The sequence below is a fragment of the Aquarana catesbeiana genome, linkage group LG05 (genome assembly GCF_042186555.1).
Source record: "Aquarana catesbeiana isolate 2022-GZ linkage group LG05, ASM4218655v1, whole genome shotgun sequence".
In the NCBI taxonomy this organism is placed as follows: Eukaryota; Metazoa; Chordata; class Amphibia; order Anura; family Ranidae; genus Aquarana; species Aquarana catesbeiana.
The window spans coordinates 218,222,638-218,510,995 of NC_133328.1; the positions used below are offsets into that span (position 1 = coordinate 218,222,638).

General features: G+C 44.6%; 2 protein-coding genes and 1 long non-coding RNA gene across 5 annotated transcripts in view; 2 read left to right on the forward strand and 1 right to left on the reverse strand.

The window, feature by feature from the left end:
* Window positions 1–39,587: 39,587 nt before the first annotated feature.
* On the reverse strand, window positions 39,588–181,213 carry AVL9 (AVL9 cell migration associated). The gene is made up of 18 exons (XM_073630560.1): window positions 181,065–181,213; window positions 174,578–174,680; window positions 173,978–174,174; window positions 128,708–128,828; window positions 120,614–120,699; window positions 119,722–119,793; window positions 110,973–111,062; window positions 109,032–109,098; window positions 93,464–93,504; window positions 87,479–87,517; window positions 83,858–83,927; window positions 74,937–75,451; window positions 71,596–71,730; window positions 57,614–57,833; window positions 54,916–55,033; window positions 53,464–53,517; window positions 53,168–53,256; window positions 39,588–41,434 (listed from the first exon to the last, which is right to left on the reverse strand). The coding sequence occupies exons 2-18, from the start codon at window positions 174,606–174,608 to the stop codon at window positions 41,328–41,330; spliced, it is 2,052 nt and encodes a 683-aa protein (XP_073486661.1). The 5' UTR covers window positions 174,609–174,680; window positions 181,065–181,213; the 3' UTR covers window positions 39,588–41,327.
* Window positions 180,776–208,385, forward strand: LOC141144658 (uncharacterized). 3 transcript variants are annotated; one of them, XR_012244433.1, is made up of 4 exons: window positions 180,776–181,270; window positions 192,376–192,508; window positions 199,881–200,131; window positions 206,136–208,385. It is a non-coding gene; the product is annotated as an uncharacterized lncRNA (long non-coding RNA). The 3 variants fall into 3 exon arrangements; XR_012244435.1 differs by having other exon boundaries at window positions 206,164–208,385; XR_012244434.1 differs by having other exon boundaries at window positions 181,218–181,310.
* Window positions 208,386–276,489: 68,104 nt separating this feature from the next.
* LSM5 (LSM5 homolog, U6 small nuclear RNA and mRNA degradation associated) overlaps window positions 276,490–288,358 on the forward strand; it is a 20,279-nt gene continuing 8,410 nt past the window's right edge. Inside the window, exons 1-2 of the mRNA XM_073630561.1 lie at window positions 276,490–276,727; window positions 276,838–276,933. Coding sequence (XP_073486662.1) covers window positions 276,682–276,727; window positions 276,838–276,933 — 142 coding nt within the window. The 5' untranslated portion in view covers window positions 276,490–276,681. The remainder of the gene's footprint in view (window positions 276,728–276,837; window positions 276,934–288,358) is intronic.

The following is a 288,358-nucleotide window of genomic DNA, read 5'->3' on the forward strand; positions in this document are numbered from 1 at the left end:
CCCGAACGGGTCAACTCGAGGATGTTGGAAAAGTAGTCTTATGCAGCGTACATTCGAGCGGACTTTTCGACCGGACTGGTCCAAAGGACCGAGTCCGGCGGACAATCCGATCGTGTGTGGGCTTCATCGGACCTTTAGTGGACTTTTCCAGTCGAAAATCTGATGGACTTTAGATTTGACACATGCTTCAAATCTTTCCGACAGACTTGAGTCCGGTCGAAAAATCCGCTTGTCTGTATGCTAGTCCGATGGACGAAAACCCATGCTAGGGCAGCTATTGGCTACTGGCTATCAACTTTTCTTATTTTAGTCCGGTCATACGTCATCACGTACAAATCCGTCGGACTTTGTTGTGATCGCGTGAAGGCAAGTCCGTTCGTTCAAAAGTCCGTCGGAAGTCCGTCAAAAGTCCCTCGGAAAGTTGGACCAGTCCAGTCGAAAAGTCCGCCCGTGTGTACGCGGCCATAAGGTTCCAGGTCCATCTCTTGGGATAACCTATCCGCATTCCTGTTTTGAGGCCCTGGCCGATATTGTATGGTGAAATTGTACAGTTGCAAAGCCAGAGTCCACCTTAGTAATTGGCCGTTCTCTCCCGCCACCCGGTTAAGCCATAGCAAGGGATTGTGGTCCATCATGACAGTAAAAGAGCGTCCATACACGTAGGGCTGCAATTTCTTTAAAGCCCAGACTAAGGCCAAACACTCTTTTTCCACTACAGCATATCCAGCTTCACGGGGTAACAACTTGCGGCTGAGATAAGCCACCGGGTGCTCTTTCCCGTCATCACCAATGACTTAGTACGGCTCCCAGTCTGAACATGGAGGCATCTGTATGAACGATAAAGCGTTTGTTAGGATCGGGTGCCACCAGTATGGGAGCTTGCGTTAGGGCGTTTTTTTAACTGATGAAACGCTGTCTCGAACTCCAGGGACCACAGAACCTGTGTAGGGAGAGTCTTTTTGGTCAGGTTCGTCAGGCGTTTGGCTATGTCACTATAGTGGGGTACAAACTTACTGTAGTACCCTGCTGTCCCTAAAAATGCAAGTACCTGGGTCTTGGTTCTGGGAACTGGCCAGTTTAGGATGGCCTAGATTTTTGCAGGTTCTGGCCTCTGCTTCCCACATCCCACTCTATGTCCCAGATATTGCACCTCAGACATTCCGATATTACATTTGTCTGGCTTCAGGGTCAGGTCAGCGGGTCTATTCCCAGGTGTCTAAGATGTTCCTCCCATGTCTGGCTATAGATTGCGATGTCGTCAAGATATGTGCATGCAAAATCCTGCAGACCATCGAAGAGTTTATCTATCATCCGCTGGAAGGTAGCCGGAGCATTCTTCATCCCGAATGGCATTACCCGAAACTGGTAAAGGCCAAATGGGGTGATGAAGGCCAACTTTGGAATTGCTTCCGCTTCCAAGGGAATCGGCCAGTAGCCCTTACACAAGTCAATAGTCATCAGATAATGTCCCTGAGCTATTTTGTCCAGCAATTCATCCACTTGGGGCATAGGGTAGGCATCTGTCACAGTACAATCATTCAGTCACCTATAGTCCACACAAAATCGGGTTGTGCCATCCCGTTTTGGAACTAATTCTACAGGGGAAGCCCAGGGGCTTGCTAATGGTTCGATCACCCCTAACACGAGCATCTCCCTAATCTCCGCTCTCATCCCTTCTTGCACTGCTCCGGGAATCCTATAGGCTGGTTGGCTCAGGGGCTTCTGCCCAGGGGTCTCTACCTTGTGCACAGCTGTGTGAGTGTACCCAGGGAGTGCCGAGAACATCTCCTGCCGGTCCTGGAGTAATTCCCTGGCCTGTTCTTGGTATCCTAATCTATCTCCTAGCCGTATATCTTCCACACACCCGGAACATTTACTGATTTTGGGAAGCTCCAGCATCGGTAGATATTCAGAGTCCCTGGTGGCAGGAGCGCATATGGCGGCTACTGCCTCAGTCCTCTCATGATAGGCCTTCATCATATTAATGTGGAACATAATTTTTGTGTCTGCACAGCTGGCAACCACGTAGTTGGTATCGCACAGCTGTTTTACCACCTGATAGGGGCCCTGCCAGGAGGCCTGTAATTTATTTTGCTTCAGGGGTTTTAGTACCAGGACTTTCTGTCTGATATAAAAGGTGCGATTCCGTGCAGACCGATCATACCAAACCTTCTGCTGACTCTGGGCCGATTGCATATTTTCATGGACTAGATTGGTAAGTTCCCCCAGTCGCTCCCTGAGTCCCAAGACATAACTAAGGATGAGGAGGCTTTCCGGATCCTCTACCCCCTCCCACTGGGCCCTCACTAAGTCTAAGGGTCCCCTAACCCTTCGTCCATATAACAGCTCAAATGGATAAAACCCTGTGGACTCTTGGGGTACCTCTCTATAGGTGAACAGTAGATGGGGAAGATATTTCTCCCAATCCTTCCTACTCTCCACGAAGGCCCGAAGCAGCTGCTTCAGGGTCCCGTTAAATCTCTCACACAGTTAGTCTGAGGGTGGTAGGGGGCGCTCTGGAGGGGTTTAATCCCACAGAGATGCCAGAGCTGCTGCGTCAGCTCGGCTGTGAACTGGGTACCCTGATCGGACAATATCTCCTGGGGAAACCCTACCCTAGTGAATACCTGCAGTAAGGCATCTGCTACTGTATCAGCCTGCATATTGGATAAGGGAATGGCCTCCGGGTAGCGGGTGGCGTAATCCACCACCGTAAGAATATATTTCTTCCCAGTGGCACTGGGGCGGGCCAGTGGGCCTATAATATCTACCGCTATGCGGCTAAAGGGTTCTCTAACAATTGGCAGGGGTTGCAGAGAGGCTTTTGGGTGATCCCCTGTCTTACCTACTTTCTGACGAGTCTCCCAGGTCCGGCAGTATTCTCGCACCTCAGCATGTAACCTGGGTCAGAAGAAGGCATGAGACAATCGACTCCGGGTCTTAGCTATCCCTAAATGTCTGGCCAAGGGGACGTCATGAGCCAGCCGCAATAGCTCCCGTCTGTATTTCTGGGGTAAAACTAGCTGTTTGTGGGGACCCTGACGCTTCCCGTGCCCATTCTCTCAGTGTAACGATAAAGAAACCCCCCCTCCCACTCTATTCTGTCTTCCCCCAACCCCCCCTGGATCCTTGCCCGCCCTGTCCCAATAACCAGCTAAAGTTAGGTCACTCTTGCCTAATGTCGGAGGGGGAATTCCAGGACACAGGGTTGTCAAGTCGGGATAACGTAGGAGGATTTGGTCTTACCTGGGTCCCCATAGGAGTGGAGTTCCCTTGAAGTTGGCTCTGACGTCGGGTGGTCACGGCCATGGCGGCCTCTGGGGCATATGAGGAAGCTAAATGCCCCAAATCGTTCCCCAAAAGTACTTACGCGGGTAATTCACGTAGTAATCCCACTCGCACTTGTCGCTCCCCTGAGCCCCAATCCAAGAGGACTTGGGCGGTGGATAAACGTAACACCTTGCCCCCTGCTACCCTGACTGCAACAGTCTGGCCAGTCTGGGCCGACTGGGGAATCATGTGAGGCTGGATTAGGGTAATCGTAGCCCCGTTATCGCGGAGTCCCTGGTGCCGGCTGCCCATTAACCCATACTGCCTGACGATGGTGCTGATGATTATCTCTGGCAGCAGCTTGGACAGGATCAGCCTTGAAAAGTTCGCCGCACTCTTCCTGATCATCTCGATGGTTGGGCTCGTTCTGGAAGCAATGAGCCGCTGGTCTGGATGGATGAGCAGTCTCTCCGTAGTTCGTGGATCGAGTAGGGCAATATCGCTGCAGATGACCGGTTTGGTTATAGGTATAGCACCTAGGTCCAGTAGGAGGGTTGGGTCGGGCTGGGGGTCTAGAGGCAGACCACTGAGGTACTGAAGTTGGGTTAGAGGCTGGTAAACTGGGCCGAGATAGTGGATAGCGCTCGCTTTCGCCTGACCATCAAGAGTCCAGATATTCATCGGCCAAAGTAGCCGCTTGCTGTACAGTCCGTGGTCGCTTATCTCACACCCAATCCCTTACTACCAGAGGGGTGTGGTTAAAGAACTGTTCTAAGAGTACTAGCAGGGTGATGTCCTCTATGGTATGAGCGTGGCTTCCCTGGAACCAGCCCTTAAGGTTCTGCTGCAGACGATGTGCCCACTCCATGTATGTTAAGTTGGTTTGTTTCCGGGATTCTCAAAACTTAATTCGGCTGGCTTCGGGTGTAATGGCAAATCGGGCTAGCAGAGTTTCTTTACCCGGTCATAATCTTTAGCGTCCTCGTTCTCCAGGGCCCAATACGCATCCGCCGCTCTGCCAGTTAAATTACTCGCCAGTAAGGCGACCCAATCTTGGGGCAGTACTTCATGTATCTGGCATAGTCTCTCAAAGTCCTGCAGGAACGTTTCAATTTCCTCCTCTCCTTCCTTAAATAGTTTGAACGCCCTAAAGGGCAACTTACGTAAAGGCGCTGTATCTTTAGGTGTTGTCTCTGATTGCCGTATTTCCATCATTCTCCGCTCATGTTGCCACTCTAGTTCTCTCTCTTGTCGCTCATCCTGCAGCTGGATGTCTCTAATGGCATTCTGTATGGCGGTCTCTGATGGGTTAGCACCATATAATGCCAACCGCTCTCGAACTCGTTGCTGAAACAAGTCTTCAACTGACCGAGGTGCCGCATCACCATCCCTCTGATCCATCTTGGCTAGCTCACTGATCAGGGTGGCCTTGTTCTTTGTCCCACCAGTCCCTGCACGGCTCTCAAGTAAGTCTTTCAGCGTGGCTCTCTTGCAGGCTGCATAGCTGGTCATTCACTGTGGTGGTTTGGAGTGTCTCAGCAACTGGAGAGCAAATCCCACCGCTGCCAACCAATGAAACGAGCCCCTGCTCGCTCGGTTCCACTCTCCCGACACTCCTCTGCGGCTATTGAATCAGATTTCAGATCGCAACGTCTGATGGTTCGGTCATCCGATGCTCCGGTATTTGAACTACAGCTATGTGCCGTTCAAATCCAGTTGTGATAGCTCAGAACAAACACCAGGCAGGCTGTATGTAAGTTCAAACAGGAATCTCACTTTTATTGGATGCACACAACACACTTTTATACATAGCAGTTTGAACAGCCCGTCCCAACAATCACTTTCCTATTGGTCAATTGTAAAGTACACTCTAGTCCTCACTCAGGTCCTCTTGGCCATGCAAATGAAGACTTGAAACAGGGTCAGCAGGGATTGGTGTGATAGCTTGAATAGGAGGACTGATATGTGTAATGACACAGAGAAGCCCTAGGGGCTAATTAAAGTACATAAACAAACGTTCAAACACAGAACAATGCATTCCTTCCAGACCACAGAGCCGTCGGGAGGGGGTTAGCCTTAAGACAGGGCGGAAGACCCACCACTGTGTAATAGAATCAAAGGAGCAATACTTCAGTATTCCAAGGTTCATGACAACTACCTTCAGGGCCTGGACTTCCCAATTTTGCCTAAAGCGGAGTTGGATCAACTAGAATGCTCAATCACACAGGAGGAGGTGATGAAGCCAATAAAAAATATGGCAGTAGGGAAAAGCCCAGGCCCTGATGGATACACAATTATGTACTATAGAAGGTTCCAAAGGAGGGCGGAACCAAGCGCGGCATGTGAGAGGTACAGCTTCTCAGAGCTCCTGTGGTTTTCTTGTCTTTGATTCTTTCCTTGGCTCACTGTCCTAATAAATAACACACCCTACACTGCCTGCACACCCTCTGACACTTGCAGCACCCGCCGATCGACTTGTTTCCCCACTGTGCAGCTGATATGACCAGATCTAAGAAGGAGGAAGCAGCGGCCCCAGACTCCCAAAATGGCGCTGCGGCTCTATAACCGATGACTCCTCGTGGAGCAAAGAAAGCCAAGGACAAGGACCCTGGGCCTTCCAAAGCAAAGGGTGCCAAGTCACAAGGTAAAGAAGGCACCAGGGACATGCTTTATTATGTTCAAAAGCTGCATTAACCTTGTACCCAGCCTGACACTGAGGAGTCTGCTGCTGATATGCTAGAGGAGAAGAAGGGGACAGTATGGAGGAGCAGAGGCCATACAGACAGAGCAGGATGCCCGGTCACAGGCTGACATTGAGGAAAATACAGCAGAGCCAGAACAACCCACGTTTTGAGAAATCCTGAAAGTGGTTAATAAGTGTACAGCATCAGTGGATAAACCTAAATCACACCTAGGAAGCCTGTCAGAAGACCTAGCATTGATTAGACAGGATCTCCAGAAAATCAGAGAGCGTACTACTGCCACAATAAGTCACATTAGTGACTTGGAGGACAAGCTACCATCTCTTTTGCGGGACTCGCAGACCACTAAGCAGCTAGCTGATGCAAACTGTCTGCGGGCCTAAGACCTGGAAAATCGCATAAGTAGAAACAATGTACGTATCGTGGGCCTCCCGGAAAAAACGAGGGCCGTGACCCCACAGAATTTACTGAATGCGTGTTCCTCTATATATTCGGCAAGGATGCCTTTACACCTCACTTTTAGGTCGAGAGGGCTCACCGCACTCCCACTAGGCCTCTGCCACCAGGTAACCCACCTAGGCCTGTACTGGCTTGCTTGCTTAATTACCATGTCATGGAAACCATACTGCGCCTGGCACGTGAACGTCGTAACATTCAATTCAATGGAGTCAGAGTCTCTTTCTACCTGGACTTTTCAGCTGAAGTCCAGTGGAGCAGGGCGAAATTCACGGAAGTCCAAAAATGACTGCAGCGCCTTCAAGCAATAAATGCCATGTTGTACCCGGCCAGGCTTTGTATTACTTCTGGAGAGCAAGCACACTTCTTTGAGTTAGCGGCTGCAGCCTCAGATTGGATCAATATGCATGAAGCTGACTTACGACGCCGGCCAGCTGTAGAGGATGCTGCTTGATTGCGGATGTCACTATAGTCTGATTGCTGTCTTCAGATGTCTTATACCAAGGTTTGTCACTTCTTTAGAAGATGGTCCTCATTTGGTTTCCTCCTTTTGGATGTCAAGTTTACTTTCAGGTGGTGCGTTGGGGAGGAACAGTTCTCTCTCTTTTACCTGACAACGCAAGGGAATCAAGCGAGGTGAAACTACTGTTTGTTTTCTTCCCTGTGCACATAAGAGACCCTGGTCCACTAATTTGCACTATAGATGTGCTTTGTTCTGTACATGCTATGCGGGGCAAAAGACTTGCCTGTTGCAATCTATGTTGCCGTAGCTTCTACGTATTACCTGAATCTCTGGAATAATGTGTTATGTTTTTCCTAGTTACTGATGGTGCAGTTGCGCCCAACAAACTTTTATTGCCTTTTATTCCTGTTTTGCAGAGGCAGCCTATCATGGAGCACACTACAGACCAATCTGGCTTAATGCTTCAAAAGTCTACGGCTGTCAATCTGTGTAGGTTGTTCCTTAACATGCAAGCCAGGGCAGATAATATGGGCAGTAGAGCGTTATTGTCCCTAGATGCGGCCAAGGTCCTTGATAGTGTGGAGTGGCCCTTTCTTTGGACTGTCCTCTCTAAATTTGGCTTTGGCCCAGTCTTTACGACTTGGGTCCAATTACTATATACTCATCTGGTGGCAGCCAGTCGGGAGGCAGGTAGGATTTTTCCTGTTTTCCCTGGGTAGGGGCACCTGTCAGGGGTGTCCTCTGTCGCCACTACTATTTGCATTGGTGATTGAGCCCCTGGCTGCATCCATCAGGCAAAACCCAGATATAGTGGACTTACAGTTTGGCGAGTTACAGGAGAAAGTCATGCTCTAGGCTGACGATACACCATGCAATCTTGAGGCGGCAATGGGTACTATCGCCAAGTTTGGGGACTATTCAGGTCTACTTATAAACTGGGATAAATCTGCATTGATGCCCCTAGATAATAACCCCCCTCCTGTCCAGTGCCTCTCACAACTACCTTGAAATACCTAGGCATTTAGATCACTCCACAACTGGGAGAATTTTGCCAGTTAAATATAGCACCCTTGCTGTGTCCCTTCCGGGACAAAATTAAAATATGGAACAAACTCTGGCTATCCTTGGCAGGAAAAGTTAATTTAGTGAAAATGATTTTCATGCCCCAGCTATAGTATTTCCTGCATAATACGCCTATAGTGATACCATTAACTATATTCCACGAGGTGAACTCTATTTTTAGACACTTGCTAGGGCATAATAAGACACCTGGAGTATGACTGGAACACCTTCAAAGATCTAAAGAGGCTAGAGGTTTGGCTATGCCAAACCCCTGGCTGTACTACTTAGCAGCACAACTGCAACACCTATGTAAAGGTTTCGGTCTCACCAATGAGGACCTCAATCAATCTAGCTTGGATTCCTCTCTATGCATTTTGTTATATTCGTTGAGGGTGCCCGACTTGCCCACCGGCCCGGAGGCTGAGACGTTTGCCAAATCGAATCGTTTGTTACCTACATAGGCCCTCATTCAAAAGTTCTGGAATAAGGCTAAACAGCGCCAGCAGGTTACAGATTTTTCCTGTTTCAGCCCTATAGGACCCCGGGCAGCTGCTGCAACTTTTCCTGCCAAGGACAGTCAGAGTTTGTCCCCGGAAGGGACCGTGAAAACATTAACATTATAAGGCTAACTATATTCCTTTACTTAACATAATCAAAGAAAACCTAAAATCACTCAAAATATAGGCCCATTTTTTGGTTAGGTAGATTAAACTCATTCAAAATGAGTATTATGCCCAAAGTGCTATATACATTTCAAATGCTTCCAATTACCCTCCCTCAGGAATATTTTAAGAAACTTAGAACCATTATACTGAAGTATATATATGCACATAGGCACACTAGGATTTCACATGCTTGGTTGACTAAGGAGAAGAAAGCTGGTGGGCTGGCATTGCCAGATCTTAAAAAGTATTATCAGGCAGTCACTATTTCATGATTAGCAGATTGGATTCACAATAAAAAAAATTAAAGTTGGGTTGAGATAGAGTTTGCACAAAGTAAAGTAGATTTAGGTAAGATGGTTTGGATTCCACGATCATATCAAGATTTAGCAAATAGCACAAATCTACTGACAGAAAATGTTTTTAGAATATGGGATAGCCTGGGCAGACACTATCACAGGGAGTACAATTCACCATTGATTTCAATAATAGATTCACATTATTTCACACCTGGGAAAGAGGATGATTTATATTCTGTTAGATGGACAAAAAAAGGAGACAATGCAGCTACAAGATGTAATTATAGAAGACAGGATTTTTTCATTTTTTTTAATAAAGCAAAAATGGGTTAATATGTCACTAGATAAATGGAGACATGCACAAATACAGCACTTTGCACAGATGTTGCCACTACGTGGAAAAGATAAATTTAAGCCAATAGAAAAACTATTCAGCTCCCCATCTAGTGTCCAGCACAGCATTTCAAAAATATATAAAGTATTATAGAAGAAAACAGAACATCAGTTCCTGCCCTATCTTGGGAAATGGGAGCAAGACCTGGGGGTGGGATTAAATGAGCATCAGAAGAGAATACTAAAACTACGTGTTTTCCTTCAAAGGATGCTAGGATGACAGAAATTAGTTTTAAACTCTTTGCTAGATGGTATGTGAGGGCACAAACGTATCCCCCTCTGTGTTGGAAGGGATGCGGTTCGCCGGGAACGTTTGCGCACCTGTGGTGTGAATGTACTAGGATACAGGCCTTCTGGAGGGAGATCATTGAAGTTATCCAGGAAATAACATGGGAGCATATGCAGGTAGAACCCTGGAGATGTCTATTCCATAAAACAGACAAATCTATAGCACAATATAGGATATCTCTGGTACCACACCTAATAAATGAAGCTAAAGGCCTGATTCCCAAGTACTGGCAAACACAAAAAACGCCAAATGTGAAGCAATGGATACTAAAAATTGATCAGATATGTTCCATTGAAGAGACAATAAATGTAGGGGAGGATTTAATAGAGAAACCTAGTGATACTTGGGGGAAATGGTTGGATTTTAAGAAAACTGGGAGGTACATAGAAATGTTAGCTATAGGAGAATGAGAACTCTTGGGAATATCAATATCTTGAGTATGTAGAGAACTGGCTACTTGGGAAAGACTAATGCCTCGTACACACGATCGGATTCTCTGACGGAAAATGTTCGATGGGAGCCTTTTGTCGGAAATTCTGACTGTGTGTAGGCTCCGTCGGACAGTTTCCATTGGAATTTCCATCGCACAAAACTTGAGATCTGGTTCTCAAAATCCGTTTGCGTAAATTCCAATTGTGTGTAGACAATTCCGACGCACAAAGTGCCACGCATGCTCAGAATAAATTACGAGATGGAAGCGCATGGTCTGGTAAAACTACCGTTTGTAATGGAGATAGCACATTCGTCACGCTGCAGTTTTTTAAATAGTTTAATGCAATGCATTCTCTTCTTCTTTAGAATGCTAGAAGAATTCAGTTGTTTTGCTGCTCATATTCACACAGAGTTCTCACAAACTGATTTCTTTATTATTTCCCGTGATCTCCTGAATATAATTTTTTTTCGTTTTTATAGTGATATTTTTTTTTGGGGGGGGGGGGGGTTAATCAAGATCTCCTGTTTTATTTATTTTTTAAATATTTTTTTAGTGATCTCTTTAGTGTGTGTCAAGTTACCACAACACCATTATTATCTTGTAATTTTTAATCTCAAGGAGGTTGTTTGGTGTTGGTGTCCCTTGGTAATTTGACATTGTATTTTGGGAATGTACCTGCCTACTCACAAACAAACTGTCCTTTTTGAAGTTAAACACATAGGCAAGTATTTCTTAAAAAAAATATACATTTATTATGGGTCATAACAAAATAAAGAGGAAGGCAACGCTGGAGAAACTGCTGAAATTGGCGAAGCCTTTGTACCCCATGGCACACATCAATTATTTGCCAGCCAAAATTGGTGGCCTGAGGAGTCCATATAATAGTGAGCACAATCCGGTCCAGGACTCCAAGAGATCAGGAACAGCAGCAGATGACATCTATGTCCCCAGGCTGTGGTCATACAACAACCTGCATCTTTTGCCAGACCAGACTGAACCCAGGCCAACACTTTCTTGTCTTCCTTACACACTTGCTTCCAGGCTGTGGCTGTGGTGTTGGAGTTGTGGTAGGAGGTGAAGGAGGAGGAGGATGGTCCAACTCACACAGGTGGGTATTGGGTGTGAGTTGGCCCCTCAACCCCTTATTTAATGTGAGACAAATGATTTCCTCACACATGATGCGTTGGCCCTCCTCCATGTCCTGCATTTTGCAGGCTGCCATGGAGGCAAAGGCCTCTTGAGGATTGAGGGGGGTTCCGAGGGCAGCATTAGCCTCCCTAACCAGTCTGAGTGCTGCCTCCTCCACATTGCTCCCCTTCCTGGCCCTTTTTTGTGTAAGGCGGAGGGGAGGGAACTGAGATTGTGTCAGGCTACTGGGCCCTGCCACCTCCTGGCTGCCACTAACCCCTGCCACCTCCTGGCTGCCACTAACCCCTGCCACCTCCTGGCTGCCACATTCCACAGCCTCCTCCTTGCTGAGGCTTTCCTGTGTAAGAAAAAGGGACATAGTTTTAGTATTTTGTTCATCAATCACACACAATTTTCAGCTCATGACTGTTGCAAATTGAATGTTAACAAATAGAAAAGACTATCATTCTGACCCCAGAATTTTTCATTCTTGTCCCAAACCTTTTTGGCTACTACTGTCTATTGATATGTAAAACACTATATTAACCACTTGCCGGCCGCCTAACGCAGATATACTGTGGCACAATTGCATGGGCAGGCAAAATCACGTACCTGGTACGTGATCTGCCTCCCGCGGGCTGGGGGCGCATCGCACCCCCCCCCGGTGCCCGAGGCAGTCGGCTTTGTTAGGGGAGCGATACAGGCTGAGGGGAAGACTACTCATTCGTGGCCACCTCCTTGCGATCGCTCCCCACAAATGAGACTCTTCCTCTGCTGCTGTATAGTAAACAGCGGCAGAGGAAGTGATGCCATTGCTCCTTGGCTCGGTATTTTCTGTTCCGGCGCCGAGGAGAGAAGACATCTGAATGAGTTGCACAACACAACACACACAGTAAAAAACACCAGGCACACATTACACCCCGATCACCCCCCGATCACCCCTAATCACCCCCCCCCCCCCGTCACAGTGACACCAAGCAGTTTTTTTTTCTGATTACTGCATTGGTGTCAGTTTGTGACAGTTAGTGTCGTAGGACACTTAGTGGTAGCCCCCTTTAGGTCTAGGGTACCCCCCTAACCCCCCAATAAATTTTTAACCCCGTGATCACCCCCCGTTGCCAGTGTCACTAAGCGATCGTTTTTCTGATCGCTGTATTAGTGTCACTGGTGACGCTAGTTAGGGAGGTAAATATTTAGGTTCGCTGTCAGAGTTTTATAGCGTCAGGGACCCCCATATACTACCTAATAAAGGTTTTAACCCCTTGGTTGCCCCCAGTTAACCCTTTCACCAGTGATCACCATATAACTGTTACGGGTGACGCTGGTTAGTTAGTTTATTTTTTATAGTGTCAGGACACCCGCCGTTTATTTCCTAATAAAGGTTTAGCCCCCTGATCGCCCGGCAGTGATATAACTTAGGTTTTAGGGTCTGCGTCGCCCCAGGGTAGCGCCAGTACGGCTAACACCCACGCACGCACCATACACCTCCCTTAGTGGTATAGTATCTGAACGGATCAATATCTGATCCGATCAAATCTATACTAGCGTCCCCAGCAGTTTAGGGTTCCCAAAAACGCAGTGTTAGTGGGATCAGCCCAGATACCTGCTAGCACCTGCGTTTTGCCCCTCCGCCTGGCCCAGCCCAGCCCACCCAAGTGCAGTATCGATCGATCACTGTCACTTACAAAACACTAAACACATAACTGCAGCGTTCGTAGAGTCAGGCCTGATCCCTGCGATTGCTAACAGTTTTTTTGGTAGCGTCTTGGTGAACTGGCAAGCATCAGCCCCAGGCAGCGTCAGGTTAGTGCCAGTAGCGATAACACCCACGCACGCACCCTACACCTCCCTTAGTGGTATAGTATCTGAACGGATCAATATCTGATCTGATCAGATTTATACTAGCGTCCCCAGCAGTTTAGGGTTCCCAAAAATGCAGTGTTAGTGGGATCAGATACCTGCTAGCACCTGCGTTTTGCCCCTCTGCCCAGCCCACCCAAGTGCAGTATCGATCGACCACTGTCACTTACAAAACACTAAACACATAACTGCAGCGTTCGCAGAGTCAGGCCTGATCCCTGCGATCGCTAACAGTTTTTTTGGTAGCGTTTTGGTGAACTGGCAAGCACCAGCGGCCTAGTACACCCCAGTCGTAGTCAAACCAGCACTGCAGTAACACTTGGTGACATGGCGAGTCCCATAAGTGCAGTTCAAGCTGGTGAGGTGGCAAGCACAAGTAGTGTCCTGCTGCCACCAAGAAGAAGACAAACACAGACCCGTCGTGCCCATATAGCCCTTCCTGCTGCATTCGCCAATCCTAATTGGGAACCCACCACTTCTGCAGCACCGTACTTCCCCCATTCACATCCCCAACCAAATGCAGTCGGCTGCATGAGAGGCATTTTCTTTATGTCCTCCCGAGTACCCCTACAGAACGAACCCCCCCAAAAAAGATGTCGTGCCTGCAACAAGCGCGGATATAGGCGGGACACCCGCTATTATTGTCCCTCCTGTCCTGACAATCCTGGTCTTTGCATTGGTTAATGTTTTGAACACTACCATACACTAGTTGGGTATTAGCGTAGGGTAGAGCATTGCACAGACTAGGCACACTTTCACAGGGTCTCCCAAGATGCCATCACATTTTGAGAGACCCAAACCTGGAACCTGTTACAGTTATAAAAGTTACAGTTAAAAAAAAAAGTATAAAAAAAAGTATAAAAAAACAAATTCCCTGACATAACAATAAAAATGATAAAAAAAAAAAAAAAATTGAAAGGAACAGTTTAAAAATAAGATAAAAAAGCAAAATAAATAATAAAGAAAAAAAAAAAGCACCCCTGTCCCCCCCCTGCTCTCGCGCAAAGGCGAACACAATCGTTGGTCTGGCGTCAAATGTAAACAGCAATTGCACCATGCATGTGAGGTATCACCACGAAGGTCAGATCGAGTGCAGTAATTTTAGCAGTAGACCTCCTCTGTAGATCTAAAGTGGCAACCTTTTAAAGGCTTTTAAAAATGTATGTAGTTTGTCGCCATTGCACGTTTGTGCGCAATTTTAAAGTATGTCATGTTTGGTATCCATGTACTCGGCCTAAGATCATCTTTTTTATTTCATCAAACATTTGGCCAATATAGTGTGTTTTAGTGCATTAAAATTAAAAAAAGTGTGTTTTTTCCCAAAATAATCCGTTTGAAAAATCGCTGCGCAAATACTGTGTGAAAAAAATGAAACACCCACCATTTTAATCTGTAGGGCCTTTGATTTAAAAAAAATATATAATGTTTGGGGGTTCAAAGTAATTTTCTTGCAAATTTTTTTTTTTCATGTAAACAAATGGTGAGTATGGTGAGTATTTTGCAGACCTCGCTTTTTGTCACAAAGTTTTGAAAATTGAAAAAAGAAAAAAAAAATACATTTTTCTTTTCTTTCTTCATTTTCAAAAACAAATGAGAGCTGCAAAATACTCACCATGTCTCTCAGCAAATAGTTTGGGGTGTCTACTTTCCAAAATGGGGTCATTTGGGGGGGGGGGGGTTGTGCCATCTTGGCATTTTATGGCCTTGGAAACTGTGATAGGTAGTGAGGAGTGAAATCAAAAATTTACACCCTTAGAAATCCTGAAGGCGGTGCTTGGTTTTCGGGGCCCCGTACGCAGCTAGTCTCCCAAAAAGTCCCACACATGTGGTATCCCCATACTCAGGAGAAGCAGCAGAATGAATTTTGGGGTGTAATTCCACATATGCCCATGGCATGTTTGAGAAATATATCGTTAAGTGACAACTTTGTGCAAAAAAAAAAGTTTGTCCCGCAACTTGTGGCAAAATCTAAAATATTCCATGGACTCACCATGTCTCTCAGCAAATAGTTTGGGGTGTCTACTTTCCAAAATGGGGTCATTTGGGGGGGGGGGGGGGTTGAACTGTCCTGGCATTTTATGGCCTTCAAAACTGTGATAGGTAGTGAGGAGTGAAATCAAAAATTTACGCCCTTAGTAATCCTGAAGGCGGTGCTTGGTTTTCGGGGCCCCGTACGCGGCTGGGCTCCCAAAAAGTCTCACACATGCGGTATCCCCATATTCAGGAGAAGCAGCTAAATGTATTTTGGGGTGCAATTCCACATATGCCCATGGTCTGTGTGAGCAATATATCATTTAGTGACAACTGTTTGTAAAAATGTTTTTTTAGTCATTATTCAATCACTTGGGACAAAAAAAAATAATATTCAATGGGCTCAACATGCCTCTCAGCAATTTCCTTGGGGTGTCTACTTTCCAAAATTGGGTCATTTGGGGGGGGGGGGGGGTTGTACTGCCCTGCCATTTTAGCACCTCAAGAAATGAGATAGGCAGTCAAACTAAAAGCTGTGTAAATTCCAGAAAATGTACCCTAGTTTGTAGACGCTATAACTTTTGCGCAGACCAATAAACCAAAATAAAGCAATACGCTTATTGACATTTTTTTTTACCAAAGACATGTGGCTGAATACATTTTGGACTAAAATTGAGTTTATTGTATTTTTTTTATAACAAAAAGTAGACAATATTGTTTTTTTTCAAAATTTTCGGTCTTTTTCCGTTTATAGCGCAAAAAATAAAAACCGCAGAGGTGATCAAATACCATCAAAAGAAAGCTCTATTTGTGGGAACAAAAGGAAGCAAATTTCGTTTGGGTACAGCATTGCATGACCGCGCAATTAGCAGTTAAAGCGCGCAGTGCCAAATTGTAAAAAGTGCTCTGGTCAGGAAGGGGGTAAATCCTTCTGGGGCTGAAGTGGTTAAATCAGCAATTATTGATCAATAATAACATCTATTTCACATCATTTATTTTACGACAAGAAATATGTTGAACAACGCTATACCTGGCTAAAGCTGGGCTCCTCCACTCCTTCCTGGCTGGAAGGCCCAGGGTGGGCATCATAAGCCTCAGCTGGGGTGGAAGGAAGCGTGGAAGGAAGGGTTGAAAGGGATTCCCTGACTTCAGTCTGGTCTGCCAGAAAATGAAGTCTGTCATAGTACCACAGCCTGGGGACATGTCATCTGCTGTTGCTCCTGATCTCATGGATTTCTGGACCTTAGTACGCTTACAATTATATGTGCTCCTCAGGCCACCAATTTTTTTTTTTAAATAGTTGTCTGCCGTGGGGATCTGCGGCTTCACCAACTCCAGCAGTTTCTCCAGCGCTGCCTGCCTCTTTATTTTGTTATTATAATGTGGATATTTGACCTGTCACAGACAGGGCAGCTCCCTGTATTTATCTATAAATATTGGGAGGAAGCTGTGGTCTTTGAACCCATACATTTTTCCTGCAAGACACAACACAAGACAAACCCTAATGTCAGGTGCAACTCTCCTAATCTTGACCCAATATAGGCCTCAATCTATAAGCAGTATAGGCCACTGATGCACCAAGTTAAAATTATACCTTCTTTATAATGATCGTTGCTTCCGATACTCCGTCCTCCACTCACAGATCGTACGTACGACGCACGCATGTTACGCTTTATATACACCGCGCATGCGTGAAACTCCGCCCGCCCGCGACGTTCATTCTAGTGTATTCCCCGCCCCTTCTCTTTCGGCGCAGTGGGTAGAGAACATGGCGGAGCCACAGCAGGTGCATGCAGAGGAGAGCAGCAACGAGGAAAGCAGAGCCACGACTGTCCCGATCCCAGAAGAGATTTAAGGCCTCAAATATGTCCTTTATAGAGATAGTGGACATCTTGAAGAGGGCCGACTATGACGGGAAGCATGGACCTTACCCCAACCCAAATGTGAGAAAGGCCAAGATCATGACTAAAGTTGTGAAAAGTCTGCAGAAGAATTTTGGGGTACGGCAATCCAAGGATCAACTGAGGAAACAATGGTCAGACCTCAAATTGAGGGAGCACGATCAGTACAGAAAAAAAAAAGACTCCGGACATCTAAGGACACCAGGGACCCCCCACCTCCTAAAGAAGGGGAAGTCACCAAAACACAAGCAGAGGATGTGGAGGAAGGAGAAGTTTATGAAGTGGGGGAAATTGTCACAACAGGTGAGTGTCTGAGACCACAGCTTCAGGTAATAGATGGAATTCTGCATATTTATAATACATGGTGTGTTTTTTTTCTTTTAGGTGATGTGGATATTGTGGAAGAAGAATCTTATTTCACAAGTGAAAGTGCCCAGATCCTGAGAGGAAGGGGTTGCACCCCCAAAACACGTCCATTGATCCCCCATGATGGGAGCTAGCACATGTTGACATTAGGCATGGGATTAGGAGGGAAATCCCCAGTTTGAATCCCAATTTGTGTGCATCTTAAAAATTTGGCTTTTACAGGGGTGACATCACCCATCTGATGAAGGCAACATCAACACAGTTTGGACATAATGTCTCATATTGCCTTCAGTTTATCAAAGTTGAACTTTGTAAGTTCCTGAGTTGTGTATGTTATGTTTTGAAACATGCCTGTTTAACCAAAAAAAGGCTATTTCTAATGTGACAAAAAAAATGGTTTGTTCAAAAACCTTTTTCTAAACGCACATGTGAATGTGCTTTGAGTAAAATGTTTTCTACTCAACAATGTGTGGCTTCTTCTTTCAATGCTCAATAGCAGTTTTTGGAGTAAGTTGGTGTTTACAGTGACAATGGAGGTTATTTACTAAAGGCAAATCCACTTTGCACTACAAGTGCACTTTCAAGTGCACTTCTGCAGTGCACTTGTATTGCAAAGTAGATTTGCCTTTAGTAAATAACACCCAAGTGGTTTATAAATTGCACAATCAGCCCATTTTCGTGAATCCACAAATCTCATTCACGGTGCTGAAAAATGTTGAATATTTTTATCATTAATACATTACAGACATTAACAACAAAAACAAGGTGTGTGTGTAGCAGACCCACAACATAATATTTCGCTGAAGAAGAGATTGTCACCTCATGTATCAAATAAATTACGTTTGCACTATTGAAGAAAAAGGCCCAAAAAAAAGCCCATTGGAGAACCTAGGAGACAGCTAAAAGAAACCCAAGCAGTAAATCAAATGAAATATTAGTTCTGTTTCAAAAACATATTTATTTAAAAAATGTCTGACATTTGGTGGCATATCAATGGCCCCCCAACCCGCTAAGTACTCTAGATATTTTTGGCAAACTTCACGGGCGCTTTGAGGGGGCAAGCCAGGACGGCCAGCTTCAAGAGACGTCAGTGTTGGATCCGGTAAGAATCCGGCCTCAGGCCCAACTGAGGCCACATAGTTTGCCGCATTTTTGCGCAAAAAGTTATGTAAAATGCAGCAGGCAAGAATTATGTGATTAAGTTTATACTCCGCCATGTTAATTGCAGTGAGGAATAGGCGTTACCGGCTGGCTATTATCCAGAAAGCGTTCTCCACCACTCTGCTGGCTCTGGCCAGCCGGTAATTAAAAACCCTCTGCTCCGGGGTGAGGGTCCTCATTGGGAAGGCCCGCATCAGGTGTTCACCCAGACCAAGTGCTTCATCAGCAACAAACACAAATGGAAGTCCTTCCACGTTCTCTTCCGGAGGTGGCAATCCCAAGCCACCACTCTGGAGACGCCTGTAGAACTTGGTCTGGGCGATGACTCCACCTTTCAACATCCGGCCATTCTTCACCACGTCCACATAGAGGAACTCATATATCGCCGACACCACCGTCAACATCACAATACTATTAAGCCCCTTATAGTTGTAATAGTATGACCCCGAGTTGGGGGGTGGGACTATGTGGACGTGTTTCCCATCAATTGCCCCTCCACAGTTGGGAAAGTCCCAACGATCAGCAAAGTGGGATACCACAGTCTGCCATTCCTGTGGTGTTGAAGGAAACTGTGGAGTCAAACAAGAAAAAAAAAAAAAATAGAAATTTTGCACATAAACATTGCAAGCTGATTAGACACAACATTCTTGGCCAACATCAGTATAACATTTATTTGAAGGAGTATTTAAAGACAAAAGTATAAGGTCCACTTATCAGATTTCCCCCCCCCCCCCTCTGATGGCCAATTGTAAAAATTTTAGGGGGGGGGGTGTTTTGGACAGGTAACCCTCTCCACTTCATTGAGAGCTGAATGCATAAATAATGTGTATTACTTTGGCCAGTGCCTCCTTACTTACACAATTGGCAGCCCACTGGACAGGTAAGAAGTGTCATAATACAAAAATAGAAATACACACTGTCCTAATTGAAGCACATTTTTACATTCTGCAATTACCTATCAAGATAATAGGAGAAAAAGAACCCCAACACCAAGCCCCTGCACAGCACGAACTCTACGATGAGTACGTACCCGCAACATGGCTTCAAAATGGTCGGCTGGTCAGAACAAACTAACAGAAAGCACTGAATAACAGTAAGGCCTGAGAAGAACGAGCTGAAAATCAGAAACGAGCGGACAAGAACGCACTGGGAAACAAATACATACTATAATAATGCACACTGACAAACAAATGCAAACTGACTACACGCACTGAAAAACAGATACGAACCCACAAGCACAAACTGAAAAGCAGTAACGATTGGAAAAGCACAAGTCTGAAAAGCGCGAATCGTCTCTTACCAAACGTCTACTAACACAAGATAAACACGAGATTAGCAGAAGGAGCCCAAAGGGTGGCGCACTGGCTATTGAACTTCCCTTTTCTAGTCCCCTCATACGTGTTGTACGTCACCGCGTTCTTGATGTTCAGAATTTCCGACCAACTTTGTGTGACCGTGTGTATGCAAGACAAGTTTGAGCCAACATCCGTCGGAAAAAAAACATGGATTTTGTGTGTACGAAGCATAAGAAGGGAAAAGTTGGGAGCCTAGAAAGGAGAGGGGGTGGGCGGGGATTTTCCTTTTTTATTGGGAGGTGGAGGGAAAGGGGGGGGGGGGTAAAGATTATACTGGGAGGTATATAATAGGATTTTTAAAACAGCTTACCTGTAAAATCCTTTTCTTTGAAGTACATCACGGGACACAGAGCCATAGTAGTTACTATGTGGGTTATAGGCCACCTTCAGGTGATGGACACTGGCACGCCCTAAGACAAAAAGTCCACTCCCTATATAACCCCCCCACTACTGGGAGTACCTCAGTTTTGTAGCAAAGCAATACACGTGTATACCAAAGAAGGGAGGGACCTCTGTGTCCCGTGATGTACTTCAAAGAAAAGGATTTTACAGGTAAGCTGTTTTAAAAATCCTATTTTCTTATCGTACATCACGGGACACAGAGCCATAGTAGTTACTATGTGGGATGTCCCATAGCAATGCCAACTGAAGGGAAATACTAACAGCCCTGGTGGAGTGCGCTTTAATATGAAAAGGTGGAATTTTCCTTTTTAAAGCATAAGATCGAACAATCACTTGACAAATCCATTTAGAAATAGTAGATCTCAATACTGCCTGTCCTCTCTTAGGACATTCTGGAAACACAAACAAAACATCTATTTTACGCATCTGAGCGGTCACCTTCAAATAGACCTTGACTGCTCTCACCACATCAAGAGAATGTAGAGACCTTTCTTACGCAGAACGAGGTTCTGGAAAAAATGAAGGCAGAATAATATCCTGGTTTAAATGATAACTTGACACTATCTTCGGTAGGAAATTAGGATGAGGTCCGAATACAGCCTTATCCTTATGAATAATCAAATATGGCTCTTTACAAGAAAGAGCAGCCAACTCTGATACTCTTCTCGCAGAAGATATGGCAACCAAAAAAACTAATTTCCTTGTCAACAGGACCAAGGGACACTCACACAGCCTAGCATGAGTTTAGGCATGAAAGAAAACAGTCAGCCGCTGTGAGCGCGACTCCTCCAAAGCTGCTGCTGCTGCTGTACTCGGATCTTGTAACAGCAATGCTCGTCACTAGCTCCTCTCACGCGTTACGTCACAGACCACGTCCTTGAGAAAGTCACGTGGTCTGTGACGTAACGCGTCTTTTCTTTCATGCCTAAACTCATGCTAGGCTATGTGAGTGTATCGGTTTTGTTTTTTTTTCACTCTGTATTCTTTGTTGATCTCTGCGCAATGATACTTTTGTTTCTCTCTACATGACTTGTCTGCTAATTGAGATTAACAGCAAGTGAAGCTAAGCGCAAGTTTAACCCTCACAATGCAACTATAGATGACTGGTGGACTAATGGGTGATTATTGTTTATACTAGAGGATAATTTTATTCTGTTTAAATTCCCTCAGTCAGTTTTTTCAGCCATATTATTATTTCATTTTCTCATGTGTCCCTATATATTTCTCATCAAATTGGGAGTTGATGAGTCCTGATATTATTACACTTCATTTATTTCTATTTATTTTTTAATGTTTGGCGTCAGCCACAGAATTTTAATTTATTAAGTGAGTTGTGCACAAGGTGATATATTTTTGATGAGAGTGCATCAATATTCTTTTTTTTTTTAATTGACAATATTTATTAAAGCGGTTGTATACCTTTTTTTACTTTTACCAACAGGTAAAACTTATTATAGGTAAAAAAAAATATCTCCTCCTGTACGGTTTAGGAGATATTTCCCTCGCAATGAGCCGCTGACTGCAGCAGCGCATGCGCACAGGGGATTCTCAGCTGACAGCCCGGCAAACTCCAGAGCTTGCCGGACAGAAGTCTCCCGTGCGCATGCGCGGGAGTGACAACATCGCGGCTCCGGCCACTCACAGCACAGGAGCCGCGATACCCGGAAGACACGCCGAGGGGAAATGTCAGCTCCCTCGGCGTGGACAGGGTGAGATGCCGATGCCTCGTTCTAAGGTAAGTTTCTCATAATGAGCTAGTATGCGGTGCATACAAGCTCATAATGCCTTTTCCCTTACAGGTGTAGGGGAAAAAAAAAAAAAAAAAGCCAGCGGGTTTACTACCGCTTTAAGTTTCAGCATATACAATGCGGTGGTTTAAAACATAAACAAAAGAGAATTAAGTAATAAAAGGGAAGAATTAGTCACAAACAGCTCTGGGATGGGCGTAGAGGTCTACGTGTGACAGAATTAACATACAATCCACAGACATAGGTCAACAAGAAACAGCACCATGCAACAGGGAGAGGCCTCGCTGAAGAAATTACAGCACCTGCCTCTCTAACAGACCGTCAGTAGGATGCACAATTTATATTTGCGTGGCCCACTATTCCAGAGAAAAAAAAAGAAAAAGGAGGAAGGGAAGAACAATAGAGAGAAGGAGAGAAAGAAGAAAAAGAGGGGGGGTGAGAGGAGAGGTTGAGAGGAAAGAAAAAGTATTATGCCCTATACACACGATAGGATTTTCCGATGGAAAATGTGTGATAGGACCTTGTTGTTGGAAATTCCGACCGTGTGTAGGCTCCATCACACATTTTCCATAGCAATTTCCGACACACAAAGTTTGAGAGCTTGCTATAAAATTTTCAGATCGCGTGTACACAAATCCGACACACAAAGTGCTACGCATGCTCAGAATAAATTAAGAAACGAAAGCTATTGGCTACTGCCCCGTTTATAGTCCCGATGTACGTGTTTTACGTCACCATGTTCAGAACAATCGGATTTTCCGACAACTTTGTGTGACCGTGTGTATGCAAGACAAGTTCGAGCCAACATCCGTCGGAAAAAAAATCCATGGATTTTGTTGTCGGAATGTCCGACCGTGTGTACAGGGCATAAGAGTTCTAATCTGAAGGGCGCATCCCTCCCGGGCTCCGAGCAATCATATTGTACAAAACGGAGGGGGCTCATGAGGTCATGGGGGATCTATTCTTTGATGCCACAGTTCCCATGTTGCTGTATGTCAGTCCACCCGGTCCATCAGCCTAGCCGTCATGAACTCCATGACCTCCACATCCTTAATTCTGGAATAAAGATCAGTTAGAGACGGAGGTTTTTGTTGTTTCCAGTAGAAGGCTACTAGGCACCTAGCCGCTGTTAATATTTGCATAGCCAACTTTTTTGCTAGTGTGGACAGCTTAGGGGGGGAGATCCAGTAGAAAAAACTTGGGGGAGAGAGGGATATTTACCTCGAACAGCCGCTTGAGCAGCCCCCAAACTGAGTGCCAATAGGGCTGGAGGGATGGGCAACTCCAATAAATATGAAGTAGCGTGCCCCGGTCCTGGAGACACCTCCAGCAGCGATCCGAGGCCGATGGATATATAGCATGCAAGCGTGACGGAGTTAGGTACCAATGAAAGAGTACCTTGTATGCGTTATGTGTTCTCTTTGTAAAGAGTACATATAGAACTCTTGGCCGCCCAAGACCATATGATGGCCCATTGCTCAAGGGATAGCTCCTCTCCCAGGTGTTCCTCCCATCTGCACATAGAGCTATGTTTCCCCCGAGAGACCATATCACAGGAGTTTAGAAGCTTATATATATCTGAAGTCAGTCCCTTCTGTGTAGGGCCTGATAAGATTAAGCATTCAAATGGGGATGGCTTAGAGAATTGGAGTGATGTGAGTGCGTAGTGCCTGATTTGGAGGTAACCAAAAAAAGGCACTGCGGGGGAGATCGTGTTTAGTTCTGAGTTCGAAGGGCAACAAGATCCTAGAGACTGGGTTCACCAGATGTCCATATTGAAAAAGATTCCTCTGCGACCATGGGGAAATCATCTGGGAGCATGAGAAAAACAAGGGGTTGCGCTAATACTGGTATTGCATAATATAAAATCTACAGTGAAAGAAGATTTATAAAGTGATCATACATAAAAAAATAAAAATAAAACCAATGTGCAAAACATTTAGTGATGGTGAAAAAAACAGTCCCATCCGATGGGGCGTCAGTTAAATGTCATAGTGAATCCAAATCACCAAAAATAAACAACAAAGGTCCAAGTGACAATGGGTGTAATTCCGTAATAGCGAAAGAGGGTCCACCACCAGAGAGTAGAAGGGGTTGCTTCTTACCAGATGGCCACGACCCCCCACCACAGAGGGTCACAGCAAGCAGAAAACTTTAAAAGCCAAAAGATGGGAACTGCCAGCGGTGTCCACCAGAGGTCATCTCAACATCAGCCACACCAACGAACAAACGTAATTAGTAAAACAGCCTTAAGTCCGGCTCCGTGGCCACCGGAGCTCGGACAAACCCGTTCCTGCTGGAATACAACTCGCTCGGGGGTGACGTCTGGCTCCGCCCTATGCGTTTCGTGACATCATCACGTCTTCCATCACGTCGTGCCCCTGGAAGACGTGATGATGTCACGAAACGCGTAGGGCGGAGCCAGACGACGCGCTGACGTCACCCCCGAGCGAGTTGTATTCCAGCAGGAACGGGTTTGTCCGAGCTCCGGTGGCCACGGAGCCGGACTTAAGGCTGTTTTACTAATTACGTTTGTTCGTTGGTGTGGCTGATGTTGAGATGACCTCTGGTGGACACCGCTGGCAGTTCCCATCTTTTGGCTTTTAAAGTTTTCTGCTTGCTGTGACCCTCTGTGGTGGGGGGTCATGGCCATCTGGTAAGAAGCAACCCCTTCTACTCTCTGGTGGTGGACCCTCTTTCGCTATTACGGAATTACACCCATTGTCACTTGGACCTTTGTTGTTTATTTTTGGTGATTTGGATTCACTATGACATTTAACTGACGCCCCATCGGATGGGACTGTTTTTTTCACCATCACTAAATGTTTTGCACATTGGTTTTATTTTTATTTTTTATGTATGATCACTTTATAAATCTTCTTTCACTGTAGATTTTATATTATGCAATACCAGTATTAGCGCAACCCCTTGTTTTTCTCATGCTTATCCACAATTGATGTTTTTTGTGGGGATTGCTGCTTTACATATATTCTTTTGGTTTACAGCGCAGTTTTTTTCTATTTTCTAAATCATCTGGGAGGTTAAGCTGTCGGGTAGTTTAGGGTTGTAAAGGAAAGCGGTTACCAAGGAGGCCTCAGATTGCAGGGGTGTGTTGCGATGTAGTTGTCTCCAAACATTGCGTAGGAGATTCATGGTGTGTAGTAGGGCGGTGGGGGGGACATCGGCATTAGTATTCCACAATAAATTGTTCGGGTGGATGGGGGTTAGCCATAATTTGTCTATTTGAGTCCAGCGATATAGGCTGGAAGGGTAACCCAGGAAGCTATAGCCCTCAGTTGGGCCACATAATAGTAACGCTGGAGGTGTGGAAAGGCCAGACCCCCATACTGCCGGGAGGCACACATTATGGAGCGGGCTCTATTCGGTGCTGTTTATAATTCCATGTAAAATTTAGAAGGTCATTCTGGAGTTTCCTAAGCTGGGCAGAGGGGATGGGCACCGGGAGGGTCATAAAGTGGTACAAGAGTTTAGGTAATATGTTCATCTTGACCGAGGCAATGTGTCCAAACCAAGACATTGGGTAATGTCTCCATTTGGTCAATAGGGATCGTATAGACGCAAACAGGGGTCTGAAGTTTGCATCGTATAGAGATTCGCATCGAGGAGTGAGGTATACCCCCAGATATTTGATTGCATGGGACTTCCACGTGTACGAAAAGTTTTCCGACTTTCTGCACTTCTGCGGGGGGAAGGTTGAGTGGGAGGGCTTCTGATTTAGCTGGGTTAACCTTATATCCTGATAGGGACCTGTATTCCTCAAGGAGCTTATGAAAGTTGGGGAGGGTGATATGCAGGCGTGTTAGGGTCAGAAGAACGTCATCCGCAAACAATGAGATTTTAAATTTGCGACCTCTAACCATTATGCTGCTGATGTTGGGATCCCGTCGGATGTGGGCCGCCAGGGGTTTGATACACAGGGCAAAAAGCAACGGGGAGAGCGGACATCCCTGCCTAGTTCCATTTGAGATGGAAAAGGGAATAGATGCCACAAAGGGTGTTTTGATGGAGGCAGATGGAGTTGCATATAAGTGCCTAATCGCCCTGAGGAACGGCCCCCGGAAGCCCAGATGTTCAAGGGTGGAAAACATAAAAGGCCAGCTGAGCCTATCAAAGGCTTTCTCAGCATCTAAGCTGAGCAACAACGCCTCGTCTTTTTGCCTATTAATGATATCAATTAAATTGATGACTCTTCTGGTGTTGTCCCCTGCTTGGCGCCCTGGGACAAAGCCCACCTGATCCTTATGGATCAGGGAGGGGAGGATCTCATTCACTCAGAGGGATAATAATTTTGTAAAAATTTTCAGGTCCGAATTTAATAGAGCTATGGGTCTGTAATTCCCGCACAGTGTGTGGTCTTTATCAGGTTTGGGTATGAGCGTGAGGTGTGAGGATTGCATGTCTCGTGGGATTCCATCTTTGCCCATGAATCCATTAAATAAGCGGACCATATGTGGGAGCAGGATGGGTAATAAAGTTTTGTAATATTCATACAGGAGGCCATCAGGGCCTGGGGCCTAACTATTAGGGAAAAGCTTCAGAGTCTCTGAGATCTCCTCAGCAGTGATCTGAGCGTTAAGGGAGTGTAGGGCCTCTGCTGGTAAAGTTACCACCCCACTGGATGTGAGGTAGGTTCGTATGCGGTCAGTGTGTCAATATTTTTATACTACAGGCAAAACCTTGTTTCTTTGGATACGAGGCCCGGTTACCATTCAATTTGCCCTAAAAGACACTTTGAATGGATCCGGCTGCATGGCTAGCCCCAGCAAGGATTGCTCCAGTGGAGCTCAGCGCAGCACATCTTTACTCGTGACCAACACCTTAGACACTGGCGAAAAAAATGAGGTACTCCCAGTAGTGGGAGGGGTTATATAGGGAGTGGACTTTTTGTCTTAGGGCGTGCCAGTGTCCATCACCTGTAGGTGGCCTATAACCCACATAGTAACTACTATGGCTCTGTGTCCCATGATGTACGATAAGAAAAAGGGATTTTCTTTTTGGGAATGATGCATATTCTATCTTCTTTTGGTCTGAAAGTAAAAAGGGAGGAGGGGCACAGATAGAAACTTTATTTTAAAACACTTTGAAATGACAGAATGGACTCAGAGGTCCAAGATGTCTTGGATCCAGACTGGCATAAAGTCAACAGACATACCCCCACTCCGAGAAGTGTGGGTGTTCCTTCTTTGTTAGGGGGGCTTTTTGGCAGGATGGATTGGTAGTCCACGGCTTGTGACAAACGGAAGTATTCAGCTTTGGTTTTGAGGTCGATACCTAAGGAGAGAGAAAAAAGGCCGCTTTTCACTGGGAAGAAGTAGCAGCCAAAGGACTAGGAGACTTGGGCTTTTTCTGGTCGGGTAAGAGTACCTTTCCTCCAGGGACATCCTTGATTAATTTATGATGGGATTCCCCAAGTAGGCATTCACTGTCAAAAGATGACTTCTACAAACAAGCTCAGTAGACCAAGCTTTTAGCTACAAAATCCTGTGCATATGCACGGAGATAAAGTACATTTTCTAGAGCATCAACACAAAACAATAAAGCTGCAGGCATCAGCTGAAAGAGACCATGGTTAAAGACAGGTTCCTGGTCTCTATTCATTTGTCTTGTCCGGTATAGTAAAAATTTCCCAAAAACAGACATGACAGCAAATTGTGGCTGCAGGGCTGGACCTGCAAGAGTAAACAGCCTGTAAAAAGGCTTATTAATAGAATCATTATAAGAAGGAACATCCCAAATAGGAACTGTAAGGTGTTTATTGAGAACTGAAATGATCGGCTACACTACAGGAAAATCCCATTTCTTATTAAAATACTTTTCCACAGATCACAGTTAAATTACAGTAAAAAGCTTAGGACTAAAAAACGCTCTTAGAGTTGAGCCAACCCTTATAGTGCAGTCAATTGGTGTGTGTATAGTAAGAGTCTTTTTGGTTTTGACCAGTCTCTTATGCTGGCCATAGACTATACGAAAAATCAGTCGAAATTCTGTCATTTAGACAGCTTGTTAGTTTTTTGGCCAGTTAATGGGCACAAAATTGATAATCGTTGGGGCGTTTTTGAGCCGAAAAAATGAAGGACAAGTTTGGAAATTTTCTGCCGAACGAACGATAAATTGAAAGGTTAATGTGTTTCCTGTCTGAATGGTCTGCACTAGGTATATGTAAAAAACACTAACTAAAAATGCATTCATTCATATCCACTGTACGATTTATCGGTCATTACATGATGGCACTATCGATTGCGCTCATGACCGAATGTTCATTTTTCAAAAATGGGTTCGGACGATTTTTCGTATAGTGTATGGCGAGCATTAGTCTTCATGGGGACTTGTTTTGGCTGTGGAGAGTTAGGTGCTGTTAGGCATAGACTAGTGTGCACCGTGTCCATTAATTTGTCCACAGTAGAGAGCATTTGAAGTCAAGCTGTAGCTTGTACATCATAAAATGCAGGGGAAGGAAAATCCTTTGCTGTCTCAACTACAAAATCAGGGTCCTTAATACTTTCCTATTTAATATCCTTCATATATAATACATACATAATAATCTTAAGTAAAGGAGGTTCTGTCTCCGATTTTTGTATAGAGTCAGGGGTGTGAAGAGAAGATGTGTAGCATTTCTGGCCCCTGAAAACTGAAGGTTCTAGAAGTGCTAAGAGTTTTCCAAAGAATTCAGACATAGTGCCAGAGAATTTGCTTTAGTCAGATTTGCCGCATGATGCATACCCGAGTGGAAGATAGAGTCAGAGGAGGGGAGCTATGCCATAATAGGACAAGGCTCTGGGACAAGTGAACAGCTTTCATCCTGAGTGGTGTTTTGAGTTTCCTGTAGGCCGTCTGCAGAATGCATGTCATTTGGCCTTCCTGTCCCAGCTTCCTTGTGCCTGTGATCCACCATTGCTAAGTGAGGGGATCTCCAGTGGGGTTATTTGTGGAATGGAAGTTAGAATACAGTAGATGAGGTTTGGCACTTCTGAATACAGGAGCCGCTATAACCCAGGTGCTGACCATATTCATGTGGCTGTGTCTCTGTGGAAGATGATGGCAGAAGTGGAGCAACGTGTTGTGTGCATTTCTGGTGGAAAAGTTACCTCATCCTGCTGAGGCCAAGTCTGAATAAAAGCCAAATTTAAAAATTGCTTGTGCTGAGAAATGTTAGAGACAAAGTGGTAGGAGTTAACACCAATATAGTCAATAACTCCCAAATCCTCCACATATAAAATTGCATGGTGTGCTACGCACTGCAGATTGTGTTATAAAAAGCCAGGACCTGGTTTCAATTTACAGGGAAACTCTGGGTTACTTTATCCACGACACTGGGCATACTAGAGGTCCAAGCTTCGCCTGTCACAGTGGGCATATTCCTGAAGGTGCCTTCAGAATCTAGGAACCAAAGACATGGACCACACACCTGTAGTATAGTGCTCTGTAGCTAACTACACACCTTGGACTACAAACCAATTTGAGCACCTAGTGTAGGATTCAGTGCTGGAAGCATTTCATTGGAAGGGTACTCAATCTGGAAATAACAAGATAAACCAGTGCAATAAGCAGTCAGACTTTGATAGATGCTTCAGAAAGAAATTTGATGGGTTTAAAAAAATAAAACATCTCCAGATGAGGACAGGTCTATTACTAAAGAACAATAACAAAAAACGTAAGTCTTATGCAATGGATGGGGGTATAGTAGTACACTCTAGGACGGGCCTGCATATAACCTATGGTCTATGAATACAAGTCCTGTACTGTACAATTAAGACAGATCAATAAGAAGGCTTTAGGCTGTAAATGCTGGGTTTTTGGTAAGACATTCTGGATATACACTAAGGAGCAGTATTGCTGTGCAAACCACAGCATAGAAATTTACGTAGATTGAGGAGGCATAAGTGGTGCTCTTTGCCCAATTAATATTTAGTATGTGCACTGTGAGACAGTTGAATGAACATTTACCGTACTTAGGCTGTGCCATTTTTTCAGATTAAAAAACTGACTAGGTATTAATCTTTGATATTCATCATGTTTCTAAGTTACGTTCTTGATTTAAAACTTGATTGAAAAGTGATGACAATATCACAACAGGACACTGTGAAAAAGAAACACTTCTTTCCAAAACGTATGGTTCTCAACAAGAATTATGGGGACACCGATAAGGCAACAAACTGTTTATTGAAATTGGCCAGCACACACCAGGCAGGTAGATTTAGGTCAGATTTGTGCTTGTAGCATACTTGGAAGGCCTCTTTTACACAGACGTTCGAATCAGGTCCGCATGTCAGTTTTTCAGGCGGACTCGATCGAAACTTCCATTCTTTTCTATGGAGCATGTCCATTTACACCCAATCTGATCCGCCAAAAAGAGACGGATGGGGAACCCCTTTCCTCCAGCGGATCGGATCGCAGTTGGGTGTAAATGGACAGGCGGTCTGTTCACACCCAGCCGCCCATAGAGAGCTGTCTGTGTCCGCCCTGCATAAGCAGAGCGGACACAAAACTGTCTTGCGCCTGCTCAGCAGGAATCAGCAGGAATCAGCAGATAGATCTCCTGCTGAACAAGCGGGTCACAGCCACGGTCTGCCCTGTGTAAAAGGGGCCTAAAAACACCAGGACAAGCAAATTCAGGTGATGTTTAAACTAAGATATGCGGGTTGAGAAAATTAATTCAAGGCAAAAAAAATGAAGCATCAACAGTGTTTATTTTCTGGTTTGTGCAGTTCACAATATATTCAGCACATAAAACTGCTACATTTTCACTTTTGCTTTGAAAAGATAAAGTTGACAACAAAACTAGAGAAAAAAGTTGGATTAGATTACATTTTTCTACTCTCTATACATCTTGAATATCATACAACAAAGATCTGAAATCGCGAGAATGGAGATGCAGAGATCACACCAGTATAGAACAGCCTTTTAAACTACACAATAATTTTATTCCAGCTCACTTTCTTCAAATTTTAAACTGTACACAGTTCAGTATAATCCATACATATACAGAGGTAAACATTAAAACAAAAACATGTGCAATTTATTCTAATATTGTATAGCTACTGGAATTAAAGTGAACATATCAGTCCAAGTTGTATTTTTTTTTTTAACTTACAGTACACCACTAAGAATCTACAAATCAGACTCTTATCTCTCTCATTATACATATGCTGTAGTAAGAGGAATTGGTAGGTGGATAAGAAAATGGTCTCTGTTTACACAGCTTTAGTAATAAAACATGGGTTTATACTTTCTGTTACTAGCATCAAACCAAATATACATGTAATCATTTTTGTTCTTCATTTTGTTCCATTGCTTGTCTATCTGAAAATAATGTGGACTTTTACAGTTAACGTCTACCTTGGAATGCGATCAACAAATGTACCTTCTTCTCTATTGGCTAGCCAATGTGAAATCAAAGAAAAGTCGGCCATAGACTGTACGAATCATGTATGGGCAGGCTAAATGCACCCCAATTGATCGATCACTCAACTTGCGTACAATCAGCCTGTTGGATTTTACATGTGATGATTGCTAGGGGCTCCCCGCCCGAAGAACACAATGGCTCTGTGGGAGGGATTTCCCTCATCAACACAGCCAGTGGCTGCAGGAAAGAAAATCACTCCATCTATGGCCAGCCTGAGTCAGCATTCTTTTAGACACAGAAGAGCCAACTCTTGGAACATATACAGACTTGCTCTCTCTATTCCTAACAATAGTGTTAAGGGGAAAAGTGGGTATTTATTAAAAGTTGAAGCTACCCTTTCATACACTGTTGCTTACTAACTTTTTTTTTACAAATATTTTCATATAACGTTGCAGCTAATGCTAGATATTAAGCCTGTTACACCTTCACTGAGAAGTAGACTCCACTAGGAGACCCTTCTTAGCACAGCTACACAGAATACTTTTATCACCCTTATGACACAATAAAGAATACTTTCAACTTTAGATTTCACCTACAGTTACACTGTACAGTGTAACAGTTACAGTTACACTGATTGGTCCAAAAAACAGTAGTATTAGGTCTATTTTTATGTGAACAGGTAGACTGTAGCTGCTGGGACAAAAACAATCAGGAACAATTATAGGTATGAGGGAAACATAAGAGATAGGCCCCCTCCATAGGGTTGAAGGTAGCAGCCTGGTCAAATCACATTAACATACCAGGAAATGTGCTTGACATGCTTTAGAACAGGCATGAATGCAACCTCGTTGTTAACAGTTCTTAATTAAAGCTAAATTCCAGGCAAGAAACCGAATACAAAATCAGTAAACATATTTGCGAATGGTTTTACTTGCTAGTCTTTTTGTTAGACTGAAAGTCCTAACAGAAGGCTAACAGAGTCCAAAACTGCAGAGGGCTAATGCAAAATAGATTTGGCAAATTATGTAGTTGTATAAAAAAAAACACTAAAAGATATTTATTTTAGAAAATACATAAATTTGTTCAATTAGGTTGGACCAATATCTGGCTGTAGTTCAGCTTTAAAACTGACCTTATTGGATCAAAACCTACTCCCCCTGTAGTACCCGTTTATAACATAAGGGCTAAATTTGCTTGCTTAAAACTCTCTGTCCTCGGCCCATGGCTCGCAGACAAGTCTTGTGAGAAGATGCTTTTGCACTGGCCTGGAAAGTCATTTCTTCTCAGATTTTGGGTACTTCTCTTTCCACAAAAATCTCGCTGGGAGCATAGTTATATCATGTTAGCGATTCAAATATGTCCGCTTTAAAGATATGAGCAAAAATCAATGCAGTTTTGACAGGTATCAAAACCCATTATACAACTAAACCAAACACTGCAGCATATTAGCTATACTATTATATTAAAAAGGTACTCTTGGATGTAAGTAGGAAATCACAAAATCTTAAATATGAAACTAAATCTAAAAACAAAAAACAAAACAAACAGATTTAAACAATAAAAAAAAAAACTCCAAAAATGTATACCAGCTGAAATGTCAGTGATAACGGTAACCCCCAAATAATTTGTAGCAGCAGTTTCAGGAAACAGAAAATTGATAACCATTAGTGGAAACAAAAAGCATATTAATATTTACAGTTATTTCCCTATGCACAAGAACTAAACGGAAAACAGTATTTATTAAAGTATAAGTAGACAAAATGATTCATTCAATGGCATGGAGAACCTGATAGCAGATTATCTTTTTCTACATAATTTTAGACTAATAATGGTCTGTGACGGTGAAAATTATATTATATATACATTTTTGTTGTTGTGTGATAATAGCTAGTGTATGCATTATTCTGTATAACTGAATTGACATGAACACATTGGTACTTTTCTTAAAAACGCACAGGAATGTAAGCAATGCTGCAAATTGAACCTTTCTTCTGCCTTTTTTCCTTGTGATCTAAAAGTTATTATCGCAGGCCCAAGATAAACCTAGCCTTGTTTACATGCAGTTTATCTGCAGCTGGTACTGTAACTACAGACCAGGACTGAATACATCTACTCGACATGCCTTTTACATGAGTATCTAGAACAATTGAGTACTGTTTGTGATACTTTTTTTTTAATTTGCACTAACATACAATCAGGAGCAATGAATGATGGTTTTGCTGCTGCGGCGCTTATGTAATGCCTGCAGAAACATATCACAAGCTGTGAAAGGCAAGCAGCCCTTGCATGAGTTTAGCTACAGAACAGAAAGTATAACTGGGTATATGCTGGTAGAATGTCATTTGAAGGGGCAGGATGAAAACATTTTCTTCAACGTACAAATATCTAACAGTGTATGTGGTTTTTGTTTGGTAAAGTTTGGTAAAGTCCATTCATTCCAAAACTGAATATTAAAAGCAAAGGAAATCTTGAACTACTTTCAGACAACATTCGAATGTACTGAGAATTTTTGTACAAATTTTTATCTGAAATTATACTAGTGTATATCCAGCTTAAAGACTCATACACACTATCAGTGTTTTTTTTTTCGTTCAACCCAGCGGGTTGAACAAAAACAGCTGTCAGCTCCAGTCAGAACCACTGTACTAACAACCCAATGTTAGTATAGCAATTTCCCCTGCTGAGCTATTGTGTTCTGACAGGGGGACAGCCCCCCACCAAAACACTCCGGTCAGCACTCTCGGCCATTGGTTAAGAGCGCCTATCGGGAGCCGGTCGGCTGCCATACACACGGGCCGAATGTTTTTATTGAACCGGCTGATGTCCCCGGGACATTCGGCCTGTGTGTACTAGTCTTTAGTCTCTAGATCACGATAGAAAACAAGGAAAGTATTTGGGATCCTGGCATTCGGCTTTTCATAATTGGCTGTTTAAATCTCTTATTATATAGATGAGAATCGGAATGGTTTAGCTAAACTCAGTACCAACATGTTACACCTCCTTCCTGTCCAGGCCATTTTTCAGTGCTGTGATAGACTGACTAACAATTACTCCAGCATGCAAAACTGTACCCAAATTTAATTTTTGGAGACAGGTAGAGCTTTCATTTGGGGGCACTTAATAACCACTGGTTTTTATCTTTACTATATAAAAATCAAAAATATAAAATATATCAAATAAAAATGGCAGGATGTTACAAACACCCCAAAAATTCCCTTTTTTTTTTTTTTTTTTTTTAAGTGAATAAATACCAAGATGATCTAATTTAGTGCCACCATTTTTGCAAGTAAAGAAACATGCTGATATTAAGATGGTTTAAAAGTTGCCCATTGAAACCACATACAAGCCTTCCATTATGAGTGAAGAAAGTTTCTTGAAGGGAGAAACTGCAAACGCTAGATGTCACAGATAAACCCATAACATTTAAACCCACCTACTCCTCAAAACAAATTCCATAATTATTGCAGGTCAGCGACATTTTAAACCTCCCACCCCTCCCTCGTCAATGGTGGTCAAAGGCAGTTTCAATCCCCCCCACCACACATTGAATGAAGTCTCTCTCTGCTGCAGCCTCTCCCTCTCTCTCTTCTCAGATTGCCTGCATGGATCTTCCTTTCTACCCTTCCCTGCTCTGCTGTGAGAGGAAGGGGCAGGCTGTCAAATATAAAACAGTAGTACTGTTTATATTTGTGATCGCTATGATTGGCCATCACAGGGCATAATGCCACTCACATTGGCTCTGTGCCTTTATCCTACGATAACTGCTGTCCAACAATGACAGTGGTATCATGCGATCATGCGCAGGCAATGTGCGCTAGTCAAACTGCTGGACTTCAGCTTCAATGCCAACATTGACTGAATGAAAGAAGCAATGTTTACAGTGGCCTGGACCTGTGTGGACAGCTCTCAAAACACAATAAAAGAAAGAGCAAATGTATAAAGGCACATTGCCAATGCTGCTCGACATGCCTGATATATTAAAACGCCAATCTATAATCTATTATGCAGGAGTGGCCAGTCCATTAGGGGTGCCCCCCCCCCCCCAGTTTACATGTGGGGATGCATGCAGGGTGCAAGACTCATACGTTTGTATGAGTTTTTTTTTCCAAGCCACATGATTAGAGCCTGAGGCTCGAATTGGCTTGAAAAAGGTTGGGCTCGGGGTACAGCGAACCCACCCACTTGTGACACTAGCGAATCAATATTCGCTATTGTCTTATGGCTTCTCCTCCCGGCCAATCAGGACAGGAGGTGGATCGGGTTGGCCTGGAGGAGAAGCCGAGGAAGCTGCGGAGGGGGTGAGTGCGGAGGGACTGTGCCGCGGGTGGGTGCGGAGGGACCATGCCGTGGAGTGAGTGGGTGCGGAAGGACCGTGGCGCAGAGGGGTGAGTGCGGATCTGGGGGGGGTTTGTTTGCCGCCCCCCAAAAAAGTTTAGCACCAGCCGTCACTGCTATGATGTTAAATTTCAGTTATGAGTATGTAAACACTTCAAGGACACAATCTTTAAGTTAACACCCCTCAAATTTGCCAGTGATAATGACAGCACAAAACATTTTTACCCTTGTTGCAGCTGGAGCTCCAGGTTGTACGAAAACGTAAAACTGTGGACCATTAACGGTACATGGTTTAACAGAATAATGCACAGTGATTACATTATTACACAAGGCAACTATTGTAATATAGGTTCTATTACACAAGGCAACTATTGCAAAATGAGTTCTATTACACAAGGCAACTATTGCAAAATGAGTTCTCTTAATGTTCATATTTTTAATGATATGGCTATAGTAAAGCCAAATTACACAGTTGAAGTTTATACTGTATAAAGTTTACAGTTTTACCTGCATACAGATTTGTAAGTCTCTGTAGTCAGACTTTTAATCCAGCTCCCCCTGCCAGACACCATATCCAGGTGTGAACCACAGGTTCCCTAAAACTGCCGAGTGGGCACTGAAAGAGAGGCAGCAAATAAATAGCATCAATCTGTTCATTTTGCTCTCGCTTCCCATTAGCATGTTAAAAAGTATGTAAACCCTAATTGGGCGTACACATGGTCGGACTTTTCGGCTACAACAGTCCGACGGACGCCGACGGACCAAATCCGGCGGACAATCCGATCGTGTGTGGGCTTCCCTGGACTTTCAGCGGACTTTTCTAGTCACAAATCTGACGGACTTTAGATTTGGAACTTGCCTCAAATCTTTACGTAGTAACTCCGCCGGACCCAGAAATCCGCTCATCTGTATGCTAGTCCGACGGACAAAAACCGACACTAAGACGCTATTGGCTACTGGCTATCAACTTCCTTATTTTAGTCCAGTGTACATCATCACGTACGAATCCGTCGGACTTTGGTGTGATCGTGTGTAGGCAAGTCCGGTCGTTAGAAAGTCCGTTTAAAGTCCGCCAAAAGTCCGTCGAAAGTCTGTCGGACTTTTGTAATAGCGCCTGCAAACTGACCCGAAAGTGCCGATGTTTTGTCTCCAGTGTGAAAACCCCGAGCGGTGCGCTAGCAGGACGGTAAAAGAAGTCCTGCTAGCAGCATCTTCGGAGCGGTGAAGGAGCGGAGTGTATACCACTCCTTAACCGCTCCTGCCCATTGAAATCAATGGGACAGCGTGGCTATACCGCCAGCAAAGCGCCTCTGCAGAGGTGCTTTGCGGTGGTTTTTAACCCTTTCTCGGTCACATACCGACGGTAAAGCGCCGCTTACAATAGCGGCGCTTTAGTGCCGCCCCCGCCCCAGTGTGAAAGGGGCCTAAATGTAATTTGTTATTAAATGAATGCCTAGCTGCATCAGTTTTGTGCATCTGCCTTTATTCTTTTCTGCACTTTGTGAATTTTTTTTTTTTTTTTTTTTTTTTTTTTTTACACAAGAGGAAGAGCAGGGGGATAATGTGAGAGAAATTTCCATATCAATTGAAAGATGCTTTTAACAAGGCTTTTTCTCAGTGTTAACTATATTTTGCTTTCTATTTTAGCAAAAAGTACCCATGTAGACAGGTAAAATGCATACCCTATCGGTCACTACAAATTTTCAGCCAATGACATATTTGTATGTTTCCCTCCAACATCCCAAGTCTCTTAAAGGACCCTATCTGCATAGCAAATCAACATGCCAGGGATAATACAATACAAATGTATATAACCTCTACAGCAGTGGTCATCAACCCTGTCCTCAGGGCCCACTAACAAGCCAGGTTTTATGTATTACCTTGGGGAGATGCAGACTAGAATACTGCAATCACTGAGCAGCAAATGACATCACCTGTGATGTATTTCAGTTATCTTGCAAACCTGGCCTGTTGGTGGGCCCTGAGGACAGGGCTGATGACCACTGATCTACACTGTATATTAGCATTGGCTGACTTGCATACTACATCCCTCCTGAATGAACAAGGCTGAAGCACACAATTAATTCACTGCACATGTGTGGAATTAAACAAGTTGGACAGATCTAGGGCACATTTTTTTTTTTTTTTTAAAACGGGCCTTGTTAGAATGTGTAAACTGACCCAAGCAAGATAATCTCTGACAGTAAGGCCCCTTTCACACTGGGGCGGTTTGCAGGTGTTATTGCGCTAAAAATACCGCCTGCAAACCGCCCCTGGACAGCCTCCGCTGTTTGTTCAGTGTGAAAGCCCGAGGGCTTTCACACTGAAGCGGTGCACTGGCAGGACGGTAAAAAAAGTCCTGCGAGCCGCATCTTTGGAGCGGTGAAGTAGGGGTGTGTTCACCGCTCCTGCCCATTGAAATCAATGGGACAGCGCGGCTATACCGCGGCTATAGCCGCGCTGTACGAGCGGGTTTAACCCTTTTTTGGCCGCCAGCGGGGGTTAAAACCGCACCGCTAGCGGCCGAATACAGCCGCAAAAACGATGGTAAAACAGCGCTAAAAATAGCGCTGTTTTTCCTGCCGACGCCCCCACCGCCCCAGTGTGAAAGGGGCCTTACAAAGAAAAAAAAATCTAAAAGGAAAAAAAAAAAAAAAAAGGATAACATGAACACATGATTTTAAAGTTGGAAACTCAGAAAATCAATCATCCTAAATTCACTTAACGATCCGTCTAAGTGAACTTTCAGCCACTCTCGGTTATGTATGCAGGGGGCAGGCTGTTAAATAATGTGTACAAAAGGCATGGTTATGCCCGCAATGAGTTCAAGTGGAGATTACTGGCAAAGAGTTTCATTATGGTTAACAATGCCTAGTCTTTAAGAAAAAATAAAGATGATACACCGATCAAGCTCCACTATATAAATTGCTGCAGTAAACAAAGCAAATTATGGTATTATACTGTCTTTTATGCTGTACCAAAAGAATCCTATAAAAACAATTTCTGAAGCACAGGTTAGGAAAATGGCTGACCAACAGAAGAAAACAGACAAGTCTTATCTACCTTGTGTCTTAGTGGCCAATTTCCTTATGGCAAACCTGTGAAGTTCAGAAGCAGTGCTAAAGCAGCCTCAGCAAATGTATCCCATCTTCCCCAGCAGCACAGGCTCAATGCCTTCGCTTTCACACTTCTCTGTTCAGCTGCTGGCATCGCGGTAAGGGCAGCCTATGTATGTTCCCAATCACTCAAGTCAGAAGTTACACAGCGCTGAGGACCCTCTCCCCTGCCCTCTGTGACAATCCCCAATAATGCCACCGAGGAAGACCCTTCATACCCATAAGTACTTGAGATGCTAATTAATAGTCCTGTGAGCCTCCAGGTGGTTGACCAAATCAGGTCTCCAAAGTAGTGTATCTTACAAATGATCAGCTGCTAACGTTAGGCATGTCTCATATACCATGCAAGATAATCAAATCACGTTATAAAACGCTGCGCTATCAAAATGATAAATATAAATATATAATTAATAAAGTGGTATTGTGCTCTCTCGTGGCAAAATAATAAATAATAAAATGTCCAAAATACTATACATTAATGTGCAATAAACTTCAATAAATAAATTAATAAGAGTGCTTCAATAAGCCTCGCATGGATGATATTTCTTTGGAATTTTTTATCTAATATTGTGTGAACATTTCACTATCACTGAATTACAGAGAGATACAGCACTGCATTGCATGGATGATTTTTTTCTTGAAATATTTATTTATTATTTGTTTAAATATTGCACAAATATTTTGGAATATTTATATATATTTTTCACAGGCTTATTGAAGCACTCTTAGTAGTTCATTTATTTATTGAAGTTTATTGCACATTAATGTATAGTATTTTGGACATTTTATACATGTCACGAGAGAGCACAATACCACTTTATTAATTATATATTTATATTTATCATTTTGATAGCGTAGCTTTTTATAGCTTGATTTGATACCCATAAGTACTGCTTCTTTCTTTCTCTTCAGTTGGCAAAATGAAGTGGAATGAAAGTGAAGGCAAGGGGGAGTAGTTTTTTGCTGGGGAGGGCTGCTTTAAAAGTGAATATGTTGGTTAGACCTGCATAGGCAAAGCACAGGTTTGTTTTAAAATCTATAACATGCTGCATGAAGGGCTTTGTTCAATGGAATATAGGGATGATTTTAAGAAGACATTAAAAAGTGTTTGTTAACCCCCCCCCCCCCCAAAAAAAATACAGATCCTGGTCCCTTAAAGATGATTAAACAGAACAGTGCTTGTGCTATGTAAGCTGCCCCCCTCTAAACTGTAAAAAACATCCCTGAACCTGACACTTTCTGTATCCCCCTCTCTGTACTAAACCACCGTGGTCAGGGCTGCTGAGCCCTGACCACAGAGGTCAGTTTGCATCCCTCTGTCATACGCAGCCTGCTCTCAGCTCTCCTCTCTCCCCCTCCTGTCTGCCTGTTAGCAACTTATTGTGTGTCTCCGTCCGCCCCTATTTGTAAAATAAAAAAAAAAATTAGAAATGATCACTGCCAGCTCTGTATTATAGGCAGACATAGCACACGGTTATTCTTTTATAAAAACGAGCGTTGTAAATACCTGTTTAGCGTGATCTTCAGGCTGGTCACATGACTCTTGGCCGGTTTCCAGGGCTACTGCAGGAGGGGCTGAGCGGCCATGTGATCTACACCGCTGACATCAGAGGGAGATCACGGCCCCTCCTGCAGAAGCCATCCATCGGAGCTGTACAGCGGCCGTGAGTCATGTTACCGGCCTGAAGACAGCTCTAAACCGGTATTAACAATGCTTGCTTTTATAAAAGAGGTGTAGATTGGGCTATGCCAGGCTCTAATAGAGGGGCTTGCATAGACTTGCATGATACGGTTAACAAACACTTTAAACATGAAAGAGCACAAAATGTATAAATAATTACTAAACTGACTATGATAGTAAATCTATTTTTAAACAGAGAATGGTGTCAATCTGAATCATTTTACATGACAGCAGGGCTTCTTCCGGAGACTGTATGAATAGAAAAGTATGGTATGTAAGTAAATGTCAGCATTATAAGTTTAATCTGCCAGCATTCAGAAAAGTCACAGAATGAAGATGAATGAGTGGAATACTACTTCAAATATAATTTTGCAACATACAAAAGCTTCTCCCTGAGAATGGTATGCATCTGTGTATCAACTACCAAATAACCAGATCTGTAACAGGATGCAAATCAAAACTGCACCTAGATGTCTTGTAGTCCTATCTTTGTTCAATCTGTTTTCAGACCTGCTTTGCATGCAAGGAGAAAAAAAAAAAACTGTTATTTCACAGCCTCTTCCCTCCATGATTAACCCATGCTGCAGTCTCTTTAGCGATCATTTCCAAAATTCAAATAATTTGTTCTGTACATCTTTTTTACTTTTAACAGTTATTAACGCATCTTGAGCTACAAGTGTGAAAATAAATTAAGTTGAAGTAAAATAACATATACAATTTAAACTATACAAAGACAACTTCATTTACCGCTATTATTCCAATTTCAGTATGTGTTCGTATATGGAACAACCAGTACAGTTCATGTGTTATGAAGACAAAACTGATCTAAAACGGACAAATTCTGTTGTAGATATTAGGAACAGCTAAAAATGCAGTGAAAGGTGATGGTCATAGAGAACAAATCTTCAATTCACTGCTTCTCTTCTTGGGGTTCTTGGGTTGCTAGCTGAGAGAAGGTAGAAAGCCATGAAGACATGGCTGACTTTGCACTGATGAGAGCGCCTCCCACAGATTGACCTGCACAAGATCAAAGAGATGGTTACGTTTTTAAAGTGTTTTTCTACTTTTTCAATTTTGAAAAAAAAAAAAAAAAACCCACCATACAATGGATATAAAAAGTTTACAAACCTCTGTTAAAATGTCAGGTGTTTGTGATGTAAAAAAATGAGACAAAGATAAATAATTTCAGAACTTTTTCCACCTTTAATGTGACCTATAAACTGTACAACTCAGTTGAAAAATGAACTGAAATCTTTTAATGGGGTCGCATAAGTGTGCACACCCTCTTATAACTGGGGATGTAGCCGTGTTCAGAATTAAGCAATCAGATTCAAACGCGTGTTAAATTGGAGTCAGTACACACATGCCATCATTTCAAATGCCTCTGATTAACCCCAAATAAAATTCAGCTGTTCTAGTAGGCCTTTCCTTACATCTAATGGACCGTACACACGATCCGAATATCGTACGAAAACGGTCATCCGAGGAAGGATCGTATGATTTTCGGATCGTGTGTACACTACTTTCGACAGCCGTTCATGACTGTTCATCCGATCTTATTCGATCGGGCATGCACGAAAATATTCCTCGTATGATTCCAGATTGTATGATTTTCGGTTAGTCTGTTGTCGTCCAAAAATTCAATACAAATACAGTACATTACATCACTTCTGATTTTTTTTTCTGTCGTACGAGAATTTTCATGACTTTATTTAGCTATTCAATTTCTACTTGCGACTATTAAGCGAAAACGGTCGTACAATCGGTCGTACGATATTCGGATCGTGTGTACGGGCCATTAGTCACATACTACAGTAAAAGCCATGGTCCGCAGAGAACTTCCAAAGCATCAGAGGGATCTCATTGTTAAAAGGTATCAGGAGAAGGATACAAAATAATTTCCAAGGCATTAGATATACCATGGAACACAGTGAAAACAGTCATCATCAAGTGGCGAAAATATGGAACAGTGACATTACCAAGAACTGGACATCCCTCCAAAAGTGATGAAAAGGCGAGAAGAAAACTGATAAGGGAGGCTTGTCAAGAGGCCGACATCAACATTAAAGGAGCTGCAGGAATATCTGGCAAGTACTGGCTGTGTGGTACATGTGACAGCAATCTCCCATATTCTTCATACGTCTGGGCTTTGGGGTAGAGTGGCAAAGACAGAAGCATTTTCTTACAAAGAAAAACATCCAAGCCCGGCTAAATTTTTCAACAAAAATCTGAAGTCTCCCAATAGTGGGAAAATGTGTTATGGTCTGATGAAACCAAGGTTGAACTTTTTTGGCCATAAATTCCAAAAGATATGTTTGGTGCAAAAACAACACTGCACATCACCAAAAGAACACCATACCCACAGTGAAGCATTATGGTGGTGGCATCATGCTTTGGGGCTGTTTTTCTTCAGCTGGAACAGGGGCCTTAGTCGAAAGTAGAGGGAATTATGAACAGTCCCAAATACCAGTCAATATTGGCACAAAACCTAGGTTTGGCGCAAAAAAACAACACTGCACGTCACCAAAAGAACACCATACCCACCATGAAGCATGGTGATGGCAGCATCATGCCTTGGGGCTGTTTTTAGCCATAGTCATGGTAGAGGGAATTATTAACAGTTCCAAATACCAGTCAATATTGGCACAAAACCTTCACAAAACCTTCAGGCTTCTGCTAGAAAGCTGAACATGAAGAGGAACTTCATCTTTGAGCATGGTAACGACCCAAAGCATACAAAAGCAACAGGGGAATGGCTTTACCAGAAGACGATTAAAGTTTTGGAATGGCTTAGCCAGAGCCCAGACCTGAATCTAGTTGGAAATCTGTGGGGTGATCTGAAGAGGGCTGTGCACATGAGATGCCCTCTCAATCTGACAGATTTGGAATGTTTTTGCAAAGAAGAGTGGGCAAATATTGCCAAGTCAAGATGTACCATGCTGATAGACTCATACCCAAAAAGACTGAGTGCTGTAATAAAATCAAAAGGTACTTCAACAAAGTATTACAGGGTGTGCACACTTATACAACCATATTATTTTAGTTTATTTTTACTTTACTGGGCTGCACAAGGGACACGTGATGTAGATTGGTGGACGGGGGAGTGGCCACTATCTTGTTGGTAGGAAGCGCTGGACGCTTTCTGATTGCCTGTACCTTATTCTATACATGTGAGTTTTATATACTGTTTTATTACAATAAATTAAGCCTTCTGTCGGATGTCTGTACAATGAGATTGTTTCTTCCATTTTTTACTTATGTGGCCGCCGGGCTATATCTTTGGGAGCATTCCGCTTAGTCAAGTGTTTACTGGGCTATTTACACCTGGTCGGTCAGTGAGAGAGGGACCTCTAACGCAGTGAATCGTATGAAGTGTGGATCCGACCAACTATACATTTCTATACTGTGTATATCCAATGCACTGGCAGTAAGAGTCAGCAATATTGGGTGTTTGTGACGGTTCTTTCCCTTCAGTTCTTGAACATTTCTGATGGATCTCTGAACTTTGTTTTGATGGACAATATAATATATTAACTTATATGTTTTTGATGAACTATTGTTTATTATCACCATTTTTAGCGCTGCACCTCTTACCCCCTTATTTTTACTTCCCTCCACCTAAAAGATTTCAGTTCGTTGTTCAACTAAGTTGTACAGTTTATAGGTCACATTAAAAGGTGGAAAAAGTTCTGAAATGATTTATCTTTGTCTCATTTGTTTACATCACAAAAACCTGACATTTTAACAGTGTTGTGTAGACTTTTTATATCCACTGTATGTTTGTTATGTGTTCCCATTCACACAGCATTCATACAATATTTCAATAAGTTTTACCTTTTTGAGATTTCTCGTGAGAAGGCCTCATGGATGACTGCAAGCATTTCTAAACAATGGCAGAGTGAGTCTGTCTCACAATGTCTCTGTTCATGAACAAACAATGCAGCAATTCCCAGCTCCTAAATCGTTGTTTGGGCAGTCAGTTAGGACAGACAGTGGGCAATTATAGTTTACCACTATAATGAGATCTGCCAGCACAGTGAATATAGGGTTTATTCTGGCAAACATTAAAGGGGTTGTAAAGGTATACATTTTTTCACCTTAATGCATTCTATGCATTAAGGTGAAAAAACTTTTGAAAATACCGCCGCCCCCACCCCCCCGTTTTACTTACCTGACACCTCGAAACTCGGCCGCTCGCTCCCAACCTCCATTCAGCCGATCAGCCTGGTCGCTGATTGGCTATAGTGGATGGATTGATAGCAGTGCAGCCATTGGCTCGCGCTGCTGTCAATCACAGCCAATGACGCGGCGTGCCGGGGGCGGGGCCGAGTGATACAGCCGGCGGCTATAGCCGCCGGCTGTATCACGGGAGCGCGCCCGCAATAACTAACCACCATGCGAGAGAGCTCGCATTAAGGTGGTTAGTTATTGCGGGGAGGAGCTGAGACAGCTGCCGAGGGACCCCAGAAGAGCAGGTTCGGGGCCACTCTGTGCAGAACGAGCTACACAGTGAAGGTAAGTATAACATGTTTGTTATTTAAAAAAAAAAAAAAAATTTACCTTTACAACCCCTTTAACTCCCTAGCCCTCTAATAAACAATGAGAACTAAAACTAAGTAGGAGTTTTCAGTGATGCAGTTATCAGAAAATAGCAATTAAAATGGTATGTATAATTTTTTTATTTTTACACTATACCAATTAAATATAAAATAGGCGATATCCCAATTTGGATACACACACTGGGAGAATGAATGAATGAATGAATGAATGAATGATTTATAAAGCGCTGCAAATGCGAACTGAATCGCCTCAAGGCGCTGGATGCATTCTCTGATGTCCACTTCTCAGAAAAGGAAGGTCTTTAGTTTTTTTCTGAAGGCCTGGTGGTTTTCTTCCATGCGGATGTTGGTAGGAAGAGCGTTCCATAGTCGAGGTCCTTGGACTGCGAATCTTCGTTCTCCCTTTGCTTTGTAGCGGTATTTGGGAATGGTAAGGAGGTTTTGGTTAGCTGATCGAAGACTGCGATTCGGTGTATAGTGTTTTATTTTCTCGCAGAGATATGGTGGGGCGTTTCCTTGTACGCATTTGTGGGTGAGGCAGAGGGTCTTGAATGTGATCCGTTTCTTCACCGTTAGCCAGTGTAGGCTCTTTAGGGAGGGGGAGATGGATTCCCAGGGTTTTTTTCCTGTTAACAGTCTTGCCGCCGTGTTTTGGATGAGTTGTAAGCGCGCAAGCTGATATTGGGGTAGTCCTACGTAGAGCGAATTTGCGTAGTCGAGTCGGGAATTGATGATTGTTCCCACAACTGCCGCTTTGTCCTCTTCTGGGATGAAGGGGACGAGTCTACGTAGTTGGCGGAGGAGATGGTGGGATCCGCTCACCACTGATCCTATTTGTGCATCCATTATCATTCCTGAGTCAAAAATGACTCCGAGACTCTTGGCTTTGGTACTTGGGGAGATGGTCTGTCCAAGGATGGTGGGAGGTGTCCATGTAGTCTTTATTTTGGAATTTTTGTTAGCTTGTAGAAGAAGAAGTTCTGTTTTTGATCCGTTGAGTTTGAGGGAGCTAGTGGTCATCCAGTCGTCTATTAAGGAGAGGCATTTCTGTAATTGCTGATGAAGGTCTTTTTGTCCGTTGATACGAAGGTAGAGTTGGGTGTCGTCAGCGTATGAATGGAAACAAAGATCAGTTTTCCTGATGATATTGAGAAGTGGGCGGATGTATATGTTGAATAGTACTGGTGACAAGGGTGATCCTTGAGGGACTCCGCAGGAGACTGCCTGGGTTTCCGAGGTGAATGTACCTAGTTTCACTGTCTGGGAGCGATTCTCTAGGAAGGATGTAAACCATTTTAGAGCAGAACCTGTTGCTCCTGCTACTTCAGCGAGGCGGACGAGTAAAGTGTTGTGGTTTACTGTGTCGAATGCTGCGCTGAGGTCTAACAGTACCAGGAGACTCTGTTCTCCATCGTCTGCTGCTTCAAGGGCATCATCCCATATTTTGAGAAGTGCTGTTTCTGTGCCATGGCCTGGGCGGAAGCCTGATTGCAGAGGGTCCAAGAGTTGGTGTGTGTCCAGGTGGCGTTGTAGCTGTTGTACTACCGCTTTCTCCATAATCTTGGAGAGACTATAAGCAATATGATTTGGAGCATAGATTCAGTGTATATATATATACATACATACATACATACATACATACATATATATATACACACACACACATACATATATACACACACACACATACATGTGAGGGAAAAAAGTATTTGATCCCCTGCTGATTTTGTATGTTTGCCCACTGAGAAAGATATGATAAGTCTATCATTTTAATGGTAACTTTATTTTAACAGTGAGACAGAACAACAAAAATATCCAGAAAAACGCATATCAAAAACATTATAAATTGATTTGCTTTTTAATGAGTCAAAAAAGTATTTGATCCCCCTACTAATAAATCAGCAACATTTCTGGCTCCCAAGCGTCTTCTATACAGGTAATGAGCTGAGATTAGGAGCACACCCTTAAAGGGAGACTCCTGACCATATTGTCAGGATCTACCCAGCTGCCTGAGAGCTGAAGCCAGCTGAGCCTCCCCTCCTATCCAGCGAGCATTGAAGGGGCAGAGTAGAGAGGAGTTACTAACAGTCACTGCTTTCTACTATGAGAACTGGTCAGCGGTCATGTGATCTTTCAGTCTTAGAGCTGGCCTGGGGACAGCTGCAGCATTACAGCGATTCTCCTTTAAAGCCATGCTTGTGCCATAACCTTTTATTATAGTTTTGATTTTAGTTTTGTTCTTTTTTTAGTTTTGTACAGAGTTGGGATGGGATAGAATTGCTCTCTTTTTTTTTATTGCAGCATGTGTATATCCTTGGATAGATTTCCCCTCACTTTCTGCACAAGAAGTGATGGTAAATCTTACCAGTGGGCACATAGACTGCAACAAAAACATTTCCTTAGGTAAATGTAGAAAGGTTATTATTAATGCCTGTGACTTTCTACCCTGGCAACAGTGCTTTTTCCCTATTCTTTCTGTCATAGGGTGTCAGAGGGACAGAAAGTGAGGTGAAATCTCCATATCAAAGTCATGGACAGCCCTGGATGGACTATTGTCTTTATTCAATCTTATCGACTATGTAACTATGTCAAAAATGTGGAACTCGCTTCCACAATTGGTGGTGTCAGTGGGGAGTATTGATATTTTTAAAAGACTCTTGGATGTGCATCTTAAAGAACCCAACATGCAGGGACATGGGTCATCAACATGACACTCGTACACCAACACAGGTTGAACTGGATGGACTATTGTCTTTATTCAACCTTAACTACCATGTAACTATGTTAAAACAACCATACAGCAGCATTTACTTTTTCTAAGTCTATGGAAAATGAAGAAACAAATTAATAATATTTTGGCCAATAGAATCCATAAACGCTCATATGTTTTTGACGAGCCTAAACGCTTGTGCAATACACGGCTTTAGGCGCATTTAAGCTGCTTTTTCCTGCCAGGAGTAAAGGGCATTCAAAGTAGAAACTCAAACACCCAGTAAGTGTGAGGCCTTGGAATGTGCAGCATCAAACATGCCAAACTAGGTACTGAAAAATTGGATTGGGGGAAAAGGAAATAACCATATAATTCTACGTCAGAGATATTCAGTTCAAATCTGCATAATTTTGCTATAGAAAGTACTAAAGTAAAAAAAATGAGCATAACAGGCAAGAGCTTCAGACAGTCAGCAGTGGCAGCCTTGGTTGTGTCAGTAAAATGAGGTTTCCTTTACTATTCAAAATGAAGGCTCCGTGCATGCCACTGGCGCACGCATTCGCTCAGTCCCATGCTAAGCAGGCTTTATAAGGAGCTGGAGCTCCTGGCATGTGCTGGGACAACACAGGGCAATACTTGGGCACGTAAGTCTGGAGGTTTTTGGACACAGTTGCAATACGTTAAACACTGGTCTCAGCTTGTGGCAAGTACTTTTTCCTCGTATGTAAGCAATGTCTTCCAGAAAACGAGGTACAGGGAGCAGGACAAGCACAGGGGTAAGAGTACTTTCCTTGAAAACAGAAGACCAGCCCCATGCTGATGCAGCCTCAGTCTCCCCTGAAAGACCTGCGGCATCTGCCCTGGCTGAGCCATTGCATTTGTCAGGCATAGTGGCCACCACCAATATTCCTGCATTGGCTTATGTTACAAAGGATGATTTGGCATCTGCATTAACAGGCCTTGAAGGCAAAATAGCTTGCATGATTGCTTCTGTAACACGGGAGGGAAGAAGCGTAACAGATCTCCCTCCCCTGAGCCAAGTGGAGAATCACTAGAGCACCAGGACTCTTATAGCCAAATGGGTCCAGGTGATCTGGAACCAGAGTGGGCAGAGGATTTGGAGGAGGTGGCCATGAAAGACCGGGAAGAAGGAGAGGCTGAAGAATCCTCAGCTGACAATTTCAGCCTCCCATTCCCAGAAATTGTTTATCCAATCTCTGACTGAGATGGTACGAGTTGGGTTTAAGTTACCTCCGGTTCAGGAGTCTGGACTATCCTGTTCTACTTTGGGATCCTTGCGACCTCAGCAAGGTTCCCAGGCGTTCCCTTTGCATCCACTATTGGAGCAGGTGATCTACGCAGACTGGGATCATCCTGACAGGATATTCTTGCCTCCAAAAAGGTTTTCTATCTTATATCCTATGGAGCAAAAGTTCAGGAACAGATGGGGTACACCTTTGGTGGACGCCGCCATTTCTTCAGTGAATAAGAATTTAACCTGTCCAGTGGATAATGCCCAGGTATTTAAGGATCCGGCCGATAAGAAGCTAGAGTCCTTATTTAAAACCTCCTTTGCGGTGGCTGGTGCAGCGGTTCAGCCACCAGTTGAAGCCATTGGGATTTGCCAATCCCTAAAAGACCGTTTTAAAAGGTTAATAAAAAACCTGCCTTGTCAGGAGGAACCTTCCGAGGAATTGTCAGAGCTTCCTCATGCTTTATGTTTTGCAGTGGACGCATTGAAAGACTCAATTCAGCAGATGTCTCGTTTTGTGTTACTGTCCGTACATATGCGCAGGGTTTTGTTGCTAAAGAACTGGTCTGCTGAGACGCCATGCAAGAGGCTACTTGCAGCCTTTCCATTCCATGGAGAACGCTTGTTTGGCGAAGATCTGGATAAATATATCCAAAAGATCTCTGGAGGAAAGAGTGACCTCCTCCCTACTAAAAGGAGAGGTAAGCAACCCTCTTATAAAATTCCCAATGCTCCAGGACCTAGTGCTTCTTCCCCCAAGCGGTATCGATGGCCTCAGCCGTCAGGTTTTAAAAAAACCTTAGGGTCAGAGGAAGCCCTGGAACCAAAAGCCAGCCAAGTCCAACTCCAAGTCAACCTTATGAAGGGACGCCCCCGCTCTCATGGGTGGGGGGCAGGCTTCGGCTGTTTTTGGATGCATGGGAAGATCTGGTCCAAGACAGATGGGTTATTTCCACTATAACACAGGGTTACAGAATAGAGTTCCGGGAAATCCCTCCAAGCCGTTTTCTGTACTCAATGGTCCCGTCAGATCCAGAGAGAAAGAAATGCCTATTCCTAGCCTTGCAGCATCTGCTGAAGCAGGGGGTCATTGTCAAGGTTCCGCACGAAGAAAGATTCAAGGGGTTTAACTTAAACCTTTTTATCGTGCTGAAATCAAATGGGGAAGTAAGGCCCATTTTGGATCTCAAGGCTCTCAACCTTTTTGTAAACGTCCGGTCCTTCCGTATGGAGTCGGTTCGTTCGGTAATAAAATCTCTGAGAAAGGAAGATTATTTAGCGTCCATAGATATCAAGGACGCATACCTTCATGTACCGATCTTCGGTCCACATCAAAGATTTCTGCGTTTTGCAGTAGAGGGCCGTCATTTTCAATTTGTGGCACTGCCATTCGGTCTAGCCACGGCCCCCAGGGTTTTCACAAAGATTCTGGCCCCGGTATTGGCGTCCCTAAGGTTTCAGAAGATCTCCGTGGTAGGTTATCTGGACGATCTTCTCTTGAGGGATTGCTCTTGCCCCATCCTGATCCAAAACGTGTCAAGAACAGTGCGGATTTTACAACGCCTAGGTTGGATTCTAAATGTGGACAAGTCAACCCTTTGCCCAACCCAGGCCATGGTGTATCTGGGTCTGGTCTTGGACACCGCCCAAGAAAGGGTGTTTTTATCCCCCTTAAAGGTCGCTTCCATAGTGGAACTCATCCAGAAGGTGAAAAAAGAACCAAGGCCTTCTATTCGGCTGTGCATGAGGTTGCTGGGCAAAATGGTGTCATCCTTCAACGCAATTCCATATGCACAGTTCCACTCCAGGGTGTTCCAGAACTGCATTCTGGAAGCCTGGGACAGGTTTGCTCGAACATTGGATCATCCTATGGTTCTATCCCCACAGGTACAATGGAGTCTCTCTTGGTGGTTAAAAACCAGCAATTTGAGAAAAGGAAAATCTTTTCCACCTGCAGTCTGGAGGGTAGCAACTACAGACGCCAGTCGCCGCGGCTGGGGAGCAGTCCTGGAGGAGGCGTCTGTCCAGGGAATATGGTCCCAGGCAGAAAGGACCTTGCCCATCAATCTATTGGAGATTCGGGCAGCTCGTCTGGCTCTGCGTTTCTGGACGTCCAGGTTACGGGGTCTCCCTGTCCGAGTCCAGTCCGACAACTCCACGTTAGTGGCATATATCAACCACGAGGGAGGTACCAGGAGTCGGGCAGCCCAAAGAGAGGTGAATTACATATTGACTTGGACAGAAAAGCATGTGCCGTTTCTTTCGGCAGTGTTTATACCGGGGTTGAACAATTGGCAGGCAGACTTCTTAAGTCGCCAGAAGTTGTTGCCAGGGGAATGGTCCCTGCATCCCAAAGTTTTTCTACAGATCTGTCAACACTGGGGGACCCCAGATGTGGATTTGCTGGCATCCAGATTCAATGCCAAACTGGACAGGTTTGTATCCAGGACCAAGGATCCGCTTGCTGTCGGGATAGACGCATTAGTAGTTCCTTGGGATCAGTATTCTCTGATATATGCTTTCCTTCCAATCCAAATTCTGCCGCACTTAATACGCAGAATACAGGAGGAACGAAAGCCAGTGATCCTAGTGGCCTCGGAGATCCTGGTACTTGTTGATTGTGAAGTTGGAAGTGGGGGACCCATTGGTCCTGCCATGCCGTCCAGACCTGTTGTCTCAAGGACCCATATTCCATCCTTCTTTACGGTTGCTCAATTTGATGGCATGGCTATTGAGACCAGAATATTGAAAGACCGTGGTATCATGGGTTTAGTCTTGTCTACTTTGATAAACGCTAGAAAGTCAGTTTCTAGAGCTATCTATTATAGAGTCTGGAAGTCATACATTTCTTGGTGTGAGGAAAGGAAATGGAACCCTCGTAGGTATACGATTGGAAGAGTTCTGGCCTTTCTTCAAGCAGGAGTAGACTTGAAGCTGGCTTTAGGGACAATTAAGGGACAGATTTCGGCCTTATCGTTTTTTTCCAAAGACCAATTGCATCCCATTCTTTGGTATGAACCTTTGTTAAGGGAGTAACACACCTAAGGCCGCCGGTTAAGCCGCCTTTATGTCCCTGGGACCTAAATTTGGTCCTGTCAGCTTTACAGTGTCAACCGTTTGAACCTATCGGACATATTCCGTTTGTCCTATTAACCAGGAAATTGTTTTTTTTTGGTGGCTATAACTTTAATTAAAGGCACAAGGTTCCACCTTGGGATTTAAAAGCAGACTCCACTAGAGGGGTTAGTGCATAATGGGCAGTACGCCAACAGGTGTCTATGGCTCAGGTTTGCAAAGCGGTCGCTTGGTCTTCAGTTCATACGTTCACCAGGTTTTACCAGGTGCATGTTAGATCTCAGAAAGAGACAGTTTTTGGCCTCAACGTGTTGCAGGCAGCTTTATAGTCTCTGGCCCGTTGGGCTTAGGGATATGGTGGGCCCCCCCCCCTCAGGTGCATTACTTTAGGACATCCCAATTAGTCATTATTATGCTGCTCTGTGTCCCGTGATGTACGATAAAGAAAAACGGATTTTTAATACAGCTTACCTGTAAAATCCTTTTCTTGAAGTACATCACGGGACACAGAGGTCCCTCCCCTCTTTTCTGGGATCGTCATTGCTTGCTACAAAACTGAGGTATTTCCTGTATAGGAGGGGTTATTTGGGAGGAACCGTCTTACTATTGGTTGCCAGTGTCCAATCAACTAAAGGTAGCGTATAACCCAATTAGTCATTATTATGCTGCTCTGTGTCCCGTGATGTACTTCAAGAAAAGGATTTTACAGGTAAGCTGTATTAAAAATCCGTTTCTTGTGATGGATAGGAAACATGCAAGCTGTGCTCTGTCACATTGCTCTCACCGTGTACTAAAAGATGCTCCTAAAACACTTAACATAATGAAAACTAAGGAGCTAATTTATAATGGAGATCAAATATTGCCATCCTCTCTCTGCTATAATTTTATGGGCTATGAAAACTGAAGGCCACATTTTATGGCCCATTCATAAAATGCAGTCCACAGTATGAAGCCAGCAGGACCCCCAAAGTTCTCTCTGCTTATCGCAACAGAGAGTGCTCAGTGACTGGAGGAGAGCCTTTTCTTTTAAGCAATGGCTGCAGTAAAGACATACTGGTGCTTTTAAAGGTCACCCTTAAAGTAAGATCTGAATCCCAATCATTTTAGGATATTTTCTGAAGCATGTGAAGAAAATGTCATGTGATTATTCTTACCTACAGCTTTACTGGTCTGAACCACATTGCGGCTAGTAGTAACAACGGCATTGCCCAGCTTCTTGCCTCGCTCACTGTTCTGTACAGAACTTTAAAAGAAGATCATGTTATGTGATGCTAGTCAATTATCAAGCAACTGTCAGTCATTTGCAACAGCACAGAAGACAACCAACCTGATTTTTAAAAAAATACTACAATGTATATATTTAAGTAAAAAATAATTACATTATGTAGGTAATAAAATAAAACTCTATGGACAATATCCAGTATTGTTTACTCACACTACGGATACTTACTGTGAAAGTCTTAACTTCACATCTGCTACACTGTAATGGCCCTGGAATGGATGGCTGGAATAGATAACACATTGCATTAATCATTGCCTTTTACATGGTGCCAACTAACACTAAAGTGGTAAGGCCCAACTGGCAGGAACATTCAATGGGATAATTGAGATATATGCTTTTTTTTTTTTTTTTTTTGACCAGTTTGTCTATATAGTCATTTGTCTATAAGCCGTGTGGGACATGTGTCGTTCTGGGTGGAGGTCATATGATGTCCTCCCGAAACATGCCTTGTGTGTTGCTAGCTGTGATTGCTCACAGTGATCACATGATACAGACAGGGCCAATAACAGCCCATCTGTACCATGCGATTATCTGTGGCCAATCACAACACTACACACTGAAATAAAAATCAATTTAATTCAGTAAAAATAGCTGCTTATAACAGTGAAATTCACTGGCATAAGCAATCAATGTGTAAAAAAAATAATCATTCCTGATCACTTTCCTAGAGTAGTACAATGTTATTATGTTAACACTGTATTGCTCTGGTCACAGTGTGTTTAAAAAAAAAAAAAAAAAAAAAAAAAATGTTTTTTTTTTAACATACTGTCACCAGTCAGTGTCCCTGATCACTGCCACACCAGTTATATAATGAAGCTGTAGTGCATTGGTGACAGTATGTAAAAAAAAAAAAAAAAATTCCAAATAATTGTGACAAAAAAAAAAATTACAACTTCAAAAAACTCGCCATGCCTCTTACTAAATATCTTGGAATGTCTACTTTCCAAAAAAGGGTCATTTGAGGGGATATTTGTACTGTCCTGTGGTTTTTGGGTCTCAGAAAATGAAAGGAGGCCGTCAGTACATCCGGATTGATAGATTTTCATATATACAGTATTTACACCATAGTTTGTGGACTAAATAATATACACTGATTTGGGTTATTTTCACCCAAAAAATGCAGAATACAATTTGGCCTAAATGTATGAAGAAAGATTATTTATTTGCAAAATTTTATAACAGAAACAAAGAAAAGCATGTTTCCCCCCCAAAAAAATGTTCAGTCTTTTTCGTTTATTTAGCAAAAAAGTTAAAATCCCAGTGGTGATTAAATACCACCAAAAGAAAGCTCTATTTGTGTGAAAAAATAAATAACATTTTTTATATGGGTACAGTGTTGCATGACCGCGCAAAATTTCATCCAAAGTGCGACAGCGCTGAAAATTGGCAGGAAGAGGGTGAATGTGCCCAGTATTGAAGTAGGTTAATACCCTGTCCCTCAATCACTTCCAAATCACCTAATTTTACCTGCAGGAATTAACAATAGCCTAAAAAGTCGTAGTAGTAGTAGTCGTAGTGTAGATTCGTAAATGTAAAAGATTGTATTTTCATTTACACACATTTTTGGAATCTAGCTATTTTTAAATATCCTACTGTGCAAACTTAAGCCTTTGTTTTTACCTTGGAGTCACTTCTGCAAGAGCTGGATGTTTGTTGCTATTCCACACTCTATAGTTGTGTGAAATTTTCCACATTCCTACAAAGGCAGACCCGTAATCGGACAGAATCTTCTCATTGTCTGAAACGAAGTGAAAGAACACAAACCACACTGAAATAACTTGTCTAAACTTTACTGCCAGAGCTGTTTTTGCATTTTTTGCACACATTTAAAATATAATTTTAAGACTGAAGTAAATTTTAGGGCACACAAATGCAATATATTCCCCATTTTTTTTTTATAACATATAAAAAGATACCCAACATGTCAAGCCTTAAACTGCACATGCCTGTAAATCAGCGATAAACTTCGGTACACTATTTTTCATAGGTGACGCTTTAAAAGCCCCTACAGGTACTGTAATCAGTTTAGCGTTAACCGTGAATAAAAGGCTTGGAACCATTGCTCTTACACTGGCCTGGGTGCTTGGGTGTAACCTTATTTTTTTTTTTTTAATTTTCAACTGAACTGTCTTTTTCTTCATCACTTAGACCCCATTCACACATCTCTTAGCGGGAACACAGGTGTTTTGCCACAATTTGGAATCGCAGCGATTCTGCCCTTGATTCCAAATTGCTTGTATATGAAAGAAAAGTCCCCTATGGCAGTGGTCATCAACCCTGTCCTCAGGGCCCACTAACAGGCCAGGTTTGAAACATAAGTGAAATACATCACAAGTGATGTCATTTGCTGCTCAGTGATTGCAGTATTCTAGTCTGCATCTCCCCAAGGTAATACATAAAACCTGGCCTGTTAGTGGGCACTGATGACAGGGTTGATGACCACTGCCCTATGGAATGTATTGTTTTGGTGACAGAGTCTCTTTAATGAGACATCAGGGGTCTTAAAGACTTCACGGTGTTCCACCTGCCCTCCAATGAAACTATTAGGGGGCAGATCGCACTGTGCTGTGCAGTATGATGTCGGATCCCCACCCCCTGCCTCCTGGAATCTCAGAAATACCCCTTGATCTGTGTATTATGGAAGGCTGTAAAAGAGCGAGAGTTGCAGATAAACAGGTACAGGTTATGTATGAAGATTTTCTTCATCTTTGTGTATCACCTAAAGCTTGTCACTTCAGTGGGTATACTGTATGCAAGAAGTGCCACCATGATTCAAAATGCCCTTTTGTCATGCCCCCTTCACACAGGGCGGATCCGCTCAGCGGAGTCCGTCGGCTCAGTGGAGATCAACGGAGTGCTCTCCCGCTGAGCTGGCAGACTCCCCTGGGTGGGGAGGGACCTGTTGGAAACCCGCTGATTTCTACGGGGAGATCGGATGAAAAACAGACAGCATGTCCGTTTTCATCAGATCTCACCTGATTCTATCCACCAGACGGATGGCTGAACGTATCGCCAAACATGTGTTTTTAGCGGATCGGATGGCAGGCGGGTGTCAGCGGACGTATCTCCGCTGACATTCGCCTGCCCAAAGGAGTCAATGGGTGGCCCGCTCTAATCTGCCTGAAAAACGGACAGGCGTATCTGAGCGGATATATCGTGTTAAAGGGGCCTCATACTGACCCTTTTGCCTCAATACTTCGTGACACTGAACTGAAACAAGTATGAGCGTAAGAACTTCTGACCTTATTGTATACTTGTTGATGGTCAGTGACTCAGAATATAGAACCGTGTTAACCAGCATATTAGCCAGGCAACTAGCATTTTCATGGTAACAATGGGTCTCTATTTTTCTCTTAGGAAAGGTTTACTTTAAAACTGAAGGTTATCAGGAATTTTATTTAGGGATGCACCGAATGGGTTTTTTGGTGCCGAAACCGAAAATAAATCTTCCTTGATCCCGAAAACCGAAACCTGTGTCCCCCAGTAGTGCAGCCAGTGTCCCCCAGTAGTGCAGCCAGTGTCCCCCAGTAGTGCAGCCAGTGTCCCCCAGTAGTGCAGCCAGTGTCCCCCAGTAGTGCAGCCAGTGTCCCCCAGTAGTGCAGCCAGTGTCCCCCAGTAGTGCAGCCAGTGTCCCCCAGTAGTGCAGCCAGTGTCCCCCAGTAGTGCAGCCAGTGTCCCCCAGTAGTGCAGCCAGTGTCCCCCAGTAGTGCAGCCAGTGTCCCCCAGTAGTGCAGCCAGTGTCCCCCAGTAGTGCAGCCAGTGTCCCCCAGTAGTGCAGCCAGTGTCCCCCAGTAGTGCAGCCAGTGTCCCCCAGTAGTGCAGCCAGTGTCCCCCAGTAGTGCAGCCAGTATCCCCCAGTAGTGCAGCCAGTGTCCCCCAGTAGTGCAGCCAGTGTCCCCCAGTAGTGCAGCCAGTGTCCCCCAGTAGTGCAGCCAGTGTCCCCCAGTAGTGCAGCCAGTGTCCCCCAGTAGTGCAGCCAGTGTCCCCAGTAGTGCAGCCAGTGTCCCCAGTAGTGCAGCCAATGAAGGGAGAGGAGAGCCGCTGCCGCCTGTTTGTTAACAGCGCCGGGAACATCACAGCTTTCATTTCAATAGCTGTGTGTTCCCCGCTGCGCGCCGTCACATACAGCCCCTCCCCCTTGTCCGGGCACTTTGATAGACAGATCACCCGTCCCATTGGATTTTTTAATATTTTTTTGTATTTCAGTTCATAAATCGTGCCATGTACATATTTAATATTTGAGGAAGGAATACTGTAGTTTATCCTGTCAATTTATTAAACAAGACACCATTGTCGTTGCACTACTAAGTTACACTACCTGGTTGCGTTGTAGCAGACAGCAAAGAATGAAGGTAAAGTGCAAATTGTGCCCTGATCCATTCATCACCACCCTCCCAGCCTGTTCCATCAAGGAAAACATCATCTCGGTTTTCAGTGACATGTTTTACTAAGTGGTCAATGAAACGAAGGTCGGCTGTTGTTGGGTTTAGCATCTTCCTCAGCTCTGGGTCATGAATATTGATTCGTGCTTCTTCAACCTGGATTTCAGATACAAGAATGAAAAAAGGCTTAAACTTATTCAAGATTTATCATAACCACCTAAAAAATTTACAGGAAGCAAAGTGGTCTACGGCTATACACAGTGCATGCGTTCATTTTAACAACCTGGCATCACAATGCACATAAATGACTTGGTGGAGAAGCGTTTCAGGATTTTATTGCTGTCTGTATATCCATTGGGGAAATTCAGGATTCCTATTTGTCTTAGTAACCACTGTTAGTGGAACAGAAAGCGATGGGATATCCAAAATGACATGGTTGAAACTGGGACAGGAATAAAAGGGAAATCCTACAATGAGGACAGTTCCAGTGACAACAAAGAGGGTATTACTACGAACATCACAGAGGTTTTCCCTTAGGGTAGATTTAGACGTACGTCTGAATGAAGCATGATTCTCTCTGAAGCATGAGCCACTTTAGATCGTGCTTTAGACGCTACTAAAAGATAGTGAGGTGAGGAAGTAATATGATGCCTCCTCACCATTTGTTTTAACCAATTTTTGCAGACAAATGTGGTGCAACATAGCGGGACATTTGCAGCGCTACCCCGTTTGCCTGATTTTGTCGCATTTGTCAGGCTTGCCACCTGCTGATCGCTGCATATCTTTTAGACATGCATCGTGACCGCGGCATGTAAACATTCCTGTCCGCGGCATAAGGGAGATTGGCAGACAGCAAAAACGTGGTTTAACCGTGCATTTTTACTTCTCCCCCAACCGCACGTCTAAATGGATCCTTACTTTGTTCTGTCTGCAGGAGAGAAAGTAACGGAAATTCTCCTACAAGGGACAAAAACAGCAAAAAAAAAAAAAAAAATAAAGTGTTTCTAGTCATTCTCTACCCTATCCAAAAATAAATAAATAAAAAATGAACTGCAGGCAACCAGCTAAAAAAAAGAAAAAAAACAAAAAAAAAAAAACCAGTATATACATATATATATATTTATTTCTGTCAATCTAGTTCAGAGATTTACACTGCTCTGCTACTATACAACACAGCCCTGTTTGGCAGGGGGGACCTGATATATATATATTTTTTCATCTACTGCAGTTAGGTAACACTTAAAGGTCTTGTACTATACCCAGCTTGTGACTGGACAGTACAGGAAAAGCAGCAGATCGATCAGCTAGTGGCTGTAAAGGTGAAGGTTTTTTACGTTCTAGCATTCTCTGCATTCAGGTAAAAATAAAACTTCTATTCTCACCCCCCCCCCCCCCCCCCCACAGCCTCCTCAAATACTTACCAGAGCCTGATCTCGATCCAGCGCTGTGCCCGACAGCAGCTGCGCTGTTCCCTCTCTCCCTCCTTACTGGACTCAGTGAGAGCAGTGGGAGCCATTGGCTACTGCTGCTGTCAATCAAATCTAGTGATGAGGGAGCGGGGGCCAGAGCTGAGCTGCTCTGTGTGTGTGTGTGTGTGTCAATGAACACACAGAGCGCAGCTTGGGATTAAACCCCCATGTGTGCTACTATAGTAAGCAGATTCCTTTGGTGGCGTACAGAGAAGAGGAAGAGCCCAGAGGGCTGGCGGGGGTCCCGAGAAGAGGAGAATCTGGGCTGCTCTGTGCAAAACCATTGCACAGAGAAGGCATAAGTATGACACATTTGTTATTTTAAGAAAAAACAAAAAAACAAAAAAAAAAACAAAAAACTTTACAACGACTTTAATCTCTCCATTGCGGTGCTCTCTCTAATCATCACGCTCCTTGTCAGCAGAATAACTGGTAGGATCCTCATTCTGTTGGTGGTAATGATTTTTTTATGTAATCTTTAAGTTTTAATGGTTACAAAAAAAGTAAGCTAAGGAATGCCAGCATCCATAAAAGCATATACATCCGATGTTCACAAATTAAACCATTTCCAAGACAAGGTCCATTTAGCTTCTTACACTGCCATCTATTGGCTATCAGAGGAACAAGTCAGCAACATCTTGGAAAAAGTATAGATAGGACAGCCCCTGGTGAGCGAACACAGATTACAATGAGAAAAAGAAAAAGCCAACATGGACTCAAATGCAAATATAACGAACAGTAGCTTGTTTAGTCAGTTGCTGGTCTGAAATAAATACAGGCAAACCCCGCTTTACGGACACTCACTTTATGTACACTCACGAGTACGGACATGCCCGCGAGTGTATGTAAAGTGCCTTGCAAGTACGGGCATTCCCGTGCCGCGCAGCCGCAGTATGACCCGGAAGAGGCGGAGCTGCCGTCCAGAGTTGTAGAGGGAAGAGGTAAAGTTCCTTTGAGCCAGCCCAGCATAGCCCGCTGGCCCAGGGGTACCCGCCAGCCAGTCCAGCATTGCCTAGTGGCCCAGAGGTGCCTGCCAGCCAGCTCAGAGGCCCTCGGCCAGAAAGCCCAGCGTTGCCCAGAGGTGCTTCCAGCCCAGAGTTGCTCGCCAGCCAGCCCAGCATTGCAGTCTGCATAAACGGAATAACTGAACAGTATTGTAGCCCCCCCCCCATTATTGGCCCTGATCCCCCCACTACAGTGCCTGGACCTCCCACTACAGCCCCTGACCCCCCCGTTCTTTTCATTGTTACAGGTACCTATCATGCACTGTGCATTGCCTGCCAGTCAAGAGGTGCCCGCCAGCCAGCACCGAGGCCCAGAGGTGCCCGCCAGCCAGCACCGAGGCCCAGAGGTGCCCGCCAGCCAGCACCGAGGCCCAGAGGTGCCCGCCAGCCAGCACCGAGGCCCAGAGGTGCCCGCCAGCCAGCACCGAGGCCCAGAGGTGCCCGCCAGCCAGCACCGAGGCCCAGAGGTGCCCGCCAGCCAGCACCGAGGCCCAGAGGTGCCCGCCAGCCAGCACCAAGGCCCAGAGGTGCCCGCCAGCCAGCACCAAGGCCCAGAGGTGCCCGCCAGCCAGCACCAAGGCCCAGAGGTGCCCGCCAGCCAGCACCAAGGCCCAGAGGTGCCCGCCAGCCAGCCCCAAGGCCCAGGAGGTGCCCGCCAGCCAGCCCCAAGGCCCAGGAGGTGCCCGCCAGCCAGCCCAGCATTGCCTGCCAGTGCAGAGGCCCACATTTGCTTGTCAGCCACCCCAGAATTGCAGTCTGCATAAACTTAAGTGGAGTATAGCCCACCACTACAGGCCCTGACCCCCCCCCACTACATCCCCTGAACCCCTCACTACAGCCCCTGACCCTCTAGAAAAAAAAACTTCTACAGTACTGTACAGTATTTGTCCTTTTCATTGTTACAGGTACCTATCGTGTATGTGCTGTGCATTGCCTGCCAGCCCAGAGGTGCCCACCAGCCAGTACCATGGCTCAGAGGTTCCAGCCAGCACCGAGGCTCAGAGGTGACCGCCAGCCAGCCAAACCTTGCCAAGAGGTGCCCGCCAGCCAGCTCAGCTTTGCCTGCCAGCCCAGAGGCCCACAGTTACTCACCAGCCAGCCCAGCATTGCAGTCTGCATAAACGTAAGTGGAGTACAGTACTGTAAAGCCCCCCACTATAGGCCCTGACCTCCCACTACATCCCCTGACCCCCTCTCATTATAGCCACAGTACATATTTGAGGAACTTCTACAGTACTGTACAGTATTTGTTCTTTTGATTGTCACAGGTAAACATTAAATAATGGCAGATAGTACCAAAAAAAGCCGTAAATATATTACCTTGGATAGGAAGGCTAAAATGATTAAATTGTATGATGAAGATGTAACTGAAGCTGAAATAGGCCGAAGGCTAGGCTACACTCGGACTACAGTTAACACGGTCATGAAAAATAGAGAAAAAATTCTAGCAGAAATTAAGAGTGCTACACCTGTTAACATAACAACAATTCGAAAAAGGTATAGCATTGTTGCAGACATGGAGAGACTCTTAATACTTGGATAGAAAATCAGACTACACGTCATGTTCTGGTCAACCAGGCAATTATACAAAGTAAAGCCTTTAGCCTATTCAATGACCTAAGGCTAAGAAAAGTGAGGCAGCAAAGGATGCTGAATTTTCTGCAAGCCATGGATGGTTTGATAGGTTCAAGAAGAGGTCTAACCTACATAACTTTAAAGTACAAGGAGTGGCAGCTGCTGCTTATGCCAAGGCTGCAGAAAGCTATCCAAGCGATCTTACCAAAATGTTTCAACATGGAGGCTACTCCATGGATTAGTTTTTTTTAATGGGATGGAGACTGGGCTATTGTGGAAGAAGATGCCTACAAGAACCTTCATCGCAAGACAGGAAAAATCAATGCCAGGCTACAGCCAGCTAAAGATAAAATAACCCTTCTGTTAGGTGGCAATGCTTCTGGTACCTTAAAGCTACAGTCTTTGCTAATTTACATATTGCAAAAGAGCTTTGAAGAACTATGTTAAAAGTAGACTTCCAGTGCATTGGAAAGCTAACAACAAAGCATGGGTAACTGCAGCCCTTTTTGAAGATTTTGGTTTGACACCTGCTTTGTTCCAGAGGTGAAAGCCTATTGAACCCTAACATTCGAGTGCAATTCCTACCACCAAATACCACCTACCTCACTACTGCAGCCAATGGATCAATGTGTCATTGCCGCCTTCAAGTTAAACTACTTAAAAAGAACATTCAGTAAGTGTATTGCAGCTATAGACAAAGAAGAAGGAGCAGGTAAAAGAGTCCTATCAAAATTCTGGAAAAGCTACAACATCTTGGATTGCATTAAAACTGTAAGAGATGCTTGGAATGACATAAAGGAAACCACAATGAAAAGATCCTGGAAAAAATTATGCCCGCAGTTAGTTGATTTTTCCAAAGGCTTTGAAGATCATATAGCTACTGTTACAGAAAATATTGCAGAGATAGCAAGGCAGTTAGAGCTGGATGTGGAGCCAGATGTTGCTGAACTGCTCGCTTCTCACTGTGAGCCCCTCAGCAATGAAGATCTTCTAAGACTTGAAGGGGAGAGAGAAGAAGATGTGCAGGATGGGGTTCAGATCATTGAGCAGCCTGAAGGCTTAACTACAAAAATTCTCTTTAAAGCTTTCCGTCGTCTTGATAGCGCCATGGCTCTTTTTGAAAAGCAGGATAGGGATTTTGAAAGAAGTTCCAAAGTCAATGCTAACATTTCAGGGGCTTATGCCTGTTATAAAGAAATCTACAGGAAGAAAAAGATAGCTACACTTCAAACCTCCATAGACACTTACTTTTCTAAAAGTCCATCAGCACGCAGATCATCAATATCAGCTGACAGTCATTTAGATCCCAGATAATAGTTACAGAGTAGGTGAGGTTGAAAAAAGACACACATCCAAGTCCAACCCATGTGTGTGATTATATGTCAGTATTACATTGTATATCCCTGTATGTTGCAGTTGTTCAGGTGCTTATCTAATAGTTTCTTGAAACTATCGATGCTCCCCGTTGAGACCACCGCCGGTGGAAGGGAATTCCACATCCTTGCCGCTCTTACAGTAAAGAACCCTCTACGTAGTTTAAGGTTAAACCTCTTTTCTTCTAATTTTAATGAGTGGCCACGAGTCTTGTTAAACTCCCTTCTGCAAAAAAGTTTTATCCCTATTGTGGGGTCACCAGTATGGTATTTGTATATTGAAATCATATCCCCTCCCAAGTGTCTCTTCTCCAGAGAGAATAAGTTCAGTGCTCACAACCTTTCCTCATAACTGATATCCTCCAGACCCTTTATTAGCTTTGTTGTCCTTCTTTGTACTCGCTCCATTTCCAGTACATCCTTCCTGAGGACTGGTGCCAAGAACTGGACAGCATACTCTAGGTGCGGCCGGACCAGAGTCTGTAAGAGCGGGAGAATTATTGTTTTATCTCTGGAGTTGATCCCCTTTTTAATGCATGCCAATATTCTGTTTGCTTTGTTAGCAGCAGCTTGGCATTGCATGCCATTGCTGAGCTATCATCTACTAGGACCCCCAGAGGTTCTCCCCCAAGTGTATAGATTGCATTCATATTTTTGCCACCCAAATGCATTATTTTACATTTTTATATATTGAACCTCATTTGCCATGTAGTTGCCCACGCCATTAATTTGTTCAGATCTTTTTGCAAGGTTTCCACATCCTGCAGAGAAGTTATTGCCCTGCTTAGCTTAGTATTGTCCGCAAATACAGAGATTGAACTGTTTACCCCACCCTCCAGGTTGTTTATGAACAAATTAGATAGGATTGATCCCAGCACAGAACCCTGGGGGACCCCACTACCCACCCCTGACCATTCCGAGTACTCCCCATTTATCACCACCCTCTGAACTCGCCCTTGTAGCCAGTTTTTAATCCATGGACTCACCCTATGGTCCATGCCAATGGACCTTATTTTGTACAGTAAATGTTTATGGGGAACTGTGTCAAATGCTTTTGCAAAATCCAGATACACCACGTCTACAGGCCTTCCTTTATCTAGATGGCAACTGACCTCCTCATAGAAGGTTAATAGATTGGTTTGGCAAGAACGATTCTTCATGAATCCATGCTGATTACTGCTAATGATACCGTTCTCATTACTAAAATCATGTATATAGTCCCTTATCACCCCCTCCAAGAGTTTACATACTACTGATGTTAGGCTAACTGGTCTGTAATTCCCAAGGATGTATTTTGGGCCCTTTTTTAATATTGGTGCTACATTGGCTTTTCTCCACTCAGCTGGTACCATTCCAGTCAGTAGACTGTCAGTAAAAATTAGGAACAATGGTCTGGCAATTACTTGGCTGAGTTCCCTTAGTACCCTAGGGTGCAAGCCATCTGGTCCCGGTGATTCATTAATGTTAAGTTTCCCTAGTCTAATTTTAATTCTGTCCTTATGTAATTGGTGACCCTGCCCCCCTCTGACGTCACGGGGAATGCCACAGGGAAGTCCCCGTCAAGTCCCCGTGCGTCAGAAGGGGGCAGGGTCACAAGGTGGCCCCGCCCTCCATTATTTAAGAACCGTCAGAATACGAGAAGTGTCACACAGCGGGAGCCTCCCATCATGGTGGATGTGGAGCGGCCCGAGAAGAAGAAGGGAAGAAGACGTCGCGGAGGAAGATGCCGGACGAGAACATCGGAGGAAGAACCAGAAGAAGATGGAGGAAGAAACCGAAGGGAGATAGAAGATAGAAGAAAGAAGAAGCATTTAAATAAAGGAAAGCACCCTCCCAATGTTGAGGGCATGTGGTCTGGTACGGTTCAGGAGAGGGGGCGCTCTCTCGTCCCCCCTTTTCCTGTGGCCTGCCAGGCTGCGTGCTCGGATAAGGGTCTGGTATGGATTTTTGGGGGGACCCCACGCCATTTTTTTTTTAAACATTTTGGCGCGGGGTTCCCCTTAAAATCCATACCAGACCTTAAGGGTCTGGTATAGATTTTGAGGGGGACCCCACGCCATTTTTTTAAAAAAAAATTTGCCCGGGGTTCCCCTTAATATCCATACCAGACCTGAAGGGCCTGGTATGGAATTTAGGGGGGCCCCCACGCCATTTTTTTTTAACATTTTGGTTCGGGTTCCCCTGTGGGGAATTCCCATGCCGTTTTTATCAATGAACTTTTATGTGTATTGTCGGACTGGCAATTCATTAATAGCCGTGAGTAGTTTTAAATGACTTTTTTTCCTTGGAAATGTCATTTTGCTGTCAGACTGTTCTAAACACAGGAAACATGCGCCTCGTTACAGGCATACTATAGACACTCCCAGGTACGAAATTTAAAGGAAATTTACACTTTTATTGTTTCACTTCAAGCATTATTAAAATCACTGCTCCTGAAAAAACGGCAGTTTTTAAAACTTTTTTTTGCATTGACCCATGTCCCCTGGGGCAGGACCCAGGTCCCCAAACACTTTTTATGACAATAACTTACATATAAGCCTTTAAAATTAGCACTTTTGATTATTCATGTTCATGTCCCATAGACTTTAACGGTGTTCGCGTGTTCGAACAAATTTTTTGCCTGTTCGTATGTTCTGGTGCGAACCGAACAGGGGGGTTTTCGGCTCATCCCTAGCCACAACCATAAACGCTACATTTTCGAGAGGTGTCAACAAGGCCCATGATGAAAGGTATAGGAGGTGGATCACTAATATTTTGGGGATGTGTGAGCTACAAAAGGCACAGGAAATTTGGTCAAAATTGTTGGCAAGATGAATGCAGTATGTTATCAAAAAATACTGGAGGAACATTTGCATTCATCAGCCAGGAAGCTGCGCATGGGACGTACTTGGACATTCCAACGTGACAATGATCCAAAATGCAAGGCCAAGTAGACCTGTCATTGGCTGCAGCAGAATGAATTGAAGGTTCTGGAGTGGTCATCTCAGTCTCCTGACCTCAAGATCATTGAGCCACTCTTGGGAGATCTCAAACGTGCATGCAAGACAGCCAAGAATTTACAGGAACTGGAGGCTTTTTGCCAAGAGGAATGGGCAGCTTCACCATCTGTGAAGATAAAGAGCCTCATCAACAAACTAACACTTTAAAATGTCGGGTTTCTGTGATGTAAAAAAATTAGACAAAGATAAATAACTTCAGAACTTTTTCCACCTTTAATGTGACCTATAAACTGTACAACTCAATTGAAAACAAACACCAATCTTTTTTTTGGGGGGGGGGGGGGGGGAGTAAAATTTAAAAAAATAAAAATGTGGTTGCATAATTGTACACACCCTCTTATAACTGGTGATGTAGCTGTGTTCAGTATTAAGCAATCACATTCAAACTTTTGTTATAGGAGTCAGTACACATCTGCCATCATTTAAAGTGCCTCTGATAAACCTCAATTAAAGTTCAGCTGTTCTAGTAGATCTTTCCCGGCATCCTACAGCAAAAGCCATGTGTCAGAGAGCTTCCAAAGCATAAGAGGGATCTCACTGTTAAAAGCCATCAGTCAGGAGAAGGGTACAAAAGAATTTCCAAGGCATTAGATATACCATGGAACACAGTAAAGACAGTCCTTATCAAGTGGAGAAAATATGGCACAACAGTGACATTACCTAGAACTGGAAGTCCCTCCAAAATTCACAGAAAGATGGAGAAGAAAAAAATGGTCAGAGAGGCTGCCAAGAGGCGTACAGCATCATTAAAGGAGCTGCCGGAATATCTGGCAAGTACCGGCTGTGTGGTACATGTGACAACAATCTCCCGTATTCTCCAGATGTTTGGGCAAGTGGCAAGACGGAAGGGGGAAAAAAAAAAAGCCCTGCTAAATTGTGCAAAAACACACCTGAAGTCTCCCAAAAGCATGTGGGACAGAATTCCAAAGGATAGGTTTGGCACAAAAAACAACACTGGACATCACCAAAAGAACACCATACCCACCATGAACCATGGTGATGGCAGCATCATGCCTTGGGGCTGTTTTTAGCCTTAGTCAAGGTAGAGGGAATTATGAACAGTTCCAAATTCCAGTCAATATTGGCACAAAACCTTCAGTCTTCTGCTAGAAAGCTGAACATGAAGAGGAACTTAAGCTGGCCATACATTATACAATTTTCTTGTACAACTTTCCTTTAGATTTACCAAAACCATATAATATGAGGTCAAACCTAAAAACTTTCAATGTGAATGCAATCAGGCAGGCCCTTGCACTACATAGTTGAAGGTAAATCCAAAGGAAATTGAATAAGAAAATTGTATGGTGTATGGCCAGCATTAATCTTTCAGCATGACAATGACCCAAAGCATACATCCAAATCAATAAAAGGTATGGCGTCACCAGAAAATGATTAAAGTTTTGGAATGGCCCAGACCTGAATCAGATTAAAAGTCTGTGGGGTTGAACTAAGAGACCTGTGCACAGGAGATGCCCTCACAATCTGACAGATTTGGAGTGATTTTACAAAGAAGAGTGGGCAAATATTGCCAAGTCAAGATGTGCCATGCTGATAGACTCATACCCAAAAAGACTGGTTGTTGTAATAAAATCAAAAGGTGCGTCAACAAAGTATTAGTTTAAGGTTCTGGAGTGGTCATCTCAGTCTCCTGACCTCAAGATCATTGAGCCACTCTTGGGAGATCTCAAACGTGCATGCAAGACAGCCAAGAATTTACAGGAACTGGAGGCTTTTTGCCAAGAGGAATGGGCAGCTTCACCATCTGTGAAGATAAAGAGCCTCATCAACAAACTAACACTTTAAAATGTCGGGTTTCTGTGATGTAAAAAAATTAGACAAAGATAAATAACTTCAGAACTTTTTCCACCTTTAATGTGACCTATAAACTGTACAACTCAATTGAAAACAAACACCAATCTTTTTTTTGGGGGGGGGGGGGGAGTAAAATTTAAAAAAATAAAAATGTGGTTGCATAATTGTACACACCCTCTTATAACTGGTGATGTAGCTGTGTTCAGTATTAAGCAATCACATTCAAACTTTTGTTATAGGAGTCAGTACACATCTGCCATCATTTAAAGTGCCTCTGATAAACCTCAATTAAAGTTCAGCTGTTCTAGTAGATCTTTCCCGGCATCCTACAGCAAAAGCCATGTGTCAGAGAGCTTCCAAAGCATAAGAGGGATCTCACTGTTAAAAGCCATCAGTCAGGAGAAGGGTACAAAAGAATTTCCAAGGCATTAGATATACCATGGAACACAGTAAAGACAGTCCTTATCAAGTGGAGAAAATATGGCACAACAGTGACATTACCTAGAACTGGAAGTCCCTCCAAAATTCACAGAAAGATGGAGAAGAAAAAAATGGTCAGAGAGGCTGCCAAGAGGCGTACAGCATCATTAAAGGAGCTGCCGGAATATCTGGCAAGTACCGGCTGTGTGGTACATGTGACAACAATCTCCCGTATTCTCCAGATGTTTGGGCAAGTGGCAAGACGGAAGGGGGAAAAAAAAAAAGCCCTGCTAAATTGTGCAAAAACACACCTGAAGTCTCCCAAAAGCATGTGGGACAGAATTCCAAAGGATAGGTTTGGCACAAAAAACAACACTGGACATCACCAAAAGAACACCATACCCACCATGAACCATGGTGATGGCAGCATCATGCCTTGGGGCTGTTTTTAGCCTTAGTCAAGGTAGAGGGAATTATGAACAGTTCCAAATTCCAGTCAATATTGGCACAAAACCTTCAGTCTTCTGCTAGAAAGCTGAACATGAAGAGGAACTTAAGCTGGCCATACATTATACAATTTTCTTGTACAACTTTCCTTTAGATTTACCAAAACCATATAATATGAGGTCAAACCTAAAAACTTTCAATGTGAATGCAATCAGGCAGGCCCTTGCACTACATAGTTGAAGGTAAATCCAAAGGAAATTGAATAAGAAAATTGTATGGTGTATGGCCAGCATTAATCTTTCAGCATGACAATGACCCAAATCAATAAAAGGTATGGCGTCACCAGAAAATGATTAAAGTTTTGGAATGGCCCAGACCTGAATCAGATTAAAAGTCTGTGGGGTTGAACTAAGAGACCTGTGCACAGGAGATGCCCTCACAATCTGACAGATTTGGAGTGATTTTACAAAGAAGAGTGGGCAAATATTGCCAAGTCAAGATGTGCCATGCTGATAGACTCATACCCAAAAAGACTGGTTGTTGTAATAAAATCAAAAGGTGCGTCAACAAAGTATTAGTTTAAGGGTGTGCACATTTATGCAACCATATTGTTTTAGTCTTTTATTTTTACTTCCCTCCAACTAAAATATTTCAGTTTGTTGTTCAACTGAGTTGTACAGTTTATAGGTCACATTAAAAGGTGGAAAAAGTTCTGAAATTATTCATATCTTTGTCTCATTTTTTTACATCACAGAAACCTGCCATTTTAACTTTAAATATATCATGTTTAAACATCATATTATTCATTTATGGTACTTGTGTTTCTGTTTAATAAAAACCTGGTTGATCCTGCCAGTCCCCCTTCTTCCTTGTTCTAAACTGACAATGCTAAACCTTGAAGCTGATCTGTGCTTGCATGGTGAGTTTATGGCCATGTCTTCCCATTCGGAGGTACAGGATACTGTGTAAGCATGCAGTGTGCCTGGATCTTCCATAGTCTGTCTTGCAGCCACACACTAGCCCATACCTACACTGTGGCACTAGTGCAGATCATATAGTTATGTCCACCGGCCACTCTGTGTTGAGCTGTGGAGAAGATTGCAGTCACGTTGCACTGGGATAAATCTTATTAAAAAAAAGGTATTTGGACAACAATTTTATATTTTTTTTATTGCTAGATTTAGAAAAGGTCTGCTATTACATGGCAATTCCTTTTTTTTTTAAGTAGGCACTAAGGCTTCATTCCCACCATGGTGCACAGACATTAGTTTTTCTGCACGTGTTCTGCAAGACCTCTAAGAAAACAATGATTCTCACACCACAATGTGTGGATTTTTTCTGCGCAGGAATCTGCAACATGTATGCAGTTTTCTGCATGGAAAAAAAAACTGGTGTCAACAGGGCACATAACTGATGCGTATGAAAACTGATATCAACGTGCATAAAAACTCACTGGAACACACATGAAAACTGAGAACTCATGTCTCTGCAAGTGAAATCTGCGTGGTTTTACCATCAGTTTTCATGCACATAATAGTGTGAACATACCTGAAGGCTTCACAACTATTTTTCTGTGTTTTTTTTTACATTTTTTCTGTAAAGTAACCATTCTTGCATAGCTAGTTGTAGTTTGTGACATTCAACTGGATTCCAACGTTGAAGACATTGTTTCGCTTATTCAATCCACCTCTTCAGTTTCAATAAGAGCCAAAGTGATGATACCCCAACATGTTTATCTACACAGTTAGCTAGTTACCTTAGTCGAACTAGCACAGAATGTGTCAAGGCAGATGTTGATTGTCCAAGAATAGGGCGAGCGGTGTAAAAAGCTGTGGAACCACCCTGTTCTAGTTACAAAGGTCTACCCTTGGTGTCAGAAGTCTGCATATCTAATAATCTTATAAAATACTACAGGTTTTTCCAGATTTAAGCACAACTAAGGATGTCTTGTTTGGGTTGTTTCCTCCATATAAGCGCAGACTGAAATTTAACGCTACATAAAACAGAATTTTTAATGTGAAACCTGAATACTGACAATTTACATTAAAAACTGTATTTACAGTGATTTCTAGATATCAGGCCAGCTCTGTGTTTTATCATGTGCATTTTACTGACCATTCTTTCCACATCAGACCAAGGCAACAACTCCTATAAATATGATCTATTAACTGTGCCTGAGAGGAAGTGATGACCTATTTCTGATGTAGGAGAGTGACATCCACCTCCCCATTTTACATCAGCCACAGAAATCCATATAAATAATTTACTATTCAGAAAAGATGTATTTTAAGATTATGTTATCTGTGGTTTAACAATACTTAGACTATATACGTAAATTTCCTTAGTGCCTACGGCAACACAAAAAATGTAAAAAAAATCAAAGTATAGATTACATTTATTGCAAACCATCTGACGTTTATTTATTTTTTTTAACAAACATGTTATACTTACCTGCTCTGTGTAATGGTTTTGCGCAGAGTCCCCTAACTGGAGCCCCCCCCCAACCAACCGAGTACCCTCGCAGAAATCCATTTCCATCTCCCTTGCTGTCTGAGTCCATAGACACTGACTAGACCCTCACAGAGAGCACAATTATACTAAGGTTAAAGTTATTTGCGTTGCCTTGGATTTGGCATTCTTATTCGCTGCTGTTTTTTTCTGTGCAAGTCAACCAGAACCTGAAAGTCGACGAGATTTCCACTTTAACAGAAAAGACTGTTTCTACTTTAATCCCCACCCTCTACACAGCTTTATAATAATTATTGAGCTGTTGGGTCCCAGGACCTAAGTACTGAACTTAAATTTGAGTAACTGCTTACCTCAACAATGGCATCACTCAGGTGTTTCTGTTGTCGGAAAAGTATGTTGGTAGCTCCAGCCACAAAACCACGTATGCTGACATCAGAGAGAAGATGATGCTGCTGCAGTGCCATGTATGGCAAACACAGGTAACCCTGCAATAATATTAAGAAAAATGTAAAAAACTCAATTTAATATGCTTATTTTTTGGTGAGACTTTTGTGGAATAGTGTCTAGCCAAGTTGAAAAACGCAGTTCTCCTTTACCACTACTGATCTGTAAACCTGTTATATTTTTCCTGTTTGTTTTCTTTACAGCACGTACACTGAAAAAGAGCGAAGGTAAAAATATACTTCCAATCATAGTCTGGTACAGACCTAATAATGGAATATTTTTCTGACTACATGCTTTATCATTTACGGTACACCATATGAAACCACTTAATATGGTGGGTATTCTGCTGCTTCCTTATGATGGTGAATCCCCTAATGGTGAATCCCCTATATTAAGCACACAAATTACAGGTTTATTTTTAGTTCTCTCTTTGGTTTGGTATATCCTTGGGTAAATTCACTTTTTAAACCATCTTGCATACCTTAAAATGTTCTTTATTGAGTCACATTTATCAAGCAATGTCAATAAACATTGAAAAAATAACCATGCTTTACTAACGCAAATGCAGGTGGATGAGTAGCACTATGTATTCGGTCTTAAAAGCATTTGAACTAAAAACTTTCAATTCTTATTCAAATATAGGATAGGACTTGTGTTACATGTGTCCATAACACTTTAGCTGGTCATACAGGATTCATTTCTTTTTCCTAGACCAGCAGGTTGAACGAAAAAAAAAAAAAATTTAATTAAAAAAAAAAAAAAAAAAAAAAAAAGAGCCGATTACCCCATCCTCACATCTGAGCTCAACTCAGTTTTGTTCCAGAAGTGGGACAGGAGGTTCCTTTTCCACTTCCGGAACACAACCTTGTATACTGTTGTATTTAGCTGAGGCTGTATACAGTTTATACGGCACTCCCAGTCGCTGCAACTATTACTAAATGTAATAGTTCATTTGGACCAGCTTCTCTACCTGTCAGACAATGTTTTTAAAAACAAAAATCTACTTCTGTATTAACACAAATCCACTAACCTACCACATTATTTACTTTGCCCTGTACCAGGAACCTCTGCGCTGATATCATGTTTGTTCTTTAAAAGCTAGAGGAACAGATGCATCTTATATTAAGTGTGAGGGGCTCTCCAACTACTTTACCTATCTGCCTGAAGACAAGTCCTTACCCTCACAGGGAGCATAATTATACTAGGGTTAAATGTTTTTTGAGTTGCCATTCTTATTCACTGCTGTTTTTTCTGTGCAAGTCAACCAGAAGCTGAAAAAGTCAACTTAAAAAGTTCTTTCAGACAACAGGTAAAACAATCAGTGAGCTATTAATAATATCAAGTAAATAAAGTCTTGTACACACGTGCCGTCTGTTCTACAGAACCTGTCATGCGACTGGCTTCTGCCAAACAGGCATTCTGATAAAACCAACATCTGATCAGCCAATGGCTGCGAGCACTAATCAGTGTGTTTTGGCGGGGGTCAGCCTCCCTGTTAGTATGGCAATCTCGCCATTTTTTTTTTCATTAAGCCCACTGGTTTCGAACGAAAAAAAAACAAAACTTCTAGTGTGTGTTAAAGGGTTTTTTAAAAAATAAAATAAATAGAGATCCTGGTCTCTTAAAGCAGATTAAACAGCACATTGCTTGCATTGTCTAATCTGCCCCTCTCTAAACTGTTAAAAAACCTGGCTGATCCTGTCACTTCCTTTATCCCCCTCTCTCTGCGCTGACCACGATAATCAGGGCTGCTGATCCCTGACCACCGTGGTCTGCCTATGTCCCTCTGTCATCCGCAGCCATGCTCTCCTCTCCCCCTCTCTCCCTGCCTGTTAGCTCCCTGTTCTGTGTCTCTGTCTCGGCACCCCCAAACCCCCCCTCCCCCGTTGCTATTAGTACAATTAAAAAAACTAGAAATGGTCACTGCCAGCCCCTCTAGTATAGTCAGGCATACCACACTGTATTAGTCTTATATAAAATGTAAGGCATGTAAATATCTTTTTTGAGCGATCTTCAGGCTGGTCACGTGACTCAGCCGGTTTCCAGGGCTACTGCAGGAGGGACTAAGTGGTCATGCGACCTCTCGGCTGACGTCAGAGGGAGATCTCGGCCCCTTCTTCAGAAGCCATGTATCGGAGATGTAAAGCGGCCACAAGTCATGTGACCGGCCAGAAGATCACTCTAAAAAGGTATTTACATGCCTTGTTTTTATAAAGGAAAAACAGTGCGCTATGCCTAGCTCTAATAAAGGGGCTGGCAGTGTTTTTTATATATGGGTTAACACATACTTTAAGCTTTAAAAAGAAAGCTTAGTTCAACTATGTTTCTTTATAATTCACTGTAGAAAGATTTGCACTCGCTATCTAACAGGGTGAGTAACAGTACACTTCCTAACATATGTGCTGTTTATCATTCAATTTTTATTACTTCACCAGCAAGTAAATTTCAAAGACACTGTTCACACACAGTGCGGTGACCTGCGTTTTAATGCACTGGCTGAATGGAGGTCACCACTAGGATACACAGAAAACAATTGTACTGTTTCCACAAGAATGCAGTGAGCTGCGATAAAATGCATTAAATTACAGAGTATAGGAAGGGTTCGCATGTTACTCTACAGCAGAGCAATGCACTATGCAGCAGTAACATGAACAAAGTTTAAATTTTGTGCACTTCAAATAAAGTTGACAAAAAAAAAAAAAAAAAAAGGGAACTGTGTGATGCCCTGAAATGTGCATCACACCACACCTACTGCCAGCTCACTGACATCGTCTGCAGCTGCTGTCAAAATCTTCTAAACGGCACAAGTTTACAAGATGTTCAAAGTATCTACAGTTATGCCTTATCATAAGCTTACCTGTAGGTACTAGTTTATATAAAATTAGTTTACTACCACTTTAGTCAAAGTGAGAAGGGTGGATTGGTGAAGCACAGCAATGCCTGGATTAAAAATAAATAAAAAGTACAAAAAATAGGTAGTTTGTGCTCCCTGTATACATTTCAAGGCTTAATTTTCATGATTTTCTCCAAGACTGTTTAACTGTTTATATTTAAAGTGTACCACTGATAAAAAATACAGTTCTTATATTGTTTTTTTATGACGTGCACTGCTCTGCCCAATTGGCCCTACGTATATACCACCTAAAACACCTCATTCACGTATCTTATGGGTTATGGTAATTCAATTTCTAAAGAAGGGCATCCTGACTAACAAGCGATGTGCCTCTTCACTGGCTGTTATACTAACCTTTGTAAAAATTGCTAAAGGCATTCCATACTTGTCCTCTTCTAGACCAGATATCAATCCAGGGACAAATACCGCCTGGCCTGCTTTTGATTGCGGCTGAACAGTAATGGGAACACTTCCTGATGTTACAGCATCTTTACTAAGAGTTTCAGATTGCCCTGGCCCCAAATTCCATACTTCCCCTTCATCTGTTGTAATACATTCTTCTAGGATGCTTGGATCCAGCGTTTCCCAGTCACTCTCAGATTCAGGAGATGTATGAGATGGAGGCTTCAGATGTTCAATACTACCATTTAAGTCCACTCCAGGCTCGAACACTGGTCCTTCTGATTTGCTATCCTCTAAAAAATGATTGTTTTTAGTTTCAATGCTCTCATCTTTGGAATTAGGGCTTTCAAGGGAAGCTGCAGGAATATAGTCCTGAGATGTAGGAGTTGAAGAGAACACTCCTTCATCTGCAATGCTCTGTCGGGGCCTGTACTGAGAACTGTCCGTGAGTCCATGCTCAATCATGCCTTTATGATAAAAAAAAAATAAAAAAAATTGAAAAATATACTCAAAGCATTTGATTTTAATTTAATCAGTATATAATATCTTTTCTATCAGCAACAGAACCCTCAATTTTCCCAAAATTATATTATAATATATATCTATCTATATATTTATATCACACACACAGCGGGTAAAATAAGTATTGAACACATTACCATATTTCTAGGTAAATATATTTATAAAGGTGCAACTGACATGACATTTTCACCACATATTGGTAGCAAACCATGCAATCCATACATACAAAGAAACCAAAACAAATAAGTTCAGAAATTAAGTTACGTGTAAAAAAGTAGAATGACACAGGGAAATATATTGAACATATGAAGAAGGGGAGGTGCAAAAAGCCATGGAAAGCCAAGACTCCAGCTGAAATGTATCAGTATTTAGAAAGCAACCCTCCCCATTGTAAGTGCAAATTAATATCCGCTGATTCAGTCTCAACTGATGGCCTATAAAAAGGTGTCTCATTACCAAGGTGTCACACAAGAAACATCTCATGATGAGTAAAAGCAAAGAGCTCTCTCAAGACCTTCGCAATCTTTTTTTTAACAGATAATATTTACGGAAACATTGCACATATATAAAATACAGGGGAATCAAGGTCTGCACAAGTCAGATTGGACATATAATGGTTAGCTTTAAGACATACAAAACATCATATAAACTAAGCCCAGAAGGCACTCCAAGGAGGTACACGAGTCTCCTACTCGATAAGATTTTCCTCTATTGCATTAAAATGCTGATTATTTGTGTATCCTCCAACTCCTTTGAAGGAAAAAAAAAGAAAAAAAGGGGGGGGGGGGGGGGGTCCCAGCCTAGAGCTGGACGGTGGTGGAGTGGGGGGCGGAGAAGGGGGAGGGCAGAAGGATCCAGAAAAAGGACTGAGGAATAAGAGGAAAGCACTATCACACCACATCAAATTCAATTCCAAGAATGGAAAAAGTTTATCTATTCAGAGATTCAGCTAGACCATGAGCATCAATCCAGGTGGACCACACCTTATCAAACTTTTTTGGACAGTTTCTGCTTTCATAGGTCAATTTATACAGCGGTAAAACTGCATTAACCGCAGACACACAACTAGTAACCATCGGTGGATTGGGTTGCTTCCACCTAAGGAGAATCTCTCATAGTAGAGTGTAAAAAAAAAAAAAGTGTTTCTTATATCTAGAGGCTACAATAATGTCCAGCAGCACCAGGCGGGGGTCAAGCTGTAGAGACCAGTCGCAGAGCTTGTTCAGATCTGCAATCACAGATTCTAAGTACAAGCGGATAGCTGGGCATTGCCACACCATGTTGTAAAAAGGTTCCAGTAGAGGACGAACAGCGTGTGCAGGTAAAGCTAAGCTGTGGGTAAATAACTGCCAACCTCTGAGGGGTACAATAAACCCTGTGGAGGAACTTTAACAGTATAAAGCGGTCCCTAGCTGAAATCATTGTCCCTATATAAGAGTCTACACAGTCCTCCCAGTCATCAGTAGTAAGCTCCAGTATATCCATTTTCCACCTGTCAAAAAGTTTTACTAGAGTTTTGGATATATGAGTCTGTCAAATTAAGATATAAGGAAGATAGGGGTTTGTCCATCAGTCTTGACATCAACAGCCTCTCAATCCTATCAGTCTCTAAAGTGATAGGTTCCCAAAACTGAGCCCTAAGTGGGCGACGTAACTGAAACGATCGGAAGGACATACTTAGATGCAGAGCAAATCCGTCCCTCAGTGCAGCAAAGGAGGAGATTCTCCCCTCTTTGATAACATGTTTGATAACATGTTTTAGACTAACAATACCCTTAGCCGCCTATAATTGAGGTTCCGGGATCTGAGTAAGGTATCTCAGTTGGGGATTACGGTTACCCCATAGGGGGTATGAGGCGAGAAAGTACCCTTTTTCCTATATATACACCTTTAGCTTGGACCTACACACGAAGCGTAGTGCGCATAGGTCCAGTGACCCTCAGATGTGCCTTTGGTCCACAATAAACTAAATTAGTCAACACAGCGTAGGAGCCTAGCAGTGCCGCCTCAAGTGTAGTTGCCAGGTTTTGGGTGGATTGACTGAACCACCAGCGAACTGTTACTAGAACAGCAGCCCAGTAGTACATCTGCAGGTTGGGGAGGGCGAGACCTCCCCGGGAGAGGGGCAATTAGAGAGTTGTTCTGGCCAATTGAGGGATCTTACCCGCCCATACAAATGGAGTAATGATACCATCCAGTCGGACAAAAGTCGCCTTGGGCACTGGGACCGGGGTTGTTCCTAAAGAAATAAAGACATTTTGGTACATAAAGCATTTTAACTAAATTAAAACTCTACCCACAGGCGACAACGGCAGGGTAAGCCAGGTCTGACACGTGCAAATTGGGAGCTCACGGGTACTAAAACTATCCTCCAGATAGGAATCCAACATACTGCGCACTTTTATCCCCAGATACTTGAATTCCTCCACCCACTGTAATGGCCTACAGGTATCTCCACGCAAAACCGAGGGGTGAAGGGAAAAAAAGACTGATTTTTCCCAATTGATACGGAACCCTGAGAACCTACCAAATCTATAATATGCAGGGCAGCTCGTAGGGAAGAATCTGCATCCTGCAGATACAATAGTGCGTCATTTGTATATAATGATAGTTTTTCCATGCAAGGGGCCTACCCGTATACCCTGCACCCCAGGGTCACACCACAGAAGAATTGCCAAGGGTTCAATGGCCAGAGCAAATAACCCCAGTGAGAGTGGGCATCCCTGCCTTGTCCCTCTAGAGAGAGGGAAGGGAGAGGATAGTACCCAGTTAACCCTAGCCACTGGAATGCGGTATAGCTGTGTTATCCAACCTATGAACTTGGTCCCAAATCCAAAACACTCCAATACTTTCCAGAGGTATGCCCATTTGACGGAATCTAATGCTTTTTCAGCATCGAGTGAGGCGACCACCCCCGGGGAATCCTCCGTCGCCAAATCCATATGAGTGAACAATCGTCTAATATTTGAGTCAGTCTCCCTTCCCAGCATAAAGCCAGATTACCTAAAGCCTAAAGCGATAGGTTCCCGAAACTGAGCCCTAAGTGGGCGACGTAACTGAAACAATCAGAGTGTACTAGGGCGGTCATGACCGTATTCAATCGTCGGGCCAGAATTTTTGTGAGTAATTTGGAATCCACATTCAGTAATGAGATAGGACGATATGAGGCACACGGTTTAGGTACTACCATGACCACTGCATTCGACATAGTCAGAAGCAAAACCGTCCTCCCTCGGTGAATGCACTAACATTGAGTGTATCCTGGGAGCTAACTCTTCCATGTAGTTCTTAAAGAATTCCATCGGAAAACCGTCTGGTTCCGGTGTTTTCCCAGTCTGGAGAAGGGAAATGGCTGTTTGAACCTCTTTAAGGGTGATTGGGCAATCCAAGTGGGCTCTATATTCCTCAGTGAGGACCGGGAAGTCAACGGAGGTGAAGTACGTGTGTAGGTCGTCCTTGGTGTAATTAACTTTTGAGGTATACAGTTCCGCATAGAAGGCCGCAAAGCAATCTGTAATGGGCCCAGAGTCTAAATATCTCATCAGTAGAGGTCTTTATACGAGGGACATTCATGGCCAGAGACTGTTCATGTGCTAGCCAGACCAAAAGCCTCCCCGTGCGTTCACCCTGTTCAAAGATTCTCTACGATTGCTGTAGCAATTTTTTTCTGGTCAGGGAGGTACACAGAAGAACCCGAGCCATCTCTTCCTGTAATTTACTGTAATCCTGCGGGTCTTTTATTGTTGTTCCAAGCCAGAAGCTTTCACCTCAGCTTCACCCAGTTCAGCCCTTACTCTCCTGCACACCTGACCTATCAAAGTTGTTACTGTCCTCTATTAAAAGCCTTAAAGGCATCTCAAACAACTGCCCCAGCAGCGGTGCCAGGGTTAAGGCCCCAATATGTGAGCAACTGCGACCGGAAGGCATTATCTACCTGCGGGTCTGCAATCCAGTATCTGAATAGTCTCCACAGCTTTCATATTTTGGGACAAAAAAAATCTGCACCAGCACCGGTGCATGATCAGAAATTCCTCTAGGCAGTATCTTGGCCTGTTGAATCCTGGAGAGGACCCCCACGCATAGGCCAGGTCTATGCGGGGAAAATGTTTTGTAGGTGGCAGAATGGCATGCATCTTCTCTAGAAGTCGGATGTTTCCACCTCCAGACATCTCGCAGACCAAAGGTCTCCGCCCAACATGCCAATTCTGTAGGGAAGCCACTATCAGCAGAGAGTCTGTCTATCCCAGGAGCCGGAGGCATGTTAAAGTCCCCCATTATCAGAATATTATCCGTAGCACAAGTAGCCACCATCATAATCATATGAAGCAGTTTAGTTGAGGCTGGATGTGGCAAATACACGCCCACCAACACATACCGCCCATCTGGGTCAAGGTCCAACTGTAACAATTGAAAGGGTAAGGACGTTCGAACTAGGATACTCACACCCCTGGCAAAATTAGAGAAGCTGGAATGGTATTGAAACCCTATTCAGGTTTTTTTAAGGCGTGTTTTACTATAATCCTTCAAGAAACGGAAAACCAAGGACCGCTTAACAGGAGAATTGAGCCCTCGTGTGTTCCACGATAGTACATTAAAGTGAGCCATACCAGCAAGAGAGAAGAATTATTGCCTAGGAACTCAGTGTACTTGCATACCGAGATGGAGCGGCAGTGCCCGGGCCTGAATCCTAGTAATATATTGTACATCAGCAGGTCCTCTGAAATGTGCATTTTCAAATAAAACAGCAAGAAAAGATAACACAAAATTCCCACTCCCCACACTGTCCATGGGGAAACGTCACCCCTTGGGGGCAGTGTGTTCAAGAGGCAAAGGGTCCGTTGCCAAACTGAGAAAAAACAAAAATAAATCAGAATAAAAAGGGCAGTGTATTGCAGAAAGGCACATTGTGTAATCCAAATAAGGTGCAGGTCACCCAGCAGTAACTAGGGGTACAAGGCTTGTAGAAACAGTAAACGTTACAAAGTAGGTAACAGTGTGTTCGAGTGTCTCCATTCTCCCAGGATTCTTTCACTATATGAAGGGAGCCAAGGGAGGGAGGAGGGGAAGGGAAAGAAGGGAGGGGAGGGAGGGAAAGGGAGGGAAGGGGAGGGAGGGAAAGGGAGGGAGGGAAAGGGAGGGAGGGAAAGGGAGAGAAAGGGAAAGGGAAGGGGAGAGAGAGAAAGGGAAAGGGAGGGAAGGGGAGGGGAGGGGAAGGTGAAGGAGGGGAAGGGGGAGGGGAAGATGAAGGAGGGGAAGGGGAGGGAGGGAGATAGGGGAAGGAGGGGAGGGAGGGAGATAGGGGAAGGGGGAGGGAGGGGAGGGAGGGAGGGAGGGAGGAAGGGGAAGGGGGAGGGAGGGAGAGAGGAAGGGAGGAAGGGGAAGGGGGAGGGAGGGAGGGAGGGAGGGAGGGGGGGAAGGGGGAGGGAGGGAGGGAGGGGAAGGGAGGGAGAAGGGGGGGGAGGGAGGTGAGGGGAGGGAGAAGGGGGGAGGGGAGGGAGAAGGGGGGAGGGGAGGGAGAAGGGGGGAGGGGAGGGAGAAGGGGGGAGGGGAGGGAGAAGGGGGGAGGGGAGGAAGGGGAGGGAAGAAGGAGGGAAGGGAGAGGGGGGAGGGAAGGGAGAGTGGGGAGGGAAGGGGTTTCCTATAAGAAGGGGAAGATCAGTACCCAAAAGGTGAGAAGTACAGGAACCTTAGCGGGGACCCCATCAAAAGAACCCCAATTAGCTCCCCTTCGGGCACAAAAAGGCGTTACCTCATGACAAAAATAAATCCCTCAGCTGGCAGAGAGACAGGCAGAAGACATCCCAGCATTGGTAAACACTGATTTCCAGGAGAATGACCAGGAGTGGTTAGGCTCTGCGAAGGGTATCCAGCCAGTTAGCTGCTTCCTGAGTCTTGTCGGGAACAGCATAATATATTTTATGTTCTTTTCTCTCAGCCGGGAGCGAACATTATCAAAGGCCTTCCTAAGGAGCTGGGTCTCAACAGAATAATCTGGGAATACCATGAGTTTAGCGTTCTCGTATCTCAGTTCTCCAGAGGTCCTGGCCTCCCTGAGCACCAAATCACGGTCACAAAAATTCAACAACTTAAAAATAAAGGTACGAGGAGATGCTCTAGGGGGGCCCTTATTGGGCGGGATACGCCCAATAAGGGCTCCACCGCAAATTGGGAGGAAAACTGAGCATTAGGCAGGAGCAGTCGCAGGAGGGTCTCCCTGTGAAGGCTGTAGGGTTAGGACCCTCTGACCCCTCAGGTAAGCCCAGGATGCACAGATTGTTACAGCGATTGCAATTTTTGGCATCTTCTGTATGGGATTCCAAATGCTTCACCTTGACCTTTAGGGTATTTAGGTCTGCTGAGTGATCTCGCTGCACATCTTCCGTCGCCAAGATCCGCTGCTCCGCCTCAGTCAGGCGGCCCCTGAAGTTATCCACATTTCTGCTCCAAATAAACATGATCCATCTTTTCAGTTACTGTGGCATGACAGGCATTATTCGTCTGCATTAGAGCCTGGTAAGCCACAGAGCCCTCAGTCACAGAACCCTCCGCTGCAGAGCTCTCTCCCTCCCTCTGCGATGCCATGCTGTGGGTAGTGACGTCGGAGGATCCTTTCACTTTCGGCTTCTTCTTGGAGCCTTTGTATGGGCAAACCAAACCAGCACTACGACCCCTGCGCATAACCGCCAGACCCCCGGTGTGAAGGGGAGAAGAGAGGCAGTAAAGCTCTGTTCTGCACCGATCCGACTGTAAGGTTCATAGACCGATCAGCGTAGCTGCACAACTACACATCCGCTCCCTGCACCAGCTTGGACACACCCCCGACCTTTACAATCTTATTGCTGTATAACATACTGATGGCATTGATTACAGAAGGATTTTTAAACTTCTGAATGTTCCAGTGAGCACTGCTGCGGAAGTGGAAAAAACATAATTTCAACATAAACCAGCCAGGACCAGGTGCTCCCCGCAAGATTTCTGACAGAAGAGTGATAAGAAATATCAGAAGAGTTTTTCAAGAGCTACGGACCACTTGTGGAGAGCTTAAGAAAAACCTAGAATTAGCAGGTACAATTGTTTCAAAGAAAACAATAAGTAATACACTTAACCTCCATGGCCTGTATGCATGCTCACCACACAAGATTCCATTGCTGAAGGAAAAGCATGTTGAAGCTCATTTAAAGTTTGCTGCACAACAATTAGACAAGCCTGTGAAATACTGGGAGAATATAGTCTGGACAGATGAGACCAAAATTTAACTCTTTGGATGCCATAATACACACAATGTTTGGTGGTCAAATGGCACTGCACATCACCCCAAAAACACCCCCATACCAAACAGTGCAGTTTGGAGGTGGGAGCATCATGGTGTGGGGCTTTTTTTCAGCATACAGTACTGGCAAACTTAATTTAATTGAAGGAAGGATGAATGGAAAAATGTACCAAGACATTCTTGATAAAAATCTGCTGCCATCTACCGGGATGATGAAGATGAAACGATGGTGGACATTTCAGCAAGATAATGATCCCAAATACAAAGCCAAGGAAACTCTAAATTGATTTCAAAGCCAGACAATAAAACTGCTAGAATGGCCCAGCCAATCACCTTACTTAAATCCAATAGAAAATCTATGGAAAGAACTAAAGATCAGAGTTCAAAGAGGAGGCTCACAGAACCTTCAAGATTTGAAGAATGTGTGGAAGAATGGGCCAAAATCACACCTGAGCAATGAATGAGTCTAATTTCTCCATGGGAGAGGCGTCTTGAAGCTGTCATTACCAACAAGTTTTGTACGCAGTACTAAATAATTTTCAGTTAGCGTGTCTAGTACTTTTTCCCTGTGTCATTCTATTTTATTACACATAAACGCAATTTCTGAACTTATTTGTTTTGGTTTCTTTGTATGTATGGATTGCATGGGTTGTTACTGACGTGGTAAAAATTTCATGTCAGTAGCACCTTTGGAGAGATATTGACCTAGAAAAATGGTGGCATGTTCCATACTTATTTTAGCAGATATATATCTCTATCTATATAGATAGATACAGTGTATATATATATATATATATATATATATATATATATATATATATATATATATATGTAACTAGATATCTCTCTCTCTCTATATTATATATATAGATATCTATATCTATAGATATCTATATATATATAGATATATAGATATCTATATATATAGATATCTATATATCTATATATCTATATCTATATATCTATATCTATATATCTATATCTATATATCTATATCTATTTATATTATTTAAAAATAACTAGACAAGCATAACATTTAAGAATGCAGGAGGGGCAGATAACCATTCTTACGGCATCTTACCTGGGAAAAGTGATAAGACAGTCATCAATGCACCCACTAATCGATGGACAGGAGAGACGTAGAAAAGGATCTGAAAAAGACACGGAGATTAAAATGATTGTAAATGCTCTTCTTTTTTAAAAAAAAAAAAAACAGATTTATAATTACCTGCTCTGTGCAACATAATTGGAACCTCCTCCTCTCAGGTCCCCTGCCGATGCTCCTGGCTCCCCCCATTCCGGTGAGTGCCCTCATAGAAAGCCTCTCTCTATGAGGGCACTCATGCAGGCTCTCTGTCTGCGTCCCTCTTTTCCCTCATCACTGGCTTTGATTGACAGCAGAGCAAGCCAATGGCTCACTGCCTCAGCAAACAGCAAAGCCAGAGGAACCAGGAAGTGAGGGGAGAGAAGAGCTGCAGACATGCACAGTGCTGGATCGAATGAGGGCTCAGGTAAGTAAAATTGTGGGGGTGTGGGGGATACTGATGTCAAAACATATTTTACCTTATTGTAAGGAATGCAAATTTTATCCCAGTATTAGAAATATAAAGGCATGTGTCATTAGGCTTCGTGCCTGTGCCAATGGGCTAATGCAACATGTGTTTGACATCAGTTTGAAACATTAGGAGACAATTCAGAATTCACTGCAGCTACATTATACCTGCTTCAAACTGCTTTTTCCATTCCCACTGACTTGCACGAGAAGAGAAGCAGTTTTGACATGATCAAAAGCTTGTAGACACAGGCCCTAAATTATTTCTGTAGACAGCATACCTGACTTGTACAATTTAAATTCTTCTCATACTCAATTTATGATAGCATATAATTATAGCTTTAAATTTAGAAGAGCATGTTTTTTTCTTCCGATGCAACTTCTGCATCAAAGAATTTTAAACCTTCCTACCCGTACCTTGTGTTTTTTTATCTGCATAAGATGTGTGTTGATCATGTAGTTTCATGGCATCATTCTTTGGCATATACGCACAGCCTATAGTAGAGTAAATGTTCACATTCCCGTGTCAGCAGTTTGTGTTTAAACATGAGGCATGCTACGGCACAGGTTAATGCATGACTGTCTGTAGTCTAAGAACTGACGAGAACTATAAAGAAATTAGATATCCCACAATCATTGGGTCTCTCAGTCTAGCACTGGTGCAGGTGAAAGCTGCACAGCAATTGGATCTGACAGAAAAATGAAGGAAAAAGATGCATTTTATCACATTAGCGCTCACACATTTGTGATGCAACGCAGGGGAAATACTGGGTCATGGATTGGATGCTGCATGACCAAGAACAAGACGTTGCCTGTCTTTTTATCGAATAGGGACAAGCTAGGTGAGTGGACATAGGGGAATCGATCAGTCATGACACTACAAAAACCGCAGCCACAACATAGTTACATAGTTGGTAAGGTTGAATAAAGACAACAGTCCATCCAGTTCAACGTGTGTGTGTGTGTGTGTGTGTGTGTGTGTGTGTGTGTGTGTAGAAAACCATTTCCCATATCCCTGTATATTGATTATGCTAAGATGCACTTCCAAGAGTCTTTTAAAACTGTGTGGGACAAATAAAAAATACATGGGGTAGTGGCGCAGCCTGTGATATATTTAAACGTGATAGAAGTCCATAGGAAGTACTTTGAGCTAACCAGCTCTATGTTGAGAAACAGTCCACTGTGTCATGGCAAGCTTTGCAGGGGAAGTTGAAGCAACACTCCAAACATGTAAAAGAGAGAGAAAGACACAGGCACCTCTGAGTAAGGACTAGCCTTTAATGAAAAAGGTGCATTAAAAACTCACATTTGAGTTATCTGTATATAGGCACAATAGAGTCCAATGAACCGCACTATCACCGTCCAGGCTGTCTGCATCAACCACGTCTCACTGGTCCAGGTGGAGCTGGCGTCCTGACCAGCAGGAATCTTTGACGCTCGGGCGTGATCCACACCAAGGGTTGGAGCGCAGCTGGGGACCACAGGAGAGGGCTGGAACACAGTGCAGGGCAGGACGGCTTTACAGACGTGGTCGCAACGCCTTTTGGAGCATGCGAACTGGAGAGATGTGTACAGTGCGCACTCCTTTGTCAAGCTCTGACAAAGGAGCGCACACTGTACACATCTCTCCAGTACGCATGCTCCAAAACGCGTCGCGAGCACGTCTGTAAAGCCATCCCGTCCTGTGTTCCAGCCCTCTCTCCTGTTGTCCCCAGCTGCGCGCCAACCCTTGGTGTGAATCACGCCCGAGCGTCAAAGATTCCTGCTGGTCAGGACGCTGGCCCCACCTGGACCATTGCGACGTTGTTGATACAGACAGCCTGGAAGGTGATAGTGCAGTTCATTGGACCATATTGTGCCGATATACAGATATCTCAAATGTGAGTTTTTAGTGCACCTTTTTCATTAAATGCTACAGTACTTACTCAAAAGGCGCCTGTGTCTTTCTCTCTCTTTAAAAACTAAAGACGAAAGTGTTTTGTTTACCTAAGGCAAACAAAATACCATAAGGAATATAACTACATTAATACCTAAGTAAATCAACAAAAACATTTGAAAGTGTACAATGTATTTAAGGCGGAGAAGGGCAATTATTTTGTAATAGCATTATTTATGTTACCTTTATCTCTGAGTACCCATTGCAATACAAGTACCCCTAGATATGACTGTATCTACGGAATACAGTTGTAAGACATTGGTATCTTTATATTGTACAAATCATTTTGATAAAAGTATGTGAATTCATCTGTATCTACAGATCTGCACCAGCAAGAAAAAAAGTTACATTTCTCATTGGATGAGATGCAAGCTTTGAGGCTTAAAGTGGGTGTAAACCCGAAATTTTTTTTTTTTTTTTTCATACTGTAGAGTATAAGATTTCCTATCATTTGAGCCCAGTCTTGCCACACAGAGTTAATCCAACTCTGGGCAATCCTCTTTTATTGTTCAGTGAGAAAAATCTTGACAAACTGAGAAAACCTTTGTCAAATCCTCCCCTTTGCTGTGAGTGACAGGTGATGTACATATCTCATGCACTGGCCTAAGACACAGGCATTATTTTTTAATTCCCTCCCACTCCTTTCTTCAGCAGCTCTGCAAGGATTGGCTGTTCTACACCTCAGCATGATTTGGCTTGCTGAAGTCACGTGGTTACTTTCCTGTCTTTTCACTGGATGTTAGAGATCATAACAGAAGCTCAGTGTTAGAAATAGACAGGAGAAAATGCATATTGACAAGGAGTGTAGAGGTGGGCGGAGAGTCTACTGACATCACGACTCCACCTACCGAGCTCCAGACAACAGACCCACCCACAGAATCTGCAGTTTTTCTGGTGTCATAACTGACAGAGGGGAGACATTTGACAGGTAAAGATACATGCAGGAGGCATTTATATCCTTATAGATAACCCCTATGGCAGTAGTTTAGAATGGATGACATTGGGTTTACATCCATTTTAAGGAGTCATTACAGACACAAAGAACAAGCAATATATTACTACTTTGCATAAAGTTGGTGATTTACTACGGTGCCTACAGTGTTACAATAGAGTTTAAATATAAAAAGCACAGCATACTGTAAATAAGCAGAAATTAATTTAAACTAGTTTTTGAAGTATGTCTCTTCAGGGCACCTGTAAATGAAAGTACTTACTTTTTTCTCAAGAAGTATCAGTTTAAACAAAATTAAAACCTGTTTGGAAACATAAAAAACAGATTATAATAAACTAAAAATGGTTTATACAGAGAAATGTAGATTGGAGTTCTCAGAAACTGTTAAGTGCAATATGCAGAAGGCTGTAAGGACTCATAATTGAATATTGTATCATAGTAAATGAAAGGCTAGTTTCCACTAGCCTTTTCTTACCACATATACCTAATGCTGCACAAATTTGGATTTGATCTGTCACAAATAGGTTTACCAGCTATGCAGTGTAAGGTTCATGCTGATTAGACATAAACTGAATGGATTCTTTAGGAAAGCCTTAAAGTTTCAATAAGCAATATCTCCATTCTTCAAAAATAATTTATACACATCTACTAATTAAGGGTCCAGTAATCTATCCTTCGTGAAATAATTTCTTACTGTGTTTTTCTGCCTCCCTGTTATGACGTCCGTGATCTTTCAAACCTCTCTTTCTCCATCACTTCTGTTTGTTTGGAACAAGCAGTGCACGTTAGTTGTGGTCGTGTACACTGCTTTACGCAAACTATAAATCACATAGACTATAATCCCTAGTCCATCTTGGGAGCGAGCTAGAGATGGCGGAAAACAAATTTAGCCACCCTCTAACAGAAAATTGGATTACAGCAGCGAAAAATAAAAAAAAGGAATTCGGAAATTTGGAGGAAGCTGACAGCAATAGAAGATGATTTTTTGGGTTAAAGTATAACTAAAGGCAAAAGCTTTTTTAGTTTTGGATAGAGGGGAGTGGGATTAGAATGCATATAAGTTTTTATTGCTGTCTGCACCCAGTTAAGGACATTCACCCTCACCATTTGTCCTATTTCCTGTTATCATTGAAAGTGAAAGTAAAAGAAAATCACAAATTTTGGGTTGTCCCCAGAAAAGTAATAGAGGGGAAATCGCCAATGGGAACACTGGTTCTGGTGACCTGGGGGTCCCTGAGAGATTTCCTTAATTAGCAGCGATTTCCTTTAACTTCCTGTTTGGCCAACCAGAGACACTCACATGAGTACAGACAGACAAATAGGCTGCACACCCCACAAGATGCATAAAAATTATACGAAAACCCCCTAACGGGGCTTTAAAGCAGCCAATGAATGCAGTGTAGATGGTCAAAAAAAATTAGTTTTATTGGTACAAAAAGTAGTATAAAACAGATTTGTTCTGACCTATAGAGTCAGGACATGAACTGGAGTACAATATTAAAATCACAACGGACAGTGCCCATAATTGGGAACAGTGTACAATACAGTGTATTCAGGACAACAAGATCATAAGTATTAAAACCCTGACGCGTTTCGACCCTCACTTCTTCAGAGGATGGTTGTCAACCGTCAGAGTTCCCGATAGTTCAGGATGTTCGTGATGAGAAGAATGTGGTCCCTCCTACGTCCTCTGCCTCCCCAATAACAGGCCAGCTCCCCAGAGAGCGGGTAATAGGCCAGACATGCCTTGCAAGAGATCACGCATATGCTACCCCCCACAGGGGGGAAAAAGGTGAAAGCGGACAGCGGATGGCACACAATGCACCCAAGATGGAGTAACGGTGATGCGGATAACAAGGACCGAAATGGCTTGAATCAGATTGCCCAGGGTTCAATCACTCAGACCGGTAGCTGCATACAAGGTATCACCAAGTCAGGAGAGAGTCAATTGACCTTTTTCCCCCCTGTGGGGGGGGGGGTAGCATATGCGTGATCCCTTGCAAGGCATGTCTGGCCTATTACCCGCTCTCTGGGGAGCTGGCCTGTTATTGGGGAGGCATTGGACATAGGAGGGACCACATTCTTCTCATCACGAACATCCTGAACTATCGGGAACTTTGACGGTTGACAACCATCCTCTGAAGAAGACCCAGTGAGGGTCGAAACGCGTCAGTATTCTAATACTTATGATCTTGTTGTCCTGAATACACTGTATTGTACACGGTTCCCAATTATGGGCACTGTCCGTTGTGATTTTAATATTGTACTCCAGCTCATGTCCTGACTCTATAGGTCAGAACTCATCTGTTTTATACTACTTTTTGTACCAATAAAACTAATTTTTTTGACCATCTACATTGCATTCATTGGCTGCTTTAAAGCCCCGTTAGGGGGTTTTTCGTATAATTTTTATGCTTCCTGTTTGGCTATGGGACAAGAAATGAAAGGAAATCTCCTCAATGGGACAAAGATGGGAAAAATAAACCTTAGAGCCCTTGCACACTGGGGCGGCGTCGGCGGTAAAACGTCGCTATTATTAGCGGCGTTTTACCGTCGGTATGCGGCCGCTAGCGGGGCGGTTTTACCCCCCGCTAGCGGCCGAGAAAGGGTTAAATACCACCGCAAAGCGCCTCTGCAGAGGCGCATTGCCGGCGGTATAGCCGCGCCGTCCCATTGATTTCAATAGGCAGGAGCGGTATACACACCGCTCCTTCACCGCTCCGAAGATGCTGCTGGCAGGACTTTTTTTACCGTCCTGCCAGCGCATCGCTCCAGTGTGCAAGCCCTCGGGGCTTTCACACTGGGATGACAGCAGCGGCACTTTCGGGGCGGTTTGCAGGCACTATTATTAGCGCAATAGCGCCTGCAAACCGCCCCAGTGTGCAAGGGCTCTTACAGGAGTTTTAACCCTCCCTTACTCTATCCAAAATGAAAAGTTTTGCCTATAGTTCTACTTTGGGAATACATACTTGAATAGATTTTCTATTTTTTTAAACCAAAATTTAGTGTCACTAACATTGGTGGATAGTTGGTACATTATGTTGGTAAAACAAATCAAGCCATCAATTAAAACCTGTGTGCGGGATATCTGACTTAATTCACCCATTACCCAAAAGGTTAAAGGGCCAGTGACTTTTATATTAAAATGAAGTAAAATCTGTAGCAGCTCATATTGTTAGAGATAAAAAAAAGACTTGTTCTGAAAACTTTTTTTTGGTATGAAATAGTGGCAGAGTGATCAGTTTGTATGCCATTTGAGCTACCAAACAGCAAGCATGGGTTTTGATATGTTCGTTGATGTGCCTGTTCATATGCAAATAGAAACTTAAAGTTGCAGAAGGCTCCAGGAGGCTTTTAGGTGAGACTTTCTGCAGCACCAGGTATACACTGATAGCTGATGCTCTCAAGCTACTGCCGCAGTTAGATTTGGTGTTTTCATTCAGCCACAAGATGACATAACGTGATAACAAGAAAATGAAATAGGACGGCCACACTCTGATATAATGCCTTTATTGAGAAAACTTAGTCCATACACCAACAGAGGTACAGATGATAACCGACGCGTTTCGCACCATTAATGGCGTAGTCATAGCTGTAGGACCACCGACCCCAATCTGTCTTTTATACACATAAACCACTGGTCACCTGACCAATTGTATCTAATCCAGATTGTGATCAGGTGTAGTCCTCTAGGGTGTGGAGGCGATCAGAGCAAACAATGTGTTAAAGAGGAGCGCCACCTTAAAAAAAAATTATTAAAAGCCAGCAGCTACAAATACTGCAGCTACTGACTTTTAATAAATTGACACTTACCTGTCCAGGGTGTCCAGGGTGTCCGCGATGTCGGCAGCAGATGACAAGCAATTGCTCGGTTCTCGGCTCCCTGCCGCCATCCACGGTCAGGGAATCGGGAAGTGAAGTGTTGCGGCTTCACTGCCTGGTTCCCTGCTGCGCTGGCGCAAGTCTCGCTGCACGTCCTCACTGGTTCCCGTGTTGTGGGAACTGTGTGTTTCCCAGAACACAACAGGGGGGGGGCGGTCATCTGCGGCTAGCTATTCCCGGAAGTGGGTGCAAATACCTGTATTATACAGGTATCTGCACCCCCCTCCCCCCTGAAAGGTGCCAATTGTGGCACCGGAGGGGGGGGGGGAATCCGATGAGCGGAAGTTCCACTTTAGGGTGGAGCTCCGCTTTAAGTAAATTAACGCATGGAGAGAAGGAAAATAATAAATAAAAAAATTCAAATTCAAAATACTTCATAACCCCAGGGTCCAATATGTAAGCTACAGCAGATCGCCCTCCCATAGACTCCATAATACATACAATGTACTTATATATCAATATATGACACACTATGTTCATGTATCTACTAAACATCCAATAAAAACATTTAGTGAAATTAAAGTATGTACTTACACTATTGAGACAAGCATGTTTCAATTCAACATAGTTGTTCTTCTGTATAGTCCCAACCATATGCAAGGGTATATATATATATATATATATATATATATATATATATATATATATATATATATATATATATATATATATATATATATATACACACACATATACATACATACATACACACACACACACACGTTCGTTATCGCTTATACAATTTGGGTGAAGTGTCTTCTCTCCGAGGGTTAATCACATACACATTTGTGTGTATACATATTTTTAGATTTCCACATTTTAATGATACATTCATGTTCTTGTGCACACATTGACGTTTAAATTTCACTAAATGTTTTTATTGGGTGTTTAGTAGATACATGCGCACAGTGTGTCATATCGATATATAAGTACATTGTATGTATAATGGAGTGCATGGGGGACCTGCTGTAGCTTACTTATTGGACCCTGGGGTTATGAAGTATTTCAAATTTACTTTTTTAAATTATTTTCCTTTTCTCCTTGGGTTAATTTACTTAAAACATTGTTTGCTCTGATCGCCTCCACACCCACTCCTTTTTTTCATGTGTGTGAAAGCTTTAGAGGACTACACCTGATCGCAATCTGGATTAGATACGATTGGTCAGGTGACCAGTGGTTTATGTGTATAAAAAAGACAGATGGGGTCGGTGGTCCTACAGCTATGACTAAGCGCCATTAATGGTGCGAAACGCGTCGGTTATCATCTGTACCTCTGTTGGTGTATGGACTAAGTTTTGTCAATAAAGGCATTATATTGGAGTGTGGCCGTCCTATTTCATTTTCTTGTAATTGCCTTTGCTGAGCCGGGAACCCTTCATCTCCTGAACACAAGGATGGTGTGAACACGAGGCCATCACCTGGTAATTTCTTTGAACTATGACGTTAAAGTGATTGTTGACCCCCTTATATAAAAACCTCCCATCCCCTCAGTAATATACCAGTAAGTGTCCCTGTGCCTGTGTTGTTATATAAAAAATATGCTTAACTGTATCTATATCAGCACGGCTTCCAGCACTCAGCTGACTCTTCGGGTCTCTTAACGTTCCGGCTCACAGTTCGTGGCGGGGCCGAGCACTCCCGCTGTTGTCACCCAGGGAGGAGAGAGGAGTGAGAGAGCCAACAGTCAGCTGATCACTGGGAGCCGCGCTGATATAGATAAGTATATTTTTTACACAGGGACACTTATTGGTATATTACAGCACGGTTAGGAGCTTTTTATATCAAATATGAGCATGAGCAGACAGGCAGAGAGAGGAGGGGGAGGAGGACAGAGGAGACATAGGAGAGCAGGGCTGCGGATGATGAAGGCACGTAAACTGACCGTAGTGTCAGGGCTCAGCAGTCATGATACACGGTGGTGGGCAGAAACTGGCAGTATCAAACATTACAGGGTGTCAAATGACACAGCACAAGCACTGGGCTGTATAACATGCTTTAAAGGAACAGAATCAGTTTTTTTTGGGGATTAAACGCTTTAATAGACCTCTACTGAGAAATACATGTGGGCTACCATTTCTGACCGCCTGAGAATGCCTGGTTGTTTTACTTTTATACTTTAAAAGTGTATTTTCACTTTTGCAGTCACATTTGAGAAAATATCACGTTACTATAAAATGTGTTATGTGTTCCCATTAACACAGCATACCTTAAAAGATTGAAAAAATATTTTTTTACTTCTTAGGAGAGGTCAGTGGCAGCCTACAAATTTCTCCCAGTACACAATTCCTTAAAAAATTATGCCAATCCCTTCCACTGGTAAACATTGTTCAAGAACTGCACGGCCTTACACATAATGATGCCTCACCTTATGCCTAAACTGAAGTACCAGGTCCCGTGGAGATAGGCCTACAAATAATAAGAATTCATTATTATAAATGAAAAATCATCTTTACTCCAAACAGTAAGTAAGTAGTTTCATATTTTGTAGGTATATGTAGTCTCAGCACTGTATTTGAAATCAGTTAAAGTGATACTAGATTGCGCGCTGCACGCAGAAGGTTTATTACCTTCATGCGTAGAATAGGCATGAAGGTAAAAAAAAACGACAGCCTTTAGAACCCCTTTAAGCTTAAAAAAAGAAAATCACTAAGGGTTTAATACTAGTTTAACCATAAGCAACATACTATACTATATACAATTATCTTCAAAGAGCATTTAGTACCCTTTAAAGTTACTGTGAACTAGTTTAACCACCTCAATACTTGCCACTTTCACCCCCTTCCTGCCCAGGCCATTTTTCAGCTTTCAGCGCTGTCACACTTTGAATGACAATTGCGCGGTCATGTTACACTGTAACCATGTGAAATTTTTATCATTTTATTCATACAAATAGAGCTTTCTTTTGTTGATATTTAATCACTGATGGGTTTTTTATTTTTTACTAAAAATAAAATGATGAGGTGGCACATACTGTAGCTGCTGACTTTTAATATTAGGACACTTACCTGTGCTGGAATCCAGCGATGTTGGCACCCCTGCCGATGTTTTCATTGGCTGTCGGGTGCTGCACCCGCTATTGCCGGTAAGGGTAACCTGGCAGTGAAGCCTTGTGGTTTCACACCTGGGTCCCTACTGCGCATGTGCGAAGCGTGCTGCACTCTTACTGGCCCGACAACAGGGGAAGGAGTAGGTCGGCCGAACTTCTGACGTACCTGTCAAGAACAGGTACCCCCCCCCCCCCGAAAGATGCCAAATGTGGCACCGGAGGGGGTGACGAATCAGCTAAGCAAAAGTTACACTTTTGGGTGGAACTCCATTTTAAGAATAATTCATTAATAACAGTTTGTAAATGCCTTCTGTTTTATTAAAGAATAAGTGCACTAGTCGACGGGAATCAACTAGCTTTGAAACTGACTAAAACTAGCCGTATGTGGGCTAAAGAGTAATAAATCAATGAATTCCACCATCCATGTATGTAGATGGAGGAATATTGGCTGCCAGCTACTGTATTCAGACAGCTGCAGTACCAGTTGCTGCTTGAATACATGAGCTGAATCTCATAGGACAGTGATGGCGAACCTTGGCACCCCAGATGTTTTGGAACTACATTTCCCATGATGCTAAACCACACTGCAGAGTGCATGAGCATGATAGGAAATGTCGTTCCAAAACATCTGGGGTGCCAAGGTTCGCCATCACTGTCATAGGATGTTCAGATAATTTTCCACCTGAGACTCCAACAAGACTGGTGAAGCTGGGTTGTGCTGACAGGGCCACTCATGGCTCAAATTCACGGTGTATGGCTAGCTTTAGTAGCCAGATCTCAGCAATAACAAAAGTCTGCCTGTTTGTAAAACAGTCGGTGAAAACAGTTAACCACTTCAATATAGGGCACTTTCACCCCAATCCCACCCAGGCCAATTTTCAGCTTTCATCGCTGTTGCACTTTGAACAACTGCACGGTCATACAACGCTGTACCCAAACATTTTTTTATCATTTTGAGACAGATAGAACTTTCTTTGGTGGTATTTAATCACCACCTTGTTTTTTATTTTTTGTTAAACAAAAAAAGACCAAACATTTTGAAAAACAAAAAACATTTTGACAAAAAAAACAACTTAGTTTCTGTATTTTGTAAAGAAGTATTTTTTTTTTCCTTCACTGATGTGCGCTAATGATGCTACACTGACAGGCTGCACTGATGAGGGGGCACCGACGGGCACTCATGAGGTGGCACTGATATGCAGTAAAAAAGAAAGAAGGACGGCGCCCTCTAAGTGCAGCATGTATGTTAAAAATATTTATTACAATAGATAAAAACACTCACATTTGAGTTGCTAAAAACCAGCATGTAAAGTAGTTTCATCCGCGTGCTCTCGGGGGATGTGGGTGTCACGGGCCAGTGGGGGGGGTTCCTGGGATGTGAGTCCTGTGACCTGGGTCCTGGTAGCTGTTCCGGTGGTGCCAAAGGTCCTCAGAGCCTCCGGGCGGCCAGGATGTCGGTCATGGATCCTCCGTGGAGCGCCGTGCTGACCTGCGTCTTCACTTCCGGGAGCGGGGTGAGGCGGGCGGTGCTTCGCGTTTGGAGCATGTGTGCTCCTTCATCAGGCTATGCTGGTGGCCATATTCAGTGTGGGAATTTATACCATAGGCAATGGGAGGGGTGGAGAGGTAATTGAGAGGAGGGCGGGACTATGTATAATGATTGGGCACGTAGGTAACCATGGAGATGGGGTGTACACAATGTGGAAGGGGAGTGAAGGGAGACGGGGAGTGGGCGGGGCAGGGAGTGAGGAGGGGGGAAAAAAGGAGATATGTTGTGGTAAGAACATATATCTCCTTTTTTTCCCCCCCTCCTCACTCCCCATCCCGCCCACTCCCCGTCTCCCTTCACTCCCCTTCCACATTGTGTACACCCCATCTCCATGGTTACCTACGTGCCCAATCATTATACATAGTCCCGCCCTCCTCTCAATTACCTCTCCACCCCTCCCATTGCCTATGATATAAATTCCCACACTGAATATGGCCACCAGCATAGCCTGATGAAGGAGCACACATGCTCCGAACGCGAAGCACCGCCCGCCTCACCCCGCTCCCGGAAGTGAAGACGCAGGTCAGCACGGCGCTCCACGGAGGATCCATGACCGACATCCTGGCCGCCCGGAGGCTCTGAGAGCCCTCGGCACCACCGGAACAGCTACCAGGACCCAGGTCACAGGACTCATATCCAGGAACCCCCCCCCACTGGCCCGTGACACCCACATCCCCCGAGAGCATGCGGATGAAACTACTTTACATGCTGGTTTTTGGCAACTCAAATGTGAGTGTTTTTATCTATTGTAATAAATATTTTTAACATACATGCTGCACTTAGAGGGCGCCGTCCTTCTTTCTTTTTTATTGTTCTAGAGCTTCTTCTAGCTTTTATAGACTGGCTGCCTTCCATTTATTCAGCATCATTTTATCCTTACATGGACTAATACCTGAACTTGTTGTGAAACATTAACTACCACCATCAAGTTCCCCCTCTCAGGAACCCCCAACCCACCCCCTTCCCCCCACCATTTTTAATTATATGTACTCGGCTACCTCCATTGTGCGCCATATTAACCCCTTGATCGTTTATTTATTTGCACCGATATGCAGCACTGATGGATACTGACAGGCATCACTGATCACTGTGAGGAAAGACGATTTTCAGCTCTCCTCCGTGCTGTCATTGTGAAGAGAGGAATGCCGATAACCGACACTTCCTATCCACACAATCAGCTGTGATTGGATACAGCTGATCACATGGTAAAAAGCCTATGGACACACCGCACCGTAGATCGGGGGCAGGCACGAGTCGCCCAATATGAAGGATGTCATATGACATCCACTCAGAACAGGAAAGCCACCACCCGGCTGTCAATTTGCTATGAGTCGGGCGGGAAGGGGTTAAAGTGGTTGTAAATGCTTCAGGTTTTTTACCTTAGGGCTCTGTCACACGTGCGTACCATTCAGATCCGCTGAAAAAACTGACCGGTGGATCTGAACGGTCACTCCATACATCTCTATGGAGCGACGGATGTCAGTGGTGACATGTCCGCTGACATCCGATCTGCCCCGATCCGATCCGCAAAATCCAGACGAATGGAAACCCTAGTTTCCATCCTTCTGGCAGATTGGATGAAAACGGACAGGTGGTCCGTAATCATCCGATCCCCCCCAAAGAGGAGAGCGGAGATCTGACAGGTCCCATCCCTGCACAGTGTGCAGAGATGGACTTGTCATCCACCGGCTCAGCGGGGGATCAACGGAGCGATCCCTGCTGAGCAAGTGGGTGGCTGAATATGGATCTGCACTGACATCTGCATTACCATACCTGCTATGAGTGTCACAAGTGATGCTAAAAATAACCACACTATTCACAGGTATTTAAATTGTGGTGCATGGCCACTCTTGTAGGACTTCTTTTATACAGTTAATGATTGCGAAAAAATGCAGTAGAGAAAGCAGAAGAAAATAATCATTAACTATATAGTATCAATCACAGGGACAGCAGAAAAGGGTGTGGCAGTAAACCGTAACATTCCTTCACTGCAACTTATTACTAAATTATAAGCATTTATCAGTAATAGATTTGCTTATATCTTCCTAGGGGAAGATAAATGCCTTATTTCAAAGTATAAAGATGATGATTTAAAAACCCTGAAAAATACCATAACATCACCAAGAATGCCAGAATTACGCTCAGCTCAAGTCTTGTTGAAGAGGTGTCAAGAAACAGATTTTGTGTGGACTGAGCGGTGTCCGCTCTGTCCAGTATCTTTTGCTAAAGTACTGAACCAGCTGTACAACAAAAAGGGTAATTCTCCTGTAATAAGATAACTAAAGCCGGCCATAGACAGATCGAAATTCTGCCAGCTTAACAGGAACTAGGGGTGCACTGAATGGGTTTTTTGGTGCCGAAACCGATAATGAAAAATACACTAGGCCGAAAACGACCACTACCGAAAATTATTTAAAAAAAAATATTTTTATACAGGAGATGGTCAGAGGCTGGGGACGTGGTGCAGGAGATGGTCAGAGACTGGGGACGTGGTGCAGGAGATGGTCAGAGACTGGGGACGTGGTGCAGGAGATGGTCAGAGACTGGGGACGTGGTGCAGGAGATGGTCAGAGACTGGGGACGTGGTGCAGGTGATGGTCAGAGACTGGGGACGTGGTGCAGGTGATGGTCAGAGACTGGGGACGTGGTGCAGGTGATGGTCAGAGACTGGGGACGTGGTGCAGGTGATGGTCAGAGACTGGGGACGTGGTGCAGGTGATGGTCAGAGACTGGGGACGTGGTGCAGGAGATGGTCAGAGACTGGGGACGTGGTGCAGGAGCTGGTCAGAGACTGGGGACGTGGTGCAGGAGCTGATCAGAGACTGGGGACGTGGTGCAGGAGCTGGTCAGAGACTGGGGACGTGGTGCAGGAGCTGGTCAGAGACTGGGGACGTGGTGCAGGAGCTGGTCAGAGACTGGGGACGTGGTGCAGGAGCTGGTCAGAGACTGGGGACGTGGTGCAGGAGCTGGTCAGAGACTGGGGACGTGGTGCAGGAGCTGGTCAGAGACTGGGGACGTGGTGCAGGAGCTGGTCAGAGACTGGGGACGTGGTGCAGGAGCTGGTCAGAGACTGCGGACGTGGTACAGGTGATTGTCAGAGACTGCAGACATGATACAAGAGATCAATGCAGCCTCACCAGTGCCCGTAAGATGCAGCCAGCCTGTGTCCCCAGTGCAGCCAGCCAGCCTGTGTCCCCAGTGCAGCCAGCCAGCCAGCCTGTGTCCCCAGTGCAGCCAGCCAGCCAGCCTGTGTCCCCAGTGCAGCCAGCCAGCCAGCCTGTGTCCCCAGTGCAGCCAGCCAGCCAGCCTGTGTCCCCAGTGCAGCCAGCCAGCCAGCCTGTGTCCCCAGTGCAGCCAGCCAGCCAGCCTGTGTCCCCAGTGCAGCCAGCCAGCCAGCCTGTGTCCCCAGTGCAGCCAGCCAGCCAGCCTGTGTCCCCAGTGCAGCCAGCCAGCCAGCCTGTGTCCCCAGTGCAGCCAGCCAGCCAGCCTGTGTCCCCAGTGCAGCCAGCCAGCCAGCCTGTGTCCCCAGTGCAGCCAGCCAGCCAGCCAGCCTGTGTCCCCAGTGCAGCCAGCCAGCCAGCCAGCCTGTGTCCCCAGTGCAGCCAGCCAGCCAGCCAGCCTGTGTCCCCAGTGCAGCCAGCCAGCCAGCCAGCCTGTGTCCCCAGTGCAGCCAGCCAGCCAGCCAGCCTGTGTCCCCAGTGCAGCCAGCCAGCCAGCCTGTGTCCCCAGTGCAGCCAGCCAGCCAGCCAGCCTGTGTCCCCAGTGCAGCCAGCCAGCCAGCCTGTGTCCCCAGTGCAGCCAGCCAGCCAGCCTGTGTCCCCAGTGCAGCCAGCCAGCCAGCCTGTGTCCCCAGTGCAGCCAGCCAGCCAGCCTGTGTCCCCAGTGCAGCCAGCCAGCCAGCCTGTGTCCCCAGTGCAGCCAGCCAGCCAGCCTGTGTCCCCAGTGCAGCCAGCCAGCCAGCCTGTGTCCCCAGTGCAGCCAGCCAGCCAGCCTGTGTCCCCAGTGCAGCCAGCCAGCCAGCCTGTGTCCCCAGTGCAGCCAGCCAGCCAGCCTGTGTCCCCAGTGCAGCCAGCCAGCCAGCCTGTGTCCCCAGTGCAGCCAGCCAGCCAGCCTGTGTCCCCAGTGCAGCCAGCCAGCCTGTGTCCCCAGTGCAGCCAGCCAGCCTGTGTCCCCAGTGCAGCCAGCCAGCCTGTGTCCCCAGTGCAGCCAGCCAGCCTGTGTCCCCAGTGTAGCCAGCCAGCCTGTGTCCCCAGTGTAGCCAGCCAGCCTGTGTCCCCAGTGTAGCCAGCCAGCCTGTGTCCCCAGTGTAGCCAGCCAGCCTGTGTCCCCAGTGTAGCCAGCCAGCCTGTGTCCCCAGTGTAGCCAGCCAGCCTGTGTCCCCAGTGTAGCCAGCCAGCCTGTGTCCCCAGTGTAGCCAGCCAGCCTGTGTCCCCAGTGTAGCCAGCCAGCCTGTGTCCCCAGTGTAGCCAGCCAGCCTGTGTCCCCAGTGTAGCCAGCCAGCCTGTGTCCCCAGTGTAGCCAGCCAGCCTGTGTCCCCAGTGTAGCCAGCCAGCCTGTGTCCCCAGTGTAGCCAGCCAGCCTGTGTCCCCAGTGTAGCCAGCCAGCCTGTGTCCCCAGTGTAGCCAGCCAGCCTGTGTCCCCAGTGCAGCCAGCCAGCCTGTGTCCCCAGTGCAGCCAGCCAGCCTGTGTCCCCAGTGCAGCCAGCCAGCCTGTGTCCCCAGTGCAGCCAGCCAGCCTGTGTTCCCAGTGCAGCCAGCCAGCCTGTGTCCCCAGTGCAGCCAGCCTGTGCAGGGGAAGAGAGTGAAGAGAGAGGAGAGCCGCCGCCTGGTTGATTAGAGCACCAGGAACATAACAGCTTTCATTTCAATAGCTGTGTGTTCCCCGCCGCACGCCGTCACATACAGTCCCTCCTCTTTGTCCAGGCACTTTGATAGACAGATCACCCGTCAAATCCTGGGACGGGTGATCTGTCTATCAAAGTTCCCCGGACAAGGGAGAGGGGCTGTATATGACGGTGTGCGGCAGGGAACACACAGCTATTGAAATGAAAGCTGTTATGTTCCCGGCGCTCTAATCAACCAGGCGGCGGCGGCTCTCCTCTTTCTTCTGCGCTATAGGACACCCCTGTAAGGGGCTGCAGCAGGGGCGGGGCCCCGCCCAGGCCCCATTTTCAGCTCCATTATCGGCCATTTTTCTCTTTCGGCAAATTACCGAAAAGGCCATTTTCGCCCGATATGTTTCGGCGGCCGAAATTTCGGTGCATCCCTAGCAGGAACCAGCCCAATTATGATCCAGCTTTGGGCAGGCTGGTTGTACTGAAGTGGCTTTATCGATCGACATTGGTACAACCAGCCCGTCTGTTTTTTATTTCGGTCGCTGCCGCTGGCTATAGCCAGCAGCAGTAATCTTTGTATTCTGACGGTGGGGAAACTTCCCACTGTCAGAATACAACAGCGCAGAGGGAGAGAAACCACCATCAACACCGACTGTATTGATGGGGAATCACGTGAGTTTCTTTCTTTCAACCCATGGTTAAAGGAAAGAAAATTGCAATTGTACGGCCAGTCTAAGGTTGGCCATAGACGCAGCGAATTTCTTTCCTGCAACCAGAGAGTGTTGACAGGGGAATCCCTCACGCCAAGCCATTCTATTCCTGCTGGGAGAAGACAATTATTATTGCAAGCAGCTATAACAGCTGCAAATCCAGCAGGCTGGTTGTACCCAAGTTGATCGATCAATCAGGAGGACACATGACAGCTCTGAACGTCTGACAAGATTAACAGTTTTTTGCACTGATCAAACAGATATAACAAAATGCTTCCCATGGTATAAAAAAGTGGTATATTAAACATATAAGAGAAGGCCTCAGTTTAGTAGCAAGCAATGCAGAGTAACCAAGGAATAGAAAGGAAGGTGGCCTGTGTCCTGTACTATACTCCAAGATTGTTGTTTTTAGTCAAACCTCTGTCTATAAAATCTGGGCCTCAACAGCCATACTGTTAAAGCTAGTGACTGAGAAGCAGAATGGAACAGAAAGCCGTGACACAGCAGGTCTGGCCTATTTGGGAGAGGCCAGGGGTTGTCTCCTAGTGGTCTGATATTTCTGTGTGCCAGGTTCTTCTGGGACAATTTGGTGCAATAAGAAGGACTGGCTTCTTCTTTTTTTCTATTTCATGGAGCAGATGAGGTAGAATTTGCACTGGAGGGATGGCATAGATTAGCCTAAACTGAGACCAGGAGATTATCAAGGCATCTCATGCCAACGATGGAGAGTCCTTTTTCCTGCCCACAATTGTTGAAACTGGAGGCCAGGATAGCCACATTCGGGGTCGACCATCGATAACTTATTTAGGTTAAAGATGTTGGGGTAAAGAGCCTACACCCCTTGATTCAGGCAGTGGCTAAAAAGATTTCCAGTTGTTCACTCCTGGGATGTGGATCACAGAAATCGCTGCAGTGTAAGTCTCTAGCCATGAAATGATCTGGTTTGCTTCCTTCAAAGTTGCATGACTCCTGGTGCCCCCTTGGTGGCTGATGTAGACCACAGCTGTGGCATTGTCTGATTGCACCCCGACTGGGTGTCCTTGCAGAAGAAGGAGTAAAGTTTTGCAGAGCCATCCTTATTGCTCTGAACTCCAGAATGCTGTTGGGAAGCAGGGCTTTCACCTATGACCATGTTCTCTGGACTGAGGGACTGGAACACTCCTCCCTAGCTTCAAAGGCTGGCATCCTGTTGTTATCACTTTCCAGTGATAAGACTTTCAATTGTTAAAACCTGGACTGGAAATCCACCAAGCTAGAGAATTCCTTACTTTGCTATACAGGAAGATAGATAGGTCAAGAGAAGGAGCGTGCTTATTCATGGTCAGCAAGATATTGTGCTGAAGAGGGCTGAAGAGGTCTCAAATAAAATCGGGAGCGAATAGAACAGCTTTAAAGGGGGCTACCATGAGGCTTAGAACGGTCATGGGAAATGTCCCTATAGGATGTCTTTTGGACATAATTTTCTGAGCACAAGCTCCAACAGACAGCATATTCTTCTACTGAAGGAAAATCTTTGCTTGGGATGTACCCAGGATCAGATCCAGGTAATTCTAGATGAAGAGAAGGCGACTGTTGGGAATTAGTACCGTGAACAGGTTTGAATATAAATCTTTGAACCCATGTTGTGGGGATATAGACACATCTACTGGCTGAGACAAGAAATGGTTCAGGGTATTCTGCAAATCTGACTGTCCTTAGGCAGATTTTGGGTGATTTGAGAGAAGAAAGCAGTGAGTTTTAAAGTCTATTTTGCAGCCCTTTGAAACCACAGATTGAACCCACAGCTCTTGGATGACATCCCCTACACTAAAGAGCAAGGGCTTTAGTGGGCATGTGGCCTAAGTCTTACGTTGAAAGGAAGAGTGGAACTTAAAGTGGATGTAAACCCACTCTCATCAATTATAAAGCAATGGCATAATGCTGAACTATAAGGATATACATGCCACCTGCGTGTATCCTTACCTGTCAAATGTCTCCCCTTTTTCTATTTGGAGCCCCCAAAAACTCCGGATTCAGTGGGCGGGACTGTTATCTGGCGCTCGGTGGGCGAAGTCGTGACACCAGCAGACTCCCCACCCACCTCTACACTCCACTTGGCCAGAGCGCTCACAGGAGAGGCAGAGCGCGTTCACAGGCCTCGGTCACTCACTTCTGCACACATGAATGTCCAGTGACAGTCAGTGATGACCGGTGCAGCGGGGACAGCTGTAAGCACCGCTCTCCTTGCATGGCTCTTCATTATCTGCTTCTCCTCCTCTCCCTCCCACAGCTTTCACCTGAAAAGCCATGCAGGGAGATTGGTGCTCACAGCTGTCCCCTACCGCACCGATCATCCCAAACTGTAATCCGTGTCTTCCTCCTCCAGTGCGGGTGTTCTTCTCCACCCCGCCTTCTTCTTCTCTGGTCTCCCTCCATGTCGTTCTCATCCACCCGCTGTGTCTTCCTCCTCCACCCTCCTCGTCCCCCACAGCCAGCTTCCCTCCTCTCCCGCGGGTTTGCGAGGGGGGGTGCAGGGGAATCTGTAAGGATGGAGAGCGGAGAAAGGGGCCGGTATGTCATTTACTCTGCTTCAGTTTATGAATGGAGAGGAGCCGCTGTCTCCTCTCCATTCAGCTTCAATGCAGACCACTGCCACCGACTACTTACACCGACCACTGCCCCACTGCCACCGACACCGACCACTGCCACACCGACACCAACAACTGCCACCAACACCGACCACTGCCCCACCGACACCAACCTCCGACACTGACACCAACCTCTGACACCAACAACCTACACCGACCACTGCCCCACTGACACCAACCACTGGACACCAACCACTGGACACCAACCATTGGACACCAACCACTGGACACCAACCACTGGACACCAACACCAATCACTGCCACCAACCACTGCCCCACTGACACCAACCACTGCCACCGACCAACTGTTCCCTGCCACTGAAACCGACCACTGCCACTGACACCAACCACTGCCACGACCACTACCCCAGACCACTGCCACCGACCACTGCCACCCTGCCACTGCCCCACTGACAACGACCACTGCCACCAACTGCCCCACTGACACCGACCAACTGTCCCATTGACACAGACCAACTGCCCCCCTGCCACTGACCACCTGCCACTGACCACTGCCACGACCACTGCCCCAGTGACACCAACCACTGACACGACCACTGCCCCACTGACACGACCACTGCCAGGACCACTGCCCCACTGACACCGACACCAACCAACTGCCCCATTGACACTGACATGACCACTGCCCCACCGAGACCGACCAACTGCCCCACCGACCAACTGCCCCACTGACACCGACCAACGCCACCAACCACTGCCCCACTGCCACCAACCACTGCCACCAACCACCACCCCACTGACACCGACACCAACCACTGACTACTCCCCCACTGACACTGCCACCGACACCAACCAGTGCCCCACTGACACCATCCACTGCCACGGTGCACTGCCCCATCCCCCACCCCCTTTTCCCAAAAGCACTGTGCAAAAATATATTTAAAAAATAAAACCCCACCATTGTGAAAAAAAAAATAGTACAAAAAATAAATTGTAAAAAATAAAAAAAATTCTGACACTGTCCATTGCTCTAACACCATCCACTGGTCCCAAAAAAAACATTAAAAAAAAAAAATTAAATTGTAAAATAAAAATAATAAACTACTGACACTGTCCTAAAGACACCATCCTGCACATACTACCCACCACATTCCCCACCTGCCCATACTACCCACCTTTATACACTCCACACTCCTCTCCTGCACATACTACCCACCTCCATACACGCCACACCCCTCTCTTGCATATACTACCCACCGCCATCCAATCTGCACTCTACATTCCCCAATTAACATTACCATGTTCTGCGCTATGCAAGTCATCTCAGATTGTATTAAACCACACCCCTTTAAGTCAATGCCCAATATTTTAGGAAAATTGTAGCACCCTCTAGTAGTGTAGGATTCTAGAGAGTTGTTAGTGTGGGTAAATTTAGGCTGGCCTGGCTGGCAGCCAGGCCTGTTTGTTTTTATTTGATCTGGGCTAGGAGTGGCTTAGGGTAGAAGCTGGGTGACTCTCAGGCAGCATCAGCAAGACCTCCCTCTTTTTTCCAGAGCTCTCTAGAAGGTTCTGGAAAGAAAGGAGGAGAGGGGATGTGGAGCTGCCTGGGGTATTCTGAGGAGCCCTGACCAATCCCCAACTTGGAGTTGGCAGGGGGCAGGCCTCCTCAAATACTCAGGGTCAGCCCAGTTTGGGAGAAGTTGGCGGGTGGAGAAGTTGGAGATGGAGTACTGAGGCTGGCGGGGCTTTGGAGGGAGCTCTCCAGTCTGGGTGGGGGGGTGACCTTGGGCCTGGGCTCGAATGCGCACAGGGCTCTCCAAGAAAACATGGAGGTGTCCTGGACAGGAGGCACAGGAGGGAGCAAGAGAGGACAGCAGGAGAGAGTACTGCTGGGCAAGGCTTCAGGGAGAGGAACCATCGGTTGTAGCCAAGAGGACTGGTGAGTGGCATGCACAGTCAGGAGGACTGGGGAGGCAAAGAACTGGGAGAGTGCAGTCGGAGATGAGTACAGAACCAGAGGAGAGGACTGTGGTGTCCTGGGCAGTGGAGTCGGGCAGCTGCAGCCAAGAGGGCTGGCAGGGCTTGAAGAGGGCTGACTGGGATCCGTAGCCGCATGTGGGATAGCTAGTACCAGAATTTACTATTTTCTTTTTGCTACACCATAGGTGCCCGCGGTCCCTCCCTGTGAAGGACAATTGCTTTAGGCCTGTCTGAATCAGTGTCAGGCCTACAGTGCTAGTCTGGAGAATGAAAGAGAGGATGTGCAGGAAGAGTATGGAGCGATACTTAGAAAAGAGGAATCGATGTGCAGGAGGAGTATGGAGCAACACTCAGAAGAGAAGAAGCGATGTACAGGAGTATGGAGCGATACTCAGAAGAAAGGAAGTGATGTGCAGGAGGAGAAATGGAGTGATTATACAGGATGTATATAGAGTCCCAAGTTCCAATATTTGATCATGTGGGCATCTCATGAGTCCCCATTCCTAGCCAAGTTCCTGTCAATAAAACAAACAAAAATAAAATGCAAGGACTGCTTTATTGTCTCTGAAGAATGAAAAGGTATGTGCCTGGCTGGGCAGGGTGACAGACGGACCATTATACTTTGCAGCCTCTATGGGGGTACCGCTACATAATTTAAGCCACGCCCACATTTGGCAGCGGCTGTATCATGTCCGCACACTCTTTGATCAACGCTTGTATCATGTGGATGGATATAGGATATGACAGGTTGGATGGATATGACAGGATGGATGGATATGACAGGATGGAGATGTTTGGGTCATGATTAGACAGCTATGATTTGGGTAAAAGGTGGGGATGGGAAGAGACATTGTGGTGCAGGCTGGAGAGGATGACTTCTTTATTCAGCGGGATGTTTGTACAAGAAAATATATACTTGGTGGGAGCAGTCAGGTGACACGGGTAGGGACTTGGTGGGAGCAGTCAGGTGACACGGGTAGGGACTTGGTGGGAGCAGTCAGGTGACACGGGTAGGGACTTGGTGGGAGCAGTCAGGTGACACGGGTAGGGACTTGGTGGGAGCAGTCAGGTGACACGGGTAGGGACTTGGTGGGAGCAGTCAGGTGACACGGGTAGGGACTTGGTGGGAGCAGTCAGGTGACACGGGTAGGGACTTGGTGGGAGCAGTCAGGTGACACGGGTAGGGACTTGGTGGGAGCAGTCAGGTGACACGGGTAGGGACTTGGTGGGAGCAGTCAGGTGACACGGGTAGGGACTTGGTGGGAGCAGTCAGGTGACACGGGTAGGGACTTGGTGGGAGCAGTCAGGTGACACGGGTAGGGACTTGGTGGGAGCAGTCAGGTGACACGGGTAGGGACTTGGTGGGAGCAGTCAGGTGACACGGGTAGGGACTTGGTGGGAGCAGTCAGGTGACACGGGTAGGGACTTGGTGGGAGCAGTCAGGTGACACGGGTAGGGACTTGGTGGGGGCAGTCAGGTGACACGGGTAGGGACTTGGTGGGGGCAGTCAGGTGACACGGGTAGGGACTTGGTGGGAGCAGTCAGGTGACACAGGTAGGGACTTGGTGGGAGCAGTCAGGTGACACGGGTAGGGACTTGGTGGGAGCAGCCAGGTGACACGGGTAGGGACTTGGTGGGAGCAGTCAGGTGACACGGGTAGGCTGTAACCTTTGAGCTCATTCAGCCTTACTGGGTGCAGTTATGAAAAGAGAGACATCCACCCCTCCCCCACATAATACATCCTGGTGATCAAAAGGAATGTTGCAACTGTGATCAGGTGACCTTACAGACACACAACTACACCATAACAATCAGATCACTGGAGCTTCTCTGCCCAGCTCTGAGTAGATACAGCTCCCCTAAATCAGATCACTTGTCTGTGTATCTTCTGCTGGCCGTCCTGTGAGTTCACTGCACCATGCATTTCCTCCTCTCGCACTGATCTGTGGATCACACCCCATGATGAGAAACATCCAGTCAAAACCCAGGAAAGGCAGCCAATCCTGGGAGAGCTGGAGAAGAAAGAGGAGGGAAGGGGGAGGGGGGATGTACATTTTGAACTTAGTACACAGAATGGCTCTCTCAGGCTCCTGCATGAGATATGTAAATCACCTGTCACTCACATCACTGGGAGAAACAGACTTTTATTTCTGTCTGTTTTTATCTCACTGAAAAAAGATAAGAGGATTGCTCAGAGCTGGATTAACTCTTCGTGGCAAGACTGGGCACAGATGACATGAAATCCTATACTGTATAAGGTTCAAGCCTTGATAAAAAAAAAAAAAAAAAAAAAAGAAGATTTGTGTTTAAATCTACTTTAAGTTTAAAATTGAAGCCTGGTTAGAGCAATTAGGTGCTCTGCATCTTAAAGAGGTAGAGGCTTCCATTATGGAAGTAGAACCTTACCTCCTATAACATCTAATACATGTGTTAACTGTCACACCAAAAAGAGGTCTATAGCATCCTGTGGCTGACTACGCACGATCTATAAAGTACTAAGAATAGCTCCTGTACCAGAAGCAAGATTACAGGCTGTCCCCATGGTGTGGGGTCCAGATATGGCTCCCAAGGTTTTACAGCAGATGTACTGCTTCTATTATGATATTCAAAGACAGTGAAGAGTTGATTGCAGAGTTGACTGAAGAATTTGAAGATAAAATAATAAGCAAGTTAAGCTAAGCGTAATTTCTTGGTAAGAGAAGAGGTCCATCACCTTAGGAACACCTGAAGGTACAAGCTTATAACCCAGGGTCTATGAATTTTCCTCCTTTTTCCTGTAATGTACGATTAAGGTAAAGTTCTGCTGCTTTCATGCAACCTTCTGCCCTCTCCGCCATTCACAGAACTCGTATTACTACATTCCCATAATGCATTGCGTTCTGCAAATGGGCTGGGGAGTTCCCGTAATTCAAATTTCTCCACATCCCAAAGACAGAATGCGGATGCATTGTGGAAATGTGGTAATGTATATGGCGGAGAGAACAGTGGGGGGGGGGTAGGCAAACAGCACACTTTTTCTCTGCAGTTACCGCTTTCAGCAACGGTAGACAGACGCTCAGGACAGTGTTCGGTGGCTGTGAGGAGGCACAGCAGGAACGTTTTTTAGCAGCAGCTTGCAGGTATGCGATACACAAATTTACATGCAACTAATGTGTTTGGTGCTGTACCGCCCCCTCCCCCCCAAAAGAATAAAAATAAACAAAACTTTAAACAGATAACAACTTACCTAGAAATAATTGTGATCCTTCTAAAGTACTCCCTGCAAAGGAGTTATTCATATGTTCATACAGCTCCTAAAAATGATAAATAATTTTAGAGAACGGGATGTAAAATGTGTTTGTTCTGACTAGGGGATATGTTAATTATAACAGTTGACAATTCCTGGTCATTCACCATCCCTGTTTCTCTCAGAGATGCGGTACTAAATAAAGCAGATTCCCACCCAACTTTACTACTTGGTCTTAAACGAAAGATCACCCCTCCACCCCTCGCCTTTGGATATACATTTTATTTTATTTATTTTTCATTACCTTTGTAGTAAAAAGGTGAACTTCCGCCCCCAGCCTCTCCACAGCGAGGTACATCAGTTCCTCTTCTGGCTCTGCCCCTCCTCCAACCCCAACCCCCGCCCCCCCCGCTGACCTGTGTGTGTCTCAGAAGATGACAGGGCCATTCAGAAAGCACAGCGCAACTCAAGCATGCGCAGTAGAAACCAGCTGTGAAGCCTGAAGGCTCCACTGCCGATTTCCCTTAGTTACAATGGCAACGCCTGCACCCGATCTGATGGACGGTTTGGCCTCGGGGGGCCAACACTGTGGGATCCCTGGACAGGCAAGTGTCCTTATAAAAAGTCAGCAGCTACAGTGTTTGTAGTTGCTGACTTTTAAAAAAAAACTTGAGGGTGGAACTCCGCTTTAAATCAAAAGATCTAGGCCAAATCAGCTTTCCAACACGCAACACCAATTTTTTTATTGCAATTAGTAAATAGTGATATTTCATATGATATTATAACAATGTGGAAAATGACAGGTCTATTTTCTCAATTGTTGCAGGTAATTGAATCAACCTTGGTGGAGAAAAATGGTGTGCTGTTTTTGCAGCCAAGACAAAGCAGGCGGTTTTGAAGGATTTAGGGTTTCAGTGCATAGACCATCCACTCTATTCACCAGGTCTTGCTCCATCTGACTATTACTCATTTCCTAACCTTAAGAAGACACTAAAAGGACATTTTCAATGGATTCAGAGGTCATAGCAGCAACAGAGCAGTTTTTCACAGAGCAAAAAAAAAAAATATTTTTTTGGAAGGGTTAAGGAAAATGGAGAGATGATGTGCCAAGTGTGTTTAACTTAGGGGAGAATATGTAGAATAGCAGGCAAGTTTCGTTTTCTAGTTCATTTCCTTCGTGGTCAGGCCAAGAACTTTTCAGCCCCCACTCACCTCTCGTATTGCAGCTTACCAGTCCATAGATGTGGCAGTTGCATTCAATTTAATTTTTCAGGCTAAGAACATTTTCAGCAAGTACAGAAAACACCTATTGATCTTGCCAGAAATGCAGTGTCCTTGTCACTTTCTGTGAGGTGAAAACACAATATAAACAAAATGATCACTCACTTGTAAACTACTAGACCTCATCAGCGTAGGGTGGCGGAGGGATAGGGACCTAGATGTGATGCTCAACTGTAGTGGAGAAACGTTAGGTCAGCAACATGATTTTTTTGGTCTTGCCTGAAGGGGCTGGATAATAGGAATAAAGGACCAGAATTGTGTATCTTGGCAACCTAGGCAGTCCTTCTACAAGCAGTTTAACAGTCTATTTTCAGTTTTTGTGTGGAGTTCACCATTGAGCAGCACACAATGAATGGGGATATCAGATAAAGGTCAATGTGGAAAGAAAAAGGTATGTCTTCAAAATGTACTTAAAATATATTTGTACCATGGCGTTATCTTTCTTATTTCCTTCCTGTACTTCCAAATCCTTCTCCAGTTCTTTTCCCTATCTGTACTCCTTTCAACTTACTAAACACCTATAGACGACATCCAGTGAATCAAATGACATTTTAAACTTTGGTTGTTTGTCATTAATGGACAAATCCAAAAAATAACTGTATAAAACCAAGAACATGCGACACTTGGGAAATGTTTCTGTAGTATGGGTGTGTTACATACCTTTAGAATTGATATCTGTGAAAAATCCTTCTCTTCAAAATAGGCATGAGTAATTAACTGAAGTTTGGCTTGAAGTAACCCATACAAGGGCTGCAAAAGGAAAAAAAATATAAATATATATATGCAAAACAATTATATTAACTCTATGCATGTAAAATGAACATCAGCCAAATGTCAGGACTGAAAAAAGGGGTCATATAAAATATCAGATTTTTTTTTTTTTTTTTTCAACACAATATGCAGTATGCTGCATTTTGTCGAATTACACTAAAAGATAAATTCAAAATGAATGGTCTTGGAGCATTTCATTGCAGGTCAAACATTAATGATTGTCCTCTGTTTGACTCACTTCGACATGCTTTCTACAGTTTTGTTCCTGGCTTTATTGTACTATATTGGGAAGCAAGGTTAAAAGGATTTGAGTTGAGCGATAAACAGGAGTGGAAGGCTTAGAAAATGAAAAAACCTGGAAGATGTGGATGGATGAATAAATATGTATATATAAACTCAGGAATCCAGAATTCATTATGGGGAACCAGTGGGAATTTTTGAGGACTCCTTGGGTTTAAAAGCTGTCACCAAAACCTCTCTCATAGTAATTAAAATGAGCAATTCGGATTCCCTTCTGTACCCTCCCATGTGCTTCTAAGCTCCCCGGGACAACCAAAACCCAGGGTTCTCTAATGGATGGCCCACCCCCTCCAAAAAGCCAAAGAAAAAGGTCATAAAAACAACCCAATTTTGAGGGGGTCAGGATTTTTGACGACCACCAAAAATTAGGAATCAGAGCTTTAACTTCTACCAAATAAGGTCAATAAATTTGTATGGTTTAAAGGTGTATTGACTTCCTGCCTACATAGATTTGTCCAGCCATAGACTAAACAGTGTAAATGAGTAAATCATAATCAAGACAGATCTCTGGTTACAACATAAATCCTTAGTATTTTCCAGCACATTAGAGCCTCAATCCTTCCTCATTGTAGTGTAAGAGCACAAATTGTAAACTCCATTTCATTGCTAGAAAATTCTGCCAACAGGAGTGACTGTAGAAGGAATGTATATGCGCTACCTCTCAATCTGAAATCTTCCAGAGTTTTGCAATGCACCACTGACAGAGCCAAGTATACAGCACGCTGCTGCTACTTACCTGTGTCAGGTATCCATATTTGCAAGTGTGGTGCATTGAAAAGCTACTGTCAACTCCAACACATGTAAATGAACGAATATAGCTGACACCCGCTGCAGCTCTTGCAATACTTTACTTGAGGGATTACAATATATAGTAGAATCCTCCAGACTCACATGTATCCACCGTCAGTGCGTCTTAACCATAACCAATGATATGCATGAGCTATGCATGAGCCTGGAGAAGTCTATGTTGTATTTCCATAAGTAAATAAAGCATTGCGAGAGCTACAGCGGGTCTGGCCCCACTCCTTGTCAAAAGAGAGTCATAATTGGTACACACAGCTGCACTGCCACTTCATACATCCATAGAAAAATAAGAAAAATGCAGGAATGACTGTTAATACACGACTCAGACATATTTGAAATGTGTAGTAAATCCACAACCACTGCATACAGCATTGCACCTCGGTAATTCTGCCCAATCTCTCCTGTCTAATTTCTGCATTACAAGAATATCTAAATTATACATTCCCACACTAAAGCGGGTTATTTATACACTAAGATTTCTCTTACAGTGAATCTGTTGATTCCCCCCCATCCATGCTAATCAGGAGTCTCTGTGGTTGGTTGTTGGTGCCAGCTGTCAGAAAATCCGAATAGTGGCTACATCTAACTAAATGCAGCTACTGTTTGGCTGTCAGTTTTCTGCCCAGTTCCTTTCATTTTCAGATTGAAGGCTGTCACATGGGAAGGTGCTGACAGGGTCAGGGATTTTGGCCAGTTCATAGGTCAACAGATGAAACTGGTGTATGACCAGCTTAATCCTCCACTTGACAATTAGCTCCCACTCTGCCAATATTCATCATTCTCCAAGCATTATAACTTTTTGCTCTGCTTCTTCTCAATAAGATTCCACTCTAACCCCCAGCCATGATCAGTTCACATTTTGTCTCCCTCCACAACCAGAATATTCTACTCTTCCCTCCAAACCCCCTCCCACCTCTCCCCAAAATGACCACCTCCTGCTTTGCTCACCCCAGTCCTGATCACCTCCCATCCTGCCTGTCTCCTTTCCCCATTGTCTTCCACCATCTACATGATCACACTCTCCCGACTCCCTGCCAAAGCCCGCTCTAATACTATCTACTTTATGAAGGGACAGTGGCGGCCCCTCTCTCCTGCCCCCACCCCCTCTATCACCAATAAATAGGTTCATGCATTGCATGAATCTATCTATGGCCACCACTGCCACCCCCTATTCAGGCGCCCGGCCTGTCTTTTGGGCGCAGGCGCCTGAATTACAGTGGCGGGGGGTGTTTTGGAAGCACCCGATTAGAGTCGTAGGCTCTAATAGGTGTCAAAAAAAGGTGACCTGCGAGCGCCATGCTGGGCGCTTGCAGGTCACTCAGCTGTGTTGCAAAAGCGTTTCCTAACACTAAACCGCCTCTCCGCCAATCAGGTGCTCTGTTACTTGTCACCTGATTGGCTGAAACGGCAGGCGCTGCTATTGGACACCTATCAGGAGAAGAGGACGGAAGATGATGACGACAGGAGACACGTAAAGGACCCTGCTCGTCGCCGTCACCCACTGCCCCACCAAGACAGGGTAAGTGCCAGGCAGACGGCAAGCGGGTGGGGGTCACACCGGGGGCATTCAAGGGCACACTGGCAGCATTTATTGGGCACACGGGCAGCGTTTGATGGGCACAGAGCCTCAGTAATTACTGATGGGTTATATAGGTATTACTAGGTGATTGGACACTGGTCACACCCTAAATAGGAAGTTCAACCCCCTATATAATCCCTCCCCTTGCAGGGATACCTCAGTTTTGTAGCCAAGCAATATAAGTGTATTAGAGGGGCGGGACCTATGTGCCCCATGACGTCCATCGAAAGAAAAGGATTTTACAGGTAAGCTGTTATAAAAAATTCTATTTTCTTTCTCGAACATCACGGGACACAGAGCCTCAGTAATTACTGATGGGATGTCCCAGAGCAATGCTACCTGAGGGGAGGGGAATCACAACCAAGTAGGGTGCAATCAGACCTGAGGACCCTGTACTGCTGCCTGCAGCACACTACGCCCAAAGGCGATATCCTCATGCCTTCTCACATCCACCTGATAAAATCTGGTGAATGTATGAACTGAAGACCAGGTTGCAGTCTTGCAAATTTGAGCCATAGAGGCCCAGTGACGCACTGTCCAAGAAGCACCAATAGCCCCCTGGAATGTGCTTTGATCTGAAACGAAGTAATCCTTTGTTTCAAACCGTAAGTCTGAATAATCAATTGTCAAATCCATCTAGGAATGGTAGATCTTGACGCTGCCTGTCCTCTATAGGGACCCTCTGGCAGCACGAACAAAACCTCCGTTTTGCGAATTTGAGCAGTTGCTTCCAGATAGGTCTTGACTGCTCTTACTACATCCAAAGAATGTAGTGACCCTTCTTCCGAAGAACAGGGATCTGGAAAAAAGGAAGGCAGAACAATGTCTTGGTTTAGATGAAAGTCTGAAACCACCTTCGGTAAAAAAAACTAGGATGAGGGCGCAACACCACTCTATCCTTGTGTACAATCAAATAAGGCTCTTGACAGGAAAGAGCTGCTAATTCTGATACTCTTCTAGCAGAAGAGATGGCTACCAGAAAAATTAACTACCTTGTCAGCAAGACCAAAGGAATCTGACGTATTGGTTCAAAGGACTGTTTCTGTAAAACAGACAGAACCAAGTTCAAGTCCCAGGGGTTAGGGGCGCCTTAACCAGAGATTAAGACGCGTCACCCCCTGCATAAAGTTTCGGACCAAAGAATGCTAAGCAAGTGGCCGTTGAAATGATACTGATAAGGCTGAGACCTGGCCCTTGATGGTACTCAAGGCCAGCTTCATCTCTAATCCCAATAGTAGAAAATCAAGAATTCTACCAATCACATATTTTCTGAGATGCCAACCCCTGGATTCACACCAGGATACATAAGCTTTCTAGGCTCTCTGATAAATTACTCTGGAAGCTGGCTTCCTTGCATTGATCAAGGTAGATATCACAGGACCTGAAACCCCACGGCTCTTCAGAACCTGGGTTTCAATAGCCAAACCGTCAATTTTAACGTTTGCAAGGCAGGATGGAACGCTGGACCCTGAGATAACAGGTCTGGGCGTGACGGTAGGGTCCACGGGGAACCCACTGTCATCCTTACTATTTCCGCATACCAAGTCTTCCTGGGCCAAGCGGGGGCTACCAGAAGTACCGACCTTCCTGCCTGATCCTGCAAAGGAATCGTGGCAGTAGCAGAATATGCGGGAATGTATAAACCAGTGGGAACCGATGCCACGGAATCACCACCGCATCCGTCCCATCTGCAAGAGGATCTTTTGTCCGTGCCACAAATTTGATATAAGCCATTGCTGTGGCATTGTCGGACTGGATCCTGACTGGGCAATCCTGTAGCCTGAGAGTCCAGGCCTTTTAGGGCTAGCTATGCCGCACGGATCTCCAGAACGTTGATGGGTGGAGACCTCTCGGTCTTGGACCATACCCTTTGGACCGCAGACTGTTCCAGAACTGCTCCCCAACCCGAAAGACTGGCATCCGTTGTTACCACCGTCCAGGTGACCGGTAGGAAGGATTTCCCTTTCTGCAAGCTTTCGGGTAGTAACCACCAATTGAGGCACTGACGCACTGCCTGAGACAAGTGCATCGGAAAATCTAATGCCTAAACCCTCTTGTTCCAGGCCGACAGGATACTGTTTTGCAACAGTCCTGACTGAAACTGAGCATAGGGAACTGCTTCGACGAAGCTACCCTCTTTCCCAGCAGCCTTATACAAAGGCGGACAGAAGGACCCTTCCTGGTCCTGACTACCGGAATCAGCTCCCTTAAGGCACTGATCTTTGCCTGAGGAAAAAATATCTTCTTCCTGGGTTGTATCTATGATCAGACCCAAATACTCCAGTTTTCTTACTGGTTTTAGGAAAGATCTTTCTAGGTTGAGGATCCAACCTAGGTGTTCCAGATACTTGACTGTGGTCCTCAAGTTCCCATTCAACGAGGCTACCGACCGGTCTATCAAGAGCAGGTCGTCTAGGTATGCTATGACAGTTATACCCTGAACCCTTAACCTGGCCAGAGGAGGAGCCAAGATCTTTGTGAACACTCAAGGTGCAGTGGCTATCCCGAAAAGCAGAGCCACAAACTGGAAATGACGCCCTCCTATCTCGAAGTGCAGAAACTTCTGATGAGCAGGAAAAATGGGCACATGCAGATATGCATCTCTGATGTCTATCGATGCCAGCAAATTCTCCTCCCTGCAGGATGGAGACTACTGTCCGAATTGATTCCATGCGGAAAGACCGAATCCTTAGGAATCGATTCAGATCCCTTAGATCCAGAATGGGTTTGACAACCCCATTTGGCTTTTGGACCGTAAAAAGGTTGGAATAAAAACCGAATCCTTGATCCTTCTCGGGAACCACCATAATGACCTCTTGCGACAAAAGTCGCTGTAACGCTAGAAGGAGCGACTGTTTCTTCTCTGGATCTCTGGGGACACTTGATCTGAGGAAACGAGGAGAGGGAAACTCCTGGAACTCCAGTTTGTAACCTAAGGTTACCGTGGAGATTACCCATCTGTCCTGAAATCCTCCTGCCAGAGCTTTTGAGAACTGTAGCAGTCTTCCCCCCCACTCGAGCGAGCGGGGCGCCCCTTCATAAAGAGGCCTTAGAGTCCTGTCTAGCAGGCTTCTTCCCCCAGGACTTTTGTCTCTGGGGTTTGACTCTTGTTTCTTGACCCAGACGGAGAAGGCCGTCGCAACTGCCTAGAGGCTGATGCCCCTGGCACTGGGGAAAAGAGTCAGTTTGAAAGAGGGACGCTTACTCCTCTTCTTACCAGGTAAGAGAGTGCTCTCCCACTAGAGAACCTTTGAATATAATTATCCAAGTCTTCTCCAAACAGCCTTGCACCCTGAAATGGAAATGCAGCCAGAAGTTTCTTACATGGTGCTTCAGCTGACCAATTTTCAACCATAAGATTCTACGCATACGCACCAACCCAAGTGAAAAACGAGGGGCTTGCATTATAGAATCTCTAATGGCGTATATAGCAAAACATAAGGCTGCTGGAAGGTTAGCCACCCCCTGGGCCTGCTGTTCCAGTAACACTTTGATGACCTGCTTAACCTGGTCTCTTAAGTATTGACAGACTCCAAACGCTGCCACTGCAGGTCGAGCTACTGAACCTGCTAAAGGAGAAAATATCCTTCAATAGGGATTCCATCCTTTAATCCACAGGATCTCTGAGCCTCTGAACATTGTCTACCGGACAAGTCAGACTACGGAGGAAATGGCGGCATCAACGGCCGGGATCCCCCACACCTTTATAAACATTTCTTCCATAAGATAAAGTGTTGAAAACTTTTCCAGGCGGAAAAAACGTTTCTCTGAGTGATCCCACTCAGAATAAATGAGTTTTTTCAAGTACATTATGAACAGGAAAAGCATGTGTTGTTTGAGGCGGCTTCAGTGACTCTAAAGAAATAGAGGGTTCTTTAACTGATTCAGATACAGGTACTTTAAATGTGGAGCGGACCCATCCAGCAAGGATCTATATTAAGACCTTTCTCATCCTGAGAAGCGAAGAGGGCCCTTCTCCACTTGATTCCTCAGAAGGAATCATCCGTCCCATCCCGATCCTCTGAAAGGGATTCTTCTCCTTTATCCCAGAGCTCCTCTGCCTGAGGGTCTTGGGGAACAGAGGAAGGCCTAGTATGTTTTCTTCCACTGAGTGAAGACGTAATCACGGCCATTAATCTTTCCTTTAATCCATTAATGGTTGAGGAAAAAACTTCCTGTGTAATGTATACACAGGGGCTGAAGTGCCAGAAGCAGGTGTAGCCCCTGACCCCAACGGCTCTCCCTGGCTAGCCATCCCAGGCCCCTAAGCGGGGGAAGGTGCTGCAGCAAGGGAGTCCTCAGAACCCGAGTGAGATCCCCTAGAGTCTCTGGTTCTTGGGGTATTTGTACCTTTTCTACCCATAGTGCAAATCAACAAGGTGGCGGTATCACAAAATGAACACTGACTGCTGAGCGATGTAGTCTGGCAAAAGCCTTGCTACCAAATGCCCAGTCTGGTGTTACTCAGTAAATGCTGCCTAGGAGAATGCCTTTGTCCCACCTTACATGCGACCGTCAGCTCTGTGTCCCTCCAAAGGCTTAGTGCACCTGTAAAGTGTGCCTTTAATAGCCTGCAGCCGGCACCTGTGGGCGTCTATGCACGCTGACGCTGTGCTGACACCCCGCCCCCCCACCTTCGTTTTTCGAAAAAACCGCGCGTTTCTAGCGTGATCCGACACTCCGGGACAGCATGGAGGAAAGGCTGGGGGAGGGGGAGGAAGGAGAGAGGCCGGTAGTGATGGGGCCTGCACGTGGCAAATGGCGGCGGCGGCGAAAGTGCGGTGTATAACCGCCTCACAGACCACCTGCGGCCTCCCCCTAGTCTGGGGGGAGATATCCCTGAGGAGAGCCCCCCATCCCATCCTACCTGGAGCCGGCTGGAGGAGCTTGTTGCAGCGTGAAAACACTGAGACAGACATCAGCATGAGAAGGTATGTGCTCTTGGCAGCCCCCGGTGGTGACAATAGGCATAGCATGCATTTACCTTAAAGGAGAAAACCTATTAGAATTAAAAAATTCTGTGGAATCTCCCTTACCTTATCCAGCCGCAGGGTTCTGTTATCAGACCCAATCTTCACCTCTCACGGTGGGCTCCGTTTGAAAAAACCTTCAGAGACTGGGGCCCCTATGAATAGGGGGGATCCACAGTTCTGGGCCTGTAAAGCACCCGGCCAGAAATAAGGATAGAAAACCATTTTCTGATATGCGGGGTCCAGCTCTCTAAAAAAGAGGAAGCGTTACAGGTAAAACCTTGTTTCTTCGGACACGAGGCCCGGGTACCATCCAATTCGGCCTAGAAAAGGACACTTTGAGATGGATCCGGTTCGCCTGGCTTGCCCCAGTATAGGATATTGGATATTCCCTTTGGAGCTCAGCACAGGACATCTTTACACGTCCATCACCTAAGACGCTGGCGTAAAAACTGAGGTATTATATAGGGGGTTGAACTTCCTGTTTAGGGTGTGACCAGTGTCCAATCACCTAGTGATACCTATATAACCCATCAGTAATTACTGAAGCTCTGTGTCCCGTGATGTTCGAGAAAGAAATTTTTTTTTTCACCAGCCGCCACTGTGAAGGGACCACAATCAAAAGAAATATAGGTTCCACTAAATCCACCAATCTGCTAAAGTCATTGTTGTGCTTTAGTATTTGAGAGTTTCCAAACCAGTAATCAGCAAAAAAAAAAAATTTAAAAAAATTACCCACCACACAGGGTTCGGCCTTTCTGTCTACAACAGTCAATCCTGAGATCAGTTCAAAATGTTTTCTACATTCCTGACATTAGTCTTGTTTAGATTACAGATACTGCACCAGCAGTCTATAGACTGAGGATGTACATTATTAAAAGACTCACATTGTTCTGTCTAGCAATACAGCCCCTGCAGCTGATGCTTTAATATGGATGAATCACTTTATGTATTCTTTGGAAGCAGTATAAAACCAACGTCTTACCAGCTGACTCAAAACACAAACACTTTTCTGTACAGTTTCCCGGGTAACATCTGCTTGACGTACTTTCAAAGTCTGCAAAACAGATTATATTTCAATTAGAAAATAAAAAGACTAGAAGCTTAATAAAAAGAAAAAAATACACATATATTTTATATTTATAAAATAAATAGCAATAAATAAAAGTGGTAGAAAATGTAATAATGATAAAAAAACCCACAACATTTTGTACAGTTCGGACACTTAAAGCGGTTGTAAAGGCTCAAGTCTTTTTACCTTCATGCAAAAAAACGTGTGCAGCAGCCCCCTCAGCTCTCCCTAATACTTGCTTGAGCCCCATCTAAATCCAGCGATGTACTTACCCTTGGTTTTCAGGAGACTCTCACTCCTCATCGGCTAAGACAGCCAGTGAGCCAATGAGGAGGGAGAGGGGGTGGAGCTGAGCTGCGGTTCCGTGTGAATGGACACACAGAGCAGTGGCTTGGGAGCGAGCTTGCTTGGGTGACCTCCAGAGCAAGCTGCTTGCTCTGGGGCTCTCGGCAGGAGGGGCCAGGACCGCCGGCGGGGGACCAAGAAGGTATTTTTTATACAATTTTTATGAATTTCTACTGAAGTCTATGGTACCAAAAACGCAACCCGCTGTGGGCAAAAAAGTCCCTGACCCTTTACAAAAAATGTACAGGTGAAAAACACAGATATGAACGTGACCCATAAGAAACCATGTTAAATGGACTGTAGTGCATTTCTACAAAACTGAAAATGCACTGAAAAATGCATAGGTGTGAACCAGGCCTTAATATGCATTTTTTTGACTGTAGGATCAGGTCCTTGGAAAACAATCTGACGTGAGGGGAAATACATTATTAAAAAGTATAAAAAAATATAAGGGGAATACCTTTGCTTCAATCTGTCTATAACAAGAGACGCCATAAACGGTCTTTCGTTCCCCACTTCTAGGTGGGAGGTGAAAAAACACAGTGTCTACAAAGAGAAAACAAACATTTACTAGATTTAAAATGTTTTAAAGTCTCCGGAGTTATGAATATCTGGAAAAACAAACAAGTAATGGGTTATTCAGGTTCAAACAACTAGTGTATCTGAAGTCAATTTTCTTTTTTCATTGTCCCACCTAATTTGTCCCTTTAAGGGGATATGGGGATATACCTTTATTCCCTGTTCTGTAAACACAACAGAAGTTAGAGGAAATCTACGCCCACACAGGCCAAAGATTATGCAATTTTCCTTCCACTACAAAAAAAAGGCTCCCTGTGCTCCCTGCCGGCCAATACAATAATGCAGTGGGAGGGAATCCCCCCCATCAACCTTGACTGTGTTGATGGGGGATTCCCTTCTACAGAGTTATTGTATTCCGCTGGCAGGGAGCACAGGGAGCCTTCCCTGTTAACAGAACACAACAATCACTGCTGGCCAGGGTAGATATAAATCAATAATATATAAAAAAAAAATTAATAAATAAATGAAAAAAAAAAAAAAAAAAAAATAATCAGATTTTTTTTTTTTTTTTTATTTAGAACCCTTTCACACTGAGGCGCTTTACAGGCGCTACAGCGCTAAAAATAGTGCCTGCATAGCGGCGCTCCCGTCTCTCCAGCGTGAAAGCCCGAGTGCTTTCACACTGGAGCAGTGCGCTTGCAGGACGTTACAAGCAGCATCTTTGGAGCGGTAAAGGAGCGGTGTATACACCGCTCCTGCCTATTGAAATCATTGGGGCAGCGCGGCTATACCGCCAGCATAGCGCTGCTGCAGCAGCGCTTTGCGGTGGTTTTAACCCTTTCTCGGCCGCTAGCGGGGGGTAAAAGTGCCCCGCTAGCGGCCGAATAGCATCGCAAAATTGACGGTAATGCGCCGCTAAAAATAGCGGCGCTTTACCGCCGACACACCCACCACCCCAGTGTGAAAGGGGCCTTAAATCGTTTTTTTTAAAATATTTATCAAAGTTATTTAAAGTTATTTATAAAAATCTAATGATAGTTTTCTATGTAAGATACATTAATAATTTAGTCTATTCAGCATGAAATGGAGCATAGCTATGTAGCATGAGGCTGTATTTTCTGCAATATTTACATTTCTGGTAAACTCATTCAATGAATCCAAGCTCTGCAAGCTGAGATAACATGCACTGCATTGATGCATTCACACAATTTCACAGTAACCATGAGATAAAACAAAGTTCAGGAATGCTCCTTTATCCCATTGTTTTGCAAATTTATGTACACTACAAACTGTATGATTAAATTGGTTTGGATATCGCTGTTTTACTAACCTGACAGCTTATTATTCTAACCTTCATTTTGTTTGCAAATATTAAAGATTCTAACTACCACCAAGAATAAGTCCTTACATTTAAAGAGCACCTGTCATTTCAGATCCATCATGGCAGCGCCTGTTAGCTGGCATCCACTCACCTGCTGCCGCCACGTCCCTCACCTTGTTGTGTCACTGCTGCATCGCCAGCTGTCCCATTAAAGTGACTGGGACTGTCGGTGAGTCAACAGCGGGTCAGAAGAGGAGCCGCTGCAGGACAGAAATGACAGTTGCCCTTTAAAATTATGATTTAAATCAAGCCTTTTTGCTAGTGATTTAAAATTGACTGGATTTAAATCAATCAAATCCACCCTGCTGCTGGCTATAGCCACTGGCAGTGATCGCATGAAAAAAAAAATCTGACAAACGGGTTGTACTGAAGTCGATCGTTGGATGGACTTCAGTACAACCAGCCTGCCCGTAGATGGATAGAATTTCGGCTGGCCCCTGCTAAATTGGCAGAGATTTGATCCATCTATAGCCTGCTTAAGACCCCTTTCACACTGGGGCGGCAGGTCTGTTAGCGGTAAAGAGCTGCTAGCTCTATCGGTGCTTTACCGCTGTTTGGCCGCTTTTAACCCCCGTTAGCTGCCGAAGCGGTTAAAAGCGCCCATGTTGCTGCGCTTCTGCCCATTCTTTCCAAACTGTCCCAAAGATGCTGCTGGTAGAACTTTTTTTCCCGTCCCACAAGCACACCGCCCCAGTGTGAAAGCACTCTGGTTTTTACACTGGGGAGGCATGAGAGGCAGTTTTCAGGCGCCATTTTTAGTGCTAAAACGCCTGAAAACTGCCTCAGTGTGAAAGGGGTCCAAGACAGCTGTCATCACTGCGACAAGTGTTGGATGATTTATATTCCTGTTCTGACAACTCACAATTGTGGGTTCTCTCACATTTTCCTCCCTGGAGACCGTGGTCACCAGGATATACAGAAAGAGTACATTTCTCAATCTCCTCAACATCCCATCCAAAAGAGTTTTTAGCTTTAGATACAATTAAAATGGATCAACTGCCGATTTCAACATTGAAGCGGCTCTTCGGTCATTTTTTTTTCGTCTTTCCATCTATTAAATCCTCTGCCCTTGTTGTTTTAACTTTGGATAGTAAAACATTTTTTTTTCTGCCAGTAAATACCTTATACAGGCCACTTCCTCTTTCTTGTCTGGTAAAAAAGCCTAGGCTTATGACATGCACAGCTCTATCTCTCACTCTCTTAAAAAGTTTGCCAAGAAGGGAGGGGGGATGAGTCATAAGAGGGCCAATGAGAGCTGCAATTCCCACCAGAGCTGCTGCGGAGATGTGTGAACCGGCTCCATAGAGAGCTGGTCACAATCTCCTGCTATGCGAAAAATCCGCATCCAATGCGCACAGGTGTGAACCCAGCCATAAGAGGTAACCGGTATGTATCGGAAAGCAATTCATTGTTATTACCGTCCTGTACTTCTGAACGCATCTGGAGCATATTTTTTCACTTGCCACATGTTCCACTGTTGGCTTCTGTATCTTTTATTAAAAAAAAAAAAAAAAAAAAAAAAAAAAAAAATCGCAATAAAAATTATTGGGAGAGAAAAAAAAAAGTCAACATCTTGCAGGTGGAGCCTTGCTCCCTGTGTGTAAGCAACAATCTCTTGGAAGAAGTCTGACAGAGTCAGAACACTCCAATCAGTGGGGAGCATGAGCTAAGTTGATTGCAGAGCTATTGGCGCGACTAAGGGGGCATGTTGGACCTCTGCAATGAGACCACTGCTTTCCACAGGGATCAAGAGTCCTAGCTTCTGGCAGGCTTTTCTACTCAGGCTATTGCTGCTATAGGTGTCCTTTTATGAAACTGAGATTAGCGGCGATCCCGAGTCTCGCCACTGATCTCAGGTCATTACCAGTTTATGAAACTGAGGTAACATGTTCTCCGCAGATTATCTCAGCACAGTGAGAATCTGTAACTGACTGTCACAGAGACGGCCAGTTTATGAATGTGCGATCTCAAGCACCTCACTGGTGATCTGTGACAGAATTCTCACTTTCTGATTCACCATTTCAGAGATGGAGAATCAGAGAGAGAAGCGCAAAGCTGGCTGAGTATTCTGGAGAAAGCAAGAAGTCTTTTGACTTCTTTCTTTCACCAGTCAGAGCACATCTTCCCCACCATTACACACCCCAAAACTAGCAGGATAGGAATTTATAGTGTAAAATATATATATATATATATATATATATATATATATATATATATATATATATATATATATATATAAAAAATGTTCACACCCATGCGATCCGATTCCAGTGCGGACCAAATAAAGGGTCCTGTACCATTTTGGTGCAAATGCAATATGATTTAGGGCCGGTTCCCACAGCTGCGATGTCCGAGATCGGATGTGATTCGCACCGCACTGCAAAATCACATCCGATCTCTGTGCGATGCGATTTCAGCCATACAGATAGTATGGCTGAATTTGCATTGCACTCGGACCAAACTCGTACAGGACCCTTTTTTTTGGTCCGCAGCAATTCACACCCATGCGATTCGATTCCTGTTCAAGTTTGCAGATCGCACTGCGATATGCGAACTGATTTGGGGGTGTCGTTAACTTTTAGGCCCAGTTCACACTTGTGCAATGCCAGACATCGCACAGGCATCGCATGTAATTCTCAGCGCACTGCTGTTCACATTACATGCGATGTCTGTGCGGTGCGATATCAGCCGTACTGATAGTATGGCTGATATCGCACCGCATTCGGTGCAAACACGCACAGGACCCTTTTTTCTGTTCAGACCAGAATCGGATCGCATGTCCGAACTGTCAGTTTGCAGTGCGATATGCAAGCTGAACTGGGGGTGTCGTTAACAACGTATTGACACTCCCCAGCGATTCGCATATGGCAGTGTGAACTGAGTCGGTGCGATGCGCGAACTCACAGTGGATTCGCAGTGTTCTCGCATCGCACCAGTTTATCATTTTTATGTTTATCAATTATAAAATATATTTTATTTTAATTAATAACTATTTATACTTGTATACTTTATTAAAATTATTTTTTTAATGATTATAAATGTATTTTGCATTTATATGAATGGTGTATAGCTGCATTACATTCATTTACTCTACACCATTCACATTTAAATAGGCCCATGTATGATCTTTAAATATTGATAAAAACAATGTTTTTTCATAATTAGGTTAATGTATATTGTGTAGGGGGAATTTAACTTTATTATTTTATTAATATGTTGGGGGATAATGTGTGCTGATTTGTGTTAAACTTTTGTATTTTACACTTCCTCATACTGTAGTCCCGATACATCACGCGAGATTACAGTGGGAGGAGCCGTTCTGAGGAGTTCCCGGCATTTGTAGATCGCTCCTCAACTCAACATAAGAAGCAATCTACACACTTTCATAAACAGGCACTCAGAGGAGAGCGATCTGCTCTGAGAATGCCTGAGAACTGAAATCGGTATTTTACCGCAGTTTCATAAAAGGACACCATAGAAAGAAAACATATGGAACAATGGACACCTTTGTTTTAATGAACATGCAATGTATTTAGTGGATTTAAACTGAAGCTTCAATTATTCTTTAACATAGCAGGAACATTTTTTTAGTGTCTCTACAGTAAGTAGTGGTTTTAAAACTACCAAGCACATGGAAAAAAATCTTCTAACTTTTTGCCTTCAAAACACATGGGCATAGAAAAAAAGTATTCCATCTTTATCCCAAATAACAATGTAGAAATCACTTCACTAACATAAGTAATTTGAAATCCAGAATACAATAAAAATGGTCCACTACTACAGGATCTTTGGTATTCAGTAAGTTTTATTGATACAACAAACTATACAGTACAGTAGTAATCTCAAAAGTACCTTGATACTTTTGAACATCTGTGCTTACTCATAAGGTCTTACGATTAGTCCATAGTCTGAAAGGGTGCCAGAGAAGCAATATGTTGGGGTTACCCCATGCAGCAGCAGACGGAATTATTTGAATTAAGCAGTGACCGCATTATTAGAAAAATCCACAACCATATCTGAATAGAAAAAAATTCTCTAATCTATAAGGGATAACCAACCACTAGTATTGAAGTGGGTAATAATAGTTATATAATTGGTATGCAGCAATGCATAGATGCATTAAATCAACTTACTACCTTAGTGTATTTACCAATTACAGCTGATTTATTGCAGCCCACTTTACTGTTCTTCTAGAAGGCCCGGTTCACACTGGTGCGACATATGCTCCAACTTTGGAAGTGCATGACGTGTATAAATTAATGGTTCCCTATAAGAGCCGTCTTAACTAGTCCAAACAAGTCGGTCCGACTTTGAAAAAGGTTAAAAGGTTTAAAAATAGTGCCTGTAAAGCACCTGAAAAACACCTCCCCTGCAGCCCCAGTGTGAGAGCCAGAGTGCTTTCACACTGGGGCGGTGCGCCTGCAGGATGTTAGGAAAAAGTCCTGCAAGCAGCATCTTTCAGGTGGTGTGGGAGCAGTGTGGACACTTCTCCTGCCTATTGAAATCAATGGGCACCACTGCCGACGCGCCTGCAAAGCGCTTTCAACCCTTTATTCGGCCGCTAGCAGGGGTTAAAAGCTCCCCGCTATCGGCCGAAAAGCCCCGGTAAAATTAGCGGTGCTTTACCGCTAACGCCCCCCGCCCCAGTGCGAAAAGAGCCTAACTGATCCGACTTTGGCATGCGACTTGTGCTCTGAAGATCTTGATAGGGAACCCCACGCCAAAAAACAAAACAAAAATAAAATGCGTGCGGTCCCCCCCCCCCCCCCAAAATAAAAACAAACCGGCATTGGGTTCCCCACAAAATCCACACCAGACCCTTATACGAGCATGGGGGGGGTTACGAGCAAGCGCCCCCCCCACCCAGGACCATACCAGGCCACATGCCCTCAACATGGAGGGTGGGTGCTTTGGGACGGGGGGGGGCTTTGCGCCCCCCACCCCATGTTGATGGTGAACAAGGGCCTCTTCCCGGCAACCCTGGGTGATGGTTATGGGGGTCTGCGGGCAGAGGGGTTATCGGAATTTGGTACATTGTACCACTACTCATTCACCCCAAAAAAGTGTTGAAAATAAATAAAAACAGTACACAGGTTTTTGACAAAGGCCTTTATTAAAAGTAGCTTCAACGTGTCTTCTCCCTCTGATTTCTTCTTCCCTCAGGGATGTCTTCATCCTCCAGTTCTTCTCGCTGCGCTGATGTCTTCTTCCGTTGGTTCTTCTATCTCCGCTGTTTTTTTCCCTCTGGTGGTTCTTCCTCCTGTTCTTCTCCCGACGCAGCGATAGCTCCAGCACGAGCCATTACTTATATAGCCATGGGGCCTGGCCATTTGGAGTCACAACCCCATCATAACCCGGACAGTAATATGTCACAAGGGACGGGGCCTCCAGTGATATCACCGGATGGGCACGCCCCATGGCTATATAAGTAATAGTACAAGCCGGAGCGTCACTACAGCGGGAGCTAGCGTCAGGAGAAGAACTGGAGGAAGAACCGGCAGAGGAAGAAGACAGCGGAACAGGAGGAAGAACCAGCAGAAGAAGTCATCAGTGCAGCGAGAAGAATCGGAAGGAAGAACCAGAGGAAGAAGACATCACCACAGAGAAGAACTGGAGGGGCCCCCTTGTTAAAAGTGGCTTCCAAATTCCGATAAGCCCCCCCACCCACAGACCCCCACAACCACAGCCCAGGGTTGTCGAAAAGAGGCCCTTGTGCCCATCAACATGCAAAGCACCCACCCACCCCCATATTGAGGGCATGTGGTCTGGTATGGTCCAGGAGGGGGGCACCCCCCTTCCTGACCTGCCGGGCTGCATGCTCAGATAAGGGTCTGATATGGATTTTGGGGGGGGGTGGGGGGAGACCACACATTGTTTTTTTTGGCATGGGGGTTCCCCCCTTAATATCCATACCAGACTGAAGGGCCTGGTATTGTCGGATTAAAGTCAGATCCTGTTCATTGAAGTCACATGGAAGTCAGACATGAAGTCCTAGGGCAAAGTTGGAGCAGAAGTCGTCCGGCTTCCGGCTTGCATTGTGAAACCGGCCTAAATCTAAATCAGTGCGCCTCGCAAGCACAAAGGCATTGTAGCATAGTTGCACTGTTAGCCCCATTCACACTGGTGCAAATTGTCATGCGATTTGACGGGTACAAATCGCATGACCTTATCCAAGTCAGACCTTATTGTCGGCAGTGTAACTGTTCAAATCAGTGTGATCCCGACCTTGCGGTGTGCCTCACCGACTTGATAAAAAAAATTCCCGCACTATTTTTGGCAATTTCAAGTGCGACTTGTGTAGACATCTGTGCATGAAGTCGCACAGATGTCAGCCAAGTTGCACCTGAAGTCACACTAACATGTGACTTTGAAATGGCATGATTTCAAGTGAAGTTGAGCTTAACAGCAGTTGCATCATGTTTGCAATAAATAGAAGGAAGGAAGTAAAAGTGTGAGTGATATGGTTTACTGAATAACTGCATATATTTATTTAGGTAGGTACTGAACTTAACCTTACCAAACAAGGTAACCTTAGTCAAAGGCTATTTTTTATTGTTTAATTTAACACTAGTCTAGTCTTCTGTTACCAGGTACCAACAAAAAAAACAGCTGTAGCGAAACAGGATTCTGACCCTGAATAACATATGATATTACCTTCCTGGAAGTTGTGAGCACCATCTGGCAATGCAAGAAATGGCAGGTACTTCCACTCCTCTGGTAAAAGGTTGCTGTCATGTCCTTCTCCAGGGATCAGGGGTGGATAGGAGAACTCTACCTGCATCATAAACACGTTATTGGAAAAAGTTAGGCAAGCTGTTAAGCTCTTGTTAATTCAAAAATATACAAAATAAATAAATAATAAATGTGATGTTTGACAATGTTCACTTTTGCTTATGTTAATTGTGAGCTGTAGCACTTTAAATTGCAACAAAAAAGAAATGGTTTCTTGTCAGGGGTATACCATTAGAATAAATATTTATCAATTTGAAGAAAGACATCTTAAAAAGAAAAAAAGAAAAAAATACTTGAACTGAGTCGCATAGAACCACAATATATTCAATGGTGTCCATTCACATCCATGCTACTCAGCACAGTGCGATTTTGGAAAAGGTTCCTGTGCCACTTCAGTACAATTTACAGTGCGACTTGGGCCCGCTTGGCAAAAACGCAACCGAGTCGCATCAAATTTGCACTACACAATTGCACTGAAAATGGTGGCAAAAATCGCAGTAGTGTGAACCAAGCCTAACACAGCGGCAGGATACCTTCCCCAATCTATCCACACATGGCCAAATTATAGGAATGAAGTTGTAGGATGCCATTTAGCCAATAAATTGTAAAATAAAGTTACACCTGCCACTTAAATTCATACTCCAAGGAGTTACACAAACCATCAAATCATGCAGTTATGCAACAATTACAGAAAAAAAAGGAATTAAAGTGGACCACAATTGAAAACAGGAAAGTCTGCTACCTGATAGGCAACATCTAGAAATGTTAGTGTCAAAGTATTACCCTAAAAAATTTACCATTTGTCTTGAATTCCTCTTGAAAAAAAAAAAAAAAAAAAAAATTGCTTCATGACATGTGTATGTGCTTATGCACCCTTGTGCCTTAAGCTGTATATCGGAAGTAAAGAATATCTGAGGCATCTAAGGCACTGCTGCCCAGGGCCACCGTTAGAAATCTTGGGGCCCTGTACAGGCTACCTGATGGGGGGGGGGGGGGGGGGGGGGGGGATGCTGCATTGCCTTCAAGTGATTTTTATCTTTCTCCAGGCTGTTATGAATTTGATTAGACTAGGGTCTGAACACACCCTGAGCTCATTCCTGCTACAGAATGAGAATGCTGCAGCTGCCTAGTACACACGGGCCGAATGTCGGCAATATCGGCCGGTTCAATAAAAACTGTCTCACATTCAGCCCGTGTGTATGGCAGCTGGTCTAATAGAAGCCGGCCATTTGGCTGGCTTCTGTTATGCAAGCAGCAGCTGACCGGAGAGTTCTTGAGGGGGGGGGGGGGGGGGGGGGGGGCGCCCCCCTTTCAGAACACAATAGCACACCAGGGGAGATTATTGTACTAACATTGGATTGTTAGTACCGCAGCTCCAACCTGAGTTGTCAGTTTTTTTTCATTCAACCTGCTGGGTTGAACGAAAAAAAAAAAACAACAAATAAAAAAAACACTAGTAGGCCCCTTTCACACAGGTGCCTCTGCCTGGCGGACTCCACTGTGGAGGATCGCTCCGCTGAACCCCGCTGAGCAGGCGGATGACAGGTCCGTGTCCACTCACGGTGCAAAGCTGAGATGGACACAGTTCCGCTCTCCTCTAAGGGGAAATCGGGTGAAAATGGAACGCCTGTCTGTGTTCATCTGATCATAACCAATTCAATTCGCCAGACGGATGGAAAACAGGACCACCATCCATCTGGATTTTGCGGACAGGATCGGATGGGAAAGCAGCGGATGTCGGGGTTGGGCCCGGTACAACAGGGCCGGTTGTACTGCCCTATCAGCGGCCCTGCTGCTGCCTATGTTACTCAACTGACATTTAAAAGGGAGATGCTGCTATACTATGCTGCTCACAATTCTCCCCAGAACTGATGTAGTTGAAGCTGTATGTGAGGATCTGCAGTGTAAAGATCTCCCTGCTTCTGTTTCATCTATTATGTGGAGGTACCCAGTCCACCCCCCCTCCTGAAAGGTGCCAAATGTGGCACTGAAGGGGGGAGGAGATGGATAAGCGGAAATTCCACTTTTGAGTGGAACTCAGCTTTAATGCAAAGTATTTTAGGGTGAAAACACTGGGCATTTGATATCACTTTAGATCTGTGGCGAGAGGGGCACAGTCACACTGGGAACTCGGGTGGGTAGATCTCTCAAAAACTAAATGCACAAACTGTGTATACTTACTCCTTCAATAGTATGATTTTGAGACCCTCTTAGCTAAAAAAATATCACTACTATTATCATTACAATCCTGCGTAGGTATGTAGGTGTCACTGTGGCAACACATTAATACAGAGATGTGTGTGTGCAAAGTTGGTATTACATTTTAGGGTCATTACATTTTTGTTAGCAGGGTATTGATATAATGTGCTAGAAGCTTCTTGAATGCAGAAAAAAACTTTACATTCATGAAGAAATAGCAGAATATGTCTTACAGCATGGAGAAACAGGAAGCAGGAATATAATAGAACACATACACGGAGAAAGATAATACTTCCTCTGATTACATTACCATAGAATACACACACATACTAATGCTGCAGTGCCACCTGCCGCATAGATAGGTATAATGCATACAGTATTGTCAGTTTATTAGCAATCATGCTACTGTTCTTTCCAACACCCCTTCTTAACAGCATGTGCTTTGTCAAATTACATTCAGCTTCCTCTGGATATAATTATGACGTTCCTTCAACAAAGGCTCGGTGAGTATCAGCAGTCATCTCCTCTGACGGGCAATATTGAAGGTCAACAATAACACCTTGCTCTTGATTGTCCCTCAGTAGGTGATACTTGACGTTGATGTGTTTGGTTCTCTTATAATTCCTGCTTCCCGTTTCTCCATGCCGTAAGACATGTTCAATTTCTTCATGAAAGTAAATTATTCTCTGCATCCAAGAAACTTCCAGAACATTATATCAATACCCTGCTAACAGGTTATGCCCCAGCAGGCACTGGAAAGAGAACTCTACAACTCAGTGAGTACTGTATACAAGCTACTAAAAGATGGCAAGTGGTTCAGTGTGTGAAGTTTGCAAAAGCAAAGCTGAACAATGCCAATTACCAGCTGTGGAAGTTCAACCTAGAAATGCTTTTTAGCATGGATGACCTGTGGCAAATGCCGAATACAGACAGACCCACAAACGGAGAGACGGAGGACTGGGACAGGAAAGATAGACAGGTAAAAGCAACCATAAGCTTATTAGTGGAAGATGACCAGCTTATCCACATAAGAACAGAGAAAAACGGCCAAAGGTATGTGGACTTCATTACAAAAATTGCATAAGCATTCAAGCCTCAACAGCAAGCGCTTTCTACTAAGAAAGCTTTATAATATGAGACTAGAAGAGGGCCAGCAAATGTGTGCCCATGTGAAAGCTATGCTAGAGATCATAGCAGCTGTGCACCATCTGAGAGGACACCAAAAGATAACCATACTGTTGCCCTGCTCCTCTGCAGCCTTCCAGAGACATATACAGCTCTTTTTAACGCTTTAGAAACCAGACCCGAGCAGGAGCTGACACTGCAATATGTCAAATGCAAATTAATTGATGAATATATAGGACAGAAGGAAAGAAAATACGCACCACAATGACAAAGCTCTTAAGATGTGCAAAGGCACAAAGCACAATCATTTTAAAGTCTTCTGCAACTAAAGCCAAAAAGGTTTGTGGTTTTAATTGCACAAAGAAATTTTAAACCCAAGTAAATTAAATTCACAACAAAAACACAGCATGTCATGCTGCATGCAGGTCACAGAGAATGTGAGTAGTTGAACACAATAAGCTGGGACAAATAGCCCTGTGCCCTGACAGGTGGCAATTAGCCGGATGGCCTTTCCACCTGTTGGCAACTACAGACCCCTGGGAATTTTCCTCTCACTCAGCAAGGTCTTGAAATGCCTCAGGCACACCTTTGCAAAAAAGTTACAATACAAGGGGAACATTACAATATCCAAGAAACAACCAGGGCTCAAATCCAAAATGTATGGAAATGTATTCCTTTTACTGTAGTTGTGATAGCGGTGTTGTCAGTCTGGTTTGACAAGGTTGGAACCCTGACCAAAGACAATTCTTCCCAAGAATCAACACTAATGTTGTTCAGTCCCAATTGTACTTTGAATGTTTATGCGATGGAGAATCGAAGAGTTCTAGAAAATTGTATCTCAAGCAGCTTCATAATTGCAGAGGGACCATATGTAGCACAAAACAAATAAAACATGTACTAATATTAATTACTCATAAGTGAGATCCAGATGTAAAATGAAGTACAAAATGGATTGCAAATAGCCAAAAATAAATCTTTCGATAAAGTGCATTATGTTAGTTTGATTCTAAGGCCAGCCATACACAACAGGTTGCAGGAAAGGAATTTGCTTGATTCCCCCATCAACACAAACAGTGTTGATGCAAGAATCCCCCCTTCCGGGCTATTGCCTTCTCCCGGCGGACACAAGACCGTTTACATCCACTGCTCCATAGAGAGGAATAGAGGGTCTGATCGGGTCTGCGTGAAAAACGAGCAGGCGGGCCTGATCAGACCTCTCTTGTGAAGAGCCCTAAACTGGCCATAGAGGGATCTTTTTTTTTTTTTTTTTTGATCAGCCAGTTGGTTCCCTCATCCACACAAGTGAGGTAGATGGACGAATGGTCACCACTGCAACCCAAGCTGGGATTCAAACATGTCTGCCTCTGCTCGTCTTTATTATGTGGGGTTTTAAGTGATTAGTAGTTTACACAAAAAAGACCAGAATGAGTTTTTTTATGCTTGCTTATCAATTCACAAGAACTGACCAGGACACTGCATGCTTTGCAAAATCAACAAGTTGTTTCTGTAGCTGCAGAAAATGTTCTCTGGCTGCAAACATTTAGTACAGTCACCACATCTAAGGACTGTAAGGTATAATGTACCACATTTTTTTTCCCACATAATATAGTTTAAACACCTCCCTGCCCCAGGATTGTGGTGGACAATGATAAAAGCAACAATTGACTAGGTAATCTCTTTCCGCTCTCTTCTGTCAGCATATTCCTTTTTAGTGTATGAGATTGGCTCAGAGAACTGACCCTGATTAGGGTACTTGCAATAGCTGCAAATAAAATTATATGTAATGAATAACTCACTGCATTAAATAGTATTTTCCCTGAAATTCAGCTTTTAGGCCTCATGCACACAGGGTGTTTTTACAGCTGCTTTTTAGCAGCGTCAGACAGTTTTTTTTTTTGTTTTTTTGCAGCTTAAAGTCACCTCTCCATGTTATTCTATGGCCCCCTGCACACACACGGGCTTTTAGAAGCTGTAGGTGGCATAGGCGTTTTCAAACTGTAAAAAAACCCAGGGTCAGTGCGCGTTCTGAGGACCAACTTGCAGTGCGGCTTGTGTGCTGAGGATCTTGAAGGGGAACCCTAGCCAAAATGAAAACTGGCGTGGGGTTACCCCACCCCCCACTCCAAGGGCATACCAGAACCTTTGGTCTGGTATGGATTTTAAGGGGAAATCCATACCAGACCCTTATTCGTGCACACAGCCCCGCAAGTCAGCAAAGGGGCGAACCATACCAGGCCACATGCCCTCAACATGGGGGGGGGGGTGCTTTGGGGCAGGGGGAGCCCTGCGCCCCCCCACCCCAAAGCACCTTTTCCCCCCATGTTGGATGACAAGGGTCTCTTCCTGACAACCCTGGTCGGTGGTTGTTGGGGTCTGCGGATGGGGGGCTTATTGGAATTTGGAAGCCCCCTTTAACAAGGGAGCCCGATATTCCGGCCCCCCACCCTATGTGAATGAGTATGGGGTACATTGTACCTCTACCCATTCACCCAAAAAAAAAAAGTGTAAAAAATAGAACAGTACACAGGTTTTTGACAAAGTAATCTATCAAAGCAGCTCCGGCTTTTTCCGCTGCCTTTTCTCACTGCCGAGTTCACCTCTCTCCGATGTTCTCCTGATGCCCTCTCTCGCTGTAATGCTGGGTCCGCTGTGTGACATTACTTATATAGCCATGGGGCAGGGTCACCCGGTGACATTATCTGGAGGCCCCGCCCCTTGTGAAGTCACCACCCATCATGCCTAGGGCGATGACGCCACAAGGGGTGGGGCCTCCAGATAACGTCACCGGGTGGCCCCGCTCCATGGCTATATAAGTAATGACAGACGGCGGACCCAGCATTACAGAGAGCACCTGGAGAACAAGAGCAAGAACAAAGGGAGAAGACAGCGGAAGAGAGGAGAACTGGGAGAGGGAGAAGAACTGCTTTTTCCTGGCATTGGTAGTGGCTTTGCAGCTCCTTTTTTCTAACGCCCTGTGTGCATGAAGCCTAAAAAGTAACTTCACTTTTGTTGAGAAAATAAACATCCCCCCCAGGTGATCTATGTGCATTGCAAGGATTTTAACAAACTGTTGCAGATTCCTACTTGTTTATTCTTTAGAAATAGCTGTTTGTCTGTCTGTCTGTGTCCATGTGCAAAATGAATCTGAATGGGAGTGATTTTATAATTATCAATTATATTAATTGCATGCTGCACCTGCAGGGCTTTAACGAGGAAATTGGCAGGGTCTGCATTCCTTTAGACATTAGTTCCCCTTTAGGAGTAGAAATTCTGGATAACCCTCTGCACACTGCTACATACACTTTCTAGCAAACTTTGCAATGAAAAAAACAGGGATTTTTAGTTCACACATATTGCAATACATGTTTAAATTGGCCAACTGTGTCAAAGTAATCCCTCTTATGGTCAGTCCTACTCTGCTCTGCCAATGCTACAGTGGACACAATGTCAACACAGGGAAAACAGACACAAAATGGGGGAGAGCTACTAGGTTCAGGTCTGGTCGCTGACCTACATTGCAACAGAAACAAGATATATCTGTTCTCCGATCCCAATAGCTTGTACATGCAGGTATATCTTGTTCTCCCCCATTTTGTGTCTGTTTGCCCCATGTTGGCATTGTGTCCACCGTAGCATTTGCATTGGCAGAGCAGAGTAGGACTGGCCAGGAGAAATTACTTTGACACAGTTGGCCAGCTTAAACATGTATTACAATATGTGTGAACTAAAAATCCCTGTTTTTCATTGCAAAGTTTGCTGGAAATGGTATACAGCAGTGTGCAGATGGTCACACCCTTTAGTACCGTATAGATTAAATGCATGTACAAGGTATTGGGATTTCAGCACATGTATATCTTGTTTGTTCTCTTTGAGAGTATTACACCGAAAATAAATTGTGTAGGGGATGCTTAAAATCTGATGTGTATCTTAGTGCAGATTTCTGAGAAAATTAGTGAGCCAATCACACGAGAAGGAAATGACATTTCTGGGGAGCGTTCTGTACGCCAAGTGTCAAAGTAATCCCTCTTATGGTCAGTCCTACTCTGCTCTGCCAATGCTACAGTGGACACAATGTCAACACAGGGAAAACAGACACAAAATGGGGGAGAGCTACTAGGTTCAGGTCTGGTCGCTGACCTACATTGCAACAGAAACAAGATATACCTGTTCTCCGATCCCAATAGCTTGTACATGCAGGTATATCTTGTTCTCCCCCATTTTGTGTCTGTTTGCCCCATGTTGGCATTGTGTCCACCGTAGCATTTGCATTGGCAGAGCAGAGTAGGACTGGCCAGGAGAAATTACTTTGACACAGTTGGCCAGCTTAAACATGTATTACAATATGTGTGAACTAAAAATCCCTGTTTTTCATTGCAAAGTTTGCTGGAAATGGTATACAGCAGTGTGCAGATGGTCACACCCTTTAGTACCGTATAGATTAAATGCATGTACAAGGTATTGGGATTTCAGCACATGTATATCTTGTTTGTTCTCTTTGAGAGTATTACACCGAAAATAAATTGTGTAGGGGATGCTTAAAATCTGATGTGTATCTTAGTGCAGATTTCTGAGAAAATTAGTGAGCCAATCACACGAGAAGGAAATGACATTTCTGGGGAGCGTTCTGTACGCCAAGTGTTTACAGAACACCTCCAGGTTTCCATATTGCATTTTATTACAAATTACAGCTGCTGCAGATTGAAAAGGAAAGATCATTTTTAATAACATTTAATTGCAATATGACTTGTGTCTTTGTGTACGCTATATGATTTTATTTGCAATTTTTTTTTTTCTTCTTTGGAGTTACCCTTTAAAGCGACACTAAACAATATCCTTAGTCTCCAAAAATTATCCATAGACAGCCACTAGAGGAGCTCCACCTTAAAAAAATATTAAAAGCCAGCAGCTAAAAATACTGCAGCTGCTGACTTTTAATAAATGGACACTTACCTGTCCCAGGGTCCAGCGATGTTGGCAGCCGAAGCCGATCGCTCGCTCGTCTCGTGGCTGCCCCCGTCGCCATCTTTGGTCAGGGAATCGGGAAGGGAAGCATTGCGGCTTCACTGCCCGGTTCCCTACTGCGCATGCGCGAGTCGCGCTGCACGTCTTCACTGGTCCGTGTTGTGTTCTGGCAACTGTGTGTTTCCCAGAACACAAGGGGGGGACGGGCATCTGCGGCTATTCTGTGGCTATCTAAGCCCAGAAGTGGGTGCAGATACCTGTATTAGACAGGTATCTGCACCCCCCTCCCCCCTGAAAGGTGCCAATTGTGGCACCGGAGGGGGGGGGGGGGGATCCGATGAGCGGAAGTTCCACCTTAGGGTGGAACTCCGCTTTAATGGCCCTATAATCTTATTTTTCAAAAAACGGTTTCTTGCCTTATTTCTCTGCCTCCTTGTAACATGCTCCATGAGCTCCGAAACCCCTCCTTTTCCCCTTCACTTCCGTTTGTTCAAAATAATATCTGGAGTGAGCAAGAGAGTGGCTACATCCCTTCATACATTGAGACCATAGAGAACAAATGTAGTCAGCAGATAATAGACACACAAGGCTCCAGGTCAGACCATCCTAAATAGCCCCTAAACCATGCAATCAGGTGCAGATCTAGCTTGCAGCTATCAAATACTCCACAGATATAAAGGAGATTAACCAAACTCCAATTAGCAGAAAATTCAACAAAGTTTATATAAATCCAAAGTAATAAACATCACAGCTCAAGCAGGCAGGGAACAAGATGTTAACGCGTTTCACGCAGTATGCGCTAAATCAATAAATATAGCCACCCTCTAACAGGAAGTTGAATCACAGCAGTGGAAGAAAAAAAAAGGAATTTGAAGGAGACTTTTTGAATTAGGAATACATACTTACATAGACTTTTTTTTAAACACAGTTTATTTAGCCCTGGTTCACATTGGAGCAATTTCTGCAAGTCAAATCGCATGCAAAATAGGCGGCAATGGCACCGTCCGAATCGTTGCGACGCCGCATTTGCAGTGTTGTACCGGATCCCAAAAGTAGTTTCTGTACTACTTTTGGTGACTTCAGGGTGCGATTTCCATTGACATCTGTGCAGCAACCCACACAGATGTCTCTGAAATTGCCCCCGAAGTCGGGACTGACATTCGGGAATGAAATCGTGCAAGTTCAGTTGAACTCGCACGATTTCATTCCCGCTGTCAGTGTAAATCAGGGCTTAGTGTCACTTTAATTTCAACACATAGGCTACATGAGAAGCACCTGTAAGCCAGCAATTCAAGGAGTTAAATCGTAAGCAGAAACAAGAAGCTCAGAAAAAGAATTCCAGGAATCATTATTTAATGAGTTACACCAGACTGACAAAAGAACAACATCCGGAATGCTGAAAGCAGCATAGTTTGCTTCTTCTGTCATTGCTATAATATCATCTGTAATTAGCTTAATAAAACATTAGCACATGGATGATATCCTTAAGGCCTGTACCATTTCCTTTATCAGAACAGCAATATCCGGGATGAAATTCACACATGCCTGATCTGTGAATGACAGGTGTCTTTACACACTTCAGAATGACGAAACAGCTAGGTAAATAAAGTAGTTCTAGCCTGAAGAAAAAGCACTGATGATTCAACAAATGAAAACGTTCTGAAATTACATCAATGTGCTAAAACATATGATAATATTAGTGATTAGCTTCGCATCTCCTTTAAAGCCTATATGGTGGTAATGATGGTGTAATATGTTGCTGTCACCTATTCAGCTGTAAATTCACCCTAACAGATCTTGTATGCTACATGTAGTCACCAAGTGAATAGAACCACTTCAGCTACAGAAGGTTTTACCCCCTTCATGACCAAGCCATTTTTTTTATTTGGCACTGCGCTACTTTAACTGGCAATTGAGCGGTCATGCAATACTGTACACAAAAAAACCAAAAAAATTATATAATTTTTTGCCCACAAATAAAGCTTTCCTTTGTTGGTATTTGATCACCCCCCCCCCCCCGAAAGAAAAAGCACCATAACATAGAAATTAAAAAACAAAAACACAATATTTTCTACTTTCTGCTATAAAACATATCCAATAAAAACATTTTTAAAAATCAAATTTCTTCATACATTTAGGCCAAAAAGTATTCTGCTACATGTCTTTGGTAAAAAAAAAAATCTCAATAAGTGTATTGTGATTTGTTTGCGTGAAAGTTATAACATCTACAAACTATGAGATATACAGTGGGGACGGAAAGTATTCAGACCCCCTTAAATTTTTCACTCTTTGTTATATTGCAGCCATTTGCTAAAATCATTTAAGTTCATTTTTTTCCTCATTAATGTACACACAGCACCCCATATTAACAGAAAAACACAGAATTGTTGAAATTTTTGCAGATTTATTAAAAAAGAAAAACTGAAATATCACATGGTCCTAAGTATTCAGACCCTTTGCTGTGACACTCATATATTTAACCCATCCTTGAGATGGTTCTACACCTTCATTTGTGTCCAGCTGTGTTTGATTATACTGATTGGACTTGATTAGGAAAGCCACACACCTGTCTATATAAGACCTTACAGCTCACAGTGCATGTCAGAGCAAATGAGAATCATGAGGTCAAAAGGAACTGCCTGAAGAGCTCAGAGACAGAATTGTGGCAAGGCACAGATCTGAAGAAGGTTACAAAAAAAATTCTGCTGCACTTAAGGTTCCTAAGAGCACAGTGGAATATAACAAAGAGTGAAAAATTTAAGGGGGTCTGAATACTTTCCGTCCCCACTGTATACCGGCATTTTTATTTTTTATACTAGTAATGGCAGTGACCAGCGACTTATAACAGGACGGCAGGCAATCCAACACTGACGCTCTGTGGGAACTGGCTAACTGCCACTAAAATCTCCAGTGACGCTACTACAGTGATCAGTACTAATAATATACACTGTTACTGTACAAATGACGCTGGCTGGGAAAGGATTAACATCCGGGGCAATCAAAGGGTTTGCCTAACAATGTTTACTATGTGTAATGTGTGCTGATTTTACTTAGCAATGTGTCGGTTTTGCAGGGAAACAAAAACCGGCACGTCGCTGCTGTCAGAAAAGAGCTTTGTGTCGTTTACATACAGAAAGCTCTTTCCTGTGAAATCATTGGCAGGAAACTGCTGATCAGCATGTGCTGGAGCCAGTGACAGCAGAGCCAGGCAGTTGGGCGCACGCTTGCGCCCCCTACCCGAAAATGCAGAATCACGTATATATACACACACACACACGTGATTCTGCGCAGCCAGCACAAACTACAGTGCGGAGCCAGCAAGTGTTTAATATATATTCTGTTTTATTTATCTGCATTGGTAAGCTTTGATCTGCATATGCTGTCAGTTATAGAAATTTTAAAAGTAAAAAAAAAACAAAAAAAAAAAAAACACAATTTTTTTTTCCTAATATAACGTGTTATTCAACCCCTTATTTTGCAAACAGGTAATTTTTCTTCTTCACTGGTGTGCGCTGATGAGGCGGCACTAATAGGCAGCAATGAAGGGCACTGATGAGGCTGTACTGATAATCAGGACACTGATGATCCACTAATGATCAGTGCCCTGATTTTCAGTGTAGATGTCCCCTTTCATACTTGCCAGTTACCGACTTTCTCCTCTCCTCACGCTGTAACAGCATGAAGAAAGGAATGTAGATAACCAGCAAGTGTGTTTACATCGTGATTAGCTGTGATTGGACACAGCTGATTATGTGGTAAAGAGCTGCTGTGATTGGCTCTTTACCCCGATCTGTGATGAGCTGTGTTTGAAGTAGACAGCGATCACAGAGCACGCTGGGCGAATGCCGCAGCTGGCAAACATACACTCTCCCAGAACTGGACGAGTGCGCTGTAGCCGTCATTCGATATTAGTGCGGCCAGTCTCATGCACAGTGGTCAGAAAAAACACTGCTTTTACAGGCCTTTTTTTCAGCCTGTAAATGCACCCGTGCGATAGCCTATGTGTTCATGCCCACATAGGCATTTACAGGCTGAAAAAAAACAGCGCATTCAAAGAAGTGTTGGGGCAGACAAAACACGAATGCGAATAAATGCACGTTCACGCAGAGGCTCTGAAGAAGAAGGTGCTACCTTCGAAACGCATCAGCCAGCAGCGGTCTGCACGTCTTGTCCATAGGTCTGGAGACGGCTACCATCATTTGACTATTATGCGTGATTTTTATCTACCCTTGTGAGAAGTACTTTTACGTTTTCTGTTTTAATAAACCTTTTTAAAGATAATGCACTAGGCCGGTGCGCCCCCACTTTTCTGTTTTTTGTCTGTATGTTAAGATTTCCCTATCCTTGAGGGCAGCAAGGCTGAAAGCTACCATTCATCGAGAACTTTGAACTGTCGGGCTTATACATTTATGCGCAAGAGTTTTTGTTTTGTTTTGTTGTATTGACAAATACTGCAGCTGCTGACTTTTAATCGGACACTTACCTGTCCCAGGGTCCAGCGATGTGGGGGATCGAATCCCCGCTCACCCCCCCTCCGCTCGGCGGCGCCAGCATTTTAACTGTGGCGCCCGGCTGTGGCTTCACCCACTGCGCATGCATGAACCGCACGCCGTCACTGGCCCCGCAATCATCTGGGACCGGTCACGTGTCCCAGATGATTGACAAGAGGGAGGGTGGAGAGGTGATCTCCCTTCCTGCACCGAGGGAAGTGACGTCAGGAGCCCAGGCACGGAAGGAGGCAGACTACGAGGGACCCCCTAGCAACAGGCATTTAGAGGTGAGTAAAAAAAAACAATTTTCGCCAAATGTTTTTTTTTATTTTAAGCACATTACTAATTTTTTTGTGGTGGAACTCCACTTTAAGAGGAACTGAGCAAATGTTCAGTGTGCATGAGGCCTTAAAGAGTTCAAACACCTACACTTTAGGAATTCTTAGGTCCCATTCACGCGGGCCTATATAACCGTAAGCCTGTGAAGGGCCATGTCCACCCACACGGGTGTTCCATGCATCTCTGTGCAGGAAGTATCATGCTGTCAACTGGGACACAGCTTCTGCTCACAATGTGACATCCATTCGGGTGCACATCTCAGGACAGCACATTGGGAGCAGCAGCTCCTGTGCAGCTGCTGTGTCCCAAATGACAGCAATGGGACTACCGCAATGGGACTACCTGAACACCTGTTTATCCCCGTGCAGGTAAACACAGCCCTTCACGGGCATATGCTTATGTACCCCCTTTGTGAACCAGGCTTTTAACAGCACCTACAGACATATAGACATTGTGTGACTGTGTGTATATTTACCTCTGAAAATATACAGTATAATGTAATCCTTATTTTTCCACCCGTGAAGAATGCTAATCATAAAATATATGGCTCAGCACAAAACTTAAAGTGATTGTAAAGTCTCTTTTTTTTTTTTTTCCCCCCTATGAAAATAATAAACATGTTATACTTACCTGCTCTGTTGCAGTGGTTTTGCACAGGGCAGCCCAGATCCTCCACTTCTCAGGTCCCTCTTCTGTGATCCTGGCCCCTCCCTCCTGTTCAGTGTCACCACAGCAAGCAGCCTGCTATGGGGTCACTGGAGCCGAGTCACAGCTATGATTCCCAACTTAAGGAATTTATCATCATGGCTGTCACTTTAATGACATCACAATTATTTCTTTTTTCACGATTCTATTTGCAGTGCTGTGGGGCTTCTATGGCAACTAAATTCTCCCCATCACTAGCTAATTTGTAGATGGGATGGTGGGAGGAATGCTTCCTTATTTCACATCAAAATATCTATGCACCCCACGTCCATTAGTATGGGCGATTCATAGACTATTTGATTCTTATCTGGGACCATACTGATTCTGCCCTATCTTCTTTCGTGTCATATCTGAACAATAATCGCCTCAACGTCAAATTCTCATACATGATTGACAAGACTAGCATTGACTTCCTCGATATCACACTCAGAATGGATTGCCATACTGGTCTTATAGACACTAAAACTTTCCGCAAGTCTACTGCGGGAAATTCTTTACTCCTCGCTTCCAGCTGCCATCCTCCCCACGCTATTCGTTCCATCCCAGTGGGTAAATTTATTAGGGCTAAACGTAACTGCTCCACCCCCAATGGCTTTCAACAAGAAGGTCTTAACATCTCAACACACTTGGGAAATTGAGGCTATCAGGAGTGGCAAATAGAGCCATGGCTACTGCCTCAAAGGAGGATAGGAATCAATTCATAATAGGAGTAAAATGATTGCACTCTAAAAAACATAAGAAAGAGTAGGGACAATCACTTTTGTCACCGGATTTTCTAAAGACTTCAATCAGATTAAGCACATTATCAATAGACATCTTCCCATCCTTTATGGTGACTGGGAGCAGTACATCCCTGTTATGTCACTTGTCAGAATGGGGAATCTCCTTGTTTACAAAGGCAGTTCCTGATTCTGCCTTTGTAAAAGGGGATCGAGTACGCCACACTCGCGAGCACGCTCCCCAAGCATGCAGTGGCGGCGCGCGCCCACGTTCCCCCAGCGTGCAGCGGCAGCACGCGCCCGCTATCGCGCCTGCATGACCCGCCGTACAGCTACGACGATTTGCGCAGGAAAGCTGACCTGCCGCCGCATAACGGCAGCTGGTCGGCAAGCGGTTAAAGATATGAGCTTATAATATGCAACTATGTCAACCAGTGCTACGATTAAACTCAGAATCTCATTTCTTCCATGTGCACAGTACCCCCCCTAAAATCCTGGTAATGCTACTGACTTACCTGATAGTTGACTACTGGAAAAAAAATCATTGCTTTCTTAATCTCCTCTTTTTTCATCCCAAATTACTGACTGACCAATAAAAATGTGCTGTGCCATCCATGTTCAAAGTGTTAAACTGAGCACACTATCAAATGCTGCTGAACAGGGAATTATTGTAAAGCTATTATAAAGACATTGTCTGGTATTTGAATTAGCTATATCCTAAAGTACATTTATTGATTTTTAAATGAATACATAAATGCCTTGAGTTGCACTTTAAGTGCATGCGCAATTACAAAAACAGTCTGCAGTTACAGTGCACAAAACTGCCATTCTATCATACATAGAATTAAATCATTTTCAATTTTCTACAGATGCAGTCATATATGAAAACACAATTACAAGCAAAACAGGAAGCTAGCTCTTCCCCTTCTTGTGTCAACTGAGTGGATTTAATGATTAGCCTGGTACTGGAATGGTTCAAAAGCTCTACAAATGGGAATGAAAAGGAAACCTTATGATGGCTGCTTGAAACCGCTTTATATACCAACCCTAAAATTGCTTGGAGTGGAGAGTACAACTGTGTCAAACTTATACCGAACTTGACAGTTTTGTTGCAGCAACTTAATAGTCAGTTGCATGTTGATGCAAAGCTGTAACTCAGGGGTGGGCAATTCATTTTCCCAAGTGGCCACATAACTGGACTATTGTGTAGGGCTAAACCAAAAGTTTAGTGCATAGTAAAAAATATATTTTGATTAAACCAGCAGCCTTAGGTGAACAACGCTGGACTGGGAAGGTCCATAGGTACTTAAAAAATATGGAAAACAAACACCTGGCACTAGGAATAATAGATATAACTGCTCAAGAAATTATTAGAAGCAGAAATGAAGAAATGTCCTTTACTGATCTGTCACAATATTGGTGTAGGGCAGGCTGGCAAAAGCAGTGAGAGGATCGACAGGCACAGGGGTTCATTATTTGATCTGCTGTGCTGATGCTTGATTTACAAGCTCAGAGAGATTACTGACAGAGCTGCAAGCACTGGAAGGAGAGGGCCTGAGATTGGTACAGCGAGATTTCTACAGATCCTGACCTGGAGTGAAGAACAGGTGCACTGGTGCCAACACAGGAAGGACTTGGCAGAGTGGCAGTAGAGCATCAGGACCTCTCCTAGGCAATGTTCTCCCATCAGAACTGAGCCTACCAACTGTACCCATCAGCTCCTAAGGCCCTCTCCTTCCAGTTCTTACAGTTTTTCACATAGACACCCGTCAGCATGTCTTTCTAAGCCTGTCAGCTTCCTCAGTGAGGAAACTGACAGGCTCATGGAGTGGAGTGCTTGTCTATCAGTGGAGGCATTGAGGGCTGCAGAGGAATAGCCAAAGGGCCTGATGTGGCCCTGAAGGCGCACTTTGCCCAGGATCGCTGTAAATAAACATCAAAAATAAAAATAAAAACTGTCATATGAATACATATGTAGGCAGTAACAAAAATGTTAACTTCTCTTCATATTTTGGATCGATAGATCACAAAAAATATATATTTTTGAATAACACCCTATTCTGAAGTCAAAATCAATATAGGAATTAGTTCTTTACTTAGGTTATAAAGTGCAAACATCTCAGTATATGAACGGTTTACAGTTGCTATCCAAGCACAGCAGCCACACCAGTGTACACTTTTGAATTCTTATGTCTAAAATACACATAAGAGTTTTAATCACAGAGTAATGCGAAAACTCAGTCCCCAGATCTTGCATTACTAATCCAAAACAGTAATAGCATTAACTATTCAATTAACTTTAGTATTTTAGAGTGCTGTCATCTTGGTGACCCCAGCCACCCTAGCAAGCCCAGAGCTGTCACTCTTCTTCAGTTTTCTAAATAACACCTGCACATGTTTTACTTAGTTACCACAGCTATTTTCTTCACCATGAGCATGCACCAAAGACAGACAGACTCCGACAGCTAGAAATTAACAAAAAACTGTGTTTTTCAGTTACAATTGCTCCTTAGGTGGAGGGAACAAACAGTGCAGACAGCAGCAGCCCCTTAGGAACTTCACTCTGCCTACCCTTGCTAGACCATAAAGTCCAACACTGTGTTACTTCAAGCAAAAGTTCTCCTTCACTCGAGCTGCCATCTTTAATTGAGATCCAGTGGATGTGCAGACATACACGCACGACATTTTGCAAACAGCTCCTAGAATGGGTATGTCACACATACCAGGAGTCAAGTTGAGAAATGTATTCATAAAAAGAACACAACTGGGGAGGGCGAAGTTCCTTCTTAAGGCATTCTGCATATGGCATGTTTGCACTTGTGGGGTGTAACATCATCCCGGCCTAGGCTGGGATATAGGAAGAAAAAAAAAAAAAAGTATTTTTAAATATTTGTTTACTAGACTTTATGGTCTAGTAAGTCAATTTTACTTTATTTCAAGACAGGGTGAAGTGTTAGCAATGATTTTAAATAGCCATTTCAATTTGCACTTTATCTTCTGATCATTGATTTTGCGCATAGATTTTTTCGTGGTTATCTTTCTGAAGAAAGGAAGCATTCTCTGAGAAAGCGCTGGAGCCAGTGGCTAGAAAAGCAAAACAAACTTGTGGAGCTGGCGCGACCGCAAAATTGAATATGATAAAATTTCATTAATGACAAAGCACACATTCTTGTATCAAAACACGTCTCAGGATTAGAAAATCAGTATTATAATTACCAGGTGGTAGAGCCAAAGCATAACTGGTTTACAGTAACAGTTAATTACCTGATTTTTTTCTCTTTTTCAAGCAAAGGAAGGATCACTGCACTGTATCACACAATTTTTAAAAATTTTTTAACAAGCTTTATTGAAACGTCATGAGGAAGTTCACCGCTCACAGGTAATTACCTCTCCTAGGTTCAGCTGTCTCCACAATCAAGCAGGGTGCAGGCTATGTTTGCAACAGGAGTGATAGGAAAAATAAATAGCTGGATAGCCGCACTCCAAAAAATTCACCTTTATTGTATAAAAATGGATATCAAAGCATCACAAATGGGTACAGACTAACTGTGCAGCAGCTGTCACACTAGGCACGGTGCTTAGACATAGCTAGATGCTACATATACAAACAGACACATATATACAATTTAAACAATTTACCCTAATGGCCAAAACATGTGTACCATTAGTGGTCAAGTTGAAAACACCTGTGAGCGTCTAGAATAGGGCTGAAACAACTAATGGATTAATCGACAACTAATTGATTATGAAATTAATCGATCACCATTTTCATAATCGATTAATCGGCCAGTAACATAATGGGGTTAAAGAAAAACTAAAATGAGCCCTTTATAGTACAAAAAGAGCAAATAATCGCTACTGTAAATATTACTTTCACAGCTCTACAGTAAAAAAATGATCCCCTTACAGTAGTGATTATCTGCTTTTTTTTGTACTATAAAAGGGCCAATTTTTGTTTTTTTAACCCCATTATGTTACTAAACGTCTTAGACCTGGTTCACATCTATGTGTTTTTTGGTGCTTTTTGCAGAAATGCACTGCAGTTCATTTACATGGTTTCCTATGGGACACATTCACGCAAAACGGTGCTTTTTTGGTTCAATATACTTCAATAGAGAAGCTGCAGAAAAGCATGTAATGCATTTTTGCAGACATTTGTGCTTTTTAATCTGCCAAACAACAAATTGGCCAAAAAAAGCAAAATGCAAATCGCAGCAAAAACATGTGTGCAAAAATCAAAACACACAGCAAAAAGCACTGCAGAAACAGATCAAAAGCAAACTGCATAGGTGTGTACCGAGCCTTATGGTGGCCACACCGATCAATTTTCAGAAAAATCTTTGTACATTCGCTGAATGAAAGAATGCTGTTTGAAATTATCACTTGTTTTTAACATTCTGTATTTAAGATGAAACCACATACACGGTCTGAAAATTCCTTTGACCTAGTTTTGTATTTTCAAATTTTCCCGTCACTGTGGTTGAAAATGAACATCGATTTGACCCCACTAACGATTAGAAAATCGAAACGAACGTTCGTAAAATGACATTGTTTTTGTTTTTAATAAAAATAATTTGATCTCTGATGATATTTACCAGATTCACCCTTTAATAGTGTATATACAGTATATCTCTTCTAATAGTATATACAGTATCTCTTCTGTCTGTTATTCTCAGAGTGGATTAGATATTTTGCTCCCTAACCATATAGTTGGTTATTTATATTTACAACTGCATAGAGATATTTAAGAATAAATTACCTTTGTTTAAAACTTTACATATTAACTAAAATTATACAATACACTTTTTTTTAAGGTTATTAACCGATTCATCGAAACAATAATCGGCCAACTAATCAATTATGAAAATAATCGTTAGTTGCAGCTCTAGTCTAGAATCTACATAATCACCACTGAACGAAAGAGTGCCCCCCACTGGAAAAACTATATATCAAAGCATATAATAAAATAATTTTTGCTAGAAAAAAAAAGACACCAAGTGTAAAAAAACATACCATAATCATATAAAATGATCCCATGTATAGTAAAATCAGTAATTTTTTGGAGTGCGGCTATGCAGCTATTTATTTTTCCTTTTATCGAAATGTCACACAGACATTTCATGAAGTTCAATTGGCCACAGCACGGTGCAAGGTGGTGCCTTGTGCTGCTCGGCAGTAATCAGCGCATCACGCCCACACATCAACGCAACATAGTGGTGTAAACTGGGCACATAGGAGACCAGGCATTTTTCAAAGTCATGCAGTGGGTCTGCGCTGGAATAACCACCCAGCGCAGTCCCACCGCGTCTGATGTGAATGGACCCTAAATCAAAATACTTCCTAAGTAAGTAACAGCAAAGGCTATAGAGAAAATATGCTGCACCCAAAAGCCACATACTACGTCCTAGCCGGAAGTCAGGCGTGTCATAATTAAAGTGGTTGTAAACTCTCATATACCCAGTGAAGTGAACAGCCTCAAAGGATACACAGAGATAAAACAAATCCTCCTATATAGGTTTTACTTGTTTATCTGCACTTTCTTTACCTTCCCTACACCCCTTCAAAAGGGCAGAAAGAAACAAAGAATTTTTGCCCGTGGGACTTTAAATGAAGTGTCCATGGTGATCACATATAAATAGAAAGAGTATATAAGTAACAAGATTTATTGGAATAAATATCATCCAGTACAGGTCATAAACATAGGTGACAGTTACATAAGAACAGCAACATGGTAAAATGGTCCTAAAGACATAACCATCATGACATAACATCAAAGTATAAAAAGTACAGATATACATGATACATCTCTAACCCGACGCGTTTCGCGAGCTCTCCTCGCTTCATCAGGGGCTGATGTGTATATCTGATGTCTGTAATAACAAGTAAAAATGTATTGAAGTATGGTTTGTAATAAGACAACAACATGAAGTCAGAGCTAGTAATCCGATACCTACTTGTCAGGCACTTGACCCCAAAGAGGGCGGCCCCAGGCAGGGGGCGGCGGGAATGCATCTCCCCCGGGAGCTGAGGGGGAGGAGACCACGACGCGGAGGTCCAGGATAAGGCACAGGGCAGGCATGGCGAGTGAATGGAGAAAAGAAAGATGGACCCGACTGTCACCCATAATAGTTGGAGAGCGTACTCACTGTAATAAAGTATAACAAAAATGTATCTATATCTAAGATAGTGGCAGTAGCCATATCCAAAAATATATACAATAGTATGCTTGAGTATGGTGGGTGCAGGGTGTCCAGCAGAGCATGAAAAAGAGAGTAAAAGCAAAACAGAAAAAAGGTAAAAAGGATGTCAGCCCAAGTGTAACCCATGGGTCTAGCAGGGCATACTCTCTATAATAGAATGTATAGATGTAAATATATTTATTAAGGTATACTCAATCATCTAAAAGTCCTACGTAGCGTGTACACCATAGTAAGATACATGAATATGTGTATTTATAAAACTTAAATGGTTCATATCCCATTGTAATGAAAGTATAAGGTAGTAGGCTGGGGTACAAGAAATACAGGAGTGTCCTGCAGAACATGGGGAGGTGTGATGTGAAAGGAAAGGAAGTGAGAAAGAAAAAGTGGGGGGGATAGTGAAGGGGAAGGGAAAAAGGGAACAGAAAAAAGGGGATAAGAAAAGAGAAGAGAAAGAAGAAATGAAGGAAGTTAGCAAAGAAAAAGGACAAGAAAGACTGCAGAAGTGAAAAAGAGGGGGGTACAAACAAACAGGTAAGTAAGAAATAATGAGTGAGCAGAAATAAAAATCAAAAAGTTGCAAGTGATATTTCCAAGGTGTACTTATATGAATCATAAGTGCATTGGTGAGGTAGCATGTATAAATTAGAGTATAATGGTGATGCCTACCAGTATGGTCTCTCACCAGTGTGTGGAAGGAGCCAAATGAAGAGAAGACTGACCATGCCAGAACCCCCGCCTAAATACCCGGACGTCCGCCGTAGCCTCCGCCCCCAACGTCATACAAACGTCGGTGGGGGGAAGCCGCACACACCGCGCCCGCCAGCGTGCGGCGGGACACAGCAGAGGCACCCGCCCATCGTCCGGATGTTGACAGTGCTCAGGAAGTGGAGACATCGCTAATGCGGAAGTCTCTCACTGGGGCACACGGCATGACGCCGATGCACTGATGGCTCCGCCCCTTCCGGAATGGGGAGGCGGAGACAGCAGGGGAAAGTAAACCCCATTTGTGCATCGCAGCTCCCGGGGGGAAACGAACCGCCACCCCCAGAACCCGGAGCCACACACATGAAGCCAGGTCCGCAAGTAGAGAAGGGGAGTCACCTTTGAAAAAACATGTCATATTGTCAATGGGTAGTCAAAGTATATATATGTGTATATATTGATATATTTATAAACTGGATCTAGGAGCGGCAACAGACTCAGGGCATGTGGTGTCTTCCACCTGGGTTCAATAGAAAAAGGAGAAAGTCTGAGAGCTGCTCCCTAACATGAGACACCTCCATCCCTATATTGCATAAAGAAACAAAGAATTTTTGCCCGTGGGACTTTAAATGAAGTGTCCATGGTGATCACATATAAATAGAAAGAGTATATAAGTAACAAGATTTATTGGAATAAATATCATCCAGTACAGGTCATAAACATAGGTGACAGTTACATAAGAACAGCAACATGGTAAAATGGTCCTAAAGACATAACCATCATGACATAACATCAAAGTATAAAAAGTACAGATATACATGATACATCTCTAACCCGACGCGTTTCGCGAGCTCTCCTCGCTTCATCAGGGGCTGATGTGTATATCTGATGTCTGTAATAACAAGTAAAAATGTATTGAAGTATGGTTTGTAATAGGACAACAACATGAAGTCAGAGCTAGTAATCCGATACCTACTTGTCAGGCACTTGACCCCAAAGAGGGCGGCCCCAGGCAGGGGGCGGCGGGAATGCATCTCCCCCGGGAGCTGAGGGGGAGGAGACCACGACGCGGAGGTCCAGGATAAGGCACAGGGCAGGCATGGCGAGTGAATGGAGAAAAGAAAGATGGACCCGACTGTCACCCATAATAGTTGGAGAGCGTACTCACTGTAATAAAGTATAACAAAAATGTATCTATATCTAAGATAGTGGCAGTAGCCATATCCAAAAATATATACAATAGTATGCTTGAGTATGGTGGGTGCAGGGTGTCCAGCAGAGCATGAAAAAGAGAGTAAAAGCAAAACAGAAAAAAGGTAAAAAGGATGTCAGCCCAAGTGTAACCCATGGGTCTAGCAGGGCTGCCCTGTGCCTTATCCTGGACCTCCGCGTCGTGGTCTCCTCCCCCTCAGCTCCCGGGGGAGATGCATTCCCGCCGCCCCCTGCCTGGGGCCGCCCTCTTTGGGGTCAAGTGCCTGACAAGTAGGTATCGGATTACTAGCTCTGACTTCATGTTGTTGTCCTATTACAAACCATACTTCAATACATTTTTACTTGTTATTACAGACATCAGATATACACATCAGCCCCTGATGAAGCGAGGAGAGCTCGCGAAACGCGTCGGGTTAGAGATGTATCATGTATATCTGTACTTTTTATACTTTGATGTTATGTCATGATGGTTATGTCTTTAGGACCATTTTACCATGTTGCTGTTCTTATGTAACTGTCACCTATGTTTATGACCTGTACTGGATGATATTTATTCCAATAAATCTTGTTACTTATATACTCTTTCTATTTATATGTGATCACCATGGACACTTCATTTAAAGTCCCACGGGCAAAAATTCTTTGTTTCTTTATGCAATATAGGGATGGAGGTGTCTCATGTTAGGGAGCAGCTCTCAGACTTTCTCCTTTTTCTTCAAAAGGGCAGAATCCTTCTCCAACTGTTAGTATCACAGAGGAGGGGGTGGAGAGCTGCAGTTACACTGTGGGAGAACTGATTGGAGGAAAGGCACCCCTCGTCCCCTCCACACAGCAAACAGGAGTGAAGGAAGGATACAGAGCTCATGTGTTGGGAAAGGTGACTCAAGATGAGAACAGAAAAGGAAAGCACCAGAGACAAACACCACGTATTTAGAGCTTTGGAGAGAAATAAGTAAACACTGCAGATATATGTGCTTTGTTCAGATTTCATGGCACTGGCTTGCAAGCATAGCAGTGTGTGAATGTGGTAAAGATGAGGATCTGTACCCAAGATTCAGCATACAAGGAAAGCAGTAAAACTGTAAGACAGTGCCAGAAAAAGCACTTTCACATTATCCTGCATCCATCTGAAGTAGTATGGAGCAATACTGAACATATCTGAGACTTGTGCAGAAAGAATACTAAATATTATGGTTGTAACAACAAAGACTAGCAGCCTAGCATACTGCTCTCACATACTAGCCATACCTTGTAAAAATGTGACATTCTTTCATGGTCTGTTGTCTTCCACTTACATGTGTCAATGGTTGCAGCAAACTTTGTGGCAGTAAGCAGTACCTAAGAGCTCAATCTACATGGACGCAGAGGGCCATATACCAACAGAATTCAGTGTATTTCTGCGTCTGGTGCTTGCATAGAGCTGTGGCCTGCAGCAGGTACAAGTCAACAGCACTGACAGAGGATTATTCGCTGTATGCACATTGGAGTGGTTACATGCATACAGCATCATCCAGGGTCGCTTGTCTATCCCTGTAGGCATAAAGCAACTTAGATGTGTGTACAACCACAGTGTCTGCCAGCCTGTCTTTGATTTATATAGGCTGTAGCTGTATGAAAACCCCAGCCGCAGAAATATAATGAATTATGATCTTCGGTTTGCTTTACCTGTGTGAATGAGCCCTAAAAAAGGCCACATCTGAGAAGAACAATGCAAGATTGTAGTTGGGAATACTGGTATGTGTTTCTGCACGAAAGGGCTGGCTTATAGCAGTTGTCATTCATGAGCCTCATAAGGCCGTACGTTTCTGGAAAATTGTATTTTTGGTCTACTCAGGTGCATAATCCCTCTTGAGAAATGAGTTGCACAAAGCTGAGCATTCTGTTATGGCGCGTACACAAGATCAGAAATTCCGTCAGAAAAAACTTGGATGGTTTTTCCGACGGAATTCCGCTCAAGCTTGCCTTGCATACACACGGTCACATAAAAGTTCTCTGAATTTTCGACCGTCAAGAACGCGGTGACGTACAACACTACAATGACCTGAGAAAATGAAGTTCAATGCTTCCGAGCATGTTTCTGAGCATGCGTGATTTTTTGCACGTTCGAATAGCATACAGACAAACACATTTTCGGATAGGAATTTTTTCCGACCGAAAAATAGAGAACTTGCTCCCAATCTTTTGCTGGCTGGAATTCGGCCAGCAAAAGTCTGATGGAGCATACACACAGTTGGAATTTCTGACCAAAAGCTCACATCCGACTTTTGCTGGGGGAATTTCTGATCGTGTGTACGGGGCATAAGCCTTTTAATTGATAGTGCTGTAAATACAGAGCAAGTGTAGGATACCATAGAGAAATTGCTGCAATACAGGCATGTTAAAAAAGAACTACAGCGAAAAAGTAGGAGCCGGGTACTATATGTGAGCAGAATAATATTTAGGAGCAAGAACAAACTGGAAAGGTTCCAGGAGTGTAAATCCATCTTCGATGACAGCGCCCGACGGACCGAAAAAAGAAGAAAAAAAAAAATAAAATAGAACAAAACAACTCCACCTGCATGGGAGGCTCCCAATGACAGCTGTTATATAGCTGAGGCCTGGGCCACCCGCTGACGTAAATGTGGGTGACCCCGCCTTCATCTGACATCATGTGCCGTTAGAGGGGGGGCGGGGTCACCCATTTACATCACGGGGTGGCCCTGCCCCCAGCTATATAACAGCTGTCATCGGGAAGAAGCACCAGTCAGCAGGAGCCTCCCATGGAGGAGGAGTTGTTGCTTTTTTTTTTTTTTTCAGTCCGTTGGGTGCTGTCATCGAAGATGGATTTACATCACGGGACATTTTTATTTTCTAATAAAGGACTTGTCCCAAAGGACCCCAAAACATCCTCCCCATGTTGAGGGCATGTGGCCTGGTATGGTTCAGGAGGGGTGCTCTTGTCGTCCCCCCCCCCCCCCTTTCCTGTGGCCTGCCAGGTTGCATGCTCGGATAAGGGTCTGGTATGGATTTTGGGGGGGACCCGTACACCTTTTTTTTTTTAAGTTTGGTGGAGGATTCCCCTTAATATCCATACCAGACCTGAAGGGCCCATGCCGTTTTTTCTATATTGCCAGAATCCGACAATACATCCGATCATACAGCCACGATCAGTTTTAAAATGACTTTTTTCCTTTAAAAATTTCATTTAGCTGTGGTATTGTTCTAAACAAGGGAAAAATGTGCTACATTATAGCTAGTGACTGTCAATCATCACTGTCTGCTCTGCTCCCCCTGTGCTCACTGGAGCGCTGGGCTGTGGAGGGGCAGGAGCAGCTGGCTCAGGATATCAGTGGCTTGCTGAGAGGTTGAGCCAGGTGCCAGTTCAGGGTGGTGGATGGCTCCTGATCATATTGTCACAATCTTGCCCCAGCCTAGACCAGCTCTGTGACGTCAGCAGGCTTCAACACGCTGTCTGCTGAAAATGGGTCACAGGAGTGCAGAACATACTGTACTCCTGTGATCAACAGAACAAGTACTTTCCAACACGCTTGTCTTACGGAGATATGCAAGGCCCCTCCCTTTCCTCTGACCCTCAGTTGTTTAGAAGATCAAGTAAACCACTACCAAAAGTGCACTCGGCAGAGGAAAAAAACAGAAACTCATATCAAAAACACCACCACCAGGTAAACAAGGTCGACCAGTGAAAAACAGAACAGGGTGAGAATATAGACGCTGTCCTGGAAGGTTCCTGGAAATACCGTTAAGTCTAACGGGGGTTTTCCCCCCTCACCTTCCAGAACAGCTACTTGAGAGGATAAGCAAGATTCTATACCTTAGGGAGGGACGACAGCCTGAAGCACTTTCCTACCAAAGGAGAGGTCCTGGCTGGAAAGAATCTGTACTCTATAATGTTTGACAAATGCATGAGAGGAGGACCAGACGGCAGCTTTAGAAATTTCTTACCATGAAGCCCCCGCTCTTTCTGCCCATGACGTGGCCATGGATCTCGTGGAATGAGCCCTAATTCTAGAAGGAGGGGTGCGACCTGACGCTTTGTATACCTCACAAATAGCTCCCCTAATCCACCTAGCAATAGAACTTTTAGACGCTTTGGACCCCTTCTTGGGGCCACTGAACAACACCAACAGTTGGGAGGAACTCCTAAAACTACTGGACTTTTCTAGATAAAGCAAAAGACATCTCCTTACGTCTAAACCTTTCCTCCTCCGCATTCTTGGGAGAGGTACAGAAACTAGGAAGGACTACCTCCTAGGACCTATGAAAGCTAGAAGAAACTTTGGGTAAGTAGAAAGGATCAGGATCAGGCCTAATCACTACCCTGTCCTCTAGAATCCTCAGGAAGGGGTCTTTACAGGAAAGAGGCTCCAGACCAGAAATCCTTCTCCCTGATGTAATAGCCAAAAGGAAGGAAATCTTCAAAGAAATACATTTCAGGGAAGCCTCATGCAAAGGCTCAAAAGGAGCCCTTGTCAGCGCATCCAATACCAATGTCAGATCTCAGGGAGGAATATGTTTGATGACCCTGGGGGTATAGCTAGATCTGGCTGAAAGGATCCTGCTGACTAAAGGACCTTCCACTAGTTTTCTTTCTGCAAATAAAGAGAAGGCCGAGATCTGAACCCTATGGGTGCTGACAGAGAGACCTTTTTCTACTCCCCTCTGCAAAAAAAATCCAATACACAGGGAGTCGAAAAAGAATCTAAACCAGCTTTCCTTTGCCAGGAAACAAAAGTTTTCCAAACTTTCCCATAGATCCTTCTTGTGACTAACTTACGGCTGTTCAGGATAGTTTGAATAACCCTCTCTGAACACCCCCTCAGCTGTAGGACGCGCCGCTTAGCCCCCAGGCCGTCAAATGGAAGGTCTGAGGGTTTGGATGCAACACCGGTCCCTGATGGAGCAGATCCTTCCGAACTGGTAGGGGCCAGGGAGGATCTACAGAGAGGGCCTTCAGAGAGGAAAACCAACTCCTCCTGGGCCACCAGGAGGCAATCAGAACAACTTCTGCCCAGTCCTGAATAATTTTCAGAACTACTAGAGGTAAGAGGGTAAAAGGTGAAATCCCACGGGAAGGAGAGAGCATCCGTCCCCAAGGACTCCGTCTCTCTCCAGCGAGAAGAGCGCCGGCAGTTTCCTGTTGAGACTGGAGGCAAAAAGATCCACTGTGGGAAGACCCCATCTCAGCACAACCACCTGGAACGTGCCTTGATGTAGTCCCCAACCACTGGAACTGATGCTCACCCTGCTCAGATAGTCCGCCAGCACATTCTCTGATCCCCTGATGTGGACTGCCCTGATTGAAGTGACCTCTGAACTCTGCCCAGGACAGAATCTGCTGTGTTAATGTTAGAATCAACTTTGAGCGAGTGCCACCTTGCTTGTTTAGGTACACCACAGTTTAGGCATTGTCTGAGAAAATTAATAGGTCTTTCGAATAGACCCCCTCTTCCAGGGACATAAGAGCCTTCCCCACAGCTAGAAACCAGGCTCCCTGCGAGTGAGCACCCCAGCTGTCATTAACCCTAATAACTGCATGATCCGCCGAACGGAGGTCTGTGGGAGCAACTTGAAGGCCTGCACGGAGAGAAGAATTTTCAAAATCTTCTCTTCGGGAAGCAAAATTTTCTGGACTGCAGAGTCTATTAGATAACCTAGGAAAAGCATGCTCTGGGAGGGCACCAGGCAAGACTTTCGCTGGTTGACTTTCCACCCCAATTTCTGAAAGGTCCGTAAAACCAACTGCAGATCCTGAACAAGGGACTCTGGCCCGAGCAAAGATCAAAAAATCATCTAGATATGGGACAACTGACACACTCTGCACCCGAAAAAAAGGCCATGACCTTGGCCATGGATTTTGGTAAAAATCCTGGGTGCTGCCAAGAGACCAAAAGGAAGGGCATTGAACTGCCAATGACTGGGCCCGTTCTCCATGAGAACCGTAAACCTGAGGAACCTTCTGTGACTTTGGCAGATTGGCACATGAAGATAAGCATCCTGAAAATCCAGGGTAATCATGAAGACCCCTAGTAACAACAGATTCCTTACAGAATAAAATGTTCTCCATCCTAAAACGTCTGTAGACTATGAATCTGTTCAGGACGCTCAAATTGATGACCATACGAAAGCCGCCGAATGCTTTCTTGACCAGAAAGACGTGAGCATAAAATCCCCGAAACGTTTGAATTTCCGGGACAGGAGAAATAACCCCCTCTGTTTCCCACACAAAAATCAGATTCATCATGGCTTGCCGTCTCTCGTTCTCTCGGCAGGTGGGTAAAAGAAAAAATCTGGGGGGAAGACTCTTGAATTCCAACCTGTAACCCTTTTCCAATGTCTGAAGAATAAAGGAATTGTCGGAAATTTCTGCCCATTTTTTGACGAAATGGGACAACCTTCCCCCTACCCCTATCCTGGCGTCACTGGGGATTTTTGGAAGGGGCTGAAGAAGCAAAGAGAGCCCCCCCCCCCCCTTTCTGCTTGTTTTTGTTTAAAGACCACTTTTTTTTTGCCTGTTGCCTGTTTAAAATAAACTTTGTTTTGGAAGCCGCGAAAAGGCCTCTTATTCTGGGACTTATTCCTTTGGGAAGAAGGGAACCGTTTACTCCTCTCAGAGGAACGAGCTAGGGCCTCCACCAAGGAGGAACCGAACAAGAGCTTGCCTTCAAAGGGTATTCCGCATAGTTTATTCTTGGAGGCAAGATCACCTTCCCAAGATTTATCAAAAGGTTATGGGGTATTCCTGCGCTATCGTGAGACGGGGTGAGGGAGAAAAAAGGGGGGGCCCAAATCCAAGTAAAACAAGGAAAAGCAGCCTACACCGAATAGGGTACAGCCTGTCCCCGGCTAAAGTAAGAATGGGTAAAAATGTGGTGCTGCGCTAATCCTTTTAGATAGGCAATGATTATACGTGTAATAACTCAGTGATGGTGGGTGCCTCCCAGTACAGATAAAATAAATATTTACAAATATAAACAAAATCTGTCAATAGAAAAGTAACTTAATGTGACAGTGGTGAGAGTATGTAATGGTGATATGTATGACTATATACTTATCATACAGGTGCTATGCTAGTGCTAGCAGTAAAACATGCACAATTAGTGAAAAGTGATTAGTGCTTATACGTCATAATACACAGGATATATATAAGTATATAAAAAATATAAAAATATACAAAAAATCTATAAAAATATATATATATATAGCAGCTAGCTTGAACGCAACCAGTCTCTGGCTTGACATATACCTGGTATAAATCAACACACTCCCAGGTGTGTGTATAAACAAAGTGGATAGTGCTTAAAGTGCATAACATACAGTGACAATTTTAATATGGCTGAGTGCTAAAAAGTTCATCAATATGCATGCAAATCATGCGTTCAAAAAATATAAAATATGGTGCTCCGTTCGGCAATGAGCAATTTATTCAAAGTCCACAAAATATAAGTGATCCCTTTGGTGCTAAAATATAGGTGACAATGGTGGTCAATCTTCATGCAGCAACGCACACACTGGTGGGCAGTGGCCCCTTACCTGAAGGTAACGGGGTACTCGCATTTAGCCACTTTGAGGCATGGCAGCCTTTGTAGAAACCATGGGTACAACCAGCTGTGAGGGATGGTGGAGATATGGTCCTATCCTGGTCACTTCTCTCATGGGGGTGTCTAGTCCTTTCAAGTAGTGTCCCGGGGTCACCCAGATAAATTAAAAAGGAAGCCCACAATAGTGTAGTATTGTATGGAAAACGTACCACTTTTATTTAAGAAAAAACATATGTACTCACATAACAAACATAAAACCGGGTGGAGATCCGACGAGCTCGTAGTACAACAGTCATAGAGTGCCTGTCCCGTCCCTACGCGTGACGTCACACGTAGGGACGGGACAGGCACTCTATGACTGTTGTACTACGAGCTTGCCGCTCGTCGGATCTCCACCCGGTTTTATGTTTGTTATGTGAGTACATATGTTTTTTCTTAAATAAAAGTGGTACGTTTTCCATACAATACTACACTATTGTGGGCTTCCTTTTTAATTTATCTGGGTGACCTCGGGACACTACTTGAAAGGACTAGACGCCCCCATGAGAGAAGTGACCAGGATAGGACCATATCTCCACCATCCCTCACAGCTGGTTGTACCCATGGTTTCTACAAAGGCTGCCATGCCTCAAAGTGGCTAAATGCGAGTACCCCATTACCTTCAGGTAAGGGGCCACTGCCCACCAGTGTGTGCGTTGCTGCATGAAGATTGACCACCATTGTCACCTATATTTTAGCACCAAAGGGATCACTTATATTTTGTGGACTTTGAATAAATTGCTCATTGCCGAACGGAGCACCATATTTTATATTTTTTGCACGCATGATTTGCATGCATATTAATGAACTTTTTAGCACTCAGCCATATTAAAATTGTCACTGTATGTTATGCACTTTAAGCACTATCCACTTTGTTTATACACACACCTGGGAGTGTGTTGATTTATACCAGGTATATGTCAAGCCAGTCAGAGACTGGTTACGTTCAAGCTAGCTTAATGTATTTTTATATATTTTTTGTATATTTTTTATATACTTATATATATCCTGTGTATTATGACGTATAAGCACTAATCACTTTTCACTAATTGTGCATGTTTTACTGCTAGCACTAGCAGAGCACCTGTATGATAAGTATATAGTCATACATATCACCATTACATACTCTCACCACTGTCACATTAAGTTACTTTTCTATTGACAGATTTTGTTTATATTTGTAAATATTTATTTTATCTGTACTGGGAGGCACCCACCATCACTGAGTTATTACACGTATAATCATTGCCTATCTAAAAGGGATTAGCGCAGCACCACATTTTTACCCATTCCCAAAATTTAAGCCAGATAACTCGTCTAGCCGAATTAATGAGGGCAGAAGACCTGGCTGCAGATTTCACGGAATCTGCTGCTGCATCAGCAAAAAAGGCAACAGACTTGGCAAAAGGCGGGAGAGACTCCCCAATCTCCTCTTTGGAGGTGTCAGATGAAAGCAGATCATCCAAACGCTGAACCCATACGTCTGAATTCCTAGCTACACAGGTGGATGCTACCGCTGGACCCAAAAGGAAAAGCAGAAGCATCTCAGGCCTTACGTAGCAATGAGTCGGCCTTCCTATCCCATTGATCTTTAAGGACCCCAGAGTCTTCAAAAAGAAAGATCTGACCTCTTGGACACCTGCGACAGAGGAGCATCTAATCTAGGACACTTAAAGAAAACTTCCTCAAATTCAGACTGAAAAGGAAACCTTCTTTTGTGTCCTCTAGACTGGAACAACGTTTTTTCAGGTTCTTTCCACTCAGAAAGAATGTCTTTAAGTGACTGGTGTACCGGAAAAGCTCTCGCCTTGCGCCCCTGGAGACCCCTATACATTTTATCCTGTACAAACTGGGCTTGCTGTGGTACCTCAATCTGCTCTGAGGTATATATTGACTTTAGTAGTTCAACAATATCTTCCACTGGAAAAAGATACTTAGTTGAGCAACCCATATCCTCCTCTGATGCAGATTCCTCATCAGATGAAGAAACCGGATTCTCACCTTCTTCCAGATCAGAAGCATTGTGCGAACTAACGGTCTCAGACACTAACAGAGGAAGGGATCTAGCTGAGGCTGAAGGCTCTTGAGCTATGGGTCTAGACGAAGAAGGACCTAGTCCAGCTACCCTGTCACTTAAAGGGGTTGTAAAGGTTTGCAGTTTTTCACCTTAATGTATCCTTTGCATTAAGGTGAAAAAACAACCGACAATACCACCCCACCCCACGTTTTACCTACCTAAGCCCCTAAACCTGCTGCGCTCGCCCCTGATGTCCTCTTCGCCGCTCAGCCTGGCCGTTGCTTAGCAAGAGTGGATAGACTGAAAGCAGCGCAGCCATTGGCTCGCGCTGCTATTTATCACATCCAATGACGCGGCGCGCCAGGGGGGCGGCGCCGAGTGATGCAGTGAGCCGCTATAGCCGCCGGCTGTATCACGGGAGCGCGCCCGCAAGAACTCACCACCATGCGAGAGAGCTCGCATGAAGGTGATTAGTTCTTGCGGGGAGGAGCTGAGACAGCCACCGAGGGACCCCAGAAGACCAGGTTCGGGGCCACTCTGTGCAAAATGAGCTGCACAGTGGAGGTAAGTATAACATGTTTGTTATTTAAAAAAAAAAAAAAAAATATATATATATATATATATATATATATATATATGTATATGTATATGTGTGTGTTTCCTTTACAACCCCTTTAAGGACCGAAAGGAGGCCACTACTTTCTTTATAGAAGACATTAAGTCCTTAAAAGAGGAAGCCTCTGAACTAGCTCTGGATGGAATACAATCCTCACAAAATAGTTTTTTATAACCATCAGTAAGCCTGGCCCTACAGTTCCCACATTTCTTCTTTACCGGTTTGACCTAGAAAAAAATCAGAAACAGACCATAAACAAAAAAGGTCTATACAAAAGTCCCTGGCTATAGAGCTATCCACAGACAAGGGCTTACCTTCCGGGCAGTATGGGACCCGGATGCAGCCACTGGTTCAATTCAAGTGGACGCTCCATCCTCAGACCTGTCCTCAAGCTCCATGAGGCAAGCGGAGATCGGGCGGAGAAAAACTGCTGCTGTACTGCTAAAATGAGCCTGCCAGCGTTCAGCAGAGCGTTCCACAAGCAGCATTTACTCCGTGTTCCACGCCGTGCTTTCTAAAGAAAAAAACGGCGCACGGAAGTGCGTCATGTGACTTCCGGTTCCGGCGCCATCTTGGCGCGTCACTGGAAGTCCTCCGACGCCATCTTGGAACACATCGGTGACGCACGAGAAGACAGTTCCACACAGCCAGAGCTGCGGAAAAAAACGGGAGTTGCCACCACTCACATCATCCGGTAGGTAGTCAAGTAACCCCAAAAATAGGGAACCCTTCTGGTAGAAAGAACAGGACTATCACCCAGGGCTTGGCCACAACTAGTCCTGGATGATACCAGAGAAGGGGGGTCTACCAACCACAGTTACCAGACCTACAAAAACAAAAAACATGTTGGTGCTCTTGGAGGGTCTGGAAACACAAAACAACCGAGGGTCAGAGGAAAGGGAGGGGGCTTTTAAATTGTATCTGATTTGTGTTTCCTTTAGAGGGCAGAGCCAATCATCTCTCAAGTAGCTGTTCTGGAAGGTGAGGAGGGAAAAAGGGATTTTTTTCTGCATTTTAAAACAAACTGATGTGATTATATATGTTGGGATATTGTTGTATGGATGTTTTTGGCATGGGAGTATCAGCGTTACACTTTTGTCACAAGTTATTTTGGCACCACTAGATAATTTGTCATTTAGATGTATGTGGTTTCACTGTGAATATTGCATGTGATGTGTCAGTGCAGACTCATAGCAACTAAAAATACATTTATCACATTTAAAAATGCTACTTTGCCTTAAAGGACACAAACAGGAATAATTAAAAAAAACAAAAACCTTTAGTTAAATGAACGATTTCAGAGGTCAATAGCAGCCTGCTTTTTCGCTGTCATGACAGATTCCAAATAATATAGGAAACTTGACTTGTACTTAAAAGAGTAGTAGTAAGGGATTTTTTTTTGCCAGTTTCATACTTACCTAGGTGGATGCAGCATCGGTCCGATGCTACATCTGTCCCCCGGCGCCTCTGCACTGAGAACCGAGCGATCAAACATCGCCAATGGCTCGGTTCTCACAGCTCTCTGCTTAGCCCCCCTGCACTCATTGGAGCGCTGAGCTGTGGAGGGGCAGGGACCGCCCGTTTTAAGCACTCAGCGGCTCGCTGAGAGGCTGAGATGGGCATCAGTCCAGGCACCTGGCGGATCCAGACTTTATTATCGTGATAACGTGGTGCCTGGACTGATATCTGTGACGTCAGCAGAGAACGGACGATGGGCACGGTGAGGCTGCAGTGATGGGCACGGTGAGGCTGCAGTGATGGGCACGGTGAGGCTGCAGTGATGGGCACGGTGAGGCTGCAGTGATGGGCACGGTGAGGCTGCAATGATGGACACGGTAAGGCTGCAATGATGGACACGGTAAGGCTGCAATGATGGACACGGTAAGGCTGCAATGATGGGCACAGTGACGCCGGCAGCCTCTGTGTTGTCTGTGCCAAACCGCATCCTGAAAATTTACCAGTAGCTGCTGCATTTCCCACCCTAGGTCAAGTCAATAAGTTTTCCCATTTTTTTGTGGTAAAATAAGGTGCCTCGGCTTATATTAGGGTCGGCTTATACTCGAGTATATACGGTACATCCGACTGCATATAGAGCAGTCAAGAGAGACCTTTCACAATGTACCAAGACCGCCTTCACGTGGCTAGATCAAATAAACATCATAAAAATGAACATTCTACCGCGCATACTTTTCTTACTACAGATGAGACTGATACCCCTGCCCGGGGACTTCTTTACCCGGATCCCTAGCATGTTGTCTGGGCTTGTGTGGAACATGCGGAAACCCAGAATAGCCTTCAGAGTGCTAAAGCGGTCAAAATTTTTGGCAAGGCGGAATCTGACGTGGCTGTGGCTGTCCCGGGAACACAAGTGGCTGTCTGACACCACCTCCCCACTGACGGCCCACGCTCTTACAGTCTGGGACCGAATTAACCCAATTCTGAACCTGGCCCCCCGTGTCCCCACTGGCTCCGTTGGGTGGGTTTCAGTGGTTCCCTCCTGGCGAACAAACAGCCTTTTTCGGCCCCTACGTAGATGACGGCAATGCCAGCTGTGCTAAACTCATGAGGAATGGTAAGCTACTGAGTTTTGAGACCCTATAGGCCAGACATAGCGGCTCCCAGATGAATTTTTGGAGGTACAGACAGCTCCACCACTTTTTTGAGATCCATGGCCACTCTATAAGAGACATTTCCTCTCTCACACCCTTCGAACGCCTCTTTGTGGAGGACGACCCGATACCCCACATGGTCTCGGAACTGTACCGCCTGCTAGGTTCAACTACACACGACCCTAAACCAACACACATGCAGGCATGGGAGAGAAACCTAGGGCTTGAATTTACCGCAACTCAGCTGGCCCACCTTTACCAGCTCACTCACTCAAGCTCTATTGACTCTAAAACACAAGAAACAAAACTATAAAGTTCTGTCCCGCTGGTATAGGGTGCCAGCAGATTTGGCGCGTATCTACCCTTCTGTATCAGACCTATGCTGACGAGACTGTGGATACCGAGGCACACTCCTACACATATGGTGGAAGTGCCCCAGGATCAAGCCCTATTGGGAAGACCTCAAATCCCAAATAAAATATATCCTAGGTCTAGATATACCTCTATCCCCGGTCCACTTCCTCCTACATGTCCCTCAGATCCCGATTAGACGATATAAAAAAAGCGCACTGGAGGGGCGTGGCCTGGCACAGCATGGAGTAGGACGCTTGTCTTGAGAACTCCGTCCATTACTCCTTAATCCTTTTCATCCTGGACTCTGTGCTGCAAAACTGGCTGGATCACATCCCTGAGGCTCTGGCAACACCCTGGGCTCCTTCCTGAACCGATTGGTCACACGGCGGCCCGAACGGAGTGGCGATCTCCCACACGGCGGCCGAATCTAAGCAAGACCGCGGCTTCGGCCTATTCCTGGAGGCCGCGGCCATCTTGGTCCTCCGATCCTCCGGCCCTGAGTCGAAATACAAGCTAATCCAAGGTAATCTGTCACTAGACAATTCTCCCAGGGAGAGGGACAAGACATCTATAGCTTATCTGGCCAGTGGGGACCCTGAGAAAGCAGACAAATACACCCGGTCCGGATTGCGGCCTAGACTTGCATAAGGTGTACGGCGGCCATCTTGGCACACCTGCCTTCCCTGCCTGTAAATTCTACATAAGCTGCAGCCCTGGTGTCTCCCTTCTGACAGCCTCCACTGGGATCCCCTATACCCTGAGGGTCACAATCCCAGAATACCATCAGCTAAAGAGATGAGGAGAGATTGCATGCACCTGCATTGTACAATAACGTCTATCCTTAAATACTGTGGGCTACAGGGCCTGGGACAGCGTTTGTCTTTAACTAACCAGCAAGTTAGGTTGCTACACTAAGTTTGGAGGTTCTCTGGGTTCCACCTGGGACCTCCGTAAAATGTCACCAACTAAGTCACAAAAGGCAGCGGCAGCAAAATTAGATCAGTACTGCCGAACAGAAAAAGAAGACATGGAGGAGGAGGGAACAACTGAGAAAACTGGAGCAGGAGAACGAACCGCAGGTGACACTGACAAACTTCTGAAGGCAATCACCTTCTGCAGAACCTCTCTCACAGCACAAATTGAGGAGGTCAAGGTGGATATTTCCCTTATCAGGCAGGACTTTCAAAAGCTCAGGGAAAGAGTGAAAGAAACTGAGACCAGGCTGGGCGAGGTGGAGGATGCTATCCCACCCTTACAAACATCCTCAGACCGAGTGCAAAGGCAAATACAGCAACTCCTTTTAAAGCAAGATGACATGGAGAATAGGCTGAGAAGATGTAATATACGCCTGATAGGCCTGCCGGAAGGGTCTGAAGGGAAGGACACTTCCACTTTTTTGGAACAACTACTGATTAATACTTATGGAAGAGAGGTTTTTTCCCCCATGTTTGCAGTGGAGCGGGCGCATCGCATGCCAGCAAGACCCCCTCCACAAGGAGCTCCTCCCCGCACGTTCATAGCAAAACTTCTTAACTATAAGGATCGGGACACTGCTTTGAGAATGGCAAGAGAGAAGGGTAATATCCCAGTTGGGAATGTTAAGGTAGCTATCTTCCCAGACTTCTCGGCAGAGGTACAGTGCCGTCGTCAGAGTTTTATGGAGGCCAAACGTAAGCTAAGAAGTCTGCAATACAAGTACTCCATGCTCTTCCCAGCTCGACTCAGGGTGGAGCATGAAGGGCGCGCGATTTTCTTTGAGGACCCAGAGGAAGTAATCTCTTGGTTGGAACGACGAGTTAACCCTCAACAAGCTGATTAATCAAGTCCCATCGACAATGTGTCTGAGACCAGGAAAAGTCTCCAACCAGTGCAAGTTTAAAGCACAAATCCTGATTACTTACAGCACAAGAGTCAAATTACCCTCCGGGGCTCCGGAGTGAGAAAAAGTCCTACAGCCAACATGCATCGTGCAGCGAGACTTTACCCCACACAGTTCTGGGAAGCAGCACCATGTACATTGGAACTCTATCCGGAACTTAACAGTTGCAGCTAAATGGAAACAAGAAGATCGAGAGACCATACTGCATGTTCTACAAGTGATATGGTTGATATTTTTTATTTTATTTAGTGTCCGGAGACTGAAGCAATTGTTCTACATTCCACTGTTCATAAGGAAGTTAGAATGTTTCCCAGATAACAACTAGTTTAGGGATTATGCCCGCACAAGTTTGGGTCAGTGTAGGGCAGGGAGGGGGGAGGGGGTTCAAATGTTTTTGGTTCGGTTAATTTTAAAAGTGCATACTTATAATAGAAAACAGGTAACGTTACATGTGCCAGATCTATGGGAAAGTACTTATATGCCATATTACAGGTATTTGTGTCAGATATCTCTGCAAGTTAAGATTCTGTATGCCTTATGCAGAAAGAGCAAATTGTATTATATAAATGCTATATTAATGGTTAAAAAGCTTGGCCTATGGCATCTCTGAAATTTCTAACATGGAATGTGAGGGGGCCTGCGTGAGAAATTCAAGCGCGCAGCAGTCTTCACATTCCTGAAGAAGCAACATGCTGATATAATAGTACTAGTGGAAACACATATTGATGGAAGTGTTCAGATGGCGCTCCGTAGACCATGGGTTGGTTGGGCGTACCACTCTACCCACACATCACACTCTAGGGGAGTTTCTGTATTAATTGCCAAATCAGTACATTTTGAATTATGCGAGCTAACTACCGACCCGAATGGCCGTTATGTATTTATTCATGCCAAAGTATATGGAGAGCCCTTGCTTATAATGGCTTTTTATATACCACCTCCATTTAATGTATCCATGGTCAAGGAAGGCATATCATATATGACCCGTCATCCAAATATAGCAGCGGTTTGGCTAGGGGATTTTAATGCTACTTTGAACCCGGCTCTAGACAGGCTACAGTTGACATCAACAGTTCCCGGTGCTCCCACCGAAACTAAGTTCTCTAAGCTTATCTCCACTTTCCATCTGATAGATATGTGGAGACATAAATTCCCACTGGCTAAGTCATATTCATGCTTCTCGGCATCTCGAGGCTCTATGTCCCGTATAGACTTTATACTTATCTCCCGCAGATTGATCCCAAGATTATCAGAGGTAATGTTTTGCCCTAGAGTACTGTCGGACCATAGTCCTTATTGGATTACATTAAGTATTCCAGTGGCAAAACCACCACGAGCATGGCGTCTGAATCCATTCTGGCTCTCTCTTCTACCAGAAGATGATGAGCTCATAGATAAATGGAAATTATACTTTATTGAAAATGACGAGTCAGCATCACCACCCGCAGTCTGGGACTCTTTTAAGCTATTTGCTAGGCATACATTGATAACGGCGATTAATAAAATCAAGATGGACTCTTCTAGTGCCCTCGGTAAGGCGCTGGAGGACTTGTCCGCTGCAGAAAGAGAGTATGCCAACACCCCGACATCAGTAACTGTAGACCAACTTAAACTACAGACTAGAGTGGTTAATCAGCTACAGTACCAGAAAGCCAAACAAAAAATGTTTTTTTCTAAGCAAAAAATGTTTGAACATGGGGAAAAGGCAGGCAAGTTACTTGCATACCTGGTCCACAGCGAAGATAGACCCCCAGTGGTTATTACACTACATGGCTCCGGAGGACAAAAAATAACAGACCCACCTACAGTTAACTCAATGTTTAGGGACTTCTTCGCAGATTTATACACCACGACAGCCCCCACTGAGACCCATCACATGTCTCTTTTTCTTGAAAAGGTGTCCTTCCCACAGTTAACGGAAGAACAAGTAGAACTATTGGAAGCCCCACTCACTTTAGACGAAATATCAACTGCTATGGCTAGCTTTGCTAGGTCTAAATCCCCTGGTTCAGATGGACTTCCAGTGGAGTTCTATTCCCAATTCAGCGAAATACTAACCCCTAAACTATTAAAACTGTATAATCATCTATTTGAAACTGGGACTTTATCTCCATCTATGACAGAGGCTACAATAGTCCTCATCCCTAAACCTGGTAAAGATCTGGGATTTCCAGAATCCTATCGGCCAATATCACTCCTACAAGTTGATATCAAAATACTTGCCAAAGTTCTATCGATTAGGCTCAATCAGGTAATATTAACATTAATACACGCAGACCAGGCGGTTTCATGCCTGGACGCAACACCTCGTTTAATCTTAGGAAACTATACATTAACCTGCAAGCCACACACGAGGAAGTTGGTACACGGGTGGTTGTGACCTTAGACACAGCGAAAGCCTTCGACTCGGTAGAGTGGAGGTACCTCTGGAGGTGCTTGGAGGGCTATGGATTTGGCCCAAAATTTATTAAATGGGTCCAACTTCTATACCAGGCACCCAGGGCCAAAGTGGTGGCTAATGGATGGTCGTCTCAGTTATTCGAACTCAGTAGAGGCACGAGACAGGGTTGCCCTCTATCCCCACTACTATATGTCCTGGCGGCAGAACCACTGGCAATATCCATCCGAGCAAATCCAGAGATCAGGGGACTTAAAATGGGCTCTCTGACTGAAAAAATTAGCATGTATGCAGATGACACGCTATTGTACCTGGCAGACTCGGGCCCATCATTACGCAATGCACTCCACACGATAGAACAATTTGGGATATTTTCAGGTCTAAAAATCAATTGGGACAAATCCCAAATTTTGCCAATTGATAGTTTCCCACCCCCAGAATCCCAAACCAGGCTCCCACTTCAGAGAGTAGATGTCATTAAATACTTGGGGATTTATATAACCAGATCCCTGCAGACTATATATCTCTGAATATAACCCCTCTCATTTCCCTAGTTAAAAATAAAATACGGGTCTGGTCCAAACTACCACTGGGAGTCTGGGGACGTATAAACTTAATCAAAATGATTCTACTACCCAAAATACTCTATATTTTATGGCACACCCCCGTTTATTTACCCTTAAAACATTTTAAATCTCTAGAGTCCTTCTTAAAGACATTTGTGTGGGGAAATAATAGGCATAAATTGACATGGCAAGCCCTCAAAAATCCGACTGATCTAGGCGGCACTGCTCTACCCGACTTCAATCTATACTACATTGCAGCACAGCTATCTCAGCTTTTTCATCTAGACAAAACCGACAGTGAGAGATTTCTTACGCTCATATGTCCTAAATGGGCACAGTACACCAAAGACCCGATATATGCAATAGCGACAGACAAGGGAGGGATGGAACTAGGAGACAGAAGACATACCATACTATACCACTACAGGAAAATATGGAATTTAGCAACCTCTAGACTTGACATCTCACAGTTTAACCCTTTCATGACTAAGCCTATTTTTGAAATTTGGTGTTTACAAGTTAAAATCCGTATTTTTTGCTAGAAAATTACTTAGAGTTCCCAAACATTATATATATTTTTTTAGCAGAGAATCTAGAGAATAAAATGGCGATTGTTGCAATATTTTTTTATCAGACGGTGTTTGTGCAGCAGTGTTTTAAACGCAAATTTTTGGAAAAGGGACACTTTCATGAATTTTAAAAAATCCAAACAGTAAAGTTACCCCAATTTTTTTGTATAATGTGAAAGATGATGTTACGCCGAGTAAATAGATACCAAACATGTCACCCTTTATAATTGCACGCACTCGTGGAATGGCGACAAACTACGGTACCTATGAATTTCCATAGGCGACGCTTTAAAATTTTTTTACGGTTACCAGGTTTGAGCTACAGAGGAGGTCTAGGGCTAGAATTATTGCTCTCGCTCTGACGATCGCGGTGATACCTCACATGTGTGGTTTGAACACCGTTTACATATGCGGGCGCGACTTCCGTATGTGTTTTCTTCGCTGCGCGAGCTCGCGGGGACAGGGGCACTTTAAAAAAAAAAATTTTTTTTATTTATTTATTTTATTTATTTTTTTACTTTAAAATTGTGTTTAAAAATTTTTTTTTTTTTTTAACTTTTATTGCTGTCACAAGGAATGTAAACATCCCTTGTGACAGTAATAGGCGGTGACAGGTACTCTTTATGGAGGGATGGGGGGGTCTAAAAGACCCCCCATCCCTCCTTTACACTTCAAAGTATTCAGATCGCCGAAAACCGCGATTCTGAATACTGTGTACTTTTTTAAATTCGGCGCCATTGGCAGCCAAGTAAACGGGAAGTGACGTCATGACGTCGCTTCCGCGTTTACAACAAGAAGGCTGTAACGAAGCCGCTCAGATTCGTTCCAGCCCGCCCCCAGCCGCCGAAGATTCCCGATTGGACACCGGCCTCCCGATCGCACGGGAGGCCCGGTAACAGCGGCGGGAGGCAGCGGGAGGGGGGGGGGGGGGGGATGTCCCCTCCCGCTCCTCCGGTACAACAACCGAGCGGCTTTTAGCCACATCGGTTGTTATACACGGGTAGCCGATCGCCCGCTGGAAACAACGGTACCGGGATGATGCCTGCAGCTGCAGGCATCATCCCGGTATAACCCCGGAAAGCCGAGTACGCATATCTGCGTATGGTCGGCGGGAAGGGGTTAATGACTATACGCCGTTATGGCATAACAAAAATCTTCAGGAGTTTAATAAAATACAGGACACATCTATATGGTCCACACAGGGAATATTTTACCTACATCATATATTAAAAGATGGACAACTTAAAACCTTTGACTTACTCAAAGAAGAATTTACAATACAGGACCAGATGTTCTATAGATTCTTACAAATCCGTCACGCAACACAATCACAATTCCCTGACTCCTGTCCTAGTCCTACACCTAATGTACTCATTGCCATAATTAAGAGCACAGACTCTCAAAAATTGATCTCTGCATTCTACAACTTGCTCTTAACCCCTGTAGCTGCTAAAATAGCATATGGTCTTAAACCAAGATGGGAGAGAGAGGTGGGACCGTGGAGGATGAGGAGTGGGGGGGAAGCATTGGAGGCCTGTAAAACTATATCCCCTAAACTATCAGATCGTCTGACCCAGCTCTATATTCTTCATAGAGCATACCTCACACCCCTCAGAGTTGCAAGATACAAGCGCATACAAACCACCACATGTCAGATGTGTGGGAGAGAAACAGGTACCTTTTTCCATCTTATATGGGCATGCCGTAAAATAAAAGACTTCTGGAACAAATTGTGGCATTTTTACACGACACGATGGGTTCACCTCTAGCCTTAGACCCTAAACAGTGCCTCTGGGGTATAGTTCCAGATATAACCGATAAATACACTAAAACCTTCTTGCACGAAACACTCTTTGCAGCAAGAAAGGTTATAGCCAAAAAGTGGATGAGACAAGAGACCCCCAAAATAGTGGAATGGAAGGTGGAGATAAATAATACATTACCATACAAGAAGTGTGTGTGTGTGTGTATATATATATATATATATATATATATATATATATATATATATATATATATATATATATATATATATATATATATATATATATATATATATAGAGGTTGTCCAGCAAAGTACAGCAAGATCTGGGACAGATGGCTTCAGGAATCTTCTACCTGTGTCTAATTTAATTGTATGACCGTAAAGTGATACATAAGTATGGAAAGACAGTATTAAAAAACAAATATGTATACCCTGAATGTCGAGATATGCCAGAAATGTTTAAATTTAATGATATATATTTTTTCCCTGTTTTTTTTTTCAATGATAATAACTATAACACTGTTATAGTGTCAACATGACAACGTAACCTTTTATATTTTCTTTTTGTATGCACTAAATATTTAATAAAACCTTGTTTGATTTAAAAAAAAAAAAAAGCGCACTGCCACATTTGTTGAATGCGGCCAGACGCTTACTCCCAATTTACTGGAAGCAGCCACGAATTCCTACAAGGGAGGAATGGATTGGCAAGGTGAATGGCATTTGGGGGGGCAGAGGACTGAATAGCAACCTATAGGGGTACTTGTGAACGCTTCAACGGTATATGGGCACCCTGGATGGACTATGTGGCCAACCCAATGCACGTATCCTCCAGTCTAGACTTAGCACTGCTAGAGCTGGCAGAACAGTCCCTTAGATCCCACGAGGGTAGAGATACTCTTGAGATAGCCTTCCCCATTCCCTCTGAAGGTCGTCCGGCCTTGGTGTGGCTCGCTCGATGCAGATCTGAAGACTCCACATAAGAATACAGGTATGCTCTGATCCCTTCTTTTCCCTAATCTCTCCTCTTCTCTCTACCCCTCATTCTTTAGAACAATGTAAACTCTCCAGGTTACGTGGGTTTGGACCTTCATTTCACTCACACTGTACTATAACGGGACTTATGGCTACTATGCCTATTTCGGTTAGTCCTTGACTATCTGAAACTGTTTGCTATAACATGTTAATTTTGTCCTAAATAAAAATGATACAAAAAAAAAAAAAAAAAAAAAGCAAACAGCTTAGGTGTAAACCGAGCCTTATGCTGGCCATACACGTATAGATTTTCGGACGAGAATATTCATACGAAAAATCTTTGTACATTCACTGCAAGAATGTCGTTTGAAAATTTCACTTGCTTTTAACATTCAGTTTTTAATCAATGTAATTTCTGAATGAAAACCACATACACTGTCTAAAAATTCCTTTGACCAACAAGTTTTTTATTCTGCTCCTTTGAATTTTCCCGTCACTGTGGTCGAAAACCAACGTCGATTTAACCCAACTATAAAACTATAAATTATACTATAACAACTATAAAACTATGATTATAAAAGTTTCTTAAAAAGAAAATATTTTATATCATATCATATATTACAGTTCTGTCTGAAAATCCACAAAACAGTCTTTAATTATTTTTTCTTTAAATAACAAATTTAATCTCCGAGTCTGATGATATTTACCAGATTCACCCTCTAATACAGTATATTTCTTCTATGTTATTCTCAAAGTGGAATAGATATTTTGCTCCCTAACCAGATGTTTATATTTACCACTGCATAGAGATATTTAAGAATAAATTGCCTTTTATTAAACATATTAACTATATTATACACCACACTTTAGGGTTATTATCCGATTAATCAAAACAATCGGCCAACTAACTGATTATGAAAATAATTGTTAGTTGCAGCCCTAAGCAAGACATATAAAAAACACATACAACGCATTATGGTAACAGCAAGATATATGATGCAAGCAACTAACATATTCCACAATTCCAAATATCATTTGCATGGTTATAATGGCCACTAAAAAAGTCACATTATGCTTGTATCCTGAGTGGCTCCAAGACACTTGCCACAATGAACACTGGTACAACAATTAAAACACAGACTCTGCAGGACTTGTACACCTCAAGCAGAAAGACGCTATAAGCATATGTCAGTCAATATGACATTTCTCACCTGGCAGCCCTTCTTGTGGTGAAACCCGACCACCACAATGTGCAACACAGGTCCCCCTCGTCCCTGCTCCCAGAGGTCTCTTCCCCAGCCTGGAGATCCATGACTGAAGTTGGAGAGACTGAGGCGACCCTGCCACAGCCCCCAGAGATATCCCTGATGCCTTTCTTTAGCTGACGCAGTAGTATTGAAGTCTCTCCCTAGGAACAAAGCACAGTAAAGAATATGTCCAGGTGAGGGCGAGTACTCCTATCACAGATCTTACTGAGTTTATTGCTGTGTACATATCCTACTGCCCTGCAATAGAAGACAATGAACCCCACCCCCTGCTGGGCAGTAAGTCCAAACTCTGCTGTCTATGGGCATTACAGGACCCCGCATAGTCTTCATAACTTGACACTTCCAGGAGTGTCAGATGCATGCAACACCCACCCAGTGCTTTAATTCCTCCTTACAGCCCCTATGTCAGTTTTGTGATGTAGGGCTGACAGAAGGAACTGCAGCACACAGTGTGGGGCGCCAGCATTTGGCACTCCTAGAAATTTAACATTCTGAAGACTTTGCTTGTACCCGTGCAGCTTAAAAATAGAGTTTTGGACTCACCTTCTCTGTCTGAGAAATAGGTATCTGCCATATTCTACTGCAGGCGCAAAGCTTTACATTATTCTGTGTAAAGTAACAGAGTTCCTTTAAAGGCTTGGTTCACCTATAGAAAATAAATAAAAGCAAGAAAATGTGAATTATTAATATGTTGTTTCCTTTTACAGGAGCCTGCAAAGCATTGCAACCGCAATCAGTGAACTACATGTACAATATCAGGACCCTGAAAACTCCTTCTCTAGCTCTCTGCCTGTACCTCTCTGTTGAAAAGTTGGATGAGGATTTAATAGACTACAAGTACACCAATTACCGCAATCGTGTTCCATTGAGAACTACAGGTCTGTCTACCACAGTGGCTAATGGACTTGCAGTTGATTCATTCACAAATTCCTGCTCACACAGCTGTGCCAAATTTAAATGCAACTTGCTGTCACAGGGGAGGGACAGTATTTGCGCTATGTTACACCCTAAATCTGAGTGCAAATGGTGAACTTAGTAAGACATTTTGGGGAAGACTAAAGTCAAGTAAGACTACCTCTCATTTAGCAAAGCATACATCAGGAATATGCAATTAGCAGACCTCCAGCTGTTGAAAAACTACAAGTCCCATCATGCCTCTGCCTCTGGGTGTCATGCTTGTGGCTGTCAGAGTCTTGCTATGCTTCATGGGACTTTTAGTTCTGCAACAGCTGGAGGTCCACTAATTGCATATCCCTGGCATACATGATCCCTGTGCCTGGAATCCCGACTGAGACAGACAGAAGTAACAAAATGTGTAGATAACTCTAAAGCACATATGCAATCATGAAGTGGTCACAGGCAGATTTTATTCTGTCAGCGTGTTACATTAGAAAAGCAAAGGGGGAAATTTATGAATGAAGCTTAGAGTATAACTAAAGGCAAAAAAAAAAATGTTGTTTTGGATAGAGTAGAGCAGTGGTTCTCAACTAGGGATCGACCAATATAGTTCTTTTCGGTGCCAATACGATACCGATATTTCGGCCACCTCTCAGGCCGCTAGCCGATATCCTGTACATTTTTTTTTTTTTAACACTGTCCTTTTACATTTTTTTAAATGTTTTATTACCACTTATTGCTGTCACAAGGAATGTTAAAAATCCCTTGTGACAGTAATAGGCCGCGACAGGTACTCTTTATGAAGGGATCAGGGGTCTATAAGATCCCAAAACCCTCCTCTACACTTGAAAGTATTCAAAAAATCAAGATCGGCGTTTTTGAATACTTAATTTTTTTAAACTGACGCCCTTAAGGTGCCAGTAATCCGGGAAGTGATGTCATGACATTGCTTCTGGGTTACTAGATCCGAGACCCAAATGAAGCATCGGCTTTTTTGGGGCCCTTGGCCAGCCAGCGGACATGCCGGCTGGTTGCTCAGGCCTCCTGGTGGGACGGAAGAGCCCGGGCGAGCGACGACAGGAGGGGGGGGAAACGTCCCATATAGCTGCTTGTAATAATATCCGAGCGGCTGCTGAGCCGCATCGGTTGTTATTACAATAAAGCTGACCGTCCGCTCTAAAGAACGGTACTGGTGTGATGCATGCAAAACCCCTTGAAGCAATATCGGTAATATCAGTTTTGTGACCGATACTTCAAAAAAGTGAATATCGGCCGCACCGATAATCAGTCGATCCCTATTCTCAACCCTGTCTTCAAGTACACCCAAGAGCCCATGTTTGCAGGTTTTTCTTTATCTTGCACAGGTGCTTTAAATCAGTCAATGGCTTGGTATTTTGGACAGCTATTTTATCTAAGAGAAATTCCCAAAACATGGCCTGTTGGGGGTACCTGAGGACAGGGTTGAGAACCACTGGAGTAGAGAGAAAATAGAACATCAGTCAGTTTTTACTGCGGTCTGTGCTCCCATTAGGGAGATTCACCCTCTCTATTTGTCCAGTTTACCATTATCATTGAAAGTAAAAGAAAATCCCACATTTTGGGCTGTCCCCAGAAAAGTAATAAAAGGGGAAATCTTCCAAATGGGGACACAAGTTCTGGTGACCTGGGGGTCCCCAAGGAATTCCCTTGATTTACATAGATTTCCTCCCACTTCCTGTTTGGCTATGGGATGGGACAGGAAGTGAAGGGAATTCTTAGCAATGGGACACAGATGGCGAAAAAAATCTGACAGGGGTTATAACCCTCCCTTATTCTATCCAAAATTTAAAAAAAAAAAGCTTTTGCCTATAGTTCTACTTTAACCACTTCAATACTAGGCATTTTCACCCCATTCCTGCCCTGGCCAATTTTCAGCTTTCAGCACTGTAACATTTGAATGACAATTGCGCGGTCGTGCGACGTTGTACCCAAATGAAATTTTGATAATCTTTCTCCTCACAAATAGAGCTTTCTTTTGGTGGAATTTGACCACCTCTGCGGTTTTTATTTTTTGCGCCATAAATACAAAAGACCGACAATTAAAAAATATTGTTTTTTTTTTCTTTTTGCTATAATAAATATCCCAATTTAAAAAAAAAAATTCCTTAGTTTAGGCCGATGTGTATTCTTCTGCATATTTTTGTTAAAAAAAGAAAAAAAAAAAAAAAAAACCCCAATAAATGTATATTGGTGATTGGATTGTGCAAAGGTTATAGCGCCTACAAATGAGGTTATTGATTCATGGCATTTTTATTTATTTATTTTTTTTACTAGTAATGGCGGCGATCTGCGATTTTTATCGGGAGTGCGACATTACGGCGGACACATGGGACACTATTAACACTATTTTGGGACCATTGACAATTATACAGCGATCAGTGCTATAAATGTGCACTTACTGTGTAAATGTCACTGGCAGGGAAGGGGTTAGCACTAGGGGGCGATCAAGGGGTTAAATGTGTTAATCTAGGGAGTGATTCTAACTGTGGGGAGATGGGACTGACTGATCGGTGTCCCTATATACTAGGAACACATGATCGATCGATCGATCTCTCCCCTGACAGGACATGGATCTGTGCGTTTACACACACAGATCCACGTTCCTGCTCTGTGACGAGCAATCGCGGGTGCCCGGCGGACATCGCAACCGCCAGGCACATGCATCGGTTCCCGAGTGACGTGGCGCGCGCCCCCTACAATGCCGGGAAGCCAAGGACATCATATGACGCTCGCCTGGAGGGACAGAGTGTTCCTGCGGCCGTCATATTACAATGGCTGGGATGGGAAGTGGTTAAAGCTGAATTCCAGGAATTCAACTACTTTGGAAAAACTGCAGGCATACCATAAGTCTAATGAGGTGCCTGCCACCTCCCGGACGTATCTCTATTATTCTCATTTGACAGGTTTATTGTGCTCCAGGAAGATAACTTCTGGAGCTCCAATCCTGCTCACTGTGGTCTCAGTTCCTTCAAGAGCAGAGTTGATGAAACTGCTATGCCCATCCCTCCACAGAAGCCTTTGTATTATGTGAATGCAAAGCAGAGGGAAGGGAATGGCATAGCTGCTCTGTGTGCCTCCTCAGGGAGTGCAATAAACCTGTCACAGATAACTGATACCGATTCTCACAGGTGACATGCCCCCCAATTGGACTCATAGGGGTTTATTTTCTAAAGGCAAATCCACTGTGCACTACAAGTGCACTTGGAATTGCAGTCACTATAGATCTAAAGGAGACATGCAAGAAAAAAGAAAAACAGCGTTTTTACTGGTACATGATTGAATGATAGAAATCAGCAGAGCTTCCTCTCAGTTCTACAGCAACTGCACTTCCAAGTGCATTTGCAGTGCACAGTGGATTTGCCTTTAGTAAATCAACTCCCATAGTGTGCCTGCACTTTTTGCAAAGTTGCTAAAATTCCTGGAATTCAGTTTTAAAGGCTTGCTTCAAACTGTTGAACTGTTAGCACAACACAAGCAAATGAGAGCTCTGCATGCTAAAGTGTTGTAGTGCTAATTATTCTTAATTGTACCCCAACCCACCTTGCTAACAAAGTATCTCACAAAAGTGAGTGCACCCCTCACATTTTTGTAAATATTTTATTATATCTTTTCATGTGACAATACTAAGGCTATGACACTTTGCTACAATGTAAAGTAGTGAGTGTACAGCTTGTATAACAGTGTAAATTTGCTGTCCCCTCAAAATAACAACACACAGCCATTAATGTCCAAACCACTGTCAACAAAAGTGAGTACACCCCTAAGTGAAAATGTCCAAACTGGACCCAATTAGCCATTTTCCTTCCCCAGTGTCATGTGATTTGTTAGTATTACAAGGTCTCAGGTGTGAATGAGGAGCAGGTGTGTTAAATTTGGTGTTATCGCTCTCACTCTCTCATACTGGTCACTGAAAGTTCAACATGACACCTCATGGCAAAGAGCTCTCTGAGGTTCTAAAAAAAAGAATTGTTGCTCCACATAAAGATGGCCTAGGCTATAAGAAGATTGCAAAGACCCTGAAACTGAGCTGCAGCATGGTGGCCAAGACCATACAGCTGTTTAAAAGAACAGGTTCCACTCAGAACAGGTCTCACCATGGTTGACCAAAGAAGTTGAGTGCACGTGCTCAGCGTCATATCCAGAGGTTGTCTTTGGGAAATAGATGTATGAGTGTGGTCTGATGAGACCAAGATAAACTTATTTGGTTCAGATGGTGTCAAGCGGGTGTGGTGGAAACCAGGTGAGGAGTAGAAAGACAAGTGTGTCTTGTCTACAGTCAAGCATGGTGGTGGGAGTGTCATGGTCCGGGGCTGCATGAGTGCTGCCAGCACTGGGGAGCTACAGTTCATTGAGGGAGCCACGAATGCCAACATGTAATGTGACATACTGAAGCAGAGCATGATCCCCTCCCTTCAGAGTGTGAACCGCAGGGCAGTATTCCATCATGATAACGACCCCAAACACACCTCCAAGACAACCGCTGCCTTACTAAAGAAGCTGAGGGTAAAGGTGATGGACTGACCAAGCATGTCTCCAGACCTAAACCCTATTGAGCATCTGTGGGGCATCCTCAAATGGAAGGTGGAGGAGCGCAAGGTCTCTAACCTCCACCAGCTCCGTGATGTCGTCATGGAGGAGTGGAAGAAAAATCCAGTGGCAACCTGTGAAGCTCTGGTGAACTCCATGCCGAGAGGGTTAAGGCAGTGCTGGAAAATAATGGTGGCCACACAAAATATTGACACTTTGAGCCCAATTTGGATATTTTTCACTTAGGGGTGTACTCACTTTTATGGCCAGCGGTGTAGACATTAATGGCTGTGTGTTGTTATTTTGAGGGGACAGCAAATTGAAACTGTTATACAAGCTGTACACTCACTACTTTACATTGTAGCAAAGTGTCATTTCTTCAGTGTTTGTCACTAAGGATGAGCTCTGGCGTGTTCACACAGCCGACATGCAGAGCCCGCCAGGAAGTCGGCGCTGTGCTAATCACATGCAGTGAGACATTTCCCGATCTCTGCAGCTGCGCATCGGGACCATGTCTCACTGCCTGTGATTAGCGCAGCGCCGACTTCCTGGCGGGCTCTGCACGTGGGCTGTGCGAACAAGCCGGAGCTCATCCTTACTTGTCACCTGAAAAGATATAATAAAATATTTACAAAAACGTGAGGGGTGTACTCACTTTTGTGAGATACTGTACATGCAATGAATAATACATGCATGTTTTTAGTGTGATATGATGCAATGAAATGAATAAGCTGAATTAACGCAACTCATATTAGCATGCATGCAGGACTGCAGCACAAAAGTGTAAGTCTAGCTTCATGCACATAGCTGGAAGGACATACATCATGTAGCAGCTGGTGTAAGGAAGTCGCAGGTGCAACGTACAGCCTCCATTTCAATGAATGGCTGTTCGCTGCTACACAAGAGTTTACGCGGCACTTGTATGAACTTGTTGATGTAAAGCGATGCACAACTATGCAAACAGCTTGCTCATTGCAATAAGAGGCCATATGCTGCACCTGTGGCTCCCTTACATCAGCTATTTACACTCCATGCATCCTGTATGCCCTCTTGCAGCCATGTGTATTTAGCCTGATAGTATCTGTCTTGGGGATTTTGTACATGGTCCTATTTAGGGCATATGGGTGAACAATGTAAATTACGGCTGTAGTTGTGCTGCTCGGGTGCCTCAGCTGCAGCGTACTTTTGCCTATAGACATGCATTACAAAAAACGTCATACGCAACTATATGTGCACAGGCATGTTTTTTCAAAACGTAAAATGTTATATGTTAAAAAAAAAAAAATACACATTCACAAGTAAACTCATGCAAAGCAACCCTTACTGCTCCTATTTAGCACTGCCTGTGTGTGACAGTCACTGTGTATAAAAATCTCCTCCTCGATTACTACCATTTGCCCTTAAACCAAAAATGGAATAAAACTAGTGCAATTTGTGTAGCCAGGTTGAGCTATAATCAATTCCTTTCTCCAGAGCTCTTTATTTACATTGGCTTTTCTCCCTGTTCTATCCTTCACCCACACAATCCCTTTTATATACAGCGAAGCTGATCAGTCTCTGGTCCTACCTGCACACACCGTCCTCTGTATGATGTGTCAGTCCTCACCGTCCATCACACTTCAATAGGCAGCTCCTCTATCCCCCGACTAGGAGCTATACACTCATTCTGCTTCCTGGTCTGAGTCACGTGGTGTGCACAACATCAATCCCAGCATGCTCTGCTCCTCTCCTCATCGTTCAGTTTACGTCAGACACAAGAGTCTGTCTCCTCAGGTAAAAGACAACCAGCAACATGACAGATTCTATGGAAATGGTATAAACAAAATCGCGATATATATATAGCCTGTACACACGTTTATATGACTTTTGTGAAAATTTAATAAAATAGTTTAACCACTAAAGCCCCGGAAGGTTTTACCCCTTTAATGACCAGGCTATGTTTATCGATACGGCACTGCGTTACTTTAACTGACAATTGTGCGACACTGTACCTAAACAAAATTGACGTTCTTTTTTTTCCCCCCACAAATAGAGCTTTCTTTTGGTGGCATTTGAAAACCTCTGCAGTTTTTATTTTTGGCGCTATAAACAAAAAAAACGACCAATTTTGAGAAAAAAAAAAAAACAATATTTTTTACTTTCTGCTATAAAACACATCCAGTAAAAAATCTAATTTCTTCATCAATTTGGGCCAATATGTCTTCTGCTACATATTTTTGGTAAAAAAAAATCCCAATAAGCGTATATTGATTGGTTTGCGCAAAAGTTTTCGCGTCTACAAACTATGGGTTATTTTTATGGCATTTTTATTTTTACTAGTAATGGCGGCGATCAGTCCTGGATTGGCCATAGGGCAAACTGGGCACTTGCCCGGTGGGCTGGGGCCGCAAGTCCTTGCGGGGTCCAAGGCAGCTGGACTGCCCTTTTGAACCCACGCCGCTTACCCGGCCTCTCCGCAGCTGAAGGGGGGGGAGCTAGCTGAGACACCTTCGGCCCCTGTGTAACCTGGATAGGAAGAGCAGTGGGGGTGGCTGCATATAGAAGAATCATTCTCTCCATCTTCCTCCTGTAGCCTCTGAAAGCCTGTGAATGGGAGAGAAGCAGGCATTCAGAGACTGCAGGAGGAAGATGGAGAGAATGACTCTTCTATATGCAGCCACCCCCACTGTGCCTCCTATCCTGCTTATTTCTGCTGCCCCCCCTGTGCTCTCCGCCCTACCCATACTCTTTGCCCCCTCTCCACCTCCCCCCTGGCTCTCAGTCTCCCCCATGCTCCCCACCTCCCCCCATGCTCTCCACTGCCCTCATGTGCTCTCCACATCCCCCCTGTGCTCTCCACCCCCCCCCATGCTCTCCGCTGCCCCCCCTGTGCTCTCCACATCCCCTGGCTCTCAGCCTCTCCCCCCCGTGCTCTCCAGCCTCCCCCCTGGCTCTCAGCCTCCACGTGCTCTCCACCTCCCCCATGCTCTCCGCTGCCCCCCTGTGCTCTCCACATCCCTCCATGCTCTGCTACCCCAGTGCTCTTCACCTCCCTCCTGGCTCTCAGTCTCCCCTTGCTCTCCACCTCCCCCTTGGCTCTCAGCCTCCCCGTGTTCTCCACCTCCCCCTGGCTCTCAGCCTCCCCGTGCTCTCCACATCCCCCCATGCTCTCTGCTGCCACCATGTGCTCTCCACCTCCCCTGGCTCTCAGCCTCTCCCCCAGTGCTCTTCGCATTCCCCCCCAGTGCTCTCCACCTCCCCCCTGGCTCTCAGCCTCCACGTGCTCTCCGCTGCCCCCTGTGCTCTCCACATCACTCCATGCTCTTTGCTGCCCCCTGTTCTCTTCACCTCCCTCCTGGCTCTCATCCTCCCCCTGCTCTCCACCTCCCCCCTGGCTCTCAGCCTCCCCTGTGCTCTCCACATCCCCCATGCTCTCCGCTGCCCCCATGTGCTCTCCACCTCCTCCCTGGCTCTCAGCCTTCCCCGTGCTCTCCACCTCCCCCATGCTCTCCGCTGCCCCCCTGTGCTCTCCACCTCCCCCCCTGGATCTCAGCCTCCCCCCGTGCTCCCTACTTCCCCGATGCTCCCTACCTCTCCACATCCCTCCATGTTCTCCGCTTCCCCCTTGTGCTCTTCACCTCCCACCTGGCTCTCCGCCTACCCCCACGCTCTCCGCTGCCCCCCTGTGCTCTCCACATCCCTCCATGCTCTCCACTGCCCCCCTGTGCTCTCCACATCCCTCCATGCTCTCCGCTGCTCCCTGTGCTCTCCACATCCCTCCGTGCTCTCTGCTGCCCCCCTGTGCTCTTCACCTCCCTTCTGGCTCTCAGCCTCCCCAGTACTCTCCACCTCCCCCATGCTCTTTGCTGCCCCCCTGTGCTCTCCACCTCCCCCCATACTCTCTGCCTCTTCCCCAGTGCTCTCTAGCCCCCTCCGTGCTCTTTGCGTCCCTCCCAGTGCTCTCAGCCTCCATGTGCTCTCCACCTTCCCCCATGCTCTCCGCTGCTCCCCCTGTGCTCTTCACCTCCCTCCTGGCTCTCAGCTTCCCCTGTGCTCTCCACCTCCCCCCATGCTCTACGCTGCCCCCTTTGCTCTCTACATCCCTCCATGCTCTCTGCTGTCCCCCTGTGCTCCTCACCTCCCTCCTGGCTATCAGCCTCCCCCGTGCTCTCCACCTCCCCCATGCTCTCCGCTGCCCCATGTGCTCTCGACCTTCCCCCCTATGCTCTCCACCTCCCCCCCTGTGCTCTCCACCTCCCCCCCTGTGCTCTCCACATCCCTCCATGCTCTCTAGTGCCCCCCTGTGCTCCTCACCTCCCTCCTGGCTCTCAGCCCCCCCCCCGTGCTTTCCACCTCCCCCCATGCTTTCCACATCCCCCCATGCTCTCCGCTGCCCCCATGTGCTCTCCACCTTCCCCATGCTCTCTGCTGCCCCCCTGTGCTCTTTACCTCCCACCTGGCTCTCAGCCTCCCCTGTGATCTCCACTGCCCCATGTGCTCTCCACATCCCTCCATGCTCTCCGCTGCCCCCCTGTGCTCTTCACCTCTCTCCTGGCTCTCAGCCTCCCCTGTGCTCTCCACCCCCCCCATGCTCTCCACTGCCCCCCCTGTGCTCTCCACATCCCTCCATGTTCCCTGCTGCCCCCTGTGCTCTTCACCTCCCTCCTGGCTCTCATCTTTCCCCATGCTCTCCGCCTCCCCCCCAGTGCTCTTCGCCTCCCCCCCAGTGCTCTCAAGCCCCCCCCCCCAGTGTTGTCCACCTCCCCCTGTGCTCTTCGCTTCCCGTGTGCTCTCCTGCCCCACTCTGTGCTCTCCTGCCCTCCCTGTGCACTTTGCCTCCCCCAGTACTGTCTGCCTCCCCCCTTGTACTCTCCGGCCCCCCTGTGCTCTCCTCTTCTCCTCTTCCTCCCTGTGTTCTCTGCCTCTCCACTGTGCTCTCGCCCCACCCTATGTTCTCAAGGTTCCTCCCTGTGCTCTCCATCCCCCCAATGCTCTTTCCCGGTCCCCCTCGCCCATCCCCCCCTCTGCCGGGTTCCCCCCTCCCCTCTCCCGGGGGATGAGTTAGGGTGGAGAGTGGGGAAGGGGCCGTTAACATGTCATGGGCTGCTCAGTCCAAAATGCCCGGGCCTATTTTTCACCTCAGTCCGGGCCTGGTGGTGACCAGCGATTTTTAGCACGACTGTGACATTGCAGCAGACAAATTGGACACTAAGTGACACTTTTTGGGGACCAGTGGCACTAATACAGTGATCAATGCTAAAAAAATGCACTGAGACTGCATAAATGACACTGGCAGGGAAGGGGTTAACATCAGGGGCGATCAAAGGGTTATGTGTGCTCCTAGGAAGTGCTTTCTAACTATGTGGGGGATGGACTGACTGGAGGAAGAGAGAGATCTGTGTTCCTGCTTAGCAGGAACACAAGATCCTAGTAGGGGTCCTAGTAGATGACAGGTTCAGAATATTGGCCTTCCTTTTAAAAAGGGGAATAACTCCAGAGATAAAACGATAAATCTCCCACTCTACAAGACTCTGGTCCAGCCGCACCTGGAGTATGCTGTCCATTTCTGGGCACCAATCCTCAGGAAGGATGTACTGGAACTAGAGAGAGTCCAGATAAAGGGCAACAAAGCTAATAAAGGGACTGGAGGATCGCAGTAATGAGGAATAGTTACAAGCACTGAACTTATTCTCTCTGGAGAATAGACGCTTAAAAGGGGATATGATTTCAATGTACAAATACCGTACTGGTGACCCCACAATAGGGATAAACCTTTCCGCGCAGGAGTTTTTTTCCTCTCCTGCCAGCAGTTTCAGGTCGGTTTGCAGGCGCTATTTTTAGCACAATAGCGCCTACAAACCGCCCCAGTGTCAAAGGTGCCTAAGAGCAGTAAAGCTGTGGAATTCTCTTCCACAAGCAGTGGTATCAGCGGGGAGCATTGATAATTTAAAAAAACTATTATATAGACACCTGAACGACCACAACATACAGGGATATACAATGTAATACTGACATAAAAGCACACACACAGGTTCGACTTTATGGACTTGTGTTTTTACCGGTTTTACCCCCTTACTGACCAGAGCACTTTTTAAAATTTGGCACTGTGTCGCTTTAACTGCTAATTGCGCAGTCATGCAATGTTTTACCCAAAGGAAATTTGCATCCTTTTTAGATATAGAGCTTTTTTTGATGGTATTTGATTGCCTGTGCCATTTTTATTGTTTGTGATATAAAAGGAAAAAGACGAAAATTTTGAAAAAAACGAATGATATTTTCTACTTTTTGTTATTAAAAAAATCCAATAAACTCAGTTTTAGTCATACATTTAGGCCAAAATGTATTTAGCCACATGTCTTTGGTAAAAAAAAATGTCAATAAGCGTATATTTTTTGGTTTGCGCAATAACATCTACAAACTAGGGTACATTTTCTGGAATTTACACAGCTTTTAGTTTATGACTAAAATGGCAGGGCAGTACAAACCCCCCCAAATGAACCCATTTTGGAAAGTAGACACCCCAAAGAAATTGCTGAGAGGCATGTTGAGCCCATTGAATATTTAATTTTTTTGTCCCAAGTGATTGAATAATGACAAAAAAAAAAAATAAAAATTTACAAAAAGTTGTCACTAAATGATATATTGCTCACACATGCCATGATTATACGTGGAATTGTACCCAAAAATACATTTTGCTGCTTCTCCTGAGTAAAATGCCATAAAATGCCAAGATGGCACAACCCCCCCCCCCCCAAATGACCCCATTTTGGAAATTAGAGACCCCAAGCTATTTGCTGAGAGGCATGTTGAGTCCATGGAATATTTTATATTTTGCCACAAGTTGCGGGAAATTTAAAAACTTTTTTTTTTGCACAAAGTTGTCACTAAATGATATATTGCTGACACATGCCATGGGCATATGTGGAATTACACCCCAAAATACATTCTGCCGCTTCTCCTGAGTATGGGGATACCACATGTGTGGGACTTTTTGGGAGCCTATCCGCGTACGGGGCCCCCAAAAACTAAGCACAGCCTTCAGGATTTCTAAGGGTGTAAATTTTTGATTTCACTCCTCACTACCTATCATGGTTTTGAAGACCATAAAATGCCAAGATGGCAACCCCCCCCCCCCCAAATGACCCCATTTTGGAAAGTAGACACCCCAAGCTATTTGCTGAGAGGCATGTTGAGTCCATGGAATATTTTATATTTTGCCACAAGTTGCAGGAAAATTACAAACTTTTTTTGCACAAAGTTATCACTAAATGATTTATTGCTCAAACATGCCATGGGCATATGTGGAATTACACGAATCCCCGTACTCAGGAGAAGCAACAGAATGTATTTTGGGGTGTAATTTCACACATTCCCATGGCATGTTTGAGCAATATATCATTTAGTGACAACTTTGTGCAAAAAAAAAAAAAAAAATGTCTTTTTCCCGCAACTTGTGTCACAATATAAAATATTTCATGGACTTGACATGCCTCTCAGCAAATAGCTTGGAGTGTCTACTTTCCAAAATGGGGTCATTTGGGGGTTTTGAACTGTCCTGGCATTTTATGCACAACATTTAGAAGCTTATGTCACACATCATCCACTCTTCTAACCACTTGAAGACAAAGCACTTTCTGACACTTTTTGTTTACATGAAAAAAAAAAAAATTTTTTCCAAGAAAATTACTTTGAACCCCCAAACATTATAGATTTTTTTAAAGCAAAGGCCCTACAGATTAAAATGGTAGGTGTTTCATTTTTTTTTTTCGCACAGTATTTGCGCAGCGATTTTTCAAACGCATTTTTGGGGGGAAAAAAACACACTTTTTAAAATTTTAATGCACTAAAACACACTATATTGCCCAAATGTTTGATGAAATAAAAAAGATGGTCTTAAGCTGAGTACATGGATACCAAACACGACATGCTTTAAAATTGCGCACAAACGTGCAGTGGCGACAAACTACATACATTTTTAAAAGCCTTTACAGGTTACCACTTTAGATTTACAGGGGAGGTCTACTGCTAGAATTACTGCCCTCAATCTGACCTTCGCGGTGATACCCCACATGCATGGTGCAATTGCTGTTTACATTTGACGCCAGACCGACGCTTGCGTTTGCCTTTGTGCGAGAGCAGGGGAGGGCAGGGGTGCTTTATTTTATTATTTTTTTTTAATTATTTTTTTTGCTCTTTTATCTTATTTTTAACCACTTGACAACTGGGCACTTAAACCCCCTTCCTAACCAGACCAATTTTCAGCTTTTGGTGCTCTCACATTTTGAATGACAATTACTCAGTCATGCAACACTGTATCTATATGAAATTTTTGTCCTTTTTCTCACACAAATGGAGCTTTCTTTTGGTGGTATTTAATCACCGCTGGGTTCTTTATTTTTTGCGCCGTAAAAGAAAAAAAGACCGAAAAATCTGTAAAAAAATACATTTTTCTTCATTTCTGTTATAATATTTTGCAAATTAGTAATTTTTCTTCATATATTTTGGCCAAAATTTATACCGCTACATATCTTTGGTAAAATTAACCCAATTTGTTGGATATTATTTGGTCTTTGTGAAAGTTATAGCGTCCAAAAGCTATGGTGCGAATATCTAAAAATTGATCACACCTGAAGTACTGACGGCCTATCTAATTTCTTGAGACCCTAACATTCCAGAAAAGTACAAATACCCCCCAAATGACCCCTTTTTGGAAAGAAGACATTCCAAGGTATTTAGAAAGATGCATGGTGAGTTTTTTGAAGTTGTCATTTTTTCCCACAATTCTTTGCAAAATCAAGGTTTTTTTTTTACTTTTTTTTTTCCCACAAAATTGTCATATTAGCAGGTTATTTCTCACACACCGCATATGCATACCACAAATTACACCCCAAAACACATTCTGCTATTACTCCCAAGTACGGCGATACCACATGTGTGAGACTTTTACACAGCGAGGCCCAACATGCAGGGGAGCACCTTCAGGTGTTCTGGAGCACCCAGGCCAATTCTGACATTTCTCTCCTACATGTAAAAATCATCATTTATTAGCTAGAAAATTACATAGAACCCCAAAACATTATATATGTTTTTTTAGCAAAGACCCTAGAGAATACAATGGCGGTTGTTGCAACTTTTTATCTCGCACGGTATTTGCGCAGCAATTTTTTTAACGCGTTTTTTTTGGAAAAAAAACTGTTTTGTGCTTTACAAAAACCAAAACAGTAAAGTTAGCCTAATGTTTTTGCATAATGTGAAAGATGAAGTTATGCCGAGTAAATAGATACCCAACATGTCACCTTTCAAAATTGCACGCGCTTGTGGAATGGCGCCAAACTTTGCTACTCAAAAATCCCCATAGGCGACGCTTTAAAATTTTTTACTGGTTACATGTTTTGAGTTACAGAGGAGGTCTAGGGCCAAAATTATTACTCTCGCTCTACCGATCGCAGCGATACCTCACATGTGTGGTTTGAACGCCGTTTTCATATGTGGGCGGGACTTACGTATGCATTCACTTCTGCATGCGAGCACGCAGGGACAGGGGCGCTTTAAAAAAATTTTTTTTTTTTTTATTGTTCATTTTACTTTATTTATTTTAGTTTGATGCTTTTTTCCAAAAAAAAAAAATTTTTGACCACTTTTATTCCTATTACAAGGAATATAAACATCCTTGTAATAGGAATATGGCATGACAGGTCCTCTTTCAGTGAGATATGGGGTCAATAAGACCCCACATCTCACCTCTAGGCTGGGAAGCCTGAAATAAAAAAAAAAAAAAAAAAAACGATCCTGGCTTCGATCGTAGCGGTGAGTCGGTAGAAGCGCGGGAGGGGGGGACATCCCCTCTCGCCTCCCGTAAGAATGATCAAGCAGTGGAACAGCCGCTATGATCATTCTTATGGTGTAGGGAATCGCCGGCTGAAAAAGCTGATATCTGAATGATGCCTGTAGCTGCAGGCATTATTCAGATATCCCCGCACAAAGTCAAGGACGTTGTATGACGGCCGGCGGGCGGGAAGTGGTTAAAACGCTTTTTTTTTTTTTTTAACACAAAGTTGTCCATTTATACAATATTTCTACCACATAACATGTACATACCAAAAATGACACCCCAAAATAGATTCTCCTGCTCCTCCTGAGTACGGCGATACCACATGTGTGAGACTTCCACAGCCTGGCGGCCACATACAGAGGGCGAGTACAGCTGAGCATGGCTCAGCATGGCGGGGTATGGCGGGGTATTGCGGGGTATGGCGGGGTATTGCGGGGTATGGCGGAGTATGGCGGGGTATGGCGGGGTATGGCGGGGTGTTGCGGAGTATGGCGGGGGCATGGCAGAGTATGGCGGGGGCATGGCAGAGTATGGCGGGGGCATGGCAGAGTATGGCGGGGGCATGGCAGAGTATGGCGGGGGCATGGCAGAGTATGGCGGGGGCATGGCAGAGTATGGCGGGGGCATGGCAGAGTATGGCGGGGGCATGGCAGAGTATGGCGGGGGCATGGCAGAGTATGGCGGGGGCATGGCAGAGTATGGCGGGGGTATTGCACAGCATTACAGAGTATTGTGGGGGCATTGCAGAGTATTGCACAGCATTGCAGAGTATTGTGGGGGCATTGCAGAGTATTGCACAGCATTGCAGAGTATTGTGGGGGCATTGCAGAGTATTGCACAGCATTGCAGAGTATTGTGGGGGCATTGCAGAGTATTGTAGGGGTATTGCAGAGTATTGCACAGCATTGCAGAGTATTGTGGGGGTATTGCAGAGTATTGCACAGCATTGCAGAGTATTGTGGGGGTATTGCAGAGTATTGCACAGCATTGCAGGCCATTGCAGAGTAGTGAGGGATGGCTGAGCATGGATGGATGGATGGTTGGATGTCTCTGTGCAGCGCTATGGGCACTACACATACAGCCCACAGCGCTGCAGACATCCATCCATCCCCCTCCCCGCTCACTGTGTACCGATCGGTACACAGGAGGGGAGGAGAGGAACCGGCGTCATCAGATGACGCCGGTCTGTTTACATGTGTTCGCGCCGTCATTAGACGGCGCGATCACATGGTAAACGGCCGCGATCAGCGGCCATTTACCGGAATCCATGATGCACCGGGTCCGGTCATGGATGTGTTCGGGTGCGCGCCCCAGGGGGCGCGCGAGAGGGGAATTCTGGGAGGACGTCATAGTACGCCCTCCCAGAGTTATCCAACCGCCCTGCAGCCGTCATTCGGCTATGGGCCGGTTGGTAAGTGGTTAAACTGTTCTTTTAAAAAAAAATGCATAATTTTTATTGTTATCTCAGGGAATGTAAATATCCCTTATGATTGCAATAGGTAGTGACAGGTACTCTTTTTTGAAAAAATTGGGGTCTGTTAGACCCTTGATCTCTCCTCTGCCCTCAAAGCATCTGACCACACCAAGATCGGTGTAATAAAATGCTTTCCCAATTTCCCAATGGCGCTGTTTACATCTGAAATCATGAAAGTCATGAAATGCTCGTAGCTTCCGGTTTCTTAGGCCATAGAGATGATTGGAGCCATTCTGGTCTCTGATAAGCTCTATGGTCAGCTGGCAAAACCACCGGCTGCATTCTCAGGTTCCCTGTTGGGACAGGAGAGCCAGAGAAAACCATGGAAGACGGTGGGGGGAGGGACATTCCTTCTTACTGCTTGTAAAAGCAGTCTAGAGGCTAATTAGCTGCTAGGATTGCTTTTACATGAAAGCTGACCGCTGGCTGAAAAGAATGATACCAAGATGATACCTAAACCCACAGGCATCATCCTGGTATAACCACTCAAAGTCCAGCAACAGTACGTTGCTGGTCCTTGTTGGGCATATATTGTAATCTTTTTTTTCATGCAGCCTGTGGGCTGCATGAAAAAAAGAGATTGATCGGTGGGTATGCCCACCATTAGAATACCTCCCTTCATCCACCCACTTCTAATGCACCATTTTGTTTTTAACTGTGGTGGTGGAATCACCTCCTACAGCGCTGGAGTCACAGCTTTATGTATCGTGGGAGTGGTTTGATTGACATCTGAGTATGATGTCACTTCCTGTTTCTCTCTCTCTCTCTCTCTCTCTCTCTCTCTCTCTCTCTCTCTCGAGAGAGAGAGAGAGAGAGAGAGAGAGAGAGAGAGAGAGAGAGAGAGAGAGAGAGAGAGAGAGAGAGAGAGAGAGAGAGAGAGAGAGAAACAGGAAGTATGAGAAGAACGGAGCTCTCCACAGGAGACACCGCTGGAGAGGACAACACATAACAAGGTAAGTAACGTGGGGAGGGGGGTTTGGTGGTGACACACACTGCTGCAATTTGGGGACACATACTACTGCAATTTGGTGACACTGCTGCAATTTGGGGACACATACTGCTGCAATTTGGGGACACATACTGCTGCAATTTGGTGACTCTGCTGCAATTTGGGGACACATACTGCTGCAATATGGGGACACATACTGCTGCAATTTGGTGACTCTGCAATTTGGGGACACATGCTGCTGCAATTTGGGGACACATGCTGCTGCAATTTGGGGACACGTGCTGCTGCAATTTGGGGACACGTGCTGCTGCAATTTGGGGACACGTGCTGCTGCAATTTGGGGACACGTGCTGCTGCAATTTGGGGACACGTGCTGCTGCAATTTGGGGACACGTGCTGCTGCAATTTGGGGACACGTGCTGCTGCAATTTGGGGACACGTGCTGCTGCAATTTGGTGGTGACACGTGCTGCTGCAATTTGGTGGTGACACGTGCTGCTGCAATTTGGTGGTGACACGTGCTGCTGCAATTTGGTGGTGACACGTGCTGCTGCAATTTGGTGGTGACACGTGCTGCTGCAATTTGGTGGTGACACGTGCTGCTGCAATTTGGTGGTGACACAGGCTGCATTTTATGTGACACAGGCTGCATGTAAGGAGGGACTCCGCTGGGGGCACCTGATGTAAGGAGGGACTCCGCTGGGGACACCTGATGGCATCTGGTGGCAGGCAACATGGCTAGTGACACGCTCGGGGCTCCCACTGATTCTACATTATGGTGAGTTGAATGATTTCATTTTATATTACAATGTAATAATAGAAATAATGTGCTTCAATCATCTTGACACCATAACAACCATGGTGCCGGGATGATTGAAGTGCTAACACCAGGTGTTTGGAGTATCTTTATCTGCTGATTGTTAAACTTTATAGAATACACATATTTCTATTGTTGTGTAGGATCTGGGCCTGCTTTCCCTCCATCCCTCTCCCTCTCCCTCCATCCCTCGTTCAACTCAGACACTAACCACACCACCTTAGAGCCATGCCCACTATTTCGCTGAAACCACGCTCATTTTCACCAAGTGGGAGGGGTCAAAAAGGAAGTGCGGGGCCTGCCTCCCCTATCCTAAAACTTCACCAGCCGCCACTGGTCAAGATAAATAAATCAGTGCTGCAGCTGAATGGCCTAAAAAATATAGGCCGAAGCATGAGGGCATCCGCCCCAAAAGTTAGGAGCAAATCACTCCTCCACCCCTGCTGCCCCCATGCTTCGGCATTTATGCTAATTGTTTTAACTCCGGTGGTGAAATCACCTCCGACAGCACTGGAATCACAGCTTTATGTATCGTGGGAGCAAACGCTGTTTCTGTCAAGATAAATAAATCCACTGCGCTGCAACTGAATGGTGTACCTGCTAAGCAAATGATGGTTAACAATAAAATAAAGTAACATTACAGTATAACAATAAGACATACCATACCTGCAAAGCAAATACAAAAATAACATAGCAAAAAATAAAAAAATTTTTAACGCAATCTGTGCCTAAAATATATATATATGCCGAAGCATGGGGGTATCCGCCCGCAAAAGTTAGGAGAAAATCGCTCCTCCACCCCTGCTGCCCCCATGCTTCAGCATATATGCTCTTTTTTTTAACTGTGGTGGTGAAATCACCTCCTACAGTGCTGGAGTCACGGCTTTATGTATCGTGGGAGCAAACGCTGTTGCTGTCAAGATAAATAAATCCGCACTGCAGTATAAAAAAAATTACATACCTGAAAAGCAAACATGATAAAACATAATAACAAATAAACATTGCAGAATAGAATACAGTAAAAAAGAGCAGAACAATAGAGAGGGAATAGAGAGAGAGAGAGAGAGAGAGAGAACAATAAAACGACAACTATTTGTTTTTTTTGTATTTTATCATTTTTTGTGTTTTTTTTTTTTTACACTTTTTTTTTGTAACTGTAATGCCCTGTACACACAGTCGGATTTTCCGACAGAAAAAGTGCGATCGGATTGTGTTGTCGGAAATTCTGATCGTGTGTGGGCTCCATCGGACTTTTTCCGTCAGATTTTCTGACACACAAAGTTTGAGAGCAGGATATAAAATTTTCCGACAACATCCGATCGTTTAAATTCCGATCGTGTGTACACAAATCCGACGCACAAAGTGCCACGCATGCTCAGAATAAATTAAGAGACGAAAGCTATTGGCTACTGCCCCGTTTATAGTCCCGACGTACGCGTTTTACGTCACCGCGTTCAGAACGATCGGATTTTCCGACAACTTTGTGCGACCATGTGTATGCAAGACAAGTTTGAGCCAACATCCGTTGGAAAAAATCCATGGATTTTGTTGTCGGAATGTCCGATCAATGTCCGATCGTGTGTACAGGGCAATACTGTTGTAACTGTAACGGTTCCAGGTTCAGGTCTCTCAAAATGCGATGGCATCTTGGGAGACCCTGTGAAAGTGTGCCTAGTCTGTGCAATGCTGTACCCTAAGTTAAAACTCAACTAGTGTATGGTAGCGCTCAAAACATTCACCAATGCAAAGACCAGGATTGTCAGGACAGGAGGGACAATAATAGCGGGTGTCACGCCTATATCCGCGCTTGCTGCAGACACGACATCTTCTTTGGGGGGCTTGTTGGGTAGGGGTACTCCGGAGGACATACAGAAAATGCCTCTCATGCAGCCGGCTTACTGCATTTGGATTGGGAAGGTGAGGTGGAGCACCGTCTGGAAACAGAAGGGCTCTGACGATCTCTTCCTGGAATTTAAGGAAGGACCCAGTCCGTCCTGAAGCTCTGTATAGCATATGAGCGTTCAGCAAAGCCAATTGAAATAAATAAACAGACAATTTTTTGTATCAGTGTCTGGCCTTACGTGCAACTAGGTACGGCACCAACAACTGGTCCTAGAGGTCCACCCCTCCCATATTAAGGTTATATTCGTGGACACAGAGGGCTTTCTCCACAACACCAGTTGCCGTAGGAATTTCGACCGTCATGTCTGCATGAAGGGAGGTAAGAACGAAAACATTCTTATTATCTCTCCACTTCACAGCGAGCAAATTATTACACTTGAAGCAGGCTCTCTCCCTCAGCCTAAGACGGGAATCTACAAGCCGCTGGGGAAAGCCCCGGCGATTAGGTCGCACTGTGCCACATGCTCCAATCTGATGATCAAACAAGTGACTAAAAAGTGGCACGCTTGTGTAATAATTGTCCACGTACAAGTGGTAGCCCTTTCCGAATAAGGGTGACACCAAGTCCCACACAATCTTACCAGCGCTCCCTATGTAATCTGGGCAGTTCGGTGGCTCTATGTGGCTATCTTTTCCCTCGTAAACCATAAAACTACAAGCCCTGTAAGCCCTATGGCCCTGTCACAGAGCTTATACATCTTGACCCCGTATCTGGCATGCTTGCTGGGAAGATACTGTTTGAAAGACAAGGGGCCAGAAAACTTAATCAGGGACTCATCAACGCAGACAACTTGATGGGGAGTAAACAAGTCTGCAAAACGTTGGTTGAAGTGGTTTACGAGGGGCCGAATTTTGTAGAGCTGATCGTATCCAGGGTCTCCGAGGATGACAGAGTTCATTGTTGTTGAAATGCATGAACCGCAAGATCTGCTCATGTCGTGCCCTGGTCATGGAGGCAGAAAACACAGGCATATGGTGAATTGGGTCAGTGGACCAATTTGACTGCAACTCACTCTTTTTAGTTATGTCCATGAGGAGGGATAGGCCCAGAAAGATCTTAAATTCGGAAACCGTAATTGGTTTCCAATCTCTGGCAAGGGAGGACTGGGGATTAGTGGCGATGTGTTGACCAGCATACAAATTGTTTTGGTCCACAATAGATCTATAGAGATCATCTGTGAAAAACAGCGAATAAAAATCAAGTGACATAAAATCAACTGTTTCCACCTGAATGCCGGGTTGGCCAATGAATGGGGGAAGTACGGGTGCTGCAGAAGTGGTGGGTTCCCAATTAGGATTGGCGAATGCAGCAGGAAGGGCACTATGGGCTTGACTGGCCTGTGTTTGTCATCTTCTTGGTGGCAGCGGGACGCTACTTGTGCTTGCCACCTCGCCAGCTTGAATTGCACTTATGGGACTCGCCACGCCACCACGTGTTACTGCAGTGCTGGTTTGACTATGACCAGGGTGTACTAGGCAGCTGGTGCTTGCCAGTTCACCAGAAGGAATAGCGGCACTAGTACTTCTCTGCTCCATACGAGAGCCCTGTGGTTCTTGCACCTCAACAGCAGAAGAAGATCGGGGTCTGGTACGCCTGACCTTGGCAGGGACCACAACTCCATCGTCAGAGCTACCTGTCATGGAGCCGCTGTCGTCTACAGGATCGTATTCTGAGCCTGAATCTGACAGATGAGTGACTTCCTCTTCACTATCTGTCATGCTCAGAAACGTGTAGGCTTCTTCACTACTGTACCTTCGATTTGCCATTTTGGGCTCTAAATTTAGTGGTACAGTAGTGAGACTCACAGGTAAAAAAGCTCCTGACTGTTAGCGACTGATTCAAATGCTACCAAAAAAACTGTTAGAGATCGCATGGATCAGGCCTGACTCTGCGAACACTGCAGTGTGTGTGTGTTGTGTTTTGTAAGTGACAGTGATCGATCGATACTGCACTTGGGTGGGCTGGGCTGGGCTGGGCGGAGGGGCAAAACGCAGGTGCTAGCAGGTATCTGGGCTGATCCCACTAACACTGCGTTTTTGGGAACCCTAAACTGCTGGGGGACGCTAGTATAGATCTGATCAGATCAGATATTGATCCGTTCAGATACTATACCACTAAAGGAGGTGTATGCTACGTGCGTGGGTGTTAGTGGTACTGGCACTAACCTGACGCTGCCTGGGGCGACGCAGACCCTATCTGACCCTAAAACCTAACTGATATCACCTGCCGGGCGATCAGAGGGTTAAATCTTTATTAGGTAATAAACGGCGGGTGCCCTGACACTATAAAAAACAAACTAGGGGGCGTGGCCAAGATGGCGCTGTAGGTGGACGTCTGGATCGAGAGCTCCGCTATGATTCTGGACTATATTTCTCCTCCGACCGAGAACGGACCTGAATTGCGGCTCAAAACAGCTACATAAAAAAAGGAAGATTAAGGTCTGGTGTGACCCCTCTGACACCTCCATCCCTAATAGTGCACAAAAAAACAAGAAAAATAGCCCTGGGACTTTAGATGAGGTGAGAGAGGTTTAGCCAATGTCCACAGCGAACACTGAGACAAAATCAATTTATTCATTTCAAAATGTTATGTAACGGAGCGGTAACAACAATGATTGTGAGTTACCAGGCATAATAGCCAATGTACACAACACAGCTGAACGTAAATATACAAAGATTTATTACAAATGTTTATACATCAATGAGCAACAATAAAACTTGAAAGTTGCTGGGTCAGTAAATACACATACAAAATAGGATGATAAAATGTACATACATGTGGACAGGGAAGTATGTAAACATAATGCAGACATCAATAATACCCAGCATGTACCGGCATAAAACAAGCATCAATAAAGCCCTATGCATTTCGCGAGACCCTGCTCGCTTCTTCAGGGGCGGATGCATGAATGTTGTATCTGCAATGTAAGTAATAAGATCAATAAATGTATGTGGTTGGTAAATGGGGGCAGATGGAATGATTGGCAAGAGAGGCCTGATGCAGAGACCTCATACTTACCGAAGTCTGAGATGAATCGCCAAACGCTGGATATCAGGATGGCAGCAGTGTGATGCATCCAGCTCGGGAGCTGAGGAGGCGGAACAAAACAAAGGCCACAATAGGGGAACATCCGGAGGATCAGCACGGTCTGGATAGGGGTATTTCTCACTGCGGTCTCCACTTAGCCCCTTAAAATTGTGTCTGGAAAATGTCTGCAAGGATGCATATATATCAGAGGGCATCATAAATGCAAAATGAGCTTATTGTATAGGGTTCTAAGCTTTAATTTATATATACATAAAGATGTAAGTAAGTGAATTAAGCTTATAAGAGTATCTTGGTATGAACAAACTAACTGAGATTTGGAATATAGTAAATGCATGGTTATAAAACTGGTATGAGCAGAGAGACTACGGGGCAATGTAGAATGATATAGTATTACATGTGTATAAAAACAATGTAACAGACCCAATAGATGTCAGGAAAGTAAAAAAGTTGTACCTCAATGGAGTGAAAAACATCCAATGGTTGTCAGTTTGTTCTTAGAGATGTGACCGCTCTATCCAATCGCCAAGTAGTGAATCAGAATCCCAGCCGTGATGAACGTCCAAATATACCCACAAGACCCCGAAGGCTACGCCCCCAGCGTCATGTACGGGCGGTGACGCATGGGCGTCCAAAAGACACCCACCATCAAAGGAGGGTGCACAAATGCAACAACCACCCAACCGTCCGGGATGACCCACACAGCCCACACCTGAGTTACCTCAGGGAGACGTCAGTGTATGGGCGTGGAAAACATGGCGCCGATGTGCAGGTGGCCACCCCCGTCAACAGACAGGAGAGGACAGCAAGAGATCAGGAACAGAGCTCCCCTATGCACATCGCAGCCCCCGAGCTGGATGGAAACCACTGCCACAAAAGACAAACAGCGATAAAGGGGAACAGCTCAGCCCAGCAAGGCCCCCTGGGAGCAGTATGCAAATATAACTGGCCAAAGGGTGATAATACACTAGATGTAATATGGACAAAGGCTAATGGTAACAACAGACCAGTGTGTGGGCTGAATGGGTGTCTTTCACCCGGGTTCAATCAAAAAAAGGAAGATTAAGGTCTGGTGTGACCCCTCTGACACCTCCATCCCTAATAGTGCACAAAAAAACAAGAAAAATAGCCCTGGGACTTTAGATGAGGTGAGAGAGGTTTAGCCAATGTCCACAGCGAACACTGAGACAAAATCAATTTTAATAATTTCAAAATGTTATGTAACGGAGCGGTAACAACAATGATTGTGAGTTACCAGGCATAATAGCCAATGTACACAACACAGCTGAACGTAAATATACAAAGATTTATTACAAATGTTTATACATCAATGAGCAACAATAAAACTTGAAAGTTGCTGGGTCAGTAAATACACATACAAAATAAGATGATAAAATGTACATACATGTGGACAGGGAAGTATGTAAACATAATGCAGACATCAATAATACCCAGCATGTACCGGCATAAAACAAGCATCAATAAAGCCCTATGCATTTTGCGAGACCCTGCTCGCTTCTTCAGGGGCGGATGCATGAATGTTGTATCTGCAATGTAAGTAATAAGATCAATAAATGTATGTGGTTGGTAAATGGGGGCAGATGGAATGATTGGCAAGAGAGGCCTGATGCAGAGACCTCATACTTACCGAAGTCTGAGATGAATCGCCAAATGCTGGATATCAAGAAGGCAGGGGTAAGAGGCTTAAATTTCCTCCTGTACCAGAGGAATCGGCGCCGGCCTGTGCTGACAGCTTGGAGACACGGACACGCTCCTTCAGCAGCATGGCGTCACAGGCGGAGCAGGCAGAGCAGCTCTCCTCTCCCCAGCCTGGCTTAGCTCATGTCCTGGCAGCTATAGCGAACTGTCAGACATCCATCACCGCCCTGACTACTAAAGTGGACGCTGTACAATTAGATGTAGGACTTACTAGGCAGGACATGGACAAAATAAGAACCAGGCTAACTACTGCTGAGCAGCACCTGGGCCATGTGGAGGATACTGTGGAGAGTCATGGAACTGACCGTGCCCTGCATACTAAAATAAGGGCACTTGAATACAAATCTGAGGACGCTGAAAATAGAAATAGGAGGAATAACCTCCGCATTGTTGGTTTGGCAGAGGGAGCTGAGGGTCAGCATCCGACTGAATTTGTAGAGGAGTTGCTCCGTACCCTCCTGCCAGTGGCCCAGTTCTTACCCTTCTATGCTGTGGAGGGGGCCCACCGCATCCCACCCAAGCCAGGACCCCCAGGTGCCCCACCTCGCACATTAATCCTCAAATTCCTGAACTTCAGGGACAGAGACAAGGTTCTCAGGGCAGCTAGAGTGAAGGGTGAATTGCTGTATCAGAATAACAAACTCCTCATCTTTCCTGATTACTCAGGTGAAACCCAAAAGCTGAGACGCTCCTTTGACCATGTTAAAGCAGCCCTGCGTACCAAAGGTATCCGCTACAGTATCCTGTTCCCCGCAAGTCTGAAGGTTCCAAGACGGCGAGGCCACCAGATTTTTCACCTCTTCCCGTGATGCATCTGCATGGCTGGAATCGCTCCCCCCGCATCGCTGAGTCAGGATGTCCTGTATCCGGCGGTCTACCTCCCCTGCAAGCAGCGGGATAGCTGCATCACCTTACAAGTGAGTTCTTGCTCGCACCTGTTGTGCCATAGTTTGACTGTAATTTTGCAACGTTTTAAGCACTGTGCCCCTGGTAAGACCGGGTGATATCTGACTGCAAACCTACCATTCTCTCAGGAACTAACTGTACCCTAACTGTTGTTACCAGCAACTACTTCACTGCCTCAATGGGAGGTGCCAAGGTAGTATTCCTATCTTGTTTGCACACGGCTGCCTAACCACTGTAACTGTAGTGTGAACTGATACATGCTCTGTAATTCATCTGGTCCTACTGTCAACCCACTGGCGGACTCTAGTGGCGGTTCCTTGTTTTGCAGGAATACATTCCAGCACCTTTCCTGCTGCACCATGGATGATACCTACCACCTGACTCATTCACCGCTCGTTGTGCACTGTGACATACTGGGAAAGGTGTTACTAGGCACCTCCCTGCTGTTTCGGGGCCTATGCACCTGTCGACTTTTTCACTTTGCTTGTATATTTTTTTATACTTACTTGTGCCAATGTGTAGCAATAGACTTTTTCCATCGATTTCTATCCTCCCAGTTAGTACACTTTCGGATAAAGCCCTAAACAATTATGTTTTTCCTTACTATTTTTCCGTTTTCCTTTTGGCGGTGGAGCTTCTCACCGCTAAATGTGGTCAGACTAACTCCACTAAGAGACTGTGCCCACTGGTCCACACTCCCTGACATTGGATGTTTCATGTTTTGGGATCCAGGCATTCCTTGGTTGGGGCGGGGGATGCAGGGTGGGGGGGGGATAAGGGGTTAATGTTATGTTTGTTGACTGATTTTTACATAGGTGCTTTGCATTGTCTATATTCCCTTACCTTTGACACTGAACTGCATGTGGTGGTGGACCACTCGCGGTCGGGGTTGGGATGCTGCCCCCACGAGCAAGTCCTCCTCACACCAAACCCAGCCCGGATCCCCAATGGCTGAGTTTACAATAATCTCCTGGAAAGTTCGGGGTTTCAATGCAGCGGTAAAGCGATCCCTGGTATTCCGTTTTCTACAGAAATACAACCCGCAGATCTGTATCCTTCAGGAGACACATCTGCAGGGTAACAAAACTGTCTCCCTTAAAAGAGCCTGGGTGGGCCTAAATTACCATTCCACTTTCTCAACCTATGCTCGTGGGTTCAGTATCCTAGTTAGGAAAACTTTGCCATTCCAGCTCCTTGAGGTCAAAACTGATAAAGAGGGGAGATTTATTGTAATTCATGCTACTGTATATGACAAAAATGTGGTGTTAGTTGGGATCTATGTTCCTCCGCCAGCCTCAGCCCAAATCCTCCATGAGATCATGCAGATTGTGGTTCAATTTGAGACGTCACTAATCTCTCTTCTGGGTGACTTCAACATGGTCCCCTCTGCGGAGCTGGACAGGCTGCACTCATCGGCTCGTGGTTCCCTGGACCTCAGGCAGTGGGACGATATATATGCCCTTACTGACGTCTGGAGACACATGTACCCGACGCTGAGAGAATATACATGCCATTCCGCCTCACATAAAACACTATCCAGAAGTGACTTGGTGTATGCCTCTAGCTGTGCTCTACAATATGTTCGGGACCTGACTGTGCTTCCCAGGGGCATATCCGATCATGCCCCCTTATGTCTATCGCTAGCTCTCACCATCCCCCCTGGAACCCGTCTATGGCGGCTGTCCAGATTCTGGGCAAATGATGAGAGGTTGCAGGAGCCCCTTACTGCATCTATCTGTAACTATTGGGCCGACAACTCTGACACTACTACCCCGCCTGTCCTTTGGGATTCCTTTAAGGCCTGGGCCAGGGGGGAATTCTTAACTAATATCTCCCGCCTTAAGCAAGAGTCTATCCGTTCCTTGGAAGAGCTTGAGACGAAGGCCACTGAATTAGAGGCTGAGTTTGTCGCTGCCCCAGGAGATGAGCGGTATAAGACATGGCAACGGGCTCTCCGGAGTCTCTCCACTGCCAGGGTGGCCCAGACTGATAAGGCCCTCCTATACTCGGCTCAGCGAGTCTTTGAATATGGTGGGAAAACGGGAAACTCCTGGCCTGGCTGGCCAAGTGTAATGTACCATCTACTCCCATAGGCTCTATCAGAGATGGCCATGGCCAACTGCTCAATACGCCAGATGGTATCAACAGTCGTTTTAGAGAATATTTTGAAGAGGTATATACCTCCTGAGCCAACTTTTCTGTAGATGCCCTCTCCTCCTTCCTGGATTCACTAGTTATCCCTGTACTGTCAGACGAGGCTTGAGAGGGTCTGGAGGCAGATATTACCCTTGAGGAAGTTCAGGTTGCGATGGGACAACTCCAGGGGGGGAAGGCTCCTGGGGCGGATGGATTGCTGTCCGAGTTTTACTCCAATTTTTCCGAACTATTGGCCCCTAAATTGACCTCACTTCTCACAAAATTTGCTACTTTAAAGGCCCTTCCCGACTCGATGAACGAGGCTATAGAGGTGTTGGTTCCCAAGCCGGGCAAGGATCTGCTTGATTGTGCATCATATAAACCTATATCCTTGTTGAATGTAGATGCCAAGATCTTTGCTAAGGTCTTGGCCGTCCGTCTATCCCAAGTTATTGATGACCTAATTGGAATAGACCTAACTGGGTTTATGCCGGGCAAAGGGACTGACATAAACATTAGGCGCCTCTTCCTCAACCTCACTATCCCACATGACAATTCAGGTACCAGAGTCATTGCCTCCCTTGATGCCGAGAAGGCATTTGACTCCGTTGAGTGGACCTACTTATGGGAAGTTTTACACCAATTTGGGTTTGGCCCCAAGTTCATTCACGGCATTCAATTACTATACCGGACACTTAGGGCTAGAATTCGAACGAATAACTGGCTATCGGATCTGTTTAACCTATTTTGGGGTATGAGACAGGGATGCCCGCTCTCTCCCAGCCTGTTTGCCCTGGCTCTGGAGCCCCTGGCAATCTCGATCAGGAGTGCACCGGATGTCCTGGGCCTGCGGGTGAGAAAGATGGAGGAGCAACTGTCCCTGTATGCTGGCAACGCATTACTATATTTAAATGACACCGGTCCCTCACTCTTAGCGGCCCTATGTATCTTTGATGACTTTGGGGGTTTCTCAGGTATTAAAATTAACTGGACTAAATCGGTACTATTCCCCATCATCGATGGTGCCTCCTCTGGGGCTCCCTCGTCCCCACTGAAATGGGTTGAGGAGTTCAGATACCTCGGGGTCTTAATTACCAAAAATCCCTCTGAATATGTAGAAAAGAACCTGACACCTGTCATGACTATGCTACGCACAAAATGCTGGGCTTGGATGAACATGCCGCTTAACCTCCTGGGCCGTATTAATCTCCTTAAGATGATGATGTCACCTAAGTTCAATTATCTGTTTAGAAACTGTCCTGTGTGGGTCCCCATCTCATTCTTTAGGGAGATCGATCGTTGTGTTGGCTCCTTTATTTGGAGTGGCATAGTCCCCAGATTGGCACGCTCCACTCTTTGGCTGCCTGCTCGGTTTGGGGGCCTGGCCCTCCCTAACTTTCTATTATACTTCTGGGCTGCGATGCTGGTCACGGTCCATTGGTGGTTTCGGGGTTCCAGGTCCAATGCCACAGTGTGCCTAGAGGCAAATTTCCTGGGATCAATGGCTGACCTTCTAAATTTTTCCTATAGAGGCCCAGGTGCGTATACTGGGATCCCTGAGCCTACACGTGTGACATGGAGGGTGTGGGTGGCTGCTAGGAGACGCTATTTACAACCTGGACAATGGTCCCCGGCACATCCATTTTGGGTAAATCCTGTTTTACTGCATTTCCACACTATTCCAGACCCTCAGGTATGGGCACGCTTTGATATCACAACCTTAAACCAGATTATGCCCCAGGGTGAGTTGATGCCTCTCTCAGACATGATGACTAAATTTCAACTACCTCAGTGGATGCGATTCCGGTACCTGCAACTTAAGCACGCAGCTAAGGCCCAGTTCCCTCACAAACCTCTCCTACAGGCTGATCCCACTGAAGAACTCCTAACCCCTGGTGACCTTTCCAAACCCCTCTCCACATTATACGCAGCCCTCCTTGGTAAAGACTCCCCCAAGATGGAGAAGTTGTGGGAAATGTGGCATAGGGATATACCAGCATTAGACAAGGAGGGATGGGAAGAATGTCTCGAATACGGCCCTAAGTTGGTCATAGCATCTAAGGATAAACTAATCCAGGTCAAGTTCCTCCACAGGATATATTATACTCCCCAAAAACTTCATCGCATATTCCCAGATAGAGACCCTATATGCCCTAAATGTAAAACTCAAATTGGTACCTTCTTTCATATGTTTTGGGAGTGCCCAATCATAGCCACCTATTGGACAGTGGTCTTTAATGCCATTAATACGAGGCTACAATTATCCATACAAGCCCTACCGGAGCTTGCCCTATTGGGGGTTCATGATAATGAACAACGCTCTCCTCATCTAAAACAGGGGTCAGGAACCTTTTTGGCCGAGAGAGCCATGAACGTCACATATTTTAAAATGTAATTCCGTGAGAGCCATACAATATGTTTAAAACTAAATACAAGTAAATGTGTGCATTTTATGTAAGACCAACACTTTTAAAGTACAATAAGTCTATGAATTCTTTTTAATAACGTTGTTATGCTGTTGCTAACCAATGATAAATAAAGTACTTCTTACCATTAATGCGACTTCTGGTGCTGCATGGTTTTGCTGATGGCTTTGTAGTCTGGTTGATACGTGGTGAGGACATCTCCCCACTGTAATATCCACATCTCCCCACTGTAATATCAACATCTCCCCACATCTCCCTCACTGTAATATCCATATCCCCCCACTGTAATAGCCACATCTCCCCACATCTCCCCCACTGTAATATCCACATCTCCCCCACTGTAATATCCACATCTCCCCACTGTAATATCCATATCTCCCCACATCTCCCCCACTGTTATATCCACATCTCCCCACATCTCCCCCACTGTAATATCCACATTTCCCCCACTGTAATATCCACATCTCCCCCCATTGTAATATTCACATCTCCCCCATTGTAATATCCACATCTCCCCCACTGTAATATTCACATCTCCCCACATCTCCCCCACTGTAATATCCAGATCTCCCCCACTGTAATATCCAGATCTCCCCCACTGTAATATCCACATCTCCCCCCACTATAATATCCACATCTCCCCCACTGTAATAGCCACATCTCCCGCACTGTTATATCCACATCTCCCCCCACTGTATTATCCACATCTCCCCCCACTGTAATATCCACATCTTCCCCCACTGTAATATCCACATCTCCCCCCCACTGTAATATCCACATCTCCCCCCACTGTAATATCCACATCTCCCCCACTGTAATATCCACATCTCCCCTACGATTGTCTGCTTGCTTACCACACAAGCAGGCAGATCCACGAGCAGTCGAGGCAGGTGATGATGACGTCAGCGCGCCGCTCACCTATGCCGCCACCGGGTGTACCAAGATGGCCACCGCTCCGGAGCTAGGCCGAAGCTGCGGCCTTTCCTATGGGCTCAATCCATGGATCGGCACACCACGCGATCCGCGGATTGAGAGGCGAGAGCCAGATGCGGCCATCAAAAGAGCCACGTCTGGCTAGTGAGCCATAGGTTCTTGACCCCTGATCTAAAATTTCTTATTTCATATCTTTTATTCTATGCCAAAAAAGAGATCCTCCTAAAATCGATTAGCATTTCCCCCCATCCCTTTCCGCCCTTGCAAAGCACAGATCGAGGCCGCTTTACCCATGTAAAGAATCACATATATGAATAGGGCCTGTCCATGGAAATATGAGAAGGTGTGGACTCTGTGGATATCCTCCTAATACTATGGGTACTGTATCTAATTGGTGCTGTGGGGCGGGATGGGTAGATGTGTGAAGGAATGTGATGTAGATAATAATAATAATCTGAAAATGTCTATTTTCTTATGTGCATACATATTTTTCTCCTTACTCATTATATAAGTATTACAGGTTTGCTCTGTTCCTATATTTTCTCAAGATGGCGGGTACCCCCTACATCCCACACATCGAAAGAATGCGGAACTGAAGATAAAACCAGGGACAGCCAAACCTCATTATGAAGATTCTCCATCTTCTTTTCTATCATAACCAATGAGATGTACCTATTAGACTGACATAGCAATGACGTATTTTTGTGTATAAAACATTAGCACCGCCTTGAATAAATCCGAAGTGTAAGAAGTAATCCTGTTGTGAGCGTGTCTCAGAGAGTTTTACTTTTATATGCATGCATATCCACACTTTCCAATTAGAGACAGCAGCAGATAACCTTGAGCTCGATTGAAGCTCTTAATCTTAACCTTAACAGCTGGTGCCAAAACCCGGGAGCTTCAGGCTACAGTCAAAGCCAGACCGCGATAACGATTTGAGCGGCTAAACTGATAAGATAAGAGAGGGGGTCTTTGCGCAGCCCTAACAGTACGGTAAGTTTTTTATATTCTTACCACTGTACGACTTTCTTGTCTTTTGGTTGACCGCTGGATTCTGTCGGTATGCTGAGACTTTCTTAGAGGCAGGAATCCTTACCTCGCCTGAGGCTGTTTTAATGAACCTGCCAATGGGTTTCTGCTGACTGTATTTGTTCACTGTCTGACATTCTTTGGGCTGTGGAACTCAGCAGGCTGAAAGTGCTGCATGTGTGTGTGTGTGCTCTCTTCCCCAGACGAGCTGTCGGCCTCTGGGATGAGGTGTTTCCTTGTAGCAGACGGTTATAGACGGGTTACTCGAGGTTTGTAGGACCTCTGAGGGTTGTCTCAGCTGCTGGTTTTGCAGTCTGAAAGTGTTACAGATGTCTCACCCCCAGACGAGCTGTCGGCCTCTGGGGGGAGGTGTAACAACGTCTATAAATGGGGTTTAGGGGAGTTGTCTGCCCCTGTGGCTTATCTTAGCCTGCTGAAATTTTGCAGTTCGAAGAGTGGCAGGTGTAATGTCCTGTCCTGAGTGTATTTGTGGTTTACTGCTTGCTATACACGAGAGGGGTTAGAGACTGGTGAAGGTCGGAGGGCGGGGTGCCCGGGGGATCTGTTGGGTCGCGGGCCCTACTACCCCTGACGTGTTTGTTCTTGTTCTGAGATTAACCGTACATTACAGGGCTATAGCAGACAGTAGCAGTGAGGAGCACAGCGTTATGTGCCCCCACCCAAGGAATTTGTTGATAAGGAGCAGTGAGAAAGAATATTAACCCATTAGTTGTCCATATTCTCCTCTCAAGCCGTTAGCCGAGAAACAGAGAGAGAGAGAGAGAGAGAGAGAGAGAGAAAGGAATGTTAAAATGTGATATTGTGAAGAATGTGATATTGTGAAGAGGAGAGAAGATGTTGAAATAGTTAACAAAGTTGAACGAAGTGGCGAAAGTTATGTTGCTAAAGAAACAAGGAAAAAAATCCTGTGTGATAAAGAAAAATGGATAAAAGGAAGTTAAGAAAGATGGCAATTGTACTATATTATGTATCGCAGAATTGATGATATGTGAACCACCGCGCTATGTTGGAACTTGAAACAAAAGGAGGGGAGGGACAGCACTGCCCTCCGCCTGACAACCACTCCCTTCTCACCACCCCAGCCCAAGCACAACCCACTGTGACAACTCAGCCCGGCGGCCATCTTAGTGCACCCATGCCTTCACTTTCTACCCAACCCAGTGCACTTCCTGCCGGCTGCCATCTTGGTACACCCAGTAGGCTCAAACACAGCCGATACCCAGTCCTTCCTGTTTTAAACCAGGATGGTTTATACCACACATCTGTCTTCTCCAAGACGGAAGCATCACATTCACAGGCTGGATATGTTAATGATGATGAAGCGTCTGAGTGGGAAGACCAACAACAGGCAGCAAGGCCACCCGCTGATTTAACCCCCAATCCGGCTCCGGACTCACAGTTCCGAGAGGATCTCAAACACATGCTGGCAACCCCCGCCCCAACAACAGTCTCGGTTACCAGAAGGGGCACCGGTGATGTATGTCGCTTTTACTCCATCACAAACAGCGACCTTAGTGACAAGTCTGCCTGACCCAGAGAGGCAGCCAATGCCCTTCTACCGCAGGATAGTGCAGATAAAAGAAATTTACTCAGCTGCCTGGAGAGACTTGATCAGCCTATGCCAAATCAAAGCAGGACATGTCTTTTGGCCGGTCATGCAGGCGGCCTTCAATGATGCCTGCCTGACAAGTGCCACTTCCTACACCTCAGGCGTGGAGTTCTGTGCACAACTCCACGACTGGACAAAGGAGAAATTGACAGATCAGACCACCACAATCCAAGATATTACCCAAGATAAAGGGGAGTCTGAAGAAGTATCATGCTAGACTCGTACAGGCTTTTGATGATCTGAGTTTCTCCCACTATGAAAAGACACACACACGTTTCCTGCGTGGGAGTGGATGGGGTGCCCCGCTCCAGTCCATTTGCTGAGCCACTCCAAGTGGGGACATTTCCTGATTTGCTTGCCAGATTCGTGCTGTCCTTTACATGTCCCTTGAATCTACTAGGAGCTGATGTGTTGTCCAGACTACAGGCCTCAATCATGTACACGCCTGAAGGGGGAATGAAGTTACATATTCCCCTATCCTTAGAAGACTCATCTGCTTTGTGTTCTCTGCCTCACCTGATAACACTTCATGAAGCAATAACTTCAAGTTCAATACCGCAGGAAGTACTTGACAGAATCCCTGCGTGCCTATGGTCCACAGGACCGGAAGACAACGGTCACTTAAAGGTGCCACCAGTTTCAGTCAAGCTAAAAGAGGGCGCATCATTGCCCCGGAAACCACAATAAAGTTAGCCCACGCTGCAGGCTGCCCTCGTGTCAAATGGAGCCCTGATACCCTGTACATCTCCATGCAATACATTTCCATTCTCTAGGAAGAAGAAGAGAACCCCTAAAAGAGAACCAGGTACCTGCGGGGGATGCCTTTGACTGCAAAGTACCTCACAGAGGTGGACCTTACAAACGCTTTCTTCAGTGTCCACTCTCACCCCTCCTGCTGGTACCTTTTTGCATTCATCCACGGAAAGAAACGGCAACATACCTAAACAGTTGTGGCACAGAACTTTCCAAGCCAGTTTGCAAAAGCTATGGCTATCATCCTTGACACATGACAAGAGGAACGCCCGGAAGTGATTCTCTTCCAATATGTTGATGACCTTCTCCTTTGTGCAGCTGACTTACCCCCTGTTGAAGTCACCTCAGAAAGCCTGTTGTGCTATCTTGCCAACCAGGGGTGCGAAGCCTCAAAGCCCAAATTGCAGTGGTGCTCAACATCTGTCATTTTCCTTGGACACTGTCCCATGGGACAAGACACCCCACTGAAGACAGGGTGCAAGTAATCTCTGACATCTCACTGCCACAAGGCCAGAAATCCCTTTATGCCTTCCCTGGACTAATTTCCTAGTGCGGAGCATGGATTCTAGAAGCCTTCCTACTGATGCTCTGCAATCAGACCCCTTCCAGATGTCTCCTGAAGAAATATCTAACTTTGAGGCCCTCAAGTGCGCCATCCCCGGCGCTAGGGCTCCCAGACTATGACAAAACGCTCAAGCTCTTTGTATCTGAACGTCTGGGACATGCTGCAGGTGTACTCACCCAATCACACGGCATCAGCCTACGCCCCATAGGATATTATTCCTGTCAGCTGGATGCAGTAGCAAGAGGAGGCCTATTGTGTCTGCGAGCTGGCTTTGCTGCACAAGCCTTGCTTGACAAAACTTTGAACTTGGTCCTCGGACACTGCCTCGTTCTGCTTGCTCCCCATGACATTGTTGCCATATTCAACCAAGATCCAGCCGAAACACTTGTCCACTACCAGACACTTGAGACTCCTGTGTTCCCTCCTACTGGACAGCATTACTCTATTAAGTTGTCAGACACTGAACCCTACCACCCTTCTTCCACTTCTCAAGGGGGGAAAGGAGGAGGAATAGAGTCTTGACTTGTCACCCCATGACTGCATCGAACTAATGTGGCTGGAAACCACGCATCTCCCCCCGTGAGTGAAATACCTCTGCAGAATTCAGATCTAACAATTTTTGTTTGCTGATGAACATGGCAAATACCACACAGGACACGCGGTCACCACTGAAAACACACTTCTACAAGCTGAAGCCTTACCACCGGTGATGTCTGCACAGGAGGCAGAGCTGCAAGCGTTTACTACAGCATGTAAATGGGCAGAGGGAAAAAGAGCCAACATTCATATGGACTCAAGATATGCTTTCAGCATTGCCCATGATTATGGTGTTATCTGGAAGGACAGACGGCTGCAGGAACACCTGTGAAAACTTGATGGATGCCTTGCTTCTCCCAACCCAAGTGACTATTCTGAGTAAAAGCACACGACAAACTGAACTCAAAGGAAGCTCGAGGCAATCATCTGGCCAATTCAGCTGCCAAACAGACAACCAGTGGTCCACGGGAAGTGGACAGCAAGGTGGTAGAAGAAGACCACCCCATGCTTACCTTACAGACTCTCCCAGTGGACAGAGTTTATCTAAAAGAATTACAGGAAACAGCAAGTCCGAAAGAGAAGGAAAGCTGGAAAAGGAGAGGAGCAACTCTCAGAGATAGAATATTCGAGTGCAACAAGAAGCCTTGTCTACCCAGGAGTATGTACCCAGCCGTGGTGCAATGGGCACATGGAGCTGCCCACTTGACAAAGACTTTTATGAACTCTCTTATCAACAAGTGTTGCACCAAGAGTTACTCCACTGACCGACAACTTCTGCAGATCATGCATTATCAGCACCAAATGTAACACAGGACGCACAGAAAAAACAGAGAAGCACCTGGCAAAAGCCCTATACCCCATTCCAGAGGATGCAAATTGATCATTCTCAAGTGCCAAGAAGTGGCAGATTCGAATACGCCCTAATGGAAGTGGTCACGACTGCCAGGACCACAGCTAAGAAACTACTGAGTGAGCTAGTACATAGATTTGGGGTCCCAGAGGTGATATTGAGAGATCAGGGACCAGCCTTAACTGCAACCCTTACAAAAGAGATTTGGGCAGCACTGGGGGTTCAGTTGGCACTACACACACCATACCACCCTCAAAGTAGCGGGAAGGTAGAAAGGATGAATGGGACACTAAAAAAAACAGGATGTTAAAGATGGCCCAAGAGACTAACATGAGTTGGCCAGACAGTTTGCCCACTGCCCTGTTCAGTGTCAGACACACCCCCCGGGGGAAACCTGCCCTATCCCCTTATGAAATTTTGTTTGGTTCAGCTCACAGACTTGGTTGTTACTTTCCACAAGTTACAATTGCAATTTGATGTGTTGACTAATTATGTAACCACTTTATCACGAGAATTAACCTGAATGCATGTCCAGGTGTTTTCTTCCATTCCAGATCCTGAATTAGATACAGAAACACACCAACTACTGTCTGGAGATCTTGAGCCAAGATATGATGGTCCATTCCAAGTTTTGCTGACCACAGCCACCTCAGTCAATTTGGCCGGGAAGAACACCTAAATGCACGCTTACCACTGCAGGAGAGCATGTTAACGGGTGCTGCATATCCTTTTTCTGTTTGATCTAGGGGGGGGAGGGGCCCAGGAGGTGGCCATCACAAAAATGATAACATAATTACGTTTTGGTATAACTCTTCAGGTACACATGTGACCACCTTTACTTTAGATTACTGTGACATAGTACCTTGTCCGTTTGACCCTTCATGGCAATGTCATCGGTACAGTGACATCCCTGACGGTAAAGACATATATGTATGCCACACAGACAGTTACCGGGGACAGAGTTGTGGTTCCAGGGGGGGGCAGTGGGTTGGAACACAGGGCCAGACTGGGTGACCCCAGAGTGCATTAGACAAGAAAGATGAAAAAAGAAAGCCCCTGATATGCAGAATGACTTTGCAGAAGACAGGTATTAGACCGGGTCCCTTGGTGAGGTGTTTTGGATCTGTGGGAATTTGAAAATCAGGACCAGATTAGAGGGAATCTGGACCAGTGAATGTGCCCTTGCAAAGGTCATTATGCCCCCCCATATCCTAACCGAAGATACCCCTTATACATACACTGACCCAGCACACAGTCAGAGGAGGAAGCAAGCAGTTCTCTCCGGAAGCTTTGACTCTCATGTATACATAGATGCCATAGGGGTTCCAAGGGGGGTCCCTGATGAATTTAAAGCCAGGGACCAGGTAAAAGCTGGTTTTGAGTCTTTGATCCCCATAATAACTGTCAACAAGAATGTAGATTGGATTAACTCATATACTATAACCAACAGAGATTCGTAAATTATACTAAAGATGCCCTCCAGGGAATTGCTGACCAGTTAGCCCCCACTTTCTATATGACATTTCAGAACTGGATTATGACATTCCAGAACCGGATGGCCTTAGACATGGTGTTAGCAGAGAAAGGAGGTGTTTGTAAAAATCATAGGAAAAACGGGAACCTGTTGTACATACATTCCTGATAATACTGATCCAAATGGTAAGGTTACTCTAGCTATAAAGAAATTAGAAGACCTGTCATTGGAGTTGAAGAAGAAATCAGGTATCACAGACACATGGGATCAATACTTTAGCTGGATGAGTGGGTGGCAGAAGGTGCTCGCCCAGATAGGGGTAACAGTATTAATAATCCTGGTTCTTTTAGCCCTGATTTGTATGCGGTATTCTACCTTTCGTAAAAAGTTAATGAGCAAGGCTGTAGACAATAGCACACTTACAATTCTCCATCAAGAAGAAGAGGACCCCCTTATGATGGAAGATGACAAACCCCTCCCTGTCCAAAATCTCACAATCCTGTAGGGTTATAAGGATAGATAGCGCCTGACTGCACCTCTCCAGCTGTATTGAGGAGGGTAGTGAACAAGTTGCTGCCTAACTCTATATACAGCCTAAAAGAGTTGCTGAGGAGAATGGGCCGGGCGAAGTAGGACCTTTAGTATTAGGGACAGAAAAGAGAAAATAGCCATTTTAGGGGGGACTGTGAAGGAATGTGATGTAGATAATAATAATAATCTGAAAATGTCTATTTTCTTATGTGCATACATAGTTTTCTCCTTACTCATTATATAAGTATTACAGGTTTGCTCTCTTCCTATATTTTCTCAAGATGGCGGGTACCCCCTACATCCCACACATCAGAAGAACGCGGAACTGAAGATAAAACCAGGAACAGCCAAACCTCGTTTTGAAGATTCTCCATCTTCTTTTCTATCATAACCAATGAGATGTACCTATTAGACTGACATAGCAATGACGTATTTTGTGTATAAAACATTAGCACCGCCTTGAATAAATCCGAAGTGTAAGAAGTAATCCTGCTGTGAGCGTGTCCCAGAGAGATTTACTTTTATATGCATGCATATCCACACTTTCCAATTAGAGACAGCAGCAGATAACTTTGAGCTCGATTGAAGCTCTTAATCTTAACCTTAACAGCTGGAAATTGGGAGATTTACCCGCCTTACGGAAATGGCAAGTGATATGCTATGGCATATCGGTTATCTGTAATGTGTAATATCAGTACGGAATTGTGTTCACATTGCATGTAGTGATATGTACTGTGTCAATTGGTGTACTGTATCTACCCTTCTATGTGACAATAAAGCACCTTTGATTGTTAAAAAAAATAAAAAACAAACTAACTAACCAGCGTCACCCGTAACAGTTATACGGTGATCACTGGTGAAAGGGTTAACTTGGGGGCAATCAGGGGGTTAAAACCTTTATTAGGTAGTATATGGGGGTACCTGACGCTATAAAAAGCTGACGGTGAACCTAAATACTTACCTGGCTACCTAGCGTCACCTGTGACACTAATACGGCGATCAGAAAAAAGATCGCTTAGTGACACTGGCGACAGGGGTTAAATGGGCGGTGATGAAGGGGTTAAACCTTTATTAGGGGGTACCCTAGACCTAAAGGGGCTTACCACTAACTGCACTACCACTTATAACCGTCACAAATGTCACCAATGCAGTAATCAGTAAAAAAATAAAAAACTGCTATTGGTGTCACTGTGACAGGGGGGGTGATTGGGGGGTGATTTGTGTGCCTGCGTGTTCTACTGTTAGTATAGTGTTGGTGCAGTCTTACTTGGATGTCTTCTCTCCTCGGAAGCCGAAACGAAAAGGCTTCACGAGGAGCGATGACATCACTTCCTCTGCTTCTGTTTACATTACAGAAGCAGAGGAAGCTTCTCATTTGCCAGGAGCGATCGCGAGGGGGTGGCCATGAATCAGTGGCCTCCCCCTCAGCACGGATCGCTCCTGGAACGATGCCGACCGCCTCGGGAGGGGAGTAACGTACCCATACGTTACTCTGCCTGCCCGTGCCATTCTGCCGCAGTATATCTGCGTGAGGCGGTCGACAACTGGTTAAACCTCACCTACTATGTAACCTCTAAAAAAAAAAAAAAAAAAAAAAAAAGTAATAGAGGGGAAATCTTCCAATGGGCACACTAATTCTGGTGACCTGGGGGTCCCCAGGAGATTCTCTTAATTTGCAGGGATTTCCTCTCACTTCCTGTTTGGCTATAGGATGTCAAAAATAAATCTTACAGGGGTTATTACCCTTCCTTACGCTATCCAAACTGAAAAAAAATGTTCTACTTTAAGCCTGTGACAAATACTTGCTGAAAAACAAGGCTTATGCCTAGTACACACAATGAGAAAATCAGATGAAAAATACTGCTTTTGGAGTGATTGTCTGATAATCTGATCATTACTACACAGTTTTCGAGAGCTGGTCACGACAGTTCATGCAAATTTATCCAAAGGGAAAAGCGCCAACATTTTTCTTGTATGATACCAGAATGAACAATTTTCATTCAATCAGTACAGTATTCATACCTAAAGAAATCGAGTGAACAAGACCGCGCATGCTCAGAAGTGAAAGAATACAATACATTACATCATTGCAGGAAATTGTATTCTGTTTTACAAGAATTTTCGTAACTCTAGTAACCTACTTGACAGGGAATGCAGTGTTGAAGAAGGACTTCACCCTACCTAGCAAAAATGACATTAAACCACTTGACCTCTGGAAGGTTTTACCCCCTGAATGACCAGACCATTTTTTGCTATTCAGCACTCTGCTATTTTAACTGTCAATTGCTCGGTCATACAACACTATACCCAAATAAAATGTATATCATTTTCTTAATCATGATTTTTTGCACACAAATAGGGCTTTCTTTCTGTGGTATTTGATCACCACTGTATTTTTTATTTTTTATTATATAAATGAAAAAAGCCTGAAAGTTTTGAAAGAAAGATTTTTTCTACTTTCTGTTTTATAACATATCCAATAAAATCAAATTTCTTAAGACCCCTTTCACACTGGGGCGGTGCGGGCATTAGCGGTAGAGCGCTGCTGTTATAGCGGCGCTTTTAACCCCCCAGAAGGGGTTTAAAGCACCCGTTTTGCACTGTTTTCAAAGCACTTTTAACCACTTGAGCCCCGGACCATTATGCTGCCTAAGGACCAGAGGTCTTTTTCCAATTTGGCACTGTGTCGCTTTAACTGCTAATTGCGCGGTCATGCAATGCTGTACCCAAACGAAATTTGCGTCCTTTTCTTCCCACAAATAGAGCTTTCTTTTGATGGTATCTGATCACCTCTGCGTTTTTTATTTTTTGCACTATAAACGGAAAAAGTCAGAAAATTTTGAAAAAAAATTATATTTTCTATTTTGGTTATAAAAAAAATCCAATAAACTCAATTTTAGTCATACATTTAGGCCAAAATGTATTCGGCCACATGTCTTTGGTAAAAAAAATGTCAATAAGCGTATATTTATTGGTTTGCGCAAAAGTTATAGCGTCTACAAACTAGGGTACATTTTCTGGAATTTACACAGCTTTTAGTTTATGACTGCCTATGTCATTTCTTGAGGTGCTAAAATGGAAGGGCAGTACAAAATCCCCCCAAATGACCCCATTTTGGAAAGTAGACACCCCAAGGAAATTGCTGAGAGGCATGTTGAACCCATTGAATATTTATTTTTTTTTGTCCCAAGTGATTGAATAATGACAAAAAAAAAAAAAAATTTTTACAAAAAGTTGTCACTAAATGATATATTGCTCACACAGGCCATGGGCCTATGTGGAATTGCACCCCAAAATATATTCAGCTGCTTCTCCTGAGTACGGGGATACCACATGTGTGGGACTTTTTGGGAGCCTAGCCGCGTACGGGGCCCCGAAATCCAATCACCGCCTTCAGGATTTCTAAGGGTGTAAATTTTTGATTTCACTCTTCACTGCCTATCACAGTTTCGGAGGCCATGGAATGCCCAGATGGCACATATTTGGGGTGCAATTCCACATATGCCCATGGCCTGTGTGAGCAATATATCATTTAGTGACAACTTTGTGCAAAAAAAAAAAAAAAAATGTGTCACTTTCCCGCAACTTGTGTCACAATATAAAATATTCCATGGACTCGACATGCCTCTCAGCAAATAGCTTTGGGTGTCTACTTTCCAAAATGGGGTCATTTGGGGGGGTTTTGTGCCACCTGGGCATTCCATGGCCTCCGAAACTGTGATAGGCAGTGAAGAGTGAAATAAAAAATTCACGCCCTTAGAAAGCCTGAAGGCGGTGCTTGGTTTTCAGGGTCCCCGTACTCAGGAGAAGCAGCAGAATGTATTTTGGGGTGTAATTTCACATATTCCCATGGCATGTTTGAGCAATATATCATTTAGTGACAACTTTGTGCAAAAAAAAAAAAAAATTTGTCTCTTTCCCGCAACTTTTGTCACAATATAAAATATTCCATGGACTCGACATGACTCTCAGCAAATAGCTTGGGGTGTCTACTTTCCAAAATGGGGTCATTTGGGGGGGTTTTGAACTGTCCTGGCATTTTATGCACAACATCTAGAAGCTTATGTCACACATCACCCACTCATCTCCCACTCTCCTCTCACTTGAAGACAAAGCCCTTTCTGACACTTTTTGTTTACATGAAAAAGTTATTTTTTTTTGCAAGAAAATTACTTTGAACCCCCAAACATTATATATTTTTTTAAAGCAAATGCCCTACAGATTAAAATGGTGGGTGTTTCATTTTTTTTTTCACACAGTATTTGCGCAGCGATTTTTCAAACGCATTTTTTTGGGGAAAAAACACACTTTTTAAAATTTTAATGCACTAAAACACACTATATTGCCCAAATGTTTGATGAAATAAAAAAGATGATCTTAGGCCGAGTACATGGATACCAAACATGACATGCTTTACAATTGCGCACAAACGTGCAGTGGCAACAAAATAAATACATTTTTAAAAGCCTTTACAGGTTACCACTTTAGATTTACAGAGGAGGTCTACTGCTAAAATTACTGCCCTCGATCTGACCTTCGCGGTGATACCTCACATGCATGGTGCAATTGCTGTTTACGTTTGATGACAGACCACCGCTTGCGTTCGCCTTAGCGCGAGAGCAGGGGGCGACAGGGGTGCTTTTTTTTTTCTTTATTATTTTTTTGCTTTTTTATCTTATTTTTAAACTGTTCCTTTCATTTATTTTTTTTAATTATTTTTATTGTTATCTCAGGGGATGTAAATATCCCCTATGATAGCAATAGGTAGTGACAGGTACTCTTTTTTGAAAAAATTGGGGTCTATTAGACCCTAGATCTCTCCTCTGCCCTCAAATCATCTGACCACACCAAGATCGGTGTGATAAAATACTTTCCCAATTTCCCAATGGCGCTGTTTACATCCTGCGAAATCTAAGTCATGAAATTCTCGTAGCTTCCGGTTTCTTAGGCCATAGAGATGTTTGGAGCCACTCTGGTCTCTGATCAGCTCTATGGTCAGCTGGCTGAATCACCGGCTGCATTCTCAGGTTCCCTGTTGAGACAGGAGAGCCAGAGAAAAACACGGAAGACGGTGGGGGGGGGGGCATTCCCTCCCACAACTTGTAAAAGCAGTCTAGAGGCTAATTAGCCGCTAGGATTGCTTTTACATGAAAGCCGACCGCTGGCTGAAAAGAATGATACCAAGATGATACCTAAACCTGCAGGCATCATTCTGGTATAACTACTCAAAGTCGTGAATGGTGTACCTGAAGACAAAAAAATGGTTAACAATAAAGCACAGTAAACGGTAAAGTATAAAAAATTGCATACCTGAAAAGCAAACTTGATAAAACATAACAATAAAACATTGCAGAATAGAATACAGTAAAAAAGAGCAGAACAATAGACAGAGAGAATAGAGAGAGAGAACAATAAAACAACAACTATTTTTAAAAATTTTTTTTTTTACACTTTTTTTGTAACTAACTTTTATAACTGTAACCGGTTCCAGGTTCGGGTCTCTCAAAATGTGATGGCATCTTGGGAGACCCTGTGAAAGTGTGCCTAGTCTGTGCAATGCTGTACCCTACGCTAATACTCAACTAGTGAATGGTAGCGTTCAAAACATTCACCAATGCAAAGACCAGGATTGTCAGGACAGGAGGGACAATAATAGCGGGTGTCATGCCTATATCCGCGCTTGCTGCAGACACAACATCTTTTTTGGGGGGTTCGCTGGGTAGGGGTACTCGGGAGGACATAAAGAAAATGCCTCTCATGCAGCCGACTGCATTTGGTTGGGGATGTGAATGGGGGAAGTACGGGTGCTGCAGAAGCGGTGGGTTCCCAATTAGGATTGGCGAATGCAACAGGAAGGGCACTATGGGCACGACGGGCCTGTGTTTGTCTTCTTGGTGGCAGCGGGATACTACTTGTGCTTGCCACCTCACCAGCTTGAACTGCACTTATGGGACTCGCCACGTCACCAGGTGTTACTGCAGTGCTGGTTTGACTACGACCGGGGTGTACTAGGCCGCTGGTGCTTGCCAGTTCACCAAAACGCTACCAAAAAAACTGTTAGCGATCGCAGGGATCAGGCCTGACTCTGCGAACGCTGCAGTTATGCATTTAGTGTTTTGTAAGTGACAGTGATCGATCGATACTGCACTTGGGTGGGGTGGGCCAGGCGGAGAGACAAAACGCAGGTGCTAGCAGATATCTGGACTGATCCCACTAACACTGTGTTTTTGGGAACCCTAAACTGCTGGGGACGCTAGTATAGATCTGATCGGATCAGATATTGATCCGATCAGATACTATACCACTAAGGGAGGTGTATGCTGCGTGTGTGGGTGTTAGCGGTACTGGCACTAACCTGACGCTGCTTGGGGCTGGTGCTTGCCAGTTCACCAAAATGCTACCAAAAAAACTGTTAGCGATCGCAGGGATCAGGCCTGACTCTGCGAATGCTGCAGTTATGCATTTAGTGTTTTGTAAGTGTCATTGATCGATCGATACTGCACTTGGGTGGGCTGGGCTGGGCCGGGCGGAGGGGCAAAACGCAGGTGCTAGCAGGTATCTGGGCTGATCCTGCTAACACTGCGTTTTTGGGAACCCTAAACTGCTGGGGACGCTAGTATAGATCTGATCGGATCAGATATTGATCCGTTCAGATACTATACCACTAAGGGAGGTGTACGGTGCGTGCGTGGGTGATAGCGGTACTGGCGCTAACCTGACGCTGCCTGGGGCTGGTGCTTGCCAGTTCACCAAAATGCTACCAAAAAAACTGTTAGCGATCGCAAGGATCAGGCCTGACTCTGCGAACGCTGCAGTTATGCGTTTAGTGTTTTGTAAGTGACAGTGATCGATCGATACTGCACTTGGGTGGGCTGGGCTGGGCCGGGCCGAGGGGCAAAACGCAGGTGCTAGCAGGTATCTGGGCTGATCCCGCTAACACTGCGTTTTTGGGAACCCTAAACTGCTGGGGACGCTAGTATAGATCTGATCGGATCAGATATTGATCCGTTCAGATACTATACCACTAAGGGAGGCATATGCTGCGTGCGTGGGTGTTAGCGGTACTGGCGCTAATCTGACGCTGCCTGGGGCGACGCATATCACCGCCGGGCGATCAGGGGGCTAAACCTTTATTCGGTAATAAACGTCGGGTGCCCTGACACTATAAAAAATAAACGAACTAACCAGCGTCACCCGTAACACTTATACGGTGATCAGTGGTGAAAGGGTTAACTAGGGGGCAATCAAGGGGTTAAAACATTTATTAGGTAGTATATGGGGGTCCCTGTCGCTATAAAACGCTGACGGCGAACCTAAATATTTACCTCCCTAACTAGCGTCACCAGCGACACTAATACAGCGATCAGAAAAATGATCGCTTAGTGACACTGGTGATGGGGGGTGATCAAGGGGTTAAAACTTTATTAGGGGGGGTTAGGGGGGTACCCTAGACCTAAAGGGGGCTAACAGTAAATGTCCCACCACAGTAACTGTCACAAACTGACACCATGCAGTAATCAGTTAAAACAAAAAACAAAAAACTGCTTGGTGTCAGTTTGTGACAGGGGGGGGGGGGGTGATCAGGGGGCGATCGGGGGGGGGATCGGGGTGTTTTGTGTGCCTGGCATGTTCTACTGTGTGTGTAGTGTTTGTGCACTCACATTGATGTCTTCTCTCCTCGGCGCCGGAACGGAAAATACCGAGCCAAGGAGAGATGACATCATTTCCTTTGCTGCTGTTTAGCATACAGCAGCAAAGGAATGTTCCCATTGGCCGGCGGCGATCGCGAGGGGGGGGCCACAAACGGATGGCCTCCCCCTCACCTCCGATCGCCGGGGGACAAAAGAGGACCGCCTCGGGCGCCGGGGGGGTCCAATCGGACCCCCCACCCGCGGGAGGCAAATCACGTGTATGTACGTGATTTTGCCTGCCCGTGCCGCCTTGCCAACGTACATCGGCGTGAGGTGGTCCTTAAGTGGTTAAAGGCAATTTGAAAGCGGCGCCCATTCATTTCAATGGGCAGGGGCGGTGGAGGAGCAGTGTATACACCGCTCTCCCACCGCCCCAAAGATGCAGCTTGAAGGACTTTTTTCCTGTCCTGCAAGTGCACCGCCCCAGTGTGAAAGCACTCTGGCTTTCACACTGGGGCTGCAGAAGAGGCAGTTTACAGGTGCTATTTTTAAGCGCTAAAACGCTTGTAAAGCACCTCAGTGTGAAAGGGGTCTTAATCACATTTAGGCCAAAAGGTATCCTGCTACATGTCTGGTAAACACTACTATTGGGGACTACTATCAGGGGTCAGTAGTAAGTGATGTAGAGTTCAGGGGTCAGTAGTAACCCAGATAGCACAAGTTCTAGTTGCAGTGGTGAGTCTACAGCAAGAGCTCTGCAAGTCTACAGCATGAAAATTCAGCTACAGTGACCCCTGTGGTGGGATGACTATTGCGCAACATAACTGAACCAGGACTTACAGCAGACAGCAAATGTGTGCTAACTAAGCCCCTGTTTTTAACGCAGACTGTTAGCCAGGTTAATTCGGTTGGTCAGCAGACTGGTTGGTGAGTTGAGCTATGGAATGTTCTGTTTTTGTCTTTCATACATTTGCCCTTCCATGTGCTCCTTGCTGGGAAGGCCAGCTATAGGTGGGGGCAGGGGCCATTTGTTTGTTACTGTTGTAAATATGGTCAGGGGACACACTGGACACCTTTTCTGTCATTGTGCTATGTGCTGGGTGTCCAGTGTGCTCCTGTTCCTTTAAGGGGGATTGGTCTACCTCCAGGCCCACCTGCCCCTCATCTATCCATTAGAATGCATGTGCTCCCATTGTGGAGACACTCTTAACCACTTTCCGACCGCCTCACGCAGATATACTGAGGCAGAATGGCACGGGCAGGCAAAGTAACGTATGGGTACGTTACTAGCCTCCCGCGGGCAGGGGGCGCATCGCTACAGGAGCGATCCGTGCTGAAATGGCAAATCGAAGGTACAGTAGTGAAGAGGCCTACACGTTTCTGAGCATGACAGATAGTGAAGAGGAAGTCACTCATCTGTCAGATTCAGGCTCAGAATACGATCCTGTAGACGACAGCGGCTTCATGACAGATAGCTCTGACATCGGAGTTGTGGTCCCTGCCAAGGTCAGGCTTACCAGACCCCGATCTTCTAATTCTGTCATTGAGGTGCAAGAAACGCAGGTCCCTCATATGGAGCAGAGAAGTACTAGTGCCGCTCATCCTTCTGGTGAACTGGCAAGCACCAGTGGCCTAGTACACCCTGGTCGTAGTCAATCCAGCACTGCAGTAACACTTGGTGACGTGGCGAGTCCCATAAGTGCAGCTCAAGCTGGTGAGGTGGCAAGCACAAGTAGTGTCCCGCTGCTACCAAGAAGAAGACAAACATAGGCAGGGCCCGATTTCCCACAAGGCCACCGAGGCCAGGCCTCGGGGCGGCAGTGGTGCAGGGGTGCGCCGCTCCTGCGGCGACTTCTCGGCTTTCACGGCCTCCCCCCCTTTCGGGCTGCCCCTTAAAGTCCATTAGGGGCACTGGTGCCCATAGAAAAGATGGCCGCGAGCCGACCATGCAACGGCGCATGCGTCATTCCAAAGCCGGCCGGGCTTGGGAAAGCTCGTACGTGCTCGGCCGGGCGGCGCATGCGCAGTAGCGTGATTGCGCCGCCCCGCGCCATTTTTGAAAAGATCGAGAGTAGGTCTCCAACCTATGGGCCGCGGCGCCTCTGCTGCCAGGCCGTGGATAAGACAAGTAAGTAATGTAAGCAGTGCAGCGGCGGGGGAGAGAGATGACATCTCTCATTGTCCGCATCGCTGTTCCTTACTTACAGGGCCGCGAAGGCTGCTCTACACAGAGGTGCAGCCATGACCCAGAAGAGAGAGAGTGACGTCATCTCTCACCGCCCGCCCTCACTCTCATCTCACTCGCATGTGCCTGTGTTTCACCTGCAGCTAATGTACCCGCACTGAGGAGAGGCTGACAACGTTGTACCTGGCTGCAAGTACTTTGCAATGGTGGGGGCAGATTGATTTTACATGTAACTGAATTCATGCCAAACTGCTATTTTTTGGGTGGCAGCCAGGTAACTGTGGCAATCTCCATGATGCTAGCAGGCAACGTGGCAAGTGACATCCCCATCTGGTGGCAGGCATAGTGGCAAGTAACATCCCCATTTGGTGGCAGGCAGCGTGGCAAGTGACATCTACATCTGGTGGCAGGCATAGTGGCAAGTGACATCCCCATCTGGTGGCAGGAAGCCTGGCAAGTGACATCCCCATCTGGTGGCAGGCAGCGTGACAAGTGACATCCCCATCTGGTGGCAGGCAGCGTGGCAAGTGACATCGCCATCTGGTGGCAGGCATAGTGACAAGTGACATCTCCATCTGGTGGCAGGCATAGTGGCAAGTGACATCCCATCTGGTGACAGGCAGCGTGGCAAGTGACATACCCATCTGGTGGCAGGCAGCGTGGCAAGTGACATCCCCATCTGGTGGCAGGCAGCGTGACAAGTGACATCTCCATCTGGTGGCAGGCATCGTGGCAAGTGACATCTTCATCTGGTGGCAGGCAACGTGGCAAGTGACATCCCCATCTGGTGGCAGGCATAGTGGCAAGTGACATCCCCATCTGGTGGCAGGCAGTGTGGCAAGTGACATCTCCATCTGGTGGCAGGCATAGTGGCAAGTGACATCTCCATCTGGTGGCAGGCATAGTGGCAAGTGACATCCTAATCTGGTGGCAGGCATAGTGGCAAGTGACAAGCGATGGTGGCAAGTGACACGCTCAGGGCTCCCAATGATTCTGCATTATGGTGAGTTGAACTATTTCATTTTATTATTACAATGTAATAATAGAAATAATGCGTTTCAATCATCCTGACACCATACCAACCATGGTGCTGGGGATGAGTGAAGCACTAACACCAGCCATTGCCCTGAAAAATTGCCCACGAAAAATTCTTACCCTGAAGTATTTTCAGTCTGTACTATTAAAGCCAGTTATTTTGTTCTCTGTGTGGAGATATGTTTTTCGCGTGTGTGGAGATATGTTTTTCTCGTGTGTGGAGATATAGTGTTCTCGTGTGTGGAGATATGTTTTTAATTGATCTATTGTAGCAGTCATTGATAAAGGACGTGAATGGTGGTGTGTGTGTGTGTGTGCGGGGGGGGCGACATTGAAGGACCCGGCCTTGGGGCAGCAAAGGGAGTAAATCCGGGCCAATCCTAATTGGGAACCCACCACTTCTGTAGCACCCGTACTTCCCCCATTCACTGGCCAACCCAGCATTCAGGTGGAAACAGTTGATTTTATGTCACTTGATTTTTATTCGCTGTTTTTCACCGAAGATTTCTATAGATCTATTGTGGACCAAAGCAATTTGTATGCTGGTCAATACATCGCCACTATTCCCCAGTCCTCCCTTGCCAGAGATTGGAAACCAATTACGGTTTCCGAATGTAAGCTCTTTCTGGGCCTATCCCTCAACATGGGCATAACTAAAAAGAGTGAGTGACGGTCATATTGGTCCACTGACCCAATTCACCATATGCCCTTGTTCTCTGCCTCCATGACCAGGACACGATACGAGCAGATCTTGCGGTTCATGCACTTCAACAGCAATGAACTCTGTCGTCCTCGTGGAGACCCTGGATACGTTCGGCTCTACAAAATTCACCCCCTCGTAAACCACATCAACCAACATTTTGCAGACTTGTTTACTCCCCATCAAGTTGTCTGTGTTGATGAGTCCCTGATTAAGTTTTCTGGCCGCTTGTCTTTCAAACAGTATCTTCCCAGCAAGCGTGCCAGATACGGGGTCAAGATGTATAAGCTCTGTGACAGGGCCACAGGCTATACATGTAGTTTTATGGTTTACGAGGGAAAAGATAGCCACATAGAGCCGCCGAACTGCCCAGATTACACAGGGGGCGCTGGCAAGATTGTGTGGGACTTGGTGTCACCCTTATTCGGAAAGGGGTACCACTTGTACATGGACAATTATTACACAAGCGTGCCACTTTTTAGTCACTTGTTTGATCATCAGATTAGAGCATGTGGCACAGTGTGACCTAATCGCCGGGGCTTTACCCAGCGGCTTGTAGATTCCCGTCATAGGCTGAGGGAGAAAGCCTGCTTCAAGTGTAATAATTTGCTCGCTTTGAAGTGGAGGGACAATAAGAATGTTTTCGTTCTTACCTCCCTTCATGCAGACACGACGGTCCAAATTCCTATGGCAACTGGTGTTGTGGAGAAACCACTCTGTGTCCACGAATATAACCTTAACCACTTGCCGACCGCCTCACGACTATATACGTCGGCAGAATGGCACGGGCAGGCAGAATCACGTACCTGTACGTGATCTGCCTCCCGCGGGCGGGTGGTCCGATCGTACCCCCCCGGTGCCCGAGGCGGTCGCCGTTTGTCCAGCGGCGATCGGAGGTGAGGGGGAGGCCATCTATTCGTGGCCCCCCCCTCGCGATCACACCCGGCCAATAGAATCATTCCTCTGCTGCTGTATGCTAAACAGCGGCAAAGGAAATGATGTCATCTCTCCTCGGCTCTGTATTTTCCGTTCCGGCGCCGAGGAGAGAAGACTGCAATGTGAGTGTAAAACACACACAGTAGAACATGCCAGGCACACAATACACCCCCGATCCCCCCTGATCACCCCCCAATCACCCCTCCCCCCCCGTCACACTGACACCAAGCAGTTTTTTTTTTCTGATTACTGCATGGTGTCAGTTTGTGACAGTTAGTGTGGTAGGGCAGTTAGTATTAGCCCCCTTTAGGTCTAGGATACCCCCCTAATAAAGTTTTAACCCCTTGATCACCCCCCTGTCGCCAGTGTCGCTAAGCGATCATTTTTCTGATCGCTGTGTTAGTGTCACTGGTGACGCTAGTTAGGGAGGTAAATATTTAGGTTCATAATAAGGGGGGTAGTAGTTGCGCTGTGATAGGAAGGGGGTGAAAGGAAGGGGGAGGGGACTAAACTAAAGTGCATGTGACAAACATATCAAGTGACCTGAAAACATTGATAAAAATCAGTAAAACGAGAATGAGGGAGAAAACTGGCATGTGCAAATAATAAACACAATGGGAATACCACTAAATGGTGTATAAAGAAAAAGTGCTAGCGTGAAGCAACAAGGAAGATAAATTACATTGCATAATACTGAACGGTGCACATGAATATGAAAGGCAGCCAAGCCAATACACAATAACAAAGGTGATGATTACAATGATAAAAAATAAATCATGTCAACACACTAAGTGCATGAATAAGCAAATAAATGAAATGAAGACAAAAAAAAATATTTTATATAAAAAAGTCCCGGTGGTAAGTGTTGTAAAAAAAGACCGAACACTTAGCAACTAACAAGTATGATCCAACCATATGAGGAACTCGGCATACAAGAGACAAAAAATAGTATGATAAATAAAATATTAATAAAATGTGAAAAAACAGTCCCGCCACCAAATGTGACACTTCTGAGTGAGGATCCAAAAACACAATGGTGTAAGTAAAAGGAGGGGAGTGATCTTCAGTGGGAACACCTCCGCCGTGCTCGTCACATCAGCTGTTGTGTAGCAGCGTCCCGTGCTGCCACACAACAGCTGATGTGACGAGCACGGCGCTCGCGGAGATAATACCCCCCAGCTGTCATTTTATATAAGTTTATGACATTTTAGTTCGTTCATTAAAGTGTATATCATACGGGATCACGCTATGTGCGTTTTTTTATTCGGATACTGCACTGTATAACGCTACATGACGGGTGGTGAGCAACAGGAGGCGAGAGACGTTGGGGGGTCCTTGGCCAGCAGCTGGGATTATACGAGCTCGGCGCTCGTGGGTTGAGGCTTGCGCTCATTGGTCACAAGTGAGTGCAACCCCCCCTCTCTCCCCCTCATCCTGCCTTTCCTCCTGTGTTCTCAAACATCAAACGGTATCACACCATATGCTGTTTATCTTGTTTTTCTCTGCATATCACATACCGCATCTGTGAGCTACGCCATCTGCTGCATTTTTGGATTTCACTATCTGCTGGGCTTCAAATATATATGCTGTATACCTTACAGCTGTAAGGTAAGGGGCCTGTGGACACGGAGGTGTTCCCACTGAAGATCACTCCCCTCCTTTTACTTACACCATTGTGTTTTTGGATCCTCACTCAGAAGTGTCACATTTGGTGGCGGGACTGTTTTTTCACATTTTATTAATATTTTATTTATCATACTATTTTTTGTCTCTTGTATGCCGAGTTCCTCATATGGTTGGATCATACTTGTTAGTTGCTAAGTGTTCGGTCTTTTTTTACAACACTTACCACAGGGACTTTTTTATATAAAATATTTTTTTTGTCTTCATTTCATTTATTTGCTTATTCATGCACTTAGTGTGTTGACATGATTTATTTTTTATCATTGTAATCATCACCTTTGTTATTGTGTATTGGCTTGGCTGCCTTTCATATTCATGTGCACCGTTCAGTATTATGCAATGTAATTTATCTTCCTTGTTGCTTCACGCTAGCACTTTTTCTTTATACACCATTTAGTGGTATTCCCATTGTGTTTATTATTTGCACATGACAGTTTTCTCCCTCATTCTCGTTTTACGATTTTTATCAATGTTTTCAGGTTACTTGATATGTTTGTCACATGCACTTTAGTTTAGTCCCCTCCCCCTTCCTTTCACCCCCTTCCTATCACAGCGCAACTACCACCCCCCTTATTATTTACCATTGTTTCGTCTGTTTGGAGCAGTCCTTTAGGTGTTGCAGCAGTGTCCCCTTGTTAGTATAGGAGTCCGCTAACAGCGCAGGAGTTCTTTCTATTGTTTCAAATATTTAGGTTCGCCGTCAGCGTTTTATAGCGTCAGGGACCCCCATATACTACCTAATAAATGTTTGAACCCCTTGATTGCCCCTTAGTTAATCCTTTCACCACTGATCACCGTATAACCGTTACGGGTGATGCTGGTTAGTTCATTGATTTTTTATAGTGTCAGGGCACCCGCCGTTTATTACCGAATAAAGGTTTAGCCCCCTGATCGCCCGGCGGTGATATGCGTCGTCCCAGGCAGCGTCAGGTTAGCTCCAGTACCGCTAACACCCACGCACGCAGCATATGCCTCCCTTAGTGGTATAGTATCTGAACGGATCAATATCTGATCCGATCAGATCTATACTAGCGTCCCCAGCAGTTTAGGGTTCCCAAAAACGCAGTGTTAGCAGGATCAGCCCAGATACCTGCTAGCACCTGCGTTTTGCCCCTCCGCCCGGCCCAGCCCAGCCCACCCAAGTGCAGTATCGATCGATCACTGTCACTTACAAAACACTAAACGCATAACTGCAGCGTTCGCAGAGTCAGGCCTGATCCCTGCGATCGCTAACAGTTTTTTTGGTAGCGTTTTGGTGAACTGGCAAGCACCAGCCCCAGGCAGCGTCAGGTTAGTGCCAGTACCGCTAACACCCACGCACGCACCGTACACCTCCCTTAGTGGTACAGTATCTGATCGGATCAATATCTGATCCGATCAGATCTATACTAGTGTCCCCAGCAGTTTAGGGTTCCCAAAAATGCAGTGTTAGCGCAATCAGCCCAGATACCTGCTAGCACCTGCGTTTTGCCCCTCCGCCTGGCCCAGCCCAGCCCACCCAAGTGCAGTATCGATCAATCACTGTCACTTACAAAACACTAAACGCATAACTGCAGCGTTCGCAGAGTCAGGCCTGATCCCTGCGATCACTAACAGTTTTTTTGGTAGCATTTTGGTGAACTGGCAAGCACCAGCCCCAGGCAGCGTCAGGTTAGCGCCAGTACCGCTATCACCCACGCACGCACCGTACACCTCCCTTAGTGGTATAGTATCTGAACGGATCAATATCTGATCCGATCAGATCTATACTAGCGTCCCCAGCAGTTTAGGGTTCCCAAAAACGCAGTGTTAGCGGGATCAGCCCAGATACCTGCTAGCACCTGCATTTTGCTCCTCTGCCCGGCCCAGCCCAGCCCAGCCCACCCAAGTGCAGTATCAATCGATCACTGTCACTTACAAAACACTAAACGCATAACTGCAGTGTTCGCAGAGTCAGGCCTGATCCCTGTGATCGCTAACAGTTTTTTTGGTAGCGTTTTGGTGAACTGCCAAGCACCAGCGGCCTAGTACACCCCGGTCGTAGTCAAACCAGCACTGCAGTAACACTTGGTGACGTGGCGAGTCCCATAAGTGCAGTTCAAGCTGGTGAGGTGGCAAGCACAAGTAGTGTCCCGCTGCCACCAAGAAGACGAACACAGGCCCGTCGTGCCCATAATGCCCTTCCTGCTGCATTCGCTAATCCTAATTGGGAACCCACCACTTCTCCAGCGCCCGTACTTCCCCCATTCACATCCCCAACCAAATGCAGTCGGCTGCATGAGAGGCATTTTCTTTATGTCCTCCCGAGTACCCCTACCCAACGAACCCCCCCAAAAAAGATGTCGTGTCTGCAGCAAGCGCGGATATAGGCGTGACACCCGCTATTATTGTCCCTCCTGTCCTGACAATCCTGGTCTTTGCATTGGTGAATGTTTTGAATGCTACCATACACTAGTTGAGTATTAGCGTAAGGTACAGCATTGCACAGACTAGGCACACTTTCACAGGGTCTCCTAAGCTGCCATCGCATTTTGAGAGACCCGAACCTGGAACCGGTTACAGTTATAAAAGTTACAGTTACAAAAAAAAGTGTAAAAAAAAAAATATATATATATATATATATATATATATATATATATATATATATATATATATATATATATAAAATAAAAAAAATAGTTGTTGTTTTATTGTTCTCTCTCTCTCTCTATTCTCTCTCTATTGTTCTGCTCTTTTTTATTCTATTATGCAATGTTTTATTGTTATTATGTTTTATCATGTTTGCTTTTCAGGTATCCAATTTTTTATACTTTACTGTTTACTGTGTTTTATTGTTAACCATTTTTTTGTCTCCAGGTACACCATTCACGACTTTGAGTGGTCATACCGGAATGATGCCTGCAGGTTTAGGTATCATCTTGGTATCATTCTTTTCAGCCAGCGGTCGGCTTTCATGTAAAAGCAATCCCAGCGGCTAATTAACCTCTAGACTGCTTTTACAAGCAGTGGGAGGGAATGCCCCCACCGTCTTCCGTGTTTTTCTCTGGCTCTCTTGTCTCAACAGGGAACCTGAGAATGCAGCCGGTGATTCAGCCAGCTGACCATAGAGCTGATCAGAGACCAGAGTGGCTCCAAACATCTCTATGGCCTAAGAAACCGGAAGCTACGAGCATTTCATGACTTAGATTTCGCTGGATGTAAACAGCACCATTGGGAAATTGGGAAAGCATTTTATCGCACCGATCTTGGTGTGGTCAGATGCTTTGAGGGCAGAGGAGAGATCTAGGGTCTAATAGACCCCAATTTTTTCAAAAAAGAGTGCCTGTCACTACCTATTGCTATCATAGGGGATATTTACATTCCCTGAGATAACAATAAAAATGATTAAAAAAAAAAAAATGAAAGGAACAGTTCAAAAATAAGATAAAAAAAAAAATAATAAAGAAAAAAAAAAAAAAAAAAGTACCCCTGTCCCCCCCTGCTCTCGCGCTAAGGCAAACACAAGCGTCGGTCTGGCGTCAAATGTAAACAGCAATTTCACCATGCATGTGAGGTATCACCGCAAAGGTCAGATCGAGGGCAGTAATTTTAGCAGTAGACCTCCTCTGTAAATCTAAAGTGGTAACCTGTAAAGGCTTTTAAAGCTTTTAAAAATGTATTTATTTTGTTGCCACTGCACGTTTGTGCGCAATTGTAAAGCATGTCATGTTTGGTATCCATGTACTCGGCCTAAAATCATCTTTTTTATTTCATCAAACATTTGGGCAATATAGTGTGTTTTAGTGCATTAAAATTTTAAAAAGTGTGTTTTTTCCCAAAAAAATGCGTTTGAAAAATCGCTGCGCAAATACTGTGTGAAAAAAAAAATGAAACACCCACCATTTTAATCTGTAGGGCATTTGCTTTAAAAAAATATATAATGTTTGGGGGTTCAAAGTAATTTTCTTGCAAAAAAAAATAACTTTTTCACGTAAACAAAGTGTCAGAAAGGGCTTTGTCTTCAAGTGGTTAGAAGAGTGGGTGATGTGTGCATAGCTCCCAACTGTCCCTGATTTGGAGAGACTGTCCCTGATTTGGAGCAATGTCCCTCTGTCCCCCTTTGCCCCTCATTTGTCCCTCATTTTGATCTGATCTATACAGTTGTACTTTTTGTCCTTCAAAAACTGTTTCCCAGAGCTAAACCTTTCATCCAAATTCTAAATTGCTGCATTTGTAAATTTTTAAAGCCAATATAAAGGAATAGTGGTAGTAAAAAAAAGGCCTTGTGGATTTAATTAACCTTTTTTTTGGTTAATTCCTCTTTAAGGGGGCGTGGCAAGGGGCATGTCCTATGCCTACATACATTTGCTAGTAGGTGTCCCTCATTCCCATCTCAAAATGTTGGGAGGTAAGTGTGTGACATAAGCTTCTAAATGTTGTGCATAAAATGCCAGGACAGTTCAAAACCCCCCAAATGACCCCATTTTGGAAAGTAGACACCCCAAGCTATTTGCTGAGAGGCATGTCGAGTCCATGGAATATTTTATATTGTGACACAAGTTGCGGGAAAAAGACTATTTATTTATTTATTTATTTTTGCACAAAGTTGTGACTAAATGATATATTGCTCAAACATCCAATGGGCATATGTGAAATTACACCCCAAAATACATTCTGTTGCTTCTCCTGAGTACAGAAATACCACATGTGTGAGACTTTTTGGGAGCCTAGCCGTGTACGGGACCCCAAAAACCAAGCACCGCCTTCACGCTTTCTAAGGGTGTACATTTTTCATTTCCATCCTCACTGCCTATCACAGTTTCGGAGGCCATGGAATACCCAGATGGAACAAACCCCCCCCCAAATGACCCCATTTTGGAAAGTAGACACCACAAGCTATTTGCTAAGAGGTATGGTGAGTATTTTGCAAAACCTCGCCTTTTTGTCACAAAGTTTTGAAAATTGAAAAAAGAAAAAAAAAATACATTTTTCTTTTCTTTCTTCATTTTCAAAAACAAATGAGAGCTGCAAAATACTCACCATGCATCTCAGCAAATAGCTTGGGGTGTCGACTTTTCAAAATGGGGTTATTTGGGGGGGTTTTGTGCTATCTTGGCATTTTATTGCCTTCGAAACTGTGATTTACGCCCTTAGAAATCCTGAAGGCGGTGATTGGTTTTCGGGGCCCCATACGCAGCTAGGCTCCCCAAAAGTCCCACACATGTGATATCCCCGTACTCAGGAGAAGCAGCAGAATGTATTTTGGGGTGTAATTCCACATATGCCCATGGCATGTTTGAGCAATATATCATTTAGTGACAACTTTGTGCAAAAGAAAAAAAAAAAAGTTTGTAATTTTCCCGCAACTTGTGGAAAAATATAAAATATTCCATGAACTCAACATGCCTCTCAGCAAATAGCTTTGGGTGTCTACTTTCCAAAATGGGGTCATTTGGGGGGGGGGGGTTGTGCCATCTGGGCATTTTATGGCCTTCAAAACTGTGATAGGTAGTGAGGAGTGAAATCAAAAATTTACGCCCTTAGAAATCCTGAAGGCGGTGCTTGGTTTTTGGGGCCTCGTACACGGCTCCCAAAAAGTCCCATACATGTGGTATCCCCATACTCAGGCGAAGCAGCAGAATGTATTTTGGGGTGCAATTCCACATATGCCCATGGCATGTGTGAGCAATATATCATTTAGTGACAACTTTGTGCAAAAAAAAAGTTTGTAATTTTCCCGCAACTTGTGGCAAAATATAAAATATTCCATGGACTCAACATGCCTCTCAGCAAATAGCTTGGGGTCTCTAATTTCCAAAATGGGGTCATTTGGGGGGGGTTTGTGCCATCTTAGCATTTTATGGCCTTCAAAACTGTGATAGGTAGTGAGGAGTGAAATAAAAAATCTACGCCCTTAGAAATCCTGAAGGCGGTGCTTGGTTTTCGGGGCCCTGTACGCAGCTAGGCTCCCAAAAAGTCCCACACATGTGGTATCCCCATACTCAGGAGAAGCAGCAGAATGTATTTTGGGGTGTAATTCCACATATGCCCATGGCATGTTTGAACAATATATCATCATTTAGTGACAACTTTGTGCAAAAAAAAAAAAAAAAAGTTTGTCATTTTCCCGCAACTTGTGGCATAATATAAAATATTCCATGGACTCAACATGCCTCTCAGCAAATAGCTTGGGGTGTCTACTTTCCAAAATGGGATCATTTGGCGGGGGGGGGCGGGGGGTTGTGCCATATGCCAAAACTGTGATAGGTAGTGAGGAGTGAAATTTACGCCCTTAGAAATCCTGAAGACAGTGCTTGGTTTTCGGGGCTAGGCTCCCAAAAAGTCCTACACATGTGGTATTCCCATACTCTGGAGAAGCAGCAAAATGTATTTTGGGGTGCAATTCCACATATAACCATGGCATGTGTGAGCAATATATCATTTAGTGACAACTTTTTGTAATTTTTTTTTGTTGTCATTATTCAATCAACATGCCTCTCAGCAATTTCCTTGGGGTGTCTACTTTCCAAAATGGGGTAATTTGGGGGGGGGGGGGGGGGGTTGTACTGCCCTGCCATTTTGCACCTCAAGAAATGACATAGGCAGTCATAAACTAAAAGCTGTGTAAATTCCAGAAAATGTACCCTAGTTTGTAGACACTATAACTTATGCGCCAACCAATAAATTTACGCTTATTGACATTTTTCTTACCAAAGACATGTGGCTGAATACATTTTGGTCTAAATGTATGACTAAAATTGAGTTTATTGGATTTTTCTTATAACAAAAAGTAGAAAATATCATTTTTTTCAAAATGTTCGGTCTTTTTCCGTTTATATCGCAAAAAATATAAATCGCAGAGGCAAACAAATACCATCAAAAGAAAGCTCTATTTGTGGGAAAAAAAGGACGCAAATTTCGTTTAGGTACAGCATTGCATGATCGCGCTATTAGCAGTTAAAACGACGCAGTGCCAAATTGTAAAAAGTGCTCTGGTCAGGAAGGGGGTAAAACCTTTCGGGGCTGAAGTGGATAAATTCAGTAGCAGTAGGACTGCAAGCATACACAGGGTGCCGTGAAGAGGCCTTGCAGCTTATGCATGCATTTGCAAATACTTGCTAACTAAACCCCTGTTTTTAACGCAGACTATTGGACAGGTAAATTTGGTTGGTCAGCAGACTGGTTGGTGAGTTGAGCTATGTAATGTTCTGTTTTTGTTTTTCATGCTTTTGCCCTTCCATGTGCTTCTTGCTGTGAAGGCCAGTTATAGGTGGCGGCAGGGGCCATTTGTTTGTTACTGTTGTAGAATGTTTGCATGAAAAAAATTTGGTCTGGAATCATGCAATGCGGACTTGCTGCAACTGTGCAACAAACTTTTGAAGCCTGGCAAGTCTAGCAGTAGCTTAGCGAGTCATTTTCAAACTCTCAGCACAATTGCTTGCTATCTGGGGAGTGATGTACATTTCAGGGGTCAGTAGCAAGTGAGGTGGAGTTCAGGGGTCAGTAGCAAATCAGGCAAAGTTCAGGGTTCAGTAATAATAAACGGTCAGCTCAGCTTTCAAACTAATGCGTTGCAGTTTTCTTACACCATGAGCGCAGTGTACTCATGGTTTCGTGTAGATTTGCTGCACTTTGCCATAGACTTCTTATGTCCCATGGTCTTGATGCGCTTTCTGAAAGGGCAGCAAAACCATCCTTTCAGTTTTTGTTTTCAGAAAGCATACCAAAACCATGGGACATAATAGAAGTATATGGCAAAGTGCAACTAACCCACACGAAAACTGCAGGTACACTAACCACGCCACGTTAAGCCCCCCACACTGTAAACACAATTTGGCCACACTCACTATTTACTGCGGCTTTGGGGTGCACACCGTAATGCAATAAGCTGTTCACATCTATGCTGCGATCTGTGGTAATACGTATGCTGTTACTGTACTAATGGTGATCAGGAGTGATCAGGAGGGCAGTAAAGGGGTTAAGTGTATGTGTGCTGATTTTACTCACAGACTGGCTGGCTTTGCTCTCAGCTCTGAGTGTTAAGTGAGATCAGGAGGCAGAACCAGCCAGATCTCTGTGCTGCGGTTGGCCATGGTCATTAGCAGGTTCACAGACAAAATCATTGGCTGCGAGGCTGCTGACAAACTTGTCCTGTGTTGAACCACAGCATGAGAAGCAGGGGGCACTCGTGGGCCTGTAAACCAGAAAGTAGGGGGTGCACAGGTGGCATGGTTCCGGGAGGATGTCAATGGTTGTTCGGCTATAGCGCGGTAAGGAAGTGGTTAAAGCCCAACTCCAGGCAAAAAATGTAATTTAAATAGTGCATTATGTCTATAAGGACACAGTGGCTATACAGGGGTCCATGTGCAATTTGTGTGCCCCTAAAGGGGACAAGTAAGTTTCCACCTCATGCACCCCTCACTAATACAGCACTAAGTTAAAGAGTAACTCTACTTTTGTCAAGAAAAAAACATTCCCCTCTAGGTGATATATGTACAGTCAGGTCCATAAATATTGGGACATTGACACAATTCTAATCTTTTCAGCTCTATACACCACCACAATGGATTTGAAATTAAACTAACAAGATGTGCTTTAACTGCAGACTTTCAGCTTTAATTTGAGGGTATTTACATCCAAATCAGGTGAACGGTGTAGGAATTACAACAGTTTGTATATGTGCCTCCCACTTTTTAAGGGACCAAAAGTAATGGGGCAGATTAACAATCATCCATCAAACTTTCACTTTTTAATGCTTGGTTGCAAATCCTTTGCAGTCAATTACAGCCTGAAGTCTCGAACGCATAGACATCACCAGATGCTGGGTTTCATCCCTGGTGATGCTCTGCCGGGCCTCTACTGCAACTGTCTTCAGTTCCTGCTTGTTCTTGGGGCATTTTCCCTTCAGTTTTGTCTTCAGCAAGTGAAATGCATGCTCAATCGCATTCAGGTCAGGTGATTGACTTGGCCATTGCATAACATTCCACGTCTTTCCCTTAAAAAACTCTTTGGTTGCTTTCGCAGTATGCTTTGGGTCATTGGCCATCTGCACTGTGAAGCGCCGTCCAATGAGTTCTGAAGCATTTTGCTGAATATGAGCAGATAATATTGCCCGAAACACTTCAGAATTCATCCTGCTGCTTTTCTCAGCACTCACATCATCAATAAATACAAGAGAACCAGTTCCATTGGCAGCCATACATGCCCACGCCATGACACTACCACCACCATGCTTCACTGATGAGGTGGTATGCTTTGGATCATGAGCAGTTCCTTTCCTTCTCCAGGGATCGTTGAGAAGGGGAGTACTGTCAGGGCTGGCTCAGCCCTTCCTTCTCTGAGCTGGCCGCTCAGCTGTCGGCTAATTGCCAGCTCTCATCTCTCTCCACAGTTAACCAGCTGATATGGATCTGCTTGTCAGTCCCGCCTACTGAAAGATCTCCAGCTCACTTCATTCCTGCCTTCACCTTGGTCACATCACAAGAAACCATCTCCTGCGTTCCTGTTTAAAGACTGGCTTTGCTGACATCCCTTCTGGCTCCTTTTCCTGCTTGCTGTTCCTCTACTTGGATCCTTAACTTCTGGCCTGGCTGATTACCCAATCTGGTTACTGAACTCTGGCTTGGCTGATTACCCGATCTGGTTACTGAACTCTGGCTTGGCTAACTACCCGATCCGGTTACTGGACTCTGGCAATGCTTTGACTACGCTTACTCTATTTACCTTTTTCTTTTTTATTACTAAACAAGTGTGATTTTACTGTACTTCAGTCTCGGTCTGGTTCATGGTTTCTGACAGAGGGTTGCCTGCATCTGCACACTCAACCTCCTCCACCAACCAGCTCTGGTAAGGGCACACTCACCCTCGCAACCCAGCGACTCCCATACCTCTCCCCGCATATACAATTGCAACACAAGTCATATTGTAATTGAATGCTATTAAAAATCACCTTTCCTTTTCAATCTGCAGCTCTGTAATTTTCTGTAAATTGCAATATGGCTACCTGGAGGGGTTCTGTACGCAGAATGTGTACAGAACGCCTCCCAGAAACATTTCCTGCTTGTGTGATTGGCTCACTGATTTTCCCAGAAGTCTGCACTAAGATATAAGTCAGATTTCAGGCGCCCCCTGCAAAAAAATGTAATTTTTGGTGAGATACTCCCAATAGGAAATCACATCTAAAGAGATGCAGACCCTGCAATTTTCCTCATTAGAGCCCTGATAATTATAAACCACTCCCATTAGATTTACTTACCACATGGACACAGACAAACACACAGGGATTTCTTCAGAATAACAAAAGGTAGGAATCTGCAACAAAGTTTGTTAAAATCCTTGCAATGTACAGTCAGGTCCATAAATATTGGGACATCGACACAATTCTAATCTTTTTGGCTCTATACACCACCACAATGGATTTGAAATGAAACAAACAAGATGTGCTTTTGCAGACTTTCAACTTTAATTTGAGGGTATTTACATCCAAATCAGGTGAACGGTGTAGGAATTACAATCGTTTGTATATGTGCCTCCCACTTTTTAAGGAACCAAAAGTAATGGGACAATTGGCTGCTCAGCTGTTCCATAGCCAGGTGCGTTACAAGGAGCAGATAAAAGATCCAGAGTTCATTTCATGTGTGCTATTTGCATTTGGAATGTGTTACTGTCAACTCTCAATATGAGATCCAAAGAGCTGTCACTATCAGTGAAGCAAGCCATCATTAGGCTGAAAAAACAAAACAAACCCATCAGAGAGATAGAAAAAACATTAGGTGTGGCCAAATCAACTGTTTGGAACATCCTTAAAAAGAAAGAACGCACCGGTGAGCTCAGCAACACCAAAAGACCCGGAAGACCACGGAAAACAACTGTGGTGGATGACCGAAGAATTCTTTCGCTGGTGAAGAAAACACCCTTCACAACAGTTGGCCAGATCAAGAACACTCTCCAGGAGGTAGGTGTATGTGTGTCAAAGTCAACAATCAAGAGAAGACTTCACCAGAGCGAATACAGAGGGTTCAACACAAGATGTAAACCATTGGTGAGCCTCAAAAACAGGAAGGCCAGATTAGAGTTTGCCAAACAACATCTAAAAAAGCCTTCACAGTTCTGGAACAACATCCTATGGACAGATGAGACCAAGATCAACTTGTACCAGAGTGATGGGAAGAGAAGAGTATGGAGAAGGAAAGGAACTGCTCATGATCCAAAGCATACCACCTCATCAGTGAAGCATGGTGGTGGTAGTGTCATGGCGTGGGCATGTATGGCTGCCAATGGAACTGGTTCTCTTGTATTTATTGATGATGTGAGTGCTGAGAAAAGCAGCAGGATGAATTCTGAAGTGTTTCGGGCAATATTATTTGCTCATATTCAGCAAAATGCTTCAGAACTCATTGGACGGCGCGTCACAGTGCAGATGGACAATGAACCGAAGCATACTGCGAAAGTAACCAAAGAGTTTTTTAAGGGAAAGACGTGGAATGTTATGCAATGGCCAAGTCAATCACCTGACCTGAATCCGATTGAGCATGCATTTCACTTGCTGAAGACAAAACTGAAGGGAAAATGCCCCAAGAACAAGCAGGAACTGAAGACAGTTGCAGTAGAGGCCCGGCAGAGCATCACCAGGGATGAAACCCAGCATCTGGTGATGTCTATGCGTTCGAGACTTCAGGCTGTAATTGACTGCAAAGGATTTGCAACCAAGTATTAAAAAGTGAAAGTTTGATGGATGATTGTTAATCTGTCCCATTACTTTTGTCCCTTAAAAAGTGGGAGGCACATATACAAACTGTTGTAATTCTTACACCGTTCACCTGATTTGGATGTAAATACCCTCAAATTAAAGCTTAAAGTCTGCCGTTAAAGCACATCTTGTTCGTTTAATTTCAAATCCATTGTGGTGGTGTATAGAGCTGAAAAGATTAGTATTGTGTCAATGTCCCAATATTTATGGACCTCACTGTATATATATCCATGTATATGTATTGGTTCAAAACCTAACTAAATGAAATTAGGGTACTGGAATGGCGTATAAAGCAAAAACACCAATCTAGACACCCTTTAGCAGAACTATATTGAAATGCTCTCCAAAAACATTAAAAATACATGTTTAATCATTCGTATTAAGCAGCTAGTTATGTATTTGAATGACTCCCGCGCTGTCAAAGGGTCTACACTAAGGGACACTGCTGCAACACCTGTGATACTGATCCAAACAGAAAAAATGAAAATATAGAAGTGATCGTGATTGAGCTGTGAAAGAAGGGGGATGTGGGAGGGGCTAATATAAGGGTGTGGTGGTGAAAACAGCAATAATAAGTGGTAAATGCAACCAGATGTACAGACATAAAATCGAATGTCACAAAATGTATGATGTGATAAAGTGATCCAAGAAAATGTATAAAGCAATGAACCCGTGTAAATAACAAAGAATGGCAAACAGGTAAGTCATGTACATACATAATCATAAATATAAAAAAAGTCCAGGAAAAACTGTCAAAATATATGAAACATAACAAAATAACACAAAATATCTGCCAAAAAAATAAATATATATATTAAAAAACTGAATAAAAAAAGTCCATAAAAAGTGAATGAAAACCAGTCCCACCACCAAACAGCATATGTGTACCAAAAAAAATCTTCAGTAATAGCACCTCTGTGTCTGCAAGCCAGCTCACCTTACTGCTGTAAGGTGTACAGCATAGGCTGATTGCAGGTCACAGGTAAGCTAGTAGGTACAAGGTTGAAGGGATATCCCATATGATGCTTTGAATGGTCCCAGTGATGGATTTCAAAACGATATGTAAAAAAAAATGCATAGAAAACATATAAAAAGTGACTCCATAATGAACACAGTGGGACAGGGATGAATCATAAAGCGATGCACTCACTTTTTAAAAAGTGAGTGTAGGCGCCAATCCACGAACGCTGAGTTCGTATGCCCTTGTTGGTAGTGTCAGTCGGTTTCTACATAATCATAAATATAAAAAAATAAGAAGCTCATGTTTTCGGGTCTCTTCTCCGCTCTTCCCCTCACCGACCACTTCCGGCCACCCCAGGGATATCCCTTCAACCTTGTACCTACTAGCTTACCTGTGACCTGCGATCAGCCTATGCTGTACACCTTACAGCAGTAAGGTGAGCTGCTTGCAGACACAGAGGTGCTATTACTGAAGATTTTTTTTTGGTACACATATGCTGTTTGGTGGTGGGACTGGTTTACATTCACTTCTTATGGACTTTTTTTATTCAGTTTTTTTATGTATATATATATATATATATATATATATATATATATATATATATATATATTCATTTTTTTGTCAGATATTTTGTGTTATTTTGTTATGTTTCATATATTTTGACAGTTTTTCCTGGACTTTTTTTTATATTTATTTATGTAGGTACATGACTTACCTGTTTGCCATTCTTTGTTATTTACACGGGTTCATTCCTTTATACATTTTCTTGGATCAATTTATCACATCCTACATTTTGTGACATTCGATTTTATGTCTTTACATCTGGTTGCATTTACCACTTATTATTGCTGTTTTCACCACCACACCCTTATATTAGCCCCTCCCACATCCCCCTTCTTTCACAGCGCAATCACCATCACTTCTATATAAGCAGCTAGTTTTAGTTGTAAAAATATGGATATAAGTACAACGAAATGTATGTGCGAGCTGCCAGTAAACAAAGGGGAACCTTTTGGAGAAAAAAAATTTTCAAAAAATTTTTCAAAAAATACGGCACTTCAAATAACAATTCGGCAAAGAGAAGAGAGGAGGAAAAGGAGTGGGACGGGAGTTGTAAAAACAAAAAATGTTGTTAAATATTGGAAAACAATTCAAGTCCGTCCTTAAATATAACCATGTTTGGATTGGAAGGATAAAGATCAATATTGATGTTCATTAAATGAAATTAAAGCCATAAAAAAAAAAAAAAAAGTATGGGTGAACCCAATCAAAACAAAAATAATAATAAATTATGACTAGCAATATATAAATAAATAAATGTGTTCATGGCATATTGGAATCCCGAAATAAGAGCAGTATATATGTAAATGATGGAGTAATATATATTAAAATGTATAGCTCATAGTCAGGTATTTTTTAATCATAAAAATGGGAAACATCCCATTCATAATTCAAGACTGACGGGATTCTGGTATTTAAAGAAAAAATCCAATATACTTCACGTTTACACAACAATTGAAATTTATCCCCATCCCCTAACAGGAGTCATAACCTTTTCAATGCCCTGAATAGAAAGACTGGATGTATTTTTGTGATGTTCTAAGATCCAGTGTTTGGCTACATTTGTTAATTTGTCCTTCTCTATGTCATATAGATGGTCGTACAAATGGTCCCTAAGGCGACATGTTGTACGACTCACATATTGGATTTTGCAACTTTCACATGTAATGACATATACCAGATATTGGGTATTGCAATTGATGAAAGAAGAGATGTTAAACTCTCTACCATTGCTACATGACTGGATAGTTTTGCCTTTTTTTATATAGTTACAGTAATTGCAGCTTCCTATGCCACATTTAAAGTTTCCTGTGAAGTTTAACCACTTCAGCCGGAAGGATTTACCCCCTTCCTGACCAGAGCACTTTTTACAATCTGGCACTGCGTCGCTTTAACTGCTAATTGCGCGGTCATGCAATGCTGTACCCAAACAAAATTTGCGTCCTTTTTTTCCCACAAATAGAGCCTTCTTGGTATTTGATCACCCCTGCGGTTTTTATTTTTTGCGCTATAAACGAAAAAAGACCGAAAATTTTGAAAAAAAAATGATATTTTCTACTTTTTGTTATAAAAAAAAATCCAATAAACTCAATTTTAGTCATACATTTAGGCCAAAATGTATTCGGCCACATGTCTTTGGTAAAAAAAATGTCAATAAGCGTATATTTATTGGTTTGCGCAAAAGTTATAGTGTCTACAAACTAGGGTACATATTCTGGAATTTACACAGCTTTTAGTTTATGACTGCCTATGTCATTTCTTGAGGTGCTAAAATGGTAGGGCAGTACAACCCCCCCCCCCCAAATGACCCCATTTTGGAAAGTAGACACCCCAAGGAAATTGCTGAGAGGCTTGTTGAGCCCATAAAATATTAAAATTTTTTGGCCCAAGTGATTGAATAATGATAAAAAAAATAAAAAAAACATTTTACTAAAAGTTGTCACTAAATGATATATTACTCACACATGCCATGGTTATATGTGAAATTGCACCCCAAAATACATTTAGCTGCTTCTCCTGAGTATGGGGATACCACATGTGTGGGACTTTTTGGGAGCCTAGCCGCGTACGGGGCCCCGAAACCCAAGCACCGCCTTCAGGATTTCTAAGGGCGTAAATTTTTTATTTCACTCCTCACTACCTATCACAGTTTTGAAGGCCATAAAATGCCAAGATGGCACAACCCCCCCCCCCCCCCCCAATGACCCCATTTTGGAAAGTAGACACCCCAAGCTATTTGCTGAGAGGCAGAGAGACATGTTGAGTCCATGGAATATTTTATATTTTGACACAAGTTGCAGGAAAATTACAAACTTTTTTTTTTTTTTTGCACAAAGTTGTCACTAAATGATATATTGCTCAAACATGCCATGGGCATATGTGGAATTACACCCCAAAATACATTCTGCTGCTTCTCCTGAGTAGGGGGATACCACATGTGTGGGACTTTTTGGGAGCCTAGCCGCATACGGGGCCCCGAAACCAAGCACCGCCTTCAGGATTTCTAAGGGCGTAAGTTTTTGATTTCATTCCTCACTACCTATCACAGTTTTGAAGGCCATAAAATGCCAAGATGGCAAACCCCCCCCCAAATGACCCCATTTTGGAAAGTAGATGCCCCAAGCTATTTGCTAAGAGGCATGTTGAGTCCATGGAATATTTTATATTTTGCCACAAGTTGCAGGAAAATGACAAACTTTTTTTTTTTTGCACAAAGTTGTCACTAAATGATATATTGCTCACACAGGCCATGGGCATATGTGGAATTACACCCCAAAATACATTCTGCTGATTCTCTTGAGTACGGGGATACCACATGTGTGGGACTTTTTGGGAGCCTAGCCGCGTACAGGACCCCGAAAACCAAGCACCGCCTTCAGGATTTCTAAGGGCGTAAAGTTTTGATTTCACTCCTCACTACCTATCACAGTTTTGAAGGCCATAAAATGCCCAGATGGCACAACCCCCCCCCCCCAAATTACCCCATTTTGGAAAGTAGACACCCCAAGCTATTTGCTGAGAGGTATAGTGAGTATTTTGCAGACCTCACTTTTTGTCACAAAGTTTTGAAAATTGAAAAAAGAAAAAAAAAATTCTTGTCTTTCTTCATTTTCAAAAACAAATGAGAGCTGCAAAATACTCACCATGCATCTCAGCATTCCATGGCCTCCGAAACAGTGATAGGCAGTGAGGAGTGAAATCAAAAATTTACGCCCTTAGAAAGCCTGAAGGCGGTGCTTGGTTTTCAGGGTCCTGTATGCGACTAGGCTCCCAAAAAGTCTCACACATGTGGTATCCCCATACTCAGGAGAAGCAACAGAATGTATTTTGGGGTGTAATTTCACATATTCCCATTGCATGTTTGAGCAATATATCATTTAGTGACAACTTTGTGCAAAAAAAAAAAAAAAAAGTTGTATTTTTCCCGCAACTTGTGTCACAATATAAAATATTCCATGGACTCGACATGCCTCTCAGGAAATAGCTTAGGGTGTCTACTTTCCAAAGTGGGGTCATTTGGGGGGGTTTGAACTGTCCTGGCATTTTATGCACAACATTTAGAAGCTTATGTCACGAATCACCCACTCTTCTAAACACTTGAAGACAAAGCCCTTTCTGACACTTTTTGTTTACATGAAAAAATATTTATTTTTTTTGCAAGAAAATTACTTTGAACCCCAAACATTATATATTTTTTTAAAGCAAAGGCCCTACAGATTAAAATGGTGGGTGTTTCATTTTTTTTTCATACAGTATTTGCACAGCGATTTTTCAAACGCATTTTTTTGGGAAAAAACACACTTTTTAAAATTTTAATGCACTAAAACACACTATATTGCCCAAATGTTTGATGGCATAAAAAAGATGATCTTAGGCCGAGTACATGGATACCAATCAGAACATGCTTTAAAATTGCACACAAACGTGCAGTGGCGACAAACTACATACATTTTTAAAAGCCTTTAAAAGCCTTTACAGGTTACCGCTTTAGATTTACAGAGGAGGTCTACTGCTAAAATGACTGCCCTCGATCTGACCTTCGTGGTGATACCTCACATGCATGGTGCAATTGCTGTTTACATTTGACGCCAGACCGACGCTTGCGTTCGCCTTTGCGAGATCAGGGGGGAACAGGGGTGCTTTTTTTTTGCTTTTTTTTTATCTTTATTTCTTTTTTTGCTTTTTTATCTTATTTTTAAACTGTTCCTTTCATTTTTTTTTTTTTTTTAATCATTTTTATTGTTATCTCAGGGAATGTAAATATCCCCTATGATAGCAATAGGTAGTGACAGGTACTCTTTTTTGAAAAAATTGGGATCTATTAGACCCTAGATCTCTCCTCTGCCCTCAGAGCATCTGGCCACACCAAGATTGGTGTGATAAAATGCTTTCCCAATTTCCCAATGGCGCTGTTTACATCCGGCAAAATCTAAGTCATCGTCGTAGCTTCCGGTTTCTTAGGCCATAGAGATGATTGGAGCCATTCTGGTCTCTGATCAGCTCTATGGTCAGCTGGCCAAATCACCAGCTGCATTCTCGGGTTCCCTGTTGGGACAGGAGAGCCAGAGAAAACCATGGAAGACGGTGGGAGGGGGGGACATTCCCTCCCACTGCTTGTAAAAGCAGTCTAAAGGCTAATTAGCCGCTAGGATTGCTTTTACATGAAAGCCGACCGCTGGCTGAAAAAATGGATTTTTAAAACAGATTACCTGTAAAATCCTTTTCTTGGAGTACATCACGGGACACAGAGCACCATAATAATGACTATGTGGGTTATACGCTTACCTTTAGGTGATTGGACACTGGCAACCAATAGTAAGACGAATCCTCCCATATAACCCCTCCCATACCGGAAGGGCCTCAGTTTTGTAGCAAGCAATGACGATCCCAGAAAGAGGGGAGGGACCTCTGTGTCCCGTGATGTACTCCAAGAAAAGGATTTTACAGGTAAGCTGTTTTAAAAATCCTGTTTTTCTTTATCGTATATCACGGGACACAGAGCACCATAATAATGACTATGTGGGATGTCCTAAAGCAATGCATCTGAAGGGGGGGACACATTATCCCTAAGCCCAACGGGCCTGAGACTATAAAGCTGCCTGCAACACGCTTTGGCCAAAAACAGTCTCATTTTGAGATCTCACATCCACCTGGTAAAACCTGGTGAATGTATGAACTAAAGACCAAGCAGCCGCTTTGCAAACCTGAGCCATAGACACCTGCTGGCGTACTGCCCATGATGCACTAACCCCTCTAGTGGAGTGTGCTCTTAAATCCCGGGGCGGAACCCTGCGCTTTAATCCATACGCCTGGACAATAGTCTGGCGAATCCACCTGGATATAGTTGAACTTGTTGCTGGCTGTCCTTTTTTAGGACCCTCAGGCAAGACAAAAAAACAGTCTTCCGAACGGGAGCTGACATTTCCAAGTAAGCTTTTATCGCTCTCACCACATTCAGTGAGTGAAGCGACCTTTCCTCCCTAGTCTTATGCCGCGTACACACAAGCGGACTTTATGGCAGACTTTGCCCGGCGGACTTTTCGACAGACTTTATGACGGACTTTCCGAATGAACGGACTTGCCTACACACAATCCACCAAAGTCCGTCGAATTCGTACGTGATGATGTATGACTGGACTAAAACAAGGAAGTTCATAGCCAGTCGCCAATAGCTGCCCTAGCGTGGCTTTTTGTCCGTCGAACTAGCATACAGACGAGCTGACTTTTCGACCGGACTCGAGTTCGACGGATAGATTTAAAACATGTTTCAAATCGAAGTCCGTCCAACATTTGAGAAAACAAAGTCCGCTGGAGCCCACACACGATCGAATTGTCCGACGAAATCCCGTCCGCCGGGCAAAGTCTGCCGTAAAGTCCGCTCGTGTGTACGCGGCATTAGGGTTTGGAAAAAAGGAAGGTAAAATGATATCCTGATTCAAATGAAATTTGGAAACCACCTCCAGGAGGAAATCCGGATGAGGTCGCATGACCACTCTGTCCTGATGAAGAATCATAAAAGGTTCTTTGCAAGAAAGGGAGTCCAATTCTGACACCCTTCTAGCTGATGTTATAGCCACTAGGAAAACTAATTTCCTGGTCAATAGGACAAAAGGAATATGCCTAATAGGTTCAAAGGGTTGACTCTGTAAGGCTGACAGTACCAAATTTAGGTTCCATGGACATAAATGTGGTTTAAGCGGTGGCCTCAAGTGTGTTACTCCCTTGACAAAGGTTCGCACCAAAGAATGGGATGCAATTGGTCTTTGGAAAAAAAACGATAAGGCCGAAATATGTCCCTTAATTGTCCCTAAAGCAAGCTGCAAGTCTACTCCTGTTTGGAGAAAGGCGAGAACTCTTCCAATCATATACCTACGAGGGTTCCATTTCCTTTTCTCACACCAAGAAATGTATGACTTCCATACTCTATAATAGATAGCTCTAGAAACTGACTTTCTAGCGTTTATCAAAGTGGACAAGACTGAACCCATAATACCATGGTCTTTCAATAGTCTGGTCTCAATAGCCAGGCCATCAAATTCAGCAACCGTAAAGAAGGATGGAATATGGGCCCTTGAGACAACAGGTCTGGATGGCAAGGAAGGACCAATGGGTCCCTTACTGCCAATTTCACAATCTCCGAGTACCATGATCTCCTGGGCCAAGCTGGGGCCACTAAGATCACCGGCTTCCGTTCCTCCCGTATTCTGCGCAGTAAATGGAGCAGAATTTGGATCGGAGGGAAGGCATATATCAGAGAATACTGATCCCAAGGAACTACTAATGTGTCTATCCCGACAGCAAGCGGATCCTTGGTCCTGGATACAAACCTGTCCAGCTTGGCATTGAATCTGGATGCCAGCAGATCCACATCTGGGGTCCCCCAGTATTGGCAGATCTGTAGAAACACCTCGGGATGCAGGGACCATTCCCCTGGTAACAACTTTTGGAGCCTTAGGAAATCCGCCTGCCAATTGTCCACCCCCGTAATAAACACTGCCGACAGGCACATGCTTTTCTTCCCAGGTCAGTATATGATCTACCTCTCTTTGGGCTTCCCGACTCCTGGTACCTCCCTCGTGGTTGATATATGCCACTACTGTGGAGTTGTCGGACTGGACTCTGACAGGAAGACCCCGCAACCTGGACGTCCAGAATCGCAGGGTCAGACGAGCTGCCCTGATCTCCAGTAGATTGATGGGCAGAGTCTTTTCTGTCTGGGACCATACTCCCTAAACAGACGCTTCCTCTAGGACTGCTCCCCAGCCGAGAAGACTGGCGTCCGTGGTTACCACTTTCCAGGCTACTGGTGGGAAAGACTTCCCTCTTTTTAAGTTGCTGGTTCTTAACCACCAAGAGAGGTTCCATAGAACCTGTGGAGATCGAACCATAGGTTGATCCAAGGTTCGAGCAGACTTTTCCCAGGCTTTCAGGATACTGTTCTGGAACACTCTGGAGTGGAACTGAGCATATGGTACTGCGCTGAAGGATGACACCATCTTGCCCAGTAATCTCATGCACAGTCGAACAGAAGGTGTTAGTTCTTTTTTCACCTTTTGTACAAGTTCCACTATGGAGGCGACCTTCAAGGGCGGAAGAAACACCTTTTCTTGGGCGGTGTCTAAGACCAGACCCAGATATTCCAAGGCTTGGGTCGGACAAAGAGCTGACTTGTCCATATTTAGCATCCAACCTAGGCGTTGTAAAACCCGTACTGTTCTTGACACGTTTTGAACTAGTATAGGGCGAGAGCATACCCTTAGAAGTAGATCGTCCAGATATCCTATTACGGAGACTCTTTGAGACCTTAGGGAAGCCAACACTGGGGCCAGAATCTTTGTGAAGACCCTGGGGGCCGTGGCCAGACCGAAAGGTAGTGCCACAAACTGGAAATGACTGCCTTCTACAGCGAAGCGTAAGAACCTTTAATGTGGACCAAAGATCGGCACATGGAGGTACGCGTCCTTGATATCTATGGACGCTAAATAGTCTCCCTTTCTTAGGGACCTTATTACCGAACGAACCGACTCCATGCGGAAGGATCGGACGTCTACAAAAAAGTTGAGAGCCTTGAGGTCCAAAATGGGCCTTACTTCCCCATTCGGCATGGTGAATGGGTTTGAGTAAAACCCCTTGAATTTTTCCTTGTGCGGAACTTTTACAATTACTCCCTGTGTCAGCAGATGGTGTGAAGCTAGAAATAGGCATCTTCTCTTCTCATGATCCGCCGGCACCCTTGAGTACAGAAACCGGTTCGGGGGGACGTCCCGGAACTCTATTCTGTAACCGTATTTTACAGTGGAAATGACCCATCTGTCCTGAACCAGTTCTTCCCAGGCCTCCCCAAACAGCCGAAGTCTGCCCCACACCCATGAGAGCGGGGGCACCCCTTCACAAGGAAGGCTTGGAGTTGGGCTTGGGTGGCTTTTGGGTCCAGGGATTTTTCTGACCCTGGGGTCTTTTGAACCCAGACGGCTGAGGCCGTCGATACCGCTTAGGGGAAGAGGCACCAGGACCTGGGGCATTAGGAATTTTATAAGAGGGTTGCTTCCCCTTCTTCTTAATAGGAAGCAGGGCGCTCTTTCCTCCAGAGATCTTTTGGATATATTTATCCAGCTCCTTGCCAAACAGGTGCTCTCCATGAAATGGAAAAGCAGCAAGTAGCCTTTTACATGGCGTCTCAGCAGACCAGTTCTTTAGCCACAATACTCTGCGCATATGAACTGACAGTAACGCAAAACGAGACATCTGTTGGATTGAGTCTTTTAAAGCGTCTATCGCAAAACACAAGGCATGAGGGATCTTTGATAGCTCCTCAGCAGATTCCTCCTGGCAAGGTATGTTCTTCACCAACCTCTTAAAGGGATCCTTTAGGGACTGACAAATCCCAATAGCCGCAATAGCTGGCTGAACTGCTGCACTAGCCACCGAAAAGGAGGCCTTTAATAAGGACTCAGCTTTTTATCAGCCGGGTCCTTGAATACCTGAGCATTATCCACTGGACAGGTTAAACTTTTATTCACAGAAGATATGGCAGCGTCCACCAAAGGTGTGCTCCATTTCTTCCTGAACTTTTCCTCCATAGGGTATAAGATAGAAAACCTTTTCGGAGGTAAGTTAATCCTGTCAGGATGCTCCCAGTCTGCATAAACTACCTGCTCCAGTAACGGATGCAAGGGAAACGCTTGGGAAATTTGTTTAGGTCGCAAAGATCCCAGGGTAGAACAGGAGAGTGCAGACTCCTGAACCGGGGGTAACTTAAACCCAATTCGTGCCATCTCCATTAGAGATTGGATAAACAATTTCTGGGAATGGGAGGCTGAAATTGGCTTTTCAGAGCCAGAGTCCTCAGCCGAGGAATCTTCAGCCTCTCCTGGTGTAATGTGATCCCTCGCGCTAAATTGAGTGTATAGGTTATGTGAATGTTTCTATACAGAGCTTAGCCTATATATGTGTAAAATAATGCCAATGAACGGTGATGATGTCTCTATGGATAGCAGCAAAATTTACAGTGTTCACTTTCACTCAGCATAAATATAATAAAAATTGATTTCGCGCTATAAAAATCTATCACCTCAGAGTAAAGTGCATACAATAATACAAAATCACTAACCGTGCAGTGTCTAAAAGTGCTCCATAGTGCAACAATATATCAAGGTGCTATGTGCATCAAGGTGAAAAATCAATGACAATGCAAATGAAAAACGTTAAAAATAATCAAAAGTTCATAATGTGCATCAAAGTCTATATTGTGCTGTTCCACTAGGATCATTCAGTGAAGGTAAAAAGTGATATTAATCTTGAGTTTTCTAATCCGGTGGCACCGGGCTCTCTAGACTCTCACCTTGAATAAAAATATTAGGGGCATTGAAACCAGATTCTTTGTTCTTTGTGATATGGTGATGTGGAAGTAAAGCTTCTCTGATGTTGCAGCGATCTCTCTGCTTAACAGTACCTGCGATTTGTAGGAACAAAGAGGGTTGCCCACCTGGGCCCCACCGGTCCGGTGGTATAAACGGGAAGGGGAGAGAGAAAAGATGCCTCCGATGGTGTAGTAAGTTTAAAACAACTGGCTATTTATTAAAAATTCAAGTGGTCTCTTACATGTAAACAAGTTAAAAACAGCATTAAAGGTAAAAGAGTTGAGGAGCGGCGTTGGAGACGCCTCCTTACTAGTTTCCGGTTTCGTCTATGCTCGGCCACGCCCTACGCGTTACGTCACCGCCCGTCACGGGCGGTGACGTAACGCGTAGGGCGTGGCCGAGCATAGACGAAACCGGAAACTAGTAAGGAGGCGTCTCCAACGCCGCTCCTCAACTCTTTTACCTTTAATGCTGTTTTTAACTTGTTTACATGTAAGAGACCACTTGAATTTTTAATAAATAGCCAGTTATTTTAAACTTACTACACCATCGGAGGCATCTTTTCTCTCTCCCCTTCCCGTTTATACCACCGGACCGGTGGGGCCCAGGTGGGCAACCCTCTTTGTTCCTACAAATCGCAGGTACTGTTAAGCAGAGAGATCGCTGCAACATCAGAGAAGCTTTACTTCCACATCACCATATCACAAAGAACAAAGAATCTGGTTTCAATGCCCCTAATATTTTTATTCAAGGTGAGAGTCTAGAGAGCCCGGTGCCACCGGATTAGAAAACTCAAGATTAATATCACTTTTTACCTTCACTGAATGATCCTAGTGGAACAGCACAATATAGACTTTGATGCACATTATGAACTTTTGATTATTTTTAACGTTTTTCATTTGCATTGTCATTGATTTTTCACCTTGATGCACATAGCACCTTGATATATTGTTGCACTATGGAGCACTTTTAGACACTGCACGGTTAGTGATTTTGTATTATTGTATGCACTTTACTCTGAGGTGATAGATTTTTATAGCGCGAAATCAATTTTTATTATACTTCAGCCTCTCCTACCTCTTGGTCCTTTATGACCATCTCCTCCGGATCCTCTGCCCATTCTGGTTCCAGCTCACCTGGACCCATCTGGCTATAAGAGTCCTGGGGCTCTAGTGACTCTCCACTTGGCCCAGGCTCCGGGGAGGGAGATCTATTACGCTTCTTTCCCCCTGTGTTACAGAGGCAATCATGCCAGCTATCTTGCCTTCAAGGCCCGCTAAGGCAGATGCCAAATCATCCTTTGTAACATAAGCCGAGGCAGGTACATTGGTAGTGGCCACTATGCCTGACAAGTGCAATGGCTCAGCCAGGTCAGAAGCCGCAGGTCCTTCAGGAGAAACTGAGGCTGCATCAGCATGGGGTTGGTCTCCTGTTTTTTGAGGAGGTACTCTTACCCCTGTGCTTGCCTTATTCCCTGTTCCTCGTTTTCCTCGTTCCTCGGAAGACATTGCTTACACACGAGAAAACTAAAAAGGAGTACTCCCTACAAACTACAACCAGTCTTTTAACCTGTCACCGCTGTGTCCAAGACCATCAGATTCACGTGCCCACCATTCGCTCTGCTTCCTCCATGCTCACGCCAGGAGCTCCATGCCTATAAGCACTAGCATGAGAGCGAGTGCGCGCATCAGCAATCGGCGACCCGCCTACTGCATGGCGCATGCGCCGTCCTGACGCACGTGGCGCACCTGTGACGTGGATAGTAGCGGCGCACGCTGGTGACGCGCACACGGTGGACACGCGGTGAGCACGCGCAGTCGCATGCAGAAATTTAAAAATGCGCGCCAAACTTTGTAATCCTGGACACAGGCTCAAGGCTTACACTAGCAGTTTTACAAGGGGAAACACATATATATATATATATATATATATATATATATATGCCCCAAAGGGAGTACTCACCATCCCAAGCAGCAGGGCCTGTCTTGCCAGGTCCAATCTTCCCTCATCACGGCGGGTAGCGCCTCTAAGGACCTTCAGGGACCGGGTCCCCCATATTGGGGTCCACACCCCTGGACCTGTAAAGCACCCTTTATGGTTTCCTTGGGCAAGATTGACCAGGAATACCAATTTTAACAAGGGTCCAGCACCTATAAAGGACACATTACAAGCAATACCTCGTTCTTGAACCGAGGTTCGGGTACCATCCACTTTAGCTTAGTAAGCCATCCGAATGGATCCGATTATAACATCCTCAGTGGGACATTCCCGTGATGTACGATAAAGAAAGAATGATACCAAGATGATACCTAAACCTGCAGGCATCATTCTGGTATAACCACTCAAAGTTCAGCAACATACCAGTACATTGCTGGTCCTTGTTGGGCATATATTGTAATCTTTTTTTTCATGCAGCCTGTGAGCTGAACGAAAAAAAGAGATTGATCGGTGGGTATGCCCACCATTAGAATACCTCCCTTCACCCACCCACTTCTAATGATGGACATACATGCACCATTTATATATGCCGAAGCATGGGGGCATCCGCCCCAAAAGTTAGGAGCAAATCGCTCCTCCGACCCTGCTGCCCCCATGCTTCGGCATATATGCTCTTTTTTTTAACTGTGGTGGTGAAATCACCTCCGACAGCGCTGGAGTCACGACTTTATGTATCGTGGGAGCAAACGCTGTTGCTGTCAAGATAAATAAATCCACGCTGCAACTGAATGGCGTACCTGCTAAGCAAATGATGGTTAACAATAAAACAAAATAACATTACAGTATAATACCCCGTATACACGGTCGGATTTTCTGACGGAAAATTTGCGATCGGAGCGTGTTGTCGGAAATTCCGACCGTGTGTGGGCTCCATCGGACTTTTTCCATCGGTTTTCCGACACACAAAGTTTGAGAGCAGGCTATAAAATTTTCCGACAACAAAATCCGATCGCGTCAATTCCGACCGTGTGTGGACAATTCCAACGCACAAAGTGCCACGCATGCTCAGAAGAAATTCCGAGACGGAACAGCTCGGTCTGGTAAAAGTAGCATTTCGTCAGGCTGCAGTGTTTAAAATTGTTTAATACAGCGCACTCTCTTCTTCTTTATAATGCTAGAAGAATGAAGTAGTTTTGCTGCTCATATTCACACAGACTTCTCACAAACTTATTTCTTTATTATTTATCGTGATTCCCTCAATATATTTTGATTTGTCACATCTGACAAAAAATATATATAATTTTTTGGGAGGGTTTGTCTTTTTTTCAAGCCTGATGTGTTTTTTTTTGTTTTTTGTTTTGAATTTTTTGCAAGGCTGATCTTGTTTTAATTTTTTATTTTTATTTATATTACATCCTGAATATTTTTGTGTGTGTTTTGTGTGTCAAGTTACCACAACACCATTATTATCTTGTATTATTTAATCTTTAATCTCAAGGAGATTGCTTGGTGTTGGTGTCCCTTGTTAATTTCACATTGTATTTTTGAAATGTACCTGCCTACTCACAAACAAACTGTCCTTTTTGAAGGGAAACACACATAGTCGAGTCTAATTGAAACAAAAAAAACCTTTATTAAGGGCTCACAACCAAACAAAGAGGGAGGCAACGCTGGAGAAACAGCAGAAATTGGTCAAGCCTTTGACCCCCAGGGCACACATCAATTTTTTTACTGCAAAATTGGTGGCCTGAGGAGTCCATATCCAAGGGAGTGCAGTCTGGTCCAGAAGTCCCAGAGATCCAGAAAGCAGCAGATGACATCTATGTCCCCAGGCTGTGGTCATACAAGAGACTGCATCTTTTGCCAGACCAGACTGAACCCAGGCCATCACTCTCTGGTCTTCCTTCCACGCTGTGGCTCTGGTGGTGGAGTTGTGGCAGAAGGAGGAGGAGGAGGATGGTCGAACTCACTCAGGTGGGTATTGGGTGTGATTTCGCCCCTCACCCCCTTAGTTAAGACTTTATAAAGAAGGTCCTCACACATGAGGCATTGGCCCTCCTGCATGCCCTTCAGTTTGGTGGCAGCCATGCAGGCAAAGGCCTCTTCAGGAGTGGGGGTGGCTCTGAGGGACGCAGAAGCCTCCTGAATGAGCCTGAGCGCTGAATCCTGCACTTGACTCCCCTTCCTGGGTCTTTTGGTTGGAAGGCGGAGGGGAGGAACCTGCGATTCTGTCAGGCTCCTACTGTGCCCAGGCTTCTCCTGGCTGCCACTTAGCTCCGCCTCCTCCTGGCTGCCACTAATCCCCGCCTCCTCCTGACTGCCACATTCCACAGCTTCCTCCTGTGTACCACATTCCACAGCCTCCTCCTCTTCCTGTGTATGAAAAAGGGACATTGTTTTAGTTTTTTATTCATCAATCACACACAATTTTCACCTCATGACTGTTGCAAATTGAATGTTAACAAATATAACAGATTATCATTCTGAGCCCAGCATTTATCATTCTTGTCCCAATTATTTTTGCCAACTACTGTCTATTGATATGTAAAACACTTTCTTAAATCAGCAATTAGTGATCAATAATAACATCTAGTAAACATCATTTATTGCTTGCCCAGAAATCTGTAGAAGAATGCTATACCTGGCTCCAGCTGGGCTCCTCCACTTCTTCCTGGCTGGAAGTCCTAGGTTGGACATCGGAAGCCTCAGCTGGGGTGGAAGGAAGAGTGGAAGGAAGAGTGGAGAGGGATTCCCTGACTCCAGTCTGGTCTGACAGAAATCGCAGTCTCTCATAGTACCACAGCCTGGGGACATAAACATCATCTGCTGCAGCTCCGGATCTCTGTGAATCTGTGACCTTCTTGCGCTCCCTTAGATAAGTGCTCCTCAGGCCACCAATTTTGGCTTTTAAATAGGGGATGGTTGCTGTGGGGACCACCGGCTTCACCAAATCCAGCAGTTTCTCCAGCGCTGCCTGCCTCTTTTGTTTATGATTATAATGATGATGTTTCACCTGCCACAGCCAGGGCAGCTCCCTGTATTTGTCTATGAACAGGGGGAGGAAGTTGTGGTCATTGAAGCCATCCATTTTCTCTGCAAGACACAACACAAGACAAACCCTAATGTTAGGCGAAACTCTCCTAATCTTGTTACAATATAGGCCTCAATCTAGAAGCAGTGTAGGCCCAAGTTTAGATCTTACCTTCGTTATCACAATCGCCGCCTCTGATACTCCTTCCTCCGCTCACAGATCGTATGTACTACACACGCGTGTTACACTTTATATACACTGCGCATGCGTGAAACTCCGCCCGCCCCTGACATTCTTTCTAGTCTATTCCCCGCCCCTTCTTGTTCGGCGCAGTGGGGGAAGAGCACATGGCGGAGACACAGCAGGTGCGTGCTAATTACAGCAATGAGGAGGCGGAGGAGGAAAGCCCGGATCCAGAAATGTCACAAACCCGGAGGAGACGATTTAAGGCATCAAATATGTCCTTTGGGGAGATGTTGGAGATGGTCGACATCCTGAAGAGGGCCGACTATGATGGGAAGTATGGACCTTACCCCAACCCCAATGTCCGAAAGGCCAAGATCATGGCGAAAGTGTTTAGGAGTCTGCACCGGAATTTCGGGGTACGACGGTCTAAGGATCAGCTCAGGAAGCGATGGTCGGACCTGAAATTAAGGGAGCACGAGCAGTACAGAAGGATCAGGATAGTGCTGCAAAAAAGTAAGTAGTTATGCTGTGTTCCTATTCTTTATGTTTATTACGTTCGTGCTGCTCCATGTGCTTTTCTTTACTGGTGTACAGTTTAAAATGGCAACTTTCATGTTCATGGGCACATTATTCGTTCGTATGAAACATTTTTCGTTCGGACCAGAAAACACCATTGTTTAGGCAATATGCATTTGAATAGTTTTTTTTGTGGCCTACTTCTCTTCAAATAAGGTGGTTGTCTATATGGGTTTGTAACTAGAATGAAATGCAAACTAGATTCTGTGTAATAAGGAGAGGACACTCAGCAGCTGTTTACACACACCAGACACCAGAACACCCTTTTTATTAGGGGGTCCCACACAGGTGCTCCAGTGGATACTATAGGGGTGACTCCATCTGTGAAGCTTGTACAAAACAGGTAAGTATTCAAGCATGACCAAGGACAAAATAAGTCTTCATCTTGGAACTCTGCCAAAACAGACAATTGTACCCCACTTCCAAACAATGTTTCATATTCCTAGTTCTGCCATCAAATATCTGTGTGCTAAGTATACCTATTTTTTTTTACATAGGGGAGAAAAGACTTGGAGGACACCCCTCATCCGAGGAGACCACAGACCCCCCACCTCTGGAAGAAGGGGAAATCCCCCAAAGACAAGCAGAGCAGGAGGAGGAAGACGTGGTGGAAATTGTCACCACAACAGGTGAGTGTCTGCGACCACAGGCTCAGGTAAAAGATGGATGCCGGCATATTTATAATACATGGTGTGTTTTTGTTTCTATCTTTTTAGGTGATCGTGATGTTGTGGATCCAGGTCATTTCACCTCTGAAAGTGCACAGATCCTGATCGGGGAGATAATGGGGTGTAATAGGGACTTGGAAAACATCCAGAAAAACATCAATGATGTTCAAAAAAAATGAAGAACATCATTGATGTTTTAGGGAGAGTTTAAAACCCCTCCAAATTCCTTTCATTTTTTTGTGCTTTTTGTGATTAAAAATTTCTAACATTTTTTGACATATTCACGAAAAGCCAAATTTTGAAGATGCACACAGTGTGTCAACATGTGCTATCTGCCATCACGGGAGATCAATGGATGCGTTTTGGGGGTGCAACCCCTTCCTTAATAATAAAGTAGCTGTGAGGAAGGGGTTGCACCCCCAAAACACGTCCCTTGATCCCCCGTGATGGCAGGTAGCACATGTTGACATTCGGCAATTTGTGTGCATCTTCAAAATTTGGCTTTTCCTGGGGAGACTTCACCCCATCTGAATGCAATATCAAACACAGTTTTTAAATACTCATGTCTGATATTGCCTTCAAGTTCTACCAAATGTGAACTTTGTAAGTTCAAGATTTGTGGCTTTCTTGTTGGTTTTAAACATGCCTGTTTTATCTTAAATGGACATTCTACTTTTTCTAATGTGACCACAAAAATTGTTATACAACAAACATGTTGGTTTGTTATAAAAACCTTTTATAAATGCACATGTGATTGTGCTGGTATTAAAAAGATTGATAATCAAGAATGTGTGGATTATTGTTTCAACGCTCCAAAACTTTTGTTGTGCTCTAATTGGTGTTTTCTGTGACAATGGGTGTTATTTCCTAAGGTAAAATCCACTTTGCACTACAAGTGCAGTTTCAAGTGCACTTGTAGTGCAAAGTGTCTTTGCCTTTAGTAAATAACACCCAACAGTGCTTTGTAATGTTACACAATCACGCCATTTTCAGGACTCACCACATTTCTGTCAGGGTCAGCTAAAAGAAACACAAGCAGTAAATGTCACCAAAGATTTTAGTAGTTAAAATGATTTTTTTATTTGAAAAAGGTTTCAGACATTATCTGGCATGTTGATGACCCCCCTACCCGCAAAGTATTCAAGGTATCTTAGACGGACCTCACGGGCACTCAGGGGGGGCAAGCCAGGACGGCTACTTTCAAGCGCCGTCAGGGTTGGTTCATTCGGAATTCCGGCCTCAGGCCCAACTGAACCAGCATAGTTGGCAGAATGTTGCCGTAAAAAGTTGTGTAGAACACAGGACGTCAGGATAATATGATTCAGTTTGTACTCCGCCATGTGTATGGGTGTAAGAAATAGGCAGAACCGGTTGGCCATGATTCCAAACGTGTTCTCCACCACTCTTATGGCTCTGGCCAGCCGGTAATTAAAAACCCTCTGGTCCGGGGTGAGGGTCCTCATCGGGATAGGCGCATAAGATGGTACCCCAGCGCAAACGCTTCATCCGCAACGAAGACGAATGGGAGTCCTTCCGCATTGTCTTCTGGAGGTGGCAAGTCCAAGCTGTCATTCTGGAGACACCTGTAGAACTCCATCTGGGCGATGACTCCACCGTCGGACATCTGGCCATTCTTCCCCACGTCCACATACAGGAACTCATAAGTAGCCAACACCACTGCCAACATCACAATACTATTGAACCCCTTATAGTTGAAATAGTATGACCCCGTGTTGGGTGGTGGGATGATGTGGACATGTTTCCCATCAATTGCCCCTCCGCAGTTAGGAAAGTCCTACCGCTGGGCAAAGTGGGAGGCCACAGTCTGCCATTCCTGTGGGTTAGAAGGAAACTGTCAAACAAGAAAAAAAAATTAGTCATTTTGCACATAAACTATATGGGTTTGTAACTAGAATGAAATGCAAACTAGATTCTGTGTAATAAGGAGAGGACACTCAGCAGCTGTTTACACACACCAGACACCAGAACACCCTTTTTATTAGGGGGTCCCACACAGGTGCTCCAGTGGATACTATAGGGGTGACTCCATCTGTGAAGCTTGTACAAAACAGGTAAGTATTCAAGCATGACCAAGGACAAAATAAGTCTTCATCTTGGAACTCTGCCAAAACAGACAATTGTACCCCACTTCCAAACAATGTTTCATATTCCTAGTTCTGCCATCAAATATCTGTGTGCTAAGTATACCTATTTTTTTTTACATAGGGGAGAAAAGACTTGGAGGACACCCCTCATCCGAGGAGACCACAGACCCCCCACCTCTGGAAGAAGGGGAAATCCCCCAAAGACAAGCAGAGCAGGAGGAGGAAGACGTGGTGGAAATTGTCACCACAACAGGTGAGTGTCTGCGACCACAGGCTCAGGTAAAAGATGGATGCCGGCATATTTATAATACATGGTGTGTTTTTGTTTCTATCTTTTTAGGTGATCGTGATGTTGTGGATCCAGGTCATTTCACCTCTGAAAGTGCACAGATCCTGATCGGGGAGATAATGGGGTATAATAGGGACTTGGAAAACATCCAGAAAAACATCAATGATGTTAAAAAAAAAATGAAGAACATCATTGATGTTTTAGGGAGAGTTTAAAACCCCTCCAAATTCCTTTCATTTTTTTGTGCTTTTTGTGATTAAAAATTTCTAACATTTTTTGACATATTCACGAAAAGCCAAATTTTGAAGATGCACACAGTGTGTCAACATGTGCTATCTGCCATCATGGGAGATCAATGGATGCGTTTTGGGGGTGCAACCCCTTCCTTAATAATAAAGTAGCTGTGAGGAAGGGGTTGCACCCCCAAAACACGTCCCTTGATCCCCCGTGATGGCAGGTAGCACATGTTGACATTCGGCAATTTGTGTGCATCTTCAAAATTTGGCTTTTCCTGGGGAGACTTCACCCCATCTGAATGCAATATCAAACACAGTTTTTAAATACTCATGTCTGATATTGCCTTCAAGTTCTACCAAATGTGAACTTTGTTAGTTCAAGATTTGTGGCTTTCTTGTTGGTTTTAAACATGCCTGTTTTATCTTAAATGGACATTTCTACTTTTTCTAATGTGACCACAAAAATTGTTATACAACAAACATGTTGGTTTGTTATAAAAACCTTTTATAAATGCACATGTGATTGTGCTGGTATTAAAAAGATTGATAATCAAGAATGTGTGGATTATTGTTTCAACGCTCCAAAACTTTTGTTGTGCTCTAATTGGTGTTTTCTGTGACAATGGGTGTTATTTCCTAAGGTAAAATCCACTTTGCACTACAAGTGCAGTTTCAAGTGCACTTGTAGTGCAAAGTGTCTTTGCCTTTAGTAAATAACACCCAACAGTGCTTTGTAATGTTACACAATCACGCCATTTTCAGGACTCACCACATTTCTGTCAGGGTCAGCTAAAAGAAACACAAGCAGTAAATGTCACCAAAGATTTTAGTAGTTAAAATGATTTTTTTATTTGAAAAAGGTTTCAGACATTGTCTGGCATGTTGATGACCCCCCTACCCGCAAAGTATTCAAGGTATCTTAGACGGACCTCACGGGCACTCAGGGGGGGCAAGCCAGGACGGCCACTTTCAAGCGCCGTCAGGGTTGGTTCATTCGGAATTCCGGCCTCAGGCCCAACTGAACCAGCATAGTTGGCAGAATGTTGCCGTAAAAAGTTGTGTAGAACACAGGACGTCAGGATAATATGATTCAGTTTGTACTCCGCCATGTGTATGGGTGTAAGAAATAGGCAGAACCGGTTGGCCATGATTCCAAACGTGTTCTCCACCACTCTTATGGCTCTGGCCAGCCGGTAATTAAAAACCCTCTGGTCCGGGGTGAGGGTCCTCATCGGGATAGGCGCATAAGATGGTACCCCAGCGCAAACGCTTCATCCGCAACGAAGACGAATGGGAGTCCTTCCGCATTGTCTTCTGGAGGTGGCAAGTCCAAGCTGTCATTCTGGAGACACCTGTAGAACTCCATCTGGGCGATGACTCCATCGTCGGACATCTGGCCATTCTTCCCCATGTCCACATACAGGAACTCATAAGTAGCCAACACCACTGCCAACATCACAATACTATTGAACCCCTTATAGTTGAAATAGTATGACCCCGTGTTGGGTGGTGGGATGATGTGGACATGTTTCCCATCAATTGCCCCTCCGCAGTTAGGAAAGTCCTACCGCTGGGCAAAGTGGGAGGCCACAGTCTGCCATTCCTGTGGGTTAGAAGGAAACTGTCAAACAAGAAAAAAAAATTAGTCATTTTGCACATAAACAGGGAAAGCAGATTAGACACAAACATTCTTGGCCAACATCAAGATAACATTTATTTGAGGGAGTTTTTAAAGACCAAGGTATAAGGTACACCTATCAGATCCCCCCCCCTTCTCATGGGCCATTTCTAACATTATAGGGGGGGGGCTCTTGGACAGGTAACCCTCTCCACTTCATTGAGAGATGAATGCCTAAATAATGTGTGTTACTTTGGCCAGCCCCTCCTTAGTTACACTATTGACAGCCCACTGGACAGGTAAGAAGTAATACAAAGATATAAATACACATTGTACACATTTGAGCACATTTGGAAATTCTGCTACTACCTATCAAGATAATAATAGGATACAAAAACTTTAATCAGTACCATTTGAAAGTATACAGGCAGGCCCTTGCACTACATGCTTTGGGGAATTCATCCATACATCTGAGCACAAAAGAGGTGGGTATAGTGTGTATGGGTTTGGCAAAGTCAGCAGATAGATGATTGAGGATAGATAGAGAATTGGTATCAGCTGACTTAGCAGTTGGGGGGAGGGAGGGTTCCAACTGATTTGGGGACCCCCCCAAAAAAAGCCTCTGGCACTCTGCCTGAATTTCAAGCACATATCACATTTTCAAACATTTTAGGGGGTGTTTGGGGTAAAACACTACTATGGAGCTGATAAAATACATTGTTAAGTGACTACATGATGTGAATATAGGGCCAGGAGACCATGCTGGGGAGGCAAGTGAAGGCAAATATGTATGAAGGACAAAAAAATAATTACATAAAAATCCAGCATGCATGAGGACAAAGGGGACATTCACAGCATATTACAATCATGGTGATTAGGGAATGAGGAAAGAAATACAATATATTATCAAACATTAAATACAATAAAATGTGATATTAAATGATAAATCTTACCTTAATATACTCCTTCTGCAGGACCTGGATGATGGCAGAACAGTTCTCTGGGATAATGATCCCCAGAGCCTGGGGGGAGATGCCTGTCGAGAAATTGAGGTCCTGCAGGCTTCTCCCCGTCGCCAAGTACCGCAGGGTGGCGACTAGCCTCTGCTCCGGAGTGATGGCTTGCCTCATGCAGGTATCCTGCCTGCTGATATAAGAGGTCAGCAAAGCCAACAAACGGTGAAATACGGGGTCCGTCATCCAGAGAAAGTTCCTGAAATCGTCAGGATTATTCTCACGGATCTCACGGAGCAAAGGCATGTGACAGAACTGGTCACGCTGGAGCAACCAATTCTTGGTCCATGAACTCCTCCCCACCCTGTTCATGGACTGGGCTTGTGTCAAGGTAAGGACCCCAACACCAAGCCCCCGCACAGCACGAACTCTACGAGGAGTACGTATACGCAACATGGATAGAAAACGGTCGGCTGCTCAGAACGAAGTAACAGAACGAACTGAAGAACAGCAAGGCCTGTGAAAAGCAACCTGAAAAACAGCAACGAGCGGACAAGATCGCACAAGAAACTCCAATACGAACTCACTGCACACACTGAAGAGCATATACAAACCCACAGGCACAAACTTAACAGCAGAAAACGATCTGAAAACCACGAGTCTGAAAAAGCGTGAATCGTCTCTCACCAAACTTTTACTAACACGAGATTAGCAAAAGGAGCCCAAAGGGTGCCGCGCTTGGTTCGGACCTGCCCTTTTCTAGTCTCGTCGTACGTGGTGTACGTGACTGTGTTCTTGGCGATCGGAAATTCTGACAACTTTGTGCGACCGTGTATATGCAAAACAAGTTTGAGCCAACATCCGTTGGAAAAAATCCATGGATTTTGTTGTAGGAATGTCCGATCAATGTCCGACCGTGTGTACGGGGCATAACAGTAATGCCCCATACACACGGTCGGATTTTCCGACGGAAAATGTGTGATAGGATCTTGTTGTCAGAAATTCCGACCGTGTGTAGGCTCCATCACACATTTTCCATCGGATTTTTCGACACACAAAGTTTGAGAGCAGGCTATAAGATTTTCCGACAACAAAATCCGTTGTCGGAATTTCCAGTCGTGTGTACACAAATCCGACGCACAAAGTGCCACGCATGCTCAGAATAAATAAAGAGATGAAAGCTATTGGCTACTGCCCCGTTTATAGTCCCGACGTACGTGTTTTACCTCACCGCGTTCAGAATGATCGGATTTTCCGACAACTTTGTGTGACCATGTGTATGCAAGACAAGTTTGAGCCAACATCCGTCGGAAAAAATCCTAGGATTTTGTTGTCGGAATGTCCGATCAATGTCGAACCGTGTGTACGGGGCATCAGACTTACCATACCTGCAAAGCAAATACAAAAAAAATTGCGTACCTGAAAACAAAAAAAATGGTTAACAATAAAACACAGTAAAGTATAAAAAAATTGCATATCTGAAAAGCAAACATGATATAACATAATAACAATAAAACATTGCAGAATAGAAAAAGAGCAGAACAATAGAGAGAGAATAGAGAGAGAGAGAACAATAAAACGACAACTATTTTTGTTTTTTTTATTTTATGTTTTTTTTGTGTTTTGTTTTTTTTTTTACACTTTTTTTTGTAACTTTAACTTTTGTAACTGTACCAGGTTCGGGTCTCTCAAAATGCGATGGCATCTTGGGAGACCCTGTGAAAGTGTGTCCTAGTCTGTGCAGTGCTGTACCCTACGCTAACACTCAACTAGTGTATGGTAGTGTTCAAAACATTCACCAATGCAAAGACCAGGATTGTCAGGACAGGAGGGACAATAATAGCGGGTGTCACGCTTATATCTGCGCTTTCTGCAGACACAACATTTTCTTTGGGGGGCTTGTTGGGTAGGGGTACGCGGGAGGACATAAGGAAAATGCCTCTCATGCAGTCGGCTTACTGCATTTGGATTGGGAAGGTGAGGTGGAGCACCGTCTGGAAACAGAAGGGCTCTGACGATCTCTTCTTGGAATGGAAGGATCCAGTCTGTCCTGAAGCTTTGTATAGCACATGAGCGTTCAGCAAAGCCAATTGAAATAAGTATACAAACACTTTTTTATACCAGCGTCTGGCCTTACGGGCAACTAGGTACGGCGCCAACAACTGGTCGTTGAGGTCCACCCCTCCCATATTGAGGTTATATTCGTGGACACAGAGAGGTTTCTCCACAACACCAGTCGCCGTATTGATTTGGACCGTCGTGTCTGCATGAAGGGAGGTAAGAATGAAAACATTCTTATTATCCCTCCACTTCATAGCAAGCAAATTATTACACTGCAAGCAGGCTCTCTCCCCCAGCCTAAGACGGGAATCTACAAGCCGCTGGGGAAAGCCCCGGCGATTAGGTCGCACGGTGCCACATGCTCCAATCTGATGATCAAAAAGGTCACTAAAAAGTGGCACGCTCGTGTAATAATTGTCCACATATAAGTGGTACCCCTTTCCGAATAAGGGTGACACCATGTCCCACACAATCTTGCCAGCGCTTCCTTTGTAGTCAGGGCAGTTTGTCGGCTCTACGTGACTATCTTTTCCCTCGTAAACCATAAAACTACATGTATAGCCTGTGGCCCTGTCACAGAGCTTATACATCTTGACCCCGTATCTGGCACACTTGCTGGGAAGATACTGTTTGAATGACAAGCGGCCAGAAAACTTAATCGGGGACTCATCAACGCAGACAACTTGATGGGGAGTAAACAAGTCTGCAAAACGTTGAAGTGGTTTACGAGGGGCCGAATTTTGTAGAGCCGATCGTATCCAGGGTCTCCACGAGGACGACAGAGTTCATTGTTGTTGAAGTGCATGAACCGCAAAATCTGCTTGTATCGTCCCCTGGCCATGGAAGCAGAGAACACGGGCATATGGTGAATTGGATCAGTGTACCAATATGACCGCAACTCACTCTTTTTGGTTATGCCCATGAGGAGGGAGAGGCCCAGAAAGATCTTAAATTCGGAAACCGTAATTGGTTTCCAATCTCTGGCAAGGGAGGACGGGGGAATAGTGGCGATGTGTTGACCAGCGTACAAATTGACCTTGGCAGGGACCACAACTCCATCGTCAGAGCTATCTGTCATGGAGCCGCTGCTGTCTACAGGTTTGTATTCTGAGCCTGAATCTGACAGATGAGTGACTTCCTCTTCACTATCTGTCATACTCAGAAACGTGTAGGCCTCTTCACTAGTGTACCTTCGATTTGCCATTTTGGGCTCTAAATTTAGTGGTACACTAGTGAGACTCACAGGTAAAAAAGCTCCTGACTGTTAGCGACTGATTCAAAACGCTACCAAAAAAACTGTTAGCGATCGCAGGGATCAGGCCTGACTCTGCGAACGCTGCAGTTATGTGTTTAGTGTTTTGTAAGTGACAGTGATCGATTGATACTGCACTTGGTTGGGCTGGGCCGAGGGGCAAAACGCAGGTGCTAGCAGGTATCTGGGCTGATCCCGCTAACACTGCGTTTTTGGGGACCCTAAACTGCTGGGGACGCTAGTAAAGATCTGATTGGATCAGATATTGATCCGTTCAGATACTATACCACTAAGGGAGGTGTATGGTGCGTGCGTGGGTGTTAGCGGTACTGGAACTAACCTGACGCTGCCTGGGGCGACGTAGACCCTATCTGACCCTAAAAACTTAACTTATATCACCGCCAGGCGATTGGAGGTGAAACCTTTATTAGGTAATAAACGGCAGGTGCCCTGAAACTATAAAAAACAAACTAACTAACCAGCGTCACCCGTAACACTTATACGGTGATCACTGGTGAAAGGGTTAACTAGGGGGCAATCAGGGGGCTAAAACCTTTATTAGGTAGTATATAGGGGTCCCTGTCCTATAAAACGCTGACGGCGAACCTATATACTTACCTCCCTAACTAGCGTCACCTGTGACACTAATACAGCGATCAGAAAAATGATCGCTTAGTGACACTGGCGACGGGGGGTGATCACGGGGTTAAAACTTTATTAGGGGGAGTCAGGGGGGTACCCTAGACCTAAAGGGGCCTACCACTAACTGCCCTACTACTTATAACTGTCACAAACTGACACTAATGCAATAATCAGAAAAAAAAAAAAAAAAGCTGCTATTGGTGTCACTGTGACAGGGGGTACAGGGGGGTGATCGGGGGATGATGGGGGGTGAAAAGTGTGCCTGCGTGTTCTACTGTTAGTGTAGTGTTGGTGCAAACTCACATTGATATCTTCTCTCCTCGGCGCCGGAACGAAAAGACCGGCTCGAGGAGAGATGACATCACTTCCTCCGCTTCTGTTTACATTACAGAAGCCGAGGAAGCATTTCATTCGCCAGGAGCGATCGCGAGGGGGTGGCCATGAATGAGTGGCCTCCCCCTCACCTCTGATCGCCCCTGACTAGAATCCGACTGCCGCAGGCACCAAGGGGGGGGGTCCGATCAGGGACGTACAGGTAAGCCCTTATGCCTGCCCGTGCCATTGTGCCGACGTACATCGGCATGCAGCGGTCGGCAACTGGTTAGCCAATTGGACTTTGATTTGTTGGTAAGAAATAGACTGGGTGAAAGAGAATGACCCAACGTGGGTGCTCTGCGAGAAACCATCTGCACTCCTCCAGAAATAATTTTTATTATAAACTGGGTCATTAAATAAGATAGGAAGATATCTGTTAATGATGCCCTTGATTTGGGTAAACTCTGAACTATATGATGTTGAAAAAATTGGAATATTATCTGAAAATTTGGACAATCTTTGTTTCGTTCTTTTATTTGGTTTTTCCACTAGAAGTGAGTGTCTGGGAATGGCTTTAACAGTACTGCGTGTTTTATTGATAAGAGAATCAGAATAACCCTGAGCTTTAAATCTATGTGCCATGTTGCTGGCTTCTGTGTTAAACGTCTCAGATGTACTACATAGGCGTTTAAGCCTGAGGAATTGTCCATAAGGCACTCCTCTGACAATGTGGCCGGGGTGTGCGGAGTCGGCGTTCAAAACAGCTGAGTGGGTGGGTTTCCTGTAGAGATTGGTATGAACCGACCCACCTGTAACCACCAGTCTCACATCCAAAAATTCTATGGTGTTGGTATGTAAAACAGCTGTAAACCTCAGATTTAAATGGTTATCATTGAAATATAGAAGCCAGGCGTTCAAATCTGCATTCTCATCGGAGGTGATGAACAAAAGGTCATCAATGAAACGACAGAAGAACACAGTGTCTGAACGGCGGGGGCTATCCGGTCCAAAAACGCTGGACCTCTCCCACCAACCCATAAACAGGTTGGCTAATGAGGGCGAAAGTTTCTCCCCCATAGAGGCCCCGCATTTCTGGAGGTAATAGCCCTCGTCAAACATCAAAAAGTTGTGTGTTAACAAGTATTCCAACGCTTGTAAAATGGACTCTTGGAGAACTAGGGAATGTTTACCTGACCTGCTAAGGAACCAGGATACTGCTTGAAGGCCAAGTGATGTGGAATGCTGCAAAAAAAGACTCGTGACATCACAACTTATCCACCTATAATTGCTCTCCAATTTAAAATCCTGAAGTTTACAAAGTAAATGTTTGGTGTCCCTCAGGTAACCCGGCAGGTTAATGGTTAAAGGCTGAAGTTGAAAGTCTATCCATTCACTCAGGCGTTCATTGAGTGAACCTATGCCAGCCACAATGGGTCGCCTTGTGAGGGGATTTAACCCCTTGTGGACCTTAGGTAAATGGTGGAAGACTGGCATGGTAGGATGCTCTGGGATAAATGATTCTTTATCCCTCTGAGAAAAAAGGCCTGCCTGCATCGCCCTGTCAAGTAAGGTGGATAGTTCTTTTTTAAAAGGGATAGTGGGATTCGAACTGAGTGGTAAATAGGTGCGTGTATCAGACAACTGGCGTAAAGCTTCCATTTTATACATATCTGAATCCAATACAATAACCATCCCACCCTTGTCTGCATTTCTGATGACAATACTGTCGCCTGCCATCAGTTGTTTAAATGCATGTCTCTCATCTGAAGTTAAATTATCGCTAGTGGGTTTCCTGTGACAGCTGCGAGCCAGGCGCGTTAAATCGCCCTCCACCATCTTTTGAAAAAGATCGAGATCCTTTCCCCTAGATGTCACTGGATAAAATTCCGATCTAGTTTTGCACAGTAGTTTATGTTGAACATCAGTGGGATCCGTGGGAGACAGATCCGATTTGTGTGTCAAATCAATTAAGTCATTTAAAAAAAAAATGTTTTCTCCAAAAGGTTCCCCTTTGTTTACTGGCAGCTCGCATATACCGGTACATTTAGTTGTACTTATATCCATATTTTTACAACTAAAACTAGCTGCTTAATACGAATGATTAAACATATATTTTTAATGTTTTTGGAGAGCGTTTCAATATAGTTCTGCTAAAGGGTGTCTGGATTGGCGTTTTTGATTTATACGCCATTCCAGTAACCTAATTTCATTTAGTTAGGTTTTGAACCAATACATATACATGGATATATATATCTTTGTTTAATTACACATCCGCATGGAGGAGTCCAGGTTTATGGTTCATCACCATTCTAGAAACATAATAGTAATCTTGGATATGATGTTTTTATATGGTTACAGGTACGTCTTTACCACATAACCAATGAATATTTTCTTTATATATTTCAAATATATTTTTTGTACTTGTTTCTGAATGTTTGTCTGTGACATATTTGTTTTTCTTTCAGATCATGGGGTTGATGATTATGGACTATGTAGATCTAACAATCACGCTGTCTTGAGATCACGGCACCTGTTGTTGATTTCTCATATATTAATTTTGCGTGCATGTCTTGCACCTATTCACTCACATGCATTTACCCTTAGTCCTCACCTTATTATACATAAATATTTTTAGAATTGATTGCCCTGTGTCTACACATCTTTTTCATACATAATCAGTCTTTATTCAGACAATATATATATCACTGCCCATTTGTCACTACACACATTCACATTTTGAAAACAATTTTTTTGACCCTGGACAACCGGGTTATAAATTGTTTTATTTGTTCATATCATAACACATATCACTACACACACATTTCTTTACATGTGCTCATTCATTATATGTATATTCCATACATTTATGGATATCACATTTTAACACTTATTTCTATTTTTATCTCATTCATTTTTTCACTTTATTTTATTACATCTCCAAATTGTTGTTTCTATACCTATTTGCTATGGGGATTTCCATTTTAGATTTACTAACCAGCAGCAGGTGCAGAGATCTCATACGGCTGCTTCTCAGCTGTTTTGTATTTTCTCACCATTGCATGGTCACATGTTCTAATATTTTTAGTATATATGGCTTTTCATTCCCATTTTAGCCAGCTATGAGTAAGCACTTGGTGTAAGTGCGAAACGCGTCAGCTATTCTTGTACCACCCCACAGTCGTGTTTTGTGTACCCCATGATCCTGTATTTTGAATAAAAGATGGATTTCCAGTGTGCGGCTGTCTAGGTCTTCTTGTTCTCTTCTACTTGCATCAGCATTTAGCCAGCACCTGGGGCTCTTCTCTTCCTGGAGGTAATGAGACACAAGCACTCTGGTTTAAGCCCCTCTTTGAGCGAAGGATCCCACATCATCTCGTTTAAGAATGAGACAATGTAATTGAAACTTGACAAAAAAAGATCCCATCGCGCCCTTCTGGTAGAGAGGCGTTTAGCCTCAGACAAGAATGTGAGATTCTTATGGTCAGTAAGAATGAGAACCGGCACAGTGGTACCTTCGAGGAGATGTCTCCATTCTTTCAGGGCTAAAATAATTGCCAACAGCTCTCTGTCACCAATCTCGTAATTGCACTCCGCAGGTGACAATTTCTTGGAAAAGTAGCCACAAGGATGCATAGCACTCTCAGAGGTAGGACGTTGAGACAGAAGGGTGCCAACACCAGTCTCAGAAGCATCAACCTCAAGGATAAAAGGTAACGTAGGATCAGGATGTGCCAATACAGGAGCAGAAACAAAGGCAGCCTTGAGACTTTCAAAGGCCTTAATGGACTCCGGAGACCAACTCTGTGGGTTACCGTTCTTTCTGGTCATATCGGTCAGGAGCTTGACCAGAGACGAGAAGTTACAAATAAACTTCCGATAATAGTTGGCAAAACCCAGGAAACACTGCAGAGGATGTGATCCCACGGGTCGAGGCCACTGTAGGACTGCCGAAAGTTTCTCTGGGTCCATCGAAAAACCAGCAGTGGAAATGACATCCCAGGAATTTAACCTGTTCCCGATGGAACTCACACTTCTCCAGTTTACAATAGAGGTTGTTCTCTCTTAATTTCTGAAGCACACGACAGACATCTGTGTGGCGGCTCTCCAGGGACTTGGAAAATATGAGGATATCATCGAGATAAACCACCACACATAACTGCAACAAATCTCGGAGGACATGGTTAATTCCTGGAAAACTGCCGGGGCATTACAAAGGCCAAAAGGCATTACGAGATACTCATAATGGCCTGTTCTGGTATTAAACGCAGTTTTCCACTCGTCGCCCTCATTAATTCTCATGAGATTGTAAGCCCCTCTCAGATCAAGCTTTGTGAAAACCGTTGCTCCCTTGAGGTGGTCAAATAACTCTGTAATCAATGGGGTAGGCATTCCTAATTGTGAAACGACTGAGACCCCTATAATCAATACAAGGTCTCAGTTTACCGCTCCTCTTCTTCACAAAGAAGAAACCAGCACCAGCAGGAGACGAGGATTTGCGGACAAAACCCAGAGAAAGTGCGCCTGCAACATACTCCTCCGTGGCTTTATCCTCCAAGACCGACAAAGGGTAAACCCGGCCACGAGGGGGAGTGGCACCAGGTTGAAGGTCAATTGCGCAATCATATGGCTGGTGTGGAGGCAAACTCCCGGCTTGACCTTTGTCAAAGACATCGCTAAAATCACAGTACTCCTCTGGCAGGGAGGAGAGTGAAGAGGTACACAGGACCTTGGCTACCTTCCGGAAGCATGTTTCACTGCATTGTGGTGACCAGGAGAGAACCTTAGCACGGAGCCAATCAAAAGAGGGGTTGTGCCTCTGTAACCAAGGATAACCAATAACCAGCGGAAACTTAGGAGAGGAAATCACTTGGAATTGGATTATCTCATGGTGAAGAGCCCCTACGGCCATGGACAACGGAACTGTCTTATGAGTCACATGGGCAGGCTGTAGAGGTCTCCCGTCAAGAGCCTCAATGGCAAGTGGAGTGTCACGCAGCTGCAGTGGAATCGAGTGCTTTGATACAAAGGCAGCATCAATGAACAGGCCTGCAGCCCCAGAGTCGATTAGAGCCTGTATCTCGATAGACAACTTAGCCCAAGAAAGGGTGACCGAAACCAGGGGCTTATTCTTCTGTATAACTGGGCACGATACAACACCACCTAAGGTCTGTCCATGACAGGACCTCAAGGTTTGGGTGCACAATCTCTCCCTCCTCCTAAAGGCTCTCTCATCCGCAGAGAAACACGTTAAGCCCAAGTGCATGGGTTCATCTTCACTGACCGACTCGGTACCAGGAGGCATGGGAGGTGAGGGAGGCACGGGTGGGACTGCAAAGCTCGGAGGCAAACAAACAGGAGGCTTCCGCAAGCGGTCCTTTAAAAGAAAGTCTTTCTCTGAGTCTGGAGTCAATGAGGATGGCAAACGAGATCAAGCTCTCCAACTCAGTGGGTATATCTCGGGCTGCTATCTCATCCTTGATGGAATCCGAGAGACCGTGAGAAAAAGCAGCCACGAGGGCCTCATTGTTCCAAGCAACCTCTACTGCCAGAGTACGGAACTCAATGGCATAGTCGGCAACAGTTCTTGTACTCTGTTTGATAGACATGAGGCACTTGGCAGCAGAAGCAGAGCGTGCGGAACGTCAAATACCCTTTTAAAGGAGGCCACAAACTCAAGGTAACTCAAGACAACAGGTTGTTGCGTCTCCCATAGAGGGTTAGCCCAGGCCAAGGCTCTCTCAGAAAGCAAAGATATCATGAACCCTACTTTGCTTCTGTCCGTGGGATACGCCTGGGGCAACATCTCAAAGTATATCTCAACTTGGTTGAGAAACCCTCTGCATCGAACTGGATCGCCCCCAAATCGCTGGGGAAGCGGGGCAGAACCAGACATACCTCTTATAGAGGTAATACTCAAGGAGGGTGCCTGCACAGAGACCGGCGCAGCAGCAGGGACGGCCTGCAACTCAGGTTGTACTGGAGCAGCCACAGTGGGGGATTCCAGGTGAGCCGTGCGACTCAGGAGCGTTTGTAACGCCATGGCAAACTGATCCATGCGGTGATCTTGCTCATCCAATCTGGAAAAAATATTACCAACAAGTGGATTGACTGTATCTTCTGAATTCATGGCCTTCGCCTAGTGTCAGAAACCATGAACCAGACCGAGACAGAAGTACAGTAAAATCACACTTTTTTTTTAATAAAAATAAAAAGGTAAATAGAGTACACGTAGTCAAAGCATAGCCAGAGTCCAGTAACCGGATCAGGTAGTCAGCCAAGCCAGAGTTCAGTAACCAGATCGGGTAATCAGCCAAGCCAGAGTTCAGTAACCAGATTGGGTAATCAGACAGGCCAGAAGTCAGGGATCCAAGTAGAGGAACAGCAAGCAGAATAAGGAGCCAGAAGGGATGTCAGTAAAGCCAGTCTTTAAAAAGGAACGCAGGAGATGGTTTCTTGTGATGTGACCAAGGCGAAGGCAGGAATGAAGTGAGCTGGAGATCTTTAAGTAGGCGGGACTGACAAGCAGATCCACAACAGCTGGTTAACTGTGGAGAGAGATGAAAGCTGGCAATTAGCCGACAGCTGAGCGGCCAGCTCAGAGAAGGAAGGGTTGAGCCAGCCCTGACACAGAATTCTACACCAGGCCTATATTCCTCACCTGACCTCCAAAGAACTCCCAGATCGAGCTAAATGCCCTCTATGTATCTGCCACAAGCCTTTTCTCTTGCACAATCTTGCCTCCATATCCTACATTACTGCAACCAAGTGGAGTTTTTCGTGGCAACGATTACAGGGCTTTGCCCGTACAAGAACATTTTCCTACTACTGTTCGGATCCCTGGGAGGCCCCAAGCAAGACCTGCCCAAGACAGTGCAAAATCCTAGAACACAATTCAGCTTAGCTCATTACTTGCTACATGGCAGATAGGAGAGCAATTCTCAAGAAATGGACATCCTCCCTTCCACTATAAAGTGGGGGTTCACCCACACCGCCAAAAAAAAAAAATATTAAAAGCCAGCAGCTACAAATACTGCAGCTGCTGACTTTTAATACATGGCCACTTACCTGTCCCAGGGTCCAGCGATGTCGGCAGGGGACGCCGAGAACCCGCCGCCATCCTAGGTGAGCGAATCAGGAAGTGAAGCGCTGCGGCTTCACTTCCCGGTTCCCTACTGCGCATGCGCGAGTTGCGCTGCGCGTCCCAAGTGGTCCCCGCTCTCTCCTGGGAGCTGTGTGTTCCCAGCAGACAGCGCGGTGGGGACGGGAAGAGGCATAGACTCCCATGGGAGTCTATGCCGGAAGTGGGTGCAAATACCTGTCTTAGACAGGTATCTGCATCCCCCTGAAAGGTGCCAAATGTGACACCGGAGGGGGAGAGGGTTCCGAAAAGCGGAAGTTCCATTTTTGTGTGGAACTCCGCTTTAAGGACTTAAAGGCCGACCTATTGAGTCTCCTCAGGTTAGAGAAATTGGACATGATCCTCTCCAACCATCAAAAGTCACTCCGATTTCATCATAAATAGGACCCGTTTATGGATAAAGCGCTTTCAACAACAGACCGCCAGGCTCTTATGGTCCTACCACATAACAACCGGCATCCAGATTCGACATAGATGTGGCCTTACCGCAGATCCGGAAAGATTCTAAGTCCACATAGTCTCAAAGACAGTCTTTACGCTGACCCCCACTGAACTTCAAGCATGTTGACTACATACAGTGCCTTGCAAAAGTATTCATCCCCTTGACATTTTTCGTGTTTTGTTGCTTCACAACCTGGAGTTACCATGGATTGTTTGAGGATTCGCATCATTTAATTTACAGAACATGCTCACAGCTTTGAAGTGTTTTTTTTTCTTTTATTGTGAAGCAAACAACACATTGGACAAGATAACAGAAAAATCTTTCCCTCAACTCTGACCAGTTTCCCAGTCCTGACTGCTAAAAAAACATCTCCACAGCATGATGCTGCCACCACCATGTTTCACTGTGGGGATGTTGTTCTTTGGGTGATGTGATGTGTTGGGTTTGCGCCAGACATATAGTTTTCTTTGATGACCAAAAAGTTAAATTTTAGTCTTATCAGAAATCAGTGTGAAAAAGATCTCAGATCTCATTTTAACACTAAAATGCAATAAAAAAAATATAATTTGAGAAAAAAAAATTCTCCTTTTAAGAGCATTGGGCGGAAGTGACGTCGCTTCCGCCAGTCAATGCTATGGACCCGTGTGGGGGCCATCTTCCCCTGCCAAGCAGGAGAGAGGACCCGATCCTCGCGGCTCCGGTAAGTGGCGGAGACCACCGGAGCACGCCGCAGAGACCACTTTTATCTGAAAGCGGACTGCTGGCTGAAAAAGAGGATACCGGCGTTATGGCAGCTATCTGCTGCCATAACAATGATATTCCTCTTCAAACAGCCGATGCATAACGACGTGCACAGATCCGGAAGTATTTAAAGAGGAACTGCAGTCTACTCAATAGTTTGTAATAAAAATATCTTTCCCATTCTGAAGCTTCCCTCCAACCACTTTGCATATTGTTTTATATATACTGTGATTCTATACTTTCCAAATATGCTGCAGAAATCTCTCTCCACTGAGTCTGGCTGCAACCATTTTAACTGTGGGCAGCTGAAGCTGCTGCCTGTTCACTTCCTGGATTTACACAGAGGCACACCTCCAGCACTGCAGCTTTGATTGGCCCTCTTAGGACTCATCACCCTCCCTTCCTGGCAATCTCTCACAAGTGAGAGAGCTGTGCATGATGTCATAAGCCTAGGCTTTTTACCAGACAAGAAACAGGAAATGGGCTGTTTAGGTATTTACTGGAAGAAAAAAAATGTTTTACTATCCAAAGTTAAAACCACAAGGGCAAAAGATTTAACCACTTCAGCCCCAAAGGATTTTACCCCCTTCCTGACCAGAGCACTTTTTGCAATTCGGGAACTGAGTTGCTTTAACTGAGAATTGCGCAGTCGTGCAACGTTGTACCCAAACAGAATTGACATCCTTTTTTACCACAAATAGAGCTTTCTTTTGGTGGTATTTGATCGCCTCTGCATTTTTTTATTTTTTGCGCTATAAACAAAAAAATAGCGACAATTTTGAAAAAAAACAATATTTTCTTTACTTTTTGCTATAATAAATATCCCCCCAAAATATATAAAAAAACAATTTTTTTCCCTCAGTTTAGGCGGATATGTATTCTACATATCTTTGGTAAAAAAAAATCGCAATAGGCGTATATTGATTGGTTTGTGCAAAATGTATAGCGTCTACAAAATAGGGGATAGTTTTATGGCATTTTAATTTTTTTTTATTAGTAAAGGTGGCGACTTTTATCGGGGCTGTGACACTATGGCGGACACTTTTGACACTATTTTGGGACCATTGTCATTTATACAGCGATCAGTGCTATAAAAATGCATTGATTACTGTGTAAATGACACTGGCAGTGAAGGGGTTTACCACTAGGGGGCAGTGAAGGGGTTAAGTGTGTCCTAGGGAGTGATTCTAACTGTGGGGGGGGATGGGCTTCAACACACAGGACAGTGATCACTGCACTCGATGACAGAGAGCTGTGATCTCTGTCCTGTCACAAGGCAGAACGGGGAAATGCTTTGTTTACAAAAGCATCTCCCTGTTCTACCTCTCCGTGACACGATCGCGGGCACCCGGCGGACATTGGGTCCGCAGGACCTGTGGTCACGCGCCCGCAACACCGCTTCTTAAAGGGGACGCATCTGTAAGCCCTTTTGCCAACAGTGCCATTCTGCCGACGTAAATCAGCGTGCGCTGGTCAGCAAGCGGTTAATAGATGGAAAGTTGAAAAAATAACTTTAGTTCCGCTTTAAGTTAGCCCCTTGCTGTCGACATGAAACTAGCATGCAAAAAAAGACGTTCGTTCATCCAATTTTCTCATTGCGTGTACTAGGCTTTACTGCTCCAGACATTACACACTATTGAGGGATATCCTTTAGATTTCATGTCTGAGATTTACAACCACTTCCAGCACTCCTACAGTAATATGAATCCTGCATTACACATCACACAGAGCGCCATAGCAATCCCTCTAGTAGGCACGTGCAGTGCTTCTCATGCCTCAGCATTGTAATGATATCTAATGTATATATCGGATCCCGACTGTGACAAGCGCCTTTACACGCCACATATTGCTCTCCAGGTCTACACTGCACACACGTATCACTTCAGGGAGCCACACAACTGCCCCGCCCCTTCCACCATTTTACACATTTCCAATAAGATACGCTTTCTGCTTCTTCATAGGTTAACATCCTCATGTGACCAATACCCACACCATTCACATCCTGTTTTCACGTGACCAGTGTTATCCACACCCCCTAACCTCATGTGACCAATGTTATCCACGCCCCTCTAACAGCAGGTTATGCCGGTTTCTGCTCATCGATTGGTATAGTTTGGCTGTCTGAGTCTGCGCACATGTGTGTATCGGCACTCGATTACACCCAGTTCACGGAGGCGGATAATTACAAAAGCGAGTAGGAAGCGTGGGATCCGGGGATCGGTCCGGTGCAGTGGAGTGTAGCCGAACATGGCGGCCAATGTAACCACCAATCCGTCTCAGCTACTGCCGCTCGGTAATGGTCCACGTTGTTGGTACTACAAGTCCCAGCGTGGTTGTTGCATAGCTGTATTCTGTGTTTTTGTCCCCTCAGCTCCTGACCTTGTCTCTGTTTTCTTTTCATAGAGCTGGTTGATAAATGTATAGGATCCCGTATTCACATTGTCATGAAGAGCGATAAGGAAATTGTCGGCACGCTTCTGGGATTTGATGACTTTGTCAGTATCCTTTGTGATAGAAATCTGAATTCTTCCTGTTCACTGCTGTTCTAGTTTGTGGTCTCATGCACACTGCCCTGTCAAACACAAGCTTTTTCTTTTTTTTCCCGCCCCTGAATGCCCCTCCGTGTTAGCCTATGGGGAAGATTTACTAAAACTGCTACTCACAGAATCTGGTACAGTTCTACATAGTAACCAATAAGCTTCTGGGTTTTATTGGCAAAGCTTAAAGTGGTTGTAAAGCTTCAATGATTTTCACCTTCGTGCATTCTATACATAAGGCCCCTTTCACATGGGTGCCTCCCTTATACGGATCCCACTTGCTCAGCAGGGGATTGCTCCACTGATCCCCACTAAGCAGGCAGATGACTGGTCCGTCTCCGCTTACTGTGCAGAGATGGACCTGTCAGAGTCCCGCTTTTCTCTACTGGGAGATCGGATGGAAAATAGAACCACCATCTGACTGGATTTATCGGATTGGATATTGGCGGATGTCAGTGGGCATGTCATCGCTGACATCCGCCGCCCCATAGGGGTGAAAGTAGAGTGTCTGATCAGGTCAGCTTAAAAAACTGACAGGCAGACCTGATCAGACAGCCCGTGTTTTTTTTTTTTTTTTTTTCCTGAGCCCAATCTGATCCAGCAATGTTCACGAGTACAGCGGCTTCAGCCGCTGTCTCTCCATTCTACAGATTGATGGCAGCAATTGACTCCCGCTGTTGTTAATCAAATCCAGTGACACAGGGCTGAGTCCCACTGTCTGTGTCAATGGGCGCAGCAGCAAGACTCTTAAGCAAGCCTTCATGGGTGCCCCCAGGGAAAGCGGCTTTCCATGGGGGCACCTGATGAAGAGGAGGGTCCTGGCGTGCTAGCGGGGCACCCCAGAAGAAGAGGATCGGGGCTGCCCTGTGCAAAAAGATTGCACGGAGCAGGTATGTATAACATGTTTACACCCCTTTTAACCATTGCTGACCGCAATATATACACGTTGCTCTTTGCAAGTGATTTACTGGGATTATGGCTGAAAATATCAGCCATAACCCTGGTATCGATTTTTGCAGCCAGCAGCTGGCTTTCTCATTAAAAGCGGTCCGAGCAGCTCATGAGTGCCGGAATGCTTTCTGCAGCGTTCTGCCGCACGCCGGTGTTTCTCAGGCTTACCTCTTCCTCTGGTTTGCCCGAGAAATCATCCAACGGTGCGGCTGGTGTTCTGTTAAAATAACCAATTCATCGAGATCTCCAATCACGCCACTTCCTGTTACTGTAAAGTGTAGACCAATGTTTCTCAACTCCAGTCCTCAAGGCGCACCAACAGGTCATGTTTTCAGGATTTCCACTATTTTGCACAGGTGATTTGATAAGTTTCACTGCCTTAGTAATTACTAAAGCTGTTTAATCTGAGGGAAATCCTGAAAACATGACCTGTTGGTGCGCCTTGAGGACTGGAGTTGAGAAACACTGGTGTAGACCATCAGTAATTTTGACGACTTGCTGTTTTGACACAACACCAGCAACTGTTAGTCCGCTCCTATAATAACCAGCAAGGCGGCGACAACTCTTTCCTCGTTAGCCGCTGTTGTGTCAAAACAGCAAAGTTTTCTTGTACCAGAGTGTACACGCTTGCCGGTGTTGTGTCAAAACAGCAACTCATCATAATCTCCCAATTACTGATGGTTTACAGTAACTAGAAGTGACATAATTGGAGATCTCTCAAAAAAGCCAGTTCATCGAGAACACCAGCTGCTCCCATAATCGATCAAAGAGTAGATCCTCTTTGATCACCTCTATGGCTTTGGAGGACCAGCGCAGCAACAAGACGTCACTTCTGGTCCAGGCCGTAGGTAAAAATTTTTTTTTGATCTTTTGCTCTGAAAGCTAAAGAAGAGATTTGGGTTTTTTTTTACTCCAGATCTTTTCTTAAAGAGCACCTGTCTCTTCCTTATTTCTATTACAATGGATGTTTACATTTCTTGTAATAGGAATAAAAGTGATTAAAAAAAAACATAAAGGGACTGTAAAAATTAAAACAAAAAGACATAAGAAAAAAAAATTAAAGTTTAATGAGGTATCCTGTAAAGGTGTTTAAAACATTGCCTATAGATATTTTTAAGTACTGTAGTTTTTTGCCATTCCACGAGCATGTGCAATTTTAAATCTTGACATGTTGGGTATCTATTTAACTCGACGTAACTTCAGCCCCAAAAGATTTTGCCCCCTACCTGACCAGAGCACTTTTTGCGATTCGGCACTGCGTCACTTTAACTGACAATTGCGCGGTTGTGCGACGTTGTACCCAAACAAAATTGACGTCCTTTTTTTCCCACAAATAGAGCTTTCTTTTGGTGGTATTTGATTGCCTCTGCGATTTTTATTTTTTGCGCTATACACAAAAAAAGAGCGTCAATTTTGAAAAAAACGCACTATTCTTTACTTTTTGCTATAATAAATATACCCCAAAAATATATAAAAAAAACTATTTTTTCCTCAGTTTAGGCCGATATGTATTCTTCTACATGTTTTTTTTGGTAAAAAAAAATCGCAATAAGCGTATATTGATTGGTTTGCGCAAAATTTATAGTGTCTACAAATTGGGGGATAGTTTTATGGCATTTTTTTTTTTTATTAGTAATGGCGGCGATCTGCATGTTTTTTTCTTTTTTTTTTTTTCCCCCGGACTGCGACATGGTGGACACATCGGATATTTTTTACACTATTTTGGGACCATTGTCATTTATACAGCGATCGATGCTATAAAAATGCATTGATTACTGTGTAAATTACACTGGCAGTGAAGGGGTTAAGTGTGTCCTAGGGAGTGATTCTAACTGTTAGACCCCTTTCACACTTTGCAGGCGCTACAGCGCTAAAAATAGCACCCTGAAAAAGCCGCTCCTGTCTCTTCATTGTGAAAGCCAGAGGGATTTCACACTGGAGCGGTGCGCTGGCAGGATGGTTAAAAAAGTCTTGCTAGCAGCATCTTTGGAGCGGTGTGTATATCGCTCCTGCCTATTGAAATCAATGGGGCAGCACGGCTATACCGCCGGCAAAGCACTGCTGCAGCATCACTTTGCGGGTGGTTTTAACCCTTTTTCAGCCGATAGCAGGGCTTAAAAGCGCCCTGCTAGCAGCCGAATACCCCCACAAATACGACGGTAAAGCGCCGCTAAAAATTGGGGAGTCGGCGGTAAATAGCTAGAATAAATTTATTATTCTGGACAGTAAAATGAATAAACGCCCAAATGCTTGATGTGCCTGAAAACATTGAAAAAATACGGCTTTGGGTGTGTTTTTTTTTTTTTTTAGTTGGGTTGCACCGGTATCAGTGCTGATACTAAGCATTTGCACGAGTACTCGTGTTCCGATACCTGAAACCAATACCCTTGAGGTGCGATTTGAGAACTTACAAAATGAATGGGCTCAAATCTCACTGCAAAGAATTGCATGTGATTTGAATAGGAATGCTATGTGATTCCTTATGTGGTTCCCCCCACCGCTCCTGTATGAACCCAGGCTTGCCATAGTGGCTTTAGCCTACGTTCACACAGGAGCAGTGCGGTGAGGCGCATGCGATTTGGACAAGAATCGCACTGCAAATAGCATGCGTTTTGAGCAGAAATGCTGTGCGATTCCTGTCTGAATCGCATGTGGCTCCCCACATCGCTCCTGTGTTTTCCTTTGTCGCAGATGCTGGGATGAATGAACTCCTATATGCAAGAGTTGCATCATTCTGGCCAGGCCAATCAAAATGGATGCAGATCCCGAAGCCAACAAGAAAATGTTGACATCAGTGACAGAGCTGAAGGACAGGTGAGCATAGGTCCACTTAAGAACAGTTTTAGTAAAAAGTACACTAGTGGTCCATCCCTAGCCCCCCAAGTTAATCTAGCTTTGAATCCCTCTCCACCCCAACTTCTAGCTTACCTAGCACAAAGGATGCAGATTCTGCTGATGTTTCCACAATTTGGGTGGAAAACTACTGTACTTATTTAGTGCTGGTTTTGCTTGTGCGGCTAGACCTCATAAACTACTAATGGGGCTGCACTCCAAGTACCTCTACCCTCAGTTACGACCCCCTTTAAGTCTGTGAGGGGTCATTGCCCAGGCGAGGCTAGCACTGAATACAATTCTTATGCCCTGTACACATGATAGGATTTTCCGATGGAAAATGTGTGATAGGACCTTGTTGTCGGAAATTCCGACCGTGTGTGGGCTCCATCACACATTTTCCATAGAAATTTCTGACACACAAAGCTTGAGAGCTTGCTATAAAATTTTCCGACAACAAAATCCGTTGTTGGAAATTCCGATTGTGTGTACACAAATCCGACGCACAAAGTGCCACGTATGCTCAGAATAAATTAAGAGAGGAAAGCTATTGGCTACTGCCCCGTTTATAGTCCCGACGTACGTGTATTACGTCACCGCGTTCAGAACGATCGGATTTTCCGACAACTTTGTGTGACCATGTGTATGCAAGACAAGTTTGAGCCAACATCCGTCAGAAAAAATCCATGGATTTTGTTGTCGGAATGTCCAATCAATGTCCGACCGTGTGTACAGGGCGTTAGTTTGGAGGAGCTAAACCAAGCAGTCTGCAGCTGTTGTGCTGACGATGGGGGTTTCTGGGTTAGTTAAAGCCTAACTCCAGAAAACACCTATGTGTTTGCCCTATCAGAGTTAAAAATCTTGAATGTAAAAACAGACAGTATTCAAATCTAGTTTACAACTGATGATGAGATCTGCCAGCCCAGCACTGATGGTGTTAATAATGACAAAACACTGCTTCTCTGCCCCTCAAGAAGCCTAAATTAATAAAGAAATTCATTTTATTGGATGTTTTATAGCAGAAAGTACACTTTAGGGCTGGGCCAAGGACTGGTATAGTTTGTGTTAAGTCAGCAGCTACAAAAAGTGTAGCTGCTGACTTATTAAGCACACACTCACCTGTCCCACGATGCAGCGATGTGGAACCATCGCTTCTCTCCCTGGAGCCGGCATTTCAACTGTGTGCACCCGCTGCTCTTGCTAAATGGTCCGGCAGTCTTCTGGAAATTGTGATGTGTCCCAGAAGACAGGTGGGGAAGAGGGAAATTCTGTGAAATCAGCACCAAAGTCTGCTAGGAAACCAACACTGTAGAGAAGTGTCATGACCATCTGTGCAGTACATTTTTTTGGTGCTTTGCGCTTTAGGCGTGTTACCATTGAACTAAAACGCACAGGTGTGTACAGGGCATCAATCTCAAGGTCATATGCAGCTCCCTTTCTCTCTCTGACCTCCATTAATTATAGGATACAGTGGCAATATGGGGGTCATCAGGAGGAACCAGTGAGAGCTGCGGAGAGCCCTGGAAACCAACACTAATGGAAGTCCTGTTTCCTAACAGTCTTTAGGTACGATTTTACAGCATTGGAGCAGAGTTTAGCAACAGGAATGGTAAGTAATATGCTGTTTTCTTTTACAGATATACAGTATCTTACAAAAGTGAGTACGCCCCTCACATTTTTGTAAATATTTTATTATATCTTTTCATGTGACAACACTGAAGAAATGGCACTTTGCTACAATGTAAAGTAGGGAGTGTACAGCTTTATAATATTTTAAATTTGTTCTCCCCTTAAAATAACACAACACACAGCCATTAATGTCTAAACCACTGGCAACAAAAGTGAGTACACCCCTAAGTGAAAATGTCCAAAGTGGGCCCAATGTGTCAATATTTTGTTTTGCCACCATTATTTTCCAGCACTGCCTTAACCCTCTTGGGCATGGAGTTTACCAGAGCTTCACAGGTTTCCACTGGAGTCCTCTTCCACTCCTCCATGATGACATCATGGAGCTGGTGGATGTTAGAGACCTTGCGCTCCTCCACCTTCCGTTTGAGGATGCCCCACAGATGCTCAATAGGGTTTAGGTCTGGAAACATGCTTGGCCAGTCCATCACCTTTACCCTCAGCTTCTTTAGCAAAGCAGTGATTATCTCCGAGGTGTGTTTGAGGTCGTTATCATGTTGGAATACTGCCCTGCGGCCCAGTCTCCGAAGAGAAGGGATCATGCTCTGCTTCAGTATGTCACATTACATGTTTTTCATTCATGGTTCCCTCAATGAACTGTAGCTCCCCAGTGCAGGCAGCACTCATGCAGCCCCAGACCATGACTCTCCCACCACTATGCTTGACTGTAGGCAAGACACACTTGTCTTTGTACTCCTCACCTGGGTGCCGCCACACACGCTTGACACCATCTGAACCAAATAAGTTTGTCTTGGTCTCATCAGACCACAGGACATGGTTCCAGTAATCCATGTCCTTAGTCTGCTTGTCTTCAGAAAACTGATTGCAGGCTTTCTTGTGCAACATCTTTAAAAGAGGCTTCCTTCTGGAACAACAGCCATGCAGACCAATTTGATGCAGTGAGCGGCGTATGGTCTGAGCACTGACATCAGCTGAACGCCCGGAGCGGAGCTTATACAGGTGCAGATCTTTTACATTACACAGGCACAGGGACATGTGTTATTATGGTACAGAGGGGATAAGACGGTTTAATAGCAGATATGAGAGCAGCAGGAGCAGGCGGGCGCTGCTAAGAGCAGGGGGGAAGGAGCAGGACAGAAGAGAGCTCAGGAGAGCTGCAGAGAGCAGGCTGCAGATGATGGAATCTTGCAAACTGACCAGTGTCAGGGCTCAGCAGCCATGATTATCATGGTCAGTTTGCAGAGGAGTGGGTATAGCCAGGCAGGATCAGCCAGGGTTTTTAGGGTATACAGGGTCCAAATTACACAGCACAAGCACTGCGCTGTATAAAATGCAAGGAAACAGGATCCTTTTTTTTTTTTTTTTTTTTTTTTTTTTTTAACCGCTGTATGGTCTTGGCCACCATGCTGCAGCTCAGTTTCATGGTCTTGGCAATCTTCTTATAGCCTAGGGCTAGGCCATCTTTATGTAGAGCAACAATTCTTTTTTTCCCTTAACGTCTTTCAGGACAGCACCTTGAGAGCGTGGCTCCACCCACTTGACAGGAAACACACCTCCACCAAACTTTAAAAGGAGGCTCCTTCCCACTTATCAGTTTGTGTTTCCTCCGGCGGGAACACATGTGGGAGTTTGGAGCTCTCAAGGTTCTGTCCTGAGAGAACAGGCTCCCTACTCCACTATTTTTTACCTACCTCAGGAGAGCCGATTCCTCCCATTTTCCACAGGCTTACAGGCTTACGGGTGCCGGGTGGATGGGCTCCTTCTCCCTCGTCAGTACTCGGGGAGAGCCAGAACTGCTCCGGGTATTGCTTGAGGGCTGGAAAAAGGCTTTATGTCAAGCATGTATTGACTCCTTGGTGAGGGAAGAAACCACTTCCGCATGCAGTGATCTAATCGCATCTGCTAAAAAGGAATTGGATGCTACCATTCAATCCTTCAGATCCTCACTCACCTATCCATCTGCAAGTCAGCCCACTACCTCACAGTCCTCTCAAGGCTCACTGTTAGTCCCGGCAGTGGAGGCAGAAATGGGTCCTCTGAACCGGGAAGGGCTTTCCCCATCCCATTCTAATGAATCGAATGAGGATGGTGATGAGCTGGAAAATATGTCTTCCAAGTATAAATTGTCTTTGGATCAGGTGGATGGCCTTTTAAAGGCTATTTATGCTACTCTAGGCCTTGAGGAAGAGCATAAGGAAATGTCTTTACATGACAAGATGTATGCAGGGCTTAGTGAGTCTAAGTCCTGTACCTTTCCAGTCCATGCAGTGATTTCTGAAACAATCAGAAAAGAATGGGCTGACCCTGATAGGAAACCATTTTTCTCTAGGGCTCATAAGAGAAGGTTCCCTTTTGGTGAAGACCCAGCAGCTCTTTGGAATAAGGTTCCAAAACTTGATGCAGCCTTTTCTCAAGTGTCAAGATCTACTGATCTAGCATTTGAGGACATGGGGATCTTAAAAGACCCCATGGATAAAAAAATGGATCAACAGCTGAAGCTGACTTGGCAATCCATTATGGGCAACCTTAAGCCAGCAATGGCAACTACTTGCATCTCCAGGAACTTGGAGTATTGGGTAAATCAGCTTAAAGCTCATATAATAGCAGATTCCCCTAAGCAAGAAATCCTTGACTCCTTTTCTACCCTCTCAGCAGCCGTAGCCTATGTCTCTGATGCCTCAGCAGAGTCCTATCAGAATGACAGCTAAGGCGGCAGCCCTTGCTAATTCTGTTAGACGGGCTTTATGGCTAAAGACTTGGCAAGGGGACGCAGCATCTAAAAACAAATTATGCGGGGTCCCTTTTCTAGGAGACTTATTGTTCGGCCCTGATTTGGATTCAGTTCTGGACAGGACTGCAGATAAAAAGAAATCTCTTCCTGTCAAAAAGAAGAAACAACCAGTCAAACGTTTTTTTCGTCCTCAAAGGGCTCAGGAACAGAACAAGCCTCAAGAGAAAAAGAAAAGCTGGTCAGGGCAGAGGGGTAAGGGCAAAGGAAATGTCCTTTTCCATCCTCCTGCGTCAGCCAGCAAGACGCTATGACAGTCGGGTACAGGTAGGGGGAAGACTACAAGACTTTCTCCCCTATTTGGCAAGCATAACAGAAAACCAGTACATTCTGAATATGCTAGCCCAGGGTTACAGTATAGAATTTTCAGATCTCCCCCTAGAAAGGTACTTGGTGACAAATCTTCAAAGAGATGTAACAAAATCCCTGGCAATGAAGAGCCTATTAAAGGATCTGATAGATCAGGGGGTTATGACTTGCGTCCCACAGGGGGAGCTTTATCAGGGATTTTATTCCCGTATATTCCTGATAAAGAAACCATCCGGAAGTTTTCGTTTAATCCTAAACCTGAAACCGCTGAACAGATCAGTCCAATACAAAAGGTTTCGTATGGACTCCATCTTCACGGTCAAAAATCTATTGACAAGGGAATGCTTTATGGCATCAATAGACCTTCGAGATGCCTATCTGCATATCCCTATAGCCCCGCAGTCCCAAAGATCCCTAAGATTGGCGATAAATTTGGGAAAAGAGGTTCTGCACTTGCAATTCAGGGCCCTCCCCTTTGGCCTGTCTTCTGCCTCACGAATATTTACAAAAATAATGGCAGAAGCGCTTGCACCTCTTCGCATGCAGGGGATTGCGGTAATTCCGTACCTGGACGACCTACTCCTTTTTGCCCCCTCCAGGGAAAGACTGCTAGACAACCTCTGAAAAACCCGAGGTCATCTGGAAACCCTGGGTTGGATCATAAATATGCAGAAGTCAAATTTCAATCCAGCCCAGAAAATACTATTCCTGGGGTATCGGATCTGTTCAAGGGAACAAAAGATTTTTCTCCCAGAAGAGAAGAAGGGGAAGGTCCAGAAGGTGGTAGCGTCCTTACAGGCAAGCCAGGAATTATCAGTCCGACAAGTGATGTCATCCCTAGGAACCCTAACCGCAACCATACCAGCCATTCAATGGGCAAGGTTACATTTCAGGCCTTTCCAGAGCTTTGTCCTGAGAATATGGAATCACAGGTCAGAATCTTTGGAAGCAAAGGTAAAGATGCCCACCAAAGTCAAGAGATCACTTTGGTGGTGGAGAAGACCGGAGAATCTGTCAGAAGGCATGCTCTGGTCATTTCCAATAGAAAAGGTGGTAACGACAGATGCCAGTGTATGGGGTTGGGGAGCTCACTTAGACCAAGACTTCACGCAAGGAATGTGGTCTCGGACAGAAGCAAAGAGGTCCTCAAATTGGAGGGAGCTAAAGGCAGTCGCCTTAGCTTTAAATGCCTTCTCTCCTATCCTTCAAGGTTCCCATGTCCAGGTCCTCTCAGACAACGCCACTACCATAGCCTACCTAAACAAACAGGGGGGTACAAGAAGCAAAACACTTCAGTTATTAGCTTCAAAGATCCTGGTTTGGGCAGAAAAGCATGTTCGGTCCTTATCAACGGTCCACCTCAAAGGCACCTTAAATATAGTGGCAGATTATCTAAGCAGAAGGCGGATTCAGGAGTCGGAATGGAGCCTGAACCTGGAAATCTTTGCATTGATTACCAGGGCCTGGGGTCAACCACAATTAGACCTATTTGCGTCAGAGGAAAATACACAACTCCCAGTATTTTTCTCTATTCACAGAAACGACAAGGCCCAGGGGACAGATGCGTTAATTCAGCCCTGGAACTTTTATCTGGGTTACGCATTTCCTCCTTTCCAACTTATCCCGTTGGTGTTAAGAAAGATACAGAGGGAGAAGGTGGCAGTAATCCTAGTTACTCCATTTTGGCCAAAGAGGGCATGGTTTTCCACCATTCTACAGATGGCAGTCAAACCATTTTGGCGGCTGCCTCTCCGGCAAGACCTGCTCCTACAGGGTCCAATACAGCATCCGGGAGTGGCCAGTCTAGGCCTGACGGCCTGGTTTCTGAGGAGCAGTTAAGAAACAAGGGTCTGTCACAACCCTTGGTAGCTACCTTACTTTCCAGTAGGAAAATAGTGACCAGAAAAATCTATGCTAAATATTGGAAGGTCTTCAACTCTTTTTGTCATTTGACTAAGAGAAAAGTAAGAAATTTAGTGTCAATTTTGGAATTTCTTCAAGAGGGGGCAGACAAGGGATTGTCAGTCAGCACCCTTAAAGTTCAAGTAGCTGCTTTGGGAGTATTTCTAGAAAGATCAATCTCTTCTGAGCCCTTGGTTATAAGATTTTTCAAGGCACTTACCAGATCTAGACCAGCTTCGGCTAAGCACTTTCCCAATTGGGATTTATCAGTGGTCCTGCAAGCCCTTACAAAGGAACCTTTTGAACCGCTACAAGAGATCTCTCTAAGGAATCTTACTCTGAAAACCTTGTTCTTAGTTGCAATAACGTCAGCAAGGAGAATTGGTGAGCTGCACGCCCTATCTGTTAAGAGACCCTTTTTAACTATCTACACAGATAGGATTATACTTAAAACCGATCCGGGTTTTTTGCCAAAGGTAGCGTCAGCACACAATAGGTCGCAGGAAATCATCCTGCCAACCTTTTGCTCTAACCCTTCGGGGGAAAAAGAAGGCAAATTCCACAATTTGGATCTAAGAAGGACTTTATTACAGTATCTGGAGGTAACAAGTAACTTTAGGGCCTCGCATTCTCTATTTATACTTTTTTCTGGTAAAAAGAAGGGCCAACAAGCTTCTAGGGGGTCTATAGCTAGACGGCTTAAATCAGCTATTCTAGCAGCCTACTCTCAATTGGGGCTATCTCCCCCGCTGGGAATTAAAGCACATTCTACCAGGGCTCAGGCCACTACATGGGCAGAAATAGCTGGTGCCACCCCAGATCAGATTTGTAGGGCGGCTACGTGGTCAAGTTACCTTACATTTGTCCGTCATTACAGGCTGGATCTTCTGTCAGCAAGTGAACAAACTTTTGGCAGAAAGGTCTTGCAGGCTGTGGTCCCTCCCTAAGTGGGTAAGTC

Excerpts from the sequence above, each read along its gene's own strand:
- AVL9 (XM_073630560.1), bottom strand. The coding sequence starts at position 174,608 with ATGGCAGATACCTATTTCTCAGACAGAGAAG. Across the intron at positions 75,452-83,857 it reads TGTCTTATCACTTTTCCCAG|GCATGATTGAGCATGGACTC; the intron begins GTAAGATGCCGT and ends TTTATCATAAAG. Across the intron at positions 55,034-57,613 it reads GTCTGCTACAACGCAACCAG|ACAATGAGAAGATTCTGTCC; the intron begins GTAGTGTAACTT and ends ACTTCGTTTCAG.